This window comes from Scardinius erythrophthalmus, assembly GCF_964197995.2.
Source record: "Scardinius erythrophthalmus genome assembly, chromosome: 17".
Taxonomy (NCBI): Eukaryota; Metazoa; Chordata; class Actinopteri; order Cypriniformes; family Leuciscidae; genus Scardinius; species Scardinius erythrophthalmus.
In genome coordinates, this window is record NC_138237.1 from 22057980 (window position 1) to 22346337 (window position 288358).

At 37.7% G+C, this 288358-nt stretch overlaps 15 protein-coding genes across 29 annotated transcripts; 9 read left to right on the plus strand and 6 right to left on the minus strand.

Moving 5' to 3' along the window:
- Positions 1-20297: 20297 nt before the first annotated feature.
- cxxc5a (CXXC finger protein 5a) lies at positions 20298-43436 on the minus strand. 5 transcript variants are annotated; one of them, XM_081391832.1, is made up of 3 exons: positions 42902-43436; positions 32091-33121; positions 20298-21656 (listed from the first exon to the last, which is right to left on the minus strand). In XM_081391832.1, exons 2-3 carry the CDS (start codon positions 32895-32897, stop codon positions 21615-21617), a joined length of 849 nt encoding a protein of 282 aa, XP_081247958.1. In that variant the 5' UTR covers positions 32898-33121; positions 42902-43436; the 3' UTR covers positions 20298-21614. The 5 variants fall into 5 exon arrangements, with proteins under 5 accessions (XP_081247958.1, XP_081247956.1, XP_081247960.1 ...); XM_081391830.1 differs by having other exon boundaries at positions 20298-21659; positions 42902-43410; XM_081391834.1 differs by having other exon boundaries at positions 42898-43142.
- A 12111-nt stretch (positions 43437-55547) lies between these two features.
- ppp3ca (protein phosphatase 3, catalytic subunit, alpha isozyme) lies at positions 55548-105557 on the plus strand (the record flags this gene model as incomplete). The annotated part of the gene is made up of 14 exons (XM_081390058.1): positions 55548-55602; positions 78941-79141; positions 87662-87786; positions 89620-89731; positions 91981-92126; positions 92258-92397; positions 96194-96271; positions 96459-96553; positions 97034-97159; positions 97308-97385; positions 98116-98200; positions 99125-99222; positions 99747-99794; positions 104800-105557. 14 exons carry the CDS (start codon positions 55548-55550, stop codon positions 104976-104978), a joined length of 1566 nt encoding a protein of 521 aa, XP_081246184.1. The 3' UTR covers positions 104979-105557.
- A 1378-nt stretch (positions 105558-106935) lies between these two features.
- Positions 106936-112176, plus strand: ecscr (endothelial cell surface expressed chemotaxis and apoptosis regulator). The gene is made up of 10 exons (XM_081390722.1): positions 106936-107350; positions 108169-108246; positions 108881-108997; positions 109099-109143; positions 109310-109399; positions 110301-110417; positions 110487-110585; positions 110684-110717; positions 111674-111741; positions 111872-112176. Exons 1-10 carry the CDS (start codon positions 107290-107292, stop codon positions 111970-111972), a joined length of 810 nt encoding a protein of 269 aa, XP_081246848.1. The 5' UTR covers positions 106936-107289; the 3' UTR covers positions 111973-112176.
- A 5956-nt stretch (positions 112177-118132) lies between these two features.
- dnajc18 (DnaJ (Hsp40) homolog, subfamily C, member 18) lies at positions 118133-142472 on the plus strand. 3 transcript variants are annotated; one of them, XR_014032022.1, is made up of 10 exons: positions 118133-118671; positions 120228-120423; positions 120502-120647; positions 122231-122443; positions 122741-122853; positions 123848-123957; positions 124922-125094; positions 125388-125539; positions 139240-139320; positions 141577-142472. XR_014032022.1 is itself a non-coding variant. In XM_081391879.1 (9 exons), exons 1-8 carry the CDS (start codon positions 118530-118532, stop codon positions 125510-125512), a joined length of 1218 nt encoding a protein of 405 aa, XP_081248005.1. In that variant the 5' UTR covers positions 118133-118529; the 3' UTR covers positions 125513-125539; positions 141577-142245. The 3 variants fall into 3 exon arrangements, 2 of the variants coding, with proteins under 2 accessions (XP_081248005.1, XP_081248006.1); XM_081391879.1 differs by lacking the exon at positions 139240-139320 and having other exon boundaries at positions 141577-142245; XM_081391880.1 differs by lacking the exons at positions 139240-139320; positions 141577-142472 and adding an exon at positions 134489-134581.
- brd8a (bromodomain containing 8a) lies at positions 127502-143571 on the minus strand. Of its 3 annotated transcripts, XM_081391877.1 has the most exons (20): positions 143471-143571; positions 142933-143026; positions 142294-142363; positions 141924-141973; positions 141713-141835; positions 141557-141637; positions 138952-139016; positions 138658-138782; positions 138392-138583; positions 136998-137091; positions 136107-136241; positions 134270-134409; positions 132658-133069; positions 131383-131426; positions 131044-131270; positions 130401-130493; positions 130224-130292; positions 129600-129882; positions 128364-128408; positions 127502-127934 (listed from the first exon to the last, which is right to left on the minus strand). In XM_081391877.1, the coding sequence occupies exons 1-20, from the start codon at positions 143487-143489 to the stop codon at positions 127875-127877; spliced, it is 2421 nt and encodes an 806-aa protein (XP_081248003.1). In that variant the 5' UTR covers positions 143490-143571; the 3' UTR covers positions 127502-127874. The 3 variants fall into 3 exon arrangements, with proteins under 3 accessions (XP_081248003.1, XP_081248004.1, XP_081248002.1); XM_081391878.1 differs by lacking the exon at positions 128364-128408; XM_081391876.1 differs by lacking the exon at positions 127502-127934 and having other exon boundaries at positions 128161-128408.
- A 3599-nt stretch (positions 143572-147170) lies between these two features.
- On the plus strand, positions 147171-154183 carry hnrnph1l (heterogeneous nuclear ribonucleoprotein H1, like). Its single transcript, XM_081390961.1, has 11 exons — positions 147171-147301; positions 147766-147873; positions 147959-148114; positions 148579-148722; positions 149153-149291; positions 152258-152439; positions 152539-152648; positions 152754-152889; positions 152978-153061; positions 153272-153370; positions 153463-154183. Exons 2-11 carry the CDS (start codon positions 147789-147791, stop codon positions 153549-153551), a joined length of 1224 nt encoding a protein of 407 aa, XP_081247087.1. The 5' UTR covers positions 147171-147301; positions 147766-147788; the 3' UTR covers positions 153552-154183.
- Positions 154184-154733: 550 nt separating this feature from the next.
- hbegfb (heparin-binding EGF-like growth factor b) lies at positions 154734-158842 on the plus strand. Its single transcript, XM_081390253.1, has 6 exons — positions 154734-154991; positions 155355-155573; positions 156081-156270; positions 156795-156950; positions 157046-157134; positions 157951-158842. Exons 1-5 carry the CDS (start codon positions 154949-154951, stop codon positions 157113-157115), a joined length of 678 nt encoding a protein of 225 aa, XP_081246379.1. The 5' UTR covers positions 154734-154948; the 3' UTR covers positions 157116-157134; positions 157951-158842.
- A 485-nt stretch (positions 158843-159327) lies between these two features.
- Positions 159328-177822, plus strand: pfdn1 (prefoldin subunit 1). The gene is made up of 4 exons (XM_081390975.1): positions 159328-159546; positions 160099-160265; positions 160355-160439; positions 177395-177822. Exons 1-4 carry the CDS (start codon positions 159514-159516, stop codon positions 177476-177478), a joined length of 369 nt encoding a protein of 122 aa, XP_081247101.1. The 5' UTR covers positions 159328-159513; the 3' UTR covers positions 177479-177822.
- Positions 177742-189484, plus strand: slc23a1 (solute carrier family 23 member 1). The gene is made up of 14 exons (XM_081390974.1): positions 177742-179653; positions 182395-182565; positions 182671-182828; positions 182910-182998; positions 184588-184655; positions 184748-184929; positions 185020-185140; positions 185331-185487; positions 185688-185835; positions 186665-186770; positions 187019-187148; positions 188222-188365; positions 188465-188560; positions 188692-189484. Exons 1-14 carry the CDS (start codon positions 179621-179623, stop codon positions 188943-188945), a joined length of 1857 nt encoding a protein of 618 aa, XP_081247100.1. The 5' UTR covers positions 177742-179620; the 3' UTR covers positions 188946-189484.
- On the minus strand, positions 189219-194070 carry LOC308706089 (uncharacterized protein; the record flags this gene model as incomplete). Its single annotated transcript, XM_081391473.1, has 2 exons — positions 189219-192858; positions 192988-194070. 2 exons carry the CDS (start codon positions 194068-194070, stop codon positions 190345-190347), a joined length of 3597 nt encoding a protein of 1198 aa, XP_081247599.1. The 3' UTR covers positions 189219-190344.
- A 2890-nt stretch (positions 194071-196960) lies between these two features.
- Positions 196961-212629, plus strand: ccnjl (cyclin J-like). The gene is made up of 6 exons (XM_081390504.1): positions 196961-197331; positions 197901-197996; positions 203254-203464; positions 207971-208270; positions 210058-210217; positions 210331-212629. Exons 2-6 carry the CDS (start codon positions 197919-197921, stop codon positions 210803-210805), a joined length of 1224 nt encoding a protein of 407 aa, XP_081246630.1. The 5' UTR covers positions 196961-197331; positions 197901-197918; the 3' UTR covers positions 210806-212629.
- Positions 212630-216174: 3545 nt separating this feature from the next.
- Positions 216175-217391, minus strand: fabp6 (fatty acid binding protein 6, ileal (gastrotropin); the record flags this gene model as incomplete). The annotated part of the gene is made up of 4 exons (XM_081390112.1): positions 216175-216237; positions 216320-216409; positions 216535-216710; positions 217325-217391. 4 exons carry the CDS (start codon positions 217389-217391, stop codon positions 216175-216177), a joined length of 396 nt encoding a protein of 131 aa, XP_081246238.1.
- A 3576-nt stretch (positions 217392-220967) lies between these two features.
- pwwp2a (PWWP domain containing 2A) lies at positions 220968-233453 on the plus strand. The gene is made up of 3 exons (XM_081391530.1): positions 220968-222897; positions 227302-229251; positions 232450-233453. The coding sequence occupies exons 1-2, from the start codon at positions 221819-221821 to the stop codon at positions 229235-229237; spliced, it is 3015 nt and encodes a 1004-aa protein (XP_081247656.1). The 5' UTR covers positions 220968-221818; the 3' UTR covers positions 229238-229251; positions 232450-233453.
- A 75-nt stretch (positions 233454-233528) lies between these two features.
- ttc1 (tetratricopeptide repeat domain 1) lies at positions 233529-243140 on the minus strand. Of its 7 annotated transcripts, none has more exons than XR_014031999.1 (9): positions 243061-243140; positions 241921-242457; positions 241753-241813; positions 240692-240804; positions 239982-240018; positions 239677-239825; positions 235959-236013; positions 233733-233945; positions 233529-233645 (listed from the first exon to the last, which is right to left on the minus strand). XR_014031999.1 is itself a non-coding variant. In XM_081391531.1 (8 exons), exons 2-8 carry the CDS (start codon positions 242431-242433, stop codon positions 233812-233814), a joined length of 1062 nt encoding a protein of 353 aa, XP_081247657.1. In that variant the 5' UTR covers positions 242434-242457; positions 243061-243140; the 3' UTR covers positions 233529-233811. The 7 variants fall into 7 exon arrangements, 4 of the variants coding, with proteins under 4 accessions (XP_081247657.1, XP_081247659.1, XP_081247658.1 ...); XR_014032000.1 differs by having other exon boundaries at positions 243043-243068; XR_014032001.1 differs by having other exon boundaries at positions 243050-243061.
- Positions 243141-250430: 7290 nt separating this feature from the next.
- On the minus strand, positions 250431-256913 carry adra1ba (adrenoceptor alpha 1Ba). The gene is made up of 2 exons (XM_081389907.1): positions 255738-256913; positions 250431-251243 (listed from the first exon to the last, which is right to left on the minus strand). The coding sequence occupies exons 1-2, from the start codon at positions 256663-256665 to the stop codon at positions 250672-250674; spliced, it is 1500 nt and encodes a 499-aa protein (XP_081246033.1). The 5' UTR covers positions 256666-256913; the 3' UTR covers positions 250431-250671.
- Positions 256914-288358: the final 31445 nt, after the last annotated feature.

Below are 288358 nucleotides of genomic sequence, written 5' to 3' on the forward strand. Positions count from 1 at the left end.
AACCTTCAGGGTCTGTGTCAATCTTTTAAGCTAGTTGTTCTTGCATGAACCATAATTTCACATATGCAGGATAATCTAATAATTGCACTCAGCATATAATAAAGTTGTCCACAGCCGCCAGTTTTTCTTTCCCTCTAGTAATTATGATGTGGGGTGAGGAAACTGATCTGAGACCATCATTTACAGTCAGCATTATCCCTAGGCAGCAATTATGATTACCAATATGTATCTACAGTATACACACACACATACACACACACACACATCTTTCTCTGGCATTACACTCACTCCACCTGTGAGGTTGACCAACCAAAACCAGCAAGAAAAGGTTTGTTTATCCAGCAGCGATGATCTAATTGATCTAATGCATTTTTATAATGGAATCTGATTGTTAATGATCTTGTAAAATGTACTAGGAGAAATTTATTATTAATTTGTTTCTCTGTGAATGTCTTTTGCATATTGAATGCAATCAAAGTAAGCTAGACTTGATAATCTCTCTCTCTCTCTCTCTCTCTCTCTCTCTCTCTCTCTCTCTCTCTCTCTCTCTCTCTCTCTCTCTCTCTCTCTCTCTCTCTCTCTCTCTCTCTCTCTCTCTCTCTCTCTCTCTCTCTCTCTCTCTCTCTCTCTCTCTCTCTCTCTCTCTCTCTCTCTCTCTCTCTCTCTCTCTCTCTCTCTCTCTCTCTCTCTCTCTCTCTCTCTCTCTCTCTCAGAGCCCATCGTAGTGCCAGCCGGCTGGCGCTTCAGGGTGCTGGACGACGCAGGCAGCAGGTGACACGGATTTCAATAAAAGGGATTATGGATGTGAGGACTGCAGAGATGGAGAACACACGCAGGTAACACACATGCGCACACATCTTTCCCGCATATGATCTTTGCGCAGTGCTTTTTAACAACACCTCCAGTGAATTATGCATTTGAATTATACATAGAATTGCCCTTGGAAAAAAAATACCCCTTAATGACCTGCTGTGCTAACTTTAAGCTACTTAATAATAGTAGTTTACATTAGTTATATGTGCTTTTTTGCAAGTCCGACAACTTTTGGAAGTTCAGTACTGGCCCAATTATTGGTGCTGCCCCAACTGTCCTGACAGGTAATGCGAGCACATCTCTCTATAATTGGAAAGAAAGGGGAAATAGCATTTGGCGATACATGCAAATGTACAAAGAGGATTCTCAACTACTTATGTCATGGACGTAAAAGATGAAAAAGTTTAGTGATTCGCAGTTTCGTAAAAATTCCTAACAAGATTGTCTGGTCCGAGTGCATAAGAGACGAAGATTACGAAAATATTTTAATGAAGGCTCAATGGTATTGGCCACTTCAGTGGTCTGTCTGAGATGTCCAATCCCAAATAATTGTTTGCATTGTCCTTCACCCCATTGCTGCAATACTTGATTGTGTGTGTGTGCGTGTGTGTGTGCGTGCGTGTGTGTAGGTGGACAGAAGGCCTTGGCGTGACCTGCCACAGCCTCTGAGGAAGCGAGCTGACATAATGAGGCCGGTAAACAAGCGGCCGTCACCCGGGTCGTGTGGCACATACACACACACACACACACACACACACACACACACACACACACTCTGACACCGCTCCACTATCTCACCACTCTTTTCCATTGGGGTTCAGTTGTGTATCTCAGCAGGCAGAGGAGAAGAGAGAGACGCACACTTGGAAATCTCTGCAGCCGTGAAATGTATGCCTCTGTGCAAAGAGAGCAATATAGTGAGAGAAATACTGTATATCATCGCTCGGATTCATTTCCAAGATCACCTGCGGTTCATGTAAAAACGTTCCTTTTACCTTGGTCTTCATCTACTGCCTTTGGAAGTTGTCTTCAAGCGAGAGTTTATGGGACTACAGAGACAGTGTGGGGTGTTTGCCTGGTATCTGAGTCTCTAAAAGGAGATGGCGTTGAAGAAAACAACAGCTTTGCCTGGGGTCACTTTCATAAGGCAACCATGTCAGGGACAAACCACCTCCCCATAAACACATGCCTATACATGCATAGACACGCATAGGTGCAGTGAAATCTTAAAACAGCAGTGCTAGGGAGTAACTAGCTAAAAGTATCAATGTTGTTAAGGATTAGTTCACCCAAAAATGAAAATTCTGTCAGTAATTACTCACCCTCATGTTGTTCCAACCACGTAAGAATGAGCTAGCTCTCAGATTTCATCAAAATATCTTAATTTGTGTTCCAAAGACGGACAAAAGTCTTATGGGGTTGGAACAGCATGAGAGTAAGTAATTACAGAATTTTCATTTTTGGGTGAACTAACCCTTTAACAACAGTTTTCGGCAATAATCAAATACAAAATTCTTAAATGTTCTGATTCTGATTCATTTTAGGGAATCTGTTTATCCTTTTCAAATGAATCAATTCCTTTGAATATCTTTCCATGTTTATGTCTTTGCGCATTCTCATCCTTGGGCGTCATAATACTGACGCTTTTGACATTTCGTCTACATCGAACGCACATGGCACCCTTTAGCGTCAATATGAGACGCACAGAGCTTTGTTCGGTTATGGGTAGGTTTAGGTCTAGTGTAGGGTTAGGGTTAGACCGCTAGGAGGCGCCTTCTGGCCCATTTCTATCTGCGTCTCATATTGACGCTAAAGGGTGCCATGTGCGTTTGATGTAGATGAAATGTCAAGAGCGTCAATATATGACGCCCTAGGATGAGAACGGGCTGGTCTTTTTTGTTCTTTTTTTAAATGGGGTCTATTATGTTTTTTTACGTTTTCGACTTTCTTTAGTGTGTAATGCTGCTGTTTGAGCATGAATTAGGTCTGCAAAGTTACAAAGTCCGACTCAAGAGAGTCATTCTCTATATCTGAACTCCCTGAAACGCCGTGATTGTAGTTTTGAGTTTTCTTCTGGGAAGGTACACGTAACACTATCCCTCAAGCTAAGGCACACGGCAAAGTTGCATTTGTAGTGTGTTGAAACTCATGGTAAGAGATGTTTCTGAAACACGCTGGAAGCAGTTGACAAATCACAACAAACTGGTCCAGTCAACCAATCAGAGCACATTGTGCTTTTAGGAAGGAGGGGCTTCTTAAAGACAGGAACTAAACAGGGGTGCGTTTCCGTACAACGATGTAACTCGATGCTTCACTACCATAGTACGTACGATGCATCGTTGAAGAAATCAACTAGCTAGTCACGACTGTTTCCCGAAACCATATTGTCGCAAAGTGGTCGTTCAACCACGTTGGTTTATGACGTCACGCACGTGGTGGAGTAATACCTTCTTTTAATGAAACTGTTTGAAATCGAATTAACGCTAGATGTTTTGATATAAATTACAGACATGGCATCTGAGGACAATTTCTAATTTTTCTCAGTTATTTCGCTTTATTTCCAGATTCAATCATAGGCTCGTTCTTACTTAGTAGAGCACGTTCGCACATGCGCAGTCTTCAAAAACGGTGCTTTAAATCTCTTGACAAACTCAAAGACGTAAATTACATTTGTATGCATTCTAAACAAAAGACACAGGTTGTACTGAATGTCATCTGGTTTATTTTGCTCAAGATAAGGATTTAGTCCACATGTCATGCAATCTATAACTATGCTTATAACCACAGCTCGAGAGCTGTCGTTTCAACCACACAACTTTGCGATGCTGTTTGCGAATGTTCGTTGGAACGATGGTTTCGGGAAACACAGACTCGTTGAACTATGCTGATAACGACGGAACTTAGTTGCGACCATAGTTGGCTAACGATGGCTAACCCCAGAGCGTTACTGACAGACTGGGAAAAGAGGTGCTGCAACATTGTAATAACAAAGTGTTTTTTGAACATTTAAACAAGAACCCAAAAACAAAATCAAGACTTGGTAAAAAGACATAATAGGTCCTCTTTAAAATATGTTGTAAATGCGACAGTTCATCATTGTTTGTTTGTAAATTGATCTATTATAGTTACATGTTGTCGTAATTGAGATCATTGTTGTTATATGCCAAATCAATAATCTACTACTTAGACTACTTAAAAATATCATCTGATAGTTATAAAGATCCTCCTTATATTTTAGCAACTCATTGTTTGCTACAAAAAAAAACAAGTTTTAATAGCTTATGTAATTTTGCTTCTCAAGTAAATTTAGCTTATGTGAATGATTTTTCAAATATTTTTACTAGAAAAAAGAAAGAAATAAAATGATTGAGAAGATTAGATAGTCCAATATAATTTAAAGTAAGTATGTATATATCGGTAAATTTGTGTTATGCTGATATATGAGCATGCAATGAGCTGAGCAGCAATGAGCAATTTATTTGTGGCAAGATTTATTTGTTTCTTCATGCTTTGAAACATACAGTAACATGCTGATGTAGTAAGCGATTAAATCCGAATACAGTGGTCACAGGAGACTTATTTGAGATGCATTTTAATTCAAGGTAAAAGCAAGGTCTCTGTCTGCTGACCATTTGTGATTAGATCACCTGAGAATGTTAACAGCAGGTATAAACTGACTGATTGTGATGAATGGGAATACTAATAAATAGCTTTCTCCAGGTATATTACAACTCCTTGACTATCCATTTGCACAAGCCTAAAATGTATCCCATGCCTGGACATATAAAGGGTTATCTGGGGTGAATGCTAGTGGACCTTTGAGAGTTAGGACAGGGGGATTATACGAATACACTATTCCACAACTTTTTGTTTCTAAGCTTTAGGAATCGGTCATGGGAATTGGCTCAGACACCCTGGTAAATCAGCTGTCTTAAAGACATTTATAATCCAGCTCAGATGAAACTGTCTCCTGTTACACCATTTAACATGTTTTCACCTCGACTTCACCAGTAACGGAGTATAATGGAACTGGTGGAGATGGAATCAGGTTTTCCACATTGGGCTTTTACCCAGAAAAGCAACAGCGGAAGGGAAAATAGAGAAATGGAGAGAGAGGCAGAATGGCGGCTCGGCCGGGCATAATTGGCAGTCTTTGTAGAGTGGGGCCCTTGATTTAATAGGCACGGCTGGTGACTGAGGCAGTGGAGTGCGAACGGTGCGGAAATGTGCTGGAGCTTGGAGCCCTCCGGCCCAACAATACCAACCCACCCCCTCTCGTTCCCTGTCTCTGAGGACGACTAACTCAGAGCTTGCCTGCCCCGCACACACGCACATGCACGTTCACCTCAGAGCATAAGAATCTACAAACTACATTAAACACACGATTATTCCGTATATTCTAGTGCAAACAAACGCATTACCCACACTCTGCAATAACTGCACATTACATCAGTATGTTGCACACAGGTGATTCCACACATGACGCTACATGTACACACACCAGATCCATCCAGATAGATAGATAGACATTTTGCAGTTTGAACATTTGACTCCAGTGCATTGCAGACATGTTGTGTGACCAATCTCAGCTAACACGCTCTTGTGTCAGGGACGGATCACAGTGTCAAATTTCAAGCGACGCCTAGCCTTGAAAATCAGAACCGACGCTCAGATTCTTTGACCAGATCTATACATGGATGTTTAGCTGTGAATGTCAATGCGTGTGTGTGTGTATCACATCATCAACGTTCCTCATCCTAAGCTCTCTTTGAGAGGGTGGGTCTGGGCGGCAGGTCTGTGATTAGTTCAGGCCAGGGGAGCGCTGGTATTGATTGGCAGGCTGGAGACACTGGGCTGCCTTCCACGCCGCTCTAATGAGAAGCCCTGACCTCCTCCAGTCAGCAAGGTCGCCAAACCCTACTGTAATTGCACTCTCTCTAATGGCGTCAGTCACGCATCCGCTCCAGCCTTGGTAATGACAATTACCATAATGCTGCTCCGCTCGCTAGGAGCCTCTCCATCACGGCGCTAGCTTCGGCGGGGAAGCGAGATCTGGAACACTGACGCGCAGGACGAGGACACTTAGGTCTCTTTATGTGTTTCAAATAGCCTGCATGCGTGTATTTGTGTGTCAGAGAGATAAAAAGGGAGGGTGTTGTAACCTCAGACACAAAATGGCCACGGACCAATATGTCAATGAAGTGTGATATTTACTGATCAATCGGCATTTGGATCAATTGCTTGCATGCTAATGCAAACACGTCCCCCCGCATCAAAGTGACTTATCACACCTTTTAGAATAAATTAAAAAATATGTCCTCTTTGCAAAAAAATGATGGAATGCTGTTTTCTCCGCCAGGAGACAGTAAGGTTCCTTACTGTAACTATCTGCACCGGCAAGGTAAACCAGCTTTACCAGCCAGGTTTTGCTAGAAAACGGCTATCTAGACCAGCTCCTGCCACCCTGGAGATTCATGCGAGTCCCACCTGGTGTATTCAGTGGTGAATCGAAAAACTTGCAAAACTATCCATGATATTTATAGGTTCTCCATCCATGCATTTTATTTACCTTCATTGCAATCAATGATTCACTGTCTGACTCCTGTGTAACATAAACACACGCCCTAACCATTGATCCATGTGGCCCACAACAACATAGCTATGAAATATAAGCCATTGGTGAAAGCAGACTCTCAGGTTTGTGGTGGAGCAGAACTTTGGCCTGGACGCAGATGTGTGGAAAGGTGAAGTAAGGAGAGTAGAAACAGATGAGAAATAAGATCTTGCGAATATCTCAGTTACACATACCCTTAACAGTACTTACACAATCTCTCCCTCTCTCTCTCACACACACACACACACACACACACACACACACAATCACAAGGGAGGTAAGTTAGAGATTGTGTTGTGATGCAAGAAGATTCAGGCAACAGTCAATGCTTTCAGAGCTTTTACAGTGTGCTTGGCCAGAGAGAGAGAGATGGCAGAAAGGAGCGAACGAAGCTCCGGACGTCACAGATTTACTGCCGCGTCTCTAATTTCAGGCTGCCGACGTATTTAAGTGAGACGCTCATAAAAAAAAAAACTAGTTTGTAAGAGAGAGGGCTGGACGCTAGCTAAATCAGCACGGGCACAAAGAGGCAGGCGTCTGAGAGCTATTGACCCCACATCGATCCGCAGGCTGTGCGCTGCTATTGACCAAACAGGGGAGAGACCAGGGGAGCCAGAACATACCGCACCCAACCAGAATGAAATGGAAAACAACTTTGTACGTGCACACATTGGAGCACAGAATCATGCTAACCTTGTATATGTGTGCTATTGAGGCTTTTTCTTTGTATGCAATGGGTTGCATCCTTAGTCTTATTGGTTGGCGCTCAGCACCCAATTTCGCTCTCGCTTTCTCTTTTGGCTGAATGAGAGCACTTCCTTCCTGCTATCCTCCACTGATGCAGGTGACAGGAGCCCAGAGACCTGGCAGGACACGTACACACACACACGCTTGCACACACGCAGGCCAGATGGTCCCAGACCCCGTTGACTGTCAAGGTGGGCCACGACCCAAAGCGAACAACCTCCCTGTTCCCATCTCCCCTGCTTCTAGGTCTCTTTCTTTCCCCTCTTCTCTTCTTGTCTCCTATTTTCCTCTCTTCTTCCACGCCATACCTTATAGTCACAGGTGAGTCACGCGGTTGCCAAACTCTGTGTAAATGTCAATGGGTATTCACTGGGCGTCCGGATGTAGAAAACCCCTAATGTCCTCTCTGTCCTCGGCACTGCTTGATTCAAATCATTCTGGAAAGAAATCAAGTTGATTTTGTGCTTCCACCTTGCTCGAACACGCTGCTGCGACAGTCACGTGGCTCTCGGAAATCAGCGGAAGCGTTCGTTTGTCGCCTGTGACAACAGGTGTAGAGTCGCAATCCCTGGGGGAATGGAAAGGATGTCAGATTGGTAATTGGCGAGTGGGGCGTTACGTGGAACTGCGGCAGCCTCCTGCGTTGTGGGGGGAGAGTCCTCTGTAGGTGCCTGAGAGGCAGAGAGAGAACGGACCGGGGAACGAGGCAACTAGGGAAGTGAGGGCTGCAAGCGGAAAGACGGAAAGAAACAGAGGGAGGGGTGCAGATAGTAAGAGCAAGAGGGGTGGGGGTCATTAAACTGGAAACCAGGAACCACACGGGAGGTAGAATTTTAAATGATTCCCCCACAGCAATACCAACCTAGCGGTAGGGCCATCTTGCTCGCCCTCTCTCTCTCTCCCATCTCTCGTTCTCTCTGAGATGCAATTAATTTGGATGGATGCTGCCAAGAGCAGAGAGATAGAGCGTTGAGGGGTGCGCCCTCTCGCACTCTGCCTGCCTGCGGTCTCACTCTTGCAGAAGAGCACTTTTTTCCCTTCCATTACGGCTACCCACCGTCCGTCTGCTTGCGCACGGCCTCCAATCCGACAACACCATCCCAGCATCCAAACAGCTGCCGAGCTGCACCCAACAACCCAGCACTTATTTCGGAAAACAGGAAACGAATGTTTGAGACAGGCTGCTGTTGTTTGTTTGTTTGTTTTTAATTGCGCTGCTCACACTTTGCCGTCCTAAGAGACCTCCTAGCTTCACATTCGGAATGAGTCATAGGTGCTTCTCGCTCCAAAGGTGGAAAGAACTGAAGGCAAGGAAGGGTGAGAAAGAAAGAGTGAGTGAGTGAGTGAGTGAGTGAGTGAGTGAGTGAGTGAGGAGGAAGAGAGAGAGGTGTCATGGTACACAAAGCACGTAGCATGTAAAAAGCAGGAGGGACTAGCGCTCAGGGCCAGAGCGTGCGTCGATACGAGGGAAATTGATCGTAATCAACAGCGCCTGCAGAGCGAGCGGCTGCCCGTCGAAACTCTTCCCCCTCTCCTCTCCTCTCCTCTCCTCTCCTCTATTTCTGCACCCTGCACCTACCTCTCCGCTCATCCCCTGCAAGTCTCTCCTGGAGCTTTAAAAGTCTATGTAAACAACACAGAACACATGTGTGTGTGTGTTCATTGTATTTCTTATGTTAGTTTGTTAGGTATAAATGCCCACGGTAAACTGCAATAAAGGTAGCTTGTCATTAAAAGGATGCATGTTCTTTAGAAGAATAAAAATTATTCAAATTTAAAGTTTGATGAAAAGCATTCATTTTTAAGCGATAGCACATATTTCTGAAGATTAATTGTTATTTGTTGAAGACAATGCAAATAAATCCGTACTGCGCTAATTTAGAATTCATTAGGCAAAAGTTTTAATTGAATTATTATTCAAATTTATAATTGCGCATGCATGTATGCTTGTATACAGTTTAGAAAAAACGAAACATAATGATCATTCCAAGGCAATGTGCATTAAATCTGACATCATTTCCTCTCATGCCTTTAGTTTGCACAGTTGGTGGAGAGCAGCTGAGGCATCTGGCTCGAACTGTGGCCGTGAATTTTGAAACCGTTTTGAGCTTCAAAAACATAAGTTGCAAACAAATTGCAAAATAATGACTATAACAGTTGCCCGCTTAATTGCACTTCATTTATCAAGCATATAAACTCACGTAGGCAACCGTGTTAATCATGCACTATTTTTCAAGTATGTTTTTTTTTTTAAATTAACAAATTAAATAAAGGTAAAAATAACACACAAAACATTTTTTCGCCCACCTTTGGAGAGCAATGGCTGTATCCAATAGCTGAAAAAGGCTGCCTCAACAGGCATTATATACGAAGGAAGGAAGGCAACAAGGCATATCTGAATCCTACGATTGTGTCACATCCTGAGATACCTTCATCTGATTATTTTTGAAGGCAGCATAGATGTATCCCTCACTGCCTATGACATCCCACAATCATGTGCGTTCGATTTTGTGATAGTTGAGCAAAAGCCTGAAGAAGAAACCAGAATCAGAAGCCTGTCCGAAACCAGTTTCGTGAGGTACTTTAAAGGGATAGTTCCCCCAAAAATGAAAATTCTGTCATTAATTATCACCCACATGTTGTTCCAAACTTGTAAGATCTTCATTCATCTTTGGAACACAAATTAAGATATTTTTGATGAAATCTGAGAGCTTTCTGAGCCCCCATAGACTGCAATGTAATCACCACTTTCAAGGCCTAGAAAGGTAGTGTCGTCACATGGACTATTTTAACGATGTCTTTACTACCTCTCTGGGCTTTGAAAGTGGTGATTACATTGCAGTCTATGGGGGGTCAGACTCGGAAAGCTCTCGGATTTCATCAAAAATATCTTGATTTGTGTTACAAACTTGAACGAAGGTCTTGCGGGTTTGAACGACATGAGGGGTGAGTAATTAATGACAGAATATTCATTTTTGGGTGAACTAACCCTTAAATGCGTAAACGTTGCCTGCAAAAGTCATTGCCTGATAGGGCAATGAAAAAACTGCCTAAGCTTTCAGACACAGCCAATGTCACACTAGATATTGAGAGTCATGACTCCCGCCCACTGAGTTGGCCTACAAAATGACGTCATGACCGACCACCTCCATAGGGTAAATCTTGATTTCGATGTGACTTTAACGTATGATTTTAAAGTAATTTAAAATAATTTGATGTTCGAATCTTATTGATAGGAGTGTAAAAAACATTTCTCTCCTTTAAATGTATCCCAACTGAAGAGAGAGAGAGAGAGAGAGAGAGAGAGAGAGAGAGAGAGAATAAAGAAAGAAGCTGCGGTATTAGAAAGGGTGAAGGTCCAAGGCTTTTACGCTTCCGCTTGCTCACTCTCTCGCTCCCTCTTCCTCTTCCTCCACACACCATGGTATAATTTCTCATTTGAAGACGCTGGCATACCTGGCTGTGTGGCTGTGCTGTTAAAAGCACCGGCCCAATTATAGCATAACACCTAGCCTTACGGTTTCCATGGCTGCGCGATGTATCTGTCCCGCGGGACGCGGCGTGGAGGAACGAGCGTCTTATCAACCATCACCCTGGTAATAACACTCCCCCGAGCCTCCGCGCCTCAGCCAGGCCTTAACGAGAAGCCAGGGTGAAATCTCTCCTCCGCTTCAGCTCCAGCCATTGATTTGAGCTTAATCTGTTTCTGCGGGTGTGCTTGCTTGCGTGCGTGCGCGTGTGTGCGTTTGTGTGTACTTGTGTGTGATTGTGTGAGTGTGTTGGGAAGGGTTGATGGTGGGAGAGTGTGAGCGCGTGAGAGGTACCATTTATTTAACTGAGATTCTCAAGTTGCATTTATCCGAGATTCTGTTAATGCAAGCTCTACGCTTGAGAAAAAGAGAAAAAGGAAGGGGAAAAAAAACAGAGTTGGAAAGAGAGGTTTCACTTTTTTTCCCCTATTTATCTGATATTGCAATTAAAAACAAAAAAAATGTTATGTTCTCGCACGAGTGCCTCTACAAAGTGTGTAGTACACATATGTTTATTTACAACTAATATGCAGAACCTATTTGTCTCTTTTTGGGATAAGTCAGCAATTATCACACTGCAACAATTAAAAAGGAAATGCAGCATAAATATCATACAATAATAAATATGATAATTTCACCTAACATGTTTTTTTAAATTTATACCACAAGAAAATGTGTATTTAATCTTAAACAACACATTTTTAGCATGACTGGCTATATGTAAAAAGACAATGAAACTCAAATTAACTTAATTGGTCATCGGATCAATAATATCAGGTAAATCCATTATAAAAAGTCTGATTATTGGTAAATAAATAAATTATTTCAATTATTTTAATGATTTGTATTTAACTTTGCTTGACAGCTCCTGGTCGCTGTATGCTTTCGTTGTGTGGAGAACAGCAGAAATGCTGTGAAAGAAAGAAAGAAAGAAAGAAAGAAAGAAAGAAAGAAAGAAAGAAAGAAAGAAAGAAAGAAAGAAAGAAAGAAAGAAAGAAAGAAAGAAAGAACACAAATGAAGATATTTTTGATGAAATCTGAGTGCTGGTTCACTCCTTCAAAGGCTGCAAGGTAATTGATATCTGCCATCCTAGAAAAGTTAGTAAAGACATCGTTAAAATTGTCCAAGTGACTATCAGCTCTCAGATTTCATCAAAAATATCTTCATTTGTGTTCCGAAGATGAACGAAAGTCTTACGGGGTTGGAACAACATGAGGGTGAGTAATTACTGACAGAATTTTCATTTTTGGGTGAACTAACCCTTTATAAAAGTATAGTAGATGAATTGTCACGCAATGTTCTTCACTGCAATGGCTCCGTTTTCATATCATGCTAGTATTCCCTATAGAGCAGTAGGTGGGTAGAAATGTGTCAATTTTATTGGACGTTCATACACTAGACTAGAGTGTCATGTGCCCTTATAGCATGTACATCTACCACATGCACCCTAGGCAATACATGTCTCATGCATGTACTGTAATAAAACAATGCCTACGTGTCATTGTTTACGAGACGGGTACTTGTCTGAGGAGACATCTGTCAGCTCACCTAAGATGTGAACATATTCTGGTGCCGTGTTTCAAGGAGAAACTCACCAATTTGTGAAACCGCTGCCTGGCAGATATTGTGTGCTATTGTTTGGAGGGGTATTGTTATGTGAGTGTTGGTAAGGGTGGAGATCTTCAGAGGGATGGCGACGTGTCTTCCTCCACTGCAGAAGCTCATTGGGTTTGCTCATTCACGCCTCACCCAGGCCCTCAGGCGTTCTGCCTCCCATTGCACTGGAGCTTCTCTTCCTCTCACTCTTCCACACCCTGAGGAGAAAAGCCGGGTAAGGTCGCTGCTGAGATCCGCACTTCTAATTCAGTTACAGATGAAGAAATGTTCAATATAATAATCACGGTGGTCAGTGTCACTTTTTGAATAATTTTGGGTCGTTAAGGGAGTTCATGACAAAGAAACATTTTTTTTTTTTAAATCTGGTTGCCACCTGACAAATTTTTAGAAATGTACTCTTCTGAATTTATGTTAGTTATACACTTAAAATGGTTTTCTGGGGTAAAATAAGTTAGTTTAGTGAGTTTAATCTTAAAATAAGAAAAAGGTGGCTGATAATTATTTCTTGTTTTAAAACTTTATTTTGATATATTTTTCATATCTTATCTTACGTCATTTTGCTTCTCAAAGAAATTTATCTTGAATTCCAAATTTGTACAGTAAAAATACTAATTAAGAAAATTGTTTACCCATTATGGTTTCACTTTATTTTGATGGTCCCTTTAACACATTATGTTGACTATAGGCTAAGTAACGTTGCACCTACATGTCTACTAACACTCATTAGAGTGTTAGTAGAGTATTAGTAGACTGGTAGGGTTGGGGTTAGAATAAGTAGACATGTAGTTGTAAAGTCACTTATATTCAGTAGAATGGAGGACCGTCACAATAAAGAGATATTAGAGAACTCCGGTCAATTTTAACATTGAGCTCATTTTTTTGTAAATTTGGAGTGCTGTCAATACAGAGAACAACGACAAAAATCGGTGTTGCCAATGCCATGTTATCCTCTTTTTAAAATTTGCACCCTGTTGACTTCAATGGGGCAAGTATTAAACCTGCTTTTAGCCTCTTAACATCCTTGATGTGTCATTACAAGTGCACAACTAATGTGAGTGATTCCTTCAGAGTGAACACGGTGAATCTGACTGCAGTAGATGTGAAAGATATGAATAAAAATGATGTTTATTCAGCCAGCGCACATACCTGTATTTTCTTCCTGTTTTTGGTCGAAGTCCATAGTAATCGATTGTCGAGTTCACACGCGTGATCATAGGTAACTAAACCTATGCGTGTGAACTCGACAATCGATTACTATGGACTTCGACCGAAAACAGGATGTTACAAAAAAATGTTAAAATTGACCGGAGTTCTCCTTTAAGCAGACAGTCTTCTAATAGTCTATTGAGAGTTAGTTGACATGTAGTTGCAAAGTTACTTATTGTCATCAGAATGTTCAAAAGGGACCATCAAAATAAAGTGTTACCCAAATTATTAATTAAAAAATATTACGTTTTGGGAATTGCACCGCATGATATTTTACATAATATTTAATTTACTGACAAAAGATTCACATATTAAAAGGCAGTAAAGCGGATTTGTTTCTTTTTAACTATTAAAAAGACTATTAACTATTTTTAATTATTTTAATAAGAAAGAATTTAATTCTTATAATGAGCATTTTTCTTCATTTATTGTATTTGGACATGTACATACCCAATATCTTTTACAAAGTCTTAGATATAGCACCTTCTGAAGTGTTAGAAAATGTTGTGTACATGAAATGATCCAATTTACATTAGTGATCTTGGAATCAATTACTGATTATGCATTAGGCTTTGATATTCTGCCCGTTCTTGTTTGCCTGTGTGTAGCGCTGAACGTCTCCAGCAAAGCGGTCGCCATAACTATCCTGCTAAAAAAGCATCATAAACTAGCCTAAGCTTGTTTGCTGGTCTCTTTTTACCTGTCAGCTGGTTTTTTAGAGGTTTTGAGCACTGTTCAGCTAATCTGGCTGGGAGACCAGCTTAATGACCACTAAACCAGATCGACCTGCTTAGCCAGAATGCAAAACCAGCTAAGACCAGCTTTTTTATCAGGATACACTAACTTGGGTTAAAAAGACTATTAACTATTTTTAATTATTTTACTAAGAAATAATAATAAAAATGTATTATATTAATATACAATAAAATTAAATATATTAATAAATTAACATTTTGTTCAGTTAATATTGATTATTTTATCTCAGATTAATATGATGAGATAAGTAAACCATTTGTAGGCTTATTTTCGTCTTTTGGTGCTGCTAGTGATGCCCCAACTTTCACATTTGAGCTAAAATCTTAGATATAGCACCTTCCGAAGTGTTAGAAAATGTTGTGTACATGAAATGATCCAATTTACATTAGTGATCTTGGAATCAATTACCGATTATGCATTAGGCTTTGATATTCTGCCCGTTCTTGTTTGCCTGTATGTAGCGCTGAACGTCTCCAGCAAAGCGGTCCAGCAGGGTTATTGGGCTCTGCTGGCTGTCGCTGTTGTCTTGGCTCGGGCCGTGGCGGGGAAGCGAGCGTGGGGCTGGGGGAAGGGCACGCATGTTGGCCGTGAGGGTGAGCAGATCAGCGCGGTTGCATGTCTGTGTGGCGGTGATAAGATTCTAGGATTCTCCCACTGTGACAGGTCTGCTCGGCACCCTGACCTTCCACTCCATAGAAGCGTGATTAACCCTACCTCACCATCCACCGAAATGTCCGGTGCTATGTTTGCCCACCACAACCTCACTGACATATCATGAATGCCCACAATATGCTCGAAGAATCTTCCCAGAAGCCTTCAACCTTGTTGAAGCATCTACAGCTTCATGAATAACCACATACTCGCCTTTAGCTCTGTACTCCTACATGCACACAACTGCAACATCTAATGCTAACCTACTCTACTACTGATCGCAACCCATCTATGAAACAAACAAATGGATGAAATTGCAAGGTTCTGTATGGCCAGCCCGTTCTCATCCTAGGGCGTCATATATTGATGCTTTTGACATTTCGTCTACATGGAACGCACATGGCACCCTTTAGCGTCAATATGAGACGCAGATAGAAATGGGCCAGAAGGCGCCTCCTAGCGGTCTAAACATAACCCTACCCCAGACCTAAACCTACCCATAACCGAACAAAGCTCTGTGCGTGTCATATTGACGCTAAAGAGTGCCATGTGCGTTCGATGTAGACGTAATGTCAAAAGCGTCAGTATATGACGCCCAAGGATGAGAATGCGTTGGTATGGCGGCTGTAGTACAGGAAGTACCGCCTATCAGTTACAAGAGCAAATCACTTTTGTTAGTTCAGTTTTAGTCCAAATTTTCTGAAGAGACTTGATCGCTTTATATGAAGAACAGATTGACTTCAGGCTTTTATTCACATATAAACACTGATTAGCAAACATAAACAGAAGTTCAACCGATCCGGCTTGATGCTTGAACCACATGTGTAACACAAGAGAATGAACCTCATTGGTTCTTGCGGAAGCTCAAACGTGCTGCGTAACACATGAGAATGAACATTATTGGTTCTTGCATGTCAAGCAAACATGCTTGAGCTTTCGTTTACCATAACTGATATGTGTGTTAATGAACGTTTATGTGAATAAAAGCCTAAATTCAATCTGTTCATCATATAAAGTGACTGTGTCTTTTCAGAGAATTTGGACTAAACCGCTTATTCATATGGATTAATTTTACGATCTCTTTATGAACTTTTTGAAGTGACAAAGTGGTAGTTGCGTAGACTGTCAATGGAGGGACAGAAATCTCTCAGATTTCATTCAAATATCTTCATTTGTGTTTCGGAGATGAACAAAAGTCTTATGGGTTTGAAATGGTATGAAGGTGAATAAATTATTACAGAATTTTCATTTTTGGGTGAACTATCCCTCTGATTTGTAAAAGCATTGTCTGCATTTTTGCTCTAGAACGCATGTACACGTTAGCTTCATTTTTTTTTTCTTTTTTGCATGATTTGAGCTAAAGAGGCAACATATATGTGTCTGAGTATTTCAACGTTCATGTAGATAAAAGCTGTTCTTGAATAGAAACCAAGAAGATGGCCAAGATAACTGACTTACCCCAAAGACTTTAGATATGCAAAGACAGTGCACTCATATTACTTATGAATACGAGAAAGTGCAACACGCAATAAGGCGGAACCTTCTAGATAATATTATTAAGAAGTCCCAACTTCTACATAAAAGTCATCGTGTTACTGCAGCTGCCGTTAGAAGCTCTTCTTGCAATAGAAACAGTGGCTTCGTCCGAAATCGCATACTGTCTTGAATAGGTATTTATTTTTATTAAGTACTTCACGACTGCTAAAGAAGTATGTTCTATATAGTATGAATGTGTGTAGTGTGAATGTAATCTGGAAGTACGACATCCATCAAGCTGTCATTATCATGTGATCTACCAGCGTCAGTTGCGCCGCTTCACTGCCATTCACAAATCCTCTCCAGTGGCCTCATGGGATAGTAAAGTGTCCATCATATACACACTTCATAAACTCGCTGGAAGAAGTAGGTCATCCGGGTTCTTTTTGCCTACTATTTTATGAGTTCTGTGAATTCCGACATACTTCTTTTGTCACATACTTTTATTCCCCTACCATATAATAGGGAAGTATGTGATTTCGGATGGAGCCGGATACAGTCCTGAGACACGTGCTTAAGGACTGCACATGCGTATTGGCTGATCTAGCCTGAAAAAGAAGCTTTTTTAACATATTTGAGCATAAGAAACAACATTTAGGGGACAGATCATGTCAGATTTTGTTGCTGATTTCAAATATGTTTTTAAATGCGAGTTAGGCAAGTCGTTTTTGAGATTTCAGGATTCTTCCATTTAAGTAGATGAGACTTGGTCTTGGATGTTCAAATTTTCTGCCCAGAGGCGTTGCAAATATGGCCGCCGAGTTAACAGACTTTCCTTGAAAGGGACTTTGATACTCAACACCACAAGGGACAAAGTTTGGCTTATTAGCTTCATCTCTTCGCCCCTGCGGGTATGCCATAACTATCCTGCTAAAAAAAGCATCATAAACTAGCCTAAGCTTGTTTGCTGGTCTCTTGGTCTGGTCTGATTGACCTGTCAGCTGGTTTTTTAGAGGTTTTGAGCACTGTTCAGCTGATCTGGCTGGGAGACCAGCTTGAAGACCACTAAACCAGATCGACCTGCTTAGCCAGAATGCAAAACCAGCTAAGACCAGCTTTTTTTTATCAGGATACACCATTATGTAAGCAAAAACATGTTTCTCCATTGACAGCTATTCAAAAGTGGCTATGTATTCTAACTTGGGGTTTTTTTTGGAGCAGCAATAAATTCATTAAATTATACTAAATGTTTTACCAGTGACCATTTTTTGGAGGGATATTAAAATTGTAACATGAAATGTGCTAAAACGAGTGTTAGGTTATAGATTGACCATTCAACATGGCTCAGGCTAAAAAAAAAGGTTTGTGTAACTGAGTACGTATTAAACGTACAATGATCCTGAATGTATTGTATACCTTGAATGTACTGTATACCTTTCAAAGCATCTGTCGAATACATAAATGTCAACTGCCATTGAAATGAATGGGAATGATAACTGATGCTAAGAGCTTTCACCAGATAAAATATATTACTGCCTAAACTTGGGCCTAACCAACCTCATATGAACAGTGTTGCAGATTCAAACATTGTACCTCTCTAAAGTCGAGTTGTAATGAAAGTAGAGACAGATCTTTTCTTCTTATAGTGACGTACATACCCATCGGTTATTGATCGGATGGAGGCAAATCTGAGAGGGCGAACTTGAAGTCAGAGTGCAACAGAAGTCATTACCACAAATGACGTAATGCTGTCAAAATACCTAAATATTTGTATATACAAGCATATTTTGCAATAAACTTAAAATATATTGTTTCAAAAGATATAATCAATGAATAGTTTTATAAATCATTTTTAATTTAATTATTTGCAATGTTTCATGGTAGATCTTTCCCTCTTGTATACGATGTTATACCTTTGTATTTTTGTCAGATTTTCAAATTCTTCGCTTCAAATAAAAGTTTGTAATGTTATAATTCACCTCGCAGCTGGTTGGTTTGGTTCATGGCTTATAACACTTTGGCGAAGTCACTTTTTCTGCCTCATTTACCATTTCATTTGCATCTATAAGAGGGTTTATGCTAACAGAAATGAGTAACTTTATAGCAACGTGTCAGTATTGTTGGAATGCAATGGGCATAACTCTATAACACATTTTTTCCTGAAATGGTGTACTCAATTTTAGACAGAAAACTGTGTTTATTCAGCACACGTAGATATATATGCAGGGTTTTTTTTTTTTGTGCCTGTATATATATTGGCTGAAATCTGTGTTCTCTCTCGGGCACATATATATTCACACTGACCAAAAGACAAAAAACATTGTTTCTTCACCCCAACACACACACACACACACAGTGCATTCACTAACAGGCACAGGCACACCACCTCCCCTCTCTTGCTTTCTTTATCTACACCCCCCATACACACCTCTCTCTCTCTCTCTCTTTTTTTCTCTCTCCCTCTGTGATGGCAGGACGGGCAGTGAGCTGTGCGGCTGGGAAGAGTCGAGGACGCCGCGGCGCACATTAATAATGCAGAGCCTCAGCTTCCTTCCAGCGCCGTGGCCATGGCACTGGCCCATCGCTGTCACCAGGGGGGAGCTGGGAACATTCTCTCTCTCTTTTTCAAGCTCTACTTCTTTCAGTCTCTCTCACATAAACACCCGCAGATATACACACTTTTACACAAACCCCACCAAACTGGGCCTCCACCCGAGACTGTGGCTCATTACAGATCCTGCTCTGATGACTGCACCACAGACCTGGGCTCATTACGGCACTGAGGACTCTATCCAGCTCTTCAGGCCTGCAGCTGGTACCTCCACCTCATGACGCTTTACTCTAGCGTTCGCACAAACCGCATGCTTTTACTTCCACCTGTCTTACTTAGTCGTAAATTTTCACTATTACCTTTTATTGGTTCATATTTGTGGTAGGCCAAAGGTGTTTCATGCGTGCAGGGGCGTAACGACGATTGCAATTTCTGCATTTATTTTGAGTTAATCATTACTTTTCAAAGTCTCATTACTCAGTGTGTCCCATAGGCATCGCTTGAACCTATTTAGGGGGGCTTCGGTCCGCCGTCTTTCATCTCAGCCCCCCTTTCAAATCTGCAATTAACTCGGCTGCTGCAATAGCTATTTGAGGCTATTTCACTCCCCTTACCAGTCGTTAAAAAGTTTGCTACATTAAGTATTATACTTCCTTCTAGTCAACGGTGGTCCCGGTCATGTAGGGTGCCAATATGATCTCTCATCTGAACATACATTCCATTCATTCCAATAAAATAAAATGGAAAAAAAACTCCTCTTAGAATGCTTTATCAAATTGTTCCTACTCCCATAATAATACAGTTTAATATGAAGGAATCTTTCATATTGATTTCATGTATTTTGAATTACACATTGCGTTGTGTTAACGACAGAAAATTACCAGTTTTTCTACTTATTTTTTTCTTACTATGTTCTACTTTAAAGTTTGCCATTCCAACAGGCATAGATAAGTAATTTTATAGCTAGCAGGTGTCCATCTTTGAAGGGTTATACCCATGTAAAGCCCAAAAATCCACGTGAACGAGGCAGCCGTCCCGCATGTACTCTTTTGTGTGGTGATCTTGCCAAAACAGCCTTAACTTCACATTACCTTACTCCTGATTAGCTTTCACAGACTGTCGGTCAGAGACGTTGGCTGAGTATCAATAATTCATTGTCTTTTAATTGTGTTTTTTACCTTTAAATGTCAGACTGTACCGTACGAAGGAATGCAAGTGATATTAAGATAAGTGGTCCACAGCTAAACCCAGCAGTACATTGTTCTTCACTGTCATTGTTATACTGCAAAGTGTTTCAGACATCACATCATAGAAGAAGATGAAGAAATCAAAGACTCTTGATAAAACATATTTATCTCAATATGACATATCTTGTCCCATTGCTTTTTATTTTACTGTTTGAATGGAAAAGGGAACAACCTAGAGGAATCTGCGAACATTTCCATATTGTTATAATGTTTTTTTTTTTTTGTACGTTTGTAGCGGCTTCTTAAAAAACATGCAAATAGACAGACGTCAGAGCTGTAAATTTTCGACACAAATACATGCATTTGTTTTTATTCACAAAACCAGTCCATAGTTCTAATCCAATACAAACATTGCTGCTTTTTTTTAAAAAGATGTAGCTACCGGCAATGTCATGAAAACAAAACGAAACAAAACAAAAGTTAAATCGTTCAGTGCGTTTGATTGAGCCGAGCAAGTGCTGTGGAGGGCTCTGTAAAAATTCAGACTTTTACACTGAGAACAATAATGTGACGATCCGTAATATAACGTAAAATCACGTGGAACGTGATTCCACGTGACATTACGTGACATGATATGATGTAATCTGACATAATATAACAAAAGGCTGCCAGTATACAGTAAAACAAACTGAAATATTTAAAGTTTGGAGCATCCAGTAGTAACAACGCTACATAAACAATAAAAATGTTATCTTCCAATTACGTTGTCATCAGATTAGGGATTTTGATGATGCATATTTGTTTATTCAGAAAACTGGATTTGTAGATTTTGGAATATTTACTTTTCCCTTGAAAGACAAACAATGATCAGTTTTTGAAACTATAAATTGAAATCAAACTAAAAAAAGAAACAATCATAAAATACAGTTTTTCAGTAAGAACAATGGTCCTAAATTACAATAGTGCTTGCCATTAGCCACTAATTTTAAAATATAGCCGTAAAATTTACATTCTCTACACAAGTACTGTATCTTTCCACACGTGAACAACATTAACACCAAACACAGAAATTTTGTTGATTGTCCACACTGAGTCCGCCATTTCTGTTTGTCAATGAACAGTTCCATGTCTAAGCCACAGAAAAAATCTGCTGGAAAAGGGACAAAAAGGTACCAAAATGGAAACATATAAAAGGGAATGAAAGTTGCCATAGATATTTTTATTTATGTTTAATTTTTGGTTCAAGGAATAAGTAGGTGCATCCATTACTCGTTTGATTCTTTTGTATTGTTGTTTTATTGTTCTGTATCTTGTGATGAAGTTTTTTTTTTATATTTGTCTTGTATTTCTCTTTTTTTCACATAGTTTTTGTTTGTCAGCCAGTGTTGGTGCCCGAGATGATCCAAGCGAGAGTTGGCATTGCACTTGATGGCAGAGCTTTGGGTGGAGGTCAAAGGTCACAGTCCTACTGGAACCACCGGAACGCCGCGCCCGTCGGCAGCATTACCTTCTTAGAGAAAGAGAAAGAGAAATGGGGGGAGGGGGCAGAAATGGGATGGGGTGCATTTAGTAGAGTGCGGTTTGGATGAAAAACATACACAGATGTAGATATGTTAAAGACCCTGGGGAAAGAATTAGCGTTTTGTGGCCTTTAGTCCATGTGTTATTTTTGAAGCCAACTATGCATAAGAAACTTGCGCTGTTTCAGAAATTGAATACTTCCCTACTCTTTAGTATGTGAAAAAAACAGTATGCCAAAACAGTAATATGTTCGAAAAACCGTAGGCAGAAAGTCTCCAGATGACTAACTACTTGCACCGAGATTCTAAAATGTGCACTTTATGAATGGCATTGAAGCAACACAACGCAACTTCTGGTAGGTCATGTGACAGTAACAACATTGTGGATGTAGTACATCCGAACTTCATTCATACTATCCATATTCATACTATACAGAGCATACTTTTTAAAGGTCGTGAAGTAAATTCAAATGTAGTACCGACTCAGACAGTACGCGATTTCAGACACAGCATCAGCTTTCTCTCTTAAGTAAATGGAACAAATATATTGATGGCGATTAATGAATTATCGATCCTGTCTTTCTTAGGAATATCCCGGACGAGCCCCCAGTATTTTCTTATTTCTCAGGCTCCACTTTTGACTATTCTTGTGTAAGACTGCCCTTGTGTAACTTCTTTCCGTAATGTTATTTGCACATCATGGACACAACTAGACAAAACAAGAACTAGGCACTGGACACACTGGTATACTCGCATGCAAAAATACTGATGACTCATCCTACACTACACAGATTTTTGTCCAATCAAATGCTCTAGAACGAAATGCCCCGCCTCCTAATACCATCTGCATCTGACTCACAGGGTGCTTCAGAAATCGCATACTTAGTAGGTACAAACTTTGCAACTTAAAGTCAATCTATAATAGTACAAAAGTGTGTAGTATGAACATGTTTTCACTCTTTCTCATGTGACCTACAGAGTCACTTGTGCCTTTCACAAATCCTCTCTTGTCGCCTCATGGGATAGTAAAGTGTCCACTGGATGCGCACTTCAGAATCTCACCGGAAGTTGTAGGCCATCAAGTATTTTTCGCCTACTATTTTAGGAATACTACTAATTCAGACATAATACTCGCTTCAAATACTTAAGAGGAAGTATGCATATTTGGATGCAGGGAAGCCTAACTAAAGGAGATGAGGTCTTCGATATCTCCTGCTTAAACTTCCTGTTTTGATTTCGGCAAGTCTTCAAATGAACAAAATTATGTTGTTTAATTCAACATGTCTGCTATCAGAATATAGTTCCAGTTGAAAATACAGAAATACACAGACATTGGTTGTTTCACATCCTTTTGCTCTCCTCTGAGGCAGTGTGATTCATCTAATTCCTTCTTCTCCCCCTTTCCTTCCCTGTTATGTCTTTCCTGCCCCCTCCTCCTCTCCAGCCATGGGCCATGGCCCTGGCTCCACGTGAAACCCGATACGCCACATTCATTATTTAGACACCACGCAGTCACGTCGAGCACCCACCACACTGCTCTCGCTATGGCCTCTTTATATCTCACTGTCTCTCTGTATTCTTTCTGTGCTGCACGTCTGTCGGTTTGGCATCTGCAGCGGGACTCAGGTGGGCACTGAGAACGGGCCAGCTGAGGAAAAGCAAGAAGCCTTGTGAGGCGACGTTAAAGTTGAAGGGGGCTGAAGCTCAGACATCGCAGGACAGACGTAGTTCACCCCCCCCCCCCTCAGCTCCCCCAACAGTGCAATGCTACTGCGGCACAGAATCTCACACGTTCGCCAGCAATAGTCCAAGCCATGGGCGCCAAACACATCCCCGCTCACATGATCACATGTGCACCAGCCCACACACTCACACTCAGTATCATTCAAGTGTTCCTCAATGAGACAAACTAAGACAGACAATGTTTAAACACTCATAGAAATATATGGGCCAGACTTAAGGCACTAAACTAGAGTGTTCCCACGACAACAGCTGGGCAGATGTTAACTCTGAACAGTTTAATGGGTTTAGCACTTCCTAATATCATGTTGTAAATCCAGGATGCCGGAGTATTTCAAGTATTTCTTAAAGGAGACATCATATTTTTAGAAGTCATTTTCTTTACTTTGGAGGGTGTGTGATCCTTATTTTGTAAATACAATAACCTCTTGTGGCTGAGTAAGAATATAGCATGTCAGACACCAAAATGCAAGGCATGTTATATTAGGTGCCCTTAACTACCATGTACTAACATTTATATTAATAATTTGATACAATGCACTTACTGTGGACATACATGTTTTTACATTGTACTTATATTTTAAAAATACCTGCATATGCAATTAATTTCTGTAATTACATCACTGTTGACCTTTTCCTTACCCCTTAAACTTACACATAACACTAAACCTGTCCCTATTACTTGTATCCCACATCAATAGCAAAACAACATGGACACAATAAGTACATTGTTTTTGTAAGTACATAGTAGTTAAAGACACCTATTACAAAGTGTGACCAATTTTTCTTTATGGAGAAGACAATCCCAGAATGCATTGCAACAAGCTCAGTGAAAACGGATCGAAGATGGGCTAATTTTAATTCAATACAAAAGTATATTAATAAACATAGTTATAAATGCACTATAGTATTTATATGCTATATATCTTTATACTTATCTCAGAAGCTTTCTGAGATACAAAATAGATGGTTTGAAACATGGTAAAGCTGAATTTTCAGCATCATTACTCCAGTCTTCAGTGTCACATGATCCTTCAGAAATCATTCTAATATGGTGATTTGGTGATAATATATATATACTGTGTATATATATATATATATATATATATATATATATATATATATATATATATATACAGTATATATTATTTTATTATTATCAATGTTGAAAACAGTTTAATATTTTTTGTGGAAACCATGATACATTTTTTCAGAATTCTTCGATGGATAGAAAGTTCAAAAGACCAGCATTTATCTGAAATAAATAAATGTCTTTGATCAATTTAATGCAATCAGTTTAGTAACTTTTGAATGATAAACAACATGAAATCAAATTCCATAATTTTCCAACAAAAGTGTTTTGAATCGTTTTATGTTTGCCATGGAGTTACATTATAGTTATTTCTAACTGATAATAAAATACATAATCACTTTTTTCTGACCAAAAAAAGTTACTAAAAATATTTATTTATCATATTTGTGGTAAAATGTGGAAAAATCTAGTAACACTTTACAATAAGATTTAATTAGCTAATGTTAGTTTATTACATTAGTTAACATGAACAAACAATGATAATGTTAATCTCTACATTAACTAATACATTAAGATTAAAAGTTAATATAGTTAATGCACTGTGTACTAACCTTAACATGAACATAACTAACATTAAATAAGTTAATAAATGCTGTGCGAATATATTGCTCACTGTTGGTTAATGTTAGTTAATACATTAACTAATGTTAACAAAAGATACCTCATTGTAAAGTGTAGCCAAAAATCCATAATGTTGAGATTAGCTAAATATTCTCTTTGTTATAAGTTGCATTTCCTGCTCCTGCTTAATTGTGAGACCTACATTTGAGTAAACACTCATTTCGAAACAATGCAAAGAGCCCACTGCTGACCACATGTGAAATTCAAACTCAACACCGTGGGTGTTTCTTGCACATGAGCCCCTGAGAATTCTCTGGTTGTGACCTTTAGCTTGTGACTACCCCACTAGAAGTGACCCTAACGCCCAATCCTCTTTCAGAAGCCTAGCCCACAGACGACCATTATGCCGCCTGACCCACAACCTTTAACCCTCTGTAGCTGCGTTTCCAAGGTCATCATTCCTGAAGGTGTCAACCAAAAGATCCACCAACTTAATCTGTGTTTATTGATTTTCCTATGAATAAGTTCTATGCTCCAATCTGCTGAGGGGTCAGTTTTCACAGGTCAGTGATACACTGGCGCTGTATTACTGACCTGAGGGGACAAGAGAGCCATTTCAATGTTTCCGTTCAATAGCCTGAGCTAAAAATTGCGGATTGAAGGTTAAATTTATATTTTTCCATCAAAGTGTCTTTCATTATTAAAAAAGATTATTTCACTCAAATATATAACAAAAGCATTACCTTACACTTTAAAAAGTGATCAGTTGACTTAACTTAAAAAAGGAAACCCATTGCCTTAAATTTATTAAGTTAATAAACTTCATGCGTAATTGGAAAACATTAAGTTATGTTAACTTGACAATTCCACATAACATTTTTTTTTTTTTCAATTACGCATGAAGTGTGTTTCCTCAACGGGTTTCACTTTTTGATCACTTTTTACAGTGTATTTAATATACATATACTGTTTTGTTGAATGTATAGCAAAAATAACTAAATTCTGCCCTATACCAATAATGTGATTCACTGTAGAATTTCTCATACAGTGATATATGATTTTGACCCTTTTTCAGAAAGCCAAAAATCTGCCCGTTGCTTTCCATGTCTTTATGTGTGTGCGGTATGCAGCCCTGTGGTCATGTATACCTTTGCTCTGTGTGTGTGTGAGTGAGTGTGTGAATGTGTGTGTGTCGGGGTGTCAGATAGTGGTGCAGGGTGACAGCTTCTCTCTGTGTGCGCATACCAAGACGAGGCGAGACCATCTCCCTCTTTCAGAGCACTGATACCACAATCATCTCAAATCAACCCTTCACTCTTTAATGAGACTGTTATGAGACACAAACACACATTTACTTTGCTATGTAAATGACATTGCATAGACATCTATGGTTTATATATAAAGCTAGTTATAAATACACACCCTAAAACTAACCCTAACAGGACCATTCTACATTAAAAAAACAACAACAAAAACATTATTTACTTGACTTTTATACTGTTTTTACAAATGAGGACATCACCAAAAGGAGGTTTTAGGAGATCTGGACAGGTTTAGCTCACTTCTGGGTACAAATTTGTCCCATAAAGCTAATTATAATTGTCAGGTAAAAATTGTGCTGGTATCAATTGAATTAATAAGTGTATTTATTTGAGTAAAAAATATTAGGCTATTACTGAATGTAATTAAATAAACTTGACTACATTAGATTACAGAGTAACACTTTACAATAAGGTTCATTAGTTAACATAGTAACTACATTAGTTAGCATTAACTAATAATTACCTACATGAATACAGCTTTTATTAAGCATATATATACAGCATATATGTTAGTTTCAACATTTACTAATACATTATTAAAATCTTAACATTAGTTAATGTAGTGTGAAATAACATGAACAAACAATGAATGAATGTATTTTTATTAACTAACGTTAACAAAGATTAACAAATACAGTAACAGATGTATTTCTCATTGTTAGTTCATGTTAGTTAATATATTAACTAATGTTAATTAATGAACTTTATTGTAAAGTGTTACCGATTACACTACTGAAGGTCATTGTTAGGATTAGATCTTTTTAATATGTCACCACTTTTAACACTACAGATTAACCTTAAAGCAAACTTTTTGTAACTTTATAATAAATAAATAGTTAGTCTATTTTATCTTAATTATTAATTTTCTTCTTTTTTTTAACCATTTTGTCCACAAACACAACCTTGTGCTAATAAAAAAAGACATCGTAAGTGGTTACAGGTTTAAGTTGGTCAGTCAGCTGACTTCCATCCTGACCATCTGATGAGTGGGCAACACCGCCCCCCCCCCCATGCCCCACGCCCCACGCCCCACCCCCTGAAAAAAATCTTTCATTGCTAGAAGCTAACATTCATATGCAGAAGAAAAAGTTTAAAAGTTTAAAAATGTATATATAAACACACTGACGGAACTATATAAGATATGTAAGAACAGCATTTTTAATGCAAGAACAATTTCTCACAGAATCCTCACAAATACTTAAATACCTAACAACACTAACAACCAATCCCATTTACGTGCATTACCCCATCTGAAATAAGCAAGCAGTCACGCAGTCACACACACAGCTCTGAGATCGTGGAGTGAACGTGAACGTTAGTCCGACGAGCCTCACGCTCCTAATTCTCCCGTGCTTCTTTTATTTCCATTCAGACGCAGGCTTCCTAAAATAATTCCCCACATCTCCAGTCAGTGAGGTGTGAGGTGGCAAAGGCCTTGACGGTCTGCACACTACCTCCCCCCTCACTCTCCCCTCTGTTTTTATGGCTCTCTCTGAGATGCCAGCAATGCACCGTGAAAGCTGCAAAACACCCAGTACTGCAAGATCACTCCCTGTCTGTACCATCTTAAACACACACACACAAAGCACATGCAGTTACTTTACCGTATACACACCAATTATTGCTGGTTAAGCTAGTTAAGACTCCCATGCTGATAGATAAGACGCCATCTACTTTTTGATGGTGATGAGATGATAAGCAGTCTATACAACAAAACTTTACTGGTGCAACTAGTCTGCCTGCATGAAGCTTGTTGGCTTGTAGTCTTGCTGATAAAGTTAGTTTAGAATCGCATGCTGATTGACAGGACTCCATATTCTAATTAATGGTGATGAGATGTTGTTAAGTGGTCTAAACTGGAAAATGTTACTGGTGAAACTAGTCTTGTTGGTTAAATTAGTTATGAATCCCATGCTGATGGATAGGATTTCATGTTTTAATTAATGGTGATGAGATGCTAAGCGGTCTAAATGATAAGACTTTACTGGTCAGCCTGCATGAAGATGGTTGACCAAGTTAGTCTAGTCTGGTTAAGCTAGTTAAGACTCACATATAGATTGATTCCATGCTGTAATCAATGCTAATGAGACAATAAGAGGTCTAAACAGTAAAACCTTAGGTCAAACTGGTCAGCCTGCATGAAGCTGATTGGCAAAGTTAGTCTTGCTGGTTAAGTTAGTTAAGATGCTGGTAAACTGGATTTTATGATCAAATTCATGATGATGGGATTCAAAATGGCAAAACTGACTAGGTAAATCTGCCGGTTAAGCTAGTTAACAAGTCTGGTGGGAACACCAGTTCACCAGCAAATTAAACATATTTGTATGTTGATGATCATCATGCAATGGTGTACTGGTGTCCCCAACCAGGCTTCTTAACTTACTTAACCAGCTAGACAAACTTGGTCTTAACTAAATAGATTCATGCAGGACAAGTCATTCTCTTATCAGAACCAGTGTTATTTTTGCTGGGTATAAGTATAAATTCTGTCCAAAACAGTGCAAATACTATCAAAAGCATTACACTGATAAACTGAAATCCTGATTTTTAGATTCCTCAGTGTTTTGTTGTGGATTTGTGTTCAAAAGTGTATAGAAACTACACAAATTTCAAACAATTAGACTTTAATTGTTCGCATTTTTCTATTTATCAAGCACGCAAAACTAGCCAAGTGAAGAGTGATTTTTATAGCCAACAACACAAAGGCTAGTTATTTAATTCGTATTCACAAATTCACTTTCAAAAAAGGTCTACAAAATGTAAACAATCAGACTTTAACACATTTTCTTTTTAGCAAACATGTAAAACTAGCCAAAATGCTCTAACCTGGCAATAATCTATGGCCAACAACACAAAACAACTAGCAATTTAACTTGTATTCACAAATTCACTTTCAAAAAAGAAACACGGATCAATATGTTGTGCTTGATTTGGTTTCCACAGTTCTGTTTCAACTCCGTCTAGTAGCAATAAAACAGCAGGTGTAGCACATCTCAGACGCTTAGTGCAAAACTATTCCCATCATGGAAGGCGCTCAAATTAATATCTATTTAAGAAACCATAAACCGGCAGCGCTTTATGTTTTAGACACATTTTAATCACAGGGGCTCTCTGAGACGCCATCAGACGTGACCTTGTTTGACTCCACACTGACTGGACAGCTGGGGAAGCAGACGTGCCGTGGAATTATCAAACCATTTTTAATGACTGAAACGTTAGTGACACAGCATCACCCGGCCGTTATTACTCTTATCTTACGAAAGGTGTTTCAATGATGGGTCTGTAATCAGCAAACAAAACAAAAAAATATTGATTTAAAGGTTTTATTTCTGTGGAAGACATCAAATGGACAAATCCAAAACCTCTTCCTATGATATAGAAGCCGAAAGGAGGCATGACTACCCTCAAACTAATTTAATCATTTGTCCATTTTTTAACCAAAAAGAGCCAAATACATATTAAGTCACAGAAACATCAAACATGAGAACGTGAAGAGAGAAAAATTATAATAACTGGAGATGCAAATGAATAGATGTTTTTTATAGGAAAGTCCAGTTCAGGAGTCTCAACCGATCAATTCTAGTTATATTTAAGAATGCTTATGAACTTTTATATCAGAATTGTTAATTATATATATATTTTTTTTTTTTAAATTCAGGTGTAAGATCTTGGAGACCGGCAAACTACCAATAAGAGCGGTGAAAACAGTGAGATAGTGAAATATTAATATGTTAATGTAAAGCTTTGTGTTGTGCTTCTATTAATATGTTAAAATTAAAGTATATCTGAAATGCTGTTCACAACCCATTTCATTTGTAATGTCAGTGAAACAGGATATTCATCAAGAACACAAAGTAGAGGGGACTTGATTTCATCCACTGCGATCATGAAAAGCCAAAATGAAAACTATGTCTGCTAAAACTATGCAAAAATAGGTTCACCACTATTCAAAAGTTTGGTGTCAGTAAGAGTTTTTCTTTTGAAGTAAACAAATACTTTTTTTCAGTAAGGACACAAAGTTTCTCAAAAATTGACAGTAAATACATTTATAATGTTACAAAAAGATTTCTATTTTAAAAAAATCAAATAATCTATTCTTCAAATAATCCAAAAAATGTATGGTTTCCACAAAAATATAAAGCACCACTAACTGTTTTCAATAATACAAAATGTTTCTAGGGCACCAAATCAGCATGTTAGAATGATTTCTGAAGGATATATGAATGATATTTTAATTATTTTAAAGTGTAAAATTTCACAATATTGCTGGTTTTACTTTTTACTGTACTTTTGATATACGAAGCCTTGGTGAGCATAAGAGACAAAAACTAAAGTGTCAAACATGAAACACTTTACAATGAGGTTCAGTAAGTAAACACTAATTAATGCAATTGCTAATATGAACTAACAATGAAAAATATATACATTTTTAACACACAAACATTGTTAACAATGAACAATAGTATATTTATTAGTGCTGTCAAATCGATTAATCACGATTAATCAGTTATAACATAAGTTTGTGTTTATATAACGTGTGTGTATATATACTATTATATTTATATGTGTGTATTTGTGTACACACAAACATATGTAGGCATATGTGTGTGTGTGTGTGTGTGTGTGTGTGTGTGTGTGTGTGTGTGTGTGTGTGTGTGTATACAAACAGACAGACACGTACACACACACATATGTATATATATATATATATATATTATAAACACAAACTTTTATTTTAGAATTGATTAATTGTGATTAATCGATTTAACAGCACTAATATTTATAAATTACCATTGTTGAATATAAACTAGTAACTAATGTAACTAATGAATGCTGTAATATTGTTGTTTATTGTTAGTTCATTATACCAAATGCATTAAATAATGTTAATAAATCGAACAGTAGTGTAAAGTGTTCCCATTTTCTCTGGAATAGCATGCACTGATCATTCACAATGAATCCAGGAATGTGCATTAAGTAAATGGGGTTCATTTTAATTTCATGATGACTTCAAAATAAATAATCCGCCAAATTCGTCTGCCATAATTCAAACACTATTGACATTTGGACACTCTGTAATAAGTTTGGAGGACCATCAGCCCCAACTGATGAGAGATAGTAGGGGGTGGGCTGTTCGTCACTGACACCTGGTGCTCCAGATGACAGCCCTATAACCAGATGGATTACGTCGTACATAAAAACACATACACAAATACGTCCACATCATGCCCACCGCTACATCCTTTAACATACCAACGGGTTGAAGAAACTCGCTACGATTCTTGATCTTAACAAAATCAGCATCTCTCTGTAAAACCGGTCTAATGAACGCAGGGACCTATAAAAGCAGCCACACCGGAGGGCGTCATGTCTCTTAGGAGTGTCCTAGTAGTGTCACAGAGGCATGATGTGGGAAGAGTGACGTGATGCCGCAGTGGGGGGCAGATTAGAACAAACCCCATGGTGCATGTCTGGCCGTATCTCCCTCCCCCACTACTGTCAGTGCCACCTGTCACCCCAAAGCCTCATCTCCCAGCCTAACCCTCGGCAGAGGCTCTCTCAACACCGCCATTGAGTACAAAGTTCACCCAAATTTGAAGCAACAAATGTTATTATGCTTTCTGGCCACAAGAAATTGCCTCTGTAATATTAGTGAACACAAGCAAAGGAATTAATAAAGCTCACAGAGTCTCAGTATCGTTTACCTCCAGTGCAGCAGACGGTTTCTTCTTGAGCTCCTCGCACTTGCGGAACTTGCAGATCTGGTGGCCCGTCTTGCGGTTCCGGCAACTGCTGCACTGCTCGCAGTTAATCCTGCGCCGGCAAGGTGGACACATCCCACAGCGTTTCCTTTTCTTCTTTCCGGAGCTAATCGCGGAGGCTAGCTCGCTTTGCACCGGGTACTCCGTCAAGCCGGCCATGTGCAGTGCGCTGTCAGCCAGGAAGACTCCGGCTGGCGTCATGATGAAGAGCCCCGGGTTGAAGGGGAAGCCGCCGCCCACGCCGTACGGGAAGTCTGTGTGACCCCCGACCGCGTCGGCCACCGACGCCCCCTCCAGGTCAACCGTCCCAACCTCGCCCCCGCCCACGCCCACTCCCATTCCCCCTGGCAGCAGCATGTGCTCCATGCCCGCCCGCTTTAGCAGCGCAGCTGCCTGGGCAAAGTGCAACAGGCCGTTCTGTCCCTCCAACACCTGCTCCAGGGTCCGGTCCAGCTTGCTCGACACCAAGGCCGAGGCGGAAGGCTGCTGCGGCTGCTGCTGGGCGGGCTGGGGCTTGGCCGCGTGGCTCTTTGCCTGGCCGTTGTGTTTCAGTCCGTTGGCGGTCTGGGGGCATGCGGCGGTGTACTGCGAGAGGGTGCGAGACCTCTTCAGGCTCTTGCTGAGGGGCTCGCTGATGATGCCGCTCCGGTTGCGGCGCTCGATGACGGGGCTGTCCTCCCCGCAGTCCTGGTCCGTGTCCTGGTCCTGGGCCTTGGGTGTCCGGCTACCCTCCGGCTGCCTGCCAGACATGGTCCAGCCCCGGGGTGTGAGCTCGGGAGGGGGGGGCGGGGTTGGGGAGGGGACGGGGGCTGCCGAGGGAGGAGCCAGGCAGCGTTCGAGATCCGTTCAGTTCCCAGGTGAGGGTGGAGCCTCCCCGTAACGGGCGAAATGGCCGGCCAGTGGCAGGCAGACTCCGATGCCCTCAGCTCTAGACTTCAGCCCTCATCCACATCTTTCCGCCGGCAACCTGTAAACTAAGACACAAAGACAGAAGGAGAGAGAGACAGAAAGATGTTGGAAGCGTTCTGATGTTTAAAAGAGACCTTGACAACAAAAAAAGCAGCGGCTGTGAACAGTGAGAACCTTTCTTTCGCATGGCTCCAACATTTTATTGAGTGCTGTACCGATGCCCCTACTGTGCCTGAGAAATCAATATGTACATTTATCTTCAAACGCTATTTGGAAGAAGTAAAAGCAAAAATGAGACAGAAATGAACAGTAGGACAGCCAGACGATGGGATAAAAAGCACCCTGAATAATAAAAAAGCAAAAAACAAAACCATGAAATCTTTTTCACAATTAGCTTTTAAGAAAAGCGAGACTCACCGCTTCTGTAAAATACGACATGAGACAGTGCAACATACTGTACAGTAAACTTGAACCCATTAACTTCTCTTTATCAGCGTATGTTATAGAAAATGAATAACATCAACTTTTGTGAAAATATATCACATATACAGGTAGATACTACACTTGTTATGAAACTATAAAAAAAACAGGTGACATTTGTGTCCCTAAATGATGACATCAGCTATCTATTGTTAAATGTGTTAATTTATGTGCTCTCGCTGTATAGTATTAGTTCCCATGTTATACTTCAACCCTGTTACCATAATTGTTGTGTCTTTTAAACCATTTTATAAATCCCCCCAAAAAACTCTTCTTCCTTTCAAGAAGGGAACTTTCCAAGAACAATTAATGTCTCCTCTTTTTTAGCTTGCTTGTGCTTGTGTTTTGGTACATTTGAGAGTAGAAGCCCATCATAAAATGTCATATTAATATTTGTAATGTCAAAAAAAAAAAAAAAAAACTTCTGTAACAGTCAACCCTGTTACCTCCCTGATGGCCTAATTATATCCTAGAGTGTTTATCCCCGAATAATTCGAATGTATTAAAGTAGTTTAAGATGGCGCAAAGTCATTTTTTAACACTTAATCAGATGGAATGTCTAAATCTTGCAGAAAATTCCTTCAAAAATCACATCAAACTTGAAAAGATTTTGTAACATAACACAAAGAGACCTGTTGTCAATCACACTGTGAAATATGAAACATGACAGAACGTTGTTAAACGTCCGGACACAGAATTTTACCTCACGACAGAAACCCAACAGCAAAAACTCAACTTGTTTTTTTATTGGCTGGCCCCCTGTCCACAACAGAGACATCCACAAACACCCACACACACAACCCCACTGAGAAAAGCTGAGGAAATGGCCGGGCCAGTCCTTATAAGGGAAACAAAGGGACAGGGAGGGAGAGAGGAGAGGATGAGGGGTGGTGGAGGGGATCTACGCAGTGTGTGGAAATTGGAAGGCCAGAATTAGTGGGAGGTAAAGCTTCAAAGGCAGGAGCGCAGCCCCCGCATTCTCCCCAGCTCAGGGGTCTGTGGCGCCAGCGGACCACAGCCAGCCTCTTTCTCTCTTTTGCTCTCTCTCTCTCCTCTCGTTCTCCTTCTCAAACCAGGGGCCACACTGCACCAGGCTGCCTTACCTCACGCCTGCCAAACCTTCCCTGCCGCACACATCTCTTGCTGGGACTATGGAAGCACCCGACCTTCACGTCCCAAAAGCACTGAAATTACATAGCAGCGTTTTTATTCAGTATTAGCAGCAATGACTCACTTCCCATCCAAGGCTAAGGAGAAAAACATGTCTCTAACGGACCATGCTAGCTTGCGATGGACAGCCCGTGGTTTCTCTTTTATCCTGGCTTGGAATGGCAATATGGCACATCTCAAATCCGTTCCACTCTTATGGTTGCTGCACCAAGCCAACAGTTGGCCACACACCGCCACACACCAAGTGTTATCCTAACAGCGTGTTGTAGTCCGTCCCCATGATATGCACTCCTATCTGTGTTATTGTTTTGTATCTATGTTATGATATGTTGTAATCTTAGACCGGTGTACACTACCATTCAAAAGTTTTTTAATTTATTTCCTTTTAAATAGCAAGGATGCATCAAACTGATCAAATGTGATTTGGGCAAAACTTTAGTTTAGGCTCCAATTCTCACTATTAACTAGATGCTTATTAGCATGCATATTACTAGGATATTGGCTGTTATTAGTACTTATAAAACACATATTAATGCCTTATTCTGCATGACCATATTTTACCCACTAAGTAAACTTAACAACTACCTTACTAACTATTAACAAGCAGTAATTAGGGGTTTATTGAGGCAAAAGTCCTAGTTGATAGTTAGTTAATAGTGAGAATTAGACCCAAATCTAAAGTGTGAACAACATTTTCATATTTCAAATAAATGCTTTTTATAACATTCTATTCATCAAAGAATCCTGCAAGCAACTGTATCACAGTTTCCACAAAAATATTAAGCAGCACATCTGTTTTCAACATTGATAATAATAAGAAATGTTTCTTCAGAATAACCAAATCAGCATATAAGAATGATTTCTGAAGGATGTGGACTAAGACGGCTGAAAATTAGGCTTTTCCATCACAGAATTAAACTGCATTTTAAAATATATTGAAATAGAAAACAGTTTGTATGTATTGAAAAAGTTTTTACTCTATTTTTGATCACATAAATGCAGCCTTGGTGAGCATATTGTTTCTTACTAAGCCTATAACAGTGCAAAGTTCTGATAAAGTCTTGTTAAGAATGACAACGTGTGTGAAAGAGGCAGCGTGGCCAGTCAGATGGGGTAAGAAAAAGGCAAGGGACAGGTGGCTCAATGTTAGCACTACTTGCTTAATTACTGTTCCCAAAGTAACCATTAGGGTGATGGAAATGGGCCCACAAAATGACTTGGCAAATAAGCCCACTGGACATAAATTAATCGATTTGCTTCCTCCTGTTTTGAGACGTTTTTTCCCCGTTAGGAGTAAATTCAGTCACTTCCCTGTGAGCCGGATGCTTTAGGCGATATATGATACCATTGATCTCACAGTAAATAAAATGCAAAAACAATGTATGATGGTTACTAAGCGCATTGTCAGTTCTCTGTAATTTGTTGTCTTGTGCATCCCCCCCATCTGCTCCTGTAACATATGACCTGTGTTTGCTGATGTCTCGTAAAAGCTGAAATAAGTCAATTTGTCTGTCGCTGCCTCCACACCGGTTCCTGTCAATCATTGTAACCTCTTCAACATCAGGTCCACCTTTAAGTTAAACTATCTTCCGGCTTCTCTGCACAGTATTCACTGAGGACTCGCGTCAAATCATGCCTCCTCAGACCTCTCTGATTTTATCAACTCATCCATCTACAAATGTGTAACTCCCACATTCTGTCAAACACGAGCACTTCACGCTCTTCCAACATTTTTGTCTAATTAACTCACAGATTTTTCAAATTAAGTCAACTGATTGTCATTGCAACATTTCCTTCATTCCTCCTTGACAGTATAATTTTTTTTCCTGCCACATAAAATTGTTGCTCACTAGCTATGCTGTTTCAATGACCAGTATTCTTGCATATAATAGTAAAGATTAAAATAATCAGCAAATTTGTCACTTTCCACACTGAACTGCTGTGTGATGTGACACTATCTGAGAACATATTTCATGTTTAGCTGTGAAGCTAAATTTTGGACCAAAGATCTTTCACAATAGGCGAGGTTATATATATATATATATATATATATATATATATATATATATATATATATATATATATATGTAGGCTATGTATGTATGTATGCTAAAAATAGTGCAACTGGAGAAAGCAATCTTTCTTATAAAAAATATAGAAAACAAATTATTCAGTATATTCCTATGTAAAACATAAAACTACATAAAATAAAACAAACTGTGTGCTAAACATAAAAAAAAAAATATGGAAACTTGTTTCCGCTAAAGATAATTGTTACTGTTTATCTAACACTTCTTTTCTCAGAATTGTGAGATATAAACTCAAAATTGTTAGTTATAATGTCAGAATTACGATATATAAACTTGCAATTGCACTTATAAAGTCAGAATGGCACAATTCTGACTTTTTTCTCGCAATTTGCTAGTTTAGAGTTTAGGGTTGCGAGTTTACATTTCACAATTCTGAGGTTAGAAGCCAGAATTGTGAGATATAAAGTCCAATTCTGAGGAAAAAAATACTGACAAATTCTGACTTTATGCAACATGACTATGACTTCACTCAATTGCGATTTTATATTTATACTCGCAAATTGCGGGTTTATATTACAATTCTGAGAAAAAAAAATCAGAATTGCAAGATGCAAAATCGCAATTGTGAGAACAAAAAGTCTGAATTGTAAGATAAAAAGTCGCAGACGTGACGCGCACGGACTTGAAACATTTTCGAAGTCGTCATCTGATTGGTTGAATTTTACAGTATGTCCGGGAGATGTGTGTGTCACGTTCTTTAACGGTCTGCCTGGAAACAGAGATGCCGAGATGCCAAACCCCCTCATGGAAGAGAAAAGCTGTCGTGTTTACAACTGTGACAATGAGCGCTTATCAGGATCAACTTAGGCCGTGTGTCCACCAAAGCGTTCTGTTTTTCAATTGTTTTCAATGGGAGCGCCGCGTTTTTAAAACGCCATGAGCGTAGCGAGGCGCTGAGCGTTTTTTTCACGCTGAAGCGGCGAGCGCTCGGCGTTTTTTACAGGTCGCCGAGAGTTGATGAATGGTCAACTTTGGGTAAAACGCAGCGCTCATCACTGTCACTTTTTACCCAACCATCCAATCACAGAGGAGGAGGGCCGGGACTAATACCACACCGACCAACCGCCACATTCTGCTTCTACAACGTCAACAGATGACAACAACAAGCATAATAACGGAACAAACTCATTTAAAACAAGAGCCAGAGAAAATACATTACATTGTATCGACATTGTTATGTAGAATCAACACAGAAACAAAATATGTGTGAAATGAGATACTAACACTCTCGCGGATATTCCGTATCATAACAAGCAAAGTGTCTCAACTGAAAAAAAAAAAAACGCAACGCTGCCAAAACGCTCTCAAGCGCCCACGCTAGATTTTCAAAAGGATGTGAAGTTTGTTCAGTATAGACTAAAAATATTCAAGAGTTTTACACGCCGGTCAGTTATTGTAAGGACATCAACGTTACATTTTCACCATAAACATGACGCGGTACAAAACGAACTGTGATTGGTTGCTTTACATGTCAGTCAGACGGCCTCTGGGTGGTCATTGGCCAATGAAAGGTGCCATGGAGTCCAGACCTATACAGTCAGTCTGAAGGTCTGGCTATGCCAGACTACCTTTTTATTTTTTTTTATCCAGTGGCAGAAACAAGTTTCCTTGAAGAATCTTACAGGCTCTGAGTAAACTTTTTTTAATTAGGTATGCCAACTTTTAGTATGGTAATGTGGGTTCCCATGATCATTTATTGTCATATATATACTGTATATTAGCATTTTTACTAATCAGACAAATAATGATAACTTTAAAAAAGTCTTGTTTATTGGCTGAAACGGAGCATCCCTAATTAGAAGTGTTCGACAAAATGTCCTGTCAGTCTTCTCTGACAAGATGAAGATAAGTTCATCCGATCTCATCTGTCACATGGTCAGAATCGGTTCAGCTGGTCATTGGTTGCTTCTGTCAGTCGTTTCACACAAAATGTACATTTTTGTTCCATCCTTAAACTGAAAGTAATATGTAATAACTTGGTGTCAGAGATGGCCAAAATACACCAGTTTGATCAATTCAGCTCTCCAGTGATTTAGAGTGCCTCTTTACTCTTCATAATCAATAATGTTTGACTGGTAAGGGGTAACAAAGGACAAAATGGGACTGTGCTGTAACAAACGGCAACATTACCTCAAATGATCTAAAAACAGAAGTGAGTATGGAATATAAATAGCTCTTTCCTAAAGCTGTCATTAGGTTACATAAACTGCAATATCCTATTTTGTTTCAAGTCCAATGTGTCACAAATGTAAGATATTAGCCTTTGAGGATAATATGCTTTGATCAAAGGGAAATTATGAGCAACGACCTTGGTGAATTGGACTGACAAGAGAGGATTCGTTTTCAAACAGAGGTTGAGAGGTCAAGAAACTTACAGCTGAACAGGAAAAGGCAACACCGACCAGACGGCATGGAAAAGCACTCAAAGTTGAGGGAAATAGAAATTGGTGCTTTTTTTTTCTGTTCAGCTATAATGACAGTTAGAGCGTTGATGCTAGCAAATAGCATTATTTGTGGTTGTAGTGTGAATACTAACTAGGCCACTTTTGTGACACAGAAAGGCATCAATGTTGTTAATGGTATAATGTTACAGGATATGACCAATTACTGCAGATGCTAATACTTTCGGCGCTCATACTGTTAAAGTTTGAGAGTGAAAAACTGCTAATGTTCTGATCAATTGAATCAATTAGTCGCACAACAGTTATACGATGGAACAGAACAACAATTGTGGGCTTCATCTTTCCTCTCTCAAAATAATAGTAATTTCTAGGTGCCAAAGATAAAAAAGAACGAAGTGTTTTAAATAAATATGATCATTTTGATTTGGAAGACTGCAATACCCCGTGTTTCAAAAAGTATAGAAGTAGTGCGGCTTTGCTAGCTGCTACACACATATTCAGCAGAATCATTAATGTACTAAAGCACAGGATAATAGCTACATAAAGATGTGTCTGGAGAATTTTATGACTGATATCGCTACATTAAAAGGAAGGAAGTCTAGTAATGGCTAATTACACCCAAACAGCAATTTGAAAAGATTGTTTGGAAATATTAAACTTCGCTTCCAGTAAATCCTTTAAGTCTTTAAATCACATACAGTTTCTCCTCTCATTTCCATTTCCAATTATTGTGACAGTTTCAATATCTTAACACACAATGATATTAATTTTATATTATTAATTCATTAATTGGAAGAAACATTCAGTATGTGTCCACGGCAGACTATTTAAACATTTATGTTAACTGACAAAATGTATTTTAAATTTATGCATTTACGTTTGCAAGGCCTCTAATGGTAATATGTCATGTGAAGCGGTTTGTAAAGAGAACTCGTGCCTCCTCCCTAGGGACAAACACGAGACTAATTGGTCCTCCCTCTATTGAATACCAACCCTACAATCCTGCAGTGAACATGAGTTTTACACTTTAAACAGAGATGCACCAATACTCAATTTCTCTGCTGATACGATAGCCGATTATTCAGAAGGATATCTGCCGATATACCGATAGTTTGATTTTCTTAAGGACAACAAATCTCTCCCAACTAATGCTGTAAACTATACATCTCATATAGACTATCCTACATACTATATATCTCATTTGGTACATTACTATAACATTAGAGGTTAAAATTAACAACAGAGCTATTATATTCAACTGGTATATTTTCAGAAATAATAACACTCAAATTACACTCAAAAACTGAAATGTTTGTCTGCTTGAACAGGGTAAGTTTTCATAAAGTGTATTCAAGCATACATAACTAACAGTAAACAGTGTTTTTTTTATAGCTAACTAACGTACTGTGAACACTGGATATCTTTCCTGAGGTAGATGCAACGTTATATGACATATTGACCACAAGCTGTTTTATTGACGTCTTTCCGCAGTTGAAACACTGATTGAGCGATTATATGAGACATGATTCGTTCCGGTAACTTGCATTAAAGTGGAAGAAAAGATTTATCAAAATTATGTTTGGTGTAGGGAAAAACTGCGGACCTGGCAAACCTGGCTTGAACTACGGGTGATTCATAGGGTCAAATAGTCAAATGTTGCTTTTTTTTATGCATTATTGTCTCATTAACTAAGTTTATGGATTTTCTTCACAAACAGTATGAGTTGAGATACCGCTTATTGGCCGATACATCGGTGCATCTCTAGTTAAAATGAAAATAATAATAATATATATATATATATATATATACTAATTCAGTCACAAATATCACTAATCACCAATGCAGAGTAGTTATACATTTTATATTTCAGAGTATATATTAAGGATGATAATGATTAATGATGTGTAAACAAACGGCCATAAAAAGTTTTAAGTATTTAGTTGAAAACGTTGTCGTGTAAACAGCCCCTTAAGCCAGGGACACACTTAACAACTGTAAGGCCGATTATGAATGAAATTTGATACTTGACTGACCATGCCCAAACCCACCAAGACAGTTGCGTTCAGTCAGTGTTCACATCTGCTTCAGTGGTTTGAAATCTGTAAATGTGTTCAGTTCAGTCTTAGAATGTTTCAGCTAGTCGTTGTGTGTCCCTGGAATTAGTAGCGCCCCCCTGCTTCAATTTAAGATTGGTTCACGATTCATCGATTAATTGATCATTAATTACAATGATCGATTATGGGAATTTAATTGACAACCTTATACAATCTCTAACAATGTTTATCTGTTTTATTGATCCGTTTACTTTTTTATTTAATAAAAATGAATACAGTCAGCAAATCAACAACACTAAACTTCTAACATTTGTCAAATTAATTTCCAAGACAAATTTGAAGTAATGGATAATCTAATGGCACTAAAGCGCTGAAGCCTCTGAGAGGAGAATACAATAACAGATTTCATCGCAACGTCACGCAGCCAGGCAAATCGAGCAATTCAGGTACGTAACATCTCCCTCAAGACACGCACACACACACCTATCTCCCCCTGCCGCCGTCTTTCTTCCTCACACCGCTTCACGATTACACACACTCACTCACTCACTCACTCACGCACGCTCTCACACGCAAGCACACTTGCGCACGAGATCCAGAGGACGTTGACAATAATTCATGTTTTCAGAGCTCGCTCAGCCAGATGTGAACTTTGTCGAGCGGCGCCCTGAGCATTTGCATGGCTCAAAGTTAAATGCGCTTGAAAACTTCTCCAACTCTTTGCGTCATTGCGAAAGTTAATGACTGGCAATCACACAAACAGTGCGTGCATGAGCGCCGCGCGCTGACGGACTGCAGCAGTAAATCCCCGCGCGCTCTCAGTCTCCGCGGCGACATCAGCCTGATAACGTCCTCTCAGTGAACAATGAAGCGCACATTTTTGCCTAATCCCACCGCGATGAGTTGCACTAATCACCACAATTCACGAGCGACTAAACAGCAGATTGAAACTACATTTTAAGAACCCTTTATATTTTACAACGTACCGTCATAATAACAACAACCACAGGGTTTTAGTAATGCACAGGTGTGCTGCCGGTAGACCAAAAGTTCCGCGTCTATAACATAACGCATCATCAACTACAATACCACCTGTCGTTACATGCTGGAGCAACTATCATAAACGTCATCGGCATCATAATTTTACAAGCACTTATTCAAGAAAGTGTTAAGTTTATGCAGCCCACCATAGCATTTAAATACGATTACAGTTTGTATATTCAGGCAATTAAATGTAATTCTCGCGTTCTGTAGAATGAAAGCAATATTATACTTCCTGGGCTGGGAAGCGTAATCGTGTTTCCATAAGAAAATAAATAAAGCATAATATCTGCTGCAACGAGTCAATATTGTCCAGTCGCTAGAAATATGTGTCGGATCTTAATTCAATTTGACATTAAAAGCGGCACAAAAATACCTTTTGTCTAGACTCAATGATCTGAAACCTGGGTCTCTGCGGTGCCAGTGTACGGTCTGCAGCAGCACGACTGACAATGTACGGTACAATCATTCTCCCGTTCTCCCAGCCAACAAGATCGTTAGGAAGATGACATCCCAACTTTGAGCAGACTTCAACAAAGTATGATTCCCCCCCTTTCTATGTATCTGCATATTTGCAAACACTGGCCCCTTTTTTTATTCGCACCTACCAAGGCAGATCCGAGCAGAGGGGAGGGCTTCCACTGTCCGAGCGCCCCTTCTCCAAGCCTGTCGTTGAGATTGATGGCAAAAAGAAGGGAGAAAAAGCTTATTCTTCACTTCCAGAAATCATGTAGCCTTCGACCGAGCCGTGCGCGTGAGGAAGAGAATCGAGAATTATTGCTAAACGTACTTTCTGGGAAGCTGAGCGTGTGGGCTCACCAACCTTTCGATTCTCGCAATCCCACCTCTACATCCAGAAGAACATGCAAACACATTTCATAGATTTTTGGAGCTTCACGTAAAAACCGAACTGGACTTTCGACGACGCTGAGACGCTGAGGAAAATACACAGATTGACAAAGACATTTCGCGTTACGCAGCGCCTCTTTTTGGCGACGTTTTAAACGTCGAAGCGTAACGTGTAGGGTGTTTCTCGATGTGCGCGTACATCGTGAAAGATTTGAGGGTTAATGTTACGGACGGAGAGTGTTGATGGCTCTGTCTCCCTTTGCACTGTGCAGCCTGTGATTTTTTTTTCTCTCTAGGAGCAAAAGTTGATATGTCGTCATACCGCTTTAAGACTGAACTTCCATTCAACACATTCATATTTACCATCAAACAATGTCAGAAGGATGCACGTGGTGGCTGCATGACTTTGTAATCCTACTATTTGATTTCATTTCGAGAGTATTGTTTATTATTATTTAACGGAATAAATTAGTATGGGATAATAAAGTATAAACGTTTCAATCATGTTTTGCACTTTTTGAAACTTTGTTATGCAAATAATATAATATTAATATATATTTTGCATGAATTAAGATTTAGTTGGCTAATTCTTGAGCGATACTAGACTAGTCTTATTGGTTGCCATTTTAATTTTATGCATTGTGGGTCAATGACTTTTTGTCCAGATTTGAGCATTTCAGTTTTTTTTTTTTTTTTTTTTTTTGAAAAGTAAAAAAAAAAAAGACTCTTATACGATTAAAATGTTTATAATTTGTGATTTGTATGGTTTTATACTTGATGGGATTGTAAATGAAAAATCTTGTGTAAGTAGTCTGACGTAATCTTTTATAGTAGGCTTAGCCTATTTCTTTACATTAAGCATTGTTGCATTATTAATATTTTAAAAACACAAAATCGATGTGATTTTGCCAACATTTCAATTTTGCCAGTCAATGTGATTGTGATATAATCAACATGCAAAAATAAATTTTGTCATTTTATGTAAATGTAATCATGACCCATGATAGCTGTCAAATCCATTACATTTTTAATCATATAGACCTATTACATATTTAGATTTTTTTAGGCATGTTTAGTCCAGGTCAAATTGAGTTATCTAATTGGTTTATTTTTATCTAATATTTTAAATACATTAGGGAAAGAAACGTATGACATAAAAGTATGCATGAATTATGAAGTATGCATGAATTTTATATATATATATATATATATATATATATATATATATATATATATATATATATATATATATATATATATATATATATATATATACATTACATACTTTTATGTCAGACTAAGATTAATATGACAGCATTATATAGGCCTATATACAATCGAGATTAATATGACAGCATTATATATATACTGTTTGTTGTGTACACTCAAGTGTATTTAATGTGCAAGTCAGGTTTTAAATACTTTTTAGGCATTACACCACTTGACATTTTTAGTTATTTTTATTATTTAAAGTTATATATTAAATAATTTTGTAGAAAGTGGTCTGAACATTAAAAAAAAATATGAAATCAAACTTGTATACAAAAATTGCATTTAAAAAAACTAGACATTTTATAATTTTTAGAACCATACGTTTTTAAAAGGATTTTCTCTTTTTTATAAACTCGGACTTTTTTATTTCTCATTGACCCATGAAACTGTGAAAATGAAATGCAAACATATGAATAACATTTCATTAAAGCACTTCTTTCTTTTTTTTTAAGTGACGCAGAACACACGTTATACCGCTATGAATTGTGTGGTCTGCTACTATGGTAAACAGGGGTCAGCTGTGGTCGTTCGGCTCCTGGTTTCGCTCAGTCCACTCCGCTTCTTTTGAATGTCCTGTCTGCTGGCAGGCGGCCAAACGAAGTGTGTGGAAATGACACCGCCAGGGCGGCAGAGATTTTCCTTCATTTCTCTCCTTCCCGATCGCAGACGGGCTGACATTGGCTAGAAAGTGGAGCAGCTCGTCAGGGACAATCAATGCGAATCGATCGAGCCGCGCGGGTTTGAGGCTCCGAGCTGGAAAATAACGCGCGTGCGAGTGAGAGAGAGAGAGAGAGAGAGAGCGCGAGCGAGAGAATGGGGAGGGGATGTGTTACCAATACTCACCTCTCTCACACACAAATATCGCCTTTACTAAAGCCTTCACTTCATGGAAGGCACATCAAAGACAGTTTACTCCTGAAGCAAGGATATTTTATCATATTCATCAACATTAAAATGATATTGTTTTTCCCCAGCTGTCAAAGCTAGCCAAACGACACGCCACTATGTGGCTTGGCTGCAGTTACAGGTTTATATTAGCAAGAGTGCCAATACTTTAATATAAACACCGTTGGGTCCAAGAGTCTGAGACCACTAGAAATTACAATATTATCATATTCATAATTTGAGTGAAAGGTTGAATTAAAACATTAATATTAATTTCAGAATTACTTAATATTTAGTAGGGTGAATTAAGGGTGATTGGGACAGTTTTTTAATTTCCACGTTGTGTAAGGTTTCTTGACTAGTTTCCATAAATTAAAAAATCAGCCAAACATAGGCTGATACTTTTGAAGATGTTACCTATCAATTTAAAGAGGAAACATTTTTGGGGAAACATTTGGGTGTTTGGGACAGCACAACTTTTCATTGATTTAGGCTAGTGTACGCATATTTACTGCACATGTTAGTTTATATGATATATTTTCACATGCTAGATTTCCTTTTTCAGTTCATCATTATTTCTCAATGTTTATAAATACATCCCTAATTCATACAGAACACAACATGAAATTGAGGTAAAATAAGTACACATTTAACCATGCACAATTTTTTGATGGAAACATGAATATGGTGTATTGCTACAACAAAAGCTGCCATATTCACTCAAGTTGTGGATGGATGGGACAAAATTAAAACAACCTAACATGATATTAACACAGTTTTTACTGATTTGTTGCAGTAGTGCATCATTCATGTTCCATTAAAGGTTTGTTCAATATAGCTATGACAATTTTATGACCTTATTATGAAAACTTATGTCATTTTCCCCACTTCATGCATTTCAGGGTCTTAATTATTTTTAAAAGCGTGCCCAATGTGAGATTATCAAATAATCTCCAAAAAGGAAATTCAGTTTTGATTATGTGGTCTTACAGCTAGGGCTCAGCAAAGAAGTTTTTATTTTCACTCATAGACGAGACAATAATCTCTGTACAGTTATACCGTCTCATTTGACCTTACGTCACAATCCCTTAAAGGGATAGTTCACCTAAAAATGAAAATTCTATCATTTATTCACCCTCAAGTTGTTCCAAACCTTTCTTCTGCCAAACATAAAAGAAGAAATTATAACCAAACAGTTGATGGACCCCATTGACTACCAAACAGTTGATGGACCCCATTGACTTCCATAGTATGAAAAAAAACAAACACTATGGTAGTCAATGGGTTCCCATCAACAATTTGTTACCAACATTCTTCAAAATAGCTTCTTTTGTGTTAAGAAAGAAATTCATACAGGTTTGGAACAACTTACGGGTGAGTAAATGACAGAATTTTCATTTTCAACTATCCCTTTAATTCACCCTCCACATCTGTTTTGCTTTAATGACAGCAGAAAACAACTCTGTAGTTTTGTCTAAAACTCGATGATCTTCAGCATGATTTGAAATGTTCCAAAGACAATTTTATGCTTCAGTGAAAGTATGAACATCAGACCATCCAAAAACGTTCACATGATCAATGACACAAATTTGCTTATTAGTGAACTAGTTCAAAGGCTTGCACATTTCTTATTCATTTTATATCATAATTGTTATTTGTTTGAAAATTTTTCAAAATACTACTAAAACTTTGTAGACATTATGTCACATTTGCAAAATTCCTTGAATATCAATGGCATTCATAGATCTGGACATTGCATCATGAAGGTCTCATGTTGTCTCATGTGCTATTGGAAATGTACTTCAGAAGTCGTGACTTTCGTTAAGTGCTTTGTTGTCGGAAAGAACAGAAATCATGGTGGACACCAGGTTTAATCTTGCCTATTTACTGGGAAAATCTAAACGATATTTAGCATCCCATTGACAGCAATATAAACATTCATGTGTATCAAAAGGATCCCAGAGTTTCCCAGCTACTTGAGAGGGTTCATGTCCAATTTTTGACTAGGAAACTTGTATTTAAGTGAAGGTAGCGTAAATGTCAAAGTGTTCTGATATTCTTACACAATACATGTATTTCAGTCAGTGCACTACAACAACTGCATGCATATTATCACCATAATAAACAACATATGAATTGATCTACAAGACAGTCCTCTGCCGTGGAGATACCCAATGTATTTGGGTAACATTCAAAAACATCTTGGTATAGTAACACTCTGGTAATGCCATAGCAACTATGTAGTGATGCCATGGTAATGTTGGCAAAATCTCATTTGCCAAGAAAAAAAGAACAAAAAAAAAAAAAAAGCTCTGGTAAATTAATGGTGATTATATGGGAACTGTTTGACACAGTGGTAAGGACATAGCCTACATGGAATAGGCTATAAAGTAACTGTGTGAACAGCAATAGCTCTGTAAAATGCTAAAATGTCATTAACCAAAATATTAATGTTAATAATTAATGTCTCATTTAGCTATTGTGTTAATAATACATCTCATTTAGCCAATTTAATAAGCTGTTGCTAAGCAAAAAGTTTTGGCATAGGCTACGAAATCGTTTCATTATTAGCTGTCAATGGCCTATAACATCAACAATACAGATTCTTCTCAGTTCAGAGAAAATATATCTAGCATGTACAGGGGCCACTGTTTTCTAATCCAGGTTTGCGCTGCGTTACACGGGTTGTCTAAGTTTAACAATTAGCTTTTGTTTCACTGCTGACATATTTTCGTGGTCGTGGGCTGACACGCACGGGTTTCGTCAGAGAGATAAGCGCACAATGGACGCATCCAGTCCCTCACTGACGGGCTGGCGTGAATAAATTGGACACGCATTGCTTCGTAATCCCCTGAGTGTCTCTATGGCTCTGGCAAAGTGCCTGGCCTCACCGTATCTTACATTAAGCAGACGTCAATCCGTTCGTCCTCCTTTCGCTTTTGAAAATCACTTCCATGTCGAAGTGCCTGACCGCTTTCTGTGCCTGGGCTCCACCAGCTCTCAAGTCCTCCAGCAGAAACAGGTTCAAAAGAGGGGGTAGGGGCAGAAAATAATATCCGACAGTCCGGCATTGGTGACTGAAACTGATTATAACGACAACGTATAATATAGGCCTACGTGTGTTCAACGGTAGCATGAGCAAAATAGTTTGATAAGAATTTCTGTTCCTCGTGCAACCCAAAGTATTTAAACAAGCCTATAACGTGAGCAAACCATCAGCCGTAAAGAAGTTTTAATCAAAACACTTAAGTTTTGTCATATAGTTATGATGTTAAGTTTCATCTGTAAATGCGTGATCAATAATGGAACTACTTATTTAATCAAAAAAGTTATAGGCATATTGTTATATATAGCCTATATATATTTAAATATGTATATATATATATATACACACAGTATTATACAGGGTTCAGCCACTCTTTTGAGCAACAGTTGTGAATCCAGCAAGTAGGCCTAAGTGAATTACTATCAACCAATCAGGCAGGTGTAGACCCCAGTGGTGAAAATCATGTTTTTATTGTTGTTTATGTCAATGTTGTATTTTTAATTTGCTTTAAGACAAACCATGTGCAAATTCATAAGTCAGCACCATTGCTGAGTATTTTCTCTTTAAGACTGCAGTGATCTTAAGACAGTCTCAAAAACGCTGTTTGAAATCGCTGGTGTTTCAAACTACCTTGTTGTAACCAATCACGTCAACATGTGGGCGGGCTTTAGCGTATCATTTACTATGCTCTGAAGCAGTGGTCTCAAGTAGCCTGGCTAACGTCAGACCTCGTCTCATTGAGACGTGGTCTGGGAACCACATGTTCATTTTCTCGTATTTGAGGCGTGGTTTACGAATGCCCATAGCCGTTTATTGGGCGCTACGAATGTCTATCACATGCGCCTGTACGTAGCTCATAGCCAATCGTTTCAATTATACCAGATGACATATGTAGAGCGACAGAAATTCGGCGAGGAAGAAGACGAAATAAACTTGCGTTCTAAACTACTTAGAACACTATCTAAGGCTGCATCGAAAGGTAACTTCGCGTCTGCTGCCATGTTGGATCCATAGATATAAACAAACTGCTTCGGTGTGTCGCATAGACGTTGTCATCGTCTTGATGCTCCCTCCCCGTTCTGTGATTGGTTCCCTTTTTGAGGGGAAAATCTGGTCCATGGTGTCCAGGCTGCCTAGTAACGTGAATAAAATCGCGCTGCGCGCAAGGCAGCATGGGAGAACCCAGGCTAGGTCTCAAGAGATAGGCTAGGTTTAGCAAACCCAGGCTAGGTTTAGCAATAGCGGTTGAATTATGCATATTATGTATATGTCGAGGTGATGAACTATATACCTTTCTCTACCAACGTTCTAAGTTGTTCAAATTCTGTTTTATAAGAGATGTCACGGACAATTGTGCGACAGCTATGATTCAGTTTGCGGCACTTCTCATTCATTTCTATGGTATCCGCAACCAGTGATTGACTGTCGCACAACTCTGAATGAAATGAAATGACCTCAAGGCTGTAATGTGATTACTTATCAAGGCACACGTGATCCAAGTTAGCAGTTACACTTTCTCCAATGGACCCTCGTATCTTCCAATAAGACAGCTGCGTCACCGTGGCGCAACAAAGGCTGCAATTGCACGACGAAAGTTGTCCCAATATGAAGGCTCCTTCAAATGCGGCCTCCAAATGTGTCCTTTGTTTCCCGTGAAATGAAGGATACAACAGATGGATCCTTCGTGGCCTTGCCTACCCCAGAATTCATTGTGCACCACTGACGACAGGATTTTCTTTAGAGGCATTGCAAAATTACACTTTTAAAAGGATTTATTGTCCCATTTATCAACGCTCCCACCTTCGTGGCCTTCAAAGGATGCAGCCTCTGAATTGGGACACATTTCATCTCTGATTAGGAATTCAAAACTGTTGTGATTGAGAGGAGGCGGAGACTAATTTGCATATTCAGATATTTCATAGCATTTAAGATTGACCTCATAAGAATTGTGAGGATAAGAAACTGACATTGAATGAGACTGATAGAGATTTACCACATGGGATCAGAACCGTTGCATGGCATGTGCGAAGTGTACATCCTCTCTTGAAGGGCCGCGCAATTTAGGGTGACTCGTCGTGATCATGAGTTTTAGTCGTTAGTTCTTTGTAAATAAAATGCTGGTTAATCTGGATAATTTTTTAAGGCAGTATAGATGCCAATTATATTCTACTATCATGAGCTTTTGGAAGGTGGAAAGAACAAACATTCTAATTAATTCTTAAAATGTAAATGAATTTTTTCCAACCAATAATTTAATTCCTAGCCATGAAATAAGCTTTAAGTAATTAAACATGTGCTTGGATATGACTAAAGCACACTTGTAGATTATTAGACTCAAATGACATGGTTCACACAGCAGTGGAATATGGTTGTCCTGTTAAATTGATAAGGTTATGTTCACGCACAGTTCATTATTAATGAGAGCATCAACAGCAACAACAGCATTTTATTACCCAACTAACACACTTAAAGTTGGCAAAATATAACAAAATTTGCAAAAGTATTTTCCTCCTTATTGTGACGTATCAGAGTAACACGCTTCTCAATCAAGAAAAAAAAATTGGACTTGATTTTGTCCATGGGGGATTGGTTGAATCGATGGCTGCGTCTGAAAGTTCTATATAGTGTGAATGTGTGAATGTAATTTGGACGTGTACATTTTCCAAGCTGTCATTATTATGTGACCAACCGTCATCATTTACGTCGCTTCACTGCCATTCACAAATCCTCTCCTGTGGCCTCATGGGATAGTAAAGTGTCCATCATGCAAACTGAAGAATCTCGCCGGGAGTAGGTCATCTGGGTACTTTTTGCCTATGAGCACTGTGAATTCGGACATACTTCTTTTGTCACATACTGTTTTTCACTTATTATATAAGGAAGGGAAGTATGTGATTTCGGATGCAGCCAGTGTATTGTTGTGGTTTACTATAGAGTAGTGCAGGAATGACATTATTGTTGGCCAAAGCACAAAATGAGTTTGCATTTTAGCACTTCTTGTTCCGTCCTCCTGAAGTCAATGGGGTGTTTTGAATGGGTTTTTGGTTAAATGTTCGAAATAAGGTCTGCGGTGAACAAGCTCAATGTAGATTCACACTTTATTCTAAGATATAAAAGCTTCGGTATTAATGATTTTACATGTCTTAAGTAAGTTACTAAGTGTGTGTCCTAAAAGTGACAGCAGAATGGAAAATACCGAGCTGCCTGTTTGGCTGAACACTGGCTGAAAAAGAATGAGTGCTATAGTAGGGAGCAGCAATGCGTGACACAGGAGAGTTGTGGTGGGCGCGCTCGCCCCGGGGCTACGGCCACACTCAGATCTTTGTTGCATTCAGAGAGAGAGAGAGAGAGAGAGAGAGAGAGAGAGAGAGAGAGGGGGGAGGTATTAGTTTTACTTTGCCCACTGCTTCCCACTCCAGTCCAGCTGCTTATAACTAGCACCGCAGGAGTGCCCCAGAAGACTTTCCGAAAAAAGAACTGCCAGAGACCGAACAGAGAAAGATGTCCGGTTTCGCAGAAGCTCAGGAATGTTAGGAGCTGTGTGAGATTTCCAAACAAACACCGCAGTGCTGCTCTCTCCTCTCTGCCCCGAGGCACAGCCCTGCACTCCTTTACACGCTCACCTCCCACCGCCGCCTCAGCACAACAAGCTCCCCATCATTCTGAATCATCTGTTCTGCTAATGCGTCATTTGTGCGGTTGTTTTTCAAAGTTGCATTGTTGCTTAACGCATCTCCCGTCTCTTCTAGACTGTTTCTAGCCCCTTTTATCCAAAGTGTTGGATTATGGGACACACTTTGAGACTCCCTCTGCGTTCAAGAGCATATGGCTCTGTGAAAAGCCGCCCCTGAAAGGATGACAGTGAAAAGCTTGTGCTATCTCTCTGTCTGTGACCCAGTAGTACAAGAGCAAGAGAGCTCCATCTGAGCATAGAGATCCATCTTAACACTGGCAGGCAAAAGTGAATTAGGGGAGGAGAAACTCAAGAGCCAAATGACTAGGACTGTCATCAGAGGAACAGGTGTGGCCTCATACTGATGTTTTCACATGAGATGCTGGTGAGGCAGATCCGCTAGGGTACAGTGTAAAAATGTTTGGATCTCACCAGGGATTCCTGAACATGAAACATCAGCCCAACTGCGCATGTTAAAGTGTCAAAATGACTAGAACAGATGCATAATGATGTAGGAAAGAAGGAATCTAGCGTTCTCTAGTCATTCGGAGAAAGAACGTATGAGAAAAACATACAATGAAAGATCACCATCTGGTGGTCATTTGGCTACATTGTGTAGGCCTATACTTAATAGAACAAGTAAGTGTGTTTTTTTTTCTGTTACTTTCACTTATTCCATGGTTTAATATGAAGAAACAAGCCTATAGGTAAGCAAATCCCTGATATGTATTGACAGAAAAGTGATTTAGATTTGATTATTCAGTTACACAGTTAATGCTTATCAATGTTGCTAGTTTCTGTCTTAGCACTCCTTAAAGGGATAGTCCACCCAAAAATGAAAATTCTGTCATTAATTACTCACCCTCAAGTCGTTCCAAACCCGTAAGACTTTCGCTCATCTTCGGAACACAAATGAAGATATTTTTTATGAAATCTGAAAGCTTTCTGTCCCTCCATTGACAGTCTACGCAACTACCACTTTCAAGCCTCAAGATAGTAAAGACAACATTTAAGTAATCCATGTGTTCATAAGTCCATTAATACCTGACAATGGACACCTCGAAGGGCATTAACCCGCTTATACCATGGTCACTTGCCAAATAACACATTTTTAAAACATTAGTTTATATTTTAATTAGTTTTACAATCGAAATCTAAAGATTTCATTAAAAAGATTTCATTTGTTTTCCGAAGATCTTACAGAAAAGTCTTACAGGATTGAAATGACATGAGGGTGAGTAATTAATGACATAATTTTCATTTTTGAGTGAACTAACCCTTTATATATTTAGGAATATTCAGTCATCATTTACTCATCCAGATGTCTTTTCAAACCCGTATGACTTTCTGCTATGGGACAAAAAGGGTGTGTATTAAAGAATACAACTCTTTTCCATGCAACAAACTCCCAGGCTCTTAAACAAGAAAAAGAATTACAACAAAAAAAAGTGTAAGAAACAACCTGAAAATTATATTTTACATTCTTTACATACTGTAATGTTCATCAAAGAATCCTGAAGAAAATTAATCACAGTTTCTACAAAAATATTAAGCAGCACAACTGTGTTCAACATTGATATATAAATATATATATATTTCAATGTTTAGCGGGTGTTTGTGGCACATTTTAGTGAAAAATACAATTTCTAATATCTGTTTGAATCTGTACTTCAGTATGCTCTGAACACACAGTGTACAAATCAACTTGAATGTGGCAACAATGTATATTACTGCACTGTGTTGGTGAATGTGGCTTGAAACTCAGCAGCTGAGTTTGTGCTCGCATAACTTTAGCCTGCCCTGACCTCTATGGGAAGAATAAGGTATTGCATAACTCTAGAAATGCACAGCACACAGAACAGCTCAGCCCTCTGAAGCAATGGGAGTTCCCTGCAGCTGTTTTTCACCAGTAAGGAAAATAACATAATAACAGCTTAAACCAAGTTGGTTTGCTCATCTTATCTGGTCTGTTGGCTGGTTTTAGAGTGGTTTGAGGGCACCTTTTAAGCTGGTCATCTTAAACCAGCTTAGGCTGATTTAAGCTTTTTTCATCAACTCTTGTTTAATACCACATGTAGCTTAATCATTTAAACAAAAATTGTTCTGTCTTTTGCCTATGTCTCTTTTTTTACACATACCATTTTACACATGGTACTGATAATAGGCTACCAAATTATCAGTTTTAGTAATTACAGTATACTGTAAAAAAAAGTATACTGTACAACGTTTTTACACTGCTTTAACTCATCATAACTCATAAGTAAAGCAATTTTTAACTTTGTTATGTTATGCAAGATTCAACTCTTTTTTTAAATAGGTTTAATGTAATTTAAGTTAAAATAACTTAAACATCCAATTTGATTAAAAAATTAAGGCAGCAACTACTTTTACAGTGATGAACAAAAACATATTTTAGATTGTCACAATCGTTTTTAAAGTATTCATAACTTTTGTTTAAAAATATACCACATCCATTAAACTATTCTGTATTTTTAATGCCTTAGTTATTATTACATACAGTTATTTTTAAAGTGGCATATATAGCCTAATTGTGATCATTATCCAACTCCCGTTTAAAATAGCACTCAAACCAGCTAACAATTTTTGGTTCCCAGAACGTTCTGTGAATGTTTTTGCATTGCTTTAACTCATCAAAATAAGTTAGGCGGTAGAGTGGAAGTTGTAGGCCTACGATTCAACTATTTTTTTTAAGTCAGTTTAATGTAGCCTAATTTAAGTTGATTATACTTAAAAAAAATAATAATAATAATTTACAGTGATAAACTAAAACATTTTATTATTATTATTTTGGTGGAAACGATTGTCGCGATTACAAGTAGCCTAGCCTATTCATAACATTTGTTTAAAAAAATATACCACATCCATTGTAACTATAGGCATACCTTAAAATATTATGTATTTTTAATGTTTTGGTTAGAACTTTCCCTAACCAACCCGTAACGTTCTATCAACCTATTTTCATCACATATTAATAAAACTCACCACTCCTAATGATGGTATAGTGTGGGACGATGTCACACATGATGTGGGACACATTCGTCCAGAGCAGACCTGAGTTGCATTTCAACTTGATTATCAGTCATGACGATGAGCGAGCGACGCCTTCTCGGGAAAGCCCTTCACCTCCACCTGATGGCAGCATCACGCAGCCCCTTCACCCGGGTGCGTGCGTGGGAGTTCCCCGCTTCGCCATGTCGGGGTGGTGCAACGCGCTGAAAGGATCTCCCGAGCGCGCGCTCTCTCTCTCTCTCTCTCTCTCTCTCTCTCTCTCTCTCTCTCTCTACCGCCCCCACCCCATCAGCAGCTACATCCTCCCCCTCACGACAGTCTCAGTCTCAGCAACAGCAGCAGTATCGTCCTCCTCCACCCTCTCCAGCATTATCCGGCGGTGAGACACGGAGTAGACGCATCCAAGTGATGCCACTGCACCAACCGAAAACACGCCGAGAATAAAGCGCTTCTTCTGCGAGGAGGGAGAAACACATTCGCCTGGAGACATCCACTGCCCATGAAGATGTCTAACGCTGACATGGTCTTGAACTCCACCGATCGGATAGTGAAATGTAAGTGCATAATCCCCCCCCCCCCCCCCCCTCTACCTGCATCTTTCATTTGTGACCAGTGTTAAATATGGATGTCGTGCCGTTATTTATGTGCTGTTTCTTAAAACGTTGTCACAGCTAATTAAGACGTTTCGCTCGCATTTATTAATGTTTAGGACTTAATGGTTTTGAGATGCGAGATTGATGCGATGGTTTTCTCAGCTATGGTTTAATGTTAATTGAGTCGCGGGCAGGAAGAGGGAGATGTGTTAAAAAGGCAGATCCAGTGGAGGCGGTGATGTAGCAGGATTTTAAGTGGCATCACGCAGCTCTTCCTGTATTCTTCAGAGATAATGAAGCAATAAGGGGTTTCAGTTCGTTTTTAGCTGTTTGCTTTCAGGGGGAAGCCTCCAGTCTGAAGGTAAATCATTCGAGCTGGAAACTGTCACGCCCCCGTTGCTGCGTCTGATTGATTTTCTTACATTTACTGGTCACGTATTCATATTCTCACAGAAACATAAACGCAGAGACTCAATACACGCGTCACGGTCTTATGTAGAAACTACACTTCTGTTTAATTGAAGGTGCATGCAGTCATTTTGTTCTAAAAAGGCTTGAAAGGTTGAGAAATAGTATCAACGTAATACACACGCGCGCGGGTGCGCGCACACTCAATAAATGTGTTTTTTCACTTGAAACAAATGTAGTCTTTTCCTTTATTCTCTTGTCAGAGTGCACTAGAATGCTTCGTTTGCATGTTAAAATCGCCAAAATGTGTTGCCCCCCAGTTTCAAAGACAAGGCTTAAACTAGTCCCAGACTAAAATGCATGTTTGAGCTGTTTTAACTGAAAGCAACTTGCAGACACCATTAATGTTTTTTTCTAAGACATGTTTACAAAAGCTACTTAAATTGAATTAAGGCCTTATCCTGGTTTAATCTAAACCCTGTCTGTGAAACCAGGCCACAGAGAAACATGAAAAACATAAAAGCTACACAAACAGCTTCGGTAGGGTCAGCAGTTAAACTTAGTGCATCCAGGCCAATAGGTGTCAGTATACAGTCTTAAACCACTAGTATTGGGATGAGTAAGAGCATATAAATGTAAACAACAATTTACAGAATGTAGGCCCACTTTTAGTCTTCGAAGTTAAGAAACATAAATGCTTGAGTATTTAATTAGACATGTCATTTATTTTAAACTGGTTTATTTTATTTGCATTACTTGGGGTGTTGGCTTGCATTGATGCGATATCATCTGATCTGACCCTGCCGTGACAGATAATGGATCACCTTTTTACATTTGTACTATCATGGATTCTCCCTTCTCCTCTGAGGTCTGATCCTTTTGTCTGTTGGCTCCATTGATGGATATATTTAATATTTTATAATACTAATAGGTTTGTGTAGAATTGCAGACTCTGGAGGTATTCAGCCTCCTCAAAACAGTCAAACCCCAATGCTGGTCTTGTGTTTTTTTCGTTTGTTTGTTTTTTGCACAAATTAACACTTCAGCCTAGCTGGTTGATTTGAATTGCAAAAATCTGTGGGCCTGTGAACTTTTGAAACAATTTAATTTGCATGCTAATGTGGCCACATTTGAATGTGTTTTCTACTGTGTTGTTTTGATAAATAGTATTAACACTTTAAACACCCCTTGTGTCAAAGACATAGTTCACCTAAAAATGAAAATTCATTCATCATTTACAGACATCCCACTTCTCCCGGAAGGTCCTGGAGTCTCCGGCATATTGATAGCGGCTCCCTGATGCCTGCAAATTATACACAATATCCCATAAATCAAGTGTGCGTGAGAGAAGCCCTGTTTCCACCTGATATTAATATGTGTTTTTGGTGATCTGATCTCAAATGGTCAGCCAAAACACATTACCGTTTTCACCTGGTATTATCATGCTTTTCAAATGTGTCTTCTGTGACGTTGCGTTTGGCCTTTATTTTACACTACATCACTTTCACATTTGGCACACGAATACTAATGAAGGAACAAACTCGTGTTACGCGGCTTACGCAAATCCATATGATAATTAACTATAATATCATATAATAGGCCTGTAATATAAGTAAGCGCGCAGCGGAGGACGGTTGCCTCCGCCGAAGTCCATTAATACCTGACAATGGACACCTCGAAGGGCATTAACCCGCTTATACCATGGTCACTTACGAAAGAAGGAAATATTTAATCAATTAATAATACTTTAATGTGTTTTAGAGTAAAAATCGTGAGGGTTTTTATTTATTAAGTCGAGCGCACTATTTAATATCTCCCGTATACAGGCGTTGCCAAGCAACGTGGCCACAGCGACCCGACCGCAGCAGTTGATCAGTGAGTTTGAGCCAGCGCAATCATTTAGAACTGTCATCAGGCAAATTGACGGGACGCCTTTCCTAGGTGTACATTATCACTTTTTAATGGACACCCTGCAGCCAATCAGAATTGAGTATTCACCCAGACCATGGTATAACAGTAGGTAGGGATGCACCGATATAAAAATCTTGCCCGGTACCGATAATTCTTTACATTTGAAAGCCGATAATCAATTTGGCCGATAAATTTAAATCCACATTTTTATAGAATTTTTGAGAGCCTGATTACAAAACAAAAGTCTCACCATTAAAAGCCATGTCCCAAATACTTCAATAAATCAAACCTATACAGTACAGTAGCAGCACATGTTGCACTTAACTACATTTTTCTGAAGTGATTCCAATCATATTTCAAGCAATTTAAAACTATCATAGCAAAAAGTGTCTCAGCTGAAGGAAAAATACATTATTAATCGGCTTTAATATTTCGGCCAAATTTTCTTATCGGGTCGATAACATTAAAAAGGATCATATATCGGCCGATACCAATATTGCGCACCCTAATAGTAGGCCTATAAGATGATATTCTGTTGTAATTCAATGTTCTTTTTTTTGTGCCATCTTCCGTGTGGGATGTCTGATTTCCCATTCAAAACTCATATGACTTTAGTTTCTTCTGTGGAGCATAAAAGGAGATGTTAGGCTGATTTAGGGCCTGAGTATTGTTCATAATCGCACATATCACCCTGAAGATCATTTAACTTGTTCAGTTCTGATTTGTTGACATAAATATTTTTGGCAGAACATTTGATTTTTATCTTCCTTTGAATGCAGAATCTTGTGACAAGGGCCATTAAAACTCAGGCTTTGATATAAGTCATCTGACCTCTCTAAAAGTTAAGGTTGAATTAGTCATTGCCACACGTAATGAGTCATAGCAGTGACCCCCCTCTCCCACGCAGCGGCTACCTCATAGAGGTAGTTTAGATCTGGCCGTTTTAGCCGTAATGCCATTCTCTGAACTACCCCTGTCTCCTCTCCCCCTTATGTATAAATGAGGGCTTTTATCATCAACAAAATGCATCAATAAATAACCACATCTTAAATCCCAGTGATGAGGTTAGCTAAACATTCATATTTAGCAGTGTGCAGCTTGCAAATACAGTAGAGAAACAAATAATGTGTCTCTGCATCCCACAGCGATCAAAGCAGGATTTCATAAAACAGTGCATGGTGTGTCATTTGCAGAGTTTCATTTACTAAGTGCAACTAGAGTTAGGCCTTTCATTTCTGCACTGGCATAATGGATTTTATGGCGCTTTCCATTTAGCGTTTTGATATGCTGGTTTATCGTCTCGTCTTTTTATATGCCAAATCATTATATTGTACCCGCACTGCTAACATTCTCAAACTCGTTTCATGCTTGCTAATGAATAAGGCCTTTTGATATTTCACAAATGCAAACTCCAGTGCAAATTTACATTCTGAAAAACATTTACAGATTTGCAAAGGTGATAAGTTTCCAGACTTGGGAAATCATGAAGCAGAAGCTGAACATCGTGGCTGTTCTGTGGTTGTATTAATTCTTCACAATTTACACGATTATTATTATTATTATTATATAATTAATACTGTAGTTTATTTTATATTTTTGTTTAGTGTTTATATATTCATATAATATAATATATTTATATTATAAGGACTTCATCTTTTACATGCAGTAATTGCTTTACAATAATAACATAGTTCTCTTGTTAATATTATCTTCCCTATAATTACAATGCAATCTATTTAATCTCTTGAGTCTTCCATTTTCACTTAAAATTGAAAGAACACGTTGTCCACAATTTGAACTAAAGTTATGTCTGCATTATTATATGAAGAGTTCAGATGCAAAAGCCTCTAAGTGCCATCTGAAATTTTCTTCTAGAATGATCATTTTTATCAAGCTCGTATATTTAAGTTCAGTAATTTCACTTAAATGACAATGAATAGGTAATCTTCATTGCCATTTAAGTAAAATTATTGAATTTAAATATATGAGCTTGATAAAAATTATCATTCTAGAAGAAAATTTCAGATGGCACTTAGAGGCTTTTGCATCTGAACTCTTCATATATCCTTTATTATATATATATATATATATATATATATATATATATATATATATATATTTATATATATATATATACTGTATATATATATATATATATAAAATAAAGGATATACAACTTACATTGATCACATGAAGCATGTTTTTCCTGCACTTTTTTATTGTTAGTCTATATGTCTATATACAATGTGTCAGAAGGGCACACAACTGTAGTTACAAGCTTATTTGCCAAAATACTGAGGTATAGCAATACTAATGTATCACAATTACACTGCTTAACAATATGACTGACAGAAGATTAATTCTCTATTTGAATGTCTACTGAGAGTGAATGAGTCAAATTAGCATTTTGTTTTACTTGCAAAGTCATTTTAAACAAATTGACTGATACAGACTCTATCGAATCAATTAGGCACAATATGTTGATGTTGATGTAGATAGTGTTTCAGGGCAGTTTAGTGTAGTTATCAGACAGAGAAGAAAGACAGCATACTTCAAACTTACAGCATGTCAATCAGTCCCTTAAAAGTGTCTTAAAGCCCAGAAGAGGAAGGTCAAGTGTTGCTTCAGCTTCTGAATGCCCACTTGCCCACTCGTGGTTCTGGGTTGCCTACATGCCAGGCTTAGAACGGCCTACTTTAGTGAGTCCAATTCTAGGACATTAACTGTGTTAGTTCTGATGGGGCTTGGTGAGCCGCATGGGGCTCAAGAGGTATTGTCAGGATATAAACGGGACACCTAGAAAGGTGAGTCACCTAGCGGTGGTGGTTCTCTGGGTCATGCTCTGATTTGGAGATTGCTACAATTAGTGTTGTTACAATGCTTTTGACCTGACATGGTCGTGCTTACAACTAAGAAATGTTGCCGAGTAAGCTGTGCTGTTGTTTCTACTGTGACAACCAACGTTGCTTTGAAAGTCATTGTGTAGCAAGTATATTTTCTAGGTAAAAGAACACATTACATTATTTCGTTTTATGGGGAAAAAATAAATGTTAGTTATGCTTGAACCATATCAGTTATTAAATAACCGATATTACATACTGATTACATGGCCGATATTACATTGGTCATTGGTTGAGATTGGATATTTAATAGTGCAAAAATGCATGGTAATAATTCAATTTTAATTCATTTGGATAAATGATTGCCATTTGTCGGTTATCGGCCATAACATGAAATGAATCATCATCATATGGGGATTGGCCAGAATTGTAATATTGATGCATCCCTAATCACTGCTATAATTGTGGGTGGTTGCCAAAGCTTTACAGCTGCTATATGTTCTTAGATTCATTTTTAGGGCATTCGCTATACGGTTGCTATGATTTTCTGTGGCCAGTTGAAAAAACTGCTAAGACTAGTCTTAACAGTTTGTCATCTAATTTTTTTAAGACTGGTCATCATTTTTTAGTCAGTTGCAAAAAACGGTCAACGGTGAAGTACAACATGTTCCTATATCAACATCTTTGTTGATCATGGAACAACATTCCAGTCAACCAATCAGATTTGAGGGCCATGTTAACAGTTTATGTCAAGTTTAGGCTTACAACCAGGGATAGGTGCTTCTACATCAGTTTTATTCATCTATCATCTTAGTGATAAGTTATGGGTAGTGTTAGATTTAGGGGTAGGGAGAGGGTTAGGACAGGAATGTTGCTCCAGGGTCAAAATTCGAGAATCTTATTGCTTAGAAAAGTTATATCACTCCTCTTTTCAATAAAACATAATTTGAGGTACCATTCATGTCTGCAGAACAAACAATGTCAATATTTAGAGTTACTATTTAACTGACCCCTAGTATGATCAATATAGCATTTTTGGTTGTGTTTATTAAACCCACCCAAACAAATGCTCTGTCATTTAAGCTTCGGTTTCTTTGTCGGTTGATTCAAATAACTCAGCATCGAGCCTTCTCTGGCCACAATGTTGCAATTTCCCATATTCATCGTATACATTTTTAATGAGTTAATAAGCCTGTGTTTTCCCTTTGAATTAGTCTGATCCCTTGGGCTATTCATTGAGTGATCATCCAGAACTGTTGTTCAAGCAATAAGCTCAAAGCAAAATATGAGCATAATCTGATAGAGAGATGAAGGAGTCCATTCAGAGGCAGTGGTGCACAAGGGTGGATGGTGGTAAGGTGGAGTAATTACCGACAGAATTAAAAGAGACGAGATGGATGTTGGGGATCTGCTTGCTTGATATGTACATGCAGGCTTTATATAGTAGTGTGGGTGAATTATTTAAGCATTGGGTTGCAGCAATGTTTCAGTTCACATGGCTCTTACATAACAACACTTCCCTAAGGTCTACTGATGAGATGGAGAAGAGGAGGGAGATGAGGGAATAAAGAAGAAAAGATGAAAGACAGGATGAACAATCTTAATGCCTATTCACACCAATGTGAATATTCAGTGGAAGGACAGTGTTGAATAAAAACAGTAGGTTCCTATAGGCTTGTTCTTAACAAGATTCTTAATCATATTCTTGCTGTAATATGAATTTGAATTTTCCCCATGAACAGTTGTTAATGTAAAATGAATAATAAATACAATTAAGCTTCTTGCTGAAATTATGATGTTGACGGTGTGCGTCATCTGTTGTAGCATTCAGCACCAATGTTGCACCGGAGAGTATTTGTTTATCACTTAGTCCAACAAATATTTGTTGAGGTCTTAGTGTACCTTTGACTAAAATAGGTATTTTGAGAAGGGAAACTGAAAAAGGGAATGGGGGATGTGTGTGTGTGTGAGAAGACTGGAGAGGTGTAAGACAAAGACGTTTCCTTGGAGAAAGGTGGACAACAAAAGGGAATATGAAGAACGTGAAGAGAAAGGCTGAAGTAGATAGGCAGGGCATAGGAGAGAGGGGGAGAAAAATAAGACAAGAAGTAGAGACAGAAGGAGAGCCACGCATGAGAACGCTTGTAAATTGCACGTATACATGACAGGTCTGTGGATGAAGGCTGGAGCTGTCTCAGCGTCTGCTTGTTACAGCAGTCCTGCTTCAACACACACACACACAAATCAAACAAAAACACATACTTCCCTACTATATAGTAGGTGACAAACAGTATGTGACAAAAGAAGTATGTCCGAATTCACAGTACTCATAAAACAGTATGCATAGCCTACTCCTCCCAGCGAGATTCTGAAGTGTGCATTCGATGGACACTTTACTATCCCATGAAGCCACGGGAGAGGATTTGTGAATGGCAGTGAAGCGGCGCAACTGATGATGGCAACATGGCGAATGTAGTATGTCCGGATTACATTCATACTACACATATATTCATAACATATAAAAGATGCTTTTTTAACGGTTGTGAAGTAATTACTCATTTAAAGTAAGTACCTACTACTCAAGAGAGTATGTGATTTAAGATGCAGTCTATGTCTATTTTGGTGCTCTAGCAATAAACAAAACTGCATGCGTTTCGCTTAAGATCATTGTAGCCGGAGCTACTTCTATTTGTTTATGTATGACGAGTCATATTGTGCTACTACCAATACCATTTTGGAAGATGGATTCATGATGGACTCGCTCATTGTACATTTTGTAAATTTTTAACAAAAAAAGGTTTCATAGTGTGCCTTGAAGTTATGTTCTGGTCAGGGCCGTGGCATTGGGCTAGTGAATATTTCTCGGGGTATTATGGCTCACTTTTGAGAGTTCATTTCAAAAGTTATAGTCTGCTCTTTGTGTTGCTTATATCATGTCGACATTGAAGACGGAGAATGTGAGTGAGCGGTGTTTTATCTGAGGAGCAGCCGTTGCCGTAATCTCTTCAGGCACCCGTGTTCTCAGCGCCGCCGTCAAAATAAAAGTCCCGCTTCCAACACATCGGCCAATCAGAAAAACTTATCGGCCAATGCCGATATTTCAGGGGTGCAAACAACGCGCTTTTCGGCGCCTCCCGCTTTTTTCACGTCAGTTTGGGTGACTTGTGTGAATCGTGCAGATCCGAAGAGGTTTTTTTTTAGGAGGGGGGGGGGGGGGGGGGTTGAGAGGGTCTGATTATAATTTAACCAACAGTAATTCTGGATTGCGTCCTCCAACAAAATAGGAAATAAGCGAATCAGAACACTGCGCGCCAAACCAGCAGTATGTGCGCAAGCGTGAACCACTAGTGTTTCTGTCTCACTCTGGATCTGCCACTGCATCACATTTCTCTCTGCGTGGCGTGGAGTGTCCGTTTTTATGTCGGCTCTCATGTTAACTGGTTAGAGCACAATGCCTGCGTGACACACACACTTCTCGAGTCGCGCCGAAACCGCGTGCTAGAAATAGAACCGCAACCGACGCCTATTTTTCACGCGACACGCAAGAGTGTTGGAAGTTTTCAGACAAAATAGAAGGCGCAAATACATATTAATAAATTACATTTTGATGCTTGGAAGTCTCTCGGTTTTGACAAATGCATATATAATTGTAATTTAAAAAATAGACCTAATTTTGGATTTTCAAATATTGCCCCTGTCAATAGGCCTACAGAACGAAATATTCTGTAGCCTATTTTGCCGTCAATACTGCCGACGTTGTCTTTGCTGTATCAGGCTATATATTATGTTTAACATCCAAATGTAGATGGTCTGTCGGTGCACAGAGCCACGCAGTCGCAGACAGCACGTGAAGTTCGTGAACACCGAATTCCCTTTTCTTTCTTATCTATTTGTGTTTGAACAGACGTGCACGAAAAAATAAGCCAGTGTCCGTCTCAACGAGTTTCCCCGTAAACGCAGTCAAAATAAAACGGATGCGTGTCATTACCGGTATTAGATACGTGCATTCGTCTTAAAGGGACAGCGCCCAATATACCTGCAGCTGTGTGTGTCACCAAAGTTAATCAAACAACAAAAGAGAAAGAGAAAAATCACGTTTTGTCAAAAGATAAACTGTATTAATACTTAATACAGTTAATTTACCTGAAAAACATAAAGCACTGCTTTATTTCTCGTGTATTTGTGTTTTATTGTATTTATATTTGTATTTTGTTTATTAGTTTCTATGCAGATGCACTAGGCCTACCCTACACAATTACCCCAATCATCCTAGAATTATTAATTCTTTACAAAAAGAGCTATTCAAATCATCAGGTGAAATTGTTTTCAGGAAGTAGCCGTAAAGCAAGAAGTAGAAGTGCAAGATAGTTTTTCTATTTGACTCTATGTGCCTATAGGGGTGGGTTGGGGATGGTGGCAATGTAGTATCTGGATATATGCCGCGGGACGAGGGCTTCGATTACCTCTCTCTTTTTTGACCATACATGTGTTTGCACCCCTGATATTTCAAAAATGGCAAATATCGGCCGATATATCGGCCTTGCCGATATATCGGTCGACCACTAATTTCTCTCAATGATTTCCTTTCAAAACAAAAATTGTACAAATCCAAAAAGTAATTTAAAAAAACCTTCCAAATAAGACTGCGCTATATTGTAAAAAAAAAAAAAAAAAAAAAGGACATTGCAATATTTTGTTTTCTGAGATTGCTATTACGATACAAAAAAATACAGAAACAGTGACCAGATGAATAGCTATATTTGGAAGGAATTAATTATTCTAGAATGATTGGGGTGAGGGGACTTGCATTTGTATAGAAAATAAAAATAATTTTAAAAAGCTGAACAACTTTTTCTTCTTTTTTTTTAGTTTAAAGACATTTATGAGTGTGAAACATCCTTTTAGGGCTGAATGATTTGTAAAACATTGAGTTTTCACAATTGGGTTTACTAAAGACCCTGAACAGTCTTTTCACTAGAATTTTCATAGGCCTCATTCCCTGTTTTAGGCCCATTCAATATGACTATAAAATATTATTTGTTTTATATTGTGATTAGTATTAATTAAATAAAATAATAAATAATTCAATTGCACCAGGTCAAAATTGAATTGTTGAGAGAGAAAAAAAAGATACATTTTATTATTACATTCAAAAATAATGTGAAAATACCGGTAAATAAAAACAAAATGTTTACAACATTATAAACACTATAAACGTATTTATTGTACATATATCCCTTACTAATGCCCCCCCCCCCCCCATTCTCATACCAGTCAGCCGGGCCAGGCAGCCACACTAACTCCATCTCTTTCATCTCTCCTTTCTCCAGCATATTGGCTTTTCATGCATGGGTTGTGCTCAGGCCTGCAAGCTGCCACAGCCCATAAACACCACGTACGGGCTCGGCACACTTCAGGTCTGTGCATCTTGCGAGGACCACTGACGCATTTCGACACAAGCGGTGCTCATGTTTTGGGTCGAGTCTCATGAAGCAAGTGCTCCCAATTCTGGTTGCCAGATCTATTTAGTTATGAGTATTATTTTTTTGTAATCCAAACAACAACCGAGGTCGGACACATCGGCATTGGGACCGCAGGGCGTTAGTATGAATCACTAGTCCGAAGTGATTCCTAGCTGAGCTGTTTCACGCCGCGCGCTTGATCCCGCTACAGTTAATGTGGTAGACACTGTGGAGGCTGTTATGTAATTCAGTTTCTTCAGTTATTAATAATGTCCTGTCAACATGTCCACTTCTCTCTGTTCTTTTTAACAGGCTTCACAGCTCTCCGTCACCTCTGAAATACCTGAAATGGTACATTGATAAAAGATCCGCTGTGTGACGTTAACGATGACAGATACAGATACATTGCGCTGATGACAGATACATTGTTAGTCTGCAGTACACAGTATATTAGTTTAAAAACATGGACAATGGGTAATGGTGAGAAGTGAATAATCTCACTGAATAGTGTCACAAGTTACGAGTCATGAGCAGAATGAGTAATGAAAGCTTTCTGCTCACTAGAAGCGATTGTTGGTTTGGATGATTTGGCCAAGATTACAAAGGCTGAATGATGCCATCACGTTTATGCCATCAAGTTTACATGAAAATTAACCCTATTTATCTTTTAAATGCATGTTATTGATCTTATTGGGAACAATTCACCAGTGTATATGTTTCATTTTTTCTGTGACACTCCATAAGCATTTAATTTCTTAAATTAATTTAATTTTTAATTTCTCTTTAAAGGATACATGTATTGGGACACCCGAAAATGAAAATTCTGTCACTAATTACTCAACCTCATGTCGTTCCAAACCCGTAAAACTAATGAAGATATTTTAATGAAATCTGAGAGATTTCTGTCCCTCCATTGACAGCTACACAACTACCACTTTGACGCCTCAAAAATTTCATAAAGAGAACGTAAAACTAATCGGAGATTAAATTGAACTCTTATGGGTTTGGAACGACATGAGGGTGAATAAATTATCAATTTTTGATTCAAAATTATCCACGATAATATTTTTCATATCAGTTGATATTGATAATTATCACGATAATTGTCAAATCTTTATTTCTTTCAGGTTTAAAGGCAGATTTTTGCTCCTGAGTGAAAGTTGTAGAAACCAGACAGTTAATGGTTTTAAATACCCTTTATTGTTAGAACACGAAAAACTCTTGTCAAACAGGTGATATCTCACAAATCCAAGGGAGAATATTCAAAACATTTAAAATAAAATATTTTTTCTACATCAAAATATGCATGAGTTAGTCTTTTTTCCTTAACAAAAGAAATATCTTAATAGAAAAAAAAATCTAATGGGTTATAGTTTGTGTTGCCTGACTTTGATGTTGTGTATCTTTGGCACAGTTTGCAGTGCAAGCTGCAATATTAGTAATATTAGGCCTATGTGTTTTGTCCCTAGAAATGCACTTTTGATAGTAGCTTGAGTTGACAGTAGCAGTAACTTGAGTTGGGATGCAGCTGTAAATTTATGTTCATTAACAAAAACAATAACTCCTGAAAGAATGTAAACAACATAGGGTAAAATTTAAACATTCTGACTGTTTGAGTTAGGACTCTACTTGGAACTATACGGTTATCCGGACCACACCTATTTGGGTAGGGTGGGTAGGGTTAGGGTTAGGTTAACCGTATAGTACATTTACGTGTGGTCACGTGTGGTCCGGATAACCGTATAGTACCCTCTACTTGTATTAAAATTAACCACTGGTCATCCATTGTATCATACATTTGTATCATGGTAACCAGTAACCACAGATAAAACGCATATCGCACCTCACTGCATGGTAAAATGTAACTACAGTATATGGTTTCTATGGTGTTTGTTATGAAAAAAGGTAGCCTATATACATGTTTTAAATACAAATGCACAAATGCTAAAGCTTAATAACAAAAAGTACTGTAATGATATTCCATTACTCCTTTAATACATGTCTACATTAATAATATAATACAATTCAACATGAATGTGCCACATTTCTGCAAAAATACCATAGTGCAGTTCAGGGATGGACTGGCCATCTGGAGCACCGGGAGTTTTCCCAGTGGGCAGCTGTACAATGTGGGCCGGTCAGTTAAGCCCTGTTCACACCGCCAGTGACTTTGTCGCTGTATGTCACTAGTCTCTGTATTTTGAAGACGCTTGTGGGCGTTCCTAGTTCCTAGATATAATTCTAATTTTAATTAAAAGAATGAATGATCATTCTAATTAGACAGTAGCAATCTGTTGTTGGAGAGTGTTGTGATATAAACTACAGCAGTGCTCAGTGCAGATTAACGATCGATCAATCAACAAATTAAACTCACTCCTACTGCCAAAAATTACTAAAACATCATTAGAATTTGACAAAATAATAAAAATTTATTGTCCCTTATAATCAACATAATGCAGGGGAAAATGTAATATGAACTACAGCAGTGCATCATATAATTAACAACACAAACTAGCAATGTATGAAACAAACTCAATAAGACTGTACAGTAGTAAAGCACTATAGAAATGCCTCATTCATTCATAAAGTTACATTTTTCTGAACTTTTGTCACATGGCTCACGTCGCTTGAAAGCCAACATTCTGTCGCCATTACGGTACTGATCCACTTGTCCGTGCGACATTTCTGTCGCGCCGCACTCCACTATATTCCTATGGGTGACGCTTTTTGCGCCAGCAAAGCATTCCGAGAAGGCTGCGCTTCATTTGGAAAAATGCTGCGCGTCAAAAAGCTGGCCGATGCCCATCATTATGCAAATGAATTCCGTTGAATGCGACGCGACTATCCAATAGAAGTAGAGCATATGGAGACGGGGGGAAGTCTCTCGCAGGTCCTCTGTTCTAATACGCAAAATTTCTCGCTCGGTCAAAACCACGCCCATAGCAGTAACGCCCATCAACGTACAAATGTGGGGAGGCGTCGCGACACCACGCGACAGTCGTGTCGCAAAAGTCGGTCACTGTCGTGTCGCCGAAAGTCGCAAGCCGTCCATTGAAAATGAATTGGATCATGTCGCTGCTTGACGCTTGTCTCGACACTCCACAGCATATGGTGACGGATTATGTGCACTCGACTGACTTCACTCTGATTGGTTGTCGCTCCTGAAAGTTACTCTTCATTTGCATAAAGTTCAACATATCTTTGTCGCGTCGCTGGACACGCCTACATACTGTCGCAAACGGTCACTGTCGCTCGTGTCGTCGGGAAATCACCAGCTCACTACTGAAATGAATGGGATTGTGTCGCTTTGTTGCTGGTAGTGTGAACACTGCATTAGTGTTGCTAAAGTAAATCTATGATAAATGATGGTGATTTGTAGATTGAAAAGCCTTCTAACTGGATCGTTCATGGTACAATGTTTCTCGTGTTTGTCAGTGCTGTAGACAACGTCGCTAAATTTAAGCACTTCTCACTGGATCTCACAGCGTCGTTTAGTGGTCGAGTGATCAAGACCAATCAGCAAGTAAACGGCATCTGCTCTAGTAAGCTCGCGCTGCCATTTGAGGCTAGTGGACAAATGGTACCTGTGGCGTGGTTCCAATGAGTAGTGCTGTTTACAGGATTTTTGTATGTCCATTTTATGAGGCTTGTTGTATCAGCATATGCAAACTCTTTTAAATGATTCTGGGTCAGTTACGCATATGACAATTCAGTGTGTATTTGATGTGTCATCTCCGTTAGCATTAGCACAATTGTGTGCAGCCTCGGCCTAAGGCTGAAGCTCTTCTGTTAACATGATGAGGACATTGACAGCCATAGACAGTGTCATGCTGCCAGGTGTGCTTGTTGGTGAATCATGAACTGCTATGGCTGTGCATTTTCTGCCACACACAGGTAGGGGTTATTCCCATATTATTGTCCAATCCGCAGGAGGGATGTTATGTGTTTACACCCTTCGGGTTTCAGCTAAAGGTTTACTGTCAGTCACAGGCATCCAGAGCTTTCCCACAGGAGCAAATGAGGAGAGAGAGAGAGGATGAGAGAACCTGGCTGTTCGGCATAATAGAGCCATAGATTTCACAATGTAAGACAGTCAGGAAGACAGGCAACCGTAACGGAGCTTGTTAAGATGAACGTAAGATGAGGCGAGACCACAATAGACTCATCCAAAGAGGAATGTACAGTCACGGAGTCTGATATACAGACAAGATTTCACTTCTAATGAAAGTGAAGTTTGAATGACTGTGAGAAAATAAAGAGCTAGTCTAGGTTACTTCTACATGTGAGAAGAGAAATGTTCCAAAACTTACTAAGCTGGATACCTAGACAACAATTAAGACACCATTCTGCCTAATTTTGAACAAAAAACAACATTGTATCAATCTTTTGCTTAGATGGAAATCCCACAATGTACTGTGACTCAATAAAAAAATCCTTTTAATATGGCAGATGACTGATATTTGATGTGTTCGATGGTTTTAGATGGGTTTTCGGGACTGAAGTTGTTTGAGCAGTTTCTTTTAGCAGTATTTTCAGCTATTATATTTCATTTAATACTGAACAGTTCTATAGAGTTCAAAAGTGCCCACCCACTTGCAGCAACCTTGGTTTTGGAAGTATTTTTCTCTTTCAGTTATACCATAGGGATTAAAAAAATATATATATTTGTTAAAGAGTTATAACCCATGAACCAAACCAGCCAGCTACGAGGTGAATCATAACAATATAAACTTTGGTTTGAAGCATCAACTTATTTAAAAGTCAGACAAAAAGACAAAGGTACAAGACCGTGTACTTAAAGAAACAGACTCAGAGCTTATACCTGTGTGTGGGGTAAAAGGCCAAACTTGCCACCTCATACATTTATAAGATTTTTAAATAAAATAAACCACTTTTACTTACACACAAAATCTGTTGCACCATCAATGTTCAAAACAAACATATTTTTTCTGCAATCATACACCATGGGAGTTGTGCTGTTTTTATATATATTTATTTTTAGCATCTGAACATCATCTGAATATATATATATCAATGATACTAAAACACTGAATTATGCTTTTTAGCATAATTAGCTCAAGCTATATGTAATTTATTTTGTACATTGTCTTCTAGATGACTATGCTATGCTCTGGGTGCACGTAAATACAAAGTTCTGTCATGAGACTCTAGATGGTGCAGGCTAATAGGTCCTTAAAGGATTAGTTCACTTTTAAAAAAACTTTTGCTGATAATTTACTCACCCCCATGTCATCCAAGATGTTCATGCCTTTCTTTCTTCAGTCGAAAAGAAATTAAGGTTTTTGATGAAAACATTTCTCCATATAATGGACTTCAATGGGCGTTCGTGACGTCATGTAATACGCAATTACGTTGAAAAGGTCACGCTTTTCTGTCCTGACGAAAATTTTCTTTTAGTCTTTTTAATATTAAAACACCCAGGATACGCACACGAAATGGGCATTTTAAACGATAAACTGACTCAAAGACATTTGAATATGTGTATATGGTCCTCCATTTGTAAACACTGACTCGGTACTTCCTCCTACGTCAAGCGTGACCTTTTCAACGTAATTGCGTATTTTGGACGTCACGAACGCGCATCACTGAACAGAGCAAGGCGAGCATTTGTGCTTATAAAACTTAAACTTTTTTATTTATTTTTTAAATGACCGATCGTTTCGCTAGATAAGACCCTTATTCATCGTCTGGTATCGTTTAAAGCCCTTTGAAGCTGCACTGAAACTGTCATTTGGACCGTGAACCGTTTGGGGCCCATTGAAGTCCATTATATGGAGAAATGTTTTCATCAAAAACCTTAACTTCTTTTCAACTGAAGAAAGAAAGACATGGACATCTTGGATGACATGGGGGTGAGTAAATTATCAGCAGAAGTTTTTTTAAAAGTGAACTAATCCTTTAACTCAATCTGCTTGCAATCACATCATTCTCTATAGAATGCAGATGATTGGTTCCTGCTGTATCAGTGGCCAATGAGCTCGCTGCTCAACCTTCAAAAACTTGGTCAGCAGTAGCAGTTGCAGCATGCTTTCAGAAACCCTTCACCTTCCCCAGCTCCACCTGTATAGATCTGCTACGGGTAATTCATGTATGCTGTATTGTACAACAGCAGCATGTCTGTCTTTCTCACAGCAGTGTGTTGTAACCAAGCGGCAACCTCCCTGTCTTTCTCTTGAAACCAACATGGAAGTGAATTCAACGGCAATTCATCGACTGGCCACTTGAGGCTGGCTGCAGAAGTGAGTCAAATCTGTATCTCCCCCATATTAAAATACCCAACTTTACAGCAGAAAAAAAACACGTTTACAGCCTGGTGCAAAAAGTGGCTTTGGTCTATATAGCTTATTTTTCCCTTCATGACAACTGTGAGGGGGGTGAATTTTTTTATAACTCATCCGTTTACATTATATTAAGCCTTAAAGTTGTGCATAATTAGCCGTTTGTCTGCTGTTTGTTAGCCGTCACGTTACCTCAGCTAATTGTCTGACTGTAAAAATAAATAAATTCAGGAGTGACGCGCTACCAAGATGGCGACGGTCGGCCACGCCCACTTTAGGCTTCAAAAACGGTCTTCAGAAACCTACAGGTGACGTCACAGACACTATGTCCATATTTTTTTACAGTCTATGGTTGTAACTCATGTATGTATTGGCAGTAGTAAGTCCCGTACTTTAGCAGCAACAATAATAACAGCAGCAGCGTAGCAGATCTATACCGTCAAGACCAAACACATCAACAACATTATCATTTCCATTACCATGCCAAACACTCAGAGAGTTGTCATGACAGAAATATGTGTAAATTATACACCCCTGAGGTGTATAAGAGTGTCACGCGGCAGCTTGACGTGATAATCCAAACAGTGAGGAATGACACTGAAGAACAATGAACTCGCATTTAATAAACATCAGGACAGGAACCATCAAATACAAACACCTGCTTTAAACATTAATATAAGACAATGAACAGATGATAACTGAGGGTATAAATACACAAGATGACAAGGGGCTTAATGAAGGACAGGTGATTAGTTATAATGGTAACAAAGAAGGGTTGCTATGGAAACTAACAAAATGGTAATAGAAAGAAAAAGAAAAAAACTAAACCACAGGAAGAGAACACAGGCACAGCAAGACAACAGAATATCAAAATAAGAGTCCATGAAACAGAGACACAGGGAATCGTGACAAAAAGCAGGACTTTTTTTGCCATAGCGCACCGTGATTTATTGTTTATTAGCTCCAGAATTAAATATTTTGGTGTGTTTATGGTATACATAGAGAAGGAAAGAGCTGCTGTAGACCTGTACATTGGAGATTTAGTCCCAAATCACAGTGTATGCTGTGTCTGAACCGGCGGCCACACTTCAGTAGTCACCGGCTGTTGCTCGGCAACATACACCACAGTCCAACATCTTGTGAAGTGAAGAGCTAAGCTGCTGTTTTCCATCTCACCCTTGAACCACTCTCTTTCTCTCTCTATTCATTTTGCTCTCCATTCCTCCCTACGGAGACTGTTGTTCATTAGGCATTTCACACATTCTCCTGTTTCTCTCTTGTCTATTCTTCCTATTAAGTTTCTTCCCACTCCGATAGGCCACACGTTGTGCTCTGGACCATCTCATTATTGCTCATATTTACACAAACTGCCTTTCTATCTTGTAATCTTTCTGTCTTTCAGGATGCTGTTAGAGTGCGTCTCAGCCCTCTAGAGTATTGGGAGAAGGCGAAGATGGGGACAAATAGGGACATTATGTTCTTGTGGAAGAGGCATTATGTTCAGATGATGCTTCTGCGCTGTGTGTCTTTCTCTCTCGCTCTCTTTCTTTCTCTCACTCACTCCGTCTGACTGTGCCGTGACGTCTTTTGGTGGACTCTCACACTGAGTCAGAAAGGTGCCAAACGATTTGTTAAAATGCTGTCACTTCGCACAAATTTGCTTCTTCAAATTGAGAAGAAAAACCCTTAAATCTTTCATTCTCCATTGTGTCTCCTAGACAAGTGCTTTCTAATTTGTGTTTTGTCTTATGAGACTCCCAGGCTCATCAAAGAGGCTAAAGGGCCACTAAATCAATGACAAAAACGAAAATGATATACTGGATAGCATTAACATTAATGAAGTAAAGAGTTTCAGAAACGAGTATCTGTCCATGCTATTCTGTATGCGGACGATTAATCATTAAAAGATCGCAATCTCGATTCAAACACCCACACAATCTCGTACCTAAACAACAACGATTCTCCCGTGTCTAATAAACATTTGACAAAATCTCACCTGAATATTCAAATCGGTGTTTTGTGCTGCTGCTGATCCAGAGAGAGCAGTTGTCATGTATAGGTATGAAACAGCTTCCCAAACAGCCTTTTCAACCACACAGAGTATCGTTATTTCTGTGTTATATATATTCATATTATCACAAAAGACCCTGGATCAAAGTTTATAGTTCGGATATAAACACTGATGTCTACAGAAGCAATCAAAATACAGTAAATCACCTTTAGAGAGTAACATGGCGCTTCAAAAAAACGATTGTACCGATTACATTATTACGCCACCAGGTAGCGACAAGTTAACTGTTAAAAATGTATTTGTTATTGAACCATTTATTCAAGAGATTTGTTCAAAAACACTGATTCATCAAGTAATGAAACAAGTGAAGTATTTATTCTTATTGTCATTGAAATCATTGAATCATTCATCATGAGATGTTGCTTAACTCATGAATATTAATTACCTTATGTAGAAGTAATTTAACATAATCATTCACTTTTCTGACAATGTTAAATTGAGTTATTGATCTGGAGATCAAGAATTTGTTCATTTCCAAGTCAAAACTGAAATGTAAACCGAAACATTACTATTACAAATGTTTGAAAATAATTGAAACAATTTCAATCCTTTTGAGTTGCATTGAGAAACTTTGTACATTTGAGTTGAGTTGTACGTCAGTGCATTTAAAATGAATATCCATATATTTGTTGTCAATGGAGTGGATAGCAGCGAGGCGCAGAATATCTGTGTGAACATTGCCGCTGGTGCTTTCCATGAGTGATAACTACCCCAAAATGTGTTAATGCTTCACATGCTAAAGGCTATCTTATTAATGGAGTTCCTGAATGCCTTGTACAGATATCTTGCGTTATAGCTGACATATGAAACATTAAGGTGTGTTCACATTCATCATTGTTCTGCAAGTTTTCACAAGCAAAATCCAGTAACCACCAAAATCCACGCAATTGGGAATTTTGCGTGAGGGTAAAATATTTCCCCATGTAGACTTGGCAGCTGGTTCTAGTTGGTCACCCAGATTTGTCACGTTGACCAATAGAAAGCTGATTGGTTTGACTGTGGCGTGCTTATTACATCGCTATACTATTGATAATAGACAATGAACCTTTCTTCTCCTCGAAAATTCATCTAAATGTGTGAGTCTTTAGATTTGTTAACAAACAGAGGACCAAGGAAACCAAGCATGGCCATTCACACACACTTTTTCGAACGGGCTGATTCCTTACCGCTGTTTAAATCCTATGCAAGGCCTAGTCTCATTATCCCAGCAGCAGGAACATGAGATTTCTCATTTTTCCCCCTCAAGTCAAACATGAATTATTTAGCTTTGTGTTGATCACGTTGAGTCTCTGCCCTGAGCTTCCCTCCCCAGTTCCCCTACTGTATTTCTCTCTCTCTCTGAGCTGTGTGTGATGTTGCTAGCCTCTACTCAGCAATACAAGATGCATGTTTTGCTTACAGAATTGCCCATATCTCAGAAGTCTTGTTCTGAAATCCTGCTCTGAGAGACTATGTCATCTTGTATCTGAACAATGTTTTAGCGTTTCTTCTCAATGGCACTGTAACTACACTCCATAATTATTTCTGTACAGTGCGGGAGAATCTTCGCTAGCATGCGCGTAAATAATTCACCATGCCAATGTTTTGTTGAAGCCAAGTCCCACATTATCAGTGTACACATTAGTGAGTCATAACGGAAAGAGACTGCATTTGCCCCAATTTTTGGTGCAGATATTGCTCTCTCTGTTTAATTTCTGAATTGAATTTTCACGCAGCTGAGGATCGGTACGTCGTCCGCTGCACCTTTATCAATTATTCAGATCCGGCTCTTTGGAAGCTTTAATAAGCAGCTTGTCAGTCAACTAACTCATAGCAGCTCCGGCTTTGTTTTTGTGATATGAGGCCAGTTTTGCTTTGCTGTAAGTGAGTTGAGCTCAATGAACAAATGATGATGTTAGGCAGCCATGGTTAAAGAAAAACAAGTTTTGAGAGGAGTTTAGTTGACAGAGAGCAATTTAAGAATGGGTCACTGTGGTCAAATCATACTGGTCACTTATCTAAAAAATAAGTGAGGTCTAGTTATTTGATATTTGAAATAACTAGTTATTTGATACGTTATAATTTATTTATTTTTAGTGGTGGTGCTTTATTTAGCATGTTAACTGCACTCTATCCAGCTGTTGCTGAACATCCTCGGGATCAAATTGGGATCAAATAGCCTTTTAGACAAGCCACTAAGTAGTTGGCTTTGGAAAATATGTACATTATTGTTCAAAAGTAAGGTCAGTAAGATTTATTTTAATGAAATTAATACTTTTATTCAGCAGGGATGCATTAAATTGATCAAAAATGACAGTAAAGGATTTTATAGTTACAAAACATTTTTATTTCAGATAAATGCTGTTCTTTTGAACTTTCTGTTCGTCAAAGAATCCTGAAAACATGTTACAGTTTCCACAAAAATATGAAGCAGCACAACTGTTTTCAACATTGATAATAATAATAAATGTTTCTTCAGCAACAAATCAGCATATTAGAATTATTTCTGCATAATCATGTTACACTGGTTATTATAGTTAGCCTAACTAAAGGATTTCATGAGATGGTGGTGGCTTAACTCATGAATATTAATTACCTTATGTAGAAATAATTTAACATAATCATTCACTTTTCTGACAACGTTAATGTGAGTTATTGATCTGGAGATCAAGTGTTTGTTCATTTCCAAGTCAAAACTGAAATGTAAACCGAAACATTACTATTACAAATGTTTGAAAATAATTGAAACAATTTCAATCCTTTTGAGTTGCATTGAGAAACTTTGTACATTTGAGTTGAGTTGAGTTGAGTTGTACGTCAGTGCATTTTAAATGAATATCCATATATTTGTTGTCAATGGAGTGGATAGCAGCGAGGCGCAGAATATCTGTGTGAACATTGCCGCTGGTGCTTTCCATGAGTGATAACTACCCCAAAATGTGTTTATGCTTCACATGCTAAAGGCTATCTTACTAGCAGAATGTATTAATGGAGTTCCTGGATGTCTTGTACAGATATCTTGCATTATAGATAACATATGAAACATTAAAGTGTGTTCACATTCATCATTGTTCTGCATGTTTCAGTTGCAATGTTCTGCAAAATCCAGTAACCACCTAAATCCACGCAATTGGGAATTTTGCGTGAGGGTAGAATATTTCCCCATGCAGATTTGGCAGCTGGTTCTAGTTTACTTGAAATAGCAAAATTGAATATAATTTGAAATTATATATTATTTTAAAATAAAATATTTTCCCAGGCTAGTTTCCAAAAAAATTCTCATTTTGATTTACTAAAATAACTAAATCTTAAAAAAAAAAAAACTATATAGACATATAAAACAAACTAATAAAAGTTACAAAAACACAGAACAAAATTACTAACATATAGAAAACATACTAGATACTAGAAATATACAACATATAAAAATAAAAATTAATTAAAAATATGAATTAAAAAAACTATATTTGCATCTCAATGATAATATTTTAACACTGCTGAAAGGCTGCTGAAAATTCAGCTTTGTCATCACAGGAATAAATTACATTTGAAAAATGTATTATAATATTTTTTATGTTTCACAATAGTGCTGTTTTTTTATGTATCTATTTATTTATATTTTTATACTCTATATATATAATAAATGCCTTGATAAGCATAAGAAACTTCTTTAAAAAGTCCACCTGTGGTGAAAATCAAGTTTTTAATGTTATTTATATATGTCTATGTGGTGTTTTTAATATGTACAAATTGAAAAGTCAACACAATTGCTGAGTATTTTTTTCTGAGTATTTTAACTACTAAGGTAGTTAGTTTCTGACGCCACAAACTACCTACACAAACTGATCGTCAACGAGTGGATCTCTGAGCTGGTGTGAGTGAGTGGAGGCGGGGCTAATTTGCATATTAATAGAACTGTGTATAGCCTACTAAATGAGGCAAGGGTGTAGAGTTACATTTAAGCTATTTTAAGGCATGAAGATTTTTTTCTCAAGGAAAAACCTTTTAAATATGTCATTTTGGTGATCAAAGATGAGTTTTAAGGGATACAATTACTGACTACAGGGGGACTTTAAGAGTAGCTTAGTTTTGCACAGCACTGATGTTTTTGGGCAGCCATTTTGATTTAACAAACAAATCCTTAAACCTGTATTCAATAAACAGATGGTATGGTCTCAGAAAGTATTTAAATTATAACATGATGTAGTTAGTTAGTTACAAAATATATCCCCACTGAAAAGTTATGCTTTTGTGCAACATAACTGATTCATTAAAGGTGACTGTAACATTCAAGTTCTGATGCATTTTTTCTGTTTGTGCTCCCCTCAGCCGTTCCCTTCCCCCTGAGTCACCGCCTCACCACGAAGGAGGTGTTTGACTGTGAGGGGAAACCAAGGGTGGATCTCCTGAAAGCCCACCTCACTAAAGAAGGCAGGGTGGAAGAGAACGTGGCCCTCCGAATCATAAACGAAGGGGCCTCCATCTTACGCCAAGAGAAGACCATGCTGGACATAGAGGCACCTGTCACAGGTACTTCCTGCTTCTTTTGGTCTATTGTGGCAGATTCACTTCATGTACAATTTAAAGGCTAATGTTTGCAACAAAGTGCTATGGTTTCATTTGACGTGTCTTGAAGTGACTATGTGTGCAGTGTTTTGCTGCAGGCTGGATATATTTTCAGACATTAGTCGATAAAGAGCGTCTGTGCATTAGCATCTGTGTGTACATAATGCAGTTTGTTACCTGACGCCGTCTGCATGTGTTAACTGTATATCAGTGACAACCTGCTTTGATACTGTCAGCAAACAGGACTAAAGAGTTTGAGAGAGAATGCACAATCCTGACCTCAAATACAAAAATAAACTCCAAAGCACCCGACTGGAAGTTCAAAGAATGAACGAGCGGAAAAAAACAAAACAAATGGCGGCAAAGTGAACAAGCGCTTAAGGTGTTTCCGTATGAAGTTTACCTGTGAAGGGAGCTGTCACTTTAAAGTTTGATCACTTTTATGCTTGTGAATGTGCGTATGTGTGCGTTTCTCAGGTATTTTAATTCCTTCCTTACCTGTCATCGCATCAACTATGAGGTGAGAATAGAGGGAAAATAGTTTTAAATTAAAACTAGGGTAATGCACGTACCACATAAAGCATGTCTGCATCTATTCAATGGCTCGTCTGAGCAGTGCGTCTCTTAATGCGAAGCGCTATTACGCTTTTACCAGTGTCTGTGGATAATCAATAGAGTTGAGTACTTGATACCCGCGTCCATCTGCAGGAGCGTGTCAGCCGTGATTTCCGCTGTGTCATCTGCGTATGAGCCGCTTACTCCTGAAAGAAATAGGTCCTTGTGTAACTGCAGCGAAAAAGAAATAAATAAATAAAAAAATAGGCAGAGATAATGGACATAGCTTGATTAATTTTTCTTTGTAATGTGATTCTGCTCACCCAAATCTCCTTCACACTGGTGAAATTGCAGGATTTTTAATGCTGTTTTAGTGCCTTTTTTGTTTATTTAATTTTTAATATCTGCTACGTTGCAATTTACACAGGAAAAAAGACAAAGAAGAATGTTTTGATTCAAAGAATATATGGGGAATTCAATTTATTATTTTCTTATCCTGTCGGCATATATTTTTTTCTCTTGTTTTAAGCATAAATCTCGCTTAATTTTGTCAGATTTATTCCTAATGTTTGCAAAATGTGTAATAAAGACATTATTTTTATATGTATTATTATTATAATTGATATATTTTAATTAAAACAATAAAAGTATCTTTTTAAGATTTTGGAAAACAAGACAAAAGAAATTGTTTTTGCTGTGTGGGAGGGCTGTAAAATTGAGACAACTTGTGTTAAAATCCCTGTTTTTGGCAGCTGAAAAAGTCACACGGTCACAAGGTTCGGTGCATCAGGAGTCGCTCACTGCTGTGTTTAAAGACACAAAGCATTTGAGTTCACTCCGGTTCAGTCGCAGTCTCACAGGAAGAGTTCAATTCCACGGTGCACTTAGATTTGTCTGGTACAGTGCAGCTGTTAAAATCCATCAGTTGATCAGAGCGACCTACAGAGCGAGAGAGAGAGAGATAAAGAGAGAGAGAGAGTGGTTCTCTGCTGCAGAACACACCTACACCTCTGAGTCATCTGCATCTAACAGCTCAATATTCTCTCTATTTCTCTAAATCTCTTCCCATCATCCAGTTCTGCTTGCACCCTGTGTGCCCGCAGTGGGTGATGTGAGAATAAGCATCCCCCCCCACACACACACACTCACTCACTCACTCAGCACTGCACAGTCACTGCCACGCATAAAGAGAGATACTTACAATTATCACCATTTAGAGTTCACTCTGTGTGTGTGTGTGTGTGTGTGTGTGTGTGTGTGTGCGTGCTTGATTGATGTCTGTCCCTGAGCTCAGAATATTTGCCCAGATCAGCCAAAATTAGGCCAAGTGAAGTTTATGCCTGCCGATTGTCTATTATTAATATCAAAGGGATATGAAATATGCAGGAGGCACAGTGTACGAGAGGAACCGTCATTGTCAGTAGATCCGCTTCCTTTGTGATGCAACATAATGGCAAACAAAGACATATCTGCTGCCGTTTGTCACTACCTTCACCCAGCTGTACGGCCATCACCTCATGCTATTGTTAATCAAGACTGCTTACACAATCACACAGATGCACACACACACACACACACACGCAGAGCGCTGGTTCAGGCCCATTCGCTTATGTTGAGAATGATTTGTGCTGCGTGCTGCTCGCTCATTAAGTCCAGCTTACATAATGGAGAGCTGAGGATGAGGAGGAGAAGAGAGGATATGAATAGAAGAGAGAGGAGAGGAGTTATGCAGAGAGGAGGAAAGAGAACATATGGGAGAATAAGAGGAGCAGGTGAGAGGGTAGATGAGAGAAGAGACGAACAGAGGAGAGGAGAGGTGGAGAGGAAAGGAACTGGAGAGGAGATGAACAGATTGGAGAAAAAGGAGCAGATGACTGGAGAGGAGCGAGGGAAGGAGGAGAAGAGGTGATAAGGAGTGAAGAAGGGAATTAACATATGGGAGGACAAGGAGATGAAAGAAGAGATAAAAATGAGAAAGGAGGAGAGGAAATGGACATATGAGAGTATAAGCGGTGAAGATGAGAGTGAATAGGTGAAGATGGGAGAATAAGATGAACAGAGGAAAGGAGAGAAGCAGATAAGATAAGCGGGGAAGAGAGGAAGGGAGATGAGGAAAGAGTGGAGGAAATGGTCAGATGAGAGGATATGAGAGAAAAGAAAACAGGAGTGGATGAAAGGAGAAAGATGAAAGGAGTCGAACAAATGAAAGGAGGAAAGGAGATGAACATGAGACACAAGGAGCAGATGGAGAGGAGAAAAGAAGAGATGAACTGAGAGGAGAGAGAGAGGAACTAAGGAAAGGAGATGAACAGAGGTACGTGGAGAAGAGGTGAAAGAAAGGGGGGTGTTTATTTTGAGGAGGGGTTACAAAATAAAAAGAAAGGAGGAGATGATGATTTGAGATGGGAGATGGAAGGGAAGTGAGATAAGCAGTTTACAGTAGAGGAGGAGAAGATGAGAAAAAGATTCTGAATGAGAGGAGAGATGGAGAGAAAAGAAGACTGGAAATGAACAGATGGTGAGCAAGGAGAGAAAAAAACGAGAGCAGTCGAACAAATTAAGGGAGGAAAGGAGATGAACAGATGAGAGGAGAAAAGAGGAGGAAGAAGAACAGATGAGAGGAGGTGAATAGAGGACAAAAGAGGAGAACAGGGGAGATGAATCAATGAGATGATATGAGAGAGGAGAGAAGAGGAGCAAATGAAAGAAGATAAGAACATGAATGAAAGCGTGCGAGGAGAAAAGAGGAGATGAACAGATAACAGGAGTGAGAGGTGTGATATCAGATATCAGGAGTAAAGGAGGAGCACAGAGAGAAAGATCACTGTGTGACACACATCAACATTCTCCTCCTCGTGTGCTCGGGTGGCATGTGACCCACGCGGGAATGTGAACAGGCATGTTAATTCCACGTTTAATACCTCTTTCTCCCGAAGCACAGTTAAAATCAGCTCCGCGAACCAGCCGATTCGTTTAAACAGAAGCACTTAACACCGGGACCCGGGATCATTTCCATGCACAATTCATATACCTCTTCATGCATAATGTAATGTCTCAATATGCAGGATCCGCTCATACAGTAAACGCCACTTACTAACACAGCCAGGGCGCATCTGATTTGCCTATGCATTATGCAGCTCTGATGCTGCAACGTGACTGGGCATATCTGCATCCCCCCCCCAACCGTTTTGGATTATATAAACCTAGTATCCATATCTACAAAGACTTTGACAACAGGAATTTCAGACAGCGGTAGATGAGCAGGTTTGAAGTCGCCCAAGGGGAGAGAGAGCCCACCTGGGGATACACGGTGAACCCTAAACTCCTGTGAGACCCGTCTAACACACTCATAACAAAAGCAGTGTGGATGAAATGAATGTGTTTTTAATGACTCGATTTGTAACATCTTTTTTAGATCTTGAGCCTCATATGAGGTGAAATCAGATGGCGTCCCACAATGCATCTGCGTGTTTATCGATGGCTTGGGTGCAGTTGAGGAGGCAGGGTGAGAGAAGGGAAATAAGCACAGCGTGAGAAGGCTGAATACAAGGGGGCGGAAGAATCTCTTTGCTAGTCGGTGGAGGAGCGAGCGAGCACAGATAAGCGAGAGAGTTCAGCTTGTCACCTCCCTGTCATTCAGTCCTGCTCCGGGAGGAAACAAAGTGAGAGAAACAGCGCTAACTGCAGCCCCTGTGACCCCGGCCTTCGAGAAAACGGTCCCTTTAGCCATTCTCCACATCATATCCTCTGGAGGCTTTCGTTTTTTCCTCACTACGCTGCGGTGCTTGATTACTTCTAGGGCTTTTGCTCTATAGTGTGTGTTAATGGTTCATGTTAATGGCCCATTTTGGATGTATGTCAGACTCGGTGGACTGCTTGCGGCTGCTGTGTGATTTAGGACAGATAAGTCCGCTAATTCATTTGACATGAGGAATCTTAATTTAAGCGGCTTCCCCCGAGACATTTAAGGCTAAATAAGTGGTTTGGCTTGAGAATGGATCTATTGATTTGGGCATTGATCTGGAAGTAAAGGAGCTGTTTGGGTAGAGCCTGACAGAATGCTTGTGATTTAGCATTTTAAGAAAAGGAGGACAACATGATAGTCTATTTTTTGTTAAAGGGGTCATATAATGCCACAAGCCTTTTTTTTACAAGCTAATATGATTCTTTAAGGTCTAAATTAAAAGTTTGTAATATACTTTAATTAAAAATTCTCATTAGTATTGTAAGAAAACACTAATTTTACCTGGTCAAAAACAGCTCTGTTTTCAGCACGCCGTTTAAGTGCATGTGTCTTTAAATGATAATGAGCTTTGCTCACCCCGCCCCTCTGTTCTGTGTGTACACCGTTTTTAACACAATAACCACGTGTTGTTCATTATAAACGTGGGATTATGAATTATATTGAGAATGTCGTACATAGAAAACATGCCGTAATACAATACTAACCCTGAGTGTAAACCTTAGATGCATTCATCGTGAAGCCTGCAGCAAGGTTTGCAAATTTCGCAAAGATGAATATAAATACTAATATAAAGGTTAATTAAACATTACACTCACATCTTCTGGAGGTTCAGCAGGAACACGTTGGTACCGATCCGTTTTTTCTCGTTTGTAAAGCTGTCTGGTGTGAAATGATTCGCGCAAACATGAAAGCACAGACGATCGTGGGGAATCCCCGTGAGGGAATCCCCGCGTCAATCCTTTGGGCATATCCCTTCAAAAACAAAACTCAGCCACTGCATCTTCAACGGCTCGGATTTAGGAACATCCAAATGACTGCTGTGTTCCTTATTAGATCTAAGAACAGAACACCACAATCGTTTAGACGCCATTCTGCTCCAGCATATCAACAATGGTGGACTAATGGTGGACTACTATGACAGCTGTTACAGCTCACTCAAGGCGGGTCTTGTGTTGAAACACGGCTGTCACTCATCACCGTGGGAGGGGCGTTGGATATTATGACGTCACAATATCGAACGGCTTGATTTCAGAGAGGGTCAAACATATAAGGAGATTAAAACAAAACAACTGGATGGATTTTTATCATGATAGGATGGTTGTGTACAGGCACTGCCAACAGACATTTCAGTGCAATCAACTTGTAAAAGTGCATGTACCATTATATGACCCCTTTAAGCTTGAAACATGAATGCTTGTGTGTTCAGAAAGGAAACATTAGTGAGAGTAGATGAAGGCCTGTAGAGTTGATTAAAATACCCACAAGTTTATCTGTGAGCTTTGTGTATGCTAGTGTACTCCTAAATCAGGGGTGCCCAATCCTGCTCCTGCCGATCGACTGTCCTGCACAGTTCATCTCCAACCCTAATCAAACACACCTGCCTTTAATTTTCAAGTGATCCTGAAGACCTTAATTGGTTGCTTCAGTTGTGTTTGATTAGGGTTGGAGATGAACAGGGGTGCGTTTCCCAAAAGCATTGTTGGCCAACTATGGTCGCAAGTTCTGTCGTTACCAATAGAGTTCAATGGACATTGCGATCATAGTTGGCCAACGATGCTTTCGGGAAACGCACCCCTGCACAGTTCATCTCCAACCCTAATCAAACACACCTGAAGCAAACAATTAAGGTCTTCAGGATCACTTGAAAATTAAAGGCAGGTGTGTTTGATTAGGGTTGGAGATGAACTGTGCAGGGGTGCGTTTCCCGAAAGCATCGTTGGCCAACTATGGTCGCAAGTTCCGTCGTTACCAATAGAGTTCAATGGACATTGCGATCATAGTTGGCCAACGATGCTTTTCACCCAAAAATTTCGTCATAATTGACTCACCCTCAAGTTGTTCCAAACCTGTATGATTGTTGAACACAAAAGAAGATATTTTAAAGAATGTTGGTAATCAAATAGTTGATGGTAGCTTGACTTCCATAGGAAAAAAAGAATTCTATGGAAGTAAATGGCTAACGTCAACTGTCTGGTTACCGGCATTCTTCAAAATATCTTCTTTGGTGTTCAGCAGACGAAAGAAACAACTTGAGGATGAGTAAGTGATGATACAATTTTACACAATGATACAATGATTTATCCTTCACATTGTTATTTGTTAAACAAAATCATTCACTTTTCTGTTGCTTCCAACAACATTTCACTCACACCATGAGATTGCAGCAATTAGCAGACGACAACAATCCAACCAATTCTCATTCGAGAAGTAATTTCGCTTAAAAATCACAGAAAAAACGATTGGAATTTCTGTTTCATGCTGACAGTATCTCTCTTCTAGGAAAGCAAGTCAAAAATATTGAATATGAATGTGTCTAAACAGCCCATAAGAAGCAGCCTGTTATACAGGGTGAAGACTGAAGACTGATTAGTCAACTAGTCGTTCGGGCAACCTAATGACTGGTCGAATTTGAAAATATGTAGTTTTGCACATCCCTGTTGTATGTATTGCCTGGACATACTCTATTGTTCAAAAGTTTGGTGTCAGTCTTTATAAAATTATTACATTTATTCAGCTGTGATGCATTAAATTGATTAAAATTGACAGTAAAGAAATGTTACAAAAGATTACTATTTCAAATAAATGCTGCTCTTTTGAACTTTCTATTCATCAAATAATCTCGCAAAATATGTCAAAAATATTTGTTTTTTTCAGCGTTGATAATAATAAGAAATGTTTCTTGAGCAGCAAATCTGCATATTAGAATGATTTCTGAAGGATCATGTGACATGACATTTAAATGTAAATGTCATGTGACACTAAAGAATGGAGTAATGATGCTGAAATTCAACTTTGCATCACAGAAATGTATTATATAGGCTATATTAAAATTGAAAACAGTCTAATATTTTAAAATCTTACAGTTTTACCATTTTACTGTATTTTTGATCAACTAATGCAGTCTGATGAGCATAAGAGACATAAGAGACCCCAAGGTTTTGAACAGATTTGTACATTAACAAGGAAAGAAAACTGCTTGTCAAGCGATTTCATGATGTATATTAAGTGGGAGAAACAGGAAGTGACATGCTCCACAGTTTCTCACAGGTCTCAAGCATGATGACGCACTTACACTAGGTCATATCACACAATCTGGACTTTTGCTGTAAACCCAGATTCCTCAAGCGCCGGAGTTTGACTGAAATTCTCACAAGAGTCAGAACAAACACACTTGCCCATAATTCCACGAACCTCTATCTTCGCATGACAGAGATGTGGGCTTCGTATCTAGGTATAGGGATATGTGACGAAGAAGCTAAGAGGGTTTTAAACGTGTGTGTGTCCGTGGCCACACCCACACACACTACAGGCTGAGAGGCCTCTGGGGCAAACTCTTAGGCAGCATCTCCATGCCAACGCAAACTCCTCATTTATTTCATTCTTTATTCTCATCAAATTCATGTCTCCATGGAAACAGGAGTTTGCGTTGCTCTCTCTCTCTCTCCCTCTCTCACTCTCAGAGAGAGAGAGAATTATGTTGCAAAAGGAGCAACAAAGATCTTCAGGCCAGCTACAGCATGTTGGATATAGGCTCTTAGGTGTTTCACGGCCCTAGATGTGCACAGCTGTGATTGTGCTTCCTGTCAATTCGATCAGTTCATTATGACTCGAGCAATCTACATGTTGACATTAAGGGATTACACGGTTACAGAATGATTTTAGTAGCTATGGCTGTATGAATCCCCCATGGATTAACATTTGTATATCCTGTATATTGAGCAAACTAACAGTTGTGTCTGTTTGCATCCAGCTCAGCTAGTCAATATTTTCTCCTCTCTCTCTCTCTCTCTCTCTCTCTCTCTCTCTCTCTCTCTCTCTCTCTCTCTCTCTCTCTCTCTCTCTCTCTCTCTCTCTCTCTCTCTCTCTCTCTCTCTCTCTCTCTCTCTCTCTCTCTCTCTCTCTCTCTCTCTCTCTCTCTCTCTCTCTCGCTCTCATTCTCCGCCACCTTCTTTTCCTTTATGCAGTGTGCGGTGACATTCATGGGCAGTTTTTCGACCTGATGAAGCTGTTTGAGGTGGGCGGCTCTCCAGCCACGACACGATACCTGTTCCTGGGCGACTATGTGGACCGGGGTTACTTCAGTATCGAGGTGAGAAGAGTATGCATCCATCCATTTAGGGCTGGGTGATAAACAATGTCATATAGAGATCGTGATACAATTTATGTCGACATTTTCACTCAATATGAGTACGAATTACCCCACCAGTACTTACTCCACAACAGCCAGTCTGCAGGGAGCCGGTGAGGGAAACAAAAGTGAAATTGCGTTAACCTCCAAAGTTAACCAAAGCTGAGGAAATTGTTGAAAAAAGGGTAACGCAACATGAATTATATGGAGGTGGTTTGGGTTTCTCTTTTTCTCTTTTAGAAAAGTTGCCAGCCACCGCCAGCAGTTTTTAACATTTTCTCAAAAAAATGTCATGGCCCCCAGAATATTTTGATCAAAAAGCTGTGAAAATAGCAATTTTGTCAAAGACTACGATTCAGAACGATGATCAAAACATAGATGGGAGTAGATCCAGTCCATCAACACCCCTAATGCTTGCACAGTCCTATAACTCGTCCTGGATTGACATTTCATTCATTTCAGTAGTTTTGATTTATATGCTGTTTAATGTTGATGATCGTGTGATTTTCACGAAGTCAAGTCACATTTATTCAAATAATATATCGTCCAGCCCTACATCTGTTCATGGTTTCATGGTAATCACTTTAATTGAAAGAATTGAAAGAATTTGGATTCATTTGAATGAAAAGGTTAATTTGTGTCATTACCATGTCTAGATTGAATTTACATTTCAGTACTGATTTTTACGAAAAATCGGCAGAATTTTATTAAACATGGTGAAATTGTGTTAAAAAGAGTAACTGCACTAGCTGAAAGCATTATTAAAATAGTCAAAATATTTAATAAACTAATTTTACGAAAACTGGCAGAGGTTAAATGTTGTAATATGTATGTATGTATGCATGTATGATGACAAAATGTGTGATAAAAAATGTATGATAAAAAATAAGAAATATTCCATGTAGTCTTTCAATTAAAAAACATTATAACTAATTTAATCAATGAATAAATGCTCATAAAAACAGCATTATAATTACAAAAGCATTAAAAAGCTTTTGTTTTCGATGGATTATAGCATGCCAAATTGCAAGACACCACTGTAACTGCTTGCACCATGTGACAAAAAGTGTTTTTTATTGAAAAAAAGTATTAATAATAATAAAATAAAAAAATATGACAATTTAAAAAATTCCCCCTAAAATGTCCATTTTCCATTTTCAAGGCAGTCGGTAGGTTTTGAAACTCGCATGAAAGCATAACCTACAGTTTCTTTTGACCAAGCAGACATGGTTATTGGCTGATAGTTATCCCAGTTATCTTGTAGTGTTCCTTTGATAACAAGAACGGCCAATTCTGTCACACACTTCAGGGAATCTTCCTCCAACTTCAAACAGAGAAGAGGAATCAGTCATCCGTGAGCGCTGTGCTCTGACATTCACGTTCTTTGACATGTCCAGTTTCTGCCATCTTTGACTGTAGGCCATGATTAGCTCTGCGAACACATTTCAACACAGACTGCTCAATTCAATCACTCATCTCCCAATGTTTTTGGTGGAGAAATCTTCTTCTATTTGTTAAAGCATATGAGATCAGCATGAGTTAGCAGCCTGGTTGTGTGTGTGTGTGTGTATTAGCAGTAAAGGGAGAGGAGGAAACCCATGTATGGTTTGGTCCGCGGGCAGCCAGTGAAGGTGATGAGGGCTGACAGTAGATGTGATAACATATGTAATGTAATTGGAAGTGTATCATTAACACTACACAGACATTGCGCTGGCCTAAATTAGCATGATGTTTGTAGGTATCTCATGGATGTGGCCATATGTTTCAGCTCTTTTTCTCTCTCCTTCTCTGTAGTGTGTTCTGTACCTCTGGTCACTGAAAATCCTCTACCCAAAGACGCTATTTTTACTGAGAGGAAATCATGAATGTAGACATTTGACAGAATATTTCACCTTCAAACAAGAATGTGAGTATTCCCCTTTTGCACTTGCAATGCTGTTTTAATGTGCTGGTTATGTCATTTGTAATGGCGAAAGAATTACTAGAGAAAAGTATTAGTAGTAAATTAATACTTTTATTTAGCAAGGATGCATTGAATTGATCAAAAGTGACAGTAAAGTTATTATTATGTTAATAATGTTACAAAAGATTTATATTTGAGTTGTTTTGAACTTTCCATTAATCAAAGAATCCTGAAAAATGTTTTCATAATTTGACACTTGGTGAAATGGCTTCTGAAAATTCAGCTTTGCCATCACAGGGATAAATTAAAATTTTTAAAATATCAAAATAGAAAACAGTTATTTTAAATTGTACTAATATTTCAGTATTACTGTATTTCTGATCAAATAAATGTAGCCCTGGTCTAAATACTTAAATACTAAATACTTAACTTTTGTATGGTAGCATATATATATTTAACATCATTTATTTTTATATTATATTTCAAATCTGAATTTACATCTGAAAAAGATTGGGAAGGTGTAGATTCCAAGCGATTTATTTTTCTGTTTTCCAGTATATTTAATATAATTATATAATTTCCTTATTTAGAATAAATAATTGTATTGTTTATAAGTTTCATTTGTTAACATTAGTTAACAGTAACAAAGGTTAATATGTGCTGTAAAAATAAAACATATTGCTGATTGTTAGCTCATGTTAGTTAATGCATTAACTAATGTTAACAAATGAGACCTTATTGTAAAGTTTTTAGCTTTATATTTGATTTGTAATTCATGTTTCAGAAAAATGCCAAGTTTAAAAGGGGTATATGAATTTCCATATCCCTATATTTCACAGTAAATGATCAAATTAGAATAACAGAGCACAGCCCTCAATTTCCTACTATGTCTATTGTTCCTGAAAGGACAAATCTTTCCATTTAAGGTGAATGAGGTTTATAACGCAGAGCTGTTGGGAGGGGTGGGGGGGGGATGTGGAGTATGAGGTAATGCTTCAGAATGGAGCCTTCCCATGAGGCAGAGCGGCGGAGCACAGAGACAGGTGAGGTGGGAGGGAGAGGTGACGGCAAACTCTTTCTGTGTCTACTCCACTGACGTGTCGGCATGGTTACATATGCTTTTGAGAGGTGGCGTATTGAGACATAATGAGAATAGGACACGCGTCGACACACTGAGAGAGAAAAAAAAACCTTCTCTGTCTCGAGACACTGTTTATCTTGTGTGTGAGTGTTTGTGACGCACTGAGACACATGGGGCTGACCATTAAAATTCGGTCCCAGTAGGAATCTAATGAGGCCAGAGAAAAACATGATAAGTGCTGTCATAACAAAATAGCTGTTGTTTGCAACAAATATTAGGTTGTTTTTGGCAAAAAAAACATGATGTCACCTCTGGTATCTTTCTTGAAATGACTTTTCTTCATTTAGCCTTAGGGGGCATATCGTGGGAAAACAAGATTTTTTTGTTCTTTTGGAAATGAAAGAGCTTGACGTACTATGTCAACATACTTTAATGTTAACGCATGCCTGTGATGTCAGAATCTTTACCCTATTAGAATGACCGCCCGGGCGCCCACGCTTACATATTAATTTATGTAGCATATTTACATATGCTCATTTAGTTCAGCAACTTCTCCCTGATAACACCAGTGCCATTATGCTGAGAATAACCAATCATAACAGAGATAATTTACATAAATACCAAGTTCATGTAGGTCCTTAACGGTCACATCATTAACTACATGACACCAGCTGAACTGTGAATGCTGATCGTACTATTTACTTTTTACTCTTAAAGGTATAGTGGAGGATCTTTCCGAATTTTAGATAAGACCCGCCCTCTCCACTTTTGAATAAGTTTGATTGATTCACCAGAATGATTGACAATTAGGAGGACCAATAGTATAGGTGATCCACCCGGAAGTAAAAAATCCTCCGCTATACCTTTAAGAAAGAATTCTACTCATTCAGAAAGTTTATGAGGTGACAGATGTGTGCAATCAAACTACATTTCCCATCATGCTCTGTGGCAGCACAAGAATGAAAAAAAAAACACACACAGATAAAGCATCAATTACATGTCTAATGCATATTTGGTCTTCATTTTGTTATGCTAGCACTAAAAATGTCTTTGGAAAGTGAAAAACAGAGTAACAGATATTGGCTCATGGCTGTCTGTATACATTCATTTTCTATGTATTTGATAGTACCTTTATACTCACTTGTTCTCTTTCTCCTTCTCTGTGTATCAGGTAAAATCAAGTATTCAGAGCAGGTTTACGATTCCTGTATGGATGCGTTTGACTGTCTGCCCTTGGCAGCTCTCATGAACCAACAGTTCCTGTGCGTCCACGGTGGCCTGTCCCCAGAAATACAGAGCTTAGACGACATAAAGAAGGTACTGCCAAGCCATGCATGAACAGCAGCGCTGTGTGTGGGAGGAGAAAGATTTCATGCATGGCCATAAGAAAGCAGTGAATGTGTGTGTATTACTGTATTCTGTATTATATTTGTGTCTCTGTGGCCTAGTTGGACCGGTTCAAGGAGCCCCCAGCATTCGGGCCTATGTGTGATTTGCTTTGGTCTGATCCACTGGAGGACTTCGGCAATGAAAAGAGCCAAGAGTACTTCAGCCACAACACAGTCAGAGGCTGCTCATACTTCTACAGGTGGGTGATTTTTGTGTTTTTAAAGGTGTGTGTTTTGATGTGCCTGAGTGTGGAAATGTTGTCACACTATATGAGAAAAGCTGTCACAAAGAATTCTGCCATAAAATGGCCTATTATGGATTTTTTTAATTTTTAAAAGGTAACATACAACCATTGTTTTATGCTAAATATATTGTAATCAACAAATAAATTTGTTAAAACGTGAAGGGCAACTTGCCCAAATAAAAATATGACAACAAAATGTATTATTATCAATGTTGAAAACAGTTTTGCTGCTTGATATCTTTGTGGAAAGCATGATACTTGTTTTTTTGATCACAGGATTCTTTGATGAATAGAAAGTTTGTTAGAAGAGAATTTATTTTAAATACAAATCTTTTTTAACATTATTAATGTATTTACTGTTACTGATGCATCTATAATGAATAAAAAGGTATTAATTTATTTAAAAAGAAACCCTACTGAACCCAAAATGTTTGAAAGGTAATATATATATTTTTTACATGAATTTTCAAAATATTTATAAAAAATCAGTTTATATAGGTTTTATTGTGTTCACCTTTTTACACAACACCTATAGAAAAAGATATTAGGATTTTAGTTTGGAAGACAAAATTATTATTTTTTAAGATGATTTTTAATGAGGTGTTTGAAACCAACACACAAAACCACTGCTTGAGAAAACGAGCAATTGAACTTTTCACTAAAAGTCTTATAGTTACTTAGAAACAGCTTATATGACAACTAGCCCCGGTTTCCCTTGTATGTATAGGTAAATAGGCATAGGCATATGTTATATATGTGTCAGCTTGTATGTAGATGCTTGTGTAACAGATTGTGTGCACATATTTGAGTGTATTCATGTGAGTGCGTGTGTATGAGGACAGCCGAGTCGGTGGGGGGTTGTCGGGTCTCTCCAGGTGTTCAGGGTTGCCCTTGTTTTCTGCCCTCTGCTCTGAATGCATAAAGCAACAGCCTCTTAATATTTCACACACTGCTGAAAATTTGATGGAACAGCAGTGAGCATGTGTACGTGAGAATGAATGTTTGTTTCTCATAGCGAGAGTAAAGATTGGCCTTTGTTTTTCAGCATTTTGATGTTGTGCTTTAGCATTAGCATTAGCATTTCATCTTCTGTAGCTATACAGTAGTGTTGTGTGTGTGAGAAACAGACAGAAAGTCCTCCTGTCCATATCCATCCATTCATCCAAATTTGGGCCAGTGATTTGTAGCCTTACATTTATTAGTATGTCTATGCATAATACCAGTGGCAGCCATGTTACAGGACACACAAGACTGAATTTATTACACATACACACAATGCTTCATACTCTACTTAGACAGATACATACCCACACACATTTCTGTTATGCAAGGCTCACAGAAGCCATTTGTTTTAATCTGTGTTGTCAGTGTTCCTCGAGCTGCCCACCTCCCTGAATCACCATGTTGGTGTTTAATCACTACTCTTTCACTCCATTCACTCCGTTTGTTTATGTGATTGCCTTCATGCTAATGCAGGCTCTATGTATATGGTTATATGGTTCCTATACTAATTAAGACATTTAGAGTATAGAATAAGCAATTAGTGGCAAATTTTACATTTTATCCATAAGCAAAACTGTAAATAATTTTTTACACAGAATATTTTCTGGCTCAGTTAACATGCATATTGTTTACTTCCTGTAGCTATTGAAATAGTGAGTATTTTTACTTTTACGGATTGGCTTCCATTGTAATGGTGCAGTCACATTTGGTCAAATTAGCAGTCAAATTAAGACAAAATGTAGCTGGTCTGTTGTCAATAGTTTAGCGAAGTATGAAGCACTGCTCACACAGAATAATTGTCAGAATAATCTGAAAGTGGACCAGACTTTATGCTGATAGCCAAATGTCAGACTATGCGAGACTAGGGTGAAGATATCAGATGAGGAGAAGGGGGGATGCCTTTTCAGCCTCTTGATCGTACTGTAGTCAGCAGAAAGAGTGAGATGGAAGGAGGGAGTGAGTGAAGGGCTTACACTGCGGCCAGCAACGGCAACACAGCTTTGCGATCTATCCCACAATCCCCAAGGGCTCTGCAGTGTGGTGTTGCCATGACGACCTGTTTCCTCTTCCCAAACTGGAGCGAGTGATAGCGAGAGAGAAAGAGAGATGCAGAGGAAGAAGTGATTGGTAGAAAGCAGTGGTAAAGCAGCAGTGCCCCCTCATTAGCCGATGACACGAGAGAGAAAGACAGAAAGCGGCTCACACACCCTTTTACACACTCTCTGTGTTATAAGCAAACGTATGTTAGCACAGCAGCGCTTTCTCTCAAAGAAGCTTGGCAGCGTCCTTCCACGTTCATTTTCATTATATGGAAAAAAGCAGTGTGAACATTCTGCCTGACAGCTCCTTTTCTGTTCTACAGAAGAAAATGTTACAGGTTTAGAATATAGGTGGGAATCAATCAGCAGAGCTCTGAGGTTATAGGATGACGTTATTAATTTCTTGGTTGCGTTCTGATTTTTTACCTTTTTTCTGTGTATAGCTATTTATTTTGCGTTGTTTACATGACAACGATGTACTAAAAACGGAAAAGTTTTTCCCTGTTCACACGGATCCACGAAAACGATTAAAAAAGCTGTGTTATGAATGCCAGTCCAGTAGTTGACGATGTCACTTTGTAAGGAAACACACTAGGCGCCTATAGACTAAACATGTAATGCGCATAAACATGACATCACCGTTTTCACCAGTTCACATTTTTGTAGTTTACGCAGAGATGATAACGGTATTGTTTTCTGGTCCCCAAAATGCTGTTGCCATGTAAATTAATGGCCAAAACGCATCAAAAGTTTTCAGGTTTTAGTTGAAAACAGTGTTGTGGAAACGCCTTTTTAAATTCTTTATGCACATATTTGTCGGATTTATGCATTTCTGTCTATCAACACTTATCAACGCCGAAATTAATCTGCAGCAGTCAGGTGGTTCAAGTACTGTAAGAGCTCTGTAAGTTATTTACATTCATTATTATTGTGGTAATTTAATGCCATATTATGACACAGACTGTTCATTGTTAGTTTATGCTCATTAAACAATATTAATAGATACAGATACTTTTAAGTATCAGATTATTAACAGATACAGATTAACAGATACTTTGATTTGAATAATGTTTTAGTAAATGTTGAAATGAATAGGCCTATTTACAAAGTTTAATAGAAATGCTTTATACATATTTTTCATTGTTAGTTCACATTAACTAATGTAGTTAACTTATGCTAACAAATTGCAAAGTGTTACCGAAATGTTATTATGCTTGTCTTATCATAAACTTGCCCTGAATCATCTTCTTTTTACGACAAATATTCTTTTGAAAAATGTACTAAACCATATATTTAAAATTCCTGGCGTGAGAATACTGATACAGCTTCATGAGAAAATATAAATGCCATTGAAACACAAATCATGTCAGGGTCTGCTGAGACTGTGAGTGCAAAAGTGTGTGAATATTAATGTATATCCAAACATATATGAACTCTGAATTGCATGTAAGAACAAGGCATTTCTTTCTCAGGATATCTGTAAACATGGATATGGAGTGATAAACAGTTGAGCGCCACACTGCCCCTGCTGGACACACATGGAACTGCACTCGTGCTCCATTCACACATGAATGTTTTGCTTGGCTGACAGTGGAAAGCATTGAAAAAACAATACAACATTAATGAGACTCGTCCACCCACAGTTTCTGAATGTTGGCTCTTATTTTCTCTCTCATTCTCTTTTCCTTTTCTCAATCACTGTGTTGCAGTTATCCGGCTGTCTGTGACTTCCTACAGAATAATAACTTGTTATCAATCATTCGAGCACACGAAGCACAAGATGCAGGGTATGTATTTCCTGTCTTTAGCTCTTCATTTGTATTATTTGTGTACTAATATGCGCCTTTAAGTGGTATATAAGGTACAAAGGTGTCCTTTTAATGGTACATCTTTCCATACAAGTACAGTTTTTGCACATTTTGTCTATGAAAGTAAATGAAAACATTTTTATCTTCCCTTTCCCTCTTCTCACAGCTACCGGATGTACAGGAAGAGTCAGACTACTGGATTCCCTTCCCTAATTACCATCTTCTCTGCACCAAACTACCTTGATGTTTACAATAACAAAGGTGAGTTCTGCTTTCCCTTACAGTGAGATATGTGTGAAAAATGGAGCTTAGTGATGAGAACAGAGAGCGTGGGCAGAACCATCAGCTCGAGTGACTCCATCCATGTGGTCTTATCATCCGCTGATGGAACAGGGTCAACCTCTCCGCAGTACCATCTAGTGGAGGCTTTTTGTGAAAATGAATGTTCAGCCACTTACAAATTGATGTACTGTATATCAGGATGTATTTACACCCTTTTTGATTGGTGTTTTTCCTCAGAAAACTCGTTTAGCTTGGGTTTTGTCAAATCATTGTGTGTACACACTATTTTAGCGAATCATTCCAGAAACACAGTTTAGAAAACGATTCCACTTGAATTAGTTGATTAGGAAACAAACCCAGAGGCTCAGGAAGCCACGGTCTCTTGAGATTATTTCTCATATTATTGATTAGCGAAAACTCAAATGCTAGCTCACTATTTCTTATTACTCACTTCCTCAGCTGCCGTTCTGAAGTATGAGAACAATGTAATGAACATCCGGCAGTTTAACTGCTCCCCTCATCCTTACTGGCTGCCAAATTTCATGGATGTCTTCACCTGGTCACTGCCATTTGTGGGGGAGAAAGGTACCTCTGTCACATAAATCTATATACAATTGGATATTGACAGGCTTGACAATTCTTTTTGCTTAATAAAACATTTTTACTAATGTCCGATTACTTTCAACTAAATGTCATTTTGATGTGTTGTGATTGACTGTTGCTTGGCCTGCAGTCACGGAGATGCTGGTAAATGTGTTGAGCATCTGTTCTGATGATGAGCTGATGAATGATGGAGAAGAGATCTTTGACGGTGAGACACCTTCACTTGTACGCTTCACTGTCCTATGCAGAACATAAATATGATTTATTCCACATGAAACATGATTATGATTTCTCAACAGAGAGGGCCTTTTCTTTGGCGTCAGGTACATCCTGAATTATGACTCATGGTCATTTCAGTATCTTTCCTGTTAAGTAGCACCGTTGTGATATTGTGTTTGTGATAGCCCTTAAGTTTTGTGCTTGACTTAGCTAGCCGCTAGAGGAACTAACTCCAACATATTGGGAAAGCTACTTTAAAATGTAAGCATTTCAAGTTACAAGCTACTTAAAGCAAATTAAACCACAGTCAAACTGGTTGGAGACAAGCTAGTAAAAAATAGCTATTTTGTAGCTAATAATATTTTAGCATTATTATTTACTTTAATCAGAGCAGTATACTGTATCTCTGATTCAAAACCAGTTACACTTACACCAATGTGACAATGTGAGTGTTTTGTCACTCTACGCATTGGAAAAAGTAGCTTGTTACTTTAAAAGCTTCATGATTTTAAGAAAAAACTGAGCTACACTACTGAAACATGTAGGTTAGATAGTAGTGTCGCTTCTTCAAGTTAGTTACTCTTGAAACTGCCGCCAACACAATACATACTTTCTTGTGTGTCTACATCTATGTACATAAAAGAAGAAAAGTTTCTGTAGGTTTTTAGCCTCTGGTCATACAAACTGAGACTGCTTCATGTTTTTCTTTCCGCCCACAGCCAATGCAGCAGCTGCTCGCAAAGAGGTGATTAGGAACAAAATCCGTGCCATTGGGAAGATGGCCAAGATGTTCTCGGTTCTCAGGTACAAATGGGGCTTCCTCCAGCTGAGTCATTCAGTCTGCGTTCAGCTGGGTCACATGCTTATGAAAAACCGTTCTTGCTTGTAATATATAATATATAGAAAGGCTTCTTAAAAGCAAGATATTGCTGATATTCAGTACAACATAAAATTGGGATGTAAGAAACTATTTTAAAGGTAGTATTTTAAAGGTTCAGTATTGAATTCTTTGGACATCTGTGGTTGTAACATAATTCAGAATTTGAGTTTCTGTGTCAACACTATCAACGCCAAAATGAATCTGCAGCAGTCAGGTGGTACAAGTGAGAGCTCTGTTAGTTATTTACGCTCATTAGGTAAGACATGAGGTCGTTTAACGCTGTCTCTCATGATGCTTTGCAGAATCTGCTGTGTGCGTTCATGTGTTTTGAAGGAGGCGTGGTTTTAAAGAGCGCTCTGAAGGGAGGGTGGGATGTCATGCTTTCAAAGCTAGCTTGCTATTGCTAGCCTCTCTGAAATTGCCCACCCTACCTTAAATACTTTTATTTTTGCATTAAATTGATCAAAATTGACAGTAAAGAACATATATATAATGTTACAAAATGTCTATTTCAAATAAATGCAAAAATATTACACAATAAAACATAACAATAGTAAGCAGCACAACTGTTTTCAACATTGATATTAAAAAATGTTTCTTGAGCAGCAAATCAGCATATTAGAATATTTTCTGAAGAATCATGTTACACTAAAGACTGAAAATTCAGGAATTACAGTTTACAGTATTACTGTTTTTACTGCGTTTTTTGATCAAATAAATGCAGCCTTGGTGAGAATAAAAGACTTCTTTCAAAAACATAAAAAAATCTTGTTGACCCCAAACTTTTGGTCAATAGTGTAAAATCAGTTTGTGATATTATTTCTGATGGTTATGTCCTGTCTTTGCAGAGAAGAGAGTGAGAATGTGTTGACCCTGAAGGGCCTGACCCCTACCGGCATGCTGCCCAGCGGGGTGCTTTCTGGAGGCAAGCAGACTCTACAGAGTGGTGAGAACACGACCCAGTACTGGCCATGTTCCTCTCTTGGTTCTTGTCTCCCTCTATCTCCTACTCTCTCTCTCTCTCTCTCTCTCTCTCTCTCTCTTTATTTCCTCCTTTACTGTCTCTATAGTGTCTGTCCCTGTCTCTTCCACCTGTCTCTCCATCTGTCTCTCTCTGTATCCTCTGACAAACTCCGGGCTTTGGGGTGCTGCTCTTTTAGTTCCCCCAAAGCATGGACACATTAGTGGGTCGGTTTACCCGTCATTGGTAAACTGGGGTGAGAATGAGTTTCTGAGAGGCCTCTAGGGTGTCCAGAGCACAGCAAGCGTGAAAAGCAGGAGAAGCCTCCTGCAGAATGTGCGAATGGTTGAGGGTATTGTCTGAGTCTGTGGTCCATAGTCTGGTTGGCGTGCATGCGTCTCTCAGGGTTGTCCCGACGCCCGCCGTTGCTTGTGCACAACTGCTGCCTGTGCGTTTCTGCTGTTGCATGGCTTGTTCAGGTGTAACACACTCCCCATCTCTCCTTCCAGCAACCATCGAAGCCATTGAAGCCAACGAACCGGAAGAAGACGGAGAAGGTAATTCCTGGACATGTATCTGGGTGTAATCCAGCATAGACTGGTAGAACATGGTAGATGGTTTCTAGCTGGTGAGACCAGGTGGTATCGGGTTTGTTTCTCGTTTCAACATGGTCTACCAGTCGAAACCACATTTCAAAACACATCTACCAGTAGATGCTGGATTTTCCAGCACACTCTGAAGTTGACTGCTCTAACTAGCTATCTAACACACCATATTAGATTTAGATAAGACCAGAAAGCCACCACATCACTACGAAAAGGCACCGCACATGTCTGGGAACAGTTTGGAGTCAGACTGTTTTTAAATAATCTGACATAGCCTAAATTGCTTACTGGTTAACAATGTGGCTGTGTCCGAAACTCAAGGCAGCTGCCTTATTGCCCACTCAGTCGATGACTAAACGGACAGCACCTAAGGAAGTGATTTCACTTAGACTTCCAAAGCACCATAACATCACATTGAATGACCCAAAAAAATTAATGTGATCTTTAGAGATAAGTAAGCAAATTTTCACTGCCGGGCTCATTTTCACACACAAAAAAATATAGATTTATACATTACCATTAAAAGTTTGGGGTCAGTAAGATTAAAATAAACACTTTTATTTAACAAGGATGCATTCAATTGTTCAACTACGGAAGCGTATTGCATTCACTTGAGGAAAAAAATCTACTCTGTTTTTCTGAATTAATGAGTTAATTATCTCAGAATTATGAGATCATTTTTCATAAAAAAATATTTTGTTCTGTTTTTCTGAATTAACGACTTAATTATCTTAGAATTATGAGATCATTTTTCATTTAAAAAAATTTGCTCTGTTTTTCTGAATTAATGACTTAATTATCTCAGAATTATGAGATACTTAAGTCGTTAATTCAGAAAAACAGAACAAAATATTTTTATTTCAAGAAAAAATTATCTCAGAATTCTGAGATAATTAAGTCGTTAATTCAGAAAAACAGAACAAAATATTTTTATTTCAAGAAAAAATTATCTTAGAATTCTGAGATAATTAAGTCGTTAATTCAGAAAAACAGAACAAAAACGTTTTATTCATGAAAAATTATCTCAGAATTATGAGATAATTAACTCATTAATTCAGAAAAACAGAGTAGATTTTTTTTTCCTCAAGTGAATGCAATACGCTTCCGTATTCAACAGTTAATTCAAATTGTAATAATATTTTATAGTATTACTGTTTTACCTGTATTTTTGATCAAATAAATGCCTTGGTTACTCCAAACTTTTGAATGATAGTGTACATTTACATTTATAATGTTATATTTGTAACTTTACCTGTATAATGTTTACATTTTTAATTTTATTTTTATTTAAAAATATTATTTATTGTACATTTTTCAGGAATACAATTTTTTCTTTAAGAAAAAAAAAAGGCAATAAAAGCTCTTCAGCTCTTCACTCTTATCTTCAATAAGAGTTCTTCAAGACAGCAATTAACTTAAAATGGCATCCATGGCATAACATTACTGATTGGAATCTGACCAAGCCTATCACAAGCCACTGACCCCAGGTCAGCCATCCTTATTGTTGAGCCCTGCACTGACTACAGTATGTGTTTCTCAGTTAATATGCATCTAGACATTGACAACAAGAAAAAAAAAACATTTATGAATTAATTTACTTCTTTGAACTGCTCCGTCAGCCAGCCTTTTCCACCAACCATCAAATTGCTTGCAGAAAGGCATGGAAGGACGCATCTACTGAATGCTGCCCTTAAAAACAAACCAGATGAAGGCATCTTAATATATTAGGATTCAAATTTGCCTTGATGCCTTCCTGCCCCCCTATATTGCATGCAAATGCAGTGTTTTTTTTTTTCTTTTTTTCTTTTTTTTTTTTAGTTTTAGACACAGCCATTATGCAAGTCAGGCATCACAGGATCCTATTTGTATATAATTTTTATTAACAGCAACAGCAATTTAACCAGATATTTGCCGTGCCATTTTTGAGTGGTGACATTAAGGGAACATTCCTTTTATATCTTGCATGATGGTTTGAAGTAGCATCTAAACTGGAGGCATGATTTTTTGATGTGGTATGTCGGGCGCTGCATTTCCTCTGGCCCTCATGGTTCAAGTGTGGGCATAGCATGTGATTAACCGCAATCAGGAACTCTCAGCCAACCAGAATGTGTTCCTCTTCTGCAACCTCTCACTTTCTGAGACCAGCTCACCTCAGTGATACACAAATGGATGGACACAAGGGGTTTGGATACTGCTTTCTATTTCTACAGTTAATCGGTTGACAAATAAAGACAGAGATACTGTGAGCTACGAGGTTGTTAGTCTATGGTAAATGCTTCTCTTGAAACCGGCAGCCTGCAATATTTCAAATTATTTTTTTTAAATAATCATGTTTAACAGCTGAATTTGTGGTGAAAAACTACATCACCCATTATGCTGTACAAAAAATTCAACTAATCAGAGTCATGACAAGCAAATAGCCTCAAAAGAGCTTGCAGGAAACGCCCTCTCACCTGAAGCACTGCGAATTACATTATCAAGTCGGTTTCTCTACGCTCTCAAAATAGTTAAAAATTTGTAGTTTTTTCCCTCATTAAAGCCGTTAACCTTTGTTGTTTTTTTTGGTCCAATTTTCAAGTACTTTTTTGCTTCAAAGCAAAGTGTGCGATGTTATGATTCACCTCGAAGCTGGTTGGTTTGGTTCGTGGCTTATAACACTTTAACAAAGACTTTTTAAAAATCCCTATGGGAAAAATAAAGGGGGAAAAATATTTCCGGAACCAATGCCTCTTAAAATCTATTTGATGGGCACTGTTGCATTCTAGGAAACGCAACTGATGCATGACTATAAAAGCATTTACAAATTAGTTATTAAATGATTTTTTTTTTTAAATTAAATATAAGTGAATATAGATATTTTAAATATTATACATTTTAACATTTAAAATAATTTTTAGTATGTGTGTATTAAAAATATGCTAAATATAAGTGCATTTAACTTATTCTTTATGTCAATTTTAAGTCATTTGTTAAAGTGCCCCTATTATGGTTTTTCGAATATTCCGAAAGTGCACAATAAATAAAGCTATTTTCTCCCAAAATAAAGAATCGACTCTAAACCGATTCAAATCCCACCGCGTTACGTTTTTTTTGTCACTAGAAGGTACATTTGCATAATGCCTGCCTATATTGTACGTTGTCTGCCGGCGAACTTGTCCCGCCCTCAAACACGTTATTTTACTGACGACTACTTCTCAAATTTTAGAGTTCTATGTGGGATTTGCAAAATGCTTGCACTTGAAAGATGGGTCAGTAACCAGTTTATTTGGATCAGATTGCTCCATTTTGTAGATTGGTCTACCACAAGTTTGTTGATGAACATACACTTGTTAATGCTGATGATGAGGAATTACAGTTGCAACATCTCATAATGTACATGAAACTGAGTAGCGTATCACTGAGAAACGTCCTGCTCGAGTCGTCCTTGCGATGGAGGTTCGGGTTGAATAACTGGCTCTTCCAATATTTCACCATTGGACTCGCGCTCGAATTGATATGGTAAAATCGACTTCATCGTTACTGTCTTTACAGTTTGTCCTTACAGTATGTACAAACGGCAAGGACTGAGAAAGCCTCCGGAGCTGAAGTTCAGTTATGGTAATGGGCATTTAGCTTCTGAGAAGCGCTTTAGGGGCCAGTCACTTGACGAGTCTTTTGCGCACTCAAGTAGATGCGCCACAAGCGCGCTCAAATAGAAAACGACACCATCCCGTCGTGCTCGTTTTTTCCAGGCGCATCAACACCGCATTGAGATTTCTTCTTTTCAGAAGAAAAGGCCGCATGAAAAGATGAATGAACAGCGGATATTACTTGTAGGCTTACAGGGTGGATTTTTTATTGTTCATCTCCATAAATATATCTAGTAGTAGAGCTGTTGCAAGGGATGGAAATCCATTTATCCTTTGGTGAAAGGATCATCTTCATCGTCTTCATGGAGAAGCGGTTCACAGGAGCACAAGCTCCTGAGCGCGTTTTTGAAAAGAGGAGTAATCGGTGCAGCCTGCGATTTCCTCGCAATTTTAGACGTGACATGTGAAAAGCCACTGAAGTGGTAGACCAATTGTAACAGACTGGACCATCTGGCCAATCAGAGCAGAGTAGCTTGCAGAAAGGCGGGATTTAGAGAGACTGATTCATCCGATGAGTCGTTTGAGAATCATTGAAAAATGTGGTGATGTGCAGTATATATTATGAGAAAATGAAATAGTTTTTTGACCTTTGATGCATGTAAACTTGTTGTAGGAGACAAAACAAAATTAGGAACCTTTAAAATAGCATAATAGGGGCACTTTAATGCTTTATTTTCTTCCACTTAGTTTTTTTTTTTATGAATTAAACAGGTTTAAATATGTCTATTTACTTCTCAATTTAATAAGTCATTTACCAATTTCTCTTTTTATTTATTAATAAATTGACAGTTGATTCCTTTATTTGAGTTTCTTTTTTCTATTATTCCTCCATAGAATATATTTTGAATATTCAAGATATACACTACTGTTCAAAAGTTTGGGATTGGTAAGATTTATTTTATAAAAAATACAGTAAAAACAGTAATATTGTGAAATATTATTGGAATTTAATATTATATTAATTATTATAATAATAAAAATAACTGTTTTCTATTTTAATATATTTTAAAATGTAATGTATTCATGTGATGGCAAAGCTAAATTTACAGCACCATTAAATCTTCAGAAATCTGTCTTCAGAAATCATTCTAATATGCTGATTTCCTGCTCAAGAAACATGTCAAAAACATGACTGCTTAATATTATAATAATATTAATATTATCTTAATATTAATGTGCTGCTTAATATTTTAAACTGCGATACAACTTTTGAATGGTGGTGTATATATTAACTAGTTTATCAGACTCTAATAAAGAGAAATGATGTAGTGGCTGATGAGAACCAAGGGTCTTGCTGTTCATTATGGGCTTTTCCCGTCTCTCTACAGCCATCCGCGGCTTCTCTCCACAGCACAAAATCAGCAGTTTCGCGGAGGCTAAAGGTCTGGACCGCATCAATGAGCGCATGCCACCCCGCAAGGACGGGGTCAACCACGTGGGCCAATCCATGGGCAAGATGAACGTGTCGGAGACCAACGGCACCGACGACAACAGTAACATCCAGTGATGAAATGGCTGCCCACTCACCTGCACCTGAGTCCATGCCACCGCCACGACGCATGGCAGGACAATGCCAAACTTGTGATTTAAGGCCTCCTGCTTCCAACAAACACCCAATGACATCACCTACACATCCCTCCCTGCTCCAATGTCCAATTAGAGAACCAAACTATCTTAAATGTGTCACTGAAAAGGGGGAGACTGTTTTCTTGCTGTCAGCTTGCTGCTTGCAATTTTCGAAGCGGATACCTTGCCGACGGCAAGTTTCTGCCTTTTTTTGGGAGTGTTGAATGGGAAGGAGGGGTGGGAGGGGGGGTGATATGCCCGTCAAGGGCTGAAAGTGTCTTTATCAGAGAGGGGGCGGTCTCAGTTCCTTTCCGACTCCACCCACTGACCAAGTGGGCGGGGTTTAGGAACTCTCTTAAGCCTGATCCATCCGGTTCGTCGGTGCGGGTGATGAGCCTGTACTGGTTCCATGCACACTTTTTTTTCCTCTTTTCTTCATGGTCCCATCTCATAATGAAATGATCTCACTGTTGATGACGTTTTGCTACTAGTATTAATAAATATACAAATTTGAAATGACAAAAAAACGAAAAAATCTTTGTAAGAAAGGACATTTAACGACAAAACCTGTACATTTTATTACTTGCGATGCAATCTTACCTGGGGGGTTTTATTTCTTGATTTGGTTTTTGGTAAGATGCCATGAAGCAGTAGAAGAGATGAGCGGTTCTGCTTGTCCACTGTAGACACTCGTTCAACCGTTTGGATTGAAGAAAATCCGCGGCGGGAAATCCAGCTCGACCTTTGGCGCCACCTTCCTGATTGTTTCTCACTTGCCTGTATCTCAAGAGAGAGAATGCACATAGTACATTTCGCAAGTCAAATAAATATTATATATAAATATATATATAAATATATTTAAATATACGATTATTAACAATGGTCGAGGACAATGATTTTTAACAGCATCTATGGTACTGAACGCATCAGTGCATGCAACTAAGTTCCTTATTGATATGTGAAATTATAATTGTGATGTGTTTCAATATAGTAGACTTGAATTATTTCCCTTCAAATTATATTTGTAAAGGTCTAGTTTGTTTTTATATCTCTATAAATAGATATGATTTTGTAATCTTTTATTTCCTTTCTTTTTTTTTCATCAATATCATTTTATTATTGTTGATTTTATTTTTGTATAGTTTCTCTGTACAGGCACTGACGCTCTTTCCGAGGTGTTTTTTCGTCATCTTTCGTTCTTTCTTTTGGTTCTCTCTGTTCAGTTGGTGTACAGAAGTTGTTCAGTTGTGTGAATGAACATATTACTCAGTGAAAAGCAACATTCAGGCTGCCAAAGCATGATCGCATGGTTTATTCAAATGTAAACTAATTGGACACGAGGAAAATTCAGTGTCTCACGTTGAAGAGGAAAACTATATTATCATTATGACTCTTGATGATCTTCTTATTATTCTTACAATTAAGCTTACAGTTCTTTCATTTCCACTGTTTTCTGATCCTTGTTTGGTCCAGACGTGGTTTATTTCAAAGAAGGAATTTTATGGATTTGTGACTATTTTTCTTGTAATTTTCTCTGGAACTAAGTTTTCGCATTTGACTTCCTAAATGAAAACACATATTGTAAGCATGCCCTATGGGACAAATCACTTTTTTTACTCTTGAATAAAATATGCATGAACTAATCATGTCTTTCCCCTGGTTTAATGGTCCGCTGGTTAATGCTGGTTTGAAAAAAAAATGTTAATGTATTCATTTATTATTCTCATTTAAGAAAAGCAAACTGATTTTTCAACAGACAATCAAGAATGAAGATGTCATTTTAGATGTTATATTAATGTTTAGAAATGCGAAGATTATAGTATGCATAAGGTTCTTCATAGGAACTGCTAAGTTTCAAACACTCAACTTATGAGAGCTTTTTTCCATGAGGGCATTCCACCTGTTTCCTGCTATTCTTCCACAGGAAACTTCCACAGGGGCCACAGTAACTTCTCCCTGAAACCAGAGCTCAGAGCCCACTGACACACACCCATACACACGCTTCCCAGCAGGGCTTTGTAATACTATGTGCTTTTCCTCATGTGTTAATATTATACAAAACAGGAAACAGATTTGGACATACTGGTTCATACTTCAGGCAATATCACTTGCTCAAGAACATTTCCATGCAGTTTTTCTGCTTTGTCGTTTTCATACACATTTAATTATTGCAATTATATCCTGATATCTGAGATACATATACGGCTGGTTTTGTGTAGACGGATGAGAGTAAAACCCATCAGGATTGAGCCATGGAGCTGCTTCTCTTTCTTCTCATTCTCATGATTGCATCTTCATCCTTCATTTCAGCAGGTAAGTGTCAGTTTATTTATGTGTGTGTGTATATATATATATATCATATATGATCACCGTGACTTTGCCATCATATCAACATTTTGTTGATACTGGAACATATTTTTATGTCTGAAAATGTAGTCCTAACCCTACCCTATCCCCACCCCTAAACCTAATGTGACCCGTAAGTTATCCCTAAAATCAGAGGGAAATGATAGGTGAATAACACTGATGGTTTTAAGTCTAAACTTGACAAACTGTATACTTGCCCCTCAAATCTGATTGGTTGATTGGAATGTTAATTAAGGAACATTGCACTTGGTGAAATTACCACATTACCACTTACCATATATACAGTGCTATGCATAAGTTTAGACACCCATGCTAAAGTTGACTAAAAAGAGGAATAAAAAATCATCTTTTGGAAATTGAACTTTATGCCTTATTAATTTTTTTTGGGAAAAATACAACCTTTAAGGACACCAATTTTCTTCCTTAAAATACAGGGTGCATAAGTCTGGGCACCCCTATGTTAAATTCCCATAGAGGCAGGCAGATTTTTATTTTTAAAGGCCAGTTACTTCATGGATCCAGGATACTATGCATCCTGATAAAGTTCCCTTGGCCTCTGGAATTAAAATAGCCCCACATAATCACATAGCCTTCACCATACCTAGAGATTGGCATGGTTTTATTTCAGTTAGCCTAATAGCTGGTTTGATTTGCATTGAGAGATGAGCTTATGGAAAGTACTCAATGCCAATCTCTAGGCCAAGCTCAATTTTTTTTTTTTTTTTTTTTTTTTTTTTTGTATGTTTTCCATGGGACCTGCCCAGGAAATGACACAACCCTTGCAAGTATGGCACCTCCAAAAACAACTGCTTCAGCTCAATGGTCTGTAGATTCAAGTACAGGTGAGTTATACTGTATGAATCTCAGTAACAACATTTTCAATTCAAACAAGAATTTACCATATTAAAGATGTTTGAGCATATATTGAACAATTACAAACCATTACCATTGTTTAGATAATAGCAATAGATAAATGTCCAATAACATGCTTTCTAAATGTACCTGTGATGGTGTACTTTATATGAACCAATTACACATTAAGCAGAAGATGTCATTATTTTAGTTAGTTTAGTTTATCCTTTCTTCTCTCTCTCTCTCTCTCTCTCTCTCTCTCTCTCTATGTCTATATTTACACACACACACACCGTAGTCAACATTTGAAGTGGATCAAAACCTTTCATCAGTGTTATATAGATTTTGAACAATACCCATTCTTTAACTTTGATGAACTTTTTTGATCCACTTCAAATGTTGACTACTGTATATAGGTATGTAAGTCCGTACAGTTAAGCCTGAAATGAAAATATGGTATATTATTTTTTGGTATGTTTCTCTGTTCTGTTTCCAGGTTTAAATAAAATGTTGAATCCCAAATTTTCATTACGGTCTCAGACCCTTCTGCATATTCTCAGTTCACTTGTAAATTATATTTATCCCTATCTTGATTTAAATGTATCTGTTTTCATTTTATTTCAGCAGTCCAAACTGAAAAAACAGTGTCTTCTACTTTTTCATCTCAACATGATGACATAACCAGGCACACCTCAAAAACTGTGAGCACAACCACAGCTCCTTTATCTCCCGGGCACACAGGTAAGGCACAAATATAACTTCAGTTAATGTAAATACACTGTATAGTTTGCACATCAGCTCATTCAGCTCACACACTGAACCCTGTACCTCTGTTTCTCCAGGCAGTACCGACGTATCCAGCCTCGCTTCTTCAAATGGGCCATCAGGTAGTAATTATTAACCTCTTTTAGTTAGAATATTCAGAACATGGAAGAAACTTTTGACTTTTCATGGTGTCTGTAATCTTGCTTATCTACTAGTGAAGTTCTTTCTTTGAACTGTGAGGATATCACAATAAATGTTATGAAAAGTATAAGTGTGTATTCATTACAGGAAAGTCCATGATTACCAGCTTTACAACACCAAAATCCTACATAGACACAACTCTAAATGCCATCTCATCCCCAGCGGCCAAAACAACAGGTTTTACCTCCTTCTTCTGGCTTTTCCACCCAACAATTCTTATTTACTGAAATATGAACAATAAGTATTAAAGGTGCAGTAAGTGATTTCTGAGAAACGCTGTTGATATTTGAATTTACCAAAACAGGCACACCCCTACCCAAGAGGACCACACCCCTATCTTGATAGCTCCTCCCCCAAATTCACAAACATGCTATGCAACACAGGCACCTCCCCCTTATGAGGGGACACACCCCTTACTGCTGATTGGCTACAAGTGTGTTTTGGCACTCTGATCCACTTTCAACAGCTTTTCTCAGAAATCACTCACGGACATGATATAATTCGTTCAAGAATTTCCCCCCCAAAAAAAAAAAATTCTAAAAACATTTTACTAATGTTCCCATTAAGTTATAAAAACATTATTTCTCATTGTTTTCTGAACGTTCAAAACATCCAGCTGTTTTTAAAATGCTTTTAAAAAAAATCTTGATTATACAAATGTTAAGGGAGAATTCCATTTGATCATTTTGCACACATTATGGGAATGTTACTTTTGAATTTTCTCATAAATTTAAACGAACATCAAACTTATGTTTTGAGAAAATGAGGTAACATTTTAACAAACATTCTATTACCATTACTGGAATGATGTTTGTTCATATATTTGAGAGAACCTTGCCAGAACGTTAGCCAAAGTTCTGAGAATGTTCCCTTTTAGCTGGATGGTTGAATCCCGGGGTTTAAAATCAGTGAAAGTTGATGATACCCAATTTGAAATGCATGGGGCAAAACATGTCTTTTGAAGAACATTTTATTTGAGCTGTACTTTAAAGAATTGTTCATGTTGTACAGTAAAGTCTAGTATTTTCCATTTTAGACTACATTAAACTATTATTTCACATGTTTGCTCAATGTGCAGTGGGTGTTTCTGCACTTCCTAAGACTTCAACAACAGTTCATTCAAACATCAGCATGTCAGAGGTGACGGCAACACCTTCACAGGCACCAGACAGCAGTCTCACTATGCTCGCCTTTGGTAGGTTTTATACTGATATTCTCATGATGCACATTATTTCTTCTGCTGCATAATATTTCCTGTCTGCAGGTGTGATGAGTTTTATACTCATTTTAATTGTTGTCATGGTGATCTTGGTGACCACTATCAACCTCAGGGGACGGTGTAGAGATACCAGGCAGAACAAGGGTGGGTTTCTCTCTCATTCTGTCAGTTTTAAGATTACTTTTCAAAGCATACATGGCTACAAGCTTAAAATCAGTTTTGTTTTGTTTTTTTGTTTATAGATGTTAAAAGCTATGACTCTGTGGTATCGGACAGGTGAGGCCTCAAAAACCCACACACATAAATACAAAGTGCTGTCATGAGACTCTAGATGGCGCAGGCTAATAGGTCCTTAACTCTGCTTCCAATCACATAATTCTCTATAGACATTATGTGCCAGAGAAACTAGGGCGCAGCCATCTTTAGAATATTGTCTTTGAACTTCCGTTTTAGCGGTCGCTCTGTATATCTCTATGGCATTGTCCAGGAGTAATTAGCTTTTGAAGTGGATTTACTTAATGTAAAGTTAACAGAAGTTATCATGAGGATTGTAATGTTTTAAGCAGATGTCTTAACAAATGTCAGTAGACCGGGAAGATTTTAAAACGAGCCGTTCATTCATAAATATGCAAGATCACTGTGAAAATACAGACCAGAAAACAAAAGACAACGAGCGCAGCGCTGAAAAGGGGCAGGGTTACATAAGGTCTATAGGGCACAGCTGATTGGTTCCTGCTGTGTCAGTAGCCAATGAACTCGCTGCTCAACCTTTAAATACTTGATCAGCATTTGCTGTAGCAGTTGCAGCATGCTTTCAGAAACCCTCCACCTTCCCCAGCTCCACCTGTATAGATCTCCTATGGGTAATTCATGTACGCTATATTGTACAGCAGCAGCATGTTTTACTTGCTCACAGCAGCATGTTGTGTATGTATTAACAGTAGCAAGTCCCGTATGCTCTACAGCAGAAACAGCAATAACAGCAGCAGCAATAACCAACAGCAGCGTAATTGATCTATTCTGCCAACACCAAACATATCAACATATCCTTAACCATGCCAAAAAAAAACATGTTGTCATGACAGAACTGTGAATGTGCAGTTATCATCATAGCTTGTTTTATGTATATATAATATAATATAAGAATAAATAAATAAATAATATTATATACTGTCTTTAGATAACAGATCTGTTGAAAATTAATTTAAGCTACTGTCTCAATTTTGATCAAGCAACATGATCAGCAACTGTGAGAAAGAGAGCATCACTCTTGTCTCTGTGAGGACAATAACAGAAAATGGTAAGAACGTGCATTCCCTAAAATATTGTTGTGTGTGTGACTAAAACAGGAAAAATAGCACCCCATTTGACATTATTGTATATGAAAGCGTAAATGTCCTACTGTGAGATTTCACCTCTGTTCTCTCCAGATACAGATTCTCCTCAGATCTCTTCAGTTCACAGCACTATAGTGGACAATGAGGACCAAGAACTTACCAGAGACCTGCTGGGCATCAGAGATGGAGTTTGAGTTCACTCATTCATTGTGCATGGAGATTGGAGGCTGCACACTTATTTTTGATATTTATAATGTTGATTGAATGTGAATTAACGTGCCTCTAATGATGGTCAGTGTACAGATCACACATTATGTTTATTACATGTATTGCACTCCATATAAAAATATCATTATGTCTGCCTTGCACTTAAATATTAAACATTTCTGTCAATTTTTGTTTCTCTTCATTTTTCAGATTAAAAAAGTGCATTTATGTCTATAATGTCAAGTATAAGTCAAAAAGGGAGATACTGAATATCTGGGTAATTATATGGTTCCAAGATAAAAGTCCAATTATAGGCTACAATTAAAATAAATGACTTGTTTTTTCCCCTGGGCAATAGCAGAGGTTTTTTATATAGCTAAGGCTTTATGCATGCATGCATAGTGAATTTGATATTGATTTGTTTATTAGGTAAATATATTAGTCATTTTGTCATGTCACTGTCCTGATCACCCCTTTCAGATGTTTATTTTGTGATAACGAACGGATGATTCTACATCAGTGGTTTTCAATATTGGTTCCGGAAGCTTACAGGGACCAATGTTGAAAATACGCACATTTTGTATGTCTCCCTTACCTAACACACCTGACTCAGATCAGCTCATTAGGAGAGGGCTCCATGAACTAAGGCTGCGTCTACACTAATCCAGATAGGCTACCATTGTTTTTCTCTGTGTTTTGGCCTTCCGTCCACACTTATGGGGTGAGATTTCGGTCACAATTCTGCGCGCGCAAGATCACATTTTGAGCGCGCAAAAGGGCATTTCGCACGCGCGTGAACTGAGTTTTGCGGAGAAATGTTCGTCTCGCAGATAAGAAAATATTGCGAGCGAACGAAAATCAATTTTGCATTTAAAATAAGTATTTGGATGTGCGCGGACGTTCTCTTTCGCGTGTGCAAAGTTTCACTTTCTTGCTCCTTTCATACCAGCCGTGAGCGCTCTCTAAGCGCAGACAGCTCGCTTGCTCAACACAACCCAGCGTTACAATATGCCATAATTCCAGCCAATCAGAGATAAGACTGCTAAATTCTGATTGGCTGGCTTGAAAACCAATCACAAGACTCCCTGCATCACTGACTGCGGAAGAGAACTAGTGCAGTTGAGTTTATTATTTATGAAAAATATTCAAAAACTTCACTGTAATTCAATGTATTGTTGGCAAATTCAGTTCACACATCACTGCTGTCCTGATGGTTATACTACAAGACTTATTTTGTATAAATATCGTTTTGCGTATTTTTTACGATTATTATTTATGAAAAATATTAAAAAACTTCACTGTAATTCACTGGCAAATTCAGTTCACACATCACTGCTGTCCTGAAGGTTATACAACAACACTTATTTTGATAAAATATATATTTTAAATTGTATATAATTGTACTCTAAATGTATAATTTTTATGATTTTTATGAAAAATATTCAATAACTTTACTGTAATTCACTGTATTGTTGCCAAATTCAGTTCACACATCACTGATGTCCTGATGGTTATACTACAACACTTATTTAAAAAAAAAAAAAATTAAGTTGTAAATACAATTGTAAATTTATGATTTTTTTTAATGATTTTTATGAAAATATTCAATAACTTTGGACATCAGTGATGTGTGAACTTAATTTGGCAACAATACAGTGAATTACAGTTATGTTATTGAATATTTTTCATAAAAATCATAATTATACATTTACAATTGTATATACAAATTAAAATATATATTTTTCCCTAAAATAAGTGTTGTAGTATAACCATCAGGACAGCAGCGATGTGTGAACTGAATTTGGCAACAATACAGCGAATTACAGTGAAGTTATTGAATATGTTTCATAAAAATCATAAAAATTCTACATTTACAATTGTATATACAATTTAGAATATATATTTTGCCTATAAGTGTTGTAGTATAACCATCAGGACAGCAGTGATATGTGAACTGAATTTGGCAACAATACAGTAAATTAGAATATTTTTCATAAAAATCATAAAAAATCATAAATGTACAATTGTATATACAACTTAAAATATATTTCCCCCAAAATAAGTCTTGTAGTATAACTATCAGGACAGCAGTGATGTGTGAACTGAATTTGGCAACAATACAGTGAATTACAGTTATGTTATTGAATATTTTTCATAAAAATCATAATAATTATACATTTACAATTGTATATATAATTTAAAATATATATTTTTCCCAAAATAAGTGTTGTAGTATAACCATCAGGACATCAGTGATGTGTCAACTGAATTTGCCAACGATACAGCGAATTACATTGACGTTTTTTAAATATTTTTCATAAATAATAATCATAAAAAATACGCAAAACAATATTTATACAAAATAAGTCTTGTAGTATAACCATCAGGACAGCGGTGATGTGTGAACTGAAATTGCCAACAATACAGTGAATTACAGTGAAGTTTTTGAATATTTTTCATAAATAATAAACTCAACTGCACTAGTTCTCTTCCGCAGTCGGTGATGCAGGGAGTCTTGTGATTGGTTTTCAAGCCAGCCAATCAGAATTTAGCAGTCTTATCTCTGATTGGCTGGAATTATGGCATATTGTAACGCTGGGTTGTGTTGAGCAAGCGAGCTGTCTGCGCTTAGAGAGCGCTCACGGCTGGTATGAAAGGAGCAAGAAAGTGAAACTTTGCACACGCGAAAGAGAACGTCCGCGCACATCCAAATACTTATTTTAAATGCAAAATTGATTTTCGTTCGCTCGCAATATTTTCTTATCTGCGAGACGAACATTTCTCCGCAAAACTCAGTTCACGCGCGTGCGAAATGCCCTTTTGCGCGCTCAAAATGTGATCTTGCGCGCGCAGAATTGTGACCGAAATCTCACCCCATACACACTGAGACAGCATTTTTGTCCTGCGAAAAAGCTTTTTGAAGATGGTCTACCAAGTGGATAAAGTTGACAATGCGATTTTCGCATTATATTGTGGACTCGGATTTATTTGAAAACGATGCCGTATGTTTAGTCATGTCATGTGATGCGTAGGCTACCGATAGGCTAGATATCGGAGACCGGGGGTGGTTGTAACATGGGGAGAGTTGTAACACCATCAATTCCACCAATTAGGGATAAGATAGAAGTCATATGATCACTTTAGTATTTTTCTACTTGATCCTGAATGGTGATTGTCAATGCTGGAAACAGGCAAATGCAGAATAGGCTATATAGAGAAAATTATTTTGAGGTCAGAAAGTAAAGATTTTAACCAAGACTATATTTTCTTTAGTATGTACTATTGTAGATAAAATTGTATGATTTATATTAGATTTAAATAGTTTCTTAGGCAATATGTATTGCGTTTTCCCCCTGCTAATTTTAAACCACTATGCTAATACAGCTAGCTAAACATTGGCTTCCAGGGGTGGGGTGGGTTGTAACACTTATTTAAAAAGTGTTACAAACATCCCCTTACATACTAAGAATATAACTAAGAATTTTCTTGATTTTAATGTTTTTACAGAACGACTAGAGCATGGAAAAGAAAGACTGACAGAGGTGTCTCTGCCAGTGTTTTAAATAAAGTGGTTTGCATGGAGCAATTTAACAGCACAAAGCCAAAGAAGGTTTGGGCAAAATGCGCCCAATGCAGTTTCTGGGCCCATCAAGGAACAAAGGAACACCATGTATTTGACATCAACTCACGAGGTCTGTGATATTCTTGGAGAGGGTTGAATTGGTTCCATTTGTAGTAAACAAATGTGGGTACTTTGTATAAAAGTTTGAGAACTCAAGCTGAAAAATTCAGCGAGTGTGTTACAACCATCCCCGGTCTCCCCTATACCGTATGTGCTATTCACTTTCACAGTGTTGCTAAAGAGCAATGTTACTTTGAACAATGTTCATATTACATTCCTGCTAAGATGACACCAGAAAAGCTTGGAAAAGGCGGATTACAATTATAAATGGTGTGTCTGACCTTCTTTACTTATACCTGAGTAAATGTGAATTACCACACTCTTGACTGGTAAAGGGTCTTTTTACACTCTGATTGGATTTCTATCTGATTTGTTAAAACGGTTGCATTTACACTTTTACATCCACAAAACGAATATAAATCCGATCTTCAATTCCCGCGCTATATGCAAATTTAACATCACGTTAACGTTCACGTCAATGAAAGCAACAGATTTAAACTGCATATTTTTATCATCATCAGCAAATTTCAAGATAGCCTACCTGTAGGCAATCCTTGCAACCGGTCCCTTCAAAATATTCTTCTTATATCGTATATCGTTCCTTCTTATATTGCAAGAAAAAATAATTCTAGTTAATTTAATTTCTAACTATTTTATAAAGTAGTGTCCTGCAGTATAACTTGCACTTATTCCAAAACTATTTTATCATTGTTTGTAATCCTCATATCATTATTATACCTGTACTATTAATGACCTCATATTACTTGAGAAAAATGTAGGCTATTTGTTACACTGCAGACTAAGTTAACTGCAATCTTTTAGATTTATGTGTGTGTGTTTGTTTTATTTTGTCAATAAACTCACCCTTGATCCTCATGATGTCATCACTGTCCAGCTGTCTCAGCAGATGTGGTGAACTCTCTCACTCTCTGACGGACTGGCTGGATTGTCCTGATCTTGAGGCTGGAGCTGGACGTCCTCCACTTGCTGGTCCAGTAGAGGAGACGTCAGGATTAGTGGAAGGAGGTTCCTGATGATGTCCTCTACACAGTACAGATGACATCCGTCTTATCTAAAGAGAGGAATATCAACCAAAAGCTTGTTTTAATCAAATAATCTCAATCAAATTTTGCATACTCATAATAATTCTTCATTTAGTGAAAACTTAGGTTACTTGAAATCTTAAAAGATTAAACGTCTTCATGTTTTATCAATTTATCACGTGTCTTGGTAATTGAAAATAAATTGATCTGCATTTTTAATGTATGATTGTGCCATTTATATTGTGTGTAAATGATTAAGAGACCTTTTGATGTTTTGCTGGTCATTTACCAATAGTACACCTCCTGGATGGGGGTTCATCAGTGTCCTAGTGCTGCCTGAGCTTTGGTGGATTTAGGGTGATACAAATAAAAGATAAAACAGGCAAACATTCGAAACCTCCTCTTTATCTGCCTCTTCTTCTTTGTCTTCTCCTCCCGTCTCTCCTTTCTCTCATGCCTAGTTCCCACAGGCGTCTCGTAAGAATGAGGATGAGCTCCGGCTTGAGGTCGGTGGGTGTCGGTGGTGTTCTGGGATTTACCCCCTGCACACACACACCTCCTCCCTCCGCTTTCTCTTTACGGGATAGTCACTGTCCCATAACCAACACGATAAAACACTATTAACAACTGTAAACACACAGTAAACTGTTAAAAAACAAACAATGTTAAATGATAATGTCACTCATTTGATGAAAAGAGAGACCAAATACAATTCTGTTTTGTATTTTTACACTAACTAATGTTCTATTTATTAAAACAAATTATAGGCTACATTTCATTTCAAGTGTTTTATGCATATGTACATTTATTCCAAAATAATAAATAAGGCAGTAACTATTTAAAAAAAAAACATTTTCATGATTTGTTATCACAACTTTTTATCTATGTATGTTAATTAAACCAATCCCCTTCATTGGATTAACTCAAATTTTTAATTTAAACGAACTCAAAATTTTAAGGCAACCAGATAACTTACTTTTTTACGTTAAACCAAAAATAACTTTTTATAGTGCATGATTAGATGATTATTTTTCACCTGAAGTTGTGTTTATTCTCACAGCCACACGAGGGTGGCAGACAGCGCTTTCATCATGAAAATTACTGTGTGCATCTGCATTACCCATACCAGCCTATGTTTAATATAATATATAATATAATATAACATATATTATATATATACTGCATTACCCCTGCGTATACCTTTTGGGGTGTTCATTTAAATTAATTCTAATTTAAACGTGAAAGGTATTTTTTCTCATTGTATGAGAGCCATCAAAGCTTATTATGCTTATCCATCAAATGACTCCAGTCCAAACTATACCTACGAATAACGGGATGATCCATAAACACACATGCCAGCATCACCCATTAACGCCGGGTACCATTTCGGATTATATAGCGTGTTGCCTTCATGCCCTTTACGGCAAGGATTGTCGCTTTCTGATTGGCTGTTTGGATTGTAGTCCCGCACCACGCGCGTCCGCTTCCGGTTAGCGATGGAGGTTGCAAGCAGTATTGCATTTCTGTCTTTCTCGCACATTTTACAATGACGAAGCCAAAGGGTCAAACATGAATATTTTTGATAATAAATTCATATACGATTAAGTCGCGTCGTAGAGGTGTCATCTAAGTGCGGAAGATGTCTAGAATCGGAAGTTAAATTGTTGTGGTTGCATTAGCATAACGCAAAAGATTTAGCTTGATGTCAACAACATCGCGAGTCATTTTTTACACCCACACAAGACTTATTTTGATTAGTTTGCTTCACTTAGTTAATTGGCAAGTCATTTAATGCGGGTTTGAGGTGTCATTGCTTGAAATGACCATGTTTGAGATGGACAAAGAGGAGTCTGACAGGCTGATAGAGAAAGCCAAGCTGTGCTTGCGGTCAGGACGCAAAGAGAAAGCCTTGCAGCTTCTGTACGAGGCGCAGAAGATCTACCCCAGCACCCGGGCCAGAGGTTTGTATCATGCCGCTGTTGTTTGATTGACAAATCAGGTGTGTTTGGTCAGTGTGCTGAATAGAAATAGAAAGTGCAGCGTCTGGATGTTGTGTGTTATATAATCTGTCATTAGGTCAGCGGTGGGTTTGGGTCTGGGTCTCTCACTCTCTGGTCAAGTCAAGCGCTTTTTACAATACGGTTTCAAAGCAGCTTCACGGTGACAACAGGAAAATTAATTCAACAAATATTGTTTTGGCTGTACAGCAGCATTGTCCAGTTGAAGTAAGTTCAGTGTTGATTCATTTCCACTGTAAAAAAAATCATAAGTCATTAATTTAGTTCATTTATCTATACAGTTTCTCTGGAGAAAACAGTGACGTCATCGTCCAGCTCAGTTCAGTTCTCATACAATGGTGTCAATGCAGGCATATCAATAATGTTGAATATTAAGTGTCCCTAAATAAGCAAGCCAGAGGTGACAGAAGCAAGGAACGCAAGCTCCCATAAGGCGACAGAAACCTTGGGAGAAACCAGGTTCAGTCTGGGGACCAGTCCTTTTCAGGCCAACGAACTGTAATCGCATTACAGGTTAGAAGTCAGATTGGGATCATCAGAACATTTAAAATATTTAATCCAGTTCCATCTAGTTGAGGATTGGATTCATCTCGCCGGTAGGGAGACGTGTTTGGATGAGGATCTGTGCCACTGGCTGTCGTGCCAAAGCCTTCATAGGGGAGAGACATTGTTGCTGCATTGTTGTTGTTGTGTTTAGGCACTGGTCCTTCATCTGATCTGGATACGGCCCAGATTTGGCAGACTACGGTAACCTCGGGATACACAGAGAGACTAATATTAGCGTAGATGCCATTCTTCTTATGATGTAACGAGTACATCAGGTGTTATGGGAAGTGTTCCCTGTTCCGACTAACCTCATTTATGCAGCCTAAAAAGATCTGACATAGGACGTTTTGAAAGCTTTGATGCCTCTCAGTGGAGGCTGATCTTGTTGAACACACCCCCCTTGTGATCCAATCTTAAAAAAAACAAACATATGTATTGTTTACCCTCATGTGGTTCCAATCCATAATGTAATGAATAAATCCATTTTAATGATTACCCAAAGTTTATTGGTGTTGTTCTCTTTTTCAAATTATAAATGATATAGCCTTACTAAACAAATTCATAATTAATTAGGTTGCATCATACATCCTATACTGTGCGGTTGAGTACACAGTGCATAAGTATGTAGTGCATAGTGTATAGTGCGTCATTTGGGACACAGCTATAGTTGATGACTAAAAAATTATAATTTCATGACTCTAGACATGTGAAGACAGTGGCTTAATACAGTGACATAGGCTATGTTTTTCAGCCATATCAAAACAGTAGTCATGTCATATGCATGGGTAAATTTTACCTGCTGGCGGTTTTAGGTATACAACCGTAATTGCGGAGTCCTAATACTAATATATAGTGTGTTTTTTTAATACATAGTAAGCAAGTAAAAACTGGTTCTAAAAGTCACTACATTCAATGCAACAATATGTGAAATGATTCCCAATTTCCCTCGTTAGTACTGATTGATGCCATCGTGAAGAATGGTGGGACTCCCCCTGAAGATGAGCGCACCTTCACGCCTCCACCTGGCTGGAGGAGCTCTGATGAAGACGGCCCGGCTCCACATCAGCGGATCAGAGGCCATGAGCGAGCCGAGGGGTCCAGTGACGACAAGAAGAGCTACACCGAGGAGCAGCGGCAAGGAGTGCTCAGGTACTGACAGAGGAATTGTCACCCAAAAACATTAAAATTTAGTCATTATTGATTTATTTACTTCCTAAACCTGTGCAGGATAAAGCGATGCAGAGACTTCTATGAAATTCTGGGGGTGCCAAAGAATGCCAATGATGAGGACTTAAAGAAAGCCTATAGGAAGCTGGCGCTACGCTTCCACCCGGATAAGAACTGCGCTCCTGGAGCGACCGATGCTTTCAAAGGTAAATGTTATATGATTTTTTTTTTTTTTTTTCAGCAAGGATGCATTTGCAATTGATCAAAAGTCACAGTAAAGACTTTTACCATGTTACAAAAAAATCTTAAATCCTTTTTAACTTTCTATTTATAAAAATAAAACATGGTTTCCACAAAATGGAAGCAGCACAACTGTTTTCAACATTGATGATAATTATAAGAAATGTTTCTTAAAGGGGTCCTATTATGCTATTAACTTTTTTAACTTTAGTTAGTCTGTAATGTTGCTGTTTGAGCATAAAAAAGATCTGCAAGGTTACAAAGCTCAAAGTCCAGTCCAAAGGGTGATATTTTATTTAACAGAATCCACTTTACAAGAACTAAAACAAACGACTCATTTGGGCTACAACGCGTTTTTTTCCAGGCTTTATGAAGTCACAATGTTTCTAATTTAAATAATCCCCGCCCACAGAATACGTAAGAAAAGGGGACGAGTCCTGGTTGAGCTGCGTTAGAGGAAACAGTGTTGTCGCTGTGCAAGAGACACTTGGACAAAGGGCAAAGCTTTGCCTCTGCTAACCAACATTAGTGTTGATACAGTGTTTACTGTAGCGTTTGTAAGATCTCGCTTTTGTAAGACGGTTCACCATCCCTTAGGAAAATTAACCATGGTTTTGTAATCGATTACTGTTTGTATTACCATAGTTTTCCGACAAATATCATGATTAAATGGTGTTTAACATCATATATAAAATGTATAAGAAAAAAAATATACGAAAAAAACACACCACTCTAAAACGTCCTGTGAAATCCGAGCTTGCAAAGTCCATGCATGAAATCCTTTCTGGACGATTCTCTTGTTTGTTAACATTCTTAAAATCTGAATCAGGCTTGAATTCGTTTGAAATTTACGCCATCCTTAAAGGAATAGTTCACTTTAAAATGAAAATTATGTCATATACTCACCCTCAAGTTGTTTCAAACCTGTATGAATTTCTTTCTTCTGCTGAACAGAAAGGAAGATATTTAGAAGAATGTTAGTAGCCAGACAGTTTTTGGGTCCCATTGACTTCCATAGTAGGAAAAAAATATACTATGGAAGTCAATGGGACCCAAAAACTGTCTTGTTACTGACATTCTTCTAAATATCTTCCTTTCTGTTCAGCAGAAGAAAGAAATTGATACAGGTTTGAAATAACATGAGGGTGAGTATATGATGACAGAATTTTCATTTTAAAGTGAACTAATCCTTTAATATTTACATCTGAGTAGAGCTCGCAGTTATGGAGGAGCTCGCAGTTTTTTGGTTCCCAAAAAAACAATAAAAGGGCATAATAGGACCCCTTTAAATTTAGCCTATTTAAATGATTCTGAAGGATCATGTGACACTGAAAACTTGAGTAATGATGCTGAAAATTCAGCTTTGCGTCACAGGAATAAGTTACATTTAAAAAAAAAAAAAAATAGAACAAATATTTTAAGTTGTAATAATATTTCACAATATTATTGTTTCTACTGTATTTTTCGTCAAATAATTGCAACCTTGGTAAATATAAAATTCATATATCGCTTTGATATTTGGATTTCTCTAATCCTGTTCTCTATTCAGCAATAGGCAATGCATATGCAGTGCTCAGTAACCCAGAGAAAAGGCAGCAATATGATGAATGTGGGGACCAGGGCCCTGCAGAGACATCCAGTCATACTTCAGCCCAAGCCCGTCCTGCGTACGGACACCACCGCTCCTTCGGCAGAGACTTCGAGGCTGACATCTCCCCTGAAGAGCTCTTCAACATCTTCTTCGGGGGCAGATTTCCTACAGGTCTGAACCTCTATGAAGCTTTATTGCTAACTAAATAGTTTTTATTTAGTTAAGTGGGTTTTCATTTATAAAACTGGATTTGAAGTATTAAACCTTGGCTCAAATTTCACCCTGTAAAAATGTACATTTGTGCATTTCTGAAATGTAGTTTAGTTTCTAATTGGTTAAATAGAATGATTTACTTCATTTGTTTTTTTCTGCATATTTGAATTTTGCCAATTGCTATTCTTTTGCAATGTGTCCACCACAATTATCTGCTCCAGTAATTCATATAAACTAAAGATTTTCCTCATGTAGGCAACATCCATGTGTACACCAACCGTGGAGCTTCTTACGCTCATTATTACCAGCCCCGCAGACGCCGTGCGTACGAGAGACGGGAGGAAGAGGTGGAGGAGAGCCACAGTCAGGTGAGAGGATCCTACAATCACCTAATCATGTGTGGACACAGGTCAAGGGCTAAAACAAGACCAATCCACTAATAAGTGTTCATGAAAAAAAAACATGTACCAAGGTATTACAAACAAATTTAGTCTTTGTATTGATTGTGGGTTTCATATGACTTTGAATAATGACTTGAATATTACATTTCAAACTAATTTAAGTGTACACATCTTAATCATTATTTTCCAAAATGTTATATAAAAGTATATTTTTCAAGGTAAAAAGTTTTTTTATCAAATTATTTATAAATTAGAAAATCTCATTAAGTTTTAGTAGTTTAACCATAGGAAATTGACATGTCATGTGATGTTCTCTGCAATATAATTTCTTTTTGGTTCTACCACATGACTTTGGTTTAGTAGACACATTTTGTTTAAAACATTTCTTAGTTAGGTAGTTTTGTTAAAATATTTTCAGAAGAAATGATAATAGATTAGATTTAAATCAGATATTTAAGGTTTTCAATTAAATTTCGTCCTTTTAGTAAGGCTTTTAGTTCAGAAATTAAAAACATGTTCATCGTACAAGAGGCATATTCAAGTCACTGTATGTATGAATTGCATTTCTGAATAATTTAATAGATCCAGACTTGAGAGTCGTGTCATAACCCATAAAACACCGTCTTAAGGTGGGTCACATTTACCGTTCAGTGAATTTTCATGAGAGAAATCCAGTCATTTCAATAGGATTACGTGCAGTCTGGATTTTTGGTCAAAGTTTTCATCACGCAGATCTTGCAACAGAAATCCGCCTTGTTGACCAACAGAAAGCTTCTGGGTTTGAAAGTGGCTATGCTGTGCTTCACACATCGCAACACTATTGACAACAGACCATGAACCCTTTTTGCCTGCAAAATTTTACAGAAACTTTGTTAATGTGACTGCACCTTTATTCGGTTTCTGACTGTTATATTGTAAGCATGGCCCGTCTCAATACTTTTTCCTGTTTCTCTTCATGTAGAACAACTTCACAGCTCTCCTGCAGCTGCTGCCGGTGCTGGTGCTCATTCTGATCTCTGTGTTCACTCAGCTAATGGCCACCAACCCTCCCTACAGCCTCTTCTACAAACCGTGAGTCAAACCTACTGCTACTTTCTCAGCTATTTTGATATTTAGTCTTAGTGTCAAATATACTTTATATTTTTTATCGTATTAAGTCATCCTTTTCCTCATTTTGTTTAGTCAAGTTTTAGCTGATTAAATGTCTGGGCATTTTAGTCTAGTTTTAGTCCCATATTCATCATGCTGTATAATGGTTAAATTGATACTGTCATTTAAGAAATGTATTTTTACATTTCATCAGAATTATTGCACTTTTACCTACAAGCAGAAATCAAGAGAATGTCAACTCATACTCATGGTTTATTTGACCTCATTTAGTTTCCTTATTTGTTACAGGCTATTTAGCATATAAATTAACACACTGTCTACATTATAAAACAAGAAAATTTAAATGGAAGTAATTCCAATAATTAAAAAATACATTAATGTTTTTTAGAAAAGCAGAAAAAGACTTTGTATTTTCACACGGAGCTGCGCAAGTGCAATTATTCCACAATCACAAATGCAAATATAATCAAGATTCATGTTTGGATTTATTACAGTTCATCATTGAGAAGGTAGAGAGAGCGCGTGCACATGGTTGCCAGATTGAAAATGTTAAGTATAACACCAGGCAGAAAATCTATCCTTTTAACAGAGAAGTCAAAACTCTTGACATCTGGCAATTGCAAACATAGAGGCTTGGTAAAAACAGTCTGTGAATATTGTCTCCTCTTTTTTTTTTTTTTGACAAAAACATATATATATTTTTTTAAAGAAATGTTAGTCTCGTCTTTTTTTGTCAACAATATTGCATGTTGTTATAGTCACAGTTATCGTTTAATGACGTTGGTGTTGTCTCGTCATCGACTCATCTATTCATGAAAAAAAAAAGGTGGTCAACGAACATTTTTCGCCATTGACTAGTCAAACGCAACGCATGATGTAAGATATATGCTTTAAGGTAAGAACTGACATACTCTCCATCTAATAGGTCCATGGGGTTAGTGGTGTCCAGGGAAACCCAGCACATGGGTGTGCCATACTATGTGGATAAGAGTTTTGAGAAGGAGTACCACGGTGCTGCCCTGGACGAGCTGGAGAAGACCATTGAGAGCGATTATATTGACCACCTACAGACCAGCTGCTGGAAAGAGAAGCAACAGAGTAAGATGTCTTCTCATCCATTAGTTTTAGTAATAGCTGTAAATTGCACAGCTGTAATACAGGGCTGCAAACTTTTGAGTTCGGCTTGGAGTGAGAATTAGGATGGGGTGGGTGGATACTGAGATAAAATTCCCAATTTGATTCATAAGCTTGCAATTCGATTTCAATCTCGATTCATTTGTGTGTGTGTATATATATATATATATAGATATCCTGAATGCAGAATGCATGAGAGTTGGCAGCCCTGCTGTAATATAAAGCTCTATTATTAAAGCTGAGCCGTTTTGTTTTAGAATCTGATCTAACTAACCTGGGCCAGCTGTACCGAGACGAGCGGCTGAAGCAGAAGGCTGAAACCATGAAACTGGATCACTGTGACAAGCTGCACCGCTTCATGGGCCGACAGAAAGGAGAGTGAGGCATCGTCGCCCTCCCAGACAGCATGGTCAGCCTATTCAAAGAGCTTTTAGTATCAGTTAAATATTTCAATTTAATCGGGTGGGTCACCTTTTTTGGGAAGGAGAAAGGCAGGGAAAGACGTGTTCTAGCAGAAGCCCAAGCTGAGCGTTTGTGCCTTTCATCCGTTAATAGGGTGAAATCTGAAGGCCTTTGAGATGCTCAAGCATCTGATTCAGCTGCGATGCACAACCACGTGTGGAAGAGGGTAATTCGTGCGAGAGCCTGGCATTTTTTTCCTTACATTAAGGAGCACCGGCTCCAGGCTGGCCGACAGGATTAAAGATAGTGATTGTTGTTAATTAGACGCATTTAAGCTTCATTCTATATAGGAGTTTAACTTATTTAAATTAACATATTTCATTTCTTTTTCCTGAATTTGTGCTGTGAATTACATTTGACAATAGTTATAACTTTTAATAGGACGTAAAGCTAATTATTTTGTTTTTCAAACAACAAATACTTCTCAAAAACAGGGATATAAACCACTACAGCTTTTCAAAGCTCTCTGGACGTAGCAAAAAACGTGTGTACATTACGGTCATTTGTTACGGTGCTGTATGTTTTGGAGATGAAAAGGTATTAGGCAACTGTTTTTTTTTGTTTTTTTTTTTGTTGTTGATAATAGTAAAAATGGCCAGCACACTGACAGAAATGCTAAACGCCATTACCTCGGATTTATAAATCTGCAGTATTTGATTTATTTATTTATTTAGTATTTGGCACTTTATTTGTCTTAACTTCTTGTGTATTGCATGCATCCATCCATGCATTCTCCCTTCCTTGTTAGTGTTCGAAGCTGTTAACCGCACAGTTTAATATCAGTAATTATTAATAGGCAAATAACCGTTACTGAGCAGCATCTGTTTTGAACTACAAATAATGTTTTACTTCATGTCACTGAACACTATGTTCTATATATTATAGCATACTGATCTTTAGCACAAATTTGAGCGTGAGATGTTCAGAAGCGCTACAGGAGGCATCCTTATTCGAGATGAAATAGAGGAAGAGTATCGGATGTGTTGTGGAGAGTTTGTGCCATTAATGGTATTGTGATCTTGTTTCCATGCAGTACGCGAACTGTTGGAAGTTTTGTTTGGATTGAGTGCGTTTTGTGCCGCTTAAATAAAACATTAATCAAACGGAGTTTCTCTGTGGTCTGTGATTCTTCAAAGCTGTATGCTTCCATGTTGAATTCACAAAATATTGACCAAAATTGTCAGGAAGAGCCAGTATCATAATTGATCATTTTAGTTTTACAGCCCTTTATATTGCATAAAAGGAATAATTAACTCTACAATTAAATGAAAATCATTTACTTTTTGCGTGGAACACAAAACAAGATTTTACAATGAAAGTGAATGGTTACCAAAGATTTTCAATAAATAAGGACTTAAATTTGGCAAATTCAACCAATCTATTTTCTAAATTCATGTTCTTAATTGTGAACGATTCATTCATTCCGGTTCCAATTTTGACCTCAATCTTCCGATAAAGATCCGTTGACGCATGCCAGACTTCTCCAATCATTTTGTTCGCTTTAACTCCACCCCTTTCTTACAAAATTCTGCCTCCATCCAATCAACAACCAATGCACAGAACCAAGTCCCCACCCAACATTGCTTCTTTTTTTCAAAAATCCGTTTCACTCAGAAAGAAAAAGATCTGTCGCTACTTCCATTACATTGCGACTTCCTCCATTAAACTTTCCATTACATTTCTCACACCAATCTTCCGTATTGCTTCAGAAGACAAAAAATGTTATAGATATCATCATTTCTGATGCATTTTTTTGGAGCTTGAAAGTCCTTGGTCAGTGTGAACATTTAAAAGTAAAAAACTAAAATATTAATTGGTTTGAAACAAGAATACAGCATTGTAGGGGAAAGTGAAAGAGGATAAAATATCAGTAACCTTGTACGCGCATAAAAAGGCCTTTCAATTTCAGTTTTTGTCCCTTCATCAGGTTTATTCCCGGTCATTCATCAATACCTATAAAGGCACTATTCGTACACGAAACAATTTTAGTACAGCACAACACATCTCACAACAATTACACACAGACAGACACATATATGCACAGATTTTGAGGCTGTCCCATCATTGTCCAATCCCAAACACCACACACCAGTGAAACCCTCATGAATATTCAAGTCATCTGTTTAAGCGTGTGGGAGGGGGGTGTTAGCAAAATGGTTCCGACAGATTGTCCTATGCTGTCTTTATCAGTCAGTCACTTAGGCTCAGTGCTTAGGGTGCCATTTGGGACAGGGCCTTATTAGTGCTTCAAAGGAGCCTGTCCCTCCGGCCAGTCCAGTCGCTCATTTCTTCATCTTCAGGTCTGCTTCTATAGCGCAGCGTCGCCCCCTGGTGCCCCCGTCCTGCAGAGACAGATGAAGACTTGTTGTCACTCAGTCACTGTCCACTTAATTTTTAATGTAAAAGTGGGCACTTGAATGTGTCTCATTCGCCCTTGAGTGTAATTCGCCTCCAGTTATGCCGTTTGATACTGAAAACTGTTATTTGTTACATTATTTAAATTTCATAATTATAAACTGGTTTGTAGCGCAAATAGTTTTACCGTTGATTTTGTTATTCTTCTAGTTATTTACATTGAGCAACTAATAAATCTGAAGTTTTGCACATTCCCAGAAAATAGTTTTTTCAAGATTACTTTAACATGTCAAACTGGAAAGTCTGACAATGACGGCAAATTTGTTCTTTCTCCTTCCCGTTACATTGTCTCTGGTTGTTCTGTAGAAAGAATTGTAGTGTTCAAAAGGGATAGAAGGAGCAGACAGGATACTTACAAAGAGAGAGAGAAGGAATGCAGGAGAGGCCATGGGAACACAGTCCTGTGAGAGGACAAAGGTTAGCATCAGAGAGAGAGAGAGAGAGATAAAGGTGCTTTGAATATACGCAACACTCAAATGCAAAAGCAGTTAAAAGGAGAATGTTGCATTGAAAAAGAAAATAACAGAAAGATAGGGTGGTCACACTTTATATTAGGGTCTAATTCTCACTATTAACTAACTATTAACTACGACTTTTGCCTCGTTACCGCTTATTAATAGTTAAGCCCCGTTCACACCGCCAGCGACACGCAGCGACAAAGCGGAAATTACTAATTAGAATTACTAAAATGGTGCATGGAAAAGAAACTGTCGACAGTTTCAGTGAGTTTAACACATTTATAGTTTGAGTGTTATAATTTTATGATCTCATTATGATTTACAGTTTCCCCTGCATATGTTGACTATTAGGGACAAGAAAATTGATTATGTCAAATTCGAATGACGTTTTAGTAATTTATGACTGTATGAGTGAGTTTAATTTGTTGATTGATCGATCGTTAATCTAGTAAATGATTTAATCCACTGAACACTGCTGTGGTAATAAAACACTCTCCCAACAGCATACTGTTTATTTTGAGCCTAATTCCTAGTCAGATTAAAATGATATAGTTGTATATATATATCACGTGTGATGGTATTTTGTATAGATATGGCCAGACGTGCAGTCTACCAATAACATTAGAGCGACAGCACTACGAACGCCCACAAGCGACATACAGCGAAAGTCGCTGGCTTTAGTAAGGTGGTTGTTAAGTTTATGTATTGGGTAGAAGGGATGCAGAATAAGGAATTAATATGTGCTTTATAAGTACTAATATCCTAGTAATCCACAGAAATATTAAAAGCACAACTGTTTTCAACATTGATAATAATAAGAAATGTTTTTGAGCATCAAGTCAGCATATTAGAATGATTTCTGAAGGATCATGTGACACTGAAGACTGGAGTAATGATGCTGAAAATTCAGCTTTTCCATCACAGGAATAAATTCTATTTTAAAAATAGATTAAAATAGAAAACGGTTATTTTCTAATTGAACTTTCAATTGTTACAGTACAGTACTAATTGTTACTTCTATCAAAAATCTTTTGATGGTGGCGTGTTTGTATTTATGTGGACTAACATTAGTGATCCAGAATGTTTGTGTGTGCTGAAGCATGCAGAGGGTCTGCTGTGTGTAGAGCGCCGCACCTTGTCATTGGGGTCCTGTTTGCGGTTGGCCTCTCTCCCGCGCAGGCTCTTGGCACTGATGCCCGATTCCGAGGTCTGCATGATCAACTGTGTGGCCAGAAATTGCTGGATCTGCTCCAGAACGTCCCTCTGCATCTCCACGGCCATGTGGAACACATCGTGGTCTGAGCTGTTGTACATCACCGCATTCTGGAACATCAGCATGATGTCCCGCTGGAACTCGGCTGTGGTGCGGATCAGCCCGTTCTCAATGTTCTTCTTGATAGTGGACAGATCCATTGGCCTAAGTACCCGAAATTGTGGCAAAGCTATTTAATTACCATTTAGAATTACTTTTCTCTCAAAACATCAAAGACAATTGGATTCCTCCTGATAAGTAGAGGTTTCTCTAATTGCAAAACCTTTAAAGGTTGCACTTTATTTTACAGTACGTGTACTTACCTAAGAAAGTACTAGGTAATTAAAGTTAAGGTATACATGGGTTAAAGTTAGGTTCAGGGTTAGTACCTAGTTATTACCCAGTTATTGTAATTACTATAAATAGTACATAGTATGTACACTGGGAACAGGACTGTAAAATAAAATGCTACCTCTTTAAATGTACCTTAAACGGTTCGCTCTCACCTGTGCACAATACTGTGGTAACCAGGGGCGATGTCATCCGTCACCGGTTGCAGGAATACATTTGCATACCTGTTCAAAATGAACAATTATCACTCTGGCTGCACAGAGCTGATGGGTTCTGATGAGCCACAGCCAAAAGGGGGCGGGGATTTGTAACAACATAATTAAGAATCTCGCCTGTGATTGGCAGCTGCTCGCCACACCAGCATAATGGCTTTCTTCCAGATCTTCTGAGCTTGAATCGCTTCTTGGTCTTCACTGCAGATTGAGCTGAGAAGGAAGAGTTAATTGAATGTCAATTAATTGAACATCAGAGCAAAAACGCATTTACACCTTTTTAGTAGAATCATAATCATCAGAACTATTTACACAGAGTTTGATTTTGTTTATATATTATATTAAATTAAACATTTAGGCCCTGGTTTCACAGACAGGGCTTAGATTAAGCCAGTAGTAGGCCTTAGTTCAATTAGGACATTTAAGTAGCTTTTATCAACATGCCTTAGAAAAAAACATTACTGAAGTGCATCTTGAGACAAAACAATGGCACTGATATATTTTAAGATATGTTTGTGCAAGTTGCTTTCAGTTAAAACAGCTCAAACATGCATTTTAGTCTGGAGGTTAGTTTAATTAAAAAAATGAAAACTATTTATTAATAAATGAATAAAACAAAATATTATCACAATACTTTGGACTTGATCTGAAGTTGCTAACTAAGGATTACTGTTTCACTTTAAAGTTTTATTGCACATGTTTTTCTATGTCAGACAATCAGACTTGGTGTGAAAGCTTAGTTATGTGTAGTTTGGGCACATACAACTGTGAGGAGGCAGGACTGCTGGGAATGGAGTCGGCAGTTGTGTGGAGCTGGACGGAAGAGGATGCCGTGTGCATGCTGTAGCCGTCCTCGCTCTCGCTGACCGGAGGGTCCAGCTCCGGCTCAGAGAGATAAACGCCGTCTCCATCCTCCTCAGCTCCATCCCCTTCCAATCCAGCTTTCATCTCCTCTGCATCACTCACGGCTTCCTCCTCCTCTTTCACTTCCTGTTAACGAGGAGTGTTAAGAAAATACTAAAAAGGGCAGAGTTAATGGTTTCCGGGTCTATGTGTACTCGTGGCTGGTTCATTATGTGTTAGCGTATGCGGACAGTCACACCTTTGAGTGTTGTTTTATCACGGGGTCATCTTCTGACCGTGTATCTGGAAGAAAATGGAACATTTGTGAGTTCTTACCGATCATGTTTACAGGGTGTCTGAGTGTGTAAACTAGGGTTAAAGTTAATGTGTTATTACATGCAACCGGGTCAATGACAAATAAGAATGTCCAAAAAAATATATTTTTTATTTTTTTTTTAATACAGTTCTTAGAAATGTACTCATGATGGTTTGATCAAACAGATGGGGGTTTTTTATGACAAATTTAACCATCTTGTCATTATTTATTTTTAGAGATATTATGAATTATTATTATTTATAAATATCATTAAGTTTTTGGGAGGTCACACCACTTGACATTTTACAACCTGAACTAACCTTGGCGTGTCATCAAATTATCAAATTACTGACCTTGACAAACAGTCATAATATGGTCTATGATATTATTTTTTTTTTTTTTTTTTTTTTTTATGCATACTGGTTGCACCACATGACCTTGATTTAGCAAATCTTAACAATTTTGACAAAGCTGCTAAACTGCTTTTTCCTAAGAAATACTCATAAGTGATTAGGCTAAATTCCAAACTAAGGATTTCTTTACAAGAATTTCATTCCTTTAATAAGGCTTTTTTGTGCATTATGATATTTAGACAGGATGCCTTACTTTGACTTTATGCCCCAAAATGTATAAATGTTAACAAATTCACCACAGAAAATGTGTATTCAAGGATACACTACTGTTCAAACATTTGGAGTTGGTATATAGATGTATATATCTTTTAAAAAGAAGTCTCTTATGCTCACCAAAGCTACATTTATTTGATCAATAATACAGTAAAATACTAATATTGTGAAATGTTATTACAATTATTTTCTATTTGAATATATTTTATTCCTGTGTTGGCAAAGCTGAATTTTCAGCATCATTACTCCAGTCTTCAGTGTCACATGATCCTTCAGAAATCACTTGAATATGCTGATGTGCTGCTCGAGAAACATGTCTTATTATTCTCAATGTTTAAAACAGTTGTGCTGCTTAATATTTTTGAGGAAATATTTTTTGGATTCATTTTTTTTCCCCTCAGGATTCTTTGATGAATGCAAAAGTATTTATTTTACAGTAATCTTTTGTAACATCATAAATGTATTTATTGTCACTTTTGATCAATTTTATGCATCCCTGCTTGCTGAATATACAGTAGTGTATGAATGGCATTTTTAAAAATAGAGAAAATAGCATAATTATATAATTTGCCCAATGCAAAACATGGAGTACCTGTTTGAGAGCGTGTCCATTCGTTAGTCTCACTTTTGATCACAGAATGCAGTGATTCTGGCTGCCCATCGTGGGCCTCATCTGTGTGCTCTGGTCTGTGGGCATCTGGCTCTGAATGGGCTCCTGCTGTTGGGGTAAGGTCTTGAGGAACAGAGGGGACAGTGGTGGAGGGTGTCGGATACCCCTGTGCGCAGCCACTGCTGGATCCACACGTGTCAGGACCGTCTCTCTTCCCCTCTAAGAGATGCAGGGAATGTGGGTCTAAGTCCTCTGAAGTGCTGGAGGGCTCAGGGCCGATGGGCCTGAAGGGGTTTGGCTCCCAGGTACCTGACAGGCTGTGACCCGTGTCCTCACACAGAGACAGAGCTGCTTCCACTGCTGCAGCATCCAGCGCCTCGGCATTCTCCTCACCCTACGGGAACACAGGTCGACAATGATTTTCTGTTGGACTGTGCAGGACAGACAAAAAGATTTGAGTGGTAAAACACAAGCTTCCATGATTTACAGATGGTTTCTTTTCTTTCTGCTCAATATACTGTGTTACCTATTCAAATGGTTTACTGAACTTCAATGGAGCTTGTTTTTTTTCTTATAAATTATTAATTTCTTGTTTATTTTTTACAAATTCATCATTTTTAAACTTGGAAATTCTACAAAATTGTCAAATTGTGTGTTTAATTATCATTTGTCCTTTAATGTTGTTCTTGAAAGCTACTATTTATGTTGCCTTTTCCTTGGAACATTAATCAAAACTAGTTATAGATACATGTGATTATATAACTATTAATATTATTAATAAATGACATTCTAAAATATATCAAAATAAGCTTTATAATAATCAAAACAACTTTAAGTTGTGTCAAAAAATATTAAAACATCTTACTGACCTCAAACTTCTGAATGGTTGTATAAATAACAAGGAAATCATTACTGGCAACAACGTTGTTTTGTGTATGTGTGCATGTATTTGAAATATATTATATTGTATTGTGTATTAAAAATAAACCCTTGGCACAAAAATTTTGCCTTCAAGAAAAGAAATAAGTAAGAGATAATACACGGCTAAATGTGCGTTAAGTGATTTTAATGCACGATGTGGAGGCAAAGAACCGCCAGACACAAAGCGGAGTGTATTCAAATCATTTAATGCACAGATAGCCATGGATTATCACATGGTAATATGAAGGGTAAAAATTATGTTTATTTTCGAGAGAGATGCGTGTGTGAATTACCTGTGTCTGTACAGCATCTCTCTCTACTAACTAGCTTTGAGTTTAACTTTAAAAACAGCGATTTTACCCCCTCGTCGCTGAGAAAAATTATGTAGCGATTCAGTAGCGAATCTATTTTATTAATAAAAATCTGCGGGCTGCGTTGATATCAAGTTTCTGTGCTCTTGAATGATTCTATGTGTGCGCAGCATGATCTCCGATCTCTGTGTGCGAGTGATAGGTGTGTGTGCTTCAACGAAAGCAGTGCATTAATATAGAATGGTGATTAAACTGCCTATGCATTAAACGGTTTTAATGCTCACCTTCCAGCCAATCAGAATCGAGTATTCAGACAGACCATGGTATAAATGTATTTATATACATATATACGTCTGATTTACCTTCTCCTCAATAATGGCTATGATGTCCCCAACCGTCTCTAAGTCCAGCTCTTCTGCCATATAGGACACAGTCACCAGGTCCTCTTCCCCTAAAACTGCCACCTTATTATCCACTGAAGCACTGGGGGCTCCATCACCTCCTGTTTAAAGTATTACACACATATCAAACCCACTAATTGGCTTTAGACATTCAATTCATTTGATTTGTGTTCCAACTAGAGACCTGCACTCCCGCGGGACCCGGGACGCAGGAGCCGACGCAGCAGAGTGCAGCATGGGACAAGATTTGATGGGCGAGCAAGGGTGCGGGCGGTAAGACACTCGTGTGTGCGGGTTGCGGGAGAATGAAGTGATTTGCGGGACTCCGGCAAAATAGCAATATCTAAAATATCTTAAAGGTGGTATCAGTGATTTCAGGCCCAAAAATATTTTTATCACATTCATCTAATCTTTCCTAACGATCCGCTAGCTGCCCGCCCCATAAGCATGCCGTCAAAAAAACGCGCCTCTGTAGGCAGCCTAGGCTCTGAGATCTGCACACAAAAACAAATGGTTTAGCCAAACACTCAAAACCAAAACAAATAGTGTTCCAACCAATCACCGACAGGGGGAGGGTGTTTTGAGGTTTTGTGCTCGTGCACGCGAAGTCAGAGCTGAAGAAAAAGCTGGCTCAAAACCTCACAAGTCACAACACCCTCCCCCTGTCGGTGATTGGTTGGAACACTATTTGTTTTGGTTTTGAGTGTTTGGCTAAACCATTTGTTTTTGTGTGCAGATCTCAGAGCCTAGGCTGCCTACAGAGACGCGTTTTTTTGACGGCATGCTTATGGGGCGGGCAGCTAGCGGATCGTTAGGAAAGATTAGATGAATGTGATAAAAATATTTTTGGGCCTGAAATCACTGATACCACCTTTAAAACAAACAAATTGTTATTCGTCTATTGCAAAAAAGCAACAAGAACAACTAAAATTAAAGGCTTAGCTTCCCCCTGCCTGTGGCTACTTCTGATTGCTTTTATAGGGAAAAGCTGCCCACAACTGCTGGTTTAGGATCAGTTTTCCCCAAAACAGATTTGGCAAGCGATCGAGTGTGTATCTGTGTAACCTCAAAGGTTTCTATTTACAACGTGTTTTTGCAGCGTTGAGCAATGTAGCCAATCACAAACATATCTGTTGATTTCTTGAACGCAATGGCCAATCCGATGTGTTTAATTTAGAATCCACTCATTGGTCAAAAAGCGAGTGTTTTTGTTCAGCGCTGAGTTCTGCACATTCGTGAATCCTCTCATTATAACAAACGAAGAGTAGACACAATGTAAATAAATGATTCATTGTGCAGTGTAGACAGCTTAATTGATTATAACGGAACTTTGTGAGATTGCGATTAGCTAAATAAGAGTGACAGCTTTTTTTGCGATTATAAAGGGTGCGCACTTTCTGCCATGCCAAATCATGGCATTATAACTTATCAGGAGCGTTTATGCTGGGATGTGTAAGTTGTGGCTAGGCGACATGTAACTTGAAACTATTTCATGGAAATTTTATGGACGTACTTTAAATATATGTATACTTTTACCTGTGGGAATTTGCTGGTAGGAGCGGGACAAAACATGAATGTTGCGGAAGGGAGCGGGAGAAGGTAACATATTTTTGCGGTAGTGGGCGGAAGCGGGACAGAATCCCACGAGAGCGGGAATGAAAAATCCGTCCCATGCGGGTCTCTAGTTCCAACACACCAAACAAACAAGAGACAGTTGATCAAAGGTCCAAAATAAAGAGTTAATACATCAGATATGAACTAAAGATAGGAGAAGTATAAGACAGCATCTAGGAGAGACCTGTGCTGAGCGGGGCAGCTGTGTCCACTGCAGATGAGGCAGTGCTGTGGGCGGAGTCTGCAGTGGCCAATGAGCTCAGCTGAGAGGAAAATTGGGCGGGGCCAGCTTCCAGTAGACGAGACAGTGTGGGAGCACCTGAGAAAAATACACACACACGATGCACAGAGAGAGCGGGCTAGGCGTTAACCTGGTAGAGATACCCATATCATGACAAATACTGAAACACAAAGATGCTGATGATACAGAATTTGTCACTTTGCTAGACTTAGTGCACAGATAAAACGTTGTCGGGATAATTCCGGTTCACGTGGCTATGCGGAAGCGATAAATAATTATTTACTATACATTTTTAAGGCCAGACAAGTAGTTTGTTTAGGGTTGGTTTGTAAAGAAGGACTACACGCCTGCGCACATATATATTCAAAAGCGCATACCTATAGACTAAACATGTGATGCGCATGTGCACGCCGTCTGCGTTTTCACGGGTTTGCGTTTTTGAGGTTCGCGTAGAGATAACCTTTTTTTTTCAAAAAATTTCAAGGCTTGCACATTGGAATCTATTTCAGGGTTTGCGTTCTCGAGCCACCAGGCACTGTTTTGTGCGGATGAGTGGGCTGGAGCACGTTGAGTGTTTTCTGTTAGAACGGTGTCGTGTTAGCGGCCCCTAAGTTAATAACTAATGATCTTAGCAACGGAAGTGAATCAATCAATCAAAACTAACTTTAGCTGGACAATAACTTTATTATAGATCCAAAACCATCTCTGTTACTGTAATTTCCTATTATCAGTGTAAAGCTGCTTTGAAACAATCTATATTGTTAAAAGTGCTATATAAATGAGGGGTGACATGACATGACATGACATGACAGAGAAGTGTGTATGAATCCATACCTGTAGCTGCCTGAGAGGCAGGTAGTGAAGAAGTCATCATCTGATTATCGTGACTTCCCGTAAGTTGACTAGATGGAGATTCTCCCTCAACAGCCTGCAAAAAAGGTTTTCTGTAGATTATCATCTTTTAAAAGCATTTGGGCCAGATTTACTAACAGCTTGTGCCAGCGCAAACCCTCTTTTGGCATTGAAAAACTACTGTCAGGATTTACTAAAGACACGCAGTGAGAAATTTGCACTGAAAAGGCGAGGACAGGGTTATTTTTGCGGCTGACCTTACTGCATTTGTAGGAGTTTCCAAAATTTATGGGCAGAGAGTTCTTAAATGAATCACACAAGATGATTTACTAAGGTTTGTGTTGGTCAATTTACTGGCGAGCACAAACGATTTAATAAGGTTTGCGCCATTATTTACCGCCCAAATAAAAGCATGTCTTAAACCAGATGCTAATTTGCTCTGCTCTTGATAGATTACATTGGTTTTATTTTTCCCTCACTTTATATGGTTTGGACATAAAGAAAAGTTTGGGGTCAGAAAGATTTTATTTTTTTAAAGACTTTTAAAAAACTTTTATTAAGCAAGGATGCATTACATTGATCAAAAGTGACAGTAAAGACATTTATAATGTTACAAAAAAATGATCATATTTAAAATAAATGCTGTTCTCTGAAATGTTCTATTATTCAAAGAATCTTGAAAAACTGTATCAGGGTGTGTCCAAAAAAATATTCATATTAAATATGAATGAGATTAAATGAGAGTTTTCAACATTGATAATAAGAAATATTTCTTGAGCACCAAATCAGCATATTAGAGTGATTTCTGAAGGATCATGTGACACTGAACTTTGGAGTAATGATGCTGAAAATTCAGCTTTGCATCACAGGAATAAATGATATTTGAAAATATATTAGAAAAAAAAGGTTCTTTGAAATTGTAAAATCTTACTGACCCCAAACCTTTAAACGGTAGTGTATCCCACATTGAATCTGCATATTTTTCTTTATCTTCTTCACTTGTTGTGGAGGAAAATCAGCAGAATAGATTTAAATATCATAAAACTTATGATTAAATTATCCAATATATATTTTACAGTTTTTATAAAACTCAAGATACAATGGACAGGGTATGTGTAAAACTTTGTAAATTAATCTTTTTTTTTTCAAGCTTTCTGCAGGTGTAGATTTGTATACACACACACACACACATACAGTATATTATATATATATATATATATATATATATATATATATATATATATATATATATATATATATATAAATCTGCAGAAAGCTCTAAAGAAATCGATATATGTGTGTGCGTGTGTGTGAGTGCTTTGAGTGCGTGTAAGTGCGTGTGTGTGTGTGTGTGTGTGTGTGTGAAGAATTCTGACCAGTCTGGGGCTGGTGGGCAGGAGACTGCCTTTCTTCAGCAGTTCTGACAGGAGAGGGGACGGGGGCGGAGTGATTTTCTGACCCAAAAGCTTCTTCTGTGTTGATTCATCTAGCAGAGACCCCAAACTCGCCTCTACCACAGCAGGACCTGGCAGCTCCGTCAGCGGCACAAACACTGATGATCCTGCCCCCTGCACCGGGGACGGATGATTGTTCAAATAAACGACAGTATTTAAAAAAGAATAATAAAAAAACAAAAACTCACAGTTGTGCTATGATCTTCAGATGAATCTCCCATAGGAAAATCCAGGCTTGGAGAGCAGGCCCCAGAGGGGGAGCGCACAGTCACACTGGGCACACGTTTAGGAGTGTTCTTCACTGCCAGCCTGGCTGAAAAGAAAAGATAAACAGCTCTTACTATGAAGCATTTATGAATGACTGTTCAGAATATAGAATCTCGCATATGAATTACTTTATAAACCACGTCTTTAAGACAGTGAGACCACACGAAATGTGAAAAAGACAATTCTGATGAAAGCGTGTGGGCTTTCTTTAGTACCCTTGTACGCTGCATCTGTGGCCGTTCTTTTCACCTCAGCTTCTTCTTCCTCGTGTTTTCTGCTCCTAATGAAGATCCAGAACTTAAATCACTAAACCAACAAACAGTCACATTCGTTTGAACCTAGAGAGGCGTCTACTCTCACCTAAGCTCATGCTACTCCTACATCCTACGTCATGCGTCAGGTCAGAGGTCACTCTTACGCCCGTTACCGGAAGACAGTGATTATAGTTTATAAAGTTATAATTATGGATATTTTTCTTACAAAAACGCATCGCTTTGTTTCAGAAGGCCTTTATTAACCCCCCAGAGCCGTATGGATTACTTTTATGATGGATGGATGCGCTTTTTTGGGCTTCAAAATCTAAGGTACCATTCACTCCCATTATGAAGCTTGGAAGAGCCAGGATATTTTTTTATATACAATCATACTTACAACCTCATTTCCAGAAAAGTTGGGGCATTTTGTTTAATGCAATGTTAATTATCTTGAACCTTCATTTAACTGACAAAAGCACAAAGAAAAGATTTCCAATGTTTTCACTGATTAACTTTGGATTTTGATGGCTGCAACACACTCAAAATAAGTTGGGACAGAGGCATGTTCACCACTGTGTCCCATCATCTTTCCTTTTAATTACACTTTTTAATTCGGGAACTGAGGATACTAACTTCTTCAAGTGGAATTTTGACCCTGACTTGTCTCTGTTCAATCTTAATATACACCTCCATGTCAATAATACCTTCACACACATGCAAGTCCCCCCTCCCGTTTGCACTGATGCACAATGACAGATGTTTGCTTTTGCACCTGTTGCTGATGAAAGTCTGGGTGGTCCGTTTTGTCCTTGGGACTGAGAACCCAATGTCTGTGTTTCCCAAAAGCAAGCTGAAACATGGACTCATCTGACCACAGCATACATTTCCACGGTCTTTATGACCATCTGAGATGAGCTCGGGCCTGAGAACTCTGCATAGAACTGATGTACAGCTCCTTGCGTAACAGAGACTCAAGTGGCATTTCTTGATGCAGCAGCAGACTGTGTTAAGTGACAACGGTTTTCCAAATAATCCTGAGTCCATGTGGGTGTATTTAACAGAGTAGCGTCATGGTTTCTCATGCAGTGCCATCTGAGGACTTGCAGGTGACAGCTTTTTGTCTTGCCCTACACAGCCTGAGATTTCTCTGGATTCCCTGAATCTTTTCACAGTATTATGAACGGTAGATGGTGAAAGACATAAATTGTTTGCAATCTTGCATTGAGAAATTAGATTGTTTTAATTGTTTGACAATTCTCTCTGTTCTGGCTGTTTCTAAACATTTTAACTTGGATATTATATAATCTTTTAACTTTTATTTTGCTCGTCTCAACTTTTTTGGAGTGTGTTGCAGCCATCCAAATCAAAATGTGTCTATCTTTACAGAGTGCAATTCATTTGGTCAGTGAATACATTGGAAATATTTTCTTTGTACTTTTTTTTGTCAGTTAAATAAAGGTTTAAGAAAATGAACAAATCACAGATTCTTCATTTTATTGCACTTTACAAAATGTCCCAACTTTTCTGGAAATGGGGTTGTAAGTATGACTGTTTGGCTGAAAGAATAAAGTCATATACACCTAGTATGGCTTGAGGGTGAGTAAATTATGGGATATTTTCATTTTTAGGTGAACTAACCCTTTAAAAATCTATTATAAAACAATGTAAAAAAAAAATATATATATATATATATATATATATATATAGATATATATATGAAGAGTTCAGATGCAAAAGCCTCTAAGTGCCATCTAAAATTTTCTCCTAGAATGATAATTTTTATAAAGCTTGTATATTTAAGTTCAGTAATTTCACTTAATTGACAAATAATAGGTCATTTGCATTGCCATTTAAGTGAAATTATTGAACTTAAATATACGAGCTTTATAAAAATGATCATTCTAGGAGAAAATTTCAAATGGCACTCAGAGGCTTTTGCATCTGAACTCTTCATATATATATATATATATGTATATATATATATATATATATATATATATATATATATATATATATATATATATATATATATATATATATATACTCATACTTAAAAGCCTAAATGGAAATTAGAAATGTTGCATTGGCAACTAAATTAAATAAATGTTTAAGTTAAAGTACAACAGTTACTAAAATTAAAATAAATTAAAGCTAAATAGAATGTTTTAATAGCACAAAATAAATTATATATACAATACAACTCATTGAAATGACAAAAGCACATAACAAACTTATTAAAACTTAAACTAAAATTAAACAGAAAATTGAAAACATGAAAATAAAATCCAATTCAAAAGATTAATAAATGCTATAAAAGTATATACATACAACTAAAATAACTACCCTATATCAGTCACATGCCTTGTTATGATGACATGTTATGATAGCTTTGTGTGAAGAACATAATGATGGTAACTATGAACTGTTGTTGTATACAAAGGATCCATGTTGGGATTCTTTAAATAAAAATAAAATAACAGCTAATACATAACATAAATGACAATTTTGCGGGGAACTATTCCTTTAAATGTGGTATATTTATAGCAGCTGGTATAATGATTCTTACCGTGTAATTTCCTCCCATAGCTCCTCAAGTTTGGAGTCCAGATGACCAGCCTGGATGAGTTCAGTTTCTCTCTTCAGCTTCCTAAAGGGACAGTAATAGAGTTACAGTCAGTCGACAGTAGGAAATGGTCCAGGTGAGCATGTGGACATTTGGTACCTGTGCTTCTCTTGTGTGTCCTTGATCAATCGCTTCAACTCCTCTATCCTCTCCGCCGTCAACCTGCGAACGATCACATCCTCCACCGTCTCAACCACCTCCCCTTTCTCACCTCGCTTTCTTCTGTGAACATACACACGCACACTCACCATTAACTGCTGTCGGGAATGGAGCGAGTGTTGGAACGCAAATGAACAGGAAGCTGACTCACTTTGGCGCCTCAGTTGTCTCCAGGAGCTCAGAGTATTGTGATGCACAATGCTGTGAAACATTGAGGAAAAGAAGTGTCTTATTAATTGAACTTTGGAAACAATGCATGAATCATATGGGATATTTTTGTGATGCTTTTATGCTGCTTTTTTGTCCATTTTGGGGCTTGAAAGCCCCAGTTTCCATCCACTTGCATTGTATGCGAGAGCAGCATTCTTCAAAACTAATTTTCTGTTCCAACCAAGAAAAATGTCATACTGGTTTAGAACGAAACAACAGAATTTTTTGAAACAGCAGAATTAAAATTTTTGGGTGAGCTTTTCCATAGTTTTCATGTCATTGGATTGTTTTACTGCATGCTTCCCCAATACCTTCTGAGAGAACCAATCAGGAGGGCGTCCAGGTTCTGCAAATGGCTTAATGGCTCGGCTCACAGACACCCTAGAACAACCATTGTACAAAAACACGACTGTGATGTTGCATGTTTTTGTATTAATTTATAAGGTACAGTTTAAGTAACTGAACATGTTTCTATAAAGAACAATCCATTATACAATTATTTATTTTATTAGGAAAATGCCATGTGCTCTTTGCAAACTAAATTTCTTAAATTTTGTAATGACTTTAAACTATACAAAAACTTTTTTGAACAAAACAGCCATTAAACTAAAACCAAAACAACTAACAAATTTAGAGATTTCCCAGTCTTAAAAAAAACATGGATTTATGAGGTAGCATAATATACACTATTTTTTTTTTTTTTTTTTTTTTTTTTACAAATATTGATTTATAATGAATTTACATTCTTCTGGTAATGCAAAGCTCTAAACAATTTTGAAATTGTGAGTCAGTTTTTTATTCTTAACCTTAATCCTTATCAAGTAAATCACAAACGACTAGAAAAGTCATGGGGCCTTTGGATATTTTTATGGTCAATGGGGGACCTTGGAGTCAAAAAAGTTTGGGACATCTGAATTTAAGCTATGATATAAATATAAAAAATAAATCACCAGTTTTGGTCTCCACTCTTCATGACAGAGGAGGCAAGGCACAGCTTTTCCCTAATTGACCATGGCTCTGTCGGGCCCAACATCAATTTATGTTCTGTCCAAGGAATAAAATGGAAGATAATAAAGAGAAAAATACATTTCAGGTGTAAACAGCATTTAATCATATGAGCATGTGCTACGCTGCCAGATGATGAATGGGTCGGCAGTTTGACAACTAATAACGGTGCCATTTTAGATGGTCGAAGCATCATCGCCGTCTCACGTTCCTCTAACAGATGGTAAATGTGATGTACTAACGAAAGCTAGTATGATGTAGTCATAAATGTGTCATTTTGGTTAAGTGTCCAGTGATTCGACCAATGAGCGTCATTGTAATCAATGACTTCTGTGCGCAAATCCCGCAACACGGCGGCACGCGCACCGCTGCATCCATTATGCACGCGCTTGACATGCATCAATTATAATCTGCCCTCCGCCCCAGCCAGGACATACGCCGGACATGCATGTGTATAATGAAAATATAGAGAGCAATACTCACTTCCAACTCCGCTCGCCATTTTGTCATGACTGGACTGTTTTCTATTGCTCCTTTGGCATGACAAGTGTCTGGCTATCAAATGTAAATGTGCATATCCGGTGTGAATTTTCCAACAATCATTTTGCAATAAGGTCTGCATAAGCTCAATGTGGTTAAGTCACGCATTGCTGAATTTATAAAAGTCTGTCATTTTGGCAAGTCCATATTTTCTTAATACTTTAAGATATTTAAATGTCATTGAATGACGTGCAGTTTACAATAACTAAATATATAATACTAATAATAATAATACTAATAATTGGCAATTTTGAATTATTTTCTTTTCCTGCTTAGTAAATTCAGTTGTGAATGAAAGTTTCTTTCTAAAAAAAAAAAAGTTGCTTCCTGGTGCTTATCTCATGTAATGACATTTTGATTTTGTAATGTAAAGAACAATTCATTATGCAATTATTTATTTTATTCAGAAAATACCATATGCATAAAAACAAGTGGGCACTTTCCAAACCACTGTTCCTATATTTTTAGAAATTATACATAAACTCTTTCGAACAAACTAAAACAAAAACAAAACAAAAAAGCACGGAAAACATGTAATATTTTAAGAGCACTTAAATTTATGTGACTTTTTTTCTCTGGCAGTTAATGTTATTGTGACTAGTAATAGGCTACCTCTTGTTCGTGTGGCACTGAATAATATAATTTGTCCAATGTGCTGTGAATTAAAAAAGAAATAATTATATTGGAATCAACACCAGTGCAAGCAAATACGTTACTTTGGATCATTTCATTGCATTATGGTATGCCGAGGCATTATACTATAAAGAGCGCGAAGAAAAACAAATGTATTGTCAACCAAAAATATGAATATGAGGACTTAACGACTGGATTCACATTAGAGGCTCCTTCGAAAATAAAAAAAAATAGCTTTTATTTTGACTGGCTGATCCTTACAGGAAGTGAAATGTATTTATTCAGATAAGTTACATTTATTCAGAATGTACTATCTGTTGTTTTTGTTTGCCTTGTAATTTATTTATTAATCACGAATTGTATTTTTTCTAAAATGTATAAAAAAAAACTGATCATATATTTTGAAAGCGATGTGTGTGAAACTTATGTCGTATGTGTGTCTGGTGTGTTTGTGTTTTTTTTGGCAGCGCCGAAACTATGGGTGCCGGAGGGGGATTAGCTCAGATGGTAGAGCGCTCGCTTAGCATGCGAGAGGTAGCGGGATCGATGCCCGCATCCTCCAATGTTTTCATTTTCCTGCATATCTGTTTTCGCTATGACTATAGTGACATATTTTTAGTGTCATAATCATTGACGGTCATAATAGATAAATACCCCACGAGACAAGCGGCCGATGATATTATACAGTTTAACATGATAATTTACATCAAATGTTTCTTTAAATATAAAAAACAATGACTTTTTTTGCTTAATCCTCTGGGCTTCTTCGTGCAAAAATGCACGAAAACGTTTACGTTTTGAATTTTTTTTTTTTTTTGCTTCATCGGAGAGGGATGACACTTCGTGACTTTTGTTTTATTACCTATTAGCCTGGTTAAAACCAGACCATTCTCAGTACTAGTAACTGAGTTATGGTCTGGCAAAGCTTAATTAATAACTCATTACCAAAGGGGCGTCACGAACGGACGTCGCTCTAAAACCAATCAGGGGTGCGTTTCCCGAAAGCATCGTTGGCCAACTATGGTCGCAAGTTCATCGCAATGTCAATTGAACTCTATTGGTAACGACGGAACTTGCGACCATAGTTGGCCAACGATGCTTTCGGGAAACGCACCCCAGAGCGATCGTCATCATGTAAAGCCATATGCTGCATCCCAAGTTACTAGGCTACGCCATAAAAGTATGTACTCTTTTTGTGAAGAAAAGGTATTTACTTTTTAATGTGTAGCAAAAAAGTAGGCAAGCTTTGGGACATACATACTACTTCGTCATCTTTATCGGACGGATCTGTCGTGTGCATCCTGTCACGTAAACTGCCCTGTCAATCATCTGTCACTGTTAAAATCCAATATTAAATCTAATTTAATTTCCTACTGTTTCGGAGAGAAATGTAGTAGCACGTTCATCTGCCAGTGGGTCTTTCATGGAGACTGTCCTCGTGTGTTTGCAATTTGAATATAATAATGCATTTAAAAGTTGCCTTTACCAACGGACGTCGCTCAAATGCCTCTGGGCGCAATTGGATAGACCTAAAACCAATCAGAGCGATCGTCGTCGTGTAAAGCCCGCCCCAACGTTTCTGATTGGTGCCGCGATTTCGAGGATTAGAAATGGGCTTGAATGGGCTCTTTGCCAGACTACTTGTAGAGCAAATCTAAATTTGCCGGAAGTTGTCTGGGTTTTTTATCACAAGTAATAATTACCTATGTGAACACACAAAAAATTCAAGTAGATGATTCAGATATGTTAAAGGGTCGTAAAAAAAATAGTCACACTTAGCTTCCTGCGTTCAAAAATGAACGACCATAGGAAATGAATGGGAAATACGAAAAATAGGAAAACTCAGAGAAACTTTTGGTGGTACAAACTACAGATCAGCCACTGTGCAGAAAAAAAGTGTACAGCAATGAAGGGGTGACACTCTAAACAACCCTTACACACACACACACACACACACACACACACACACACACACACACAGACAGATAAATGAACTTGTAAGACTGCAACAGCAAAATTAAGAAAATGCAAAAGAAAAAAAAATACAAAAGAGACTCTTGCTCAAATGCAACACACACACACACACACACACACACACACACACACACACACACACACACACACACACACAGAGAGAGAAATGAACTGGTAAGACTGCAACTTTTGTGCATTGTGTTCCCTTTCTAACCAAATGTTATTGTTTGAATGTAATCATAATGCAAAACCTGATACTTATCTAAAAAAAATCAACAACAAAAAAATCAAAAAGTAGTCTTTTAGAATATCTAAATATATATCTAAATAAAAAATATATAAAAGGTGTAGAAATCATATCTAAAAAAATCAATTGGAATCAAACAGCCTCTCTATGGAGCTATAGGCAGCCTACTGGCGTTACATGGCATTGCACTAAAAAATTATCTTTTAACGCCACTGGACAGCGCTCTTCTCACTTCAAATATATATATATTTTATCTCTACACTGCATTCTAATGTGAAATGTTGCATTTATTGAAAACAAATTAAATAAAAAATAAATAAAAATATATATATTAATTCTAATGGAAAAATAGCGCATACAAATTATATAATTAATGCAAAGTATCATAAAAACCTTTAAAAATTCTAAATAAAAATCAAAAAATATTATTGAGCAAAAATATATTTTTTTTCTTTTAAGGGATTTTAAGGCTTCGGTCGTTTTTGCACGATAGGAAGCGGAAGTGTAACACATTTATGAAGAAGCCCAGAGGGTTAATAATAATGTATAACAAAAACGTTTTTTTTAAATAATAAAACTAGCTGCACATAGTTTTGCATAACATTATTATTGCTTTGCTTAAAAAACTTGCGGGCTTAAAACTGCTTTAAAAATGTCCTGTTTTAGGTGCCCTATGTAGCAAAGTGTGAAACTATTAGCCCACAAGTATAAAAACATATACGCCGTAGTAATAACCAAACAACAATGATATTTAAGCTAAATAAATTCCGGGTTTAGCAACTAGAAGCAACACGTTGGTTCCGAATGCGGAAGTGGGTGTGGACACTCACCGGAAGTTGTAATGAACCTGCGTTGAATGAGAATCAGAGAAACGTTTAAACGTGACCACGCCGAGCAGAGAAAATATCAATTATACCAAGGTATCAGTTCCATTATTCTTTTTCAGAAAAATCTAGTTCGCAACGCAGCGTTTAAACGTTGTTTTACAGGTTTAATTCCTGTTTGCGTTAAAGGAGTGTTTGATGTGAAGCTGCCGGCCTTTGAAGGCCTACATGCGCTCTTTGTTTCGCTACTAACGTTAGCCGTTTATCTGTCCTAATGCGCCTCCACAAGAGAGTCGGTAGATTCTGTTTTTTTCCATTGTAAACACTAGCAGGCAGGAATTTAAATGATGTAACATTTAAAGCTGCTCCCGAGCCAGCTTCCACTAAAGCTTGAAGTGGCGTGGACACCACAATTATAAAGGCTATATAAATAGTCCGTGTGCTTGAAGTTTCTGTTTCATTTCAGTCACCGACTAGAGTGTTTTATAACTAATGGTCATCTTCAGTAGTAATGCTTGAGCAGTGAACGTTTACTAATCTAACGTTATGTGTTTCTCTAGCTTAAAACACATTCATTGTTATCATGGCTGATGATGAAGGATTTGTCGTCCGTGTTCGAGGTTTACCTTGGTCGTGCTCTGTAGAAGAAGTTTCGCGGTTTTTTTCAGGTAAGAATGTGGAGTCTTCATACTGATCCTCATAATACCCTTATTATTGCTTAAAAGTGAACAAAGTTCAAACTTTTGTTTTCAGGCTGCAAAATTGCCAGCAATGGAACAGCCATTCATTTCACATACACAAGAGAAGGCAGACCGAGTGGAGAAGCGTTTGTGGAGCTGGAGTCAGAGGAAGACCTGAAAATGGCAGTCAAGAAAGACAGAGAATCAATGGGGCATCGATATGTGGAAGGTATGAAATTCAGAGTCTGTAGAATTTTGTTTACGCTATCATTCAAAAGTTTGGGTCTGTACTAGGGATGCGCCAATGTAACAGCCGAAACCGATTAGCCGATTATTAATTAATTTTTTTACTTTAAAAAACTGATGATCAGGGCCGATTATATCCTGTCAAGCAAAAGGAGGTGGAAAAACGTGTCAGACTGATACTTTGTGTGATGAAAATGTCTCTTGTTGATCATGTGACACTGAAGACTGGAGTAAAGCTGGTGATAAATTCAGCTTTGCCATCACAGAAATCATAATTTAAAATGTATCAAAAACAGTTATTTTAAATAGTAATATTTTACAAATTTACTCTTACTATTTTGTTGATCAAATAAATGCAGCCTTGGAGAGACCTCTTAAAAAAAACTAGCCGACCCCAGACTTTTGAAAGGTAGTTTTCAATTGTCCTCTTTATGCTCTCTTTCTCAGTATTCAAATCAAACAATGTGGAAATGGACTGGGTTATGAAGCACACTGGGCCGAACTGTCCAGAAACGGAGGGAGACGGACTGGTCAGATTGCGCGGCCTTCCTTTCGGATGTAGCAAGGAAGAGATTGTGCAGTTTTTCTCAGGTATATTCAAACTCTTTCCTGCAGCCCTTCACATAGTCATCGGGAGAGGTAATGTCCTAGCGTAGTCCTCACTGAGGTGAATTTGACCATTCCCATGGTTGCTAGAATAATTTGGTACATTGATTTCGTTAGTTAATCCAGCATTTTTGTTCCAAATTATTCTGCTACATTAGGGATATTACCTTTTTAGCTACCAACTCTTGGGATGGCCACTTTATCAAGTCTAAGCCAAGTTAGTGGAACGCTTGCCTTCTTGTAGGCCATGTTCCCAAGTGGTGGAACTCTCCCAGTAGGATTCATTGCAATATGCCTTTTTTGTTTTATGTTTTTTTTTATTTTAATTCAAGAAAAGAACAAAGCAACACTTGTAAATGGGCATGTGGATTTATTTAATATGTCCCCGTTGGGGTTATCTGTCCTTGGGTTGAAGGGTTGGAAATCGTGCCAAATGGGATAACATTGCCGGTGGACTTCCAGGGGAGGAGTACGGGGGAGGCCTTCGTGCAGTTTGCTTCACAGGATATAGCTGAAAAGGCTCTAAAGAAACACAAGGAAAGAATAGGGCACAGGTGGGGATGGATGGTTGGATGGTTAAGCTGTTTTTCATGTGGTAAACACTTACTACAGTAAACATTTAAAGTGGTATGCAACATGAACTTACACACGCCACACGGACATGCAAACGTCTTTACCAGAGGGCTCGCAGGGCCTTGATGGAGTCCTACTGTTTTGTTTTCTTATGTGTTTATTTGTGAGAAGTCCTCAATGCTGAAAGAAAATGTCTGGATTCAAAAAGGCTGAATGCATATTTAATGTGTAGCAATGGTGCACTTCTAATTCTCAAGCACACAAACGTGTGCCTTGCAGCAGCCAGTTTGAATACCATTTTAGACTGGATCCTGTAATGGGTCTCTATTTACTGTCATACTGAAGTAAGCGGTAGAGTTTAATGCATGACCGGCACAGCAAAATTTAACGTTGTTTCATACTTAGAATTCTGCAATTTTGGGATACAGAAAAGTATTATAAGTATAGTCAGTGCTGGGTAGATTACTTACAAATTGAAGTCCATTACTGAATTCAAATTACATGAAAATTGCAGTTAGTAACATGATCGGTTACATTACACATTTTAGGTTGTTCTACTTTTTCATTACTTTTAGATTACTTTTTTTTTTACCTAACTCAACTACTGAAGCTTGCTTCTGCCAGAGAATTAAAAAAAAAAAAGTTAACTGCAATCTTTTTTATATCCCACAATTCTGTTTATATGTAGACTCAGAATTGCGAGAAATAAAAAGTCAAAATTGCATATTATAAACTCAGAATTGTGAGATATAAACTTGGAAGGGGCTGCACAATATTGGAAGAAAACAAAAGTTTTTCTGCAATATATTTTGAAAACAATTTCACCAGATGACTTAACCTCTATTTGGAAAGAATGAATCATTCTAGAATGATTGGGTGATTTTGTAGGGGAGTGAAAATAACAAATTGCAAGCATAGATAAATATAATAGAACAAAGATTCAAATTAAATAAGCAGTGCTCTCTGTTTTTCAGGTAAGTCTTAACCGTTTTCAGGTACAGAAATTGAATAATCAAATGTAAAATAACACTTCATAGTCTTCACTCTGTAAATTAAATATAATTATTATTTGTTAAAGCTACAATAAGTGATTTTCTCTTTGTATTTTGTTGTTTGATTAACAACACCGACAGCAGCAGGAATATTAGGCTGCTGTCACAATCCAATATACTGACACGCATCCCTTTTCTTTCTCAATTATTTACATTCACGCAAGCCATAAGTGACTGTTTATGAGGATACTCTCAGAGATGAGCATTTTGACATCATTTTGCATGTGTGCTATAATAATGTAAAACGTGTGCAAGTGATAAGCTTTCACTCTGTGATGGTTAATCTTTACAGTTAATCCGAGAATCACGCACATCCTGCAATGTGAGACTTCCCGATTCGCACATCGTGATATCGATGCTAAAGTGATATTTATTGTGCAGCCTTAAAGGGATAGTTCACCCAAAAATAAAAATTCAGTCAGTAATTACTCACCCTCATGTTGTTCCAACCCCGTAAAACCTTTGTTCATCTTCGGAACACAAATAAAGATATTTTTGATTAAATCTGAGCGCTGTCTCACTCCTCCATAGACTTCTAAGGGACTGAAACTTGCTGGCCCAGAAAAGTTATTAAAGAGATCATTAATATAGTCCAAGTTACTCTAGTGGCTCAATCTTAAGTTTATCAAGCGACGAGAATACTTTTTGCGCGCTAAAAACAAACAAAAATAACGACTTTATTCCAATATTCATTTCCTTCTCTCTGGACCTCGAGAGTTAATGTAGTGTTTTTGCGTAGCGCGTCAGTGTTGCACGTCACCACGTAGGCTCACTATTGGCCGACGCTGGTCATGTGTTTGACGCGCTGCGCAAAAACACCACGTTAACTCACTCGAGGCCCAGAGAGAAGGAAATGAATAGTGGAATAAATTCGCTATTTTTGTTTGTTTTTAGCGCGCAAAAAGTATTCTCGTCGCTTTATAAACTTAAGATTAAGCCACTGTGGTCACTTGGACTATATTAATGATCTCTTTAATAACTTTTCTGGGCCAGCAAGTTTCAGTCCCTTAGAAGTCTATGGAGAAGTGATCCAGCACTCAGATTTAATCAAAAATATCTTAATTTGTATTCCGAAGATGAACGAAGGTTTTACGGGGTTGGAACAACATGAGGGTGAGTAATTAATTACTGACAGAATTTTCATTTTTGGGTGAACTAACCCTTTAAGCTTGGAATTGTAATATGAAATGTCTCTAACTGTAAAAAAAAATAAAAATAAAAAATTGCTTCCATATTTATATTACATTGATTTGAATAGGATTATCCTGTACCATAGTGATATAAATTTTCAAAAACTGTTTAAAATTTACCAACAACTTAAAGTGCATTAAACATTACGTAAGTGTTTTCCAAACTGGAGTTTGTGAAGGAACTGCAGATGGTTTGTAAGTTGAGGAAAAGGTAAAAATTAAACCATAAAATGTCAAAATAAAACATAAAAAAGATAAATATTTAAAAATAAAATGATGCTATGTGGCCTCTGACCTATGCAATACCATAAAACTGGAAGATTTTAGTCAAATCTGCAGATTTAGACAGTGAAAATCTTTCTTTTAGACTGCCATTTTGTAAATATTAAGTAATCTTCTAATCAAGTATTTATTTTAATCTGATAACATAAACTGTTACTACCCAGCACTGGGAATATTTAAAAATGTATGTAAAATAAGGGCCCAATGTTCTTTTATAAATCTAGAAGTTGAGACAATTCTGTGAAATGGATGGTATCATGGAAAACTTATTGAGCTCTCAAATGCATGGATATTATACATGTTGAGCAGGTGAAGGTCCACTTGTTTGTTTGTTTGTTTTTTGCAATCCATTTAACTCCTGAACAGGAGTGTTTTGTGATGAGTTCATGCATTGCACCTTAGTGCTCATCTGTATGTTTGTAGGTATATTGAGATCTTTAAGAGCAGCCGAGCTGAAGTGCGGACACATTACGAGCCCCCGCGTAAAGGCATGGGCATGCAGAGACCTGGGCCTTACGACCGACCCAGCGGAGGAGGCCGGGGCTACAATGGCATGAGTCGCGGGGGATCCTTTGACCGGGTGCGACGTGGCGGATACGGTGGAGGTGAGACCAGCTTCTTTAGAAGATGTGCCACGTTTTTGTGCTTTAGCACGTACTTGCTTAGTGTATTTTTATTATTATTATTTATTTATTTTTAAATAGGAGTGTCAGATGGGCGTTATGGTGATGGTGGTAACTTTCAGAGTACCACAGGGCATTGTGTTCATATGAGGGGACTCCCTTACAGGGCAACAGAACCTGACATCTACAATGTAAGTTGCCACTTTGAATTGCTTGATCTTTATGACTTATATGAACATTACATTTCATTTGTAAATGTATAATAATTGGGTGTTAAATACACTTTTTCTGTGCAGTTTTTCTCTCCTCTGAACCCGGTGCGTGTGCACATTGAGGTTGGTCCAGATGGGCGAGTAACCGGTGAGGCTGATGTGGAATTTGCGACACATGAAGATGCAGTAGCTGCAATGTCAAAGGACAAAGCAAACATGCGTAAGTTAGTGTATTCTGACTTGTTTTTGTGTTATTGATGTTAAATGTGGGAATTTTATATTCAAATCTCTAATCTCTTTGTTTTCAGAACACCGTTATGTTGAGTTATTCTTAAACTCAACAGCAGGAGGCAGTAATGGGAGCTACGGAGGGCAGATGATGAGCGGAATGGGTAAGTTATTAGCTCAGCTACTCTAGCTTTTTATATAAAGGGTAACTTGCTGTGATATTAATATCATAATAGAACACCATGCAACAGTCATGTCTTATTCTCTGTTTCTGACATATTCTCTATAGCTGACATGAGGTTGAGACTTAACTAGTGCTTATGTATAACATTTGTATTATAATATTATAACAGTGTAATATTTGTTCTTTCTAGGAAACCAGTCTTCTTATGGGCATGGAGGGCAGCAGATGAGTGGAGGCTACACTGGAGGGTACAGCAACCAGTCTAGCATGGGAGGCTACAATGACTACAGTGCGTTTTAACTTTGTACTATCATTTAATGTATATTTTCTAATTTTGCACACTTACCTGGTTCTCACATGTGTATTCCTGTACCTCAACAGATAGCCAGGGTGGAATGAACAACAGTTATTATGGCGGCAGCCGTGGCTCAGTCGGCATGAATGGCATGGGAGGAGGCTGGGGCATGTAGATGCACCTAAAAGAATATTTTAGTGTCGGTTTGTCTCGATTCTGCTGAGGCCGTCTGTTTTTTGTTCTTTGTGATGACGACTATGGGAAGAATCAGATTCACTCCTTGCCCACCTGCACTCTGAACCTCAACGTTGGAATCCGTATTATATTTCCTGCAATTCCTGAGTTGAAGGGTCAGCCGTTGATCTCAAGCCGTGGCGACTGTCCAGTAATGCTTGTAAATATCCTCCATACATATGGTTCACTTCAGAGACTGTAGAACACCAGCCTCGCATGGCATGAGGTGCTGCAACTTCACTTTTTATAATGCGGAAAGAACTTTGTTGAAATTGATTTTTTTAAAACTGGAAAATGTTTTTCTTTTCTTGTCTGGCTACTTCACAACACGAATATTTTAATTTTCATTATTGTAGATGTCGCAATTGCATCTATTGGTCTGTCTTTGACTTCTCATATGTATGGTAAATAAACATTCACAAATGTATTCCCTGCTTCATGCACATTATTTTGTCTTAAAGTAAAGGTCCAACAATAAACTATATTTTAAAGACCAATCAAATTAGTAGATTTTAGAATTTTTTTTTTTAGGCACCTCATGACTATAAAAGTGTTTGAATCTATAATAAGATTTATGTTTGCATTTTGTCCGATTATTTTTGAGCACAAGGTGGTGCCAGTGATCCCACTCATATGATCCCACTGAGGTTAATTAATTTAACAAACTTAATCATGAACATGAAAAAAAAAAAAACGCAAATGCATGTGTTTAAAAGTAGTCAGTGAATTTAGACCTTTTTTTAACTCTAAATATTTTTCTAAAAACAAATCATTGGCGCACAGATAGAAAACTGTATAACATTTTGAAGCGTCTTGACCATATATTTTACAAATATTGGCCTATATTGGTTCCCTGGGAAATTTATAGCAGTTCCAAACCTGTGGACCAGCAACGAGTTGGTCATACCAGTTTAAGTTTAATATGGTTTTTGGAACATGATTTTAGGTCAACCATCTTCACCTAGCAACTAGTTACCATATAAAAATGGATTTATTATTAACAACTGGACAATAAAACATAAGTGACGCTACTTATCCCCTCAAATTAACGACTTGACAAATTATGAATCAATCTACCTCAACATAAGCGTTGGCTTTTTATGCTGGTGATTGATTAGGTGTGGCTGCACAGTGATTCATAAATAGGAAATGTGTGTGTCGTCGTAGGTCTATATAACCAACGGCGCGCGCTCTTGATTCCAGCTCGCAGCACGAGCCTTTTGACACAGTCCCCAGCACGCGCATTTGCGTGCAGGTCGCGGTCGGTGCTGGAGGCACGGAGGTTCAGTGAGACCAACTTCTGATCTTCCAATATCTCGGATTGTACTTAAAAGGAATATGGATAAGTTGCGGATTTTGATTGCTCTCTCCTATAGTCTCGGTGAGTGTTTAAAACAATGGCTTTTTAATAAAATATGCTGTTATAACTTTCACGCGGACCTGCCCAAAATGTGGCACTTGGTATGGGGTTCTTATAGGAGTAGGCCTACGAGTGCTTTTTTTTTTTTTTTTTTACTTTTAAAATAATGATTTCTTGCTTCAGTGTTATTCTAACCACGTTGGACACATTACTGGTTTTGTTCCCTATTTATTCGCAATTTATTTAACATTTTACATTATACACTGTATCTAATCACCACCAGCTTTATTGCCATTGTGTTTATCTTTTACATATTTACTGTATCTACTAAGATACACAAAATATGTGTTTTAGATATATAAAAAGTGTCTTGTTCTGTTCCAGTGTTACTCAAGGTGTGCAGTGGCGCCTCTGTGGACAGGTATGAGAGTGGCAAACCCAGAACAACAGTGGTCAACCTCTTTCACACTCTAGAGAAAACAAACACATCAGGCCACCAGGTCCACAGTGAGACAAATGTGTATCGTGATGATGAATATTATGAAAATTATGAGGATGATTATCTCTCTGGAGATTATGATGGAGAACTTAACATGCCAAAAGGTAGAGTTGCTTCTTTTTACTGAATGTAGTTTTTTTTTAAAGTTATTGCTGTCAAATTGACCAATCGCGATAAATCGCATATAACTTAAAAGTTTGTGTTCATACATATATACATATATGATATTTAACACAAACTTTTATGTTAGATGCGACTAATCACGATTAATCGATTTGCCAGCACTAATGTTGTGATGTCAAAATTCACTTATTTTTTCACACATTTTTGGTCAACTAATATGTTTTTAATGCCCAAAGCTGATACCAATATCTTATGAATTTCAATAAACACCATTTTACACAACAAGTACTCAACAAAATAAATAAATAAAAAGGCAGATTTTGGAATGACAGTATGGGCACTTCTGTTAAATTGTATTAAAAAATCATATTATAAAAGAAAACTAAGTTGTGTACTTCTGCAGGAAATGCAATTAACATTTTTATTCAATGAGTGTGTAAGACCTGTAATTAGATATTAGATCATCACTGTCCTTTCTTGCTCAACAGTGGCATTTTCCACCAAACCCAAACATCCGTCGGTGATGCCCACAACTGAGAAGAAGACAAGAAAAGGAAAAAGGAGGGGCAGAGGAAAAGGCAAGGGGAGAAAGAAGAACCCCTGCCTCGGGGATTACAAAGATTTCTGCATTCATGGAGTGTGTCAGCATCTGAAGGAGTTGAACATTCATTCTTGTGTGTGAGTTTCAAGCAGTGCGTTTGTTCTTTTTCCACCTTTTGTTGATAAAAATAAATACATTTTTGTCGTTCCACCTGATAGTTGGCTTTCCTGTAGCTCAAACAGTAGAGCGTTGGCGCTTACAACGCCAATGTCATGGGTTTAATTCCCAGGGAAAGCAAGAACAGATAAGAATGTAAAATGTGTACCGTCGCTTTGAATAAAAGCGTCTGCCAAATGCGCAAATGTAAAATAGTTGTTTAGCAAAGGCTTGACATTTACATTTATTTATTCAGCAGACACTTTTATCCAAAGCACCTTACAAATGAGGAACGATTAAAAGACATGCAGTTAATCATAAGAAACCAACAATATCAGCAATTATACAAGATGCAGTTTCAACAGTAGATCAGAATAGCACAAAATTAAGTAGAACAATAATAGACAACATAATTATTGCTTTTATAGAATAGGAACTGAATCTAAATGAACTGATCTCTCTCCAGTTGCACTGATTTTGAACTTTTGACTGGTCTTTCTTCCAGATGTGATGCAGGTTTCTCAGGGGAGAGATGTCATTTATTCACCCTACCATCATCTAAGGTGGAACAGCGTTACAGCAGGACCACAGCTCTAGCTGTCGTAGCAGTGGTTCTGTCCCTCATGTGTCTCGCAATCATTGCTATTCTGCTGGCACTAAGGTATGTCACCATGAATCAGCTTTGTATTATTCTCAATCATTAAACTGTTAATGTTTTACAAACTTCCTAAGATATTCAGCATTCTGTTCTTACAGGTACCACAAAAAAGACGACGCTGATGTAGAAAGTGAAGAAAAGGTCAAACTTGAGGCAATGTCAATATAGTAGTGATGAGGAAGGAAAGGTAAATAGTTCTCAATGAATGCTCAAATTTGTCTATTATTTGTTAAATATATATATATTAGTGCTGGCAAATCAGTTAATTGCATCTAACATAAAAGTTTGTGTTTATGTAATAATATGTGTGTATTTATATTATTATATTTATATATTATATACAAGTGTGTGTGTGTGTATATATATATATATATATATACACACACACACAAACACACACACACACACACACATATATATATATATATATATATATATATATATATATATATATATATATATAGATATGTAACACATATATAAACACAAACTTTTTTGTTAGTGTGTACGTATATACACACACACACACACACACACACACACACATAATGACCTCACATAATAAATATGATAATGTATATACACAAAATACATTATGTAAACAAAAACTTTTATGTTAGATGCGATTAATCGATTGGACAGCACTTTTATTTATATATATATATATATATATATATATATATATATATATATATATATATATATATATAGTTCAGATGCAAAAGCCTCTAAGTGCCATCTGAAATTTTCTTCTAGAATGATAATTTTTATCAAGCTCGTATATTTAAGTTCAGTAATTTCACTTCAATGGCAATGGAAATTACCTATGAATTGTCATTGAAGTGAAATTACTGAATTTAAATATATGAGCTTGATAAAAATGATCATTCTAGAAGAAAATTTCAGATGGCACTTAGAGGCTTTTGCATCTGAACTCTTCATATATATATATAATAATAATAATAATAATAATAATTTAATAATATTGATTGTTGTTTTACAGGATGAAGAAAGTCAAAACAACACGTGACCCATGGATAGATGGCATTATGGCTGAGGAGCAGGGGCATCATTTCTACATTTTTGCAGTGGTTATCATTACTTTTCAAAAATTCTTTCTCTCCTTTCAAATGGATCCTACATACCTGATGTCATGCAATTATGGTGGCTGTCTACATTGGCATGAAGGACGTTTTGAACACTGCTTCCTTGTACAGAACAATGTTCTTCCACCTGGAGAACATACAGAGAGGACTTAACCGGATGAATGTATTGCATTTGCAACATCAATCAAGTTGCTTTTTTATTCGTTGCTTATTTATTTATTTTTAAAATAGGTGTTTCTGGTTTATCCCATCATTCTGAATCTATAGTACTGTCAGAAACGCCACAAAGCATTTGTAATTATTTATTTATAATATATTAGTATTTATTTTGATACGTAACGATTTTGTGTACTGAATGCGATGTAAGTTTTGTAAATGTGTTTTTATTGTATGGATATTTATTATCGACAGATACAATCAAATAATGTTCTAATAGGTCTGAAGTTGCATCACAGACTTTACAATCATATATGGAAGACCCTCCAATAAGGTTTCAATAATATTACTGCTAAACTGTGAAAAACTGATTTACAGAGCTCAAAAAATGGAGGATTGTCAGAGGCAGAGCTCTGTAGGTCTTGTATCTGTATTACTGAGAAAGTGTAGCTTAAATTAAGTGAAATAAAATTGAGAATTTTAATCAAAGCATTTTTTGAAGTACTATGTGTAACAAAATAACACAATTTAATTGACTAATTTCAAGCAATGATAACCAAACATTTTCCATCAATGATATTACTGTTGTTTGACTTTAATAAACAATTATTGTCACATTGTGACTCTGTGATCATGTTTTTAGTGTTTATATTGGAAACTGGGAAAGATGCAGGTCTGGCAGCATATTTGTAAACTTGTGCAATATATATATATATTGAGTAGGGAATGGGATATGTTGGTTATGTACATGTTGAAAGGTTATATTATTGAGGGGTCACCAGGGTGAGTAAAGAAATGTTATGTATACATCTGATATACTCATTTTGTTTAATATGCTCAAGTCCATAGCCTAAAGTTGGTTTACTGTAGTTTAAATCCCACACGGCAGAAGAAGCAGTGTGAACATACATGACTTTACAAGACAAAAAAAACATGTTGATAATTACAAATATTTTCTCTAGCAATGTTGCACTGAGGTGAAACATTCTAGAAGTAGTGCAAACTAGGCTGTAAAAGTAGAAAAGGCAATATGTATTGTAAGCATATGTGACTTTGCCCTTTGTAACAGCATTACACATAAACATTAAATATGAAAAGACTCGTGCACTGTTATTCCTGGGCTGGACTATTTTGAGATCGAGGTAGTGCCTAAAATCCTACCGTGCTGCCTACCTAGAGAGCATTTTTGCCCATCAGCTGATATTTCGAAACCGAAAATGCTGTCTATGTAGGTCTCTCACTAGGTTTTTCAACTAGCTCTTTGTTTTCACGCATGCGCGGTGACTCATTCTTCTCTCAGCATCATGGCGGCTCCCGTAGACCTCGAGTTGAAGAAGGTAAACGGTGGTTTACAGGTTTTTTCACAGAAACTAAACGGGTTTATTACTTCGTCACGATAAAATAGCGAATAAAGGTATTTTTAAACTAAGGTAGATCAGAATTTGGGAATGGAACTGTAAAAGCAATGTGAAATGGCAATACGTAACCTCGGTGCACAAGAAACCTTTTAATTTTTGTATTAATTTTTTATTTTTATTATATTAAGTCAAAATATAATTTTACACGTTTAGTAACTACTGTAAATTTTTATAAAGATATATATACATAAAATTGTGTAAGAGGCTTTCAAAATATATCTGTCATTTTCTTAAATTCTTTTTTGTATTTTGACTGTTGTAGGTTGTTTGTAACTGCGTTATATGGTTAAGTCTATGGTTACCATTGTAAACCTTTAGCAAAAGTAGAGATTCTAGTCTAAACTTTTAAGTTTCTGTTATATCTGCGCTTTCATTCATAGTCGAGTATGTAGTATAAACCCTCTCCCGGGTTCCTCTGTAATAACTCTCATTCACTTCCAATAAACATGTTTTAACATCTGTATGCCACAGGCCTTTGCAGAGTTGCAGGCAAAAATGATTGACACCCAGCAGAAGGTGAAGCTGGCAGACCTGCAGGTCGAACAGCTGAGCCGCATGAAGAAGCACGCCAACCTCACGCATGCAGAGATCACTTCACTCCCTGACACCACTCACATGTATGAGGGAGCAGGACGCATGTATGTACATTTCTGTTGGTGTCAATTCTGTGCCTGAATGAGACCTTTTTTGATGATTATCTTGACCTCCTCCTCCTCATTTTTTCCAGGTTCATTTTACAGTCAAAAGATGAGATCACCAAACAGCTTTTGGAAAAGCAGAAGACAGCAGATGAGAAGATCAAGGAGCTTGAGGTAAGTTTGGAGCATGGAAACATATAAAGCATCTCTCTCAGACAGTTAAACCCTGTCAAACACCTCAAAACTGTGTTACTTACACCTGGTGTTAACATCCATCTCTCACAAGTGGCCTATGATAAAGAAATACAGGTGTAAATAAGGTCCAAAGCGTTTTGCAATGCAGTCACTAAAGCCACATTTTAGAGGTGTGGCATGTGACACAATGCATTTGTAGAATAAATGCTAATCAAATTTGCTGTTAATGTATTATTACTTGAAAAAATTGGTAGAATTCCATAGATATAGAGTTTAAACAGAACAATTTCAGAATGCCAAATGCATGAAAGCCCTCTCAAGTCGTATTTACCACTGGGAAGCTCGAGGATCATTTTGATACCCAACTTCTCAAGTTGGCCGGAGAATGATTGGTGCTGTGAGTTGTATTCTTTACTAGTTTTTTCCACAACAGCTACATCCCCTTGTCGTTAAAGTAGTGCATATTTATGAATAGTCATTTAAAGCATATTGTATGTTTTATATACAACAAAAATAGCCTGTATTTGACTGAAATTCCAGAATTGTCAGCAAGCTCACTATCTAGATAGTGCGGTGAGTGTTTATATGTTGTCAATGGATCATGGTACGCTAAATATCATTATGGCTTTAATAAGATTTTCCCAATAAATAGGCAAGAATAAGCCCGGTGTCCTCCATGATTCCTGTTCTTTCAGACAAGAAATAACTTGAATGTGATAAGCACGTAGTCATGACGAAATTTGTAAAGACATTTATAATGTTACAAAAGATTTCTATTAAAAAATCTATCATGGTTTCTACAGATATATTTAGCAGCACAACTGATTTTTACCATTGATAATGAGAATTGTTTCTTGAGCAGCAAATCAGCTATTAGAATGATCTCTGAAGGATCATGTGACACTGACAACTGGAGTAATGGTTTAAAATGTAATATTATTTCACAATATTACTGTTTTATATATTTGATCAAATAAATACAGCTTTGGTGAGCATAAGAGACTTCTTTCAAAAACATAAAAAATCGTACAAACCCAAATTTTTGAGCAGTAATGAACATACAGTGACTTTTAGTAATGAATGCACTCATGAAATGAAAGACCCTCCCTTTGGAGAAATCCAATCACAAGCGTTCACAGGAAATGCTTTTGAAGTGCATGTGGTGTAAGTGGTTGACCACTTCTGATACAATCACCCGAGACAGATGTTAATACCAGGTGTAAACAGCCTAGTATCTTGTATTTTGTAGTGTGATTTTTACCATTTCTTTTCTCTCTTCTTGAATTTCAAAAAGACAGAGTCAAAAAAGCAGTTACATTATTGAATACATTTTTATCAAGGTTCTATTACAAAGATGATTAATACCATTAGAAGAAACTAGGTTTATAGATATAAAATGTATATGTAATTAAAAGGCAAAGGCCACATTTAAGGAAGTAATAAAATGTTGAAATGAATGAATAAGATAATATTTTTACGCAAAGAGTAGCTTATCTGTGTAACGTTTAAGTGTTTACACAGCAGGCATTACTGTAGCATGCTCAGAAACTGAAATGCTTGTGTGGTTATGTTTCCCCCCCTAAATGCTTCACCCACAGTTTTGCAAGTGCAATCAGAATTTCACACTTGTTGTTTGTGGGTGGAAAAGCCCCCAGGCTTGTTTTAGCTCCTTGGTGTGATCGTGGGGGTATGTGTGATAATGATGGGCATACATCACAGCGTTCCCATCACTATTGTAAAAACCACATGCAATGCATGGCCCTCTTGATATAGTTATCTTCTCACAAACATCCACATGCTGCATGTCACATTATTAGAGCCGTCATCCTTATACCTCCCTTTTTCCCTTTTGCTTTATTTGACGTGAAGTCTTTATTTGTGAATAATGTAGCGCCAACCCCCCATGTTTGTTTTTGTAAAATACCTTCTAAATGTTTTGTGATATTCGCACTCCTCTGACAATTATTATAGTCTGTGAGAAAGTTGCACTGGAACTTTGTAGGTGGGCTGAAAAAAATTCAGTGAAAGAGCTGATGTGTTCATTCTTGATTTGACTTACCAAAACCTCATTATAAGGAAACTGTGATGACAAATGTCACCGTCGTCATCATCTACGTGTGGGCCTCTATGAAAATGACTGCAATTGATCCAGTGTTGCGTCATGTTTCCCTTTTGTGGGGTGTTGAATCGTAGATTGTCTCAGGTTTTCTGAGATCACCAGTCTTCTATTTAAAGTAGCAGCTCGTTGGTTCGAAATTTTCATAAATAATACTCTAGGAAAATTTTAAAGTGAACTGTTCTTTGAAAGAGCTGTAATAGTTTATTATTTCTGAAATATACTTATTACTATAATATATTTTTCTTAAAAATGTTAGTTATAACCCTATCACAGTTGCTTTTTCTAAAATATCGTGTATTGTGTGTACTACCATGTAAAAGTTTGGGGTCTTTAAATTTTTTATATTTATTTAACACTTTTAGTCAGCAAAGATGTGTTAAATTGATCAAAAGAGACAGTAAAGACATTTATAATGTTACAGAAGATTTCTATCAAATAAATTGTTTTCTTATCAGTTTTCTGAATCCTAAAACAGTGTTTTCCACAAAAATTAAGCAACACAACTGCTTTCAACATTGATAATAATACGAAATGTTTCTTGAGCAGTAAATCAGCATATTAGAATGATTTCTTATTATGATTCATGTGACAGTGAAGACTGAAGTATTGATGCTGAAAATTCACAGGGATAAATTACATTTTAAAATACATTTAAGTCGAAAACAGTTGTGAACATATTTATTGTATAACATATTTATACAATATTGCTGTTTTACTGTATTTTTGATTTTGTCTTGGTGAGCATGACAGATTGTTACTGACACCAAACTTTTGAATAGTGGTGTAAGTTTGACACTCAACCATTTACAAAATACAAATTACACGTAGGGGATAATCCATGGCTAGCTGTGCATTAAAGGATGTTAATGCACGACGTGGACGCAAAGAAACATCCTGATGCGAAGCAGTTAAAATGACGGTTATTTTTGATTCAGTATTCAGTTATGGCTCATCAGATCTAGCAAATCTGCCCACTTTAAATCATATTTGCTAAGAAATATAATGTATCCATTCAGTAGTGAATCTATTTTATCAATAAAAGTTTGTGTGCGTAGCACTCTGTGTGCGTAGCACTATCTCCGATTTCTGTGTGTGGATTTGTGCTCCAATGAAAGCAGAGAAATAGTATAGAACTGTGATTAAAATGACTAGAACTACCTGTGCATTAAACAGTTTTATTGCTCACCATCAGAATCAACTATTCAAACAGACCATGGTATAATGAAAATTAATGCACTCTTTTCTCTCTTGGATGGTTTAACGCTAACCTGCTCACTAAGACAACCTGTTTTGTAAAATGGAAAAATGTGCATGACTTTAAGTTTGTAGCATTTTCATAAAATAGAATATAATAGGAAAACTTTAAAGTCCCCTTGTTGTCAATAATTTTATCCCTTAAAACTCATCCTTGATCACCAAAATGACAAATGTAAACGTTTTTTTCCTTGAATTTTATTTCTTCATGCCTTAAAATAGCTTGAATGTGACTGTACACCATTGCCTCATTCAGTATACGTGGTTCTATTAATATGCAAATTACCCCCGCCTCCACTCACTCACACCAGCTCAGAGATCCACTTGTTGATGATCACACATTGACTTGATTGGTTACAAGGTAGTTTGTGACGTCAGAAACGCCTGCAATTTCAAACAGTGTTATTGAGACTGTCTTTGGTTCACTGCAGTTTTAAAGGGTTAGTTCACCCAAAAATGAAAATTCTGTCAGTAATTACTCACCCTCATGTTGTTCCAACCGCGTAAGACCTTCGTTCATCTTCGGAACACAAATTAAGATATTTTTGATGAAATCTGAGCCATATCTGAATCCTCCATAGGCTGCTATTGTGTCCGAAACTTGCTGGCCCAGAAAAGTTATTAAAGAGATCGTTAATATAGTCCAAGTGACTCCAGTAGCTCAATCTTAAGTATATCAAGCGACGAGAATACTTTTGTGCGCAAAAACAAACAAAAATAACGACTTTATTCCACTTTTCATTTCCTTCTCTCTGGGCCTCGTAGTGTTTTTGCGCTGCCCGTCTGTGTTGCACGTCATCACGCATCACACACATGACTGGCGTCGGCCAATAGTGAGCCTACGTGGTGACGTGTAACACGGACGCGCTGCGCAAAAACACTACGCAAACCAACTAGAGGTCCAGAGAGAAGGAAATGAATAGTGGAATAAAGTCGTTATTTTTGTTTGTTTTTGCGCACAAAAAGTATTCTCGTCGCTTGATATACTTAAGATTGAGCCACTGGAGTCACTTGGACTATATTAACGATCTCTTTAATAACTTTTCTGGGCCAGCAAGTTTCGGACACAATAGCAGCCTATGGAGGATTCAGATATGGCTCAGATTTCATCAAAAATATCTTAATTTGTGTTCCGAAGATGAACGAAGGTCTTACGCGGTTGGAACAACATGAGGGTGAGTAATTACTGACAGAATTTTCATTTTTGGGTGAACTAACCCTTTAAGTAGAAAATACTCAGCAATGGTGTTGACTTATGAATTTGCTCATGGTTTGTCTTAAAGCATATTAAAAACACCACAGACATATAAATAACATTAAAAGCTTGATTTTCAACACAGGGGGACTTTAAATAATGAGCTGAAGAAAGCATCTCTTGTGCTTTAAACAGCACAAGCATTCAGTAAGCACCTTGTATGGCAGCTGGCTACACACAACCTTTCTCTGTGACCTCGGTCAGTTTTCAAATGTGTCTTTTCACACTAACATATTTTTTGCTACTGTAAGTGACAACTCCAATCCATAATGATGAAATTACCACCCATCAGATTTGCTTGGCATTGCAGCTTCATGTCATACCTCATGAAACAAATGTGTTCAGACAAAGTTCACGTATTTCACTGATGTCATTGTTCATGACAAGAGTGAAAAGGCATCTGTTCAGGTGTTTTCCTGAACTTCAGGTGCGTTTGTGACCACCTGTGGCCTCATGGGAGGTCCTGTTTCTGACACAACAGCCTCCTATTTCAAACAGGTTTCAGATCAGTGCCGTTATTTTTTAACTACATGACATCAGGGGAAAGCAGCAGGCTTTTACTGGCAACATCCCTTTATCATTTTTCCATTTTATTTTTCTTACTAAAGATATGACCCCCGTCAGGCGAGAAGTTTTAATAAACCTGTCGTCGAGGTGTCATACCATGAGACCTTCTGTGGATTTTGCATAAGGGAAAGATATTTTACAACTTTGCAAGTTCATGAGAAGAATGGGAGGAAGTGTATTTCCGTATGATGGGAATTTAAAGTCGTGTTCTGAAAATACTGTTAACTTTATCTCACAATGCACAGTGTTGGTTTAGAGATGCTTTATGGAGGATCCTTATGTCTTATCAGACTGAATAAACTGAATTACTGTTAATTTCTGAAAATGTCTCTCATCTTTCAGTATTATCCCACCTCATGTCAACTGTGATATAATTTCTCCCTTGTGGTAAATCATCTGCATGGGTCATATTTTCAGCAGAATGTGAGATATCGGTGCAGATGAACTTCACCTTGATATGAGTGTACAAATAAAGAGATGAAGGGAACCACAGTGACTTGTGATGCAGTGAAACACAGGCACATGCGAGACATTTTGGCCCTGTTTACACCTTGCATTAAGAAGAGTTTTGACCGGATTGCTTTCCTAGTGTAAACGCTCATGTGGTCGAATGCGTTTGAACAGCCACAAAAGATTGCCTACTCTCCATCTACTAACCTATCGCGTAAACATTATGGGAAGCGCTCTAGCCAGACGGATTTAAACTGTCGACTGAAGACCCAAGTTTGGTTTGAAGAAAAAAAACCTACTGCTCTCCGTTAGATCGAAAGATCTAAGACCCATAGACCATCCCCTCAAAGAAATCAGGACAGAAGTGGTTGAAAGTGGACAAAAGAGACAGATTAAAACACCAGGTGTAAACAGATCCGTGTGTGTCTGCCTCGTCTACTTGTGATCCGATCAAACAAAACACATCTTAACACCAGGTGTAAACAGGGCCTTTGTAGATCAGGTACAGTAGTCTAGTTCCCCTTTCGTCTGGGTCTGATGTGTCATGCAGTCGTTTCTTCATCTCTTTCCAGATCTGAGTCTGTGTTGACAATATAGATCAACACATTTTTGATGAAGTCATGACCTTGTGCAAGTATTTACCCTTTGGCTATAAACATTGTCTAGCATCTTTTTACATATAAGGAGTATAAGAAACTAAATCTTTCTTTCTTTCTTTCTTTCTTTCTTTCTTTCTTTCTTTCTTTCTTTCTTTCTTTCTTTCTTTCTTTCTTTCTTTCTTTCTTTCTTTCTTTCTTTCTTTCTTTCTTTCTTTCTTTCTTTCTTTCTTTCTTTCTTTCTTTCTTTCTTTCTTTCTTTCTTTCTTTCTTTCTTTCTTTCTTTCTTTCTTTCTTTCTTTCTTTCTTTCTTTCTTTCTTTCTTTTGTCTTGATCATTTGAGCCACGGGTTCCTGGTAATGGACATTGGCAAATTGAATTTAATTTTGTAGCTCAGTTTCCACAAAAATATTAAGCAGCAGCACAACTGTTTTCAACATTGATATTAATATAAAAAATTCTTGATCAGCAAATCAGCATATTAGAATGATTTCTGAAGGATCATGTGACACTGAAGGCTGGAGTAATGATGCTGAAAATTCAGCTTTGCATCACAGTGCAGTCTTGGTGAGCATAAGATACTTCTTTCAGAAACTGATCCCAAACGTTTGAATGATAATGTATAAACTTGAGCTGCTTCTGAATTTGTGTGTTGTCAGAAGAAGTACTGCATTTGATAAAGAACTTTTGCCATACTATATTCATTGCAAGTAGACATATTTGTCTCATATCTCAGGGTTTGTGTCATATCAAACAATAATTGGTGAAATTTAGCCTATTTGCCTGTAATAAAATGTTCTTTCCTTTGAGTGGCACTGCGTATATTTGACGTCAAAGTGATGTGGAAAATGTATTTCAATTTGCATAGTTTGAAAAATGTATTTACTCTCTAATCAATTACTCATTTAGATCCCAACTTTGCATAGGCACATCTGTTACTTTGCATGTTTATTTAGCAGGAACTCTTCATTGAAAAAGGAAATGAGTTTAAAGGAAATATACCTGAAGTGTAAATGAGGGCTGTGAGATCATAGGCGTTCACTCATATAAAGTATTTCTGAGCTTTGTGTGTGTTCTGGCCCGGAGCGTGTGTTCTGCACCGTGTCTGGGCCTGTCTGTCTTTGGCTTCGGTGCACTGGGCGGTTTGGGTGTAATTCCAGGCTCGGTCGTGACATCATTGTGAATAAATGCAGGGCTGGTGACATCTGGAACGAGGCCCAGGGCTTCCCTCAACAGGCAGAGAGTGAGTGAGAGCGCAACATGTGATGAAGCCCAACCCCAGTGGAAGAAGTATCTCGTAAAAAACGACTACAGATATTTTTTGATTTCACTGTGACCATCACGTATCTCATGGTGGCCAGAATTCTTAAGAATAAAGCTATTTTTTTATTTTTATTTTCTAATTTAAGAATACATTTAAGAACATTTTGCATTCCCAAAAACCTTTCTTAATACAAAATGTAAGAATTTCAATTCCTGAAAAGAATGCTCTTAAAAATCATCGAAACTAACCTCTTATGGTTAGGATAACCCCCAACTTGTACGAATTTTTCACAAGTTGCACTTAGGAACATTCTTACAAACTTTATCATTTATCTTAAAGGGACAGTCATTATTTACTCACCCATGTTGTTTCAAACCAATAAGACTGGTTAATTTTCAAAATACAAATTAAGATTTTTTAAATAGAGAGGTTTCTGCTTCTCCATTGAAAGTCCAGGTAACCAAAACTCCATAAAGGTCATAAAGTCGTCGTAAAATAAATTAAAATGAATGGGGTGGTTTAATCCAAGTCTTGTGAAGACACATGGTTGCATCCTATGATGAACTGATTTAACTTAGGCTATTATTTACATCTAAAATTATTGACACGCATGCAGCACATCACATTTGGTAAAGATATAAGCTGAAACGCTTGTGCGTGACGCGCGAGATCCAAGTTTGTTCTAACATATGACACGCATGCGATGCACGCAAGCTTCTGTGTTTAGTTTACCACAAGTGATGTGCTGTACGTTTGGTTATAAGTGAATAAAAGCCTAAATTAAATCTGTTCGTCATATAAATCAAACTTCTTCATAATAAGATTTTTGTGAATTTTTGTGTCAAAGCACAAACATATTTTCTTCTTATCTAAAAGTCATAATCATCTGTTGGTTTTTTTAAGACACCAATTTAATGATGGTGATTGTTAGCGTTTGAAAGGCAACCCCTGAGTCACACAAATGTTTCAGAAGCCTCCTTGCTTTTTTAACGCCTGTGTACAGTCAAAACACATAGCTGTCATTTTCCGCCTAGTACATATTGGAACCGCATTTAGATCTCAGGGGGCGAATGAACTCATGGCTCCTTTGACCTCCGTATTCACACAGCCTGGATGCAAGGCAGTTCGTTACGAGGTAACATGATGTCGTCAGCATCAGAGCAGTGCCTTGGCCCACTCTCCACCCTCGTGATCCCCATACATGACTGATGACTCCTGGGGTGACAATAACCCCACTGCTGGTTCCGTTATGAGGTCATAGTTGACCCATGATGCAGATGGGCCTCGTGCCCACGGCGGGGGGTGAAGCATGTCTATAGTGAAGCATGTGAGAGAAACCTGTTGACATGACTGTAATGGATCTGTCAGCTCCCTTCCCTGAGTCTTAGCGGGGTATTGTTTGCTGCATTTGCAGTGAAAGATGGGAGAAGCATGTTATTAATACTCCAGTGGCAGCAGGAGGGAGATGCTGCAGAATTAGTTGCGTGTCTTGGGTGTCAGTGCATGGGGACAAATGTCCTTACATGGCACTTTCATGCCCACATCTTCTTTGAGGCGCTTGATAGATCTCCTCACACCCGCCGCTCTTCAACTCATTTGACTTTGTACTCTTGAGCTCTGCAGTGGCACAGAATTATGCTTTCATTGAAGACTGCCCATCAAATTCAAAGAATTTGGAGGAGAAAATAATTGACAGTATTAAGATAATATATAAAATGTGAGAAACGTTGAACTGCTTAATAGTTTTGTAAAAAAGTGATTAAAAGTGAAAAAAGTTCTTCCGGATTTTCAACAATTCTTATTGAAGATTACTAGACTATCACAAGCGCAGTTTTGACAAAACCTCATATATGTCTGCTAGCTAGATTAACTTACATTATATAACATCAGGTCAACTGCCCCAAAACTCTACATGGCCGGATATTGGGAGATATTAGTTGCTTGTTGATAGTGTGAGGTTATTGTTGTTCCTTAAGCCTGTAACCTGGAAACTGTGTAAACATCAAATTAAACATGAATTTATATTGGACTATAAAAACCCAAAGCAGAGAGGGGACTTTGGCTTGTAATATAAGATGTCCACCACATTGCCGCCACTGTATTTTATGGATTCCTCACCCCTTTAATGTTCTGTAGGTGTTACTGTAATAATTATATAGTTAATACAATCGAAACTACCATTTTTCTTTTGCAGGATTTAATGCAAGACATCTCAGGTGAATAGGGTAAAAATAACTATAGATATCACCATACGTCCCCAGTTGATTGATTACATTAAGAATTGCAAAATAAATTGTATAGTTTTCTTAAATGATTAAATATGCACTAATTTGCATACATTTCCAGAATAGAAATATCTCTTTTTTTTTTACCTATTAGTCTCAAATGTTTTTATGTCTCATTTTGTCACCCCATAAACCAGAACATACTTTGAACAGCCAAAAAAATAAATAATAATTCACCATTTTTAGGAATAAAACGTATAAGATCAGGCACATGACAAACCACTCAGAATGTAGATAAATTTGATATGTACTAAAGTCAATATTTCTGGCCCAGTGCTGAAGAAAAAAACTCATTTAAAGAAATGTACTAGTGGTGTAATGATTCACTCATTTCCTTGATGCATCCATTACAAATCCTGATTATGCATATGTATCGATCTTGAAACATGGATTTTTGAATTGTGAATAATTAGTTTCAGTCAATAATCAGTTTAATCGAATGAATTGCAATTCGATAGCGATTCAATGCTTTTAAAATATATAAGCATTCAATTATTACATGCGCGAATTAATGAGACGCTGCGGCGTGATTCGCAACCACAGATCTCCCTCACAGATACGCGCTGCACTCTTTACTGCCTTTCACTGGATTGCGCTCGCTCTCCGTTTTAGAGCAGCCCGTGTTTGATCTCTCCTCAGAACTGCCACTTCTAACAGATTTACAAATGATAGCTCTCTCACAATAGTGCTATAGTCTATAGTCAAACCATTGATAAAGTCATGGAAATAGATAAAATCCTGTAACATGAAGCTTTACTTGTAATTTTAGTATGAAGATACATTTCTATAGCTCAGATTGATTTAAAACTACGCTTATTCAAGGATGCGCATTAATGCATGGATGGAGCAAAACCGATGCAAGTGTTTAAAATGGGATGGCAGGGACAGGACGATAACCGTTGCAAAGTACCTGCGTGACTCTATACATAAACAGAGAAGTAGCTCCGGCTACAAAGACGCATGAAACTAACACGAGCTAACATCTAACAATGCACAATGGTTTTTTTTTGCAATCTTTGTCCCATGAGGGTCGCTGGGTAATTCGACTAAGGGGCGGCCCAAAAGCTGTCCTCGAGCAGATCGGGAGGTTTAAGGGTGTGTTCACACTTGTTTCTTTTGGTCTGGACCAAAAAAGAAAATAATGCGTTTAGTCCTGGTTCGCATAGCATACACACTGTCAATTTTTCCTAAAGATAAAAAAAACACATATATTTTTCGACGTACTTGCGGAACATCCAAACCAATGCTGTGTTCTGGGCTAATCGAATCGAAAGCATATAATCGTGAATCAAATCGATTTGCTGTCTACCCCAAGATTCACAGCCCTAAATGTACTGTAATTTGAAATCTATAGACACAAACAGATTAAGTGTATATATAATAAACACTTAAAAGTGTATTTTGTAGGGCTGCCCTCGACTAAAGATTTTTCTTGACGACTAGTAGTCGATCATGTAAGCGATTAGTCGTCTAATCGCGCGTGTATATTAAGTCATATGAGCCTTTAATTACTTATACATAATACATAGCCTAATCAGAGCTGAAGTGCCACAGCGCACCGCCAAAAGTAATGATTATGAATGTGTCTTGAAAAAACAAAAACAGTCGAAACATTTTAATAATTTATTGATAATGTGTTCTGTGTTTTCCGCTGCAGAGATTAAGTTGACGATGCTGACTCGTCATCTCTGCAGTAGTTTCATACGGATTACATAATCTGAGAATATTTGTTAAAATTTTTGGTCGACTAAGCCTTTCTAGCCGACTAATGATAAGTCAGATATTAGGGGGCAGCCCTAGTATTTTGAGTGTTTACTTTCCACTTGCCTGAAATAGCACATTAGGAAAAGCCAAGTAGCCCAGAATCTCAAAATTGAAGTGTGAATGAAAACAATTTTTTTGCTTGTAGTGTCTTGCCTTTAAACAAATATTGCAGGGGCGGTGCAGCTACAGTTCCTGTTTCAATGGCACTTTTAAGAATACATCTTTTGTTTCTGCAAGACAAACATCTCTGCAACTCAAACCCAGTTTGTGTTTTCTCTTCAGAACGAATTCCTTCGAGGCATCTTCCACCCTTTTTTCTCTAGAATTATATATCGCTAAAGCAACATTCCTTTGGCAATTGTTTATGTTTGATTTGCTAAAGCGGAGTGTTGGCATATGAAAATCTGCAGCTGTTCTTTGCCGCCCATCCGTTCTGTTGGCCTTTGCGGCAGGTCATCGCTTTTCAGAAGCGTCACCTCTGCCTTTTGTAGCGGAGCCGGCAACAACAAAGGGCTCTTTTACAGCAGTGTCTGCGCAGACTATCTGCCCTGTCATCTGTGTTCTGACAGAAGTCACTATGGGCGGCCCTCACTCCCATGAGAAGATCCATTCAGGCCACAACAATGAAGGCTTCTGCTGTCCGATTCATACAGAACCGCAGAAGAGAGAGCCACAAGACCTCTCTTTGTGCCTTCTTCCGCATTGTTCTGGGAAGGTCAGCCTTCTGAGGTATCATTATCCGCATGGAGAGTAGTGTTTCCATAACACAGCGTGTTTGGGCAATGGGGAATCCCCCATTAGCTGTTGGGTTCTTTGATGATAACCAGTTTAGTGCAGAATTTAGTGCATTGATCTTAAATGATTGTGTTAGTATTATGATGTTTTATTATGGTCCTGATTTGATTTAGAGAACCAAAACTGAAATGTTTTCTTTTTCTGTGTTCTGTGAAATTGCACCTCAAAAAAAAAAACACTGGCAGCTGTGGTTGGCAGAAATTCACTCTAAAAAATGACAACGTTACAGGTATTACGTGATGGCATATTTTTCAACTTACTACTGTATATTTCATTAAATTATATTATGTTAATATACCATTATATAATCTACTTTAATAATCTACCCAAATCTTCATTGAACCTTAGAATACTAATAACCACCATACTAATAGAGGGGGTAAAACAGAAAGCCTCATGATGATTAATAAGTGGCCTGTCCATGAAACATGATCAATACTCGTGTATAGACGGTTCACAGGGTCATATACACAAAGACAAAATACCATCAGGGTAACGCATGACATCAAAATTATGTAATAAACGTTACTAATTTGTAGTTTGATAAAACAAAACAATTTATGTGAAAATATGTGATGTTTCACCCGGGGCCTTTTGGGAATGCAACTTTTTTTTTTCTCTATAAGTTATATAGTTTATTTGCAAAAAACATAAATTTGACAGTATTTTACAGATGTTAAACCATTTTTCACCATTGATTGTATGTTAAGGTAACTTACAGTTAACCAAATAACAGATTTTTACCCTAGCGTTTTTTACAGTATTTTTCTGTAAAAATTACCAAAAAAAATTTGAGTCTGGCTTTCTTTGACAGATTCATCAAAGAGATCAGCATTTTAAATGGTGCTATTTCAGAGCTTAGTGGAGATATCCGAAAGTGTGCAAGACACACACATACATTTACCAAACGGGGCATTCATGTAGTCAAAAGATTGATTGTTTGGCACTCAGCTCAACAGAGCTGTGTAGGAGGCAAGTGCCACTGAGTTGGGATCATTTCTGTTCCTGCAGACACTTAACGGCTAGTTTCAGCTTCCCAAACACGGATGTTGTAGTAAATGCAACATTACTACACCGAATTTCCCATGTGTATCTGGAGCATCTTGTCTTTTGCATATGATTCACAGAGCAAACAGGGAACAGGATTCCCCCTTTAGTTTTTCAGCTTGTGCTCCTGTGCTCTTTTTAGGCATGCCTGCCCCACCCAAAATGAGATATGTAAATAAACCACTGGAATAAACTTTTTATCTTCTTCAGTACAGCTGCCTCCTTCATTCAATGCAGGATGTGTCATACTGATTCAAACCAGTAACTTCCAAGTTTGTGTGTCTTTTTGAATTATTTATTTAAAGAACTGAGTCATTTGCTTGGGAATCAGACTGCACAGGCCACACTTCTTGTGTTATCACTTGACTTATGAAAACGTGTTTCCTTGCCATAACTTTGCAGTTCACATTCAGTTCGGACTACAAGCTCACAACTCGAATAAAACATAAACACTACTGTTCAAAAGTTTGGGGTCACTTTTTTTGGGAAAGAAATAAGCAAGTAATGACGCAAAAATTGCATCACGATTTCAAAAATATTAAGCACAAATGTTTTCAACATTGATAATAAGAAATGCTTCTTGAGCACCAAATCAACATGTATTAGAATTTCTGATGGATCATGTGACCCTGAAGACTAGATTATTGACGCTGAAAATTTGGCTTTGACATCACAAAAAAAGAAACTGAATCATTTAAAAAATAATAATAATGAATAGTAGTAATGTTTTGCAATGTTACTGTTTTTACTGTATTTTTTATCTAATAAATACAGCCTTGGTGATATCTAAGACACTTCTTTCACCCCAAACTTTTCAATAGTATTGTATATATATATTCCACTCTAAGTGTAATACTGTGAAAATTACATTTGTTTGTGCAAACTGAAGGTTAAGTGATGAGTGGTACTTTTGATAGAAAAAAAATGTGCATTTAACCCAGAATAATCATGTTTCTGTACATGCATTCTGGGTGTTCTGATGGTGGTGACATTCCTTGGTAATGGATGAAAAAATATATATATTTAAAGGCAGCCAAACAAGTCATCAGTGTGTTGTACCACTCGCATTCCAACTCTATCAGATCGATGGCGGGGGTAATGCAACATTCTGCACACCCCTGTTGGCTATTGTTTTCCCTCCTGTGTCATTTTCTGCCCTCTTAAATATTTTCATGACCTTTCTTCTGCCTTTCCTAGCACTGCAACCTATAAATAAGTGGCTTTTCTGTAGATGTCCATAATGGGGTGGTATGGGTGAGCTGATATGAATTGTCATCATATCTCTTATCATGCTTGCTCAGGGAATATTTTCCTCACTATGGCATGCAGACTTATCACAAAACAGATGCCATGGTGTGAAAACCCCATTATCAAACCTCACCCTCTCATGAAAAACAAGCAAGCATTTTGGTAACCTGTATCATCGGTATCTACATAGGCACGTACAAAAATCCAAAAGTACGCAAGCATCTTTGTACGCAAACAAGCCGGATGATATTCCAAAAATAAACCACCACTTCAGTGAACAATTGACTCGTGCATTTATAGGACAGAGTTCGGATACTTGTCTCATTCCGCATTCTCTTTTTTTTTGCATATTTGTGACACATTTGGCTTAGTTTGAATGGAAAGTCTGTTTGCGGGTATAAAACCGTCACCGAATACCTGTTTTCATACAATAGGCAACACATGAGCCCGTTACTAGGAAAACAAGGCAATGCATTCAAAACTCAATGAACAACAACAATTTATTTAAAAGCAGAAATAGGTAGTTTGCTCTTTTTTGTGGCAAGCCACCAAAGGTTTAAAGGGATCACCCAAAAATGAAAAATCATTAGTTACTCCCCTTCATGTTGTTCCAAACCTATAAGATTTTCGTTCATCTTTGAAACACAATTGAAGGTATTTTTAATGAAACTTGGGAGATGTCTGTCCCTCCATTGAAAGACCATTCCACACCAAAAACCGCTTCAAAAAGTTGATATGCAGATTTGGGATTGGCTTCAGTTGGTCATGCAGATTTGCTGTGTTGACCAAAAGACTTTCAAAGCAAGCAGCTTTGTGTTGGTTAACTTTGCAAATCCACTTAACTTGTGAAATCTGCTTGGGGAAATATTTCACCCTCACAAAGAATTCCAGATTGTGTGAATTCCTATTGAAATGACTGGATTTTGTCATCTAAAATTTGCTGAACAACAGTAAATCTGACCGCACCTTAAAGCCTACTTTTAAAGTCTTTATGAACGTTTTTGAAGCATTTTGCTGGAAAAGACTTTCAATGGAAGGACAGAAATCCCTAATGTTGCATTAAAAATGTCACAGAATTAACATTGAGTGAACTATCCCTTTAAGGTTATTGACATCTCATTCGGTTTTTGAGAACGTAGCTGCATTAGGCTATTCATACGTCACTGAGGGGGATGGAGGAAGGGTGGGATTCCCAGACAGCAGTGAGCTAATGTGCAGTGATGCTTGGTTACAGATGTAAACACATGCCTACTTAAATCATTACAGAGATGTCAACACACAAGCCTCGTTTCGACCTACAACCACATAGGGATAAAGGGATAGTTCACCCAAAAATGAAAATTCTGTCATCATTTACTCTCCCTCAAGTTGTTCCAAACCTGTATGATTTCCTTTCTTCTCCTGAACACAAAAGAAGATATTTTAAAGAAGGTTGGTAATTAAACAGTTGCTGGTCCCCATTGACATCCATAGTTTTTTTTTTTCCTACTATGGAAGTCAATGGGGTCCATCAGTCATTTGGTTACAGACTTTCTTCAAAATATCTTCTTTTGTGTTCAGCAGAAGAAAGAAAGTCATACAGGTTTGGAACAACTTGAGGGAGAGTAAATGATGACAGAATTTTCATTTTTGGGTGAACTATCCCTTTAAAATACAGCACACTTTCGGTTCTTTTTTAACCAATCACAGACCGTGAAATTGGGAGATAAGGTAAAAACATGGATTGTTAATGTTATGTGTCGCACAACATTTGTGGTATGTTGAAAATGTCTAATTTCTTATTTATTGTGTTTATGAGATTGTGCCACATCGCCTTGGGCAAAGGTTTCCTGTGTGAGTGTGTGCGCGCGCGCACTGATTTGACTCACTTATTTTGCAACACATTGCCGGAAGACTTCAGGTAGAGGCCTGTTACTCTACGCAGTATCTCGGCCACTAAACCAGGTGTTGGCCTGTGATGAAACATCCTGGCACACGTTGCGTAATACATTCACACTTTCTCTAGCATGCATGCAACACCTTTAACAGAATCTCACTAGTCTATTCTGATTTTTGTATTTAGAGACAATGAGAAACCTTTAACCTGATTTATCCTGAGCAATCAAAGTTAAAGTCTGGTCACAACCGTCTTTGAACTTGATTCAAAAAAAGGTTTTCTTATCTTATCTTAAAGAATTTTAACAGCTCTGTCACGCAGTTTGGGGAGTAAAAGGGTGTGTTCAGAATATGTTTCCGAATATGAAGTTACAGCTAACTTAATTTAGTCTTTTCCTCTTTGTTTTCTCCACAGCAAAAGAAGACATACCTGGAGCGCAGCGTTAAAGACGCGGAGGACAACATCAGAGAGATGCTGATGTCTAGAAGGGCCCAGTAAAACACTCACTCACAACCATCCGCACACAAAAAAACCTTCTCGTCACCTTTGCACACCGTACCCTTAGTTTGAACATGTTTATGCATGTATTGGAGAATACTCATGACAGTCATTTGTCAGCTGAACACAGGAAGTTTATTTAGGTTAATAGTTAAAAATGAATGTACTGTGATTCGTGTGACTTCTGACACCTGAGTATTCTGTAAGTTTTTTTAAGTTATTGATTGTTTTCTTCGACAGGTCTTAATGGGGTTTTTTTCTATGGTTTTGTAATAATGCAAAATATTTTTTGTTTTATGTAAGCAGGTGTTAACATGGTAATAAAGGTGTTTAAAGACAGCAAATTTTGTGTATGTGTGTGTCATAGAGGGCGCAGACAGTCATTTAGATATGATCTGAATGATGTGGTACTTTAATTGCTGTGTTTTGGGGATTGCTGTGTTTGTGCCTCTACATCTCTGGTTTCCTGTCAGTCCCCCTTCCCGTCTCTTTTCTTCTGATCTTAAACAATTATTGCATAAGCCTGTGAAAACTTGTCTTTCAGGCTACTGCCTTTAAGCTGGAAAAGAGAAATAGCCCAGACTTCTGTTTAAGTGTTCTCCAGACAGCCCTTCCTGTGTCTTTCCTGTGAGCTCAGTCCTTCGTGATGCAGTTGTGCGTCTGCTTGATATCCTCCTTCCTCAGTGGGGAGCTGAATTGCATAGATAAAGCAATGGAGGAGTTTTCTAAATGTAAAGCTTCGAAATTGATAAGGTCATTGTTATGAAAGCCAGTGAGTTTCTGGTTTTGCCTCAAATTTATACATGTCGCTCTTGAATATTTAATTCTAACTGGTCAGTCACATCATTCTACTGTCAAATATATCAGATCTGATATTACTCCATGATGTCTTTTCATATAATAATATGCTATATTATCTCAAAACAATATTTAATGTCCATTTATTTATTAGGTAAGTGTCTGTGTAATATATGGGATAATGTGGCCTACACACAATCGTTATTGTAAAGATCCATTCACCACGTGGTGTGGTCCTGATCACCCTATCTGTGTTTATTTGGCAAAATATTCTTGAGACAGATCGACGAAATATGATCCTCAGGTTCACGCAGATGAGGAGTTGATCTGTTGCGCCCTCTACTGGCCGCAGAAGTGAATATCGCAAGCTCCACATATGTGACCACAAAACCAGTCACATGGGTCACAATTTTGAAATTGAAACACATGAAAGCTGAATAAATAAGCTTTCCATCGATGTATGGTTTGTTAGGATAGGACAATATTTAGCCGGGATACAACTATTTGAAAATCTGCAATCTGAGGGGTATCTAAAAAATCGAAACATTGAGAAAATCGCCTTTAAAGTTCTACATTTATGTTCGCGATTGTGCTGCATTCACTCACAAAAATAAATGTTTTATATATTTACGGTCGGACATTTACAAAATATCTTCATGGAACATGATCTTTGCTTAATATCCTTGTGATTTTTGGCATAAAAGAAAAATCGATAATTTTGACCCATAGGCTACAATATATTGTTGACTATTGCCACAAATTTACCTGTGCTACTTGTGACTGGTTTTGAGGTCCTTGGTCACATCTAGTTGTGAAGTCACGTGTTCATTACTGCAATATAGGGGGGTCCAAGAGTACAGTGGAAGATTTGCATCAAAGGTTTGTACTGCTTTATCTACTGAGGTCCATCTACCAGACACACATATTTTGTGTTTTCTTTAACAGCTATAAGATTGGAATTTACCCTTGCGACTATAGACCACACTTCTTTAGAAGAAAATGAAGACCTTTTTGCATTTAGATAACTGCTCAATAGTCTTTGCCCTGAAGAATAACCTCTCACATGTTGTGTTTTTGAAGGGCCCTGTGGTTCACATCCAAAGGAGACTTCCCGTTGCTCCATGAACACAGCTCCTGTTGTGTTCACACTGTCGGCCTTTTGATGAGCACAGGCAGGGGGGAGTAAAGTCCAGGACCAAGGGCAGATTATTAACCTGTGTAATCTGGTCCCCTTCTGTCTCTCGCGCTCCCATAAAACCAGCGCTCTGCGGCCAGCCGGGTCTCAGGTCTCACGTGGCCTCTGGGAGACAGCAGCACAGAGCCCCGCACATCCTCCAAGGGCCAATGAATCAGTCAGAACCTGCAGAGGAGTTTAAGGTAAAATATCCTTCAAGTATGGTGTCATTGTCAGGAATTAAAACACTGATTTGGGTCACACTGCACATGTTTATGTCAAGGAATGTAAGAACGGGAAGTATTTGTTTAGTTGAATGTCACATTGGAATGCTAAAGGTTTGAGATGACATCCCACTGGAATTTAGTAATTAAAAAAACGGCTGAAATATGTCTATATTATTATATTATATTGAGGAAAATTGAGGATTTTTATTATTATTATTATTATTATTATTATTTGAGTGCTAACAAATTCAAATCTGAATCCTGGTCATGCAAATCAAGTACATTTAAAAGAAGGCCTTGCTTATATGGATGCACACAAATGTTCAGATATGAGATGCAAAGAATTGTGCCAGATTGTTAGAAAATTAGTGACTCAAATGCAAGATACTCAAAAAAAAAAAAAAAATCTCAGTATATGAAGAGTAGGTAAATATATTTTCCTTTATGGTCAAAGTTTTTTGCTTTTTGGCAATTTGAGTCAGTGAATGATCTGATTGAGTACAGAGCTCTTTTTTACTGTAAGTCTGAATAAATAGTACTTTTATGTAGTAGTTTTTTTTTTTTTTTTTTTTTTTGCTTGTGTTAGTTAAATGCGTGATGGAACATATAACACTGAGAGGTGGAAATGTTGGTGATAGATTGAACAGTCCGTTCTGGTCCACTGATTTGATTGGATAAGTCACATTCCTAGAGTTATTATGTTTCTTTGCACTGTTTCCATCACTTTTGTAATTATTTTCTCAACCCAACTTTTAAGCTGACTATAAAAAGGTTTTGAAAAAAATATTAAAGGTACACACACACACATATATATATATATATATATATATATATATATATATATATATATATATATATATATATATATATATATATATATATATATATATATATATATATATATATATATATATATATATATGTGTGTGTGTATGTGTGTGTGTGTGTGTGTATATATGAAGAGTTCAGATGCAAAGACCTTCTAGAGAATGATCTCTGTTTTCTTCTAGAATGACCATTTTTATCAAGCTCGTTTATTTAAGTTCAGTAATTATATATATATATATATATATATATATATATATATATATATATATATATATATATATATATATATATATATATATATCATCCAAACTTAGCAAGGCTATGACAATTCATTTTGTAATCTTTTAATGCTTGTTTTCAGCTCTATTGTCAGTATGCATTGGTACAATGTGTGCAATATTTGTTTGGAATAGCATCTGCATTGTTGTTCATAGTGACATAGCCTTATATGGTCTGGCTGTTTATTGATGAGTCGTGATATTTGTTAATTTTCCCCATGTTGTCTCTGGTTTAACACCTAATTGAGCACTTAACTTGTCATGCGTATCAATGAAATGTCTACCCTGCAAAAAACTGGGATGGGACTCAACTAGAACATGCCAATTGTTACAGCCTAACTTATCACTTAAAAAGCAGAAAGAAAACCGAATTATATTTGAAATATAAAAGTTTGTTTTTGTTTTAGTGAATTCTACTAATTATTTGGTTAATGGAGGCCGCTCATATTCAGTATCATTGACTTTACTGTGGGGTCTGTTTGCTGTCTTTTGCAGTTAGATACATTATCTGTAGTTAAATATTAAATATTAAGTGAATTATAAATGGTAAATGAGAGAGTAACTTGCCAACTTTTGAACTTGGCTTCTTTGAAAATGCAAACAATGTAAATTTTCCTGTATTATGTAATTTAAAATTGTTTAAATTCACTATTATTTTACTATAATTACTATCTATATATATATATATATATATATATATATATATATATATACATATATATATATATATATATATATATATATATATATATACATATACATATACATATATATATATATATATATATATATATATATATATATATATATATATATACACTGTATATTTGATACCAATATGCCAATGTGTTACTTATATATCATTAAGGTATTTATTTATATTTTGAATTAGCTTTTATTTTTTGTATCTTCAGTTATCATTTAAATTTTTTAAGTATTTCTATTTAGCTTTAATTTATTTTTATTACATTTTTAGGTTTAATAATTTTAGTACTTCAACTTATCTTTAACTTTAAGTTTTTCATCTAATATTTATATTTTATTTTAACTATGTCTGTAAAAAATTACAATAAGGCAACACTAGTTAACACATTAACTAACAATGAGCAATATATTTTAACAGCATTTATTACCCTCTTTTAGTGTTAGTTAATAAAAATGTTCATATTAGTTCACAGTTCAGTAACTAATGTTAACAGATACAACCTTTGATCTTACAAATGTATTAATAAATATTCAGATTAACATCAACAAATATGTATAAATATTGTTCACTGTTAGTTCATATTAACTAATGTAGTTATCTAATTCTAACAAACGAAACCTTGTTGTAAAGTGTTACCTTCGTTTCAGTTAACGAAAACTATTTTTAATGATTTTAGTTTCAGTTAACAATAACAGCACTGATACCAATACATATTTTATGAAAGTTCTGACTTTAATTGTCTTACATGTAAAGAATTTTTTTTTTTTAGATAGAAGTTTATAATTTATATTTAAGCGTATGTATTGTATACATGTATTAACAGATTGTTTAATGCACTTCATCAAAAGCTGTGCACACAGTCCTATTGTCATGCATGATTCATATGTGTGTTTGTTCTCCATCAGCTCCCGCCTTCAGATGGAGTTGTTCCAGCTGATGGTACAGAGCTACAGGAGATGCCTGCTGACCTGGCCAAGGTGTCTGATGGGAGTCCGAATCAGGCGGCAGGATTTGATATGATCTACAGAATCGAGGACGTCCCGCCTTGGTATCTGTGCATACTGCTAGGACTGCAGGTACACTTTTAACATTCTTTTCTCTCTTCAAGTCTGACTCACCCAACATCCCTATCCCATCTAAACCCTCCTACATCTGTATACGTTCTGCCTCTGGATCTCCAGCACTACCTGACATGCTTCAGTGGAACTATTGCTGTACCATTCTTACTGGCTGAAGCCATGTGTGTGGGGCAGGACCAGTACACTGTCAGCCAGTTAGTGGGCACCATCTTCACCTGTGTGGGGATCACTACGCTCATACAAACTACATTTGGTGTCAGGTGAGTTATTTAATGCGTGCTTCAGTACAGAAATATGTGATTAGTTGTCACTGTATGAATGTTTTTATGTGCCATGATCAGGTTGCCTTTGTTCCAGGCGAGTGCTTTTGCCTTTCTCATCCCTGCTCAGGCAATTCTGAGGCTGGATAGATGGAAATGTCCTCCTGAAGGTACAAATAGTGTTACACACCGTGTGAATTTTTACAATCACTATCAGTGGGGGAAGCTTTTAGGCATGTTACGTTTGCACAAACCAAAGATTAAAGGGATAGTGAAAAGTCTATCATCATTTACTCACCCTCATGTTGTTACAAGCCTGTATGAGTTTCTTTCTTCTGTTGAAAGAAGATATTTTGTAGAATGTTGGTAATCAAACAGTTGACGGCACACATTGACTTCCATTAGTAGGAAAAAAAATACTATGGAAGTCAATGGCTCCCTTCAACTGTCTGGATACCAACATTCTTCAAAATATCTTCGTTTGTGTTTTCATTTTTGGGTGAACTATCCTTTTAATTTTCCATTTTGTTGATATTTTGTCTACTACTGTAGTATGGTAACCTCCTCAGGTCAACATTAATACTTTGCAAGCATTTATTTGGCTAAAGAATAATTTGCCGCTGGTTCCATCAAGATTTTCCTATTGGGTTTTATAATGGGGTTTTTCCATTCATGTGTAAAATAAAGCCTGTGGTAAACATGACCTGACGATACTTTGACGTTTTGTTCTACAACGTAAATGGCACACACCCCATGCGAATTTTGATGCAGTTTTCATTTTTATTTTGAAAGTGTATGTTTTTAATAAGTAACTATATAAGACAGTTTAGGTCTGAGTGTGTGCTGTTTACGTAGTAGAACAAAACGTCAAAGTATTGTCAAGTTATTGCCAACCCCATAGGATAATCTCAAAGAAACTAGTGGCGAATTAGACTTCCGGGTTCTGACGTCATACCTACGCCATTCTAGATGAACTGTGGTTACTGAAACATTGGGTGTGCTCCAATTCAGAGGCTGCATCCTTCGAAGGACTCGAAGGTGGGACTGAGCGTTGTTAAATGACTTTTTTGGAAGTTATATTAAACTGTCTGAAAACAAAACGGGGTTCACAAACTTTTAAATATGTTCACCATGGTCCATTTCTGTAAAGAGTATAAACTATATATAATCACATCTTAGTAAGATATGTCAAAGTGTACATTTGTATCTTATATATTTGAGTAAGTTGAAACCTAATACGTTTAACATTGTCAAGCAATGAATTCTGGGGTAGGCAAGGCCACGAAGGATCCATCTGTTGTATTCTTCATTTCACGGGAAATGGAGGCCGCATTTGAAGGAGCCTTCGAATTGGGACAGCCTTCGTCGCACCGCGGTGACACAATCGGCCTTCAAATGCACTCTTCGAAGGATGCAGCCTCTGAATTGGGATGCAGTAATTGTTGCTCAAGTGTTTATTTGGGGTGACAAACTCCCTAGACCACCAAAACAGCAAGACCAAGCACAACAATTGAAAGTGTTTGCACGTCTCGTGAAATGTTTTTAAAAGTTTAACTGCTTTTAACTTGGTGTCTTAAAAAGATTGTACTCTCATTGAAAAGGCAACGAGAATCAAGTTTACATAAAAAAAGTTGTGCAATGTGAGTAAATCAGTCCCTCTTCAAGGAAGCATTGTCTATTAAGAATCTATTTACATTCCACATTGTGCAGGTCAAGCTGTGTGGAAGTTAATGCTTAACCATGGTTTTGGGTTTCACAGAGGAGATTTACGGAAATTGGTCTATTCCTCTCAACACGTCTCATATTTGGCAACCACGAATGCGAGAGGTGCGTGACTAATGTCTAAAGATTGAACCAGTTATCGCTGCCTTCGTAACGTGCTGCGTCCTGACCTGCGTGTTTGTGTCAATTCTCTATAGATTCAGGGCGCTATTATTGTGTCCAGCTTGATTGAGGTGGTCATAGGGTTCGCTGGAATCCCTGGGATCCTGCTTAACTCAATCGGGCCCCTGACTGTCACCCCCACAGTGTCCCTTATCGGCCTGTCTGTCTTCCAGACGGCGGGAGACCGTGCTGGCAGCCACTGGGGCCTGTCTTTGCTGTGAGTTCTTGAACTCTTTAAATGCATTTCAAGCTCATTTATCTCTAGACTAGCTGTGATTTAATACATCTGTGTGTTTTGTCGTTCCAGGTGCATCTTCCTTATTGTTTTGTTCGCTCAATATTTGAGGAACTGGGCTTGTCCTTTCCCCAGCTATTCCAGACAAAAAGGCTGTCACATCACACATGTGCAAATATTCAAGATGTTTCCCGTACGAACCCCCAGCTACATCAACTACATCATCATGCATATTGCCTTTTGATAATATAAACATAGCAATAAAGGCCTTAGAACAAAGTTCACATTACCCCATGTGGCGCTTGTTATCAACACATTTACACACTGAAATGCTCACTTCTGAACATTTTGTCCTTAGTAACTGATTATCCTGATTTCAGTAGATCATCATGGCAATCATGTTGGTATGGCTGGTTTGCTATATTCTCACCCTGACGGATGTGCTGCCGAATGACCCAAATCGGTACGGCTACAAGGCTCGCACTGACTCCCGGGGCGATATTATGACCCGGGCGCCGTGGTTTCGTTTCCCCTATCCATGTAAGGACTTTGCTTGCTTCCTGTAACACCTATGATTTATAATGGCTTGTTTATCAGAAAATGTCACTATGACTTATACCTAATCTAAGACTTGAATTTTGTTTTCCACAGTAAAACGATTAGAAGGGAATTATATTGGTGGAGCAATGGCCAAACTCTTTCCAAATCAGATCATTTTCTTGATTTTGTGTGTGTCACAGGTCAGTGGGGTTTGCCGACAGTGACGTTAGCAGGAGTGCTAGGCATGTTTAGTGCAACTTTAGCTGGTATTGTTGAGTCTATCGGGGATTATTATGCCTGTGCTCGCCTCTCTGGAGCTCCTCCTCCTCCTGTGCACGCTATCAACAGGTAAGAACAAGAAGAAGTAGAACACTTTTTTTAAGGGGGTCATATCATGAGAAATCAGATTTTCCTTTTATAAATAATTCAAATGAGTATGAAAACATGCTGTAACATCCTCAAAAGCCAGTTGTATCATATTTGATACTCACATTTTAACATGATTTTTCTCAAAAAATAAGAATGGATAATTAAGTAAACCCAAGTTACTTCAGTCCAGTAAATGTTCATCTTAGAATATTTCCAACAATATAAAAGTTATTCTTACGTTTACGTTATAAAAATCGGTAAAGATTTCACAGCAAAAAGACAAGTTTACCAAGACATGAAGAGGGATGTTTTAGAATTATACTAAAAGGCCTTTTACTTGCTGAAAAGTATAAACAATCAACCAGACGACAGAAGGCGTATAGTAAACTGTATAGCTCTTCCTGGCTGTGTGTAGCACCTATCACTCTGCATATCCTTTTGAAGAATACCAGTATTATAGGGAAGAGTGTCTGAATTAGATCATTTTTAACAATGTCCCTGACCATTTCAGTCTGATTTTGAGTTGAAGTGCCACATCGCAGCTCAGATTTTGTTATCGTGTCACTACTACACGTGATCCGACAGCAAAATTGACACAGTGTTAACATAGAAATATTAAAATCACAGGAGCAAGAGATTTTTTTTTTCATTCTCAGGGTCATAAAAGGTCATAAAAATTAAATAAAAAATGTCCACATCAGTGGAAATCAAGGACAAAAATGTAATTATATATATAAAAAATATATATATTATTTAGTGGTTTTAGTTTTTTCATGGTTTATGTATAAGGAATACATTTCTTTTCTAGGGGGATCTTTACAGAAGGAGTGTGCTGTATCATAGCGGGGCTGCTGGGCACAGGAAATGGATCAACATCTTCCAGTCCTAACATAGGGGTGCTTGGCATTACAAAGGTGAGATAGTGTGAGCTCTTAGGCTCTGTGTAACACTAGTGTATATAGACAGAATTGGGTAAATGCAGTTCTAGTGTCTGTATTTGTGACAACCGATCAGAGTCCCTCCGGGACTGAAGCTGATATCAGGTGTATACAGATACACTTTTCACAATTCTCCTGTTGTCTCCTCGGTTTCTCTGTTTTCAGTGTCGTCACTCATTTTGTGACAAGCAGTGGTTTCTCTGGTGTCTTGATTTCTCCGACAGGTGGGAAGTAGGAGGGTGATACAGTATGGAGCAGGCATAATGTTTTTATTGGGAACTATTGGGAAGTTCACCGCCCTGTTTGCCTCATTACCTGACCCTGTCCTTGGAGGAATGTTCTGCACACTGTTTGGTAATGAGCTTATTGGACCTATTTGCATTTGCCGATGTTTTGTCACAGCTTTGTCCACAGGGTGTCAGTAAAGAGCCCAGAAACTCCCTAGGAAGTGCCCTGTCCCAAATGGCACACCTCATGTGTACATGCGGTTTTGTGGACCCGTGGACAATGGCTGCCGCGTACGCATGTCCGTTAAATTCACAAGACCGTAGGGTGTACTATTTGTCATTTTAGGTTTCAGAAAGGTGATCTCAAATACCCCTTTGCAGCCGATATGCGCCCTCAATGTGCACTTTTGCAGAACTGGCCCTGAAGTGAGCTCTGCAGCAGACTTCTACCCAACAGTCAAAGCAGCATTACGTCACAAAAGTGTGGATGCAGAGAGAGATTGTGAGGGCTTATTGTTCCATTTGGGACAGGGCCTAACGGTGCACATTTCCACCCTTTAGAGTTCACATTCAAGTTGAAAGCATCCCACGAATTCATTTTGTATTTCAAACAAATTTTTTTAGGGGACCAGACATCGTTTAGTTACACACACCACCATTGAAAATTGAAAAACAAAAAATTTTGTTTTTTGTTAAAGAAATTAATGCTTTTACTCAGCAAGGATGCATTCAATTTATCAAAAGTGACAGTAAAGACATTTATCATTTATTTTAAATGAATGCTGTTCTTTTGACCTTTCTATTATTCAAAGAATACTGAAAAAATGTATCAGGGATTTCACAAAATATTAAGCAACACTGATAATAAGAAATATTTCTTGAGCACCAAATCAGCATATTAGACTGATTTTTTGAAAGAGCTTTGGAATCCCAGGAATAAATTACAGTATTTAGAGAATTACAGGTTTAAAAAGAGAAAATGGATGTTGTGGTAATAATAGTTTTCAATATATATATATATATATATATATATATATATATATAATATATATATATATTTCACTATATTGATCGAGCATTGGTGAGCATAAGAGATTTCTTTCAAAAACTGTTTTACAAATCTTACCAACCCTAGTGGCCTATATACTGTATGTATTTTGTGTAGTTTTAAACTTGTTTTCTGTTTTGGTGTGTACACAGGTATGATCACAGCTGTTGGACTGTCAAACCTACAGAGTGTGGATCTGAACTCCTCCAGAAATCTTTTTGTTCTGGGTTTCTCCATGTTTTTTGGCCTCATGTTGCCTAATTACCTGGACACTCATCCTGGCAGCATTAAAACAGGTTCATATGTCTGATGGTGTTTTCTGATATATTTTCTTTTGCAGCAAGGAAGCTGTGGATGTTGTCACCTATTACTGTTCTTTTGATTGTTTTTAACAGGTGTGGCAGAGCTGGACCAAATCATCACAGTGCTCCTGACAACAGAGATGTTTGTAGGGGGATTCCTAGCATTTGTACTTGATAACACAATCCCAGGTATGCATCTGACAGAGTGACTCATAATATACAAATTCATTAGATAAATAGAGAACAAAGGCAGTGTACATTTACAAACAGGCAGTCACGCAAGCTGTTCTACATTCAACATGTCTACATTGTGTGTGCAGGCACCAGAAAAGAGCGAGGTCTGGTAGAATGGGCAGCTGAGAGTTCTTCAGGAGCAGGAACAGTAACAGCGGACACTTATGACTTTCCAATTGGGATGGGGCTGGTCCGAAAGCTGGGCTGCATGCGTTACCTGCCAATCTGTCCCACTTTCCAGGGCTTTAAGCCATCATGCCGGAAATATGAGGAGGAGGACATAAAAATAAATAAAGGTGTGACTGATGCTCCAGTTGAAATGGTCTGCACCAAAATTTAGGCTGATTTTTATTTTATTTTTCACAACTGAGCACCAATTTTGCTGTCGCACAAATTTTTTATTTGTTTCGTTTTGCATCACAAACAAATACGAAAAATGTTATATTAGAAAATGGGTGCATATATTTGAAGTAAAACTTGGATGAACAGGACAAAGGGTCTTTGTTCATCTGACATCCAACCAAATGTGAAATTTGAGTTAATTTTAAAGAATCAGATATTTTACTGAAATGACATAAAAAGAAAATGGTCCGTTTTTTCTTTTTCTTTTATTACATCTTGATTGTGTACAAAATACGCAAGTGATTAACACTAAACAAAATATGCTCAGAAATGTTTAGCTTAAGAAAGTGGTGAAAATTGTTTAAAATACACATAAATCATAATGTATATACATGTTATTGTAACTAATAATGTTTATAAATACTAAAAAGTGTATTATGTATTCTATAAGAGCCATAAGACAAATTATCATGTGGATATTGGGTTTTGACAAAGATGTGCTTAAGTTATTTTGTATTAAAATATAATACAAATTTGTCTTTCTCATGTCAATTTTGATTTATTTGTAACACTTTATTAGGTTCAATAAGGGTAATAATATTAGTTATATATAGTCAACAATACAGCCTAAATCTCAAATAACGGCTCTGTGATTTGAAGCAAATGGCTCTTATAAAGGTGTCAGTAGCAGAATGGACAACATTTCTCAGGCAAATTCAGCTTAAAAGCAGTTTACATCAAAATTGTTCAGTCATTTGAGACATTAATATGCTGTTTATATATATTTACAAAAAGTGTTGTCAGAAAGTGCTTAAAGGGATAGTTAACCAAAAAATGAAAATTCTGTCATCATTTACACACACTTCTTTCTTGATAAATGACGATTTTATTTTTGGGTGAACTATCCCTTTAAGTAAGCCATAGTTTACATGAAATTGAGCCATGGTTTTGCTCAAACTACCATTTAGTAAATATAAAAATAGTGACCTTTGTCATACTTGCTAAACAAGCTCAGGACACTTAGGTCCCTTGGTGAGTCTCAATTGCCAATACCAGAGGTGACCTGAGCCCTTCTACCCTTTAAAGCCTCTGCTCTGTTTATTTAGCCTGTATGTGTGAATGCATATGCATCTTACAACATTTCAACAGATATAATCAGTCTCACCCAACTCAGTTGCCAAGTCCAGAGGTAGCCTTTACGAAGTAAGGAGTGTTGAGTGCAATGATAACAGAATATGCTTTCAGCTTAGATGCCTTGAGACCTGGGCAGCAGATGGTCATCATGTTTCACTCAATCAGTTGCTTATAAAAAGCTCTTATCCAGCATTAAATAGGCACTGAGTAATGTGATCCTTGGGCATGACTTATCTTCTACAGTCTATAAGTCCCATCAGGTTTCATGGTCCTGGCGGTGGGAACACCTGAGGATGTGACTGTATATAAGGCAGGCACTGTGGGGTGTACATAGGTGGGATATGAAGAGAGGCAAAGGGTATAGCACAAGGTGTGGGCAAAACAGCATTGGGAAGGGTCTGCTGTTGCAGTAGGACCTCAACATACTGGCAAGTTTCTGGATCAAACAGCATCTTGCGCTGTGGCAGCTGAGGCATGTCAACATAGAAATAGCGTCCAGTTTCCGGGTCCAGCAACAGTTGGCGAGGGTTTTGTCCTACTGCTGTACTTCCTCCTGCTTCTGGATACAGCACACCTGCAGCCCCAAGCCTAGCCTCTCCACTCATGGGAGCAACAAATATTGTGTTGTGTTGGCTTTCTGGAGAAGGTATTTTTAGCCCTGCTTCTTTGTTCTGAGCTTGACTGGTTGAACCATCTGTTGGCTGGATTAGCACTTTTCCATCCTCAGAGAGGGATCTCAGTAGAGGGGTATGACTGTTTGATGCAGGAGGCTGGTTATAAAGAGGGGTTTGAAACAAGACAGGCCCTTGAACGTAGCCATGAACTGCTCCAATATGAGGAGAGATTGTTTGGTAACCCAGCGGACTGGGTTTGTAATAATATGAGGGAACTGAAGCAACTGTTAGGACGCAAGCAGACAGAGGTCCCACTGAACTCTGTGACCTGGGAGGAAGGCATGGTGTCTGGAGGCCATCACTGGTTATCCTGCCATGGTCCTGTTGCTCAGAACTTGCTGTGGGTGAACAATATTGTAGTGCTACTGGGAGAAGTTGATCTTTGTCAGAGCTGATGGTCATCTCATGCTCTGCTTTGGTCAAGTCTCTTTTTGTAGGCTCTTCAGTAGAAGCCTCCTCTCTAGTTTGCAATTCCAGGTCTGTCCTGTTTTTTTGTTTCAAGACTGCATCGCTGACTAGAACAACAGGTTTACTCATGCAGACTTGGCTATCCTGTGTCTCTGAGGCCTTTGACAAGGCACAACTGTTTGCCTTGGTTACACTAATTTGGCTGACCTTTGTAAATCCAACTGTATGACATTTGTCATTTGATTCCACATGAGCCATTACCTTCGTTGAGCATCCTCTCGGTGCAGAGTGATCTCTCCTTCTGTCCAGTGGAAGAGGTGGAGTGACTTTCCGCAACAGGGGTTTTTCATCTTGTTTGTATCCCTTTCCCTTTCCTTCACTCTTGTTGTTGCTTAGAGTGTGTATTGATGGTTGAAACAAAGGAAGACTCCCATCTATTCCATTGGTTAATTCCCCAGGGCCCTTAAAGGGCATATTGTATGTGTTTTTCACCAGGCTCCTCATGTCTCTTACTACATGCACAGGGGCCATGGCTTTCAATTTGCCTTGGCTTTGCATACCTAGGCTTGCAAACTGTCCTGGTGACCTGATGTCCTCTCTGTCACTCTCCTGCTTCTTCTCAACACCACCCTCGTCAACTCGGGGGATTGTATTATCCACTGCATTTGCTTCCAAATCAGAGATTAGGCATGCAATATTAGTAGGGCTGAGTGTACATTCCATGCTGCCAGCCTGTTGCTCCTGCTTTTCCAGCACATTGGTTAGGGTCATGTTGTGCTGTTTATGTATTCCTTGCTCTGTATGGCATTCTTCAGGTGTGGTTTTCACAGAGGCCTGTGTGCTGAGGTCTACATTTGATGCTGCACTCCAGTTCCATGCTCTGCCCTTTGCTGAGTCACAGGATAGCTTCACTCCAGGGCGCAGGTTAGGCAGTCGCAACGCTTCCTCTCTTAGGCTTAGCTTCTCTGCTTTCTCATTCTCTGAAGGGTCTATTTCAGTACCACTACCTTGAACTTCAGACCTGCCAGTTCCACTAAAAAGAGAATTTAACCCATGTTTGCTTAACAGTTTGGGTTGTGTTTTAGAATTAACACTGCAATGCTTTTGAACAGAGCCGCACTCTGTCTGGGCCTCCCACTTAAGTGTAGCACTTTGAGTTAGTTTGGTAGTTTCAGCATATACATCCTTGCCAGATGAATACAGGCATTCATCAGTGGTAGGAGTCCTGTTGTTCACTTTGGTAGACGCAAAAGCTTTATCAGAAACATCCAAGGTGCGAAGATTTTCTTCATGTTGCATCTTTTTTGATAGGACACTTGTTATGATGCAGGAAGCCATTTGGGTTTTGCTGGACGTTTCATCCAGGGAAAATGACTTCTGAAGCCTTTTCTTTCGTTCGGCCTGTACTGACTTTTGATTAGCCATGTGGGACTCCTGGTTAAATGCTGCAGGGGTGCTATGCTGACGCTGAAATATGTCTCGAGCACGCACAGTTGTGTTTGGAACCTGAAGGGGTTGATTGTTGTTCTCTCTGACGTGTGACTCTGCTTCGTCCCGTCTCTTCAGTTGGATTTGTCTTTTGGGAACAGTCTTTAAGCCTCGCTTTACTTCATCTGTGGTTTCCAATGCTACGTCAACACACTCAAAGCTGCTGGATTCTGAGCAAACAGATGTGTTTTGAGTGTTTGAATGCATCTGCATTTTGAAAGAAAGAACATCTTCTGTCCAAATGTTGTCATTTGCATCAGTAGAAAGCTGACTTGAGGGCCTACAGTTTGAACTGAAAACATGCATGTAGTCAGTTTCAGAACAGGAAGATCTTACCTGGGCCAGGTTAACAAGGCCCCCCACCTTCCTACTGGCCTCAGCGAGCTTTGTTCCCATGCTGGTTGATCCTCTGGTATTGTCTGTAGAGTGAAAGGGTTGCCAAGAGCTGCTACACAGCGTGCGGGAGAGTGGTTTGGACTGCCAGACGCCTTGCCGGCTCTGCTTTTCCAGCCTCCGAATATCTGCAAGACTCTGTAGCTGGTGTTGGTGCCTGGTTGCGGGGATACACTCTGAATAACAGTGTGGCGGGATTCTTGACTCCTGCTTGCTGGCTGTGAGTGTTGAGATGCAGTTTGCAGACGCTTTTCTATTTCTAGACCTGACTGACAGCTCAGCCTGCTCCTTTCTGCAACTCACCCCTCTAGCCTGCCCCTCCCCCTCATTTCCCACATGACCCAGGACATGTCCCTCACTCTCAAGCCTGCATTCAGCCCCAGGTGCAATCAGACCTTCTCTGGGTCTTTGCTTTTGTATCGCGTGGTACTCCTTTGGCTCTGTGCCACCATGCTCCTGTTCCCTGCCTTTGCTGTATTGATTTCTCTCAGGCGTTATCAAAATAGTGTTTGAAGTGAATCTGGGTTCTGGAGAGCTGTGCTCCTCAGCAGTTCTAATGTTAGTGTGAAAAACAGTCTCGCTGCCTCCAAAATAATCCTGCGGTTTAACTGGTGAATCTTTTCCTGATAAATTAAACCTGTTGGAATTATCCTGCTTTTGTATGGGGTTACTAAAGGCTGTATTTACAGAATGCAAATCCACATTTGTACCCGTCAGCAGATGTTTTGACTCAAATTCTATGATGATCTCAGATGATGAAGATTTATCCAGTTCACCTTGGGACACCTCAGGCAGCACTTCTGTACCTTTGTCTTCTTGTGTTTCGTAGTCCTGTGATAGCGTGGTGGCTTTGATAAAGGATCTTGAAGTGATGCCTTCTATAGAGGTAGCACAATCCAAGAGCTCAAATGAGCCACCTTCAGTAGGATGCTCTGTAGAGAGAGATTGTGTTCTGTCCTCTGAAGCATCACTGTACTCACTCAGAGAACAAAAAGCAGTGTAGTATGAACTTGCCGAATCATCCATGATATCATCAGTCTGCTCTAGGTCACTTTTCCCTTCATCTCTTTGTTGGAGAGATGGACTATTTTTTTCTTTGATAGATGAAGATGACATAGACATTCCTCACTTCCTTCTGCAGTGCCTGAAAATTCCTGATGCAATAATGCGGGACACCCTAGTGTGGGGTGGATGTGCAGGTCAGACCTAAAGTGCAAGAGCAGAAATGATTCCATCAAGCCTAGTGATGAAACATAAAATCACATGTCCAGAGTCTAACTGATTTTGTCTAGGAAAAATAAGTTATATTACTGTATATATAAGAGTTATATTTTTAGATGCTTTAAATTATACCGAAAATATATTTATATATTGTAGTATATTTATATTTATATATTATTTGTATAATAAAGGAATATTTCTAAACACTTACTTGTAGCAGCTACACCCTAAAAATACTGCTTAGAATCTCATGCATTTGATTTGTGATGTGACAGCATTGTTTCCATTGTGTGTGACTTAACAGTGTTTGTCAAGGGAAATACTGTGTATCCTAGAAAGACAGCTGCAGATCTGGTGCTTGAAGCCATCTCATCTCTAATGAAAAACTTCACTCACCTGATCCAAACAATCCAAAATCTTCTCCGTTTTTGTTTAAATTCCACTGAGATGCTAAATCTGAATGAAAAGTCAAGGAAAAAGTGTCAAAGAATTATGTCAACAGGCAAAATGTCTATAATAAGAAATAAGGACATGTGCCCTCTTAAAAAGTATGCTAAGCTAGGGACAGCAGAGGAGATGAATCAGACCTTATTTTTTGGCCGCTGAGGGTCTGGATCAGGAAATGTGGTCCAGGCCCAGTAGTAGCTATAAGGTAGTGGTGTGGCAGTCAGCTTTGACAGCAGGTGCTGGTCTGGCTGTGCTGGAGCATACTCTTTGGAATCTGACTAGCATAGCCAGTGCAGTCACAGGGCCAGCTAAATATAGTTCCCCAGGCCCCATAACACTATCATCAGGGAGATAGAGCTGAAGTCTTATGAGTACACTGCGGTAAGTATTGGGCCTTTAAATGGCCGTTGCAAATAGAATGGTCACGCAGGTTATGTAGGTATCATTTGATGGTGTAAATTGGTCCTTTTTAAAGTAGGCATTAAAGGTATCAGTATATCTAAATTAATTGTACATTGATCTGAACTTTGTTAATGTGAAGTTAATTTTGATGTGAAATGTAGTTATGCAACTGGCAACTTAACTATGGGAGGAAGCACTGTTGTTCGAAAGCAAAAAAAGTTGTTCGAGAGCAGATGTGCACTTCCTCTCAAGTGTTTGTTGTGTGTTGCCAGCCAACTCTGGGACTTTCACTGAACTGGACATGACCATGCAGGCCATGACAGCTATGGCATTTGACCCACTTGGTCTTTGCTGTGCCAGATGGTTTAATGACATGATATAGTGGGCAGCAAGGATATAAGACTGCTTAATTTCACACAGCGGTGCTCCAAAAGTTTATCATACACATTCATCAAACCGAAGGGGACCACCGACACGCTAGTGTTAAGTTGTGAGAAGTGTATAGCATTACAGAGAGTTAAGAGCATTAGCCTATAACATAACTTCCATATTAGCATTTCACACTGTAACTACAGACTGTTTATACATGGAAATGAGAGACATAATAATACATCATAAGAGTGAAGATTTCCCACATCTCTCATTTACATTTATAAGCATTAATGCTTTTAGCAGACACTCAGAGCAACTAACAAGAGAAGAGCAAAGTGCCTTGGTTTAGGGTTATGACGTGATCAAATGCATCTTGCACAAATGTGTAACAAAGTACACCAAATTCAGTAGTTACAACAGTAAAATGAGGCTAAATTAACATGGGATCTTCTTTGTGGAGTAGGCCTACAAAAATATTACAGAATCTTTGTGCCGTTTTTATTATTTTTGATGACACATTCAAAATGGCATTTGTAGGCCTGGTTTCACAGGGTTTAGATTAATCCAGGTTTAGGATTTAGTTCAGTTATGGCATTTAGGCAGCTTTTATAAACATGCCTTAGAGAAAAAAAAGCATTTCTGGTGTGTGTCTTGAGACAAAACAATGGCAGTGACATTTAAGATTTGGCAGGTTACTTTCAGTTAAAACTGCTCAAACATACATTTTAGTATGAGACTAGCCTTGTCTGTGAAATAAATCTGTCTCGTTCCTAAATAGAAAAGCTACATTTAATGGTTGGTACATGTCTTACCGTACTGTTCAAACCACCGTTTGCATAACTGCACACAGGAGCCATAACCCTCTCTACAAATAGGCTATTAGATTTTTTTGACTCTAAGTTAAAATTAATTTGATACCTTTACAAGAAGCTAACTGATCAGACATTGCTGTTTATATAGGCTATTAGGCTACATGGGAGATACATAGCTAGACGCCTCATTATTTTACGCCAACTTAGGTTTAAAGCGTCTACTAACAGTCCTAAGTGCAGGGTCCACCTGCTGGCCAAATACATGCAAAACATCTAAAATATTATTACATTATTAAATAATACAAATAATATGATATTGGTCACTATTTTACAAAACTTGGATGGAGTTTTCACTAATAAACAGCCATTTGTACATCCACTATCTGTACAAAAATATATATATATTTTTTTTTAATTCCATCAACACCCATTATTATGCAAAATGCGTAATTATTTGAAAAAGGAATTATTGATCAGATAAATACATAAATAAGGATAACAGTTTTATTTATTGCCATTAAATTATAAAACATTAAAATATATTCTGTTCTTCGCACTGTCCTCTACATCACAATAACTTAATATCAGTAATCTCAGGAAACCGTATCACCACCTGTAGATTTAGATGATAGTTGAATAATAACACACATTTCAGTCTTACAGATCTATCAATGTTTTAATGATGTTAATGTCCGCGCGGCGGACTCCTCCCCGTTTGGAGCGAGCATGCAGCTCCGCTCACCATCATCATCAGATCTGCTCCTCTCAGGCCGCTGGGGGAGCACAGCTCAGCACACTGCACGGGACGGCGAAAAAAAGTCAAAGGGTTAAACTTGGACACACATGCGGCGGTGTTTTGATTAAAAACCCCATCCAAGTGTACATTGAAGCGACGTTGTTATTCGCTGGAAGAATTTTCCTTGATATGGGATTTGTTTTGAAAAGTACACACGAGCGTAGTTGAAGGATATAACTCCAGTATGCGGCAGTTTTGAAACAAAGGGGTCTGGTCCGGAGCGCCGTTGTCTCAGTGGTAAGACGCGCTGTTGTCTTAATAAAGAGCGGTTTACGGTTTCCTATAATGTTTCATTTTCAGCTTCTGTTTTAGTTTAGATAGTCGCGGTCGATTTACGCGTTTAACCCGAAACTCGTTGCTTTATTCGTTCACAACTCTCGTGTATACTTGATATCGCTGTAATAGGGGTCTCGTGGCGTGCCGCAGGGGTGGATGTGCGGCGCCGGTCACTTTCATTTCGGACAGATTCTATTATTTTTAATTTTTTTTAAGAAACAAAGTGACCTCAAAATACAGAAGCTTTGTCTATGTTTATGTTATTAATTAAGTATTCCACAAATAAATAAGACAAAGTCGTGATTTTTGGGATGGAACTAGAGGCTGTTGTAGTTCAGCGAACTTTGCTGGAGGACTTCAAGCTCACAGTAAATCTAGACAAGATTCTCCCCACAAGCACTCACTTATATGTCTTTAGTTCGCCTGAAGAACTGTGACATTTTCCCTGAAATAGAAGTAGTGTAGTTGAAGTGCCTAAACTGAACAGGAATTGCTTCTTTCCCTCTCACACTCATGTTTTTGTGTTTAAGGATTGGGGCCCTTTCTGGATGGGAAAGATGGAAACGGAGGGGCAGTGGTGGAAAAGCCAGCTCGCAGCGGACATCCATCAGTCTCTGCGAATTAAGGTGAGTTGAACAGCTTTGCGTCCATCATGGGTTGTTGTCACAATGCAGTTTTAATCCAAATGTACATTACAAATTCCAAACATTCCAAATGTCATTATCCAGGCCTCCGTCGCTTGGCTTGATTGCCACACATTAAACCAGGATTGGTTTGACTTGCCCAAGCTTTGATGGGGAAGTGTGAAATGTCACACAGCCCTTAGAAAACATCTCCTGATTGTGGCTTTATGAAGGTTCCTGGCCATCGCATCGTCTACATTTGTATGCAAAACACACTTCCCTGATCATGATCATATTAAATATCATCTATAACTAGGAACGCTGTCCCAGGACTTTCCGACGAAACCACCAGGGTCCTCTGTTTTTAGCCTACTTTTAGTTTAAATTGAACATATAGTCATATTTTTACGTTTTACATTTTTTTTTTTTTTACAAAACGTAACTTATATACACATAAAGCTCTGCACTAGTCTAGACCTTTACATAATTTGCTGAATAATATATGTATATGTGTGTATATATGTATATGTGTGTATATGTGTATATATATATATATATATATATATATATATATATAGTGTATGTATATATATATATATATATATACTGTGTATGTATATATATATATATATATATATATACTGTGTATGTATATATATATATATATATATATATATATACTGTGTATAAATATATATATATACTGTGTGTATATATATATATATACTGTGTATATATATCTATATGTATATATGTGTATATGTGTGTGTATGTATATATGTGTATATATGTATACTGTGTATAAATATATATATATATTTATACACAGTATATACATATATACACATATAGACATATGTGTATATATGTATATACTGTGTATAAATATATATATATATTTATACACAGTATATATATATATATATATATATATATATATATATATATATATATATATATATATATATATATAATTTAGCAAATGATGTAAAAGTCTAGACCAGTGTAGAGCTTTTATGTCGTTATTGGTCAACACACTTTTTGAGTTGGAACACTAGGAAGTGTATTGCTAAACCATGTGAACTTTTGTTTCCTCACTACTGAGTGAATTGCACTCATCAGACAGTGAGGTTTAAGTGCATTTATTTAGTGCAGTCTGTTGTCTTTTTATTGTCTGTCCTGTTTATTGCAGGGTGTGCTCACATCCGGTTGGGAATGTGAAGTGTTCTGTCTGCGTGTGTGGGTTTGTACTTGAGTTTGTCTGTTAGCTTGAGATTACTAAATCCTGCTGGGTTTATTCAGCATGTGTCAAGGAGTGGCTAAATGATGTATGTGACAGAAAGTGGGGTTTCTTTCGTGGCACGTTATTCTCTTCACCACCTGGTTGGTCAGAGTTGCACTATGTGAAATCTGGTGATGTGTAGGACTTAATTCACTGGAGAAGCAAAGCGATTCAGCTGTTTAGTGAAATATCTGAAGATTGGAGGTTTGGTGTTGGTGGATTTTATTTAGACAGAACAATCTCTCTCTGTTCACCAACGTGCAATGCTCAGTTAATGTTGTGCAGAAATGTTTACGGGATAACTCTTTGCACAGATAGGCTATAGTTTAAATTGTTTTGTGTGGGAGGTTGGCAGACTTCACCTCCCACTACGTCAATACCGAAAGCTAAGAGGCTTTGAAATGAATTGAAATCTTTTAGGAGGTTAATTAGCAGCCTTGCTCTTAATTTTGCTCTAATGTTTTTTAGCACAAATTAAATTTAGCAAGAATATGTTTTCTGTAATGGTGTTTTCCATCACTTCAGCTATAATTTAGTCTGTCTTCAGCAATGTAAATGGTAATATTCAAGCAAGTCTTTTCTCTCTTTTTTTGCATGTGTGTGATGTTCAAATGCCAATTCCTATTTTATCGTTGCGCAATCCATAAAAATGTCAAATGCCAAACTAGTTTTATTTCCTTTAGCTTTACCTTGTATCTATAGATGCTTTGAAAATGGTCACAATTAAAGCTTGTTCTCTTGAAAATGATTTGCATCAAGATATGCAGTTGACAATCTGATTCAAATACAGCAGCAGCTGTAGGGCTGTCTAGGCCCTACAAAAGGGCTCGTTGAGAGGGTCAAATCCCAGCCCCTCACCCCACAGGGGACAGATGGCTGTGAGACATGATGGCTAGGCCTGTAAAAGAACCAGCTTTTTCCTCAACAGTCACTATAAAGCGGCACACTCTGCCTGTGGGACTCATGTCTGGAAAGAGTTTGACAATTTAGCCGCTTATTAAGTGTGACTGCAGCCTTTTTGGGGATGTTTGAATTGTAATTTTTATGCAGTTGGTATCAGATGGATTTTTGAGAGCTGCTCTGGTTTGCTAAATTACAAAGAATGCTGACAAAAGGACATTACTATAATGGGTCTTATTTATGGAAAACAATTTGTTCATCTATTTGAACAGTGCAACACTATGTAAAAATGGTTTTAGAATTAGATGCAATTTATGCTCTTGGTTCATAAGTTTTTACTTTTCTAACCCTTTTACAAATTTATTTATTTTACTTTAAAAGTACAATTACCATCATACATAGTAATATCACAGAATAATAGAATTTTTTATGTTTAAAAAAATATCACACGGTCCTTCAGAAATCATTCTAATATGGTGATTTGGTGCTTGAAACATTTGAAAACAGTTGCGCTGCTTAATAAATTTGTGGAAACTGTGATAGATGTCATGAATCTTGAATAGAATTTATAAAGTTTAAAAGAACGGCATTTATTTGAGAAATCTTTTGTCACGTTATAAATATATTTTCTGTCACTTTTGATCAATTTAATGCATGTTAAATGAATTAAAAGTGAATGAAAGAAATGAAATTATCAATACTGAATGAAAGTATTAATTTCTTTCACACAAAAAAAAGTTAAATTTGGAATCTGCAATTTTTTATGTGAAAGAAATTAATACTTTCATTATATATATATATTATGTGTGTCACGATTCCTCAATTAAAGTCAAGTGCTTGTTTCCAATTTACAGATTAATAAGCAAAATACTGGAAGTGGTGCATTCCATGGATGAGAATTCATTAAACGCATTATTAGACTGCTTTCTAAGGCTGCACAATATATTAAAACAATTTAAAAATTATAATATAACTTAGTGCTATGTGAAATCGCAAAGGTTGCACAATAAAGAATAAAGAAATTAAGACTTCAGATGCAAAAACCTCTAAGTCCGTCTGACATTTTTCTTTTAAATCAGCATTTATTTATTTTTTTATCAGGCTCCTGTGTTTAGGTTCTGTAATTTCACTTTAATGGCAATGAAAAGGTTATTAGTCTGTAATTGAAATGCCCTATTTTAAAAAATCTCACTTTAGCCAATTCAGTGGTATTTAACCAATTTGATTGTCTTTTGCTGCAAAACCAGCTTTTGAAATTTTCTTCAAAAACCTCTAAACCCACCTCTTTGGACAATACATAATAAACAGTTGCAAAATCACTCCTGCCCCGTGACCACGTCCGTACCATGTTCAGGTCCAAGTGCTCACAGGTTGAATGTAACCCGCGGTTATTTCCCGATCCCACCCTATCTCTCTCCAGTCACTCCTAACTGTACTCTCTGAATAAAGGTAAAAGACTAAAAAATAATTCACGCAGTATAACCATAATGAGCAAAACATCCAAAAAAATGCATTGATCTTTTGGTAAACTAGTGGGTCACATTCATTCATAACACCTGAGGAAAATAAAACATTATATGCACACTTTGTATATACAGCCTCTTGTAATTGCAACTGTGTATCCTGTGCATTTTTGTATACCCTGTGTACTGTAAACATATTTTTTAGTATTTTGTGTTTATTCTGTATATTTGTACACGGTTAATCTTTACGTATTGTATAATATGTTTGTATTTTTGTATAGTAGTGTATAGTCCTGAGAAGTCTGGCTGCTTATGCATTACAATTTCCCCACTGGGGATTAATAAAGCATCCATCCACCCATCCATCCATCTATCCATAAATAGAAGACATTACACAATAACTACACCATATACATTACCGCACTTAAAATAAACAAAAATATATTATATAATATATATTTAAAATATAATAACCTATATACAATTTTAAATATATATAATACATAAATATAAAATTGATATCAAAGATAAATAATAAATAAATAACTATAAAAAGTGTACAGTTAAGTAAGTTTTGCACTTAGAAGTGCATTAAGTCAGTAAACATTAAACCGATATTAGTCAAATCTAAACTATCCGTTGTCATAAAATGTATCTTTCTAGTATAAACTTCTAAACATCTTGTTTATTTAAACAGGATAAAAACTTGCAGCTCAAACACACCCCGTCATTCATCTTAAAATCATATAATTCGATTCGCGTCTTCTGATTGGTTCTGTGAACTCAGAGGCTTTATCTGGCAAAGGGAAGTGGAGTTTAGAGGGTTCTGCCAACGAAGCGGTATTTCTGAATGGGCTGAGGTTGAGATTTAGCGGGTTTGAAGGGAAAGTATTTAATGAAGGTGCAATCTGTGCGGAGAGCAGTCACTCGATATCGTCCTCTCATTTTTGACAGAGGTGGCGGAGAGCAGCTTTGCATCTGAAGTCTTCAAATATATGTGCTGTGTATTTCAGAGTGAAGCGCGACCCATTAATTATTTAGATGCGTACAGGTTACATGTTTCTTCCAGTGTCTGAGACCGTTTACAGTAAATGCTGCTCTACACAAACTCTGTCGCTGCATGTGCTCTTTGTTTGGGTTTATAATAATGTCTAATAAAGTCTGATGCGCTTTGTGTTTCATAGCGAACTGTTGCACTGTTAGAATTTAAATACACAGAGTGCATCTCAGCTGTTCAATTAAAAAACCTCCATCTCTGCGTGAGCTCAGAGTTTGGGTTGCTTATAACATTCATCTAGGTATGCAACGTTACGTGTGTCATTTCATCAGATTTGTAATGCCAACACAGGAGAATACATCAATGTTCTGCAAATTGTTGTTCATTGTGATTTCAAAATAAAAGTTTAAACCCTCGCTGCGAGTTCGCATCTTTTGATGTCCACATGTTCTTGTTGAAGAAATGACAGTGGCTGTAGCATTTCTGTCATAAAGAAGTGTCTAAATAGTGGACATTTGGATTAAATGTTGTTTGGCCAATTTTAAACAAGAATTTGATCATGCTGTAAAGTGTAATAACAATTACAATAGTACTATGTAACAAACCTTTTCTCCATAGGAGCTGAAGTTGCCGACGTACCAGGCCCACTCTCCACAGATCGGGATGCGCCGGTACTTTGCCGACCTGCTCGCTGTTCTCAGTAACCGATACCAGCTGTGCCCTACAGCGCGTCACCTGGCCGTCTACCTGCTCGACCTCTTCATGGACCACTATGACGTAGCGGTGCGGCAGCTGTACGTCATCGCCCTCTCCTGCCTCCTCCTGGCCAGTAAGTCAAAGAGTAATGTGATTGCACTGTAGTTGATGCTTTTATGTGCCTGTGCTGCTGGTGTTTCATCCCCTTTACCTGTACCTGATCCGGCTGTAAACTCATTGCAGGTAGCCGAAGTCAAATTGAACTCAAGAAATTTCATTTTTGTGAGTGCTCGCATTGAACGGAGCAAGTGTGTGTGACTCTAGCTGGCTGTTGTATTGTGCCTGTGTGACAGCTGTGTGCATAAGAGGGCATGGCCTCCGCTGGCCTCAAGACCTTTTAGTCAGTCTCCAAGGCAACCCATCCAACGCACAAACCAGAAAGATAAAGCTGCATTGGCATGATGCAAGCCTCCAAAGTCTAACCGGCGATTTCTGGTAGATTACGAAAGCAAAAGGAGAGAGGCCGTCTTGCAGTGACGCAGGAGTGTCGCCTGATGTCTCCAGTAGATGTATAGTGCTGGAAACAAGGAAGTCTGACTCAATATACGTGTGCTGTGTAATGTGGCATGGCGTGTTATCAGTGGTGGCAAGTCTGCTTGCTTACACACAAAACAAAGCGGGACAGATAAGATAAGAGGGGGTGACTTGTGTCGCCATGTGTTGGTGTTTTTCACAGATTAAAATCTGGAGCCTAGATCAAGGCGGCCGAAAACAGATTTCGTAATGACAGTTATTAATTCAGATTGCTTTCTGCGTATGCATCTGTACTTAAATGACCTGAATAATCTAAAGGTTGTCTTTAAATGCCAAATCTCTCTCATACTTCTGACCCTCATTATGGCTGGCTCTTGTTGGGGGAGGGTTGTTTTGCGCTGGCCGGCAATTGGCAGTGTTCAGGCATTAATTAATTGCTTTGACTGAATGAATAATGGCTTTGGCTCATGTTCCTTGTTAAAATATCCCTCCCTCTCCCGAAGTCATTGATTCAGGCGGCTGCGGCCATTGTTGGGTTTCTCTAAGAGTCGCCTGGAGTCAGTGTGTGTGGGACAGGGCGCTTAAATCTGAGAGCTTATAGCAAAGTTTCCATTCAGACCAAGATTTATTATGACAAATTGTAGGGAGACGCTCTCTTTGCATTAAACAAACTGGCTTGTGATTGCATGTTATAGAAAATCCCATCTTACGATTCATTTTAGTGTTGTTCGTGTGCTCCTATTTAGAGGTTAATCGTATACTACTGCCTGTCAGTGTTGTTAAAAACTATTTTTGTTCATTAAAATAAAGCTAAAAAAAATTTGGATAAAAAACTTAAAAATTAGAAATGCTATTTTGGCAACTAATGGAAATAAAAGTAATAAAATGACTGAAATGAAAAGAAATGGTCCCGTTAGTTATTAACAATGTTAATACATTGTATTTATTAATCTTTGTTAAAGTTTTAGTAAATAAAAATACATGAGTATTCATGAGTTCATTTGTTAGTTCGTGTCAGCTAAACTTCGTTAAATAATGTTGAATTATACAACTTTTATTTTTGTAATGTATTAGTAAATGTTAAAATTCACATTAAGATTAATAAATGCTTTAGAATTATTTTTCATTGTTAGTTCATGTTAGCTAAAGTAGTCAACTAATGTTATCTAATGGAACCTTATTGTGAAGTGTTACCAAATAAATTAAAGATATAGAAATATAAAACTAATAAAAATGGCAAAAGCACGTAACAAATACTAAAAAGAAACGCTAACTGCAAATATTAAGGAATATTATAATAATAATACTAAAATAACACTGCTGCCTGTCTAAAGCTCATTTGCTTTGGTTTAAGTTTTTTTTTAAGCTCGTATAATTTGAAACCAGAGCGTAACCTCGTATTAAGTCGGTATTAACACTGGATGATCATCCTGAAGGCTGAGTCTGCAGAAATTGCACCATGCCGAGAGCTTCAGCTGAGAACATGTGAAAATCTAATTTTCAGGTGATAATGTTCAGCGATGAATGATGGCTAAATGCAGCTTGAGGATATGCATGGGCGAACACTTGAGCTTGATGTTATCAGCACAATTAGCCCCCCACACCCACCCGCTCTCATTCTTTTAGCTGAAAACTTTGGAGGAGGAGAAGAGGGTGAGATATCAGGCTCATTTCCTCTCCTGAACTGGGGTGATGGGGGTTTGTTATGGTAACCGGTTTAAAGCACAATGCATGACGTGAAACTCGTTTTTCTTCATCGAATCTGATAGCATGTAAACATAAAAAAGCCATCTTTTTGGATATTAAAGGTTTATTCTCTGCATGTTGAAGGAATAATGAAAACAAGATGAGTTGAAACCTTAATCGTGTGGTACTTTTCCGTCTTCATCAAGAAGCCCTGTTGAAACGGCATCTGTCCTGTAACTAATGGGGCTGCAGCTCAGAAAACGGTGTAGAGTAGCATGTCAAATGCAGGCTGGCCCTTTCCTCAGGAGGGCGAGGGAGGGGTGGGGGAGCTGAGGGCCCTAGAGGAGCATGTTTGAACTGAAACACTCAGCAGGGTTCCTGATATTCAGATTAGTGTGACAGATTCCCCCTTGAGGTTTGATGCTAATGAAAAGAATTTGTACACCCCAGGTAATTAAGAAAAGACACTGGGCAGTGTTTTTTTTGTGTGTCAGCTTGGCATTTTTGACATTTTATTAATGCATTTTTGAGGTCCACCAGTGTTTCCTGTTCTGCTGCTGGATATACAGTGAAATGAAAAAAAGAAAAGAAATTGTATTTGTCCTGGGTTTTGAGTTCAAGTCTTTGTGTGTGTGTACATATCATATAGCCTATATATATATATATATGTGTGCGTGTGTGTGTGTGTGTGTGTGTGTGTGTATATATATATATATATATATATATATATATATATATATGTGTATGTATGTATGTATAAACACACACACACACATTTAGGAAACATAAAATGCTATTTATAAAATTCAGCCTGAATACTACTAAAACGCTATTTCATATTTGAAAGAAATCGTGGATGTTTTAGGAAAATCTCAGTACAATTGACAGAATTCTCCTGTGACGCATGTATACACTGTTGAGAAACTAGAGCGAGAGTTTAAAGTGCATTTTAAAGAGAGTTTATTTTCTAAACTGAATTGCTCATAGCTGAAGAAACACCCACTTATTGCCCGGTTAATTTCAGGGGTTACTTAGAGTAAATATTTTAGGTCGTAGAGGTTCAACTGGATGAACACATGGTGTAACGAATTACTTACTAAATCTGTGAGAGCATTTATTGAATTAACATCTGACTCTTCTGATAACTGGGTGTTTATATTACAGCTTGCAGTAGATGCACAGTTTTTGTTTTAATAAAGGGTACTTTTACTTTTAACAGCAAAATATTATTCAAATCAAAGTTTATTAGAAAAATTGGTACACAGCCATATGTGCAGAGCGAGTATATGTGACCCTGGACCTCAAAACCAGTCATAAGTCGCACGGGTATATTTGTGGCAATAGCCAACAATGCATTGTATGGGTCAAAATTATCGATTTTTCTTTTATGGCAAAAATCATTAGGATATCAAGTAAAGATCATGTTCCATGAAGATATTTTGTAAATTTCCTACCGTAAAGATATAAAACATTTATTTTGGTGAGTGAATGCAGCACAACTGTAAATGCACAAGGCGATTTTCTCAATGTTTCGATTTTTTTGTTCCCTCAGATTCAAGATTTTCAATAGTTGCGTCGCGGCCAAATATTATCCTATTCATATCTACCATACATCAATGGAAAGGTTATTTATTCAGCTTTCTCAATTTAAAAAAATTGACCCATGTGACTGGTTTTGTGGTCCAGGGTCACATATGATGTAAAGGCCTGATAGTGCTTTAAGATGTAATGTTTCATTTAATAGGACAAAGACCTGACGTTGTCTATAGCATGCGTTTATTGAAAGTGCCAAGGAATGAAGGAGTGACCTTGGTTTCTCTTTTCTGTTTGGACTGTGTCTCCTCCGCCAGCCAGTGATCTGTGGGGGACTGTGTGCGCTCAACCATGAGCCGCAGAAGTCAGAGGTCGTGGGGCCCTTATTGTTGGAGCATTAGACTGCAGGGGAAGCAATACTAGGGAGCCTTGGACTTTGGGGAAAAGATATTAACACCTAGCACCTAGAGTCAGGAAGGGGAAACCAAGAGAACAAAGGAATTCTGAAGAGAAGGGCTAATTCACCATGAGGCAGCTGTGCTCTTTCATTACAGGAATTCATGAAATGCCTCACCTTGATGCCAATGCATATCCTTTTAAAGAAACCTAAGTGTGTGAATGAAGCACAGAGGTGTATTGTTCTTAGATCAAGAATGTTTTAGATCTCAGTGACATCTGGAAAAAAAGAAATCGCTATAAAATTCCCTTGCTTTCATCCATTAAACATCATGAATCTGTAACGTGACATCTCTGATGTGATGTCTGGGATAACAGCGGGATAATCCACAGGGAAATCCATTCGTATTTTAACATTGTGATTTAACCAAGCATGTAACATTGATCAAATGAAATGCATGAGCTCAAATATTTGCCGGTCTTTTCACAGGTAAGTTTGAGGAGAAGGAGGACCGTGTGCCCAAACTGGAGCAGCTGAACACTCTGGGCTTCATGTGCAGCCTGAACCTCACCCTCAACAAGCGGGACCTCATCAAGATGGAGCTGCTGCTGCTGGAGACGTTCGGTTGGAACCTGTGCATGCCCACACCTGCCCACTTCATTGACTACTACCTCCACGCTGCTGTCCAGGAAGGGGACCTACACAACGGCTGGCCCCTCTCCTCCCTGTCCAAGACCAAAGCTTTCATGGACAAGTACACACACTACTTCCTGGAAGTCTCTTTGCAAGGTAAGAAAAATAAGTAATTTTTATTTGAATTTTATTGAAAATGAAATGAGTAATAGTGATGAAACATTTAGCAAGTAAAAATGTAGTTTGAGTAGATCAATTCATATTGTAAATTTGATAGAAATGTTATAATTTTGATATCACATTACACATTAGCATTAACATTAGCACAATTATTACGATTTTTTTTAAAGGAAGTCTCTTATGTTCAACAAGGCTGAATTTATTTGATCAAAAATACAGTGAAAAGAGTTATATTGTGAAATATTGAATTGAAATGTAATTTATTCCTGTGATGCAAAGCTGAATTTTCAGCATCATTACTCCAGTCTTCAGTGTCACATGATCCTTCAGAAATCATTCTAATATGCTGTTTTGCTGCTCAAGAAACATTTCTTATTATTATCAATGTTGAAAACAGTTGTGCTGCTTCATATTTTTGTGGAGACAGTGATACATCTGTTTCAGGATTATTTGATGAATAGAAAGTTCAAAAGAACAGCATTTACTTAAATATATATTTTTTGTAACATTACAGTCACTTGATCAATTTAATAGAAGTATTCTATCAAACTAAATCCTCCTGACAGTAGTGTGTATTACATTATAATAATAATGTACAATTCCTATAATAATGTAGAATACAGTACAATGTACAATAATGTACAAAAGTCAATATATGTGACCAAACCTTAATTGAATAAATTCTTTTTTTTTTTGCTTGGCAACTGTAAATGGCCTACTGACTAATGAACTTTATAATTACATTAATGAATTTTATTAATGTACATTAAAGGGATAGTTCACTTTGAAATTAAATTTTGGTATGTTTTAGCTTACCTCAAGGGCATCCAAGATGTAGGTGTCTTTTTTTCCGCAGTAGTTTCAATTTTGATATTTTTAGGTCAAACCGTTCTTGTCTGTCAGTCATATAATGCAGGTCTATGGTCACTGTCTCAAAGAGCATGCACAGAGTCCAAATTAAAACAATTCCCCATCGTCCAAATTAAACAATTCCCCATCGTAAGTACACATTGATGGCCTAAGACACGAAACGAGCGGTTTGTGTGAGAAAACGAACAGTATTTATATCATTGTTACCTCTTGAACACAGCCGCGTCCAAGTGATCTGAGGGCGCGGGCGGGTATAGATACATACACTAGATGTCGCCAGATGTCGCCATGGCTACTGCAGTTCATTGGAACGAAACCGTAGCCAAGGCGACATCTAGTGTATATATCTATACCCGCCCGTGCCCTCAGATCACTTGGACGCGGCTGTGTTCAAGAGGTAACAATGATATAAATACTGTTCGTTTTCTCACACAAACCGCTCGTTTCGTGTCTTAGGCCATCAATGTGTACTTACGATGGGGAATTGTTTAATTTGGACGACAGGGAATTGTTTTAATTTGGACTCTGTGCATGCTCTTTGAGGCAGTGACCATAGACCTGCATTATATGACTGACAGACAAGAACGGTTTGACCTAAAAATATCAAAATTGAAACTACTGCGGAAAAAAAGACACCTACATCTTGGATGCCCTTGAGGTAAGCTAAAACATACCAAAATTTAATTTCAAAGTGAACTATCCCTTTAACATTTACAATAATGTAATTTAATTTTTAATCAAATATAAATTTAAATGCATGTTTTATTTTTTAAATGCTTAGTAAATAATCATTATTTGATATAATTTATTGCTTATTTTTAAAATCGTTAAATATCTCTTCAATCTCTTACAAGGATATAATATAGCGTGTTTTGTGTGCGTCTTTGTTGTAGATCATGCCTTCCTGAGCTTCAGGCCCTCTCAGGTGGCAGCTGCATGCATAGCTGCGTCCAGAATCTGCCTGCAGATCTCCCCCAGCTGGACCACTGTCCTCCACCTGCTCACGGGCTACTCCTGGGATCATCTGACGCAGTGCATCCAGCTCATGTTACTGTAAGAGCAAACCCTCGCAGTATATACCCTCGTTCATGCAGCATAATGTTCCCTGAAGTAAACCGCACATGCTTCACCTTGCCCTTACAGTTGCCTTTCGTTTCATTTTTCAGCGCTCATGACAACGACGTAAAAGAGGCCAACAAATCCAAATCCTCCCCTTCTGCCGGTCAGAGTCTCCAGCCACAAGGTCTCATCCCCCCCAGCCCCGCCACCCCCTCTCTGCAGAGGCAGCCCACCTCCAGCACCCAGCAGCTGCTCCTCCAGGCCAGCAACTACCCACAGCTCTCCCAACACTCGCCGGCACTGTCCCAGCTGCACATGCTGGCCGACTGCCAGGCCCTGGGACCCGTGGGCTCTCGGGAATATCTGCAGCCCCACCAGGCCAGTCTGCTTTCGGCCTCGATGCCGGCCAGCTCCTTCGCTTCTTTCCCCAGCTTGGCGTCGGGGCTGCGAGGCTTGCCCCTCCCGGGTCCCATCTCCATGCAGGTGAGCATGGGACCCGAGCGCCACTGCCTCGGTCTGACTTACGGGAGCGGCTACTTGAGCTCCCACCACACCTTCACAGCCGGCTGCTTTGACAGGTGACGCCAGGAGAGGGAGGACAAACTCAACCTTGGGCTGCCACCGTCCTCCGCCCCCGAGGGGCTTCGTCTTGGACGCCGGCAAAGACTTTCCAAACAGAAGGCCAAGAGTCGAGCGGACCCCACGGAGGTTATAGTATTAACTTAAAAAACGGCCTTTAAGCTCTCGTTTTGTAGCTTTGGCTGCTTCCTTTTGGGATTTTTATGAACTGAGGATGTCTATTTTTGAAGATTATTTAGCCAAGTGAGGACCTTCTTCCAGTGCTGTGCCACAAACTGTCAAGCTCAAAAAAAGAGGAAGGATGCTCTTTTGACTTAGGGATTATGACAAATATCCTTTTTTTTTTTTTAAGCATACAGCCTTAAGAAGAGAAATCATGGAGATCCGGATTCCATCACACCAGCATTTTCAAACGAGTCCTTGAACTTTCACACTGGATTTTGCTGTATGGTCCTTTGATGCTGCTGCCTTTTATATGAACCGATGGCTTTACGACCAAGAATCCTGTCTCCCTTCTGGTCTTGTTTACAGTGACATGCCACAAATCAGGGATGTACAGATATCTTTAATACATACACACAACATACCATTGAACCAGCTGATGTTTGTATGAAGTAGCTCCTTTTGTTTCTTGCCGATGCGGTCTGGGGAGAAGGTTGACGTTAGGCCGAGGCTCCGGTTCCCTCAGGCAGATGGAAGGAGACGCCCCGAGGGACGGAGGCATCTGTGCTGGAGGAAACCATGCTTTACCAGTTCCTCCTCCCCAAAGGGAAAAATAGCCATGATCGCCCTGCAGTTCTGCCGTGCGCTATGAAGACGACTTCATTGTTCCTATCAGACACTGTGGCTCGTAAAGATTACCTCACTGTTACACTGTCGTTCACATTTACCTCCAAGGTCATGCTAAGAACTGGTTTAACCTCACCGCTCGGGTTAGAAAAGATGGTTCTGCTGTTACAGTGAGCTTCAATTTGTAGCGTCATACCTTTAGATCAACATTTTAGTCCAGACGTCTTTGTTTCTGTTAAACAAACTGGATATTTTAAAGCAGACTGTAATATTTGGTCCAAAATATTTTATGATTATTGTTGCAAACTAAAGATAAAATTAACCAAACATTATTTCCTGTTCTTTTTTTTGTTGTTGGGTTCTTAGACTACACAATGAATTCCTTTATGTTGACTGGCCTTTAGACCAAAGTGTCTGCTTTACGTCCTGCTGAATGAGAAGCTTTTTCAACCACTTTACTGGACTTTGGATCAAAATCTTTCTCCTACAGTCCTGAACTTTGAACTACCTCAATATATTGCCATTTACTTGCTGATTCTGCAGGGCTTGTCTTTACGTTTTATGTTTTTTCTTAATTGGTCAGAACATTCATGTGTTTCGTTGCATTTTTTTTTTTCATCCAGAACATTTTTTGTGTTAAAGTCCCGTATTTTGTAGAGAACGGTGTTCACTGTAACAGACACGCACTGTTTGATATTTCAAGTCATTCTCTTGTTGAAGCCTCTGTGTGTGCAATATGTAATCAGTAGTTTGTTACTTTTTAGACTGTATATTTTTTATTTTGTACCACTACTTTTTTACTATGTAGAATTAGTTTTTTGTTGGTTTGGTTTGTTTTAACACGCGATTACTGCTTCCAGGCAGTGATTTATTTTTCCACCAAGAAAATGTTGCACATTGCAACCAATGTCTCCTGAATCTCTAGGCATTTAGTAGACTAGAGAATTGATTCTGCTCATTCAGTGATCTAATGGGTTTATTTAAAAGCCTGTATTTGGGTAGGGGAGGAGATAACAGGTGTAAATTGGATGAAAACCCAAGAAATAAAATGAAAAGAGAAAAAAAAAAAAGCACAAAAGCTTGGTAAATGTTTCGTTCATGTGTGAATCATACATTTTGAATAGACGCTGGATTTGCATGGCTCAAGGCGAGTTGTTTCATGTGAATGTCTGGACTCATTGCACATGAAAAGGTCTTTGGAAGTGGTGAAGGGGGCGGGGGGATGGGGGGGTGGGGTCGTGTTCATTTGGCTCCACCCCAAATACCACTGCCCTCCCCCTTCCTCCCGGCATGTAACGTGCTGGACTGAAGACAATGGGGGAGATTCCTGCCCCACATGGTGGTTCTTCCTGTCACTAAACACCACTAAACAAATAAAGCGCATCCAACTGAGTACCACTGATCGTTTCAGAGATAAAAGCTCTCGGGCTCAAAGAGCAGCCGACAATTAGCTACAGTGAAGTTGGAGTAATGGGCAAAAAGTTCTTTTTCTGTCCGTGGGTGTGGTGCAAAACAGAGAAGAAGATAAGATTTAACATTGGAATGTACAGAGATCATTTGATCATAGTGGTTATAGGCTTTTACTAAAACAAAGTGAATTACACAAAGAGTCCTTTAAAATAATAGAGGCAGCCATGATGTAGCTTCGCTGACGTGTTAGACCTTAAAGGGAGAGTTCAACCAAAAACATTCCAAACCTGTATGACTTCATTTCTTTTGTGAAACACAAAAGAAGATATTTTGAAGACTAACACCGTTTCGACTTCCAATGTATTTTTTTTTTGTGTAGTCAACGTGAACCGAAAACTATTTGGTTATCAACATTCTTCAAAATATCTTCTTTTGTGTTCCACGGAAGAAAGAAAGTCATACAGGGTGAGTAAATTATGATTTTTGGGTGAACTATCCCTTTAATGACCTTATAAAACCTTTCTTGACTTAAGCCTTATTATACAACCTTATATAATTTTATTCTTTTAAGAGGCCATATCACTTTATAGGCTATAAACTGGTCTAGGAGTATGTCAGAGTTGCTGAAAGTGATGGTTTATTATTAAATTAACTTTTAAAATACTAGTATTTTTCTCACACACCTATTGTTTCACTTTAGAAGACATAAGGGGTTCTATGAATCACTGTTGTGATCTTTGTGTTCATCTGGAAAAATAAATAAAAATAAATCATCTGAGGGTGAATACATTTTTAATTTTTGGGTGGAACATCCCTTTAAAATGTTAACAATTAAATCCCGAAAAAGATGGAGCTCGCGGATTAGGGGTTTTGCAGAGATTGGCCTCTTATCTGTTTAATTAAAGAGATTGGGTGGATAGCAGACTGAGAGAGGGGTCCTCCCTTTGTGCTGGAGGCTGGTGGGGGGTACATGCGCAGACCCTGGGAGGTGGGACACATGTCTGAGTTGGTGTGATGATGAAGAGATGTCAAATCAGATGAGGGGGGTTGAGAGCTGGCAAAGGGGCAGTTGGGTAATGGATCATTTTCACAACCTTTGTTTGCAAAGCAAGGAAGGGGAGGGGCTGGCACCTTTTTTCTTAATTATCAGGAGGGGGTCCCTCTAAACAGAAGCGCTCCCTCGACTGCTTTTGTTTTATTTCTTTATGCATTCGTGGTCAATTACAATGAACTGTTTTGATGAGTTAAAGATTAAACACGCTACACCTTTTAAAACATTTTTTTGAATTGCTTATGTCTTAATCTAAAAATAATTGCATTGAAAAATAAAGCCACATGTCCTTATTTATTAGTATTGCCCTCAGAATTATTTTATTTTACTTTATTTTATTTTGCTTCTTAATATCTTAAAAATGCTTTAAAATCAAGCCGCACCTACTTTATTTTATTAGTATTGTCCTCAGTATTTTATTTTATTTATATATTTAGAGTGTGTACATACACACACAAATATATAGAGTGGATATACACATATAGATAGACACACACACACACATATAGGCATATATATATATATATATATATATATATATATATATATATATATTATACACACATATATATATATATATATATATATATATATATATATATATATATATTATACACATATATATATATATATATATATATATATATATTAGGGCTGTCAAAAGATTAATCGCGATTAATCGCATCCAAAATAAAAGTTTGTGTTTAAATAATATGTGTGTGTACTGTGTATAATTAAATTTGTATATATAAATACACACACATGCTTGTATATATTTAAGAAAAATGTGTAATTTATATATAAAAAAAATATATTTATATATAATATAAATTATATATAAATATATACAGTATATGTATGCAAATATTTCTTAAATATATACATGCATGTGTGTGTATTTATATATACAAAATAATTATACAGAGTACACACATATATATTATGTAAACACAAACTTTTATTTTGAATGCGATTAATCGCAATTAATCTTTTGACAGCCCTAATATATATATATATATATATATATATATATATATATATGTATATATATATATATATATATATATATATATGTATATATATATATATATATATATATATATATATATATATATGTATATATATATATATCAAATAAAATACTGAGGACAATAAAGTAAAGTAATGTTGAATGTGTCTGAATAAATTTGGGTTTGACTGTGTATATATATATATATAATACATACATACAGTCAAATCCAAATTTATTCAGACACATTCAACATTTCTCACATTATCACAGTTTATTTGCTATAGTTTAGAAAATGATAATAAAATATGAAAAGAACTCAGTTATCAGATCAGTTGATATTTCACTGGTTTTGGCCATTCTTCTGTTAGACTGTCTCAAAGATGAATTAGGTTGAATAGCCAGCTGTTTAATTTAAGTACACAATTAGATAATACCAATTTAGGTAAACCAATTACCAAGCAATGCTTAATTTTCTTCAGTCTGTGGTGTAAAAAGGTCGCATTAGCAATTGAAGAAAAAAACACTTAAGCAAAACATGGTCCGAACTGTCTGAATAATTTTTGGTCCCAAATTTGTATACATTTTACTGGTAGTCCACTGTATGAAGAATTGTTGGGTTTCAGTTTACTTTATTTTGCGATCCTCACTTACATAAATGAACTATAGTCTCCTGCACCCACTATTAAAATAATATCAAAATTATGTCAGAATAATTTTTGCTTTGATGGTATGTGTGTGTATTTGTTTGATTAAGAATGTCTCAATCTTGAAGAGTTACCTAGAAAAATCAAGCCTCTACTTGCTTTGTTATCATTAGTGTTTCCATAGGGATGCATTAAAAATGGATGCTTATGTCTTTGTTAGAGAACTGCCTGTGGGCTTCATGCAGGATTTAAGTGTGGACTGCCCTCCAGTGGTCATGCTGTCAGCAATCATTCTAATTTGATTAGATATTTCACCTCTTTATAATGATACATCATTAGATGCTCAGTTCATCATTTAATAGTTGTAGAGGAAAGACCAGGAGACAGTTGTCAGTTTAGCTCATACACTTTATTGAAGTAAATTGGAGATCAGAGCAGAAGAGGGTCATTTATCTCAATATTAGAGTTAGATCTTCTTGCTGGTACGTACATAAACAACCGGACCCTTGGCAGTTGGCACTGTGGAGGTCTGTGAAGCAAAGCAAGGGGACTTTAGCTACTTTACAATAATTGCATATCATTTCATAATGTCTATAATGATAATACCTCACCTCCACCAGCTTTCCACCGCTGATCTCAGATGTATGTTGGTACTTGGGGAAACTTATGGCCAGCTTGGCCCCATCCATGGAGACTATGCCCTGGTGAGGACAGATGAACATACTAGCATTTAAGAATCTCACATAAGTTGGAGATACACAGTCATATTCAGAAGCTGCAGTCCAATCTCTCTAATCTGTAAGGACTTTCTATGCCATTGCCATACCTTAAATTTCTTCCCTCCAACAGTCTCCATCTCACTCTCTTTGCCAAGAGTGAATTTGTTGTTCACAACGTGGTTTTTTGGGTAGTACTGGATCCATGTGAAGTCCTCTCCGTTCTGGATGATTTCTGTCACAAGCTTGAAGTCATGGCCCTTCGAGATGACATCATCAGGGATACCTGAGGTGTGTAAGAGCGATCAGAATTTAGAGAATCTGGCTTTTGTGGCGATTTTATTAAATTCACAAATTTGTAACAATTAACACTTAAGAAGACCACCCATATCAGCTGACAGTTATACTAATAAAGAAAGGAGGTGGGGCTTGATTTCTCAAAGCATTTTTTTAAGATTAAGATATTCTTAAACAAAAATATAATATGCACACACGTATATTCAAATTTAAATCTACACTCTTAAAATGAACCTTTCATTGAACATTTTGTAAAAGAACAATTTTTTCTTAATGTATTTTTATACTGTTCCAGTATAAAGAACCTTTGTAAAATGGAAGATTTCCATGGATTTTAAAAGTTCTTCGTAAAATGATGCCAATGAAGAACATTTATTATTTGGGCGACAAGAACCTTAAGACATGCTTGCAAATGATATGCAGGACAACATTTTCTTGTCCAAAGCAATTCATGGTACAAGGACGGTCTAAACTAGATCAGCCTGTGATTAAGTGGATGGAAGTGTGGCCCGAAATTCACGAATTTTTCGAGTAGTAACTCTTCCACTGACGTTACCACCAGCAACAGAACAAAAAATAGTTGTTTGAAAAGAAGCGGCTTACCAATCAGTTTGCAGAACTCTTCATATCCGTCCTGAGATTCGGTTTCCCACTTTCCGTTGAAAGCCATGGTTTGGGTGTTGATTGTTGGTTGGAGACGAAGAGCGAGCTGAGAGCTGAGGTACTGATGGGTCGAGTTTCCTGCACTTATATACCCTACCGCTCTTCAACTCTGCCTCTTTTTCATAAAATTATGGGTACGCCATCATCATAACCAAGCCATAAACTTTTACGATGGCCTCACAAAAGAGCAAGTCATCAAGTGCATGACCGCAAGGCTGGTTACCTGGGTAGCAATGATGTACCATTCATGGGCAATGAAGAAAAATCTGTACAGTGTGATATAAAATTGGATATAATGGAAATAGCATTTGTCTTCTATATAGTCAATATCAAATAGATGATTAATGGGAGTAAGATAGCAATATCTCTCATACTACCATCAACCAGCTACAAAATAGGTTTTAGTTTGCAGCTGTCGAGTACTACTGAAGGCAATCTGCTTTGACCTTGCTTTTGAAAGGAAAGAAAGCTCTTTATGTCAGACTGAACTAAATGTTCCAGTAGATAATGATTCATAGCCACACAAACCTTTCATACGTCTAGAAAACTGAAAGAAAAACATCAGGGTATACGCTGTTCTACAGTGACTATCCAATCCTCTTTTCCATTTGAGGATGGGATACTCCACACAAAGATGAAAATCCTGCCACCATTTACTCAACCTCAGTTCGTTCCTTTCTTTCTTCTGTGGAACATAAAAGAAGATATTTGGAATGAAAGTCAATGGGCTCCAGTGTTATTTGGTTTCCAATGTTTCCATAGAAGACAGAGAGTCATACAGGTTTTTGACAAGATTTTGGCCTGTCCTTAAGCAACTGAAATTCATCAATCAAAATGCTGGTATATCAGAAAAACTGTCTTAAAATTGATTATCTGGAAGTTTAAAAAGAGGGAAAGATGTGCCACAGGTCAATGCCCTTCAGCACATACACCTCTGCTAGTTTCTCATAGAATACAGCTTTTGTTGCATCATCTCCGTTGGCCTTGGAGAGTTTCATTTTTTCTCAAGTCTTATGTTGAGATTCACAGATAAATTTCAGCTTCAAAGATCTCCACCACTCACAAATATAGCAGAATGATGAGCTGAAGAGAGAAAAAGCAGGATCAGAAGAGGATGAGATCTCTTTTTCACTTCCAGAGCTATAGCTGCAAGCGCTCACCTCTTAAAAAAGCACACATTGGTTCTTGGGGAAGACGAAATGGTGCGACATTTGTCTTGGATTTAGAGATTTCTTTGAAGCATCAAAGGTCATTTGAGGATGAGATATTATCAGTGAAGTTGAGAACTATCATGATAGTTCTGCAAGGAAGATTTTTTCCTTTTAAATATATATAGGCCTATATATATATCATTATTTAGAAATTTAGCAGTAAAAGTAGACTGAATAGATTACGAAAGCTGCTACATTAGCAAACTAGTATGGTTAAATGACAAAAGGAGGTACTTGGATTATGTTGTCATAAAGAACATTTCACTCACATTATATGGTTTGATTGCAAACACTCGTTAAACTTTGCCTTTCGCAATATATTCACCAAGAGAATGGTTTAATAAATAAAAACCATAGTGAAACATAAACTTTTATAATACTTCATTCAGGACTTGCCATTAACACCCGCCAACCTGACAAATGCGGGTGGGTCAGAATTTTTTTTATAATACATTTTTTAATTTCTTTTTGAAAAAAAATGTGCAATGTAGAGTTGTCAAAAATATTGATTTTATATATCAATACATACTAATACTGAAATATCTGAAATGCTTTCAATAGTAATTTTCAGAATATATTCACAAAACCAGTTGCGCTTTCTCATGAGTTGACACACAAGCCATCCTCCCCTTCACTCACTCGTTTCATTTGCTCTGGATGACTATTGTTGGTGTTACAGGGCTTGAATTTCAGCATGGTATTGCCTGTATTGTGCATAATTTTACTCTTTCCTGCAGATTTTGTGTTCACCCCCAAAGTGCACGCACATATATATACGCCTCTCCGAACTAAATTTAGTTGGTTTTTTTTCGCTGCTTATTGCACTTAAACAGTCAAACACACACAAAATAATGTCAAAATGCCGTCTTGGTGAGTATTCACATGGACACAGTCAGTTATGTTTTAAGTGAATGTAAACAGTTGAGAAAGAAAACATGTGTAACAGTATAATGGGTCTGTGTGTCAGCCTAATATCCCTGCCAATATCCCTAATATAAAAATATTGGCAGTTTTCCCCCATGTTATCGATTTCAAAATTGTGGCCAGTGAAAATGCTGAGTGGCTAGTAACTTTTGGAAACCACTAGTCACAGTGGCTGGTGGTGAGCAAAAAAGTTAATGTCAAGCCCTGACTACCTTTCTTGTTGAAATGTCTCTCTAGTTTGACAATAAATGTGTCATGCTGAAACAATATATGGTGACAAATCACTTCAGCAAAGAAATCTGATTACCTACAATCTTTCTTTATGAAATCAGAACAATTATCAAATAATTAGTATTTGATAATTCATATCTGATGGCATATATTAGTATATATATCCCTGAAAGCTAACTCCACTGAAAATCTAAACACACACACACACACACACAAACAAAAAATTAATTCACTGTATTGACTCCTTACACTACTGAGGTTTATCTTACCATAGACTGAATCTTATCTTACCATAATGAAAGGTGAAAGGTCAGTGCACTGATGATCAGTAGGTCATTACATGCAATGACATGTAGCCGCTGGTTTAGATGAGCTTATCAAATATGCAAATGTTAGCTTCTGAGAACTACACGCAGATAACACTGATGCATACCCGTATTTTATTGCGAAACAGAACCCACCTTTAGCTCACTAAATTAATTTACAAGTGAAATGATATAAATTCCATGAACCATTTTGAATAAAACTAATTTGATAAAAATGTGAATAAATCTGATTTTCTGAGGGTGTTTCCCTCAGATGACTTTGTTATTATAATGATTTGTTCAGCATTTTGGCAACAGAGTTATTTTATTATTATTTAGGCTATATTATTAATAGACTATAGGCTATTTATTAATAGTCTAATACTTTTTACATTTTCAGTTTTCATTTTAACTTTAGTGTAAAGTTTGAGTCATTTTGCTTACATCATTTTTATATATTTAGTAATTCATTTTAGTCCTTCAGCTTTTTTTTTTTCAGATGGTTGTCAAGGCCACATTTCTAATTTTCTAGATACTCCAACATTAAGTCTATATTTTATTTCATTTCGAATTTATTTAAATGACCAAAAACGATTGTTAGTAGTTTTACTTTACGACAACAACACTGGCTTGCAATAACAGCACTGTTATTTCTTTTTTTTTTATTGCAGAACTTATACATGATCAGGAAAATGAAGATAAAAATAAAAATAAATAAACATCCTAGATTTGCGTACATCAAAAAATGACTCTGAAAGCAAAGAAAAAAGTAAAAAGAAAAGCACAATAATAACGTTAAATAATTTCTTTGAATAAATCATAATCAAATCACTAATTTGTTATTTATAAGTCTAAGGGATGAAATAAAAGAGTTAAATTCAGCAAGAAAAAGTGGAAAACGTAAAGGAGACTTAAGCCATTTTTATTTGTGAATGAAGAATTTTGCATACAAGATATAGAGATTAACAACATATTCAAGGGATGGCAGCTTTGCATGGGTTTTCATAATAAAAGATAACCTAAAAACATAAGTACTTAAATCAGGGTGAAATTTACTGGTTATACTACAATTACAAAATAAACGAGAAGCTGTTTCTTCAACAAAACCACAAAAAGAGCATACACATACCTTGGATAGGCCTACACAACATTTACTTGGCAAAAGCCATGCCTTTCTCCAATTTACATTTGTTACAAAAGAACCCCAATAGAATTTAACTCTTGGAGTAATCTTTCTCTTCATTTGAAAGATTTTGAGAATTTGTCTATTTGTCATCTAAAAGGTCAGCACCACCAGCGTAAAGCCGGATAAACACAGTGTTACCTTTGCTGGACTTAAGGTGATTTTTGCTTAATTGGGTTAAACCTGCTGGCATAGCTTTTATCAAGTTAGTATATTTTTTTTGATGGAACTGGAAAGATATGGATATTCAGCTGCTCGAAAGCTAAAATGTTACCAAAATCAAACAACACTGTTTTTAGAATATAACAAATGGACCACACCAACAAACCCTGACGTATAAACAACTCGACATCGCCCCTGGTGGTACCAAAGTTGTATCCTCATAATAAAGTATATTGACATAATTTTAGCCAATCACAATAATGTTTCCAGGGATTTCCTTTGAACGACACGACCTTGAGCCAATCAATAACAACCACACGTTGAAGCAGCTAATGGAAAGTGTCAGTAGTTGTAAGTGGGCGGGCTCTAATCTTATCAGGAGGAGAGGGCCAAGTAGTAGTTGCAAAGCGGAAAGAAAATGGCGGCCGTGGCTGCGGAGCCAGGAGCTGCTGCGGCATCAACAACAGCGGGGGACGGGGTGGAATACGAACCCGAGCCAGGAGAGCATGTGGTCGACCTAGAGGCACACCCCGTCCCGAAAATGGAGCTTTGTCACCAACCCGAGGATGTGGATGCAGTTCAGGAATGCAGCCAGGTCCAACTGGAAATCAGAAGGCCGGACCTTCAAGCCGCGGGAAAAGCCCTCGCTGCCCATGCGGACGGTGAGAGCACCGAAACGGGGGGTTCCTGGGGCCGCTTGGACACTGCCGAGCAGCCCGTGCATATGGACTACAGGTGTACAGGCGTTTCTGATTACGGGGGCTCCTTCTCGCCGAAGGTGGAGGCTGCAAACGAGGTCAGTCCTCTCGAATCCAGCCCCTGCCTTTTGCTCCCCAGCTCCATCTCAGACTCCCAGCACTCCGTGGTCTTCTTGCATTCCCTTCCCTCTCAGGTTCCGTCGGAGCCTGAAACCGGACTGTCTCTGGCTGTCGAATACGACTCCAATCCCGTGTCAAGCCACCCTACCGATCTGGAGTGTGAACTCATAGGCTTCACGCAGCCTGAACCGGAGCCCGAACCCGCATGCGATGCTCTCGGGTCGGAACTCAAATCTCACGAGGATGCTTTTCATGACATCCCGCACCCCTCAGATCACCTGGACTGCCTGTCCAATGCAGAGGAGACCTCGCTTGGAGAATCGGTGGGTCAGAGCTGCATTAGTGACTTTTCTACTGTTTCCAGCAAGGACTCTCCGGGACTTCCAGCGGTAGTGAATCAGTCGCTCATCTCATCGGTAGAATCAGAAGAAGTGCGTTCGCATCATCTTCATCATCCTCATCATCACCAGAGCTTCAAAACGGACCTCAGCAAACCCGAGAGGGAGTCGGAATCGAAAGCCCCGGTTCTGTGTGCGACGGAGGCCGACACGGCGGAGCGCCTGGTGCTCGGGTCCGAGGTTCGAGTCTCGCTGGATCACATCATCGACGATGCGCTCGTGGTGTCGTTTCGCTTAGGCGAGAAGATCTTCTCCGGGGTACTCATGGACCTTTCAAAAAGGTAAACACTATTTTGCGCAAAGAAATTTTAGTGTCCACTTTTACATTCGGCATACTTCCCAAAGTTGGCTTTCCTATGTAGCTGTCAAAAAGTAAAGAGTAAAGAGCGTCTTCATTACGTTTTAGGTTATGAATTATCATTATAGTTTAAAGCAATCTGTCAGTATAGCTTGGAGTGTAGATTAAGCGTGCAAGTTATTGTTTTTATCTGTCCTTTTTCATAGTTTTACTCATTCTCCTAAAATGTTTATGCTTATAAATAAACTATCATTTACTATTGTACATATGTTAAAGGGAAATTATTAATTGCGGCTGGTGTGACTGGCAAAGTTTTTTTTTTAAATACTATTTGAATCAACCTTTTTTATGTATAAATGACTATAGTAAAATTAATTTAAGTATTCCAATTCATAAAAATGACATTATACAAGAATACACAAAAACAGTGTTGAAGTCTTATTGCATGACACTACTATCACTACTTAAATATTCATGTCAGCTACTCATATTCAGCTATGTAACTAAGGCTATTGTTCAGACTGCAGGTAAATGTGGCCCAAATCCGTAAATGTGGCCCAAAATCCAAAAAAAAATGTTTTTGCTCATATGTGACTGATCTGTTTTTCTCATGACAGGCTGACCAGCACAAACCACATGGAATCTGATCTTTTCAATTCTGATTTGTGCCACTTCCATATGTGATACTAGGCCTACATCCGAGACAGGTCTGAACTGTCATATCGGAATTCATGCGTTTTTACGTCACTAGTGCAACAACATTCGTCACAATTCTGTGCTCATCGTTATCACTTCAAAGATTATACATACTCGAAGTTATCAAGACAGCTGTGAAAGGTAGTCAGTGAAGGACAGTGATGTGTCAGAACCAACAAATATTACAGTGACAGCTCTATATACAAGCAAAACACGAGGGCTAGTATTTTACATGTTTAAAAACTCTTCTCTTTTTTCGCATCCCCGTCTTTGTTTTTTATATTGCCTGGTTTCCGCGGCAGATCACACTGTAAATAAACACGTAATCACTTACTTAAATGCCCTCCATGTTTACTTCTGTATGACAAACGTGCTGTGTGTCATCTTTATATCGTTCTTTTGCGCTTGCGGGTCAGTTCAGGACCGTTATCTGCTCACACTGGAATCTGATATTGGCCACATTTAAAAAACACAAAAAATTGGATCTGAGCAATAAATCGGAATTGAGCACTAAGGCTCGCAGTGTGAACGTAGCCTAAGTAGACACAAGAAAATAAAAACCAAGAGGGAAAACAGTGCTATGCTGGTGATTAACACCCTACAAATTGCTCCCACAGTTTGTCTGTCTCAACACCCTTGTTCACAGGTTTTCTCTCAGTGTCAGATATGACTCATAGCTGAGCCCAATTTATAGTGCCTTCCATGTGGCCTGCAGTGGGATCTCCAGTCTCTCAGTTCAGTTCTCACTTTAGATAAATCAACATGAAACATTCTTGTGATGTTACTGTGTTAGGGAAGGTGTCTTGAAGAACCTGTCCAGCAACAGTGTTAGGAAGTGATTATTACATCAGCTGGAAATTATGGAAGATTTCTCTATGCTGATAGACCATACAAGTCAACCAATTAATTACACAGGCCAGGATTAGTTAAAAGCAAGATTTGCTGTGAAAATGCCCAAAAATGCCCATCATCTTTATTCTAACACAGCTGACATAGACCAGGAATTACTCAAATGATTTCTCAGCTGAACCCCTTAGGCGTAAAATATTTACTTGAAGTACCCCCTGAGATTTCAAGTTAATATTTCAATAATTTAATGACTCATTCGCATGTTCACAGTTCTATGAATTTGGTTAGTGGTCACATGACATGCAAGTAAATGGATTAACTATTTAATCTTTTTTTTTTTTACTAATTTATTTATTTTGACTTTGTATATGGACTTTAAAGTGGACACAAGACTCTTCTAAGTTGATAGTGTCTCAATCCATATATCCACACTGGTATTTGAGAAACCCAATCAAATTGAATAATAATAATACTGTTTTAACTGCAACTAAAAACAAAGACAGAAAAATATTAGCCTACTGTGTGAATTACAATTCTACTGTAAAAAAAAATGCTTTAATTAGGACAATAATTTTACACTACAAGTTTCAATAATATTTATGTCTTAAATCAGGGGTGCGTAATCCTGTTCCTGGAGATCTACCTTCCTGCAAAAGTTCAGCTCCAAACCTGATCAAACACAACTGAAGCAGCTAATTAAGATCTTCAAGAGCTCTTGATAATTTCAGAAAGGTGAGTTGGATCAGGGTTGGATCTGAACTCTGCAGGTAGGTAGATCTCCAGGATTGGGCGCCCCTGTATTAAATTCTTCATATTCAAAAGTTAAAACCCTCAAACTTTTATATTCGGGGGAAACACTAGTGAAATGCTTTAAACTTCTGTCCTCAAACATATTGGATATTATGTGAATATATAAATAAAGTAAACCAAGTGCACGTTGCATACACTAATGCAAGTTAGCTGTGAACCAAGCTGATCTGAGTTGCTGAAAACACCAGAGCACGAGCTGCCCACCCTTCACTTTGAAACACGCAGCGCATCAGACTATACAGTTGTTTAATTAAATCATTAGCATTTGATTTGCATTAATAAATCATCACTCTTTTATCTGATTCTGGTTTTAATGTCTATCACTCTTATCTTGATTTCCTTTTTATATTTAGATGTAAAGCTCTAGAAAGGTGCTATAGAATCAATTACTTGATTTAACTATAATTAGCCTAATTATCATTCCACCAACTCACAAACCCGCTTTAGTTCCCTCACAATCTCCCAGGGGTGTTTGGGGAACCCTGACATGGCAGACCACTATTTTAAAGTAATATTCTGGATTTAAAAGTTAAGCTTAAGACCTCCATTGTACATGCTTGTTTTTTTATTTGTACAGACTGTGGGATGAAATTAAATGATGTTCTGTACTTCACAGCATGTCACAGATGCTGCTATTGAAGCTTAACTTAATTAAAGTCTTTGTATTCATTTAAGGCCCCCAGCATTGGTATTTTGTGTTCTAACATGTTAATGATGAAACATGTTACAGCTCTAAATCTCAAACAGAAGCAAAAATATGTTCTTAATTGAGAAAGTGTCACTAGCTCAGCTAATTTCATGCTTCCTGTGAGTAGGGCCATCTGTGAGAGTGTTGAAAAACTCAAACTTCCTCTCTTCAATTTCCATTTAGTCTTTAATGGTTTCAGTGTAATTGCTCATATTTTGGAGTGGTGACAAGATGGACATAGATGGATATTCATTCTATAATTGGTTTAAAAACAACTAATGTCTTGGGTGTGGAATAATTTCCTTCCGAGGGTCCCACTTTTCCTCTGTGATGTAACAGCCGCAGTATATCAACTGAACTTGAACACAGTCAGTGTCATGGCGTTGAAGTGTTTTGCCAGACATACTGTCCAGTTTATTTTTAGCTTACGCTCTTGAGTGCTTTCTTAATTTGCATTTTTCAATGTTAGGCCATTCCCAGTTTCAGTTGCAAGTCAGGAACAATGTATATTCCTCTGACATTCAACAGATCACAGACTCCATCACAGTCCATTTTTTTTTAAGGGAGAGTACTTCGTTGTCACAGTTTTTTACACTCTCTTATTCTACACCACAGTATCAGAATCACTTGCATATCACTCTTATATCACTATATCATTTTGACAATTTTGACAAATTTATTGTACTTTTTTACGTAGTGATACAGATAGACAGGTGGCGATTCACTTCTGAAATAATCTGTATGGTTAGTACTTTACTCTGCAGAATATGAATTATTAATTTTTATTGTAGAGTAAGTTCTTCTTGGCCCAGAGTTGTATTTTATCTGTTGCTGTACTTCTACTTTGACAGTTAATCATCATTCTTCCCTTGTGTAGTCATAAATACAGACATGATATATAAACCTAAAATGTTTCTGTCCCTCTATTGAAAGTCCAGGTTACCAAAACTGAAATCCATTTGAATCAAGTCAGTGGTTTTAATCCAAGTCTTGTGAAGATATAATTTAAATGAAACCAGTACAATAGTGTGACTGATGCTTAACTTTTTTTTGTTGTTGTTGCAAAATAATGATTTAAAACTCTCCAGAGTAACTGCAAAATTACAAAGGAAGGCTAGGCTATGAATGTAATGCTTTCAGACCTCAGAGTAACTCTTCAGTTCTATGACTGAACAAACAACTCTGCTACATTTTGTTGTTGCATATTAGTATCCATACTCTATTAGTAGTAATCCAGTATCTTGATATTTGTGTTTAGATTTGAGGAAACAGGGATTAGTTAGATTAGATTCACTGTTCTGTTCAGTTTAACCTTAGTGTCTTTTCTCATCCTCTGTACCTCAGGTTTGGACCTTATGGGATTCCTATAACTGTGTTCCCCAAGAGAGAGTATAAGGACAAGCCAGAATCTATGCAGCTGAAGACGGAAGCATTCCAGTCAGAGACGGATAAGGGTGTTGCTCAAGGAACTAGTAATGCCCCAATTAAGGACCCTGTGGATGCCCCGGATGCCCCTCTGAAGGACCCTGCTGAGACTCCTGCAGCACCCCAGCCCTGTCCCAACCCTCAACCTAACCCATGGACCTCAAAACCACCTCCTTTGTTTCAGGAGGGGGCCCCTTATCCACCTCCATTGTTCATCAGGGACACCTACAACCAGTCGTTACCTCAGCCTCTACCCCGCAAAATTAAGCGGCCCAAGCGTAGGCTGTATCGAGAGGAGCCCACTTCTATAATGAATGCCATCAAGCTCCGACCAAGACAAGTTCTGTGTGATAAATGTAAAGGGGCTGTGGTGCAAGGGGACAAGCGTGAGACACGTAGAGGCCCCATTTCCGACTGCCGGAGTGACGATGCCAAAAGACGGCGTAATGACAACGTGACGGCAGCTGCTGGTAAGCGGCCCCGTAGTGATCCACGTTCTGAAGAGAAGGGCCGTAGTACTGATGGGCCCAAACGGCAGGGTTCAGCCATACGGGTGTCATCATCCACCGCCTCTTCTCTGGGCCATAGTCAGGTCAAAGGTGCAGCTGCAGGGAACAAAATGGTAAAGGGGGTGTCCACTACAACAGCGTCCTCGGCCAACTCTCGAGTGCAGCTCAATGCCAAAAAAGTGCTTCAGAGCAAAAATGTTGACCACTCCAAAGTACGAGAGGTGCTGAAGATGGCCAAGGCTCAGAGAAGACAGAAAGAGACAGTCACAGGCAGTAGCGGAAACACCAAGGCCATAACCAGGGCCGCAGCCCTCCAGGAAGCCCACCAGAAGGTCCACTTCACCCGGCGACTGCAGCAGATTAGTGGAGGTCGAGGTTCCAACCCCCTGCCGCCCAGGATGCGCATCAAGCCCCAAAGGTACCGTAATGAAGAGAACGATTCTTCCTCATGTAAGCCGCCTTGCTTGGAGAAAGTGCCGGGAGGGGGCCGTTTACCACTGCCTAAGCCAGCCGTACCCCGCTGCACCTCCACACGCTCCTCCTCCTCCTCCTCCTGCTCTGCTAGCCAAGTCACCACAGCTGTAGAGCCCCAGAGGCCAGACAAACCGATTGAGTCCCCTCTCAACCAGGCCCAACCCGATCCCCTCCCAGCTCCAGAATACAGGGAACCCCAGGCTGAGACAGAGGAACAGGAGGGGCGGGAGGAAAAGCGGGAGACGCGTGGGAGCAAGGCTGGTAACCTAGTGGTCTACATGACCCTTAACCCCAGCCAGCCCGACTCCTCTAGTACATCCATGTGCAGCATCGATAGTGCAGATGACTTAAAGTCATCAAACTCCGAGTGTAGCTCTACCGAAACGTTTGATTTCCCCCCTCCTGGTGATTTGCGTTCGGCCCCTGCCCCTGGCACATCCTCTGCTTTTGCCTCTGCCTCTCCCTCTGCTCCTAAGGACGACAAAAAGCGCAGTAAATCCCTCAAAGCTACCGTCTTTTCCAAAAACGTCACAAAGTGCGTTACCCTGGATGGCAGGACAATTTGTGTTGGGGACATTGTTTGGGCCAAAATCCTTGGCTTCCCCTGGTGGCCCGCCCGCATCCTAGCCATCACAGTGAGTCGCAAAGATAATGGGCTCTTAGTCAGGCAGGAGGCCCGGGTCTCTTGGTTTGGGTCGCCCACCACTTCCTTCCTGGCCATTACTCAGCTTGCCCCGTTTCTAGAAAACTTCCAGTCTCGCTTTGACAAGAAGAGAAAGGGCCTGTATCGTAAAGCCATCACTGAGGCTGCCAAGGCTGCCAAGCAGCTCACTCCTGAGGTCCGAGCCTTGCTAACTCAGTTTGAGACGTGAGGTGATATGTCTTGGTAAGGTAGGCAAAACAGGCAACCGAGTTGGCCCTGTACCCCTTCTGACACATCTCAAACTTTGCTGTACCCAGTCAGCTTTCAGAGTGAAACAGAAAAATGTCAGCCAGGCAACCAGGACTAATTTATTTTTGTTGAGAAGGCAAGAGAAGGGGATTGAATTGAACGGTTTTCATGTTAAGTATCTAATGTTCGCCCCTATGTAACCAGTCTTTTGATCTTGTCATATCATCATACCTTTATTATAATGAAATCGGATGACAGAGATTTGTAGGAAAAGGTTTTATGGGTTCTTAAGTGGCCACAATATTTCAGTTTTCCTTGAACTGAGTTATTCTTGGTCACTGTCTGCTGTTAAAGATCCCTGTAAACATAACAGCAAATGCTCTCAGAGTGGAATTTTTATTGAGCTTGAATAGCTTTCATGAAGAATTAGGCATGTGAAAATGTCTGCTTGAACCCATTCTCAAATGATTACCAACTACATGGTGGCCCTTACAAGTCGATTGCTACTCTATCCGCATCCCTAACTTAGCACAGTTAATGCTTCCTTTTGTATGATCAGAGGAAGTGTTAAAGGTTCACTGTGTCAGATCATTCCTGCTGCATTTAGTTGTTTTTTTTATCACTACAGTGTTTCTAGACAGCGTCTCTGTCCAATCGCCCTAAGATTACATGAGCTAAAGTCTTGGAATTCAAGTTAGACCATCCTTTAATTGTTTTCTTTTATTTCCGGAAGTTGTGTAACTGTAAAAGTTGACCCTGTTGGGTAGAGTGCCTCGCTCAGGTAGAAAAAGGGACTTAATTGGTGCTGATCTTTCTCAGACGTTCTGAGACGACTAATCCAAGTTCAGTGATCTGAGCAGACGGCTGTTGATCTGGGCGTGGCTCTTGGCCAGCCGTGGTTGTGCAGCCAGTCAAGCTGCCGTTACGGGGGGAGGTGCCGATAAGCCGAAGTCACCTCAAGTGCCACTGTGAGGAGAGCACAGCAACTCTGTAAATGCAGAGAGTACCACCTCAGACACGGAGAAACCTGCCAGCCTAACTGTGCATCCTCTTTTCCAACCCCTTGCAGCTACAACATCTGCTTCCCAAGCTCATTCTCCTCCCTAATCTACTTGCCCTGTTCGCAGCTTTTTTTTCCCTCTCTTCCTCCACTTGTTTTGCTCCCTCCTGCCGTTGTCATGTTTGTGTCTTCGACTGCTTTTTATATATCTGATTATGGCGAAAATGTTCCTGTTGTTCAGCCAACCCACCGACCACCCCGACTGTCTTTGCATGGATTTGGAAGTGCATATATGTTAAATGGAATAATGAGCATTTGTAATGGTTCCATATGTTTATCAATTTAGGCATATCACATCACGAAGCAAAGTTTTGATGTAGCTGCAGTGGAATGCAAAACTCTTAACTTAAGTTGCTTTAATTAACTCGATTAAAACACTTGTCCACTGTGGTGTCCCGCTGCAAAGTGGGACATTGGAGCACAAGGCAGCAGTTCTCATGTGTGATTGTTCGTCATAATTATGGGCCTCTGGCTGGTTTAGTTGTTCAGTGATTTGTTCCGATGCCAGTATTCATTGTCTCTCATCTGAAATGTTTTGCTAAGGATTATTGTGTTTTAAATTTATTTGTTGTGCCTGAACTTTATTTTCTGTCATTTCACTATTTGCATAATAGGTCTGAAGGTCTAGAGTACACATTTGTATGTAAAACTGTTCAAAATGTATTTTACCTGATTGATTGATTGATTGATTGATTGGAAGATGAAAGGCCTGGATCTTATTCAATGCTGAGAACCAACGATTTTATTTGTGTGGATGAGCATTATCTTTTTTCTTGTCTGTAATCATGGTTCTGTCCTTGCATTGCATACCCATTAGCATCTTGAAATGTCCAGTTTTATTTACACATCTGAGAAGGGAAATATACTGTATGATATCTGGGTCTTTTCAAATATGACTTGCAGGTAGAGATCAATGACTTGAGGGAGAAAAAAACAATGCTTGGTAGACCACACTGACTGACTGATGGAGGTTTGTGTAAAGGAGTAAAAACGGTATTTATTTTGGTGGTTGGCTTTGTTTTATTTCAGCATCTTTTTTACTTTTATTTCTATCTGTTTGCAGGTCAGAGAATGCTGTAAAACCATTGAAAAAAAAGTAACAGTTGAAGATATTGTGTACATGTTTTCTGATGTTTTAAGAGTATATAAATAAACTGTGAACTTCAAGAATTTTATCTAGTTGTCATTATTTTTGTATTTTATCTTCCTATTATCATTTCTCACTCCAAACCATATTTGTCTCAGGTGTAAGCCTAGTGCACAACCCTGCTTTGGGAAAAGCTGTTTTTCTAAACTGAAAGTTTTACTTGATAAATCACGACAGCCTTACCAAGACTGTTCTGTCATTTCACAATTAACCAATGCATGAAAACGACAGATTTTCTTACCTGCAAACAGATGAGAAAACAGTAGGGCAAGATTTAACAAAAACGTGTCAGACTTTGTTCTACAAAGTAAATTTAGTCTACACTAGACAGTAGTTCAGTTTACATTAGACAGTAAATTAAGCTTCACAGGGTTGTCTTAAATAGTCTTACTGATTTGTAATTTCGGTGGATCTGTGCTGTGCCGTCCCGTCCACGTGGTCTTGGCTTCTTTCTTTTCTTTAGTTCAGACATTACAATAGAAAAAACAGCTTTGCATGGTTATCAATCATATGAAACAATGTAAAGTGACCTAAATTCCATCATATGTTTGATTTGCTTTTGAATATACATGTTTAGTTGGTCTAAAAAAGTTTTTTTTATATGTGGTTCCCTCCCTGGCATCATATGAGCAAATATTCATCCATAAATTGTAAATATAGATAATGTAGATCATCAATGTCAGATTAAGCCTAAAAGAAACTATTTCAGTTGTTTTAAGCGCAGTAGGTCTATGGTTCACCATACCAACACAATTAGTAAAGGGAAGATTTTCTGTTCTTCAACCATAAGACTACTGACATCTGAAAAGCAAATTAAGACTAGCAGTTATAGTTGGTCAAAATACTGGTTACTGTATACTGCGTTTCTCACATTATTCTTTAGGCCCTAGAATCTTAATGTGTATATAGTTTCTAAATAATATTTTAATAATCCTGAGGAAAAACATTCTGACCTTCTGTTGTCTTTTTTTTTTTTTCTCTGCAGTGCTGCAACTCTGAAGAGCTGCTGATTGGTCTGTTGCCTAGAGCCACTTCCATTGGTCTAGAGCCAGTCAGATGAGAAGAGCCATCCAGTTGGAGAAGCAGGTGTAATGGAGAAATTATTTTTATTTAAGAAAAGAATTATATATTTATTACAGTGAATTACAGACTTTCTCCACCTGTTTCCTGATCAATCATGCTGAAAAGAATTTTTCAAACCAGACTTTTCTTTGCGCAGGCTTTTGTGTTTAAAGCATGTGAAAGAACACTTGCAAACACTGAACAGCACAGCCGTTGTGGATTCGAGGTGGTGATCCGGCACACATTAATGCAGGGTTTTTAAGATAACTTATAAAGATTTAAAAAAAAAAGAATTGATGTAAAAATGCAATAAATAATGCATGTGCTATGTTTCACAGTACAGTTGCAGAGGCTTGGGTCTAACTGTGCTTGTAGTCTTGGATTAAATCCCAATGTCCTTTCCTAACATCTACACTCCTTTATATTGAGAAATTCTGAGCCTTAATGCAGTCTAGACTGTTCTTGAAGAGAGCTTGAAGTTTTCCACTCTGTGACACAGCATACATGAAATGATCAATGCAATCTGTACAGCGTTACAAATCACTCTGAGCCACTGTTTAGTTGACTTTCCCCTTTTTGTGCTCCCCTGCATTTATAAGTGATTTTCTAATTATACAAATAGTCAAACATGACAGCATCTTTTCTATCTCTCAGTCGTACAAAGCTTTTTCAGATTGCTCGCCTCAAGGTTTTCCTATAATAGCCGTAGGCGGAATCATTCATTGCACATGCTCAACCTGAGTCCTGTAAAAAGGGAATTTAGAGCGAGTGAAGAACAGCTTGCTGTTGTAAATACTTGTGTTTCAGTACAATTTGAGAGCTCTCCTGACTATACAAATGAAGATGGGGGTCACGGGCATACATTTGTTTTATTACTGTATTAAATGTATATCTCTTTATGAAATTAAACCTGTTTTTTTGCCTTGTACCAAACTGTGTCGTAATCTTCAATAAATCATGCTGTATTAAATGCATCAAAGAAAATTCAATGCAGACAGGATCTCAAATAACCACTGGTTTAATGTGAACGCAGGTTACTGCCATTATTCTCACTGTACACGACTGACAGTCTGTGGGTCACGGATACCGGCTTCACTGCACACGTAACACTCTGGCATGCTGAAAAAATGGCCAAAATAATAGACTTAAAAGCCACCTGACATGAGCTGATTATGTGATTGGCCAAATCAAATGGAAACAGCTTACATTATTCGTCCGTGACAGGGAATATGATTTTGAACGGGGGAGCTGACAGTTTATCACTATAATAACGGACTCTAGCTTGCTATCTGTTGTTGTTATTGGGATTCTGAACAAAATTAACCGAGTAGGATCCTGTGGTATCTTGGTTGACCTGGAAGTTGGAGGTGGAGAGACCAAAGGGTCGTAAAATCATGTTGCCCAAGTCTTTCAGCTTACCTGAGAAGACAAAGCGAAAACAAATTATAAATATGACCTGCCAATAAAAAAAAAAGCTCATTTTATTGATCTTCAATATATATACACACACACTTCAGTTCAAAAGTTCAAATAGAAGTCTCTTGGGCTCAACAAAGGCTGCACTTATTTGAACAACACTCACTTTTTTCTCAAATCTTTGCTAAATAAAGGTATTCATTTCTTTCCAGAGAAATCGCACTGACCCAAACTTCTGAACGATAGATAGAAAAAAAGAACATTTGCTTTTAACATAAATACAGAATTAACTTTTGTTTGACCCTCCCTTTGAAACAACCCTTTAAAATTGAAATGTAAAGCACATATTGATTGGATTCATTTGATTGGATTTGCAAGCGTTTAAATGCATTAATATAAGCTAGGCTTCAAATGCAACTCTGAATTGCAACATGTAACAGGGTCCCACTGCTCCAACTCTAGGTTAAATACTCTAAAGTGATTATGGAGAGTCTCTGTGACTGGGACTGCAGTGAGATCAATATAAAGTGTTAAACAGAAACACCCTTCACACTGTGAGCTGCAGTAAGTTCAGCCTGACAGCAACACTGGAAATCTGATCTTTAGAGGAAACAGTGTGAGTGTTTGCAACATTTATTAATACCTTAAAACAGACAGTAGCAGCACGTGCTCTGAGAAAGCATAGCAAAAATAACAAGAAACATTTAACCAGTAATGGAAACAAGAAAAAATTACAGACATCCATGTTACACTAGTTATCATATTGCTTTTCCTATCTACTAGAGAAACATACAGATGTTATTTTTTAAATTAGAGATCAGACGATGTTTTATGATTGATAAAATCAGTACTAAATTATTAACATTACACAAAATTTGTATTAGAAGTATTGATAATAATAATAATATTATCATCATCATGGTGTAAATTGACAAAATAGAATAAAAGACATTTTTTAATCTTTCTCTAGTAATTGCTTTTCATTTTCATTGCCTCCGCTGTTGCGCTCTATTCTCATACTAAAATGTGACCCTGCACCACAAAACCAGTCACATGAGTCAACTTTTTTTGAGATGTATACTAATTATAATAATATATACTAATTATTATTATAATAATGGTAATAATAATAAATGTAAATTATGACAAAAGTGGAATACATTTATCCATCCCTCCAGTAATTGACTGTGCTGTTGTTTTATACTGTTCTATACAGCCAATTTATGGTCACAAGTCTTTGTCTCAATGCAGTGCAATTTATGGTCAAGTGAAAATATGTATAAAAAAATTTCAGGAAGACTGCATTAGAGATTTCATACATGATATATGCAACACGGTTTTTATTTTCAAGCCAAGGTTCTTTGGTTTATAAGGACTCTTTGAAATATACTAATTAATGTAGTTGACTAGAACTTTCTAATCGCAATAGCTTTAATAGAAAGTGTTTCTTTTTTTCCAGACAACCTTCGAAATGAATAGTGATGTGATAGTGACTGATGACATCCCTTTGAATATCCCCAATTCTGTAGCCTTATGTGTGTTTCCAAATTACAGTACAGTCACATTACTTTTTACGGATTTTATATATTACATTTGCTGAAGAAGTATTCAGCTCAGGACACAAAAGAGGAGGACATTGTGCATTTTGATTAAAATTCATGTGTTGAATATCTGTATCCTGCAAACAATATGCTAAGATCAACCATATAATCAAGAGTCAATGATGGTCAGTACATAAAGTTTAGGGCATTAGCACTTAGTTTATATTTTAAAAGCTCATTATTATGGTTTATTATTTCTGCTCAGACTAATCAACTATTGGCTTAAATGAACGACTAACAGTCGACTAGGAAAATTAGCCCTAAATTTAAAAAAAGAATGGACCATAAAAAATGCATTTTATTTTTTATTTACCGTAGTACTGCCATAAATAAACTAATCTCGCACCTCGTCATGGTGTTTCTGACCTTAGACAGACAAAAATATTAAATACAAAAAAGAAAAATGCAATCTTACTCATCATCTCTTCTTTCAGCTTCTCGTTGCGCTCTTCAATTTGCCGTGGCAATCGCTAAAAGAGAAATAGAAATTTAGAGACAATAAATGTTTTTCATTTATTTTTATTTATTCATCCTCGTGTTGTTACAAACCTGTATAATTTCTGTCTTACATTCTACAAAAACAACTTAATTTGAGGCTGTTATCCCTCAATGACTTTTTATTTTTAAGAATTTAAGATCATGCCATTTTAAAATGAATCAAACAATTGTGATTTTCAATTGACTCTGTAACACATACATTAGATGATAAATATATTGAAGCCTAACTGTGCGTTCACACCGCCGCCGGAGAGAGCGTCAAAATGGCCGGAAGTCATTCATTTTCAATGAGAGCCGGCGGCGCGGCTCGTCTTGGACGGTGAGAGCGGCGAGGAGAGTTCAAGTCAGATCAACTTTATGGTAATGAGCTATGACGCGGTTCGGCAGCAACCAATCGGAATGTAGAAGTCCTCCACTTGAGAGGAGTCCAGAGAAGAGCTTGTTTAAAGCTGGTGATCCTTGTTGTTTTACTAATTATAGACCATTTCTATTTTGCCATGTTTCTCTAAAATATTAGAAAAAAATCATACATAAAAGGATAATTTCTCATTTAGATTCCTATATGATTCTTTATAACCACCAGTATGGCTTTGGAAAAAATCATTCAACTTATATGGCTTTACTTCATCTTATTGATAAGGTTATTTCTGCACTTGAAAATAATGAGTTTACCTGTAGTATATTTTTGGATTTTTCAAAAGCATTTGATACAATAAATCACAATATCCTCCTTGCTAAATTATACAAATATGGTTTTCAAGATATCACCTATAAATGGTTATCAAGTTATGTTTCAAATAGAGCACAGTTTGTTTCTTTTAAGGGTTATTTTTCCAATAAAGCTAAACTAAAATGTGGGGTCCCACAGGGGTCTATTCTTGGACCACTGTTGTACCTCATTTATATAAATGATATGTTTAGTGTTTCGGATGTGCTTTCCCCCATCATGTTTGCGGATGATACAACCCTTGTTCTTTCACATTCACATTTTAGTATGTTAATGAGCAATGCAAATGTTGGCTTAGTTGCTTACACTGCTTGGTCCACGTTAAATAAATTATCTTTAAATATTAAGAAATGTTATTTTGTTATTTTCAGTGGCAAAAAAACATACAACAAAGAACTAGCGCAAATTAGAATTGGGCCTGCTGAGATGCTTCAGTTAACAACAACAACATTTTTAGGAGTTATTATTGATGAAGGTTTGAGTTGGAGAGGACACATAGACTATGTTTGTGGCAAAATTAACAAGTCAATTGGTATAATAAGGAGGATTAGCCATCTTGTAACTCCAAAATGTCTCCGTACCCTATATTACAGTTTAATTTATCCGTATGTGTCATATTCTAACATGGTGTGGGGGAGCACATTTCCTACAAAGCTACATAAAATTTTAATTCTCCAGAAACGGTTTGTCAGGATAGCGGCTCGTTCAGGTTCCCACACATCCTCAGCTATGTTATTTAAGAAACTGCAGATTTTTTCAATTTTTGACATTAACACCTTCCAAATATGTGTTTTCATGTACAGTATAAATTATTTTCATCGGAAGGAAAGATTCCTGGTCAGTTCACGTTATATTTTAAAGCTAACTCAGCTGTTCATGCCCTTAATACCAGGCAGGTAATGGATCTCCATCCTCCAAACTTTACCAAATGTAGAGGCCAATTTTCAATAAGATTTAGAGGTACACAGATATGGAATAGATTTTCTCATGTGGCGAGACAATGCACCTCAATATAGAGCTTTAAAAGAGTTTTAAGAGGTCTGCTGATGAACTAGTTTGTGTATTTGGTTGATTCTATATTTTTCATTGTATTTTCATTTTTATCATGACATATATTTTTTTTTCTTTTATTAATGTTTGTATGAGTTGTGATTGCATTCTTTGGATATTTTTTATCTTTCTTTGGTGGAGACTTAGATAAGCCATACTGGCTTTTTGCCTTCTCCGGCACTGTATATGCATCAGTATGTCCTTGGTGTTGTATTTTCTTTTAATTTGTGCAAAAAACAAAAAACAAAAAAAAAAACACAGTCAAGTAAACTTTGGTTTCGACCACATTAGTTCCCAAGCAAAATAGAGGAGAGGTTGATCATGTGAATTTGATAAGGCGGCAACACTGTTTATAGGCAACATTTTCGCGCTAGATGAAGCTTGTGGGAATGCAAATTAGAGCCACATCACACAAATGGCTTTTAATTGGTTAATTTCGTAAGCAAACATGTCACTATAATTGTTAAGTTCTTTCCAACGATCAATTTCTTACTTTTACATTTAAAAGATTTCATGAGATTAAAGGCACAATATGTAACTTTTTTGCTTTAAAAATAGCAAAAATCACTATATCTATGTTATATATTTTTTTTAGTTGTGTACTTGCATTATCCCGACTGTTTCCAGCAACTTTCAAACCAGGAGAAATTTGTAATTTAATTCGAAGACACATCCCGTTTCTTTATTTCCGTTTTGTCGCCGTCAATGGCGTCATATCCGCGTTCTCCCTGGTTTCCGCTCGTACTGCCATAGCAACCAGAGCCCTCGGCGACAGAGGTGGACAACTGTGTAGTTCGCAATGTCTATCTACATGCTGTTGTTGTTTCGTTCAAACATTATGGACCATGGCAAGCAGACTTTGGATATAAAAGGAGGACTAAAACGAGAATCAATATCAGCGCGGTGTTTTCGAGATGCCTAGAGCTCCCATAGACAGTATATAAACGAGAGCTCCACGTCCGAGACTTCGACCGCTCCTACATGTACTTTATTAAACAGGTCAGCACATTTACATAAAACTAATCAATGTTATATAGTTCAACAATGATAAAATGTTAGAATATGATCTGTATGTTATTCTAATGTTGATCTAGCTTACTGCTAGTCTCATACAGACAGACTAACACATACATTTAAACACATTCAAATGCAGTTTAGTGTGATAGTGTAATGTTAGATTAATTTGTCTAATAAACTGACCTGTGAGTAGTAATTCTGCACTCGCGTGTAGTTTGGTAGAATGAAATGTCCATATTCCTTTTATTATCCGTTGGGATCGCGTGTGGAGCTGATAGCTGTCTCTTAGCAATCCCGAACTGCTTTATATCACAGTCATGATAAAAACATCGATGTATTCAGTCATCCATAAACATTATTAGATCGGTCGGTTTGACGTTGTTGACGACAAGATCCATAATTCTTAGCAAATGTTGCGTCATCAAACTACGCCTTTGTTATTGTAAATAGGTTAGCGACCCCTAGCGGCGAAAAAAATCACATACTGTACGTTTAACTTATACCCTACTAGGTCAGTCTACACAAATAACGATCAACATGCTTGTTTGCTTTGCGGCCCGTTTAAATAAAGTTTAAAAATAGATCAAGCATTCGATCTACGTCAGAGCATCAGAGCATCCACGAATCTTTCTACGGCGTCGTTGGCAGGCCACGGCAAAATTCGCTCTCTCCGGCGGCGGTGTGAACGCACAGTAATGAGGATGAGTGTTCCTCAACCAGGAATATATATACATATATATATACACTGTGTGAAGAACACTCAGCACTTAAAACCTCTGGAAGCTTGATATTTAACAAGGTGTGTAAGGGAGTCAAAAGGCCACTGGCATATAACACTCACCATACAGGCCTCTCTAGCTGCAGGGATGCCCGGGTCTTTCTCCAAGACAGTTTTGTAGTCCTCCAGAGCTTCATCAAGCTTTTCTGTCTTCTCGTAGAGTTCTGCTCTCCGCAGAATGGCACGGACATAATTTGGATTCAGTTCTATGGCTGTGGATGACAAATACAACACGCATTGTCTGAAACGTCTTTGTTTCAAATCACATTTCCTCAGGAAAAGGAAATAAAGATACAGCCAGTAAATGTATGTTGTGAGACTTTCTCTAGATACAGAACACAATGTGAACAGGATATTCAGGCTCTCACCTTTAGAGCAGTCACTGATAGCGCTGTCTTTTTTATCCTGTCAGATAAAATTTTAAATAAAGTTAATATGCAAAAATATGAATTTGTAAAAGAACACACACTGGAAGAAAAACAATCAAATTTGAGCACTTAAAGTAGTGATCGTATCAAGATGTTTTTACACTAGACTGGTTCCAAAATAGAGATAAAAAAAAAAAAAAAAACCGATGAGTGTGCATTTGATTATAAGAACATACTTTAAAGTCAGCATGAAACCGAATTTGCCATAGTCTTTTCTTCCCTATTGTGACGTATATCTGAGTGAAATGGCTTCTGGAATAATAAAAAAACCCGAAAAAAACATAGGGCAGGTCTGGGATTTCATCCTCGGGAATTGATTGGATCGTACAAAGTTGGGCGTTGCTAAACTAAATGGGGGAGGGGAGGTTAACGTTTTTGATTGAAGATTATGAGTGCACATGAATTTAAAAAATAATAATGATGTGAACGGATAAATCATTTAATGTAAACAATCCAACATTCTGTAAAAAATTATGATCAATTTTGGTGCTATGTCTATGCAATGCAGTACTGTAAGCAAACACTAAGTGTCCTCAGAGGACATCTCTTTAAACAAACCTTTACACAGACAGTGCACACCTGACCCACTCAACAGAAAATAAAACAGAAATATACATTCTGTATCTGTACAAACAGAACCTGAAATTCACCTGATGCAAGCGTGCGGCAGCTCGATTAGAGAAGAGTATGGATCTCTCTTTACTGTGGCACACAGGACACACACGCAGGGCAGCCGTGTAAGACTCCTCAGCATCTACATGCTCTGGAAACAATCACATGTCAGAAGCTCATCCACAAACACAATATCTTTAATATGCATATGAGGCTTCCTTACAAAACGAGGGATTTTTCAGCCAAAAAATTAAAAATGATAGCATTATTTATTTATTATTTGTATTATTGGTATATTTAAGTAGCTATTTTCATTTTGATCACATAAAACCACCAGAAAAGTGTTATAAAAGTAGACTATAAGACTTGTGCACTATATTCAAGTAATATGATAATGTTGGGAAGGAACACTAAAAGTTAAGTTGTTCACTGATTATAATAATATTGTGCATAATTACTTAGATTTTGGTGTCATTCTATGCATTCAGATTTGACTTGAAACACACTATCGTTCAAAATTTGGGGGTCAGAAAGATTTTTTATTTATTTTTTTAAAAATAAGTATCTTATGTTCATCAAATCTACATTTATTTGATCAATAGAAGAAGCAGAAACAGTAACAGAATGAAATATTATTTTAAATATTATTTTTAAATGCGATTTATTCCTGTGATATCAAAGCTGAATTCTCAGCATCATTTCTCAGCATTATAGTGTCACATGATCCTTCAGAAATCATTCTAATACGCTGATTTTGCTGCTCAAGAAACGTATTATAATCGATGTTCAAATTTCAAACAGTTGTGCTTGTGCTGCTTAATATTTTTGTGAAAACTGGATTTTTTTCTTAATTTTTTTTTAACGTACTGACCTCAAACTGTTAGTAGTGTATAGTGCACAAGTTACAGACTACTTATATGAAGTCTTATGTCTCTGTTTTAATGGAGTCTTTTATGAGAGCTGTGTATGGACTTCAGATATTCTTATTATTTTTGGTGAACTATTCATATGCAAACAGAAGTTAGAGCCACTTCGCAGATTAAAATAGGTGAGAACGGACAGCAAGAAACCGATTTATCTTTGACTGGGATTGTCTTACCTCCACTCTTGAACTGCATGTTGCCCTTCTCCTTCAGCTCTAAACTCTCTTTTCTTCTGCTCTGTAATTAGAATAAGGAAATAATACATATAAATATATCAAAAGACAGTGAGCACATCAATGACAATGAAATATGATACAGGCTGTGAAAAATAATAAGAGGAGAACCTCTTTTTCTTCTTCCGTCAGGTCTTTCTCCAGCTCGCGCAGGTATTCCTCATCATACTCCGTCACCTTGACCTCCTCTTCTTTAAATTCTGAATCTGAGTCACTCTCTCTCTTCTCATCGTTCTCCACAAACCTCTCACATTTCTCCTCTTCGTCGTTGTCTTCCCCAGGATCTCCTGTTAATGAGTCATGTCTTTTTTCAGCCGACCTGTCCTCGCGCTCTTCAGAATCCTCTGATGATGTGTTATCCAAACACATACGGTCATTGTCATCCATGTTTTCTAGGCTCTCAGTTTCGACGCTGTTGTCTTTTTCTGTCCTGGCATCTGACTCCAGTCTATCGCTGCGAGCCGCCTCTGTGCGTTTAACGTCAGTGTGTCCATCTTCTCCGGGTAATTTGTCTTCACAGTCATAGAAACAGTCTTCTTCGTGGTCTGCAGTGGTTTCTCTGGTCTCTGACAGTGTTAAGGTGTTGGCCATGGCGGATGTGAGTGTCTCGGACTCTGTCTCCATCTGGAGTTGTGCTGTCACCACAACCTGAACAGTATTTAAGTGAAGCAAATGTAAATTACCTCAAACCATATTCACCTCCTCCAACACTGCAAAACTATTTACCCATAAAATGATCATACATTAAGCCTATTTGGGGAAAAAAATACAGCATTTCATATAAAGCAAGTATTGAATAAGTCAAAAGTACATACTTCAGCTTATAGTACCATGTACAGCTAAATGTGCTGAAATTTCACAACAGACTTTGAATCGCCGTATTGTCACCAACATATATGGCATGCTTACTTAAGAGCTGGTAAACCTCGTAACATACTTAATTTATAATGGAATGTTTCTTCAGCATTCCAGAAACTTCATTAAATAAAAAACCGCAATCACAAAAACATTCGACAGTGAAGTATAGTAGCTTAGATTAACAGGTTCAGATCAAAATATCAGTCAATACATACTAATAGCACATGTGTTAACAGGACTGATTTCACTTCAGCAGCTCTGCACTCGGCAAATACGAATGCATTATTTTAAGTTTAACCTGCATTTCTATTAATATTTATAAGTATTATGAAAATAAGACCTTTTAAACAGAACATTTTAGATAAAAACAATTACTCAGTACTTCTTCCTCACCTTCTAGAAATGAGCCATAACGTCTCTTCCGGTTAATCGCGCACTGCCTGACGCACGGGTAGAAACGGATTCTGGGATATGTAGTTCTAGTTCGTACATACATATTTATCTAAGAGTGATATTTCAAATCACCAAAAATATAACCGTAAGATATATATCTGAATTGTCTTCATCATTACAAACATTTTCCATAGTGACCAAAATCAATAGTTTCAATGAATGAATGAGTCTAAAGACCATTGTTTGTGATATTTTAATTATAATATACATACCAATAATGTACATATCAGCAAAAACGGGACATCAGGTAAAGTGGGACAGATAATTTTCAGTATTGATTGTGCTTTAAATATCAGGAGACAATTAAATGTGAATGAATAAATAAATAAACAAATACACGTTTGTAATGATTTTATGTTAATAATAAATACACAGTATCAATAATGTATATCAGTAAAATGGGAGATCAGGTAAAGTTGGACAAACAATTTTCAGTATTGATTGTCTTTTAAATATCAGGAGACAATTAAATGTAAACATAAATAAAAACATAAGTAAATACATAAAACGACATAAAGATTATGATTTATTTTATTTTATTAGTATAATAAATATAAAGAATATGTATGCAAAAATGTGACATCAGGTAAAGTGAGACAATAATTTTTACGATTGACTGTCTTTCAAATATCAGGAGACAATTAAATGTAAATATATAATTTGTGCTTCAAAATTATTGGTAACACTTTACAATACGGGTGCACTAATCTGCATTCATTCATGCTTAACTAATGCACAGATAATCATGTGTTAATGTATGACTCATGAAGAACTAAACCATTAATTAACTTGTTGAGGCACATGACTATTAAGTATGCCATTTTGGTGCCATGTAAACCCATAAATTGCATATTACTTAACAAATTAGTTAATAGTCATGTGCCTCAACAAGTAAAGTCATAACATAATGATACATTTGCAAATCATTAGTTCATGATTAATTAAAGCAGACAGCTGGAAGTTGAAGTAAATTGCTTTGACCAACTGTGGTAATTAACACATTAATTTACACTTTTAGTTAATAAAATAAGTTATTAAGGAATTAATGCATTATGACACATTTAATTAATAACAATTCATATATTACTTAATCTATTAATCATTTAGAATCTTTATTAGTTGCTGATGCAGTAATCATTAATTAATGGTTTAGTTCTTCATGAGTCATACATTAACACATGATTATCTGTGCATTAGTTAAGCATGAATTAATGCAGATTAGTGCACCCGTATTGTAAAGTGTTACCAAATTATTATGTTTACATGGCTGAGAATATAAAGCTTTTAACAGTGCTCTAACATCAGTTGAAACTATATGGCTACCATGACAATGTGTTGTAACTATGGGCCGCATTGTTTATTGTATTGAATGGTTAGCATGTAGGGCTAGTTTTTTTTTTTTTTTTTTTTTTTTTTTTTTTTTTGACCCTGAGTGTAACAGTGGTTAAGGCCAGCAGAACATGAATACTAATATGAAGCCAGACAGAGTTTTGGCAGTCTTCCTCTCTCATTTCCGAGTTCTCACTTGGGCAGCTTGATGTGTTGAGGAGCTGAGAGAATGACATGATAGACAGTTCTGGCTCATACTGCAATGTGTCTCTGTCTGGCTCGCATTTGGGCCACCTGGTAGATCCTGGCATGGCAAGAGATCATAAAACCCACCGATAGAAATAAATTGACTTTGAAACTTAACATATAAGCCCATATTTTTAGTGTATGACTTCATGTTTTCCACTTACAACAGTGAAAATAAAAGGACAGAGAAGGACCAAGATAGTAACAGAAGTCTGTGTGACATCCTGGAATGCTCATGCAAGGTCTTGTGATACATGTGATGTGAAATTTAAATATAGAAACAGAGGCGAACGTGACATTCAGGGGAAAATAAGCAACACACACACACAAAAACTTTTCAAATGTCTAGCAGACCATCAAATAAAACATTACAAGCAGCAGCCAGAAGTGTGTAGCCAATAGAAGTGAGTGACAGAAATAAGGAGACAATTTTAAAATGTTAATAGGGAAGTGACGCTGTGTTGCAGTCGCATTAACGAAAGTGTTTTTCCTGTAGATTTGTCTTCATTAACCTTCCTTAATTCCTTAGTGCAAATGAAAGTGCAATATGTTTAAAGGGACAGTTCACCCAAAATGAAAAATCTATCATTAATTACTCACCCTCATGTTGCTCCAAACCTGTAAGACCTTCGTTCATCTTCGGAACACAGATGGAGATATTTTTAATGAAATTTGAGATATTTCTCTCCCTCCATTGACAGTCTACGCAACTACCAGTTTCAAAGGGTAGTTAAAGGGATAGTTCACTTTGAAATTAAATTTTGATATGTTTTAGCTTACGCAGTAAGCAGTAGTTTCAATTTTGCTACGCAGTAGTTTCAATTTTGATATTTGTAGGTCAAACCGTTCTTGTCTGTCAGTCATATAATGCAGGTCTATGGTCACTGTCTCAAAGAGCATGCACAGAGAAGTCCAAATTAAACAATTCCCCATCATAAGTACACACTGATGGCCTTATAAGACACGAAATTAACGGTTTGTGTGAGAAAACGAACAGTATTTATATCGTTTTTACCTCTTGTACACTTTCCGGCGCTTTCGCAGACTAAGCCAGAACGCGCTCACACGTCACACACCAGGAAGCGCAAGCGCCCTCAGATCACTTGGACGTGGTTGTGTAGAGGTAAAAACGATTTAAATACTGTTCGTTTTCTCACACAAACCGTTAATTTCGTGTCTTAGGCCATCAATGTGTACTTACGATGGGGAATTGTTTAATTTGGACTTCTCTGTGCATGCTCTTTGAGACAGTGACCATAGACCTGCATTATATGACTGACAGACAAGAACGGTTTGACCTAAAAATATCAAAATTGAAACTACTGCGGAAACAAAGACACCTACATCTTGGATGCCCTTGAGGTAAGCTAAAACATACCAAAATTTAATTTCAAAGTGAACTATCCCTTTAAGACATAATTAAAGTGATCCATGTGACTCCAGTGGTCAATTTTAGAAAGCGATGCGAGTGCTTTGTTTGCGCAAAAAATATAATTTACCACTTTATTAACAAAATATTAATCTCCAACGCGTGTTCACAAGAGCACCACGGCGTATGCGTGTTGTGCTACGCGAGAGCAGACGTTGTTGCATGAGCACGTGTTGGAGATGAATATTTTGTTAATGAAGTGGTAATTGCATATGGACCATATGTCACTATCACATATACAATATATAGGGCTCATCATATAGCATATGAAACACCCTAATACACATCTTTGAATGCGTTTATGTCAAGCAGACACTAAAAGACTTTCATGTTTTTTTTTTTAATAGAACACAATAACTTACAAAATCACGGCAACAGTGCCCTTCACAAATGAAATTTATTTCTTCATTATGCACTTGTCTTGAGAGGAAAAAAATAAGTCTTTATGTACTATAGCACACAATATAACACTAAATATAGGGTGACAAATTTTATATGGTCCACTAAGTAAATAAGATAATAGTAAAAACATACCAGGAGAAATTCACAACTTCTCTTTTTGCTAGTGATGCACTAATGTTTCCTTAAAAAAAATCGTTTGCACAAAAAAATTAAGGCTGAATGAAAATGAAATTGAAAGATATTTTCCTATTATATCCACTGAATGGTTGAAATCGAATGGTAAATTAAGATGGTAATGTTTTCTTTTTAAGTACAAAGTCTTGTTGTATAACATTTACACCTTGAAAGAATCAAATTTGCAGGTTCAGAGCACATACAATTTGTTGGTTTGTGCCTTGAATTGTTCAGTCATAAATAAGCTTTTCATGCCATCCATTCATTTGTTAAAAAGTGTGCTGTAATGACCCAGAAGCACAACCAGTTTAGACACCTGACATCCTCAACACCTTCGCCTATTGAACCGGAGATCACAAGGCGTCATGGATTTATCTCTAACTGTGAATCTTACAGAATAATCTTGACCAGGCCAATAAGCATTATTATAAAACTGACACAACCTGAATAACATGAAGATCAAAAAGGGATTTAAATAAAGGAGGTGAACAGACCAGTGAGCAAGTCATACTGAGTTTTATCAGTGCTGCTCACAGCTGTGCACAGTAAGTCCAGGTGCAGAGCTCATCCCTTTATTCATGCAAACGTTACTATCATAGCCACTACAATCAAACAGGCCAAATATAGACTCTTCATAAACTACTCATTTAAAACAGTATGTACACAATAATACACAATATGGATGTTAAAAGGCTAATTTTGGTATAACCCCACATTTCCATTCCAGATTTTTCACAGACATGTATTTCTGCAAAAAGTAACCTTGCAAACCAAGCAAAGTTATTTTTTTATATTCATTATTCACTTATAGAGTGCAACAGCTGGGTTCCGGAAGTAAAAATCCCATTCATTTTTTTCAATACAGGAATTCATTTTTAACAAATTCATAAAACTTACTGTGAGCTACGAGGTGTTCATCGAAGATATGTTTTTGTGGAAACAATAAGCCTGCATGATTTCAGCGTTTTTTTTTGAATAATCATGTCTGACTGTGAAATTCCTGGTGAAAAACTACATTACCTAGGATTCCGTAAAGAAATCTCCACCAGTCGGAGATTCTGAAAAAGCAAATCATGCCAAAACAACTTTTTTTATGCCTGCCCACTCCCATGAAGCGCTGCGAATGACGTGATGGAGTCAGTGTCTCTAAGCTCTTAAACTAATTATACGTAACGTGAGTTACGTAATCAGACTACATTTTTCAAGTAACGAGTAAAGTAACTCATTACTTTTAAATTTACAGAAACATATCGGAGTTCATTTGCGCTGTGTGAACATGATTGGTATTGTAGTTCTAGACTAAATGTGAGCAATTTACTCATCTCACATGCACAAACACAGATTCACTATTCCTTAATGAATAAAAACAGTAAAATACAAGCTATTAAAAAGCTGCAATAATTAAACTGTTAAATATTTATGTATTTAATCTCACTTTATTAACCAGTGTCTTTGCTGTTGGCCTTTGATGATCAATTCAACCATACTAATAAGCAAAAATGACTTTAGATAAACATCACATTTGTGTTTACTTTTTTAATTTTTATTTTATTGCTGAAGTAAGAGTGCTGAACTTTAATTCTCTTGAGTCATTTCACTTTTGGTGTGAAAGGGCCTTTACATTTGGCAAAAATAGAACTTTTGTTATTATAAAAAACAAAACCAAGTTCAGCACAGGTGTGAAAAAGTAACTCAACATATTACTTTCCATAAAAAGTACTAAGTAATGCAATTAGTAACCTTTTTTAGGGAGTAATGCAATATTGTACCGTATTTAAACTTTGTACCGCTTAACTTTTCCCAACACTGATTACACATGTGCATATTTTGCAATAAACGTAAAATGTACTCTCTCTCTCTCTCTCTCTCTCTCTCTCTCTCTCTCTCTCTCTCTCTATATATATATATATATATAAATATTCTCCATTGTTTTTAACTCAATTATGCTGTTTGGAGTGTTTGCATTGCTTCATGGAAAAATCGGTGTTGCCTACACCGTGTTATCCTCTTTTTAAAATTTGCACCCTGTTGACTTCAATGTCTTCAATTGTCGAGTTCACGCGCATAGGTTTAGTTACCTATGATCACGCGCGTGAACTTGGCAATCGACTACTTTGGACTTCAACCGAAAACAGGATGTAAATACAGGTATGTGCGCTGGCTGAAATAACATAATTTTTATCCATATCTTTCACATCTACTGCAGTCAGATTCACCCGTGTTCACTCCGAAGGAATCACTCACATGACCTGTGCACTTGTAATGACACATCAAGGATGTTAAGAGGCTAAAAGCAGGTTTAAATATTGCCCCATTGAAGTCAACAGGGTGCAAATTTTAAAAAGAGGATAACACGGTGTTGGCAACACCAATTTTTGTCGTTGTTCTCTGTATTGACAGCACTCCAAATTGACAAAAAAATTAGCTCAATGTTAAAATTGACCGGAGTTCTCCTTTAAAGCCGTTAAGTACCTTTGTCTTTTTATCCGAATTCCAAATACTTTTTTTCCCATCAAATCAAAGCTTGTAGTGTTGTGATTCACTTAATAGCTGATTGATTTGGTTCATGGCTTATAACTTTTTAACAAAGACTTTTTTTTTAAATCCCTATGGAAAACTAGAAGGAAAAATACTTCTGGAACCAATGCTGCTGAAAAAGTGGGCGGGCACTAATGCCCGCTATATTCGTCATCATGCATGGCAACAAGGTCAGACTGCTCAGTGTAAAACCATTATTTCATGTCCACAGACTCGCTGTCTCTCGTTTTATACAAACACAATTGCCACCATTTTGCGTCTTAGCTGCCAGTTTGTGAAGTCTGTGTTAAAGGGTTAGTTCACCCAAAAATGAAAATTCTGTCAGTAATTACTCACCCTCATGTTGTTCCAACTGCGTAAGACCTTCGTTCATCTTCGGAACACAAATTAAGATATTTTTGATGAAATCTGAGCCATGTCTCACTCCTCCATAGGCTGCTATGGGACCGAAACTTGCTGGCCCAGAAAAGTTATTAAAGAGATCGATAATATAGTCCAAGTGACTCCAGTAGCTCAATCTTAAGTATATCAAGCGACGCGAATACTTTTTGTGCGCAAAAACAAACAAAAATAACGACTTTATTCCACTATTCATTTCCTTCTCTCTGGACCTCTAGTTGGTTCGCGTAGTGTTTTTGCGCAGCGCGTCTGTGTTACACGTCACCACGTAGGCTCACTATTGGCCGACGCCGGTCATGTGTGTGATGCGTGATGACATGCAACACAGACGCGCAGCGCAAAAACACTACGAGGCCCAGAGAGAAGGAAATGAAAAGTGGAATAAAGTCGTAATTTTTGTTTGTTTTTGCGCACAAAAAGTATTCTCGTCGCTTGATATACTTAAGATTGAGCCACTGGAGTTACTTGGACTATATTAACGATCTTTTTAAAAACTTTTCTGGGCCAGCAAGTTTCGGTCACATAGCAGCCTATGGAGGAGTGAGACATGGCTCAGATTTCATCAAAAATATCTTAATTTGTGTTCCGAAGATGAACGAAGGTCTTACGCGGTTGGAACAACATGAGGGTGAGTAATTACTGAAAGAATTTTCATTTTTGGGTGAACTAACCCTTTAATATAGTACTGTAATATTGTTCGCCTTGTTGCTAGGTCAATTGATTTGTACATTGCCACGGACTACTTTTTGTTAGCGGAAGCTTTAAGACAATATTTAACTGAATTAACTCAAATCGTGTCCACGTATTTATTTACTTATTCACGTCTGATCACCTTGTTGGGGTTTATTTTGTAATAATTACAAGCTGACTGTACATTATCCCTTACATAGCTACTGCAACTCTCAAATTAAACAATGTAGACATGCACGACAAGAAGCCCAATGTATTTCTCATCTACAATAATGTATCAGATCTGTCCGGAAAAAAACTGAAAGACTGAAATCACTGGCATGTAAGTCACTCTTGACACAAAGCTAGATAGTAGTCTCAGGTGCGGTTCTAGATATCGGCTCATGCTCTGTGTCTCGCTTCCCATTCTGTCCATTGGCATGCTGAGATCCTTTGGAATGCGTCCCACTGGGGAACAGCGAAGCCATCCTGTTAGATTCGCAGGGACTCGTCGCCCTAGAGCTGGATCTCATCATGCCAGGAAAAGGGCTCCCAGATAGGGAGGAAGAGGAAGATGAGGTACAGGGAACCCAGCCTGGAAGTAGGCCTGATGCTGGACGAGAGCCCACAACTCTGCTGAATAATGTTGGGCTGGGGTGCGTTGGGGTCAGGGTCTGCTGACTGCCATTCATGCAAATGGAGCTGGTGTCTGTGTAGACCTGCATGGCCGAGCCCGTCTGGACGCGGTAGTTGTAAGCCCTCCAGCCCTGTTGTTTCTTCTGCTGACAATGGCACCTGAGGATCCGAATGAAGGCCTGCTTGAACTCACGGCTGTAACAGGGGTAAATAATGGGGTTCAGGCAGCTGTTGAAGTAGCCCAGCCAGAAGATCACTTTGAAGAATGTTTCAGGAGTTCGTAAACTGGTGTTAAATGACCCTACAAATAGAGGAAACGAGAGGTCATTTTTAGGAAACGTAGACTTTTTTCATCTGTCACCAATAGATGGCAGACATTACCAACGCAGAAACACAACTAGAATCTTTCATCCTTCACAATCAAGGTTAAATCAGCAGTGTTACCTTAAAGAACTTGAAGAATCAAAACCATCAAGATTTTTTTTTTTTTTTGTTAATCTTTTAATCTTCTTGACAATAAATATATCCCCAATTCTCTCTCTTTTTTTGCCAGGTACACTTGCACAGTTTTTCAGTTAGCTTTACAGGAAGGTTTCTTCAAGCGTCTTGAAGATGTTGCCACAGTTCTTCTGGATTTAGTCTGTCTCAGTTTTTTGGTGTTTGGTGTTTTTAGCCCCCAACGGCGCCTTCCAGGCAGCGAGGGGATGGGTAGGTTTAAGGGTTAGCTGCCTGGAAGGAGCAATTGGGGGCTAAAAACACCATCGAGCCAGTTTTTTTCTGTTTCTTCATGTATTCACAGACAAACATGATGATGGTGAGATCAGATCTCTGTGTGGATCATACCGGCTGTTGTCAGACTCCTTGTGCATACAAAAATCTCACTGGATTATTACAATTAATGGCAAAAGGAATGTTTGGAAATGTAAACTGATATTTCCTACTGACACACTACAACAAAAGATATAAATAACTGGCTTAAAAACATTTTTGGGGGGTGAAAATACTAACGTGCCTAAGATTTTTGCACAGTATTATAATTTTAAATAACAAAAATGTATAATAAAAATCCTTATTTCTGTGTATTCATTTTGGTTTGAATATAATCAATTTATGTTCTTGACTGGTTTCGTGAGATTTATATTTTTCCGGTCAGCCTCTAATTCAGCATTAATTCGGTCTCTGTTTAAAGGTAAAACCTGTCTATTTTTGGACACTCTCATCCTGCCATAAAGAGCATAATTTGAATAACCTGCTCTTCGCTGTGCACTCTGTAAGCTTTTATTAAAATGGTTATCTTAAGTTCTTAAATTCCAAAACCTCATAAGGAAGATTTATAGTGCTTTTACAAATTTACTCCAGCTTTAACCAACTATCTAAGCAACAACCAAAAAGTCTGGCACTTCTAGGTGCCATTTTCAAAATTGAAATCAGGTTTCCTCTCCCTCGCTCTCTAAAACATTAAATAAAAGGTCACACAGATCCATCATGCTTTTCCTAGACTCTGACTAGTTCATCTCTGCTAATGAATTTACTAACTCACTCTTCCCTGAGGAATTTACTACGTTTTCACTCTTCTGTAAATGCCCGATGTGCAGCCCGTAACCTTTTTTAGCTCAAGTCTCCTTCGCTCTGGTCTGATCTTACTAATAAGACAAAATAAGTCAACAAGACATAACTCTGTTCAACTGAAAGTTTATATGTTTTATATTTTCAATAATTCCTCAGACACTTTTTTGCTCAGATGAACAGGATGCATGACTGAAGCGAGAGATGATCTGGTCTAATTTGCTATGGTATATCAGTACAAGTCAGAATGAGACTTGGGTTCATTACCACACTTCAAGAAGAGCCACAGGTGTGAAGCATTGCCCTCCAGTCAGCTTCTGTCTCTGCCAGTAAGTAAATTATTCCATTACGCTAAGATGTTCTCAGCTCTTTCTTCTCTAAATCACATGTTACTCAGACATCTCTAATGCCAGAGCATCTATAAATGAAGACAATCTGCACTATAAGAAGTCAACAAACAATCTTGCAGCAACCTTGTTTCTTTCTTTTCAGTTCTGTTGTCCAGCTGGCATTTTGAGAAACCTCGCCGCACATGACAGGGTTGTTGGCTATTTATTTAATCCGTGATTAAATAAAGACTTTAGACATCATTGCCCATAATAGTACTGCTTTGAGAGAAAACATCACTTGATGGATGTGGCCCGGTGGCAGAGTGGTCATTGATTTTTCAATGATCTGTATTCACTCTGTATTCAATCTGCCATTCAGAAAAGAAAACGTGTTATTCTGCATCATAAAAAAGTAAATTAATGTTTGCAGGCCTTTTAAGCTAAAGCAACACCCAACGGAGTATTTGTGGAAATAAAGCATAATATCATGATAAAAATGAGAATGTTAAAGGAAGTCAAACGTTGCCTGCGGACATTAACCATCATGACCAAATCTTGATGCAATGCAACCTTCTCATTTACCAGTTAACTCCAAAATTCATAACATGGCATATGAAAACAAAGGCAGCTCAAAGAAGGGAAGTTAACTCCTCAAGGTCAAACACATATTTGCCTTCAAAATATTTCCTTACTCATTTGCAGGAAAAACATATCGGCCCATCTGCTAATATGACCCTTTAGAAGGTCACTGGGAGCTGAACTTACAGGTCATGAAGTTAATCTAGGAGGGTGATTACATTTTGACCAGATTTTTCTGCGGTGGGAATGGTACCTCTTCTATATTCCCACACCTCATCAGAAAATTCTGGGTTAAGATAGGGAGTGAGCCTGGGAATGAGAGAGCTCTGAAGACATTGGCATCTCCAGTGCATTCCACCAGGAGACCTCAGCAAGCTTCAGGGACCAGCTCTGTAGTAACTCATCCATTGCTAAATTAAATGACCACACATCAGGTTAAAATGACAGACGTTGCTTTCAATTCAAACCAGCGCACGAGTCAAGGCTTCATACATTGTCAGTGATTAGAATACATAGCAAAAGAAAAAAATAAAGTGAGGTCATATTATGTCCTTGCAATTAACCTTCTGCATCTGTTCCACTGCTCTTGTCCATGACAGAACTCAACACTATAGTAAACAGTATTGAACTTTAACAGTTTAAGACATTTTGGACTGAGAGGTCTGAGATGGCTACCACAAACAGAACCTGAATTAACCAATGAAGCGTTTGAGCTAGAGACGGGTAGTTTTTCCTGGCAACAGGATCACATTCTAAAGTGTCAGAAGTGGCACTATCTTGACATTCAATCTGTAAAATTACTGCCTATGATTATTTTAAATCACGTCAATAGCAACGTGACTGTGCAACCGTTCATTCAACTGCGTATAATACACTTGCATGTTTTATTAGTAACTACTAAACCAAAATAAACTATAAATATATCATTTAAAATACAATATAGCATGCTATTTTACATCATGGTCTCTTGCAAACCAGCAAAGTGCCACAATAAAAGAGAAAGATAGGCCTAAATGATAGCCTAAAAATATTTACATAATCCATATTCCCTTTCTAAAAGTGTGAAAATGCGCAATACATCTACATGACATGGTTCTACAGCCGACAAGAATATTTTGCATGCATTCAACTGTTAATAATCCACCTCAGGAACGGCTGTAATTGGCGATAAATTCCATTGAAGACACACGCTGTTACAAATATTTATAAAAATCTAATTATTGTGGAAATGTCACATGGGTTTGTCTCTCATTTGTCCAACAAGGTTGAACTTTATCTCTTATCAAACACTAATGAAATAATGGGGCAGACTGTCTTTAATCGTACGTCCTGGACTCCTTTATGCAACAACAATAATACTTTGAAATATGTGTGCATGAAATATATGTGATGCACGTGTGGTTCTGTGTTTAGAAATATAATTAGGATGAATACGCATAATGACTGAATGTTGAACATAGCTTAAATGTGGAACAGATCATGAGCTTAAGTTTATAGCCAAGTTATATGTTTGCTGCAATTTATAAACTTCAAATCTGATTTCTAGTAGGGCCCACAAGACCTTGATCAGGCTGGTAGACCACATTAGCCCACCAAAAAACATGTTCTTAAAACACTGTTTTCAAACGGGGAGATCGATTTTTATAGACAAAAAATGCAATTTTTATTTATTTTTTTTGCATATAAAGTTCATCAAACATATAGGCCTTTGCTATAAACCTAAAACCATTGTTTGACTTGTACTGATCTGTCTTAAATACAGTTTAAAGTTTAAGTTGCCTGTTATTTTCACATTTAAATTACATTAAATGTTGTTTAGTTACATTTACAAGCAAAGAGGGCCATAGCACCACAGAACCACAAGTGAAACATTTTAAAGGGATAGTTCACCCCCCCCCCCCCCCCCCCCAGAAGAACATTCTGCCATCATTTACTCACTCTCAAGTTGTTCCAAACCTGCAAGTTTCACAAAAGAAGATATTTTGAAGAATGTTGATAACCGGACAGTTGATGTTAGCCATTAGGCCTACTTTCATGTAAAAATATAAAACACTATGGGAGTCAATGGCTATCGTCAACTGTCTGGTTAACCAACATTCTTTAAAATGTCTTCTTATTAGTTCAACAGAAAGAAACTCATACAGGTTTGGAACAAATTAACCGTGAGTAAATAATGACAGAATTTTTGGGTGAACTATCCCTTTAACTGAAATGTTTAATTTGTTGACAATGAATTTGTGAAGATGGTGTGTGAGGGTGTAATTATACTTAAAGGTTCGTCTTTTGATTTTTTTGGTTGAGGGTTTCTAAAACATACGTACCGATAGGTAGTGCGAGGAAAAATGGTAACCAGCACAGAATGAACATGCCAACAACAACACCAAGCGTTTTAGCAGCTTTCTTTTCTCTGGAAAACTTCAGTAATTTGACTGTCAGCGAGCTCCTCATGTGGCCTTTGCTGCAGTCATCCTGCGTCTGAGAGCCTTTATAATGGATCCGGAGCGTCAGCTCATTAGAGTCCATGTGCTCCTTCATCACTCCGGCCTCGAGATTTTTCGTGGTTCTTTTGGCAACTATATACACGCGGAAGTACATGACCAGAATAACCGCTAAAGGGATGTAGAAGGAGCCCAGCGAGGAGAAGAGCGCGTAAAACGGCTCCTCTGTGATGAGGCACACAGTGTCATCCTCTGAAGGAGGCTCTTTCCACCCGAGCAGAGGTCCTATGGAGATGACAAAGGCAAGAACCCAAACACCCAGCATGGCCAAGAGCGCCCTTTTCTCGGTCACAATGCTCGGGTACTGCAGTGGGTAACGCACCCCGATGTAGCGGTCTATGGAGATTACGCACAGGCTCATGATGGATGCGGTGCAGCACAACACATCCACCGCAGCCCAAATGTCACAGAAGATCCTCCCGAATACCCAGTAGTTAAGAATTTCACGCGTGGCAGACACTGGCAGGACGGTTGTGCTCAGCAACAGGTCTGCAATGGCTAAATTGATGATGAAGTAGTTGGTTGGGATGCGCAGGTGCCTGTTGCACACTACGGAGAGAATAACGAGAATGTTGCCCACGATAGCAAACACAATAAAAGCGCCCAGAACCATGCCCAGTGGAAGCGCGCGGCTGAGGCTGAACGAGCTCGGCTCGGTCCCGTTTCCCGCGGAGCTCGAATTGTACACGTCGGACAGTTCGGAGGAAGCATTACTCAAGAAGTTCACGGAATGATCTTTATCAGAACTCATCTTGCCTCTGCAGTACCTCCATACCAAAGTAACATCAGTGTTCACCTTCAAATGCGCAAATTGTTATTTCTGTATTCCATAAAAAAAGGATCTGACATGAAAATTACCAATTCAAAGGATCCGGCTCTGTTGCGCAACAAGCGTGCAGTAGGAAAAGTCTATTATAGTAAAGGTTGTAGAAAGTCCAGATGAAGATGTGCGTGTCCACAAACTTGGTTGGCTGAGTTCTCCGCAGTGTCTCTCCCGGTGTTCCCGCACTGCTTCTGACCACTCCTGCATTCACCACCAAACCCCCTCCCCTGTGGAGACTCCAGACCTGGCAAAGAGGTACATCTTCACGGCATATTAACCTGTAGCCTACACATATGGCAAGCCGTTGTAACCTTCATTCCTTAACCCTTTGATGCGCACACTATGGATACCCCTTCTAATGCACAACATGGGTCTAAAAAGACCCGTATTCATTTCCCATGTTATTTCATGCATGGCTTGGCTTTTTTTTTAAATCACTTTATTTGAGCATTTACTATTTCATGATCTATTAATTTCATGATTTATGAATATAATTTTTTTTTTTATGATCACAAATTCATATTTTAATATTTTTTTATAAGTTTTGTGTTAAAACATCAAGTTTACACACATGGGTCTAAAATGACCCATCTATGCAAGCGTGATAAAACAAAAGAATAAAGAAAACTTTTTGTCAAAATAACCAATGTCACAGTTGTTTAGATCCACACATTTACTGTAACACTTGAAATATGTTTATTGGCCACTTTGTCACACATAACACACATATATGCCTAACCGATAACACTGAAATTGAACTGTAGTGTAGTGCAACTGTAGGGGGATCTCCTCAACCACCACCAATGTGCAGTATCCACCTGGATGATGCGACAGCAGCCATAGTGCACCAGAACGCCACCACACACCGGCTTATGTGACCGATAGCATTGATTTATGACCACAAATAAAAATGAATAACGGTACAAGGTTTCTGCCCAACAGCGACAATATATACACTTGTATATATAACTTTCTATTGCAAATTTAATTTTATTGACCTAGCTAACATTAGATAAAATAGAATGTCGACGCAAGCTAGCTAATGGTATTGGACATGTTTCTCTTTCACACTAGTAATGGTTTTCAAGGTCAAGGTAACCTTAGCCTACGAGGCTATATCTATATTTTTCTGTAACAAAAAAATGTTTTAAATAAAACTTACATGCATGAAAAATACAAAAGCAGCCGTGTTGAATTGTGAAATGTGTGGCAGGTGAATAGTTTTCTGCAGTAAATATATTTATACATATCAAAGGTTCCTATACGGGTCATTTTTGACCCATGTGTGTAAAATGGATGTAGAAATACAAAAAACGTGTTTGTTTATAAAGTAAGAGAGGAAAAATAAACATAATGATTTTTGAAAATCAAGAACAAGATATTTAATGAATACCTGGATTAATAAATGATAAAATAAATTTATTTCAAAGATTCAGCAAAGAAACATGAATACGGGTCTTTTTAGACCCATGTTGCGCATTAGAGGGGTAGTGACACAAAAACAATTTTTTTTCGAAAAGTAAGAAAGGAAAAATTTAAATATTGATTTGTAATGATCTAAAACAAGTTAATTGAGGAATACCTGGAATACTGAATGATTAAATAAATTTCTTGCAAAGATATAGAAAATGAAAACTCAGTCGGGTCTTTTTAGACCCATGTTGTGCATCAAAGGGTTAAAACCTTTACTAGTATCTATTTTATGTTACCAATACTTGTTTTTACTAAGTAAACCAGAAGAGTCTTTTCAGTTTCATCAACTAATTTTTTTATTAGTAATTTAGTCATATTATTCCTTTGCTAATCATATGTGCCAGTCAGTGTTGGGGAAAGTTACTTTTAAAGGTAATGCATTACAATAAATTAAATAAAGAAATAAAATAAAATAATTAATTAAAGTTATAATGCATTACGATATTGCTTTACTCCCTAAAAAGTTACTTAGTTACTTTTTATGGAAAGTAGTGCATTACATTACTTTCACTTGACTTTTTCTAACCTGGGCTGGGCTTGTTTGTTTGTTTTTCAAATGAAGGTTACAGCAAATACATTGGTTAATAAAGTGAGCTTAAAAAGAGTAATTACATATACATTATTTCATAGTTATTGTAGGTTTGCATAATATTTTATGCATTTCACTGTTTTAATTCGTTTTGAGGAATACTGAATCTTTTTGTGCAAGTGAGAGTAAATGCATGCTCACATTTAGTTTAGTACCAAAATGAATAACCATCATGTTTACACTTACTCTCGATTTCTCTCAACATGAGAATAGGGGAGCTGTCAGTCAATAAATGGGAAAACAATGTCATTTGCATTACTTATTTGAAAAACGAATTCTTTATTTTGTTGTAAATCTAAAAGAAATGTATTACTTTACAAAAAGTAATCTGATTACTTATAACTCACGTTACTTAATGTGTTACCCCAACTCTGGTGCTATTAAATTCTATGGCGTAGATGTTGAAAGCCAAAATGCGTTGACATTTTGATAGATAGACAAAGGTTTTTTTTACCACAAGTGTTGCTGGATCCCTCTTTATCTTCCAGTTGACTCATTTCCAGCTTTACTTGTTACTATTAACTATTCAAACTTCGATTTTCCTGTAGTATTAATTGAATAGATTAGTTCCTTATTATTCATTAGACAAATCACTATAAAAATGATCAATAATTTATGACAACGTGGGTTTTTACATTGCTTAAACTTAAAATAAGTTAAGCAATTTTGAACCTTTTTTATGAGTTATAGAAGATTCAACTATTTTTTTTTAATTCAGTTCAATGTAATTTAAGTTGAAATGGCTTAAATATCCAAGTTGATTGTACTTAAAAATTTAAGGCAGCAACTTTTTTTAAAATTGTTATTTACATTTTTAATAACGATGATCTCAAATGAGCAATTTTGACTTGTATTTACAAATGACAATTAAAATCAAATCATTTGTAACTACTGAGATAAGGAAAGTCGCTGGTTACAATAAATGGTTACAATAAAGTCTAATGGCAAAACTGTGTGATCTGTGGAATAGTTAGGCCTACTTTTCAGTACTAAGTCAGTGACTAGTCAATAAATAGAGTAATGATGAATCTAATAGATCACTACTGAACTAAGTAGTATCTAGTAAGCAGTGAAAACTATTACTTGCTACAAGGTAAAATATACTAGTTAGTTTTAAAGAACAAATGTCACAACAGCTTGTCATATTACACCTATTTTGTCGTCATGGTGACACATGCAAATTATAATAAAGGGGTTACTGAAGGCCTCACAGCGTGCTGTCAGGTAATGTAATGCAATGTCAACAGGACAGCATGCCAACGCATACCAACCGCTCTATTCTTAGGATCATTTGCGATTTAAAATATGGAAAACTTGCAAACAATATCAAGGTTGTTGATGCGTGATGCTATCTAGGTACAAATTTAAGTCTCAAGGACTTACTGTGCAGATATACAATACCAAAAATGTCACACATGCCACTTGTCCACAAGTTTAAAAAAAAAAAGACATTCAATTTAATGTCCTAGAACACATTTTCAAGTGACTGGTCCTACGCAAATGAACTGCAGAAAGCACAAAGTCATTCACTGGCAAATGCCGCCTGGCATTGCCATCTTTAAAGACTGCCATGAGTGTCCAAATATTCCCGCAAATCATCTGTAATTTTATAAACTAGCCACTAACTCAATCTCTTTGCAAATGCCAGCCAAACGGGAATATACTTTGACAGTGATAAAGCACTTAATGGCTTGTGCCAAAAAACAAAAACAGAAAACAGATAACTCAAACAGATGGATGAAAACCCCCGAAAGTCAACTAATTTATTCTGAAATCAAAGTAAATTACATCTAGCAGGAGTTGTGAAATAGGAAACAAGCCTGCTGTTATGCAGGAATATCATTGTTGTGAAGAAATTAAATAAGCCTTTTCATTAAAAATTCAGAGCACAGACTCTGAGAGAGTTTGCAGTGACATAAAAGTGAGCCCAAACCTTAAGGATAGGCTAGTTCATTACAAAATGAAATAGACACAGTCCCAAACTGCACTCTTACCAGAGGCTAATGGGAAACAGCAGAGCATGTGACGTGAAGGGGAAAGTTATATCCTTTGTGGATGGGTCGGTAGACGATGGCACCGGCTGATGCATTTCAACCCAGACGTAAGTGCTGAGCTCAGGAAAAACAGAGGCCAGGCCGCTGTGTGACCACTGCAGTAAATACACACATGCACACATACCCCACAGCACTGTATAGCTCTTGAAAACCATCCAACTATTAGCTGAAACACACGCCAAGTGAATTAAGGCGATTACATTTAATACCATCGCCGCTTTGGGTGATGAATGGCATAAGGTGATATGAAGTGAAAGGTGAGATTTGAAGGCAGGAAAATGCTGAGCTGTCAGCCAGACCACACTAAAGTGCTCCAACTTTTCCCAGCACAGCGGCGGCGGAAAGCGTCTGTCAAACGCCACAGCGACAGTATGTATACTCCATATCAGAGAGAAAGCATTTCTTTATGAGTAAATCTCTTGAATGAATTACATTTACATTATAGCCACAGTATATACTGTATGTTCTCATTCTTGAATAAAGAATTGCTTTTAAAATAATGAACCAAAGTAGCTTATTCATTGTTGTGAAGAGATAATGAAAAAGAAAAGAAAAGCTAGAGGTGTTTTGCAACGCAGTGCGCTTAATTAAGTGGGTATAATAAAGTATGGGAAGGAAATGTAATTATTTGGCATCCTGTGAATCCATAATTGCAGATGTCAAATAGTTTTTTTCATCTTCCATAAGCATGAAAAAATACCTTTGTCTATAAAATGGGAACTGATTTTGTTTCAGACCCAGATTTTAAATTGGACACGAAATTGAGGCCCAACGCCATACCAAAGACAAAAATGTCCTTAAATTCAAACACTTAAGTGTATTAATATTACATCTTAAATAATTAACTCCAAAAGCTAAATAGAAAAAAAAATTCTAAAATTTTGGGATCAAACACATTGTGGCCAACCTGATCTCATGAGAAAACGTAACTATTTTACAAGTTGGCGATTTTGTGTGAATTTGTATGATTTGATTCAAACTAATATGTTTTTTTAGAAAATAATAATAAAAAAGTCCACCCCTACACCTAACCCTCAGTGGGGTGTGAATCGATTGTGTGAAAACGTAGGCTATGAATAAGATTGCACAAATTCATACAAATTCACCACCATTTTGCCAAAATGTTAAATTGTTATGCATAAAAATGTGTTGTTGTGGCGCAAAATATTTATTTTTAACAGAAGGTTGCATGGAATTCAATGATTAAGCTGTGTTACATTTATAAAGAGAAGTGAAGTATTTGAGGTATTTTAGTCCCAATCCAAAAACCAAAAACTTTCCTGTGGCGACATTTCTGCAAAATGATATTACGTTTCTTTAACATCTCGCAACACTTTCAAAGTCGATGTCCAGTGAGTGGTGATAAAAGCAGGTTTAGTTTTATCCAAAACAGATGAACATGAATCTGGCAACATTTTTTTATGTTGTGGCAGTTTGGACATTAAATGCCTGGTGAGTTAGCCTGGCAAGCCAGACCTACATCAAGATGTTAGGTCTGGAAACTCACCACAGTCACGGCTCAATCCGAGGGGCGGGATAAACGGCTGTCTTTCAAATTCCCTCTACACGCAATAGGACAGCGCTTCAACCAACCAGAGCGTTTTCCCTACAGCGGAGCTAGTTGATAGATTCAACTTTTGCCATATCTGGCCGGCAAAACGACGAACACATCTTCCTTTTTTTAAGAATGACTTAAGTGCCGTTCTTTGCTCTTTTCTCAAAGAAAAACTTAACTCCAAGACCTCCAGAGTCGCGGCCAAAGCCGATTCGAAAGACCGTTGTTCTCCATCAGCAGCCGCCATTCTTTGTTTTCAAGTGGCAGCCGTCGCAACTCTGTCGTGTATGTTAAGCCCGCCCCGCCTTCTCTATACACAACGTGATTGGCCTGACCCAATCTGGGTTTTTGCTGCTAGAAGGTGTATTGAGAGTGTCTAGACTACCCTGGCTGCGAAATACATTTTGCTGCCGCTAGGGTGCGTCTAGATTTCTAGGCTACTGGTGAGTGGCTCTATAAAATAATTACGACAAGCTCTGTAAGCGGTAGACCAATCACAACAGACTGGGCCATCTGACCAATCAGAGCAGAGCAGGCTCGCGGAAAGGCGGGATTCCGACGAGTCGTTTGAGAATCATTGAAAAATATGGTGATGTGCAGTATATATTATGAGAAAATTAAAGTGTTTTTTGAACTTTGATGCATGTAAGGCTGTAGTAGGAGTCCTCCAAAAACAAAACTAAGAACCTTTAAAATAGGCTATTATAAAAAAAGGTTCTTCTCTATGGAATCGCTGGAAACCGCTCTTTTAAAACCTTTTTTTGAAAACTTCAGATGCATAAGCCACTAAGTCCATCTTACATTTTTTATTTTAAATGAGCATTTTTTTTTTATCAGGCACCTATGTTTAGGTTCAGTAATTTCATTTAATGTCAATGAAAGATTATTAGTCAGTTATAGAAATGCCTTATTTTCAAAAATTGGTATTTAACAAATTTGATTGTCTTTTGCTGCAAAACCAGCTAAGTCCATGTGTGCTTTGGATGAGACAAACAGTTGCAATATCCCTCAAGATGCAGCTGGAAACATTGCAAATGATGGAAGCATTTTCTTTAGCCTCAGAACGGACAGAATGTTCCTTTTGTCAGTGACTGAAACTACCACAGGTTCATCCATTTCATCATACTCATCCATGTTTCACGAATTTGTGCTTGGGATTTGGCTTGTTGTCTGCTATAAGAGGGGCTTAGAGAGGATATACTACTCGAGCTCCGATTGCCCCCCTATTACATAGGCAAACATATACAAAAAGGAGGAGAAAGGGAGGAGGAGGAGGGATGCCGAAAGAACTAACAACGGGAAGTGGCAAGAGGCTTGGTATTAATTAGAAGATTAGATGGGTGTACTCCTCCCGAAATGATGTTTAATAACTTCACTTAGTTGAAAATCTCTTTAAACCTGATAAAAAAACTTGCAGCTCGACAATTGAAAGCTGGCTCATACGCACGCCGTCATTCATCTTGAAATCATATGACTCGTCTTCTGTTCGGTTCTGTGAACTTAGAGGCTTTTGCTGGCAAAGGGAAGTGGAGTTTAGAGGGTTCTGCCAACGAACTGAATGGGCTGAGGCTGGGATTTAGCGGGTTGTGCGGAGAGCATTTGCTCAATTTCGTTATCTCATTTTTGACGGATGTATCTGCATACAGGGGCCGGTTGCACCAGCTGGGCGTAAGTTATAACTTAGCCTAGTTTTGACGTAAATGGACACCAAGTTACGACTTGCGCACTTCTAAATATTTTTGCGTTGCACCATTAAACTTAGTTGAAGCGTAACTCTACGTTTAAACTAAATATTTACGGCAGCCTCCGATCAGGAGTAACGGATGGAATAAAATATCAAACACACTGAACTTCATCAATAAGCTATTATTTTACCTGACAGACTTCAATTCTTAATACATATATGATTATGCAGACATTTACACTTGCTTACATTTTAAGAGAGAGAACATTATGTGAAAAGATTACTTTGTTAGAGGCTATCTTTAACACAAACCCATCCTAAACAGCACGTCGCTGTGTGCATCGGTCCATGGTGTGCATGTCAAATATCAGTCATAATCAATAAACGTAATTTCTTATGCTTTTTGTATCAATATTTATTTATTTATTTATCCTTATTCATTTAATTTCAAATACAGTTTCTGAATGTTACATATAAAAACACTTATGCTATTCATGATCAAGTATCGTATTTAATGGAAACTTATTTTTACCGTTAGTAACGTGAGGCAAAAGAATGAAGGATAAACTGAAATTCACAGCATTTCAACACAACATCTGCTCACGTATTTGAAGGCTGCTATTGGATAACCGAGGCTAAACGTCATATTATGCGACTACGCATTACTTTACGGAGAGCTTACGACCTACTAGCTACGTTCTGCCTTACGAACAAATGGTGCAACGGAATAAAGTTCAGTTACAAACTAGCTAGTAGTTACTAAGCCTCTAGTGTGGACTTTACGTTCCAATTTAAGAAAGAACTTACGAACGGCTGGTGCAACCCTACCCTGAAGTCTTCATTTTTAAGAGTGTATGTTGCAAAGTAAGGTCTTAGCCTTAGGACTCCTATGAATGACTCAACATCTTACAAATTTCACCTGTTTTCATCTACATCAGTGCAAATATTGTTAGGCTGGTTAGTATGCTTTACCATCTTAGGAACACCAAAAACACACATAGTGCCTGAAAGGTTTATTTAGGACTAAGTGCTGAAATAATTATTATGATCTTAAGAGCTATTTCATCATGTATGAATTACAGCTGAGAAGGATGTTTATGATATTATGGTATCCATTAAGAGTTCAACATTAATCCCAGTCTTGTATGAAGGGCACTGACCATTATGGAATCCAAGCTTTTCTGAGCGACTCCTGTTATGGTAGCAAGGAAAACTAATCGTATTTCATCTGTCTGGACTGTGTCCAAGGGTACGAGACATTTAGCTGCAGAGTTGTGAGGGTTTTAGTGAGAAAGGCAAACAATATTATGCTCAAATACTGTGGCTAGGTATTCAGATTAATACAAAGGTTTGTTTAATCAAGTAAAAGTGATTGCAAGTTTTGTTTATCGCTATGAACTTCTTGCCGGTTTAAGTGATAAGGCTAAAATTGAATCATGACAGTGAATTTCTCTTGAGCATTGCCTAAAAACTCTGTGATGGAGATGATGAAGCTAGACAGTTATGTAACTCATAGTCACAATATAAAAATGTTTGCCTACATGTGTGGGAACGTTTGAATTTTGCTGCCACCCTACCATTTCAAAACCCTCCCTTCGACACACAAAGCGATTGTAAAATGACTGGTGTATAAATATACAGTAATATACATTCAGATGTATAATAATGATTCCCCAGAGGACCATACATTTACTAGAGGATCTACATATGCAGCAAATGGTATTTTACTGCAATATACTATTGTTTGTCCTCATGTCTTATTCCCATGGCCTTTTGAAAATGTTTATTTTACGCTTAAGATATTCACTACCAAAAAATCAAAAGTTTGGGGTCAGTAAACATTTTTGGTAACACTTTATAAGGTCTCATTTACTGACATCAGTTAATGCATTAACTAACATGACCTAACAATGAGCAATACATTTGTTACAGTATTTATTAATCTTTGTTAATGTTCCGTCGTTGTTTGTTCATGCTAGTTCACATTGCATTAACTATTGTTAGCAGATACATCTTTTGATTTTAATAATGTATTAGTAATGTTGAAATTAACATTAACTAAGACTAATAAATGCTATACAATATTGTCCATTTTTAAAATAAATTAATTTATTCAGCAAGGATGCATTAATTTGAGAAATGTTGAAAAAGAAATTATAACAATATTAGAAAATATAACTGTTTTTACTGTATTTTGATTCAATAAAGGAAGCATCATCATTTTCCTATATATGCTTTTATAATGCCTTTGGTCACATTGCTCTCTCAGCAGTCAAATATGTGGCAAATTTGTAAGATATATGCACATAACTGCAAAAATGACATTGCTCTTGACGGCTGTGGAATATTCGAATATGAGCATTATTTTAAAACACGTGTTTGGAAATATCACACAGTCTCAAAGGCAGAAGAGAAGAATGCCAAGAGTTTATCATGGGATACGAGCCATCAGTCCATGAGATTTATCTTAGTATTAATATCCTGGATGTTATGAGGATAGCATCTCTTACCTTTTCTTTTGTGCTTCATATTAACATATTATCTGGTACACAAAGTACCAGACGTCTGTATAATTCGCCCATTGCAGGAAGTGGCTCCATTTGAATTCCGTAGTAGATATGAGATAGTTAGATATAGCGTGAAAATACAATCAAATGACTATCATATACCCAGACCCATTGTTGGTAATGTAACAAGCTTTATCTAAAAGTAATGCATAAAAATAGGTAAATTATCATAAACTGCAGAATTGGATTTCTAGAAAAAGACATTCACATAAATGAAGGCTACATATTGCTGATTTTTTCCCTTTCCTGCATTTCAGAACTCTTTTCCTCTTCCCGCTTTGGGAAATGCACTTAATCTATCACTCTTTCCCCCAGATTTTAATGTGGGAGAGAATGGAGAGATGCAAGATAGAGATGCGAGAAATTATACAAGGGTCATATTGCCCTGACAAAGGAAAAACTCCAGAAATGGAAGATCACAGTGAACACACACATGAATACTAATTCTTTACACTCATTTTAGAGCATCCACAGCAAAGGCAAAGAGTACTCTAAAGATACAATTAATGGAAAAGAGTCATCAGATCTGCATTGCATTATACATAATTACATAGCAGACACTTTTATCCAAAGTGACTTGCCTTGAAAATCACAAGCAATCACGTGCAATTTCATGAGTAATCCAGAGTAAGCAGGAGCATGACTGGAAAAGTTGAGGAAAGAGGGGGAAAAAGGAGGTAAAAAGACATGCCTTTAATTAATATTAGATTTATATTAGCATATGCAAAATAAACAAGTAGGATGGTCATTGACATTCTCAGTGCAGTCTATTGACATACTGCCATATTTATGTATTGATGTCCACTGATGCGTCTGTGTTCAATAAACAACAGGGACCATGAGGCTCTTTGACTTGCTTTTAGATATTAAATATAGTGGCGTTACTGAATAGCATAAAATAAATACATAGCAGATAACTGTCAAAACTTGCAATAAAACACAAGATTCTTCCTACTATAATAACTTGAGACATCTGCAACATTACAATGACGTCCAAACACTAGATCCATTTTAAATAACTGTCGCCCTCGTAAATAATAATAACTAATATTTGCTTTCTGTTAACATATGACCTAACCCTTAGCCCTTTGTCCACATTTGCAGCAGCTGGTTTCGCAGTGCTGTCCTCCCTTGTGCTCTAAGAGCACAGAGCTACAAAAATCAGGACAGCAGTCAAACTCTGGCTGCAGTTTATTATTGTTTGCTGTGTAGATGTTTCTTTAATTTATTTTTGGTTATTATTATGAATCGCAAGTTGTAATCACTTGTTAAAAATACTTCAGTGTTTATGTCACTGCTTGCTGTGGCTGAATTTTATTTTTAAAACTGTTAAATTCTCAAGTTGCATTTTAAAGTACAGTGAAAGAATGTACATCTGCATCATCATTTATATTTAATCCACAAATTCCCAGGTAATTTTGATAAATGTGTCCCGAGATAGAGCGTATGAAGTTTAGTAACTTTAGTATATGATCCTCAGGGACCGAAGAAGATTCTCCATGCTTCCGAGTTTAAATGAGTTTTGCACATTTTCTCAGCTCCTGTGAGACTTTCTGGAAAAACAGCAGAATTTCCCAGTCTGAAAAGATGTGATTTCACAGTGATTTAGCGTTCTTTAGCATTTGTATTGCTCAGCAGGTCTCTGTTGTCACTAGACTGGAATGAATGACGCTGGATGTACGTTGGAGCTGGAGGGTCAGCGTTCATCTCCAGTAAATGTGGAGTTGAGTTTCGTCACAGCCTGACGTCAAAAAAAGACAGTAATCTATCAAAATCAGCAACTTCGATTGGGTAGCATGAAAACTGCTTACAGCAGTGACCAAAACTTCCTGTCGAATCAAAAAACGTAATGCCTAAAAGACATTTCTGCAGCAAATTAGCTCTTTGAAATAATATCAATAATCAAAAATCAAAAATAAAATAATCAATAATAACTGGTTATAATTGATTATGAATATTTGGATCAGTTAAAATAATTAACTTAATATTGTAAATTAATATTACAATCAATTAACCTGTTTGTCCCATGAACACTCAGTGCTAATTTTCTATTCATTCTAAGAAATGTACATTTCCGGGGCATGGGAAATGTCTTTATTACTTTACAGTACTACTAAGAGCAAGTAGTCAAGATCTATGATTAGAGACTCCAGATATGAGCTTGAGACACGGACAACTTTACATGTGACATGAACAAGATTTTATTAACTAGACTAAACACTTAAACTACTCTAACAACGACTGAAACCTCTCCTGCTCTCTTGTCTCTTTTGGGGGGATGTTTCATTCCTAAGAGTGGGCTTTGAAGATTATTTGTTAAATGTAACAAATTTTATGTGTCTGTTAACACAAGTTACATAACACAAGTTATGTGTCTGATTGTCTCAGTCGTTACATTTCGATCCGAGACTGGGTCAGTGATCCTGAAGGTGGTCTCCTGTTATGGCCCCCAGACTGGGTACACTAAAGCAGAGAAGGAGGAATTCTGGTGTCAGTTCGGCGATCACCTTCGATCAATCAACACCGATGAGCATCTCCTGATCGGCGGCAACCTCAATGGCCATGTTGGGGCTGTGCGAGACGGGTACGAGCAGGCACACGGCAGACAAGGCTTTGGGACAAATTCTCAATTGCACAGAGGCCCACGATCTGGTCATTGCCAACACGTTTTTCAAGAAATGTGACTCACATCTCGTCACTTATATCAGCGGTGGACGATTGACCCAGATTGATTATTGGCTTATACGACAGCGCGACTTCAAGCTAGTCATGGATGCCAAGGTGATTCCATCTGAGACAACTGCCTCCCAATACCAGCTACTAGCCCTTGATCTCCGGCTGAACCTCGGCCTCCGACCACACGCTCGACTTAGAAGACCTGAGAAGATCAAGTGGTGGCGTCTGCACGAGAAGACAACACAACTGGCTGCCGCGCTCAACACCCACATTGCCGCCATTGACGGCCTGTTGAAACACTCTGGGCAAACATGACTAAGACGATCCGTGACGTGGCAGTAGAGTGCCTCAGTGCGACCAAGCCAGGGATGACAGTTTGTAGACAAGCAGGTCTGGTGGTGGACTGACGAGGTTCAAGAAGCTACGAAGGCGAAGAAGGCCGTGTTCAGGTTGTGGCGTGTCTCACAGGTGGCTGACGACTGGCATGAGTACAGACAACAGAAGTCGATTGAGAAGAAGGCGGTGGCTACCGCAAAGGCCCGGCACCATGTCCACATTTATGCCCAGCAAGACACGCCTGAAGGAGCCAACCGAATCTACAAAGTCCTTGCCCCACTGATTAATAAGATCATTGACAAGGGCACCACTCCCTCACCGTGGGCTCCCAGTGTTATGGTACCGATCTGGAAAGGCAAAGGCGACGTCGGCGAATGCAACTCCTACCGCCCGATTCGCCTGCTCTGCCATGCCATGCCATGAAGATATTCAAGCGCATAATTGACATCTGTCACCGGAACATCGTCTCCATCAGTCCCAATCAGTGCGGATTTGTTAGAGGAAGCAGCACTACTGAAGCTGATGCCGCTAGGCTGCTGCTGGAGAGACACCGGGAGAAGAACCAGCAAGTACACATGGCCTTTCTCGACCTCGAGAAGGCATTTGACCGTGTGCCCCGGGATCTCATCTGGCATTCCCTCCATTCTCAGTACATACGGTTGATCCAGCTCCTCTACACCAATACCACCAGTGTCGTCCGATGCCCCGCAGGCCTGTCTGAACCGTTTCCAACCACCGTCGGCGTGCACCAGGGATCCGCCCTCTCCCCGTTCTGTCGTTTCGTACCCTGACCCACTTACTTACCGCTCATCTCATGCCTCTCTCTCACGTTGCAGACCTCGCTGAACCACGCCCCCCTCGCCACAATAATATAATATAATATAATATAATATAATATAATATAATATAATATAATATAATATAATATAATATAATAATTATTTTTAAATGAATGCAGTTTCTGCAAAAAAAAATTTTAATATATAAATCCATGATGCAAACCTAAATCTAATTTTCAAACATTAATATAGTACCATGTCATTAGCACATAAAAGGCTAAGTGAGTTTTTGAGTTATTTTACTTAATGGATTCTGTGTACTTTACTATAATCTTCATTATCTGGGAGGGACATTCTTTGGTAAGTTCCCCACAGTGATGAAATAAATAAGAAATGTTGTATCACATTCCAGGGATGAGATAAAATTCAACTTGGGCATTTATAAATAAATCAGAAGTTACAAAAATAGGCAGGTTAATTTTGTGCCAAGTTGCATCTACGTGCTCAAGATATTAACAATAGAGATTTGATGGCTGTTTTTATGTTTTAAGAGAAAGCCACCATTTTAATGGCCCTGTTAATTTTGCTCAAAAAGGACAATGTTATATCACTACAAGATCAATTCATTAAGTCTGGAAATCATGAGACTAGCTTGTGATTGAACAGTTCTGTGTGTCTGCATTCAAACAAAACATTGTTTTCTCTTTGTATGAGCGGAGTAGCAGATGTTCATCTGTACATTGGAGACCTCATGTTTTGAACAATAAAAACATCATTATTGTTGTGCTGTAATGTGAATCTACAGAAGAAAATCAATGACATTTTAAAGGCTTTTAAAGTATATAAGGAGATATTGGATGTTATTCTTAAAATGTCACTCACTGAATTTAGACAACGAGTATTATTATTACACCTGGTATTAAGATGCATTTTGGTCGATCAGCTCACAAGTGGACAACATTAAATACAGGAGTAAATGGGGTCTAAAACGTTTAGAGCTCGTTTTTGAGCTACAACTTCCAGAGAAAACGCATTTGACTGGATTGCTTGCGTAGTGTAAACGCTCATGTGGTCGAATGTTTTCAAACAGTAGCAAAGACCGCCTACTCTTCATCTACTGACCTAAAGCATAAACATTATGGGAAGAGCGCTAGCCAGACAGGATTTCAACTTTGTTGGCTGGAGACCCACGTTTGGTTTGAAGACGAAAAACATACCAAGCACAATGTTCTCTCACCATTCCTGATTTCTAACACATTTTGCTGCTATCGGAGCAGAAACAAAAGCTTTTCTGCATTCATATGTAAATTGTGCAAGCTTATTTTGTCCATTATATCAAAAGATCTGAGAAAAAACATACATTTACCCGCATATATATATAGACCCTCCCCTCGAATAAATCAAAACAGTGGTTGAAAGTGGACAAAAGAGACGGATTAAAACACCAGGTGTAAACGGGTATGTGTCTCCCTCGTTTACTTGTGAACTGATCAACCAAAACACATCTTAATACCAGGTGTAAACAGGGCCGTAGTTGCAGAGGTACTTATAGTCAGGAGAATATTTAAAGTGGCCCATCGAAATAAAGTGTTAACAGAAAGTCATATACATCTGGAACACCATGAGGGTGAGTAAATGTTGAGAGGATATTGATTTTTGGGTGGAGAATCCCTTTAATGAGGTGCATATTAAATCAAATGTCACAGAATTGTAAGGCATGCAAAGCTTTTGCACAGTTAACTGTTTTTATTTACCTATAATTCATATGACTTATGATTATTTTGTGAAATATATATTTTTTGAGAGATCCAAAGGAATTTGTTTTGCAATCAATCAATCAATCAATCAATCCATTTTTTTTTCTTAACAAGTTGGCACAATCTTTTTCCAAACATTTCTTCCCTAGGTGAGCATGCAAACATTCCTTTAAAGCGAAATTTTCTAGGAACTCAAAAAGTCAGAACACCTGCAAACCTTTGAAAATCTAAGTTTCATTGAAAGCAGACTCTAATTTTAACACAATATTCTTTGCCATGATTAATAATATTTCATTAAATTCATTCAGCACTGCTTGGCCTAAACATCATAATGGTAATGTGTCTAGCATGACTAATTTACGGTGAAACAAATGACTGAAATCCACAGACTCTAACTGTCTGCATTACCAGACTGGCACGGCTTGTAACTGTGAGGCTGAAGGAGTTCTGGAGTGACTTTGGAACAGGGACAGAGATCAAGCCAAGAAAATTAAGGGTTAATCTCCTGAGGATGCTAGACTCATCCCTCCATTCTTCCTTCACTACCCGCGGCTTTAAACTCTGTGAATGGTCTCCTTTTCCAACATCACCTGTTCCCACAGTGCTGAATTGTGGTACCGGTGTTATCATCAGAAAATCAATAGTGCCTGCTAGGCGAGTAAACAAGGCCAGGCTGAAGCACATCTGATTCATCCAGCATCATATAGTCCAAAATGGACTCATTGGAAAATTACAAGTTGGATTAATAAGCTTAATTCGTCCTCACTATGACCTGTGAGAACTGGTGACGACAATAGCGCGATACAGCATAATCTGTTCACGTTGGTTGCTTTTTTTAAAAACAAACTGATTCATATATTTAACTGAATAAAAATCTAAAGATAATTGGAATATTGGATGCACACATTGCACTTGGGAGGATTAACGAAGCTTATCAATGGTTGCATTCAAAATGCCTGTAAAATGACTAATTGAATGAATGAATCATGAGGGTTCCTGAATATGCATGAAGCATAAGAATAAGCCCTTAATTAGCCCTGGACACTGAACAGTGAAGTCTGAAGTCTTTTCACAAGCTCTCAAAGCTCTGAATGAGGCACTCACACAAAATGACCATGGACGCACATACTGTATTTTTGAACATCAGGGGCAAGTTGCATACAGCCATTATGTTAAGACAGTGTCTTAAAGGAGAACTCCGGTCAATTTTAACATTGAGCTCATTTTTTTGTACATTTGGAGTGCTGTCAATACAGAGAACAACGACAAAAAACGGTGTTGCCAACACCGTGTTATCCTCTTTTTAAAATTTGCACCCTGTTGACTTCAATGGGGCAATATTTAAACCTGCTTTTAGCCTCTTAACATCCTTGATGTGTCATTACAAGTGCACAGGTCATGTGAGTGATTCCTTCTGAGTGAACACGCGGTGAATCTGACTGCAGTAGATGTGAAAGATATTAATAAAAATGATGTTATTTCAGCCAGCGCACATACCTGTATTTCCTTCCTGTTTTCGGTCGAAGCCCATAGTAATCGATTGTCGAGTTCACGCGCATTGGTTTAGTACCTATGATCACGCGCGTGAACTCGACAATTGATTACTATGGACTTCGACCGAAAACAGGATGTAAATACAGGTATTTGCGCTGGCTGAATAAACATCATTTTTATCCCTATCTTTCACATCTACTGCAGTCAGATTGACTCGCGTTCACTCTGAAGGAATCACTCACATGACCTGTGCACTTGTAATGACACATCAAGGATGTTAAGAGGCTAAAAGCAGGTTTAAATATTGCCCCATTGAAGTCAACAGGGTGCAAATTTTAAAAAGAGGATAACACGGTGTAGGCAACACCGATTTTTGTCGTTGTTCTCTGTACTGACAGCACTCCAAATGTACAAAAAAATGAGCTCAATGTTAAAATTGACCGGAGTTCTCCTTTAAGATCTATGATCCAGTAGTTAGTCAAGAGGCAGTCAGTCTTACTTTTTGGTATCAAATTAGGCCAATCTACGTTTTTATGTATCTGATTTAAAACAGTTGTAAAGAAAAAAATGGATGATTAACACCTACTGACCTAACGCGTAAACATTATGGGAAGCACGTTAGCCAGACAGGATTTCAACTTTGTGGAGTTTTTGCTTTGCTGGAGACCCAATTTTGGTTTGAAGGCGAAAAACGTACCAAGCACAATGTTCTCTCACCAGATTTCTAACACTCACTCATCGTGTTCAGTGTGGTTTTGCGGCTGTCAGAGCAGAAACGAAAGTTGCTCTCCGTATGTTTTTCCACTGTCTCTGGTTGCATTCATATGTACATTTTGCAAGCTTATTTTGTCCATTATATCAAAAGATCTGAAAAAAAAAACATACATTTACATAACATAGACCCTCCCCTCTAAGAAATCAGGACCAGGTGTAAATGGGTTTGTGTCTACTTGTGATCCGATCAAACAAAACACATTTTAATACCAGAAATCCTAATCCGAAACCTATTATTAGTAGCCTTGTTATATTATCCAGTAATAAATTACAGTGTAACAAAGACACCTTAAAATAAATTATTAAAATAATGGATCATCCGCAAGTAATACATAGACATAGGCATGGTTACATAGACAGGTCTTAGAATAAGACAGGATTAGGCCTTAGTTTAATTAGGACATTTAAGTAGCTTTTTATAAACATGCCTTTGAAAAAAAACATTAATGGTGTGCATCTTGAGACAAAACAATGGCAGTGACATATTTTGAGATATGCCAGTGCAAGTTGCTTTCAGTTAAAACAGCTCAAACATGCATTTTAGTCTGAGACTAGCTTAAGCCTTGTCTGTGAAACCTTGTCTAGTGTGCTTGATTTACTCTCTCCCATCCCAAAAAACAACATTGAGAGAAATTTGGAGGATAAAAAATAAATAAAACGGGCCTAGTCATCAAGCAGAGGGAAAAACTGGAATGTTTCATGAGTGCTGACAGCTCTGTATACACTGCGCAGTTGTTATGAGCCAGTTTTGTTTCTCGAAGGGATCATCCCACATGAACTGGATGTGTCCTCTGTCAAGAGCAGCAGATATGGATCAGCTATTAGGAGGAACACTTAAATGTTGTGCTTCTATGAGAATAAGGCCAGTAAGACCACGTCTTCCCATCGAAGCATCTCCCCACTGAGCTCCAGCAGGCAGAAGCAGCTCTACTAATTCCCATGAGATAATTCCCATCATGGCTCCCAGCCAGGTGGAACCACGACCGATCTGCACGGAAAACACAATTTCTAATCACTCTTTTTATATTCTAAATGAACTTTTTAGCTTTGTCCAGTCCATAAATATACTTTCCATTACTGTTGCTAGGGACAGTAGAGTATAGTGCATTGTTTTGGTTCATTTATTTTAAAGATCAAGCATCCTCACTCACATTTAGACAGCGCCTTCATGGGAAATCTTTGGGAATCGTGATGATTAAATCCATTTCAAGTGGTCTCAAATAAAATGTCTGAGCCTGGTAGATTACTCATAGGTTTCAGCAATGTGGAAAATCAGTCTGATTAATGTAACAGTCTAAAGAAAATAAAGACTAAACTAAAAATAACTCATTCTAAATTGCCATTTTTATGATATACACTTCTGTTCAAAAGTTTGGATGGTGAGATTAATGCATTTACCAAGAATGCATTTATTTGATATAGATATATATATATATATATATATATATATATATATATATATATATATATATATATATATATATATATATATATATATATATATATATATATATATATATATATATATATATATATATATTACAATTTCAAAAAAACATTTGAATATATTTTAAAGTGTAATTTAGTTTATGGTGAAATCATTATATGTGATGATTTGAAACATTTCTTATTAATATCAGTGTTGAAAACAGCTTAATATTTTTGTGGAAACTGTGAAACATTTTTTCAGGATTGTTTCAAATGAGCATTTCTTTAAAATAGAAATCTTTTGTAACAAGATAAATAAACTGTTTTGATCAATTTAATGCATTCTTGATGAATAAAACTATTAATGTCTTTAAAACAAATTGTATCTTAAATGGATATCAGCATAATGGCCCAGCTTTGGTCTTTTTAATGCAATCCTTGGTTAGAAGCACATTAAACAGTTTCTGTTTGCCCAGCACTGTAAACCAATTAAAGAGACCACACTGAAAACTCTCTGCCCACTGCGTTATCTACATGAACTTATGAAGCACGACTCACTGTGTTCAGCTCAATTCAACAGATGGAGCCGTTGTGTAACAGGATATAGCCATGGCATTTTCTGTTCAGCGGCCATTAGAAGAAATCTTCAAAAGAACTTTTTAAAATATCATGGCCTTTTCCCAGAATCCTTTTTATAGTCATGCACTTACGCTTTGCCCATCATCAAGCGTTTACAACAGTGGTGTTTAAAAAACAATGTTACTCCAATTGTTGAAATACACAATGCAAATCTCCACTTGAATCTCAATAAGCAGCGAAGTCTCCTGTGTAAACATTAGCCTGTATCTGATCTTCTCTGTTAGGACTATAATGACCTTGTTTGAATATCAGCATCGAGATGCAGGTGTGTGTTATGGGGTTTAGGGCAACGGCCCCAAGAGCACTGAAACTCTTGGAGATTTTTTGTACGAGGGGCCGTGAACCTGCGGTGTCATTGTAACTCACAGCACGCAGGGGACTGAATCAGCACTTGCTGCCTGCTTGGCTCAATCCGTCCCTTTTCCTTCCCACTCGAGCTGATTTACTTTCACAAGAGGTGTAAAAGTCCTAATCGCTGAGGATTCATTTTTATAGACAGCAGTGTATGCCACCCCCATGTTGTTCTGGGTTTGCCTGCTGGCTCACTATCTTTCTGTCAGCATTCACACATCAACAGAATTTTACATAATCAACAGAAGTGTGGAAATATTCATTTCATTTATTAATTTATTTCATGATTCCAATCCAATTATCAAACGGAGTAAACCTATTTATTTTCCTGGCTAAATAGCTTGAAAACAGCAAGATCTACAAGTTTAGTATGATTATAGTAAGTAACTTTGTTTAGGCGTGAAAAACGAAGGGAGGCGGTTGGACTGAAAAGAACAGAGAAAGTTTAATGCCAAGTCATTAAAATCCAATGTGATAAATAAATCTGAGTAAAAATAAATGGAGCATAATGCATTTCCATTTGTCCGCCATAATGGACAAAATGGCAGGAACTCTGTAATAATAATACAGTAAATAATTTAACTTCATAGAAAGAAAGTTGCTGGCTCTTTTAATTTTGCATTATTTAATTTTAAATACTTGTATTGTTTATTTTTAAATACTTATATTGTAACGAATGTGTTACAAGACAGAAGGGACAGACACACGGATGCAGGTAATGTAAGTAAGGAAAAAAAAGCCCCGAAGAATCCCATTAGGGGAAAGATTCGAAAAAGACCCAAATAAATCCTATTCATACGCCTATTCATTCTAGGTTACCCATGAGGCAGGAAGAAGTACTTATTAATTATTATTGCAGAGATGGGGTTTGGGGCTGGGTCCATGGGACTGTTTATGGGGATTCACTTTTTATTTTGCCTACCTTTTGTCTCCTGCATTCTCCTTACCATTGTATCCTGTTCTTCCCTCAGACTTGTCCCCAGAAATAGTCCCACGGACCCAGGCCCAAAAACCATCTCTTAAAAATTAATAAAGGCTGGTTTAAAGTACTTCTTCCTACCTCTATGTATTAATGCTCATATAGCCTAAATGGATTCCATTCAGACGTTAACATTAAGTATTTTACTGTTACATGTCAACAAGATTCAACAACACATTTTCACCTGGCTATCCCAATGTTTAGATCTGTTGTGGTATTTATGCAAATTAGCACATACGTAATTAGATTATGCACCGTTTGTCCATGTTAACAAACCATTTCAAAAAACTTGTAATACATTTTTTATTTGTCTTGATGCAAGTAATCAACTCAGTAATTTTCATGGTGATATCTAAAGGTTAAAATTTGTACCCTATTCACGTAAGAAAAAAGAATGAATAGGCGTATGAATAGGCTATATTTGGGTCTTTTGGGAGCCCTAATGGGATTCTTCTGGGCTTTTTTCCCTTACTCAGGACATATTGAGGATACCAAATCAGTTGAGTTTGTTTCTGTTGCAATTTGTTCAAGGTTGACCCCCATTTTGGCTTAAAATGACTGGACTATTGGTAGTTAATTAGTTCTACACAGCTGTACAGTTGATTAATCTCCCTTTGTAGTTAAGGCCTCTGTTTCCTTTGTTTGATTGTCTGGTATTGTTTTTGTTTGTGTGGTTATTTCCTGAGCTTCTTCCCTGTGAGTCTCCTACATGTTCCTAGTGGAATTTACTATTAAAGACTCATTTTGTTTTCCTTTGTGATTGTGCACTAACTACCACCTACACAGAGCATGACAATTATTTATTTTAATTATTTTTAGTACTGTATGTTGTTCTTTTATTATTAAGCGTTTTTCCCTGAGGTCCATTTATGCTACTTAAGTTATTTTTTACCATTTACCACCTTCTTTCTGACCTTTAAAAAGAACCCTTAAATGCATGAATGTTTAGCCAATTCTTATTACATACTGTGGTCTTTAGCGACCCTTATCTATATCTAACACGGATGGATTTCTATCTGTTGTGATAATATAAAACTCTCCTGATATTAGAGTAGCAATTACAGAAAAATAAAATAAAGCATATTTTGTTACCTTTTGGAGCTTGGAAGGGTTCAGCTTGAGCAGATGTTTTATTCCATCATCACTGTCCCCGTCAGAGCTCATTATCAAGTACATTCAGCATCTGGCTTATATTCTCGATATCAAACATATTCTTAAAACGATCATTTTCAACAACTTCAAAATCAATACTTTGATTGCTGACAGCTTCTTCACCAGATCCACCATCAAGTGATATTTGCATTCAGTACTTATAGTGAAAAATACATATACTAAAATGTATTTGAAATACATTTATTTTATGCTAAGTTTACTACAAATACATTTACATATTTATGTACTCAATCTGTATTAAGTCTGCTTAATTGGAAAAACTCATTTTTCACTATAGGGTTGCTCTGCAGTAAATCGCTGAGCCATTTTAAGTTTTGCTGATGATTCTTCCTATTCTTTTGTTTTCTGCCTGCGGTAACTATGAGTGAAACGTCACTTCATCATTGTGTATCAGACATTGCCACCTTGTAGAATAAAGGTGAACTGCACTTATTCAGTCATCAAAGATTCAATTATTGTGCAGAAAAAATATACTTACACTGTTAAACACCTCGGGTCGTTTAGCGACCCTATACAATTTTTACAAAAAATAAATGAGAAAAGAGTCAGTCTTTTATGATTTTATCATTTTTCATGTTATATTGTCTATAATTAATTGATTGGGGAATACTAATAAGTTCAATAAGTAATCTAACTTAAAAAAATTAATGAGGAGGACGGTTTATGACGACCTGGGTCACTAAAGACCCGAGGTATGCTTTTAAGGGTTACATTTTTTTTTTTTTTTGCTGCTGTGCCCTTTTCAGAAACGAACCCTTTACATGTGAAATGAGCAACAGCTAAGACACACGACACAGGGTTGCTGCCATATCCAATATAGTTTTTAACTGCCCCATTCTTCGAATACAGCCTCTTGTATCACATTTGTAATAGATTCGTAAAACAATCCGAGTTGAAAAGGAAAATTTGATTTCTCACAATATGACACCTTAAAACATTTCTTTGTTGACAGCTGGTCCCTCTTCAGTTTCATCAAGCAAACAGTTTGAAATGACGGCGGTAACTCTTGAGTTTTTCCTCAATTGCTATGAATTTATGATGTTATATCTTGTCTATAACTGATGACCTGTTCATGCAGAAATGAGATCTGTCTCATTGTGTATTTTTTATGTTTTGAATTTATATTTATACTGCATGTTATTAATTAGTTCCTTACAATGCTCACAATGTTGAGACAATATATAAGGGGTCTTCAAAAAAATAAGCACTATTTTAGGTAGGAATATCCCTTAAAATTCAAAATATAACTAGTGAAAAGACTAATACATTTCAAAATTATACTTAGCAATAAAAAAAAAGAAAAGAAAAAGTGCTGAGTAATTTCTTGAAAGGAACTGTTTAAGGTGAAGGCCATTTCCAATCTGGGTTTAAGATTTAAAATATTAGCTTGCAAATGAAGGAGACCGAACACTGGTGAATTGTACGTGGCGAAAATGAATAAGGACTTCTTAGGATAAATGAATTTCATGGACTGAGACCCCAAAAAAAGACCCCTTAATTTCATGGACTGAGACTGCCACTGAGGAAAAACTCGAATGAATCGTTCAAAATAAGGCCAGGAAAGTGTATTACAAAAATAAATAAGCTTAGTATTATACTAATATTTTATATAATACTGAATTCATTTCGATTTTTGATAACTCAAAGCACCGTAATTCAAGTATTCCGCTGATTCTGGTTCATCTCCTACAGGATCTCTCACACCCTAAGGGAGATAAATCTGTGCGAGCGGAGATGGAATGTCATCTCCGCTCGTGTGATGAAATGAGTCACGTGTTCCGCTCCGATGGAGACCTCTAACCACTGACTCATGATGAACGACTTTTTGCGAGTCTGGCAGAGTCTTGTTGAGCATACAAAGACTGTAAAAAAACAACTCCGCAATCAGCAACAAATCACTATGAGCCATGAAATACGTACTATAAATTATCCCTGGGTCTGAGGATGGAGCCCACTCTGCAATAACCCCGCTCGATGACATCACTGAAATGACCGGTTATTGATTTCCAGCATACAGGAGGTTTTGAAGAAAACTGTTGAAATAATTTGGTCATAACGTTCATGTAGGCTATTTGTGTCATATAAATGTAAGAATGTCTAGTTTTACTTCCAAACAAAGAGTTCCCCTTACAATCCACTCACAACTACACATTTGTTGACCTTTTAGCACATTTTCTGCAAAAAAATGACCAGTAATATATTTTTTTGTGAAATATGATGTTATAATCATAAAAAATTTTGTTGAAATGTTGAAATAATGTTTTTTTAAGCATTTGAATATGCATCTCTACACTGTAAAAAGTGAACAGTTGGATCAACTTAAAAAAATTACTTCAAATGGTAACACCTAAAGAAATTAAGTTTTCTCAACTTAAATATCACGTTTTATCATGAAAAACGTGATAATTTAAGTTGAGAAAACTTAATTTCTTTAGGTGTTACCAATTGAAGTAATTTTTTAAGTTGATCCAACTGTTCACTTTTTACAGTAATTACATTGCTGTAATATGCCAGTCAGAGAATAAATTGATGTTAATATCACAAACCTAAAGTATGCATTATAGTAATGGTTCATGGTTCAGAATCAAACCAAAGAATGACTCATAAACACTCGTGAACACAGTAAACGCTTTGAACAATTCACTTACTTAATGAATTTGACTCTGAACTGAGTTCGTTTCATGCAGGAAAAATGGTGCAGACTCAAAATATTGATTGAATTAACGCCACATTATAAAATTAAATCTAATGAAACTGCATTTGGATGTATACAATTTTTTGCTAATCCATTTTAAGTTATTGTTACACTTTTTTCTTGTCACATCTGCATTCATTTTAGTTATAGTCTAGAGGTCTAATACCAATATCAGGTTCACTGTAAAAAGTGATCAGAAGTGAGGAAACCCTTTGCCTTGATAAATAAACTTCATTGTCAAGTTCACATAGCTCAATTTTTTCAATTACTAAATAATGTTAAGGTAATGGGTTTCTTCACTTTTTTAAGTAAAGTCAGCTTTTTAAAGTGTCCCAAACTGCTTTTTTTTTTTTTGCAGTGAAGCCATAAAATAATCATCTTTGGTTCCAAAAGGGTTCAGTGAACAGTTTTTAAAAGAACCCTTTTGAGAGTCTAAAAACCTTTTATCTAAACAACCTTTTGTGCGATGAAGAAGTTCCATGGATGTTAAATCTTCATGGAACCATAGATGCCAACAAAGATCCTATTTTATTGTGTACTCTTTAAGATCTTCAAATAACTTATTTCAGTATTTGCAAGATATGCCCTAAAAAGCATGGTATCACAATGGTACCAAGTCAAGAAAAAAAAAAAAAAAAAAAAGGGTATTCCTGTGGTACATTTAGATTTTTATTCGATCTTTTTGTCAGTGCCAACTGTACGGCCCACCCTGAGAGACCTGGACAGACAAATACCTGCAGTGCCACATTATCTATCTACTGTCTTTCCTCTTGCTACTGCATCCTGTTCCCTTCCTAACACCCAGCTCTCAAGGGTTTCTGTGTTTGTGCCTCAGTAATCTGTTTCCTCTGCGTGCGGGGACAAGTCTTTGGCACATGCTCATATCTCCAGCAAGGGCCTGCAGACAGAACCTCTCTCCATGCAGTCACGCTGGGCTGATAAAGGAGCCCTGGGCACTCCGACTGTACGACGTCAATGAAGCTATTAGAAGTGTCCTCAGCGCTGCTAATCCATCTCGAGTTCTCCTACAGTATTCTCCTTTTAAGGTCTCTGGCTTAGATTAAACACAGATCCTCATCTCGGATCAAAATAGATAGTGTCTTATGTCATTTCCGATAACCCACTGATTTGGTGATGCTCTTCTGATGCTGTTGATCTCTCAATAGCTTTGTGCAAATCGACAACAGAACGTATCTTTTTCCAACCCTTCCAACAAGAAAACAGATTTATGGCTAGATTCATAATCTCACATTAACTGTCAAAGCAGGTTTTCTGTAGCAGCTGTGAGCCTGTTATCAGCCTGGTCCAGGTTGTCCATGTGTCCAAGTTCAGCCGCAGCCAATTGTCCATAGAGACATTACGAAACGTGCAGGAAGTGACAATTGGCTTCTTTTTATGCAAATGCTAGTCACACTTTCAAACGCCTAATTCTAGGATCCAGAATGCAAAAAGAAATGGCAGCAAAAAAATTCAGCCTCATGAATACCATCGATCTAATCGACGTTTAACTCCTTATTGCATAATGGATTTAACCATGACAAAGGTATTTCAGCGTAAAAATCGGTTTTGTATTTACTACCCATCCCAATTCAGTTAAAGCAGGCACTTAAAGCAACAAAAGACTAGACCTTTACCGCTTGGCCAGTGGTTCTTAACAGGTGGATACTGTTAAATCATCAGGGAAATACAATAATAATAATATTAATTAAATGTTAATACTAAAATCCAACTAACCCTATAACTGGATAGTGTATAGGATGGTAAAATAAACAGGTCTATCAATTTTTACAAGGGAGGGAGATTTTCTGAGCAAACTCTCCAATATTTTGCCACAAATTTATCTGTCACTTGGTATAAGCTTGTCATACTTCATGAAGCACAGACAGTACTTGGCACGAGGTTTAAAAGAGAACTCCGTTCAATTTTAACATTGAGCTCATTTTTTTGTACATTTGGAGTGCTGTCAATACAGAGAACAACGACAAAAATCGGTGCCAAGTTATTCTATTTTTAAAATTTGCACCCTGTTGACTTCAATGGGGCAAGTACTAAACCTGCTTTTAGCCTCTTAACATCCTTGATGTGTCATTACAAGTGCACAGAAAATGTGAGTGATTCCTTCTGAGTGAACACGAGTGAATCTGACTGCTGTAGATGTAAAAGATATGTATAAAAATGATGTTATTTAAGCCAGCGCAAATACCTGTTTACATCCTGTTTTTCGGTTGAAGTCCAAAGTAGTCGATTGCCGAGTTCACGCGCATAGGTTTAGTTACCTATGATCACGCGCGTGAACTCGGCAATCGACTACTTTGGCATTATCTTTTACATCTACTGCAGTCAGATCCACTCGTGTTCACTCAGAAGGAATCACTCACATTTTCTGTGCACTTGTAATGACACATCAAGGATGTTAAGAGCCTAAAAGCAGGTTTAGTACTTGCCCCATTGAAGTCAACAGGGTGCAAATTTTAAAAATAGAATAACTCGGTGTAGGCAACACCGATTTTTGTAGTTGTTCTCTGTATTGACAGCACTCCAAATGTACAATAAAATGAGCTCAATGTTAAAATTGACTGGAGTTCTCCTTTAACATGATATGTGAGAACACGAGAACAACATGTTTTGGGGTGTATTGTCTTATTAATAATTAATAATAATGAATTAATAAACATTTAGAAATACTATTTTCACACTGTTTTAAAAAAACAGGTATTGGTGAGATAAAATGTAAAATAGTAAATATTTATGTGATATAAAGGTTCAATGAGGAAATACATTTGTAATTATGAGGGGGAAAAAAACGTCAAAATTGTAACATTTCGTTTGTTTTTGTACAATAAACAATTTTGGTTCTGTGTTGAGTCAACATTTAAAGTCTAATGTAAAATCTGGGTCCCCCCCCCCACACACACACACACACATCAGTGTAATGTTCGGAGCAATAAATCCAAGGCGGATTAGAAGCACATTATCAATACTTTTATTTGTCACATATGCATTTGGTTCAGTGGCACAAAACACTCTATATTACAAGTCCCCTACTAAGAAAATAACATGATAAAATGCTCGAGTCACAAAAGGTCAAAATTTGTGAAGTCTAAAATAAAACAGTAGGATACACAAAGTTGTGCAAGTAGGAAGTGAAACTGATGGTGGAGAGTTCAAACTGCCTTGTGTCAGATGTATTTTTGCCCTTAAATGTGTTTCTAACGGGTCTTTTTGATACAAATCAATGGATAAACTACCTCTGCACTGCATGGTGCTGCTCCTCTGGCAAAACACAGTGAGAGCTAATTCCCAGGAACAGCATAATTAATTCAGGAGCATGGCAGCATTTAGGAATACACAATGTTCAAGATTAAGGATGAGAACAGCCTGTTAAATTGAGTTCAGTGTTTCATTTAGGATTCTGTTCGGTGATGCGCGTAAGACACGCTTGTACAACAGCAGGTTTGTTTCAACCAAAATAATTACTCACATTGAGCATACAGAGAATCAGAAAAAGGTCTGTTAAATGAGAAAACGCACACTGCTCTGGATGGGAATGTCTGTGTTAAATATACCCATTAAAGAAAATGTGGCAGAGTTTCAGTTAATATCAAGCACCAATCTGTGCCGTAAAATATGGACGTCCACGGCTGACATTCTCACAAGACGCTGAAAGGCTGACACAACCCTGTAATCTTTGAACTAAACTCTCCCAGATTTACAATCCGACGAACAAAGTGAAAGCATGAAGAGCTATGCAAATTTGTATCAACCTTGTCTGCCATGTTTGATAATAATAACGACCTGTAAAAGTCTTAAAAGCATCATGTGCTTAAAGGTGCATTAAGCAACTTTTCATGTTAAAAAATACCCGTTTTCTAACCCATACATGCTTAAACAATTGCCTGATGGGCTGAATGAGCCCTTCTCTGATCACTGAGATTGTCTCTATAATCCTGTAAAGTAAAATAAATAAGAGGGATTCGGGCCGGAATTTTAGACTGGGCGTGACGTCATGTGCGTTCACGGCACGCTCACCTGGCTATGTCTGGCAGGTTTGTGTATTCGCCGCCATTCTCCATAGAAGATGGATTCTAAGAGACCGGCTTGTAGTTAATTTCAAACACCAACGCAAACTCCACGTAAGATAAAAAAAAGAAAACTTTTGTCCGTGAGCGTGCACACTTCTGGTTGCAGTTTCGCTTGCTGCCAGAGGGGGCATAGTTCTGCAAAAACTCAGAGACTTGCGCAATGCACCTTTAACACTACAAACCAATCAGTAATGTTTTATGTCATTGTTTCCATTAAAACTGTGTTTATGAATTTATTGAGTCGCATCATCCACCTTTTCTTGCAAAGGGGAAGCAAGCTATTTTCTGTGAATGGGGGGGGGGATGCAGTGAATGGTCAAATAATTTGCGCTAAAAACCAGTGTGTTTATGATTACGATTATAAATTAAAATAATATAATAACAAATAACAGATGGCAATATCAAGCAGCGTAACAGACTGTTTGTTAGCTCTAGTAACAGGACAATATTGAGAGTCATTATTTGTCTGGAGTTGCTGTGCTGCTGGCAACTAACAACAAACTCTTGCGTGTAGTCTCGTGTACTGTGTTCGATTTTTGTTCTAAAGCATCTTCTTCGCTTTATTTTTCACAAAGCATTATTTTGCTTCACTTCTGCTTTGATAAAGAGACATCCAGTCTTGCAGTGGGTGTTCGTGTGTTTTGGGGCGGGGAAATGAAGGGAATAGTGTGTTTGTTTAGGTCGGATTCAGTGTAAATCGCTTACTGCACCTTTAAAAGGGCCTATAGGGACTAATTAAGCATTTTATTAGCATCAAATATTTGCAATATTAATATATTAAGGATTCCCAAAGCAACAGCTTGCAAAGCTTTTATCACAAAAAACTCACCACTAAAATCTGACAAAATGCTATAACTTTTAACTTTAAAAGTCTATAATAGAAAGGCATGATATCTTTCACCATTTTTGTATACACTCCCATCCCTCAGAAGGACATTTTATCATAAGCACACTTATCACACAAAATATCAATAGCATCTTCCAGTGCAGCTGACAAGGTCTTGCTGGTCTGTCAGCAGATTAGCTGCATATCATAAATACATATAAACACATAACAGAGCACATTACTAAACAACATTGATACTAATACAATTTTGTAAACCCAATGGGCTTTTAATGGAGGCCCAAGTTAATGTTTAAGTATTGTTTAATCAACAAAATAATTGTGAATGAGGTCAGGTCACATTGACTGCTCCTGATTTGTTTAAGGATCCGTAAGACTAATTAACATTGATTATGTCCAGCAGGACCAAACTGCATTTAATGGGTTTGTTTTGTAATATGTTTTCACACAGAAATCTATAGAGAAAATATAGTCACACTATATGCTGATGTTATTACCATTGTGGCCCTGTTTCAAGTGTTTAAAACTGCAGCTATTTTCTAACAGTATATTTTAATCACTGAATTGTAAACTCCTGTCACGTCTTGTTTTGGTTCATGTTTCATGTCAGTCATGTTAGTCATGTGATCCTGCCATGTGTTCCCCATGTGATTGTGTCATGTCGTCATTGGTTCATTGTGCACAGGTGTCCCTTGTCTTGTCATTAGTCTTGTGTGTATTTAAGCCCTCATGTTTGCCACGTGTCCTTGTCAAGTATGCTTTTACTGTAACCACTATTGGTAAGCTTCACATGCACGTTCACCACGTTCGCGGTCAATTACAACACCACCATATTCAGCTTACTGATTGGCCAACCTCTTTTTTTTTTCCTTTTTTTTGGGGGGGATAATTCTTACATTTTCCACACCCCTCAAATCTCAAATATTTGGAAGCCCATCTCCACCACAAAAAAAAAAAGATTAAGATTAGACAGATTTTAAGATTAGACAGTCACACTGTGATATATGCAATTGTGAAAGGGAAAAAAGTCACTAATGTAAGAAATAAAATAAAAATTGACAGATATGATGTAAAAAAAAGAATGCAAGCAATATTGTCACAATTAAGAAACAAAGTCGCAGTTGAGAGATATTGAGGCCTGAGAATGAGACTGAACTCGGTTTTTAAGTTCTGGACATAATTAATGTAAAGTTAATTAATACAATAATAGAAATAAGGGAGATAAAGATGCGTATGCGAAATTGTAATGAAAAAATAACTTAATTTATCTCCTGTCATTCTGAGAAGTCCAAAAATGAGAAAGATGCTGATTATTTTTTTTCACAGGCGTACAAAGGTGTCACACTTTGTCATTTCGATTTATTGCTAATTTTGCTTGACAGTGTGTGATGCTGCTGTTGAATGGACGACAAGACAAAAGCTAAAGCCTTGAATGCCAAAAACGTGAGTGTGTACAGGTATGGAGTATCAACAAATAAGCAAATGGTGCCTTTCATTATTATTAAGATAGGATATAAAAAATGATATTTGTAAAACAAGTCATATATAAGCCCATGCATCTGCTTATGTTACATGAAAGAAAAAAAGAGATATCTGCAGCCTTGTTCAACCAATGTGCAGCGCATGACCCACGTAAGCTTTTATATTGCATTTATCTGCGTTTACAGCCTCAAATAAACCTCGGAATGTTCC

Bases quoted from the DNA above. Each gene is read 5' to 3' on its own strand.
- cxxc5a (XM_081391830.1), bottom strand. From the start codon at position 32,897: ATGTCTGGCAGGCAGCCGGAGGGTAGCCGGACACCCAAGGCCCAGGAC. The intron at 21,660-32,090 runs GTAAACGATACT...TCTTTCTCTAAG, and splicing joins AACCGTCTGCTGCACTGGAG to AAGGTAATGCTGCCGACGGG.
- ecscr (XM_081390722.1), top strand. From the start codon at position 107,290: ATGGAGCTGCTTCTCTTTCTTCTCATTCTCATGATTGCATCTTCATCC. The intron at 110,586-110,683 runs GTGGGTTTCTCT...TTTTGTTTATAG, and splicing joins AGATACCAGGCAGAACAAGG to ATGTTAAAAGCTATGACTCT. The intron at 110,718-111,673 runs GTGAGGCCTCAA...ATTTTGATCAAG, and splicing joins GACTCTGTGGTATCGGACAG to CAACATGATCAGCAACTGTG.
- dnajc18 (XM_081391879.1), top strand. From the start codon at position 118,530: ATGACCATGTTTGAGATGGACAAAGAGGAGTCTGACAGGCTGATAGAG. The intron at 120,424-120,501 runs GTACTGACAGAG...AAACCTGTGCAG, and splicing joins CAGCGGCAAGGAGTGCTCAG to GATAAAGCGATGCAGAGACT. The intron at 122,444-122,740 runs GTCTGAACCTCT...TTCCTCATGTAG, and splicing joins CGGGGGCAGATTTCCTACAG to GCAACATCCATGTGTACACC.
- brd8a (XM_081391876.1), bottom strand. The intron at 136,242-136,997 runs GTATGGATTCAT...TATTTTTCTCAG, and splicing joins TGCCTCTCAGGCAGCTACAG to GTGCTCCCACACTGTCTCGT. The intron at 133,070-134,269 runs GTAAATCAGACG...GTGTTCCCGTAG, and splicing joins TAGCCATTATTGAGGAGAAG to GGTGAGGAGAATGCCGAGGC.
- hnrnph1l (XM_081390961.1), top strand. From the start codon at position 147,789: ATGGCTGATGATGAAGGATTTGTCGTCCGTGTTCGAGGTTTACCTTGG. The intron at 148,115-148,578 runs GTATGAAATTCA...TCTCTTTCTCAG, and splicing joins GGGGCATCGATATGTGGAAG to TATTCAAATCAAACAATGTG. The intron at 152,440-152,538 runs GTGAGACCAGCT...ATTTTTAAATAG, and splicing joins ACGTGGCGGATACGGTGGAG to GAGTGTCAGATGGGCGTTAT.
- hbegfb (XM_081390253.1), top strand. From the start codon at position 154,949: ATGGATAAGTTGCGGATTTTGATTGCTCTCTCCTATAGTCTCG. The intron at 156,271-156,794 runs GTGAGTTTCAAG...TCTTTCTTCCAG, and splicing joins TTGAACATTCATTCTTGTGT to ATGTGATGCAGGTTTCTCAG. The intron at 156,951-157,045 runs GTATGTCACCAT...CTGTTCTTACAG, and splicing joins GCTATTCTGCTGGCACTAAG to GTACCACAAAAAAGACGACG.
- pfdn1 (XM_081390975.1), top strand. From the start codon at position 159,514: ATGGCGGCTCCCGTAGACCTCGAGTTGAAGAAG. The intron at 159,547-160,098 runs GTAAACGGTGGT...TGTATGCCACAG, and splicing joins TAGACCTCGAGTTGAAGAAG to GCCTTTGCAGAGTTGCAGGC. The intron at 160,266-160,354 runs GTATGTACATTT...CATTTTTTCCAG, and splicing joins TATGAGGGAGCAGGACGCAT to GTTCATTTTACAGTCAAAAG.
- slc23a1 (XM_081390974.1), top strand. From the start codon at position 179,621: ATGAATCAGTCAGAACCTGCAGAGGAGTTTAAG. The intron at 185,488-185,687 runs GTAAGGACTTTG...TGTGTGTCACAG, and splicing joins GTTTCGTTTCCCCTATCCAT to GTCAGTGGGGTTTGCCGACA. The intron at 188,561-188,691 runs GTATGCATCTGA...TTGTGTGTGCAG, and splicing joins ACTTGATAACACAATCCCAG to GCACCAGAAAAGAGCGAGGT.
- ccnjl (XM_081390504.1), top strand. From the start codon at position 197,919: ATGGGAAAGATGGAAACGGAGGGGCAGTGGTGGAAAAGCCAGCTCGCA. The intron at 208,271-210,057 runs GTAAGAAAAATA...TCTTTGTTGTAG, and splicing joins CCTGGAAGTCTCTTTGCAAG to ATCATGCCTTCCTGAGCTTC. The intron at 210,218-210,330 runs GTAAGAGCAAAC...TTCATTTTTCAG, and splicing joins TGCATCCAGCTCATGTTACT to CGCTCATGACAACGACGTAA.
- pwwp2a (XM_081391530.1), top strand. From the start codon at position 221,819: ATGGCGGCCGTGGCTGCGGAGCCAGGAGCTGCTGCGGCATCAACAACA. The intron at 222,898-227,301 runs GTAAACACTATT...TCTGTACCTCAG, and splicing joins CTCATGGACCTTTCAAAAAG to GTTTGGACCTTATGGGATTC.
- ttc1 (XM_081391531.1), bottom strand. From the start codon at position 242,433: ATGGAGACAGAGTCCGAGACACTCACATCCGCCATGGCCAACACCTTA. The intron at 241,814-241,920 runs GTTCTCCTCTTA...TTCTAATTACAG, and splicing joins TGACGGAAGAAGAAAAAGAG to AGCAGAAGAAAAGAGAGTTT. The intron at 240,805-241,752 runs GTAAGACAATCC...GATTGTTTCCAG, and splicing joins CATGCAGTTCAAGAGTGGAG to AGCATGTAGATGCTGAGGAG.
- adra1ba (XM_081389907.1), bottom strand. From the start codon at position 256,665: ATGAGTTCTGATAAAGATCATTCCGTGAACTTCTTGAGTAATGCTTCC. The intron at 251,244-255,737 runs GTACGTATGTTT...CTCTATTTGTAG, and splicing joins TTTCCTCGCACTACCTATCG to GGTCATTTAACACCAGTTTA.